This window comes from Phyllopteryx taeniolatus, chromosome 17 (assembly GCF_024500385.1).
Source record: "Phyllopteryx taeniolatus isolate TA_2022b chromosome 17, UOR_Ptae_1.2, whole genome shotgun sequence".
In the NCBI taxonomy this organism is placed as follows: domain Eukaryota; kingdom Metazoa; phylum Chordata; class Actinopteri; order Syngnathiformes; family Syngnathidae; genus Phyllopteryx; species Phyllopteryx taeniolatus.
The window spans coordinates 8,379,719-8,668,076 of NC_084518.1; the positions used below are offsets into that span (position 1 = coordinate 8,379,719).

The following is a 288,358-nucleotide window of genomic DNA, read 5'->3' on the forward strand; positions in this document are numbered from 1 at the left end:
AAGCCCAACAGAAGATGTTGTGTGAGGTCATGTGACTTTGTCTCATTAGATTGGTGAACTAGACTTAAATGTCATTACGGGCCAGGCAAAACATTTAATTTTTTAATGGGATTCAAATTAAACTGTCAAGCATTTCAGAAAAGCATTATTAAACAAAACAAACTATAAAGAAATTAATGATTGTTGTTGTTCAGTTATCAGTCATATTAAAAAAAAAAAAACACTCACAAATTCTGCCAGGGTATGTAAACTTATGAGCACAACTGTACAGATATGCAGTCATACGTACCAGTCATTGGAATGAAAGTGTAGGCTACACCTTTTTCATAAACTCTAGATGGTGGTGGTGTATTAGAATGAAAGTGTACACCTTTCTCATAACCTCTAGGTGGCATGTTGGAATGAAAGTGTACACCTTACCCATAACCACTAGATGTGGCGGCATACATTTATAAAATGTGAAGTTTTTTCCACTTTCCCCTATACCAACGTATAATGCGCACTATTGACTTTTTTTTTTTTTTTTTTTTTTTTTTTTTACATTAAACAAAGACTGCTTTCATAGAGGCCTGCAGAAATCTGAATATTTACTGCTTCGGTGCTGGGATCAAGGGATTTTCACAGTTCCAAGTGCAACAATGGCTCTAAAACAACTACAGTTATACCTTACTTACCAAAGACTGTATTGGTTGGGTTCATTGCAACCTGGTTCTTCGCTGCATCACCTATAAGCCTCTCAGTATCTGTGAAGGCCACATAGCTAGGTGTTGTCCTGTTGCCTTGGTCATTGGCAATAATTTCAACTTTTCCATGCTGGAAGACACCAACACAGGAGTAGGTGGTCCCCAAATCAATACCAACTGCTGGTCCTTTCGACATGCTTTGTCTGTTCCTCTGGAAAATAAATGCAAGCACATGAAATTGTTTTTAACCAATTAAAAAATAAAATGTATAAAAACCTCAATATGTTTCAAAAGAACAGATTGTGCATCTATCTAGAATGTAGCAGTAGTGAGGTAAAACAATGGCGGCAACATACTAAAGTACGAAGTGAATATCAAGGTTGGGAAGATTAATCTAGTTGGTTACAAGTTACCCTGTTGAAAATGTAACGGTGCAACTCAATTACTTTCTCAAAGTAGTTTCTTTCTCATTACCTTTTTTAATTTGAAATTAATGCCTCAACATGACCCTTGGATGTTTCATCTAAAAAAAAAGTGGATTCAAAACATTTTCAAGTTAATTATGTGTTCTTGGAGGGTAGGTTAATTGAAGACTCTAAATTTTAAGTGGGTGTGAATGAGAGTGTGAATGGTTGTCTGTCTATATGTGCCCTGCGATTTGATGGAGACCAGTTCAGGGTGTACACCACCTCTCGCCCAGAGTCAGCTCCAGGCGCACCCACGACCCTAGTGAGGAAAAGCGGTACAGAAAATGGATCGATTGCTCATGTGTTCTTTACATTAAAACAAAATTTGACTGCCAGCAAATGATAAATTTACACATTTTCTCTCACTACTTTAATGGACTATAATAGCAAATGTTGTAATTATGTAATCTAGTTACATGTAATTAGTAACTCCCCAATCTTGACAATGGCAGGTTCATACACAGAAAGGCAGGTTACCAATTTACTGATGTAATTTGATGTCATCACAAGGTTCATATCTCAATAGTCCAAGATAAGAATTGCATTTGTGAACTAGAACTAACAAATAATTTCGAGCTCGCCTAAGCACATGCAAAATAAGACGTACAGTACAAAATGGTGACCACGATGCTAGGATGTCATTATCAATGTTCGACAAGACTGTGCGTATGTTGGCTGTTAATGTAAATAAAATAAAATGAGCAGGTAGCTTTAAAATATTCCACATGAATCATCCATTTTCACTCTGTATGTTGTTTAAATGTTTGTCTCAACTCCACAGCAGAATGTAAGTGACCGTTAGCTTGATTCGATTCCAGAACGTTCCCGAATGTCTTGCATCCCCCGCCCCCACCCACCCATTAATCTCCGCTCATGAGCCAATGCTATTTCGATTTTTTAAAAATTAAAACACTACACAGGAAAACAACACTAAGAACATGAAATATCAAAGTAATGTAGTTATGCAAGCGTCATTCAATCGGATTTATACAACAATCACAAGCGACAAATCATGCAAAACGTTAACATAAAATGTTTGCATTAATGGGAAAAATACAGAAGAAATATCCATGCGTGACTAACCAAAGCAGTTAATCTGGTATAATTGGTGGGGAGGTCGAAGGGAAAGATGCGCAGAGACGACTTGTCCTTTGTATGGAAGCAGGAAAGGGAAGTACAAGTGTACTGACCGTTCTTTATTACGGTCAAAGCATCCAATCACACGGAACGTTTTCTGTGCGTACTCAACGTACAGCCAATGGGCATTCTTCTGACGCGACACGTTAGAGTGACCGCATTCTATATGACGTATGTGTTCGCAAACGAACGTAAACCGCTAGGCTTTAACCAATAGTCGGCAATTTCGAGAATATTCTATGCCATAGAATGCGACAAAAACAGCGTAAAAAAGTTTCGAGGTTTTACATGGGTTAAGGGGTCTTAACAAAGCTGACTAATCAGAAAATCTGAATTATAACCAAGGGCGATTCTCGAATCAAAGGTTTAGGGGTGCTGAGCTCCATGTAAGGCAAGATGAATTTAACTCCATCCATCCATCCATCCATTTTCTGAGCCGCTTCTCCCCACCAGGGTCGCCGGCGCCCAGGAGCCCATCCCAGCTACCATCGGGCAGGAGGCGGGGTACACCCTGAACTGGTTGCCAGCCAATCGCAGGGCACATATAAACAAACAACTATTCACACTCACATTCACACCTACAGTTGTCAATTAACTTACCATGCATGTTTTTGTGATGTGGCAGGAAACCAGAGTGCCCGGAGAAAACCCACGCAGGCACGGGGAGAACATGCAAACTCCACACAGGCGGGGCCGGCGATTGAACCCCACTCCTCAGAACTGTGAGGCAGACGCTCTAACCAGTCGTCCACCGTGCCGCCTGAATTTAACTCAACTATAAAATATGATAAAGGTTATTTACATGTTGAGCCACAGCAAAAGAGGAATGGATTGGATTTGTAAAAGAAACATTCTAAACCTACTAATTACTGGGGAAAGACAACCTATTTTGATACATACATGTTAATAGGAATATTACTAATATTTTCATAATACCTTTATATCAAAATAGACTATATCGTTGGATAGAGAGGAGTGTTACACAAATAAAATGATCCCTAGTTTGTAAGAATCGGATGACGATTAGTTTTTACGCCACGTTATATGTAAAAAATTTGCCAACATTTTCTGCCCAGAAATCAGTGTAAATCATTAGGAAACCTGTGACTGAAACCTTGACTCTTTTAAAGGAAAACACCCGTTTGTTTCTTGTTGAGATAAAAATGTGATATTTAAACTGGCCATTTTCAGATTTTTCAATGGCGTCCGCTCGAGCCGTCTCATTTTTAGGGTCAAACTGAGCAATTGCATCGCAGGAATGATTTCAAACTTCACAGTAAACAATAATAACTAGATCTGCGAGCAGCTATAATCGAGCCCTCGCACCCCAGCCACGTTGGGGTACTGGCAGTTTGAGTTCCTGGCACGTTGGGGTATTGGCACGATGAAGGGCCGCAAATTGCCCCCAGGCAGTAGGTTGGACACCACGCTGTAGGACAAATGCAAAGTTATGGCCCATATTGAGTACATGTGGGCCACACAAAAATGGAGTATGACCCGCAAATGGCCCACAGGCCATCAGTTGACACCAGTGCTGCAGGACAAGTGCAAAAGTATGACCCATGCAAATGTTGCAAAAAGGTCCGGGCGCACAAAATGGGAGGACCGGCTGCAAATGACCCGTGGGCCATAGGTTGAACACCACTGCTGCCAGAAACGCAAGGCCATGTAACAAGTTATATTGAAAAAAGGCGGGCCATATAAAAATGGGGGATGGCCCCCAAATGGCCCCCAGGCCATAGGTAGGACACCACTGCTGTTGGACAAGTGCAGACAAAGCCTTCTCAAAGGTTACATTGAGAAAATGCAGGTCACACAATAATGGGTGATGGCCCCAAAATGGCCTCAGACCATAGATTGGACACCACTGCTGTTGGACAAGTGCAAAGCGTTTTCAAAGGTTATATTGAGTAAATGTGGGTGTTGAAAGAAGATAATGAACTATTATGCCTGTTACATGTAAAAGGCCGTAGATCATTCTGTTGAGTTTAGGACATGGGTTCGTAGGCATAGGTGCAACGTAGCGCAAAGAAGTCTTTGTTGCATGGGTTCATAGGCGTAGGTGCAACGTAGCGCAAAGAGGTCTTTGATGAACTGTCACCATGTTCGGTTTTCGGCGACCTCAGAAAAGCTACGGTTGAAGAGCCGCCACTGGCAAATAGTATGTCGGGAAAAAAGCTTGGCCAAGAAGGCAGCAAGTTTAAACCCCAAGTCCAAGTCAATCACATGCAAGAATATTTCAGTTTACTTTTCACCTCCTCTCTCACATAGATACAAAATTTTAAAATGATTAAAATTGGTCAAAATTCACAAAAACCTGACATTTGAACAGGGGTGTGTATACTTTTTATATCCACTGCAGCCTTTTTCCTGTTTTTGTTATCTGCCTGATGAGCCGACAGTCTTGTGCTGTTTAGTGCCAGGTGTAGGTGGAAACATATATTTCTTGTAGCTGAACTTGCCTTAGTTTGTTATTTTACAAATATTTTATTTATGTTTTAGACTAAGTTATATTCAGCAATATCTGAACTTGCGCATATTTTATTTAGTTATTTGTATTGTAGTTGATGTAGTAGTTTCATGGTCAGAAAAAGCAAAGCAGTTACTCAGTACTTGAGGAGTTATTTTACTGAATACATTGTTACTATTGAATCTAACGTCACACAGTGCCCGTAAATAAACACAGTAATACTGTTCAAAATGGAAAGTAATTCCTAAACGAGTGAGAGAGAAGTGAACCAACCAGCTCCGCGTGGCATGATGACAGGCTGTAAAATGAAAACATCACACAGTTGTTGACGTTGTGGCTCGTTCTCTTTTGGTCCCCAAAGTTTGTCCTCATACTCTGCTATCCTTCTTGCACACATTTTCACAACACTTTCCATGAGCGGAAACAGAATGCACATTCATTCAAGAGCTGCTATCGACTACAACTCACGGCCAGGCACTCCACACACAGACTCCCTGACTTGAGTTTACGTTCAAGTTTAAATGTTGCTTTGGTCTGTCACCTGAAATGCTCCTGTCCAGTCCTCTTTCATCTTTGCTAACATCACAACAGGCAATTACCAGGCAAGAGCAACTCAACATCAAAGGAACTCAACATAATCTCAACGCTGCAATAATGGTTGGGAGACAACCCTTAAAAGGTTGTAGGTCAGTTTCTGTTGAGTGTCGGGTATCGGTTGTAATTACAATTTTGTAGAAGTCGGGATAATACACGCACCTGCCAAGTTTGGTTGCCGTAGGTGTGGCGTACCACGAATAGCTCTTTGATGAACTACATCTGCAACCTTTTGTGTGTGAATATCTTGAAAACTGCGTTACGTTTGTCTAAAAAAATAAATGCACTTGTCCGCTGATCCACAAACGCGCCTTCAACAATTCACAAGCCAAATTGAATATTTACAAATGATAAGTCATGATAAATGCACACACAACATTAAAAAACATGTGTAAATCACAGGTATGTAGTGGATCTGAAAAACACGTAAATCGCTGATATATTTGTCAATAAATTTAATTTAGGACAAATCTCAGTAAGTGCGGGTGTAGTTGCGTGACACCACCTTTTACATTAATGTAAGATGCATTTTCCGTGAAGGGAGCTGTATCATGTTATTATCCTTAAACAGTGGTGGGTAGAGTAGCCAAACACAGTACTCAAGTAAGAGTAGTTACTTTAGAATAATATGACTCAAGTAAAAGTAAAAAGTAGTCCAAAAAATCAAAATAAATCAGCATCAACGTGAAATAAAATAAAATAAAACAATAGTATATGAGAGTCCACACACACCTGCCACCATTTAAAGTTTTAACTGCCCAAAAACCAACAATACCTGACAGAATCTGAATCAGAATCATCTTTATTTGCCAAGTATGTCAAAAACACACAAGGAATTTGTCTCCAGTAGTTGGAGCTGCTCTAGACAGACAACAGACAGACAATTGACAGAGAATACATTTGAGACATAAAAACAGTCACTGAGCAATCAAAGGTTACCAGTAATGTGGTAATGCCGGTACAATTTTATTATTTTTTAATTTTTTTTTTAGAATTACACAAAATGATGCTGAGTACTCTAGCAATTAGAGCAGTTTGAAATGACTAATAGAACAATAGTCTGGTGCAATGACCATTGTGCAAATGGCGCAGAGACTTGACTGCAGTTTAAAGTGACTAGTAGTGCGATAATCTGGAACAATGTGTCATGTACTGCCCTGCAGTACCTTTTTTGGAGCCTGGATGGCGCTTTGCGCCCTCTCGTCCCCTCTCACTCCCCTCCCCTTTCTTTCAGCACCTTCCTCTAGCCGCGCACCTGTCAACAATCAGCCCTCATCACCACCTCTTTCTTTCAGCACCTTCCTCTAGCCGCGCACCTGTCAACAATCAGCCCTCATCACCACCTACATATAAGCCTGCCTGTTCCCGGAAATCCATGCCCAAGTATTGCAGCTTGTTCCAGCGGTACCACGACCCACTTACCTCATGTAAGCAACACTATTCCTTGTTTCCCTTTTTGACTCCTGTGTCTCTCCTCGTTCCCAGTATTCCCGATCCACGTCATTCCTGCCGCCAAGCCAGCCGCCTGTCCACACCACTGCCTTCCAACGCACCCAGGACCACCTCTATTACCTTCCTAAATAAAATGTTCATCACAATCTATCTGCCTCCGCCTGCTCTTGGGTCCAGCTCCTCTCCATTCGTGACACAATGTCAAATCTATCTGCCTCCGCCTGCTCTTGGGTCCAGCTCCTCTCCATTCGTGACAGACACACTAGGGTCACACTAGGGTCGCGGGCGTGCTGGAGCCTATCCCAGCTGTCATCGGACAGGAGGCGGGGTACACCCTGAACTGGTTGCCAGCCAATCGCAGGGCAAATACAAACAAACAACCATTCGCTCTCACAGTCACACCTACGGCCAATTTTGAGTTGTCAATAAACCTACAATGCATGTTCTTGGGATGTGGGAGGAAACCGGAGTGCCCGGAGAAAACCCACGCAGGCACGGGGAGAACATACAAACTCCACACAGGCGGGGCCGGGTATTGAACCCCAGTCCTCAGAACTGTGAGGCTGACGCTCTAACCAGTTGTACACCGTGCCGCCACTCTCTAAGCAATATATATCAAATCCCATTCATCATCTCAGATAGCAAGTTGTGCGCTATTTATTCAAACTCCGAAGCGTTTTCTGACACCAAAAACCAACCGGTACTGTTTTCAGGCTTTTATCCCGGGCACGTAGAGCCGCTCTGGTCCACTCTGCTGACCCGGAAGTAGAAAGTCACGATGCCACTCTGGCTTGATCACATCCGCCGGGCACACGCCTAAATTTATCTATTATTTAATTTATCTTCCCGAATATCATATGCATACCTATTTATACATACAATATGTATACCTTATTTATTTAGTTAATAAATATAATGGTTACCCTTTAAAGCGCTTTATAACTATCCATCCATCCATCCATTTTCTGAGCCGCTTCTCCTCACAAGGGTCGCGGGCATGCTGGAGCCTATCCCAGCTGTCATCGGGCAGGAGGCGGGGTACACCCTGAACTGGTTGCCAGCCAATCGCAGGGCACATAGAAACAAACAACCATTCACACTCACAGTCATGCCTACGGGCAATTTAGAGTCTCCAATTAATGCATGTTTTTGGGATGTGGGAGGAAACCGGAGTGCCCGGAGAAAACCCACGCAGGTACGGGGAGAACATGCAAACTCCACACAGGCGGGGACGGGGATTGAACCCCGCACCTCAGAACTGTGAGGCTGACGCTCTAACCAGTCGCCCACCGTGCCGCCGCTTTATAACTATTTACATATATAGTCATACAATTTAATTCTTCAAAGTTCTCAGGTTTACTTTATATTGTGTACACAATTTATAAAACGTATCACACAGAATATTTATACCATTCATACTTAGTCCCTGGTTTTTTTTACAATAGAGGCCTGCGCAGGACATGTTTGTGATAAGTAGAACCACTTGTCCGATCTGATTACTCGTGGAAACTCATGCGTCGGGATATAATGGTTAACCAGTGCTTTGACGACAGGCGCGTTTTCTTTTGCACAAGGATAGCCTTTGGGCCATCCAGAAAAAGTGTCGACAATCATTAATAAGTACCCTATGCCTTGGACTGGGACCACCATTGTCGGTTTGGTCCATTACCACCACATCATTCGGGCATCGGCCCATCTCAGTGTGTTGCAATTCCCTCTTTGTTGTAGGGCAAACACTGAAATCTTGACATATATCACAAAAAACACAAAAATCTTTAACCTTACGCAGAAGATCAGGGTGCCACCAAACGCGCAGCTTGTACAGCATTGACACATAACTCTTATGTGTCGGGGTGTGTGATTCCTCAACCACTAACCACATGAACTTTCCTGTAGTTAAGACCAGTCTCCAAGGGCCTCTCGTCGGGCCAAATCACAGCTTCTCCTTGTCGTCTTACTCGGCATCTTTCTTTTGCCACTCACGTTTGTCTTCCTCTGGCGCCGCGCACCACATCAACTGTTACTGCAGGGAGAAAGTCAATTAACTGATCCTGTTTAACAACATATTTTCCTTCAGCATCCATTTGATAGCCTGCTACTTTTTTATGCTGCAGCATCAGCACCATTAATAAATAGTAACACTCTGACTTTCAGATGGTCACTGATGGTGTAGTGGTGCACTCGCCTGACTTTGGTGCAGGCAGCGTGGGTTCAGTTCCCACTCAGTGACGGTGTGAATGTGAGTGCGAATGGTTGTCCGTGTCTATATGTGCCCTGCGACTGACTGGCGACCAGTTCAGGGTGTAGTCCGCCTTTCGCCCGAAGTCAGCTGGGATAGGCTCCAGCGCCCCGCGACCCTGACCAGGCTAAGCGGTGTTGAAAATGGATGGATGGATGACTTTCAGATAACTCCAGTGCCCTGCACAAGGCCAGCAGTTCTGCAGCTTGAGCGGAGGGTTTCATAACATAATTTATGGACAAAAGCATTTGGAATTCAGAATTTGGGTTTCCGCGATATCTTCTGCGGCCTCTTGTTTACGAGGATACTACGGCACATTAACAAAAGCAGTCGGGTCTACCTCAAATGCTACCGGAGTCACGGATGCACATAGACCCCCATCTGCAGGCCCCTCGGACCACAGTGAGTCCGGCAGCAAGTTCAACAGCCGAGAGAGTTCTCTGCCATGGAATCGCGCCAAAGTCACATGCTCCAACATTCCCCGTCTACCGTGGCACCCTGAATACAAAAACATTCAGTACTAGGAAAGTACAACATGTTGTATTTGACCTTGTTGCCAATCTTTTGCCAAATGGCATTTTCTTACCATCGGTCCCAGTTCTCAGGCTTCATGACCTAGTGCAAGTGCAAGTGAAATGTGTGGAAAAGATGTCCAACTCATCATAAACCACTCACTCTTCTCTGGCGTCAAGGTGGAGGCAGCTGCCACACCTTGCTTCCCTATGTAAATACCTGAACTATTGAGCATCCAGTTTTCCTCCTGTATTGACTCAAAAAGCTTCTCTGTAAACCAAAACGTCATTTTTATCATAGTACTGTGTGATATGGAGGGGATCGATCGGAGGGCTGTAGGAGTCAAGAGAGACGATTCAGGGCTTCCACCGGAGGAAGGCCGAGTAGACGTCGCCTCCCTCCTTGTTTTCTGCAGCGGTCGCTTCCGGAAGTTCATGTTGTATCATGTTCCATGCGGTGGACAATTTTCCACTCTCAGTTCATCACAGTCACATCGGGCAACCGTATCGTCAGTCCGTCCGGGCTACAAAGGATGGTAGCCCTGGTTTTGATAAGCAGATCTCTGCCCATCAGATTCACTGGAGCCCCCCCCCCCCCCCCCCCCCCCCCCTTTCATCAGGACAAACTGATGTTCATGTGTCTGTCCAGCAATTTCAGTCTTTAATGGTGTCGTAATCGGCAGACTCATGGGCACTTCTGCAAAGCTCATTCAGGTTGTCGTCTTCCCTTAGCGGGGTTAAGAGGCTCTGCCTTTCCTCCGTCCCCTGGCACCGGGCTCATTGGGCATTCGGACCAGTCCTCATCGCAGTAGTACTGGCTAGATAGCTGTTGTTGCTGTGGAGCCTGCTGCGGATGCTGTTGCCAGGGTGCCGGGCTGCGTCCACCTCTACCGTGTGGAGCTCTGTAGCCTCCTCTTTGTGGTGGGACCTCTCCGGGTACCACTGGAGGTCTCTGTTGCATCAGTGGGGGAGCATTACATTGACGCTACCATTGTCCATACTGACCACAATTGAAGCACGCTTGGTCCATTGGAGGTCGGCGAGCGCTTCCCCTGCCTCCGTTGGTGTATCCCCTGTCACAACTCCCGCCTCGTCCCCTCGTTGACCCCTGCACCATCCACATCTGCTTTTCTGCTTCCATTTTTAATTTTCATTTATTTATTATATATTATTTTTTATTTTTCTAATGGCCACTTTACGGGCCTGGGTCAAATGTAACTTCAAAAGTTGTTCCTGCATGTCCTTTACCTCATCTGATGATTTGTGTTGTCTGTCGACAAAAAGTTTCAAATGGTGTGACACATGACAATTAAAGAAGCTATCTCCCCCTTTCATGAGGTTAGGGTCTTTAATAAGTTCAGTCCTAACTTCAACTGGCAATCTGTCAAGCAAAGCAATTCTATAAATAATGTGACCTTGTCTTATCTGTCCAAATACTTATGCAATTTTCAAAGTGAGAACTGGGATCCATGATAGGTTTGTAGTCCGGTTGTCTCGTCACCGTCAGCTCGGAGAGCGGGAACATGTCACGGATGACTGCAAACATACGTCAGCACACGCCAGGCTCCTGCTGTCCGTCAACGGTAATGGGTTGATTGTGCAAATGTTGCAGATACTCCTCAATCAGTGTGCAAATGGAGCAGATGCTACTCTGGCATTAGTGGCCAGTATTGGTCAACAACAGATATGCAAATAGTGGATGTCCTCTTGTCCGTGAGAGAAAAGGGAAGTTGGTACAATGACAGAATGACAGAAGGGAAGAAAGAATTAAGCTACTAACAGTATATTTGAAAAAGTCACACAAGAACAAAGAACTACTAAAGTACAACCCCAATTCCAATGAAGTTGCGACTTTGTGTTAAACATAAATAAAAACAGAATACAATTATTTGCAAATCATGTTCGACCTGTATTTGATTGAATACACTACAAAGACAAGATATTTAATGTTCAAACTGATAAACGTAATTGTTTTTAGCAAATAATCATTAACTAATTGTTGAAGCTCTGAAGGTGGAATTCTTTCCCATTCTTGCTTGATGAACAGCTTCAGCTGTTCAACAGTCCGGGGTCTCCGTTGTCGTATTTTACGCTTCATAATACGACACACATTTTCAATGGGAGACAAGTCTGGACTGCAGGCAGGCCAGTCCAGTACCCGTCTTTTACTACGACGCCACGTTGTAACACGTGCAGAATGTGGTTTGGCATTGTCTTGCTGAAATAAGCAGGGGCGTCCATGAAAAAGACGTTGCTTGGATGGCAGCATATGTTTCTCCAAAACCTGTATGTACCTTTCAGCATTAATGGTGCCTTCACAGATGTGTAAGTTACCCATGCCATTGGCACTAACACAGCCCCATACCATCACAGATGCTGGCTTTTGAACTTTGCATCCATAACAGTCCGGATGGTTCTTTTCTTCTTTGGCCCGGAGGACACGACGGCCACAATTTCCAAAAACTATTTGAAATTTGGACTCGTCGGACCACAGAACACTTTTCCACTTTGCATCAGTCCATCTTAGATGAGCTCGGGCCCAGAGAAGCCGGCGGCGTTTCTGGGTGTTGTTGATAAATGGCTTTTGCTTTGCATAGTCGCCTGCAGTCCAGACCCGTCTCCCATTGAAAATTTGTGGCGCATTAGGAAGCGTAAAATACGACAACGGAGACCCTGGACTGTTGAACAGCTGAAGCTGTACATCAAGCAAGAATGGGAAAGAATTCCACCGACAAAACTTCAACAATTAGTGTCCTCAGTTCCCAAACGTTTATTGAATGTTGTTAAAAGGAAAGGTGATGTAACACAGTGGTAAACATGACCCTGTCCCAGCTTTTTTGGAACGTGTTGCAGCCATAAAATTCTAAGTTAATGATTATTTGCTAAAAACAATCAAGTTTACCAGTTTCAACATTAAATGTCTTTGCAAAGGCGGCACGGTGGCCGACTGGTTAGAGCGTCAGCCTCACAGTTCTGAGGACCCGGGTTCAATCCCCGGCCCCGCCTGTGTGGAGTTTGCATGTTCTCCCCGTGCCTGCGTGGGTTTTCTCCGGGCACTCCGGTTTCCTCCCACATCCAAAAAACATGCATGAATTGGAGACTCTAAATTGCCCGTAGGCATGACTGTGAGTGCGAATGGTTGTTTGTTCCTATGTGCCCTGCGATTGTCTGGCAACCAGTTCAGGGTGTACCCCGCCTCCTGCCCGATGACAGCTGGGATAGGCTCCAGCACGCCCGCGACCCTAGTGAGGAGAAGCGGCTCAGAAAATGGATGGATGGATGATTTGCAAAGCACTGTATTCTGTTTTATGTTTATGTTTAACACAACGTCCCAACTTCATTGGAATTGGGGTTGTAAATAAATACTTCATGGACAGCTCTTCGTCAGTTTTTAAATGTAGCAGTGAGAAGAATTTGGTATATGTAAATGTGTTTGCATGAGAAATAAAAAGATTGTACATCACAAATATCTATTTGTGAACGGAAGTTTTTATATTATTTTTTTCCCCCGCGACTGACTGGTTTGGCCCATCAGAGCGTCCCCGCCGGCCAGCCTCACGTTGGCCAGTGTTCGCACACGTCGGTGTTCCCACACGACTGCTTAGGCTCGGAACTCCGCAGCCAGCGGTGGACCTTGCCGCCGGGGGCGGCAGCAGATCTCGCCGCTGAGCCCGTGGCGACAGTGGACACCCGGTGACGGACTTTGCCACCAAGTGCGCCGCATGCAGCCCGTTGCCGGGCTGAAGCAGCGACATAAGCTGGGCGAGCACAGAGTTTCTCAAGGCTGCTCCTTGTCCACCAAGTGCAGCTCAGCGGGAAAATGAAAAGATCAGTGTTTGGAAGCCTCACGCCCCTCAGCCCCGGCCGAGGAAGACGCACACATCCACTTGGGACTTCCGCACCTTAGCGGAACAGGGACAGCAGCAGATCCCACCCCGAGCCTGTGGCGAGGTCTGCCGCCACGAGGTCCACCATCACCACACTCAATCGGTGATTAAAAGTTTTGCTTTTTTAATGTACTTTAATCCTCTTATTTCTAGCCTTGCCCAAGGCCGCATAAACATGGATCTGTGAATGAAAATGCCTAGGTCTGTCAACCAATCAGCATTCGTCAGCACAGCCCGCCCCGTCAAAGAGTTCCTGGTAGCTCTAGGAAGACCCTATCTGCCAGGAGAAACAAAATAATCCAAGGGTTTCAACTGTGTTAGTATGTTTGTTGTGTTGCTCGAAACGTACCCAATCTCAGATGATAAATGCTCTCATTTTATCCACTTACGTTTGTCCATTGCAATATTTAACTTGGAAGCAGAAAAGGTTAAGCAGGCGACTTCAGCAACTGGGGAGGGTCTTGAAACTCCGATTTTTCGCTCGTTGTAGCCATGACGCACACGGAGCACATGAGCGCCATACGTAATTTCCGGCAGAAAAGAAACACACACAATTTCCGTTCCAGGAACTCACCCGCACACAGAGCTGTACCGAACCAAACGCCCTGTACTGAAGCGTTTCAAAACAAAAACATGTAACGTTACATCCCGACTTGTAAGGTAATTCACTTCATATCGTAAAGCAGTACAAAAAGTCAAGTTTCAACTCCTTCTATATTGTTTATATGCAAAAATAAATGCTGATCCAATATGGATTGCTGTTGGTTGAAAGCACTGTTTTCTTTGATTTGAGGTACAGCAGAGAACCTTGGTTATACCAGCTGCAATCCTCTAGATAAAAAAAGTCATCTTGAACTTAAATTGACCGAATAAACTTTGGGAAGTTTTTTTTTTATGTACATTTGAGGCAGTGATACATATGATAAAAAGCTTGAAAATTATCACTTTTGATGACAATTTGTCAGGCGGCGAGTAATATTTTGTCTTTTGCACAAACCCCAGAATGTCATGAACGGAACAGAGGATAGGACCCAAAAATGCACGACTTCAAAACAAATGGACAGTTTAAAAAAAGAGAGGTTTAATATACGGGCAGAGGTCGGAACACAGGCAGGCAATCCAAAAAAGGCAACAGTATCCAAAAACATGAGGCAAAAAGGCGAGGTCAATAATCGGAACAATGTCTAGTCTTACTGTGAGTCTTTGACGTGGAAACAAGGAATGCTGGAATGCGACGACAAGGTACAACAAACTGGCGATGAGAAAGAATGAGACGCGAGGTTAAATGCAAGGTGTAATTAGGGTGAACGACGCACAGGTGGTGAAGATGCTCTCAGGAACAGGTGTGTATGAAACAGGGGGAAGACAAAAAACGGAAAACACACCCATGACAAACCCTCCCCCCCTTAACGGCCGGCTCCAGACGGCCACAGAGCCCCTGGATGCACAACTCGGAAGTCCCGAATGAGCGAGTCATCCACAATAAATGCAGAAGGCACCCATGAACCTTCCTCAGGCCCGTAGCCCTCCCAGTCCACCAGAAATTGAAACCCCCTCCGACGAGACGACAACAGCCGCCTCACAGTGAAGACAGGGCCCCCATTCACGAACCGGGGGGGAGGAGGGGTCCTGGAAGGCGGGACCAGAGGGGACACCCGGGCTGGCTTGAGTAGGTTGACGTGAAAAGCAGGGTGGACCCGCATCGACCTTGGGAGCCTAAGCTTCACGGTGACAGGGTTGATGATCTTTGTGATGGGGAAGGGCCCAACGAACTTGGGAGCAAGCTTCCGGGACTCCACCCAGAGTGGGATATGCTTGGTGGAGACTTTGTAGCTCAGGGCCGGTGTCCTCCAACGCTCAGCAGCGGTTTTGTAGGACCATCCCTGGCGCAGCAGCATCTGGCAGGCTCGCTCCCAGGTCCTCCTGCAGCGTCTCACGAAGGTCAACGCCGCTGGAACTGTGGAATCTGGGGCTTTGGCAGCAAATAGAGATGGTTGGTAACCATGCACAACGTGAAAAGGCGATAGACCAGTGGATGCAGAGGGGAGGGAATTGTGAGAGAATTCGACCCAAACCAGTTTCTGAGACCAGGATCATGTTTCCTGTGAAGCGAGACATCGGAGCCCAGTCTCCAGGTCCTGGTTCAGCCTCTCGGTTTGGCCGTTGGTTTCAGGGTGAAACCCAGATGACAGACTGACAGGGGCACCTATGAGATTGCAAAACTCCCTCCAAAATTGCGAAATGAATGGGGACCCCTATCAGACACCACATTCTTGGGGAAACCATGGAACTTGAAAACCTGGTGTATCATTAAATCGGCAGTGTCTTTAGCTGAGGGGAGTTTCGGGAGTGCAATGAAGTGTGCCATTTTAGAGAACCGGACCACGACTGTGAGAATGGTGGTATTTCCTTTCGAGGCCGGTAATTCCATTACAAAGTCTACGGAGATGTCTGATCAAGGACGTTGTGGTATAGGCAGGGGTCGCAACTCCCCAGAAGAGGACTTGTTGGCAGCACATACCTGGCAAGCATTGACATAATTGGTGACATCCCTTCTAACATTGGGCCATCAAAAGCGCTGTTCGACCACAGATTGAGTCTTGGCAATGCCTAGGTGGCATACAGTCCGGTTAGTGTGGGCCCAGTGGATGACTCTTCCCCTAAAGGTCGGAACCACATAAAGCCTGTTTTCAGGGCAATTTTCAGGACTAAGAGTGTTCTCCAGAGCCTCCTTTACCACAGTCTCAATGTCCCAAACAAAAACAGAAACGAAACATGGAGTGGAGTTCGCACTGAGTGATGAACGGCTTAATAGTCCCAGAATCTCCAGAGAACCTCTCTGGTCGAGAGAGCTGTGGGCAGACAGCAGCGGAGGTGGCAGGTGGCTGCATGGTGACTGCTTCACCTGGAAATGATGGTACAGTGGCGGCATCGGGTGCTGCGCCAGCTGGTTCCTTCTTCTGAAGCATATTAATTAGCACTTCAAACTGTGAGGCCACCTGTCTCATCATATTGTCCTGATACTTTGACAGTCCCTCTAGATGAAGGTGGAGGGCAGCAAGCTGCTCAGCCTGCTTCGAGAGGCGTTGACCCTGCGCTTGAAGGGCTTTGCGCACTGGGTCGGAGTCTGCTGGGTCCATGTTATGGCCAGTTTGTTCTGTCATGAACGGAACAGAGGATAGGACCCACAAATGCACGACTCCAAAACAAATGGACAGTTTCAAAAAAGAGAGGTTTAATATACAGGCAGAAGTCGGTATACAGGCAGGCAATTCAAAAAAGGCAACAGTATCCAAAAACGTGAGGCAAAGAGGCAAGGTCAATAATCGGAACAGGGTCTAGTCTTACTGTGAGTCTGTGACGTGGAAAGAAGGAATGCTGGAACGCGATGACAAGGTACAACGAACTGGCGACGAGAAAGAATGAGACACGAGGTTAAATGCAAGGTGTAATTAAGGTGAACGAGGCACAGGTGGGGAAGATGCTCTCAGGAACAGGTGTGTATGAAACAGGGGGAAGACAAAAACCGGAACAAAAACCGGAACACACACACAGACACAGAATATCTTTCTGCTAGTTTCCCATATCTGTCAGGATGCACCATGCAAAATTTTACGGTTATATGACCATTTATGCAGTTGCTGTACCTTAATAATGTAATTTTTTTGACAGAAGCTTTTCCCAAAGAGGGTCTTTTTTGGCCCCAGAGACCAAAGAGGACCAAGTTGGGGGTGGTCATAATGTACAGGCTTTAAACAGGATTTGACTATACTATGGTTATGATATGTACTTGACAATATGTACAGCAATGCAAGGAAGAAAGGTGCATTTGATGGTGCAGTTATGAGTCTATTTCACTTTGTGGGGAGTTTGGGGATGTGGCGTTGGTGTTTTTGTGAAGGGGGGTGGTGGCATCGTAGGGCAGAGTTCAGTAGGGAAACAGCAGTAGGGAAAAGGCTGTTCCTGAATCTGGTGGCTTTCCATGGGCTCACCACCTGTGAAAGGGGCCAAGGGGGTCGGGTGCAGTGTGAGCTGGCCGGCGGCTGAAGGCGGCGACCTTGGTGGTCCAATCCCTGACTACAGAAGCTAGCTTTAGGGACGTGGAACGTCACCTCTCTGGGATGGTGTGCAAGGTCGAGACATTCCAACAAGACATTAGTCAGGCTCATCTCAACAGGTTGGGCTCCGTTACCAGTCATCTTGAAAGGGGTTGGACTCTTTTCCACTCTAGAGTTGCCCACGGTGAGAGGCACCGAGCAGTGTGGGCATACTTATTGCCCCATGGCTCAGTGCCTGTATGTTGGGATTCACCCCAGTAGACAAAAGAGTAGCCTCCCTCTGCCTTCGGGTGGGGGAACGGGTCATGATTGTTGTTTGTGCCTATGTACCAAACAGCAGCTCAGAGTACCCACTGTTTTTGGAGTCCTCTTTGGAGGGACTGCTGGAGAGCGCCCCTGCTGTGGACTCCCTCATTTTGGTCAGGGACTTCAATGCTCATATGGGCAATGACAGTGAGACCTGGAAGATCATGATTGGGAGCAGTGGCCTCCCTGATCTGAACTTGAATGTTGCTTTGTTGTTGGACTTCTGGGCGGTTATGGACTGTCCATAACAAACACCATGTTCAAACATGAGGGTGTCCATATGCGGATTGGCATACCCTAGGCCGCAGAACGATGATCGACTTTGTGGTCGTGTCATCGGACTCGCGGCTGCATATTTTAGACACTCGTGTAGAGATGAGCGGAGCTGTCAACTGATCACCACCTGGTGGTGTGTTGGTCAGTCCAAAATGGCAGACACAAATGTATTGTGATGGTCTGCCGGGAAGGTGTGGCGGAGTCCCCTGTTAGAAGGAGCTGCAAATCCCACCTCCGGCAGAAGTTCAAGCATGTCCTGGGGGAGGCAGGGGAAATTAAGGCCCAGCACCTTCTTCCCTTTTGCCATTAACTTCCTAAACAGTTAATGTACCATTAATTCCATTGTAACATACTGCCAATTTTGACTTGACATTGTTGTCACATCTCTGTCAGGACACTTCTACATTATTCGTACACTCTGCAGTATTTGCATGTCTGTTGTTGACCACTCATGTGCTTGAGATCTGCACCACTTGCATAATTGTCACTGTTCCAGATTATTGCACGACAAGTCACTTTAAACTCATTAAATTTCTTCAAGACTCTGCAACATTTGCACAGTTGTCATTGTATCAGGTTATTGCTCTATTTGTCATTTCAAACTGCTCTAAATTGCAAGAGGACTCAGCATCATTTGCACAATTGTCAAAAATAAATAAATAAATAAAATTGCATTATCACATTACGGGTAACCTTTCATTTTTATGTCTCAAAAGTATATTTTGTCAAAATTGCTGTCTGTTGTCGTACTAGAGCGGCTCCAACTAGCGGAGACAAATTCCTGTCCCTCTTTGTTTTTGACATATTTGGCAAATAAAGATGATTCTGATTCTAAAGCAGACTCTCCTGTCTTCAAAGCCCCTCAGTGTCAAGGCCCTGGGGGTGGATGACATCTGCCTGGAGTTCCGAAAGGCTCTGGATGTTGTGGGCCACTAGTGGTTGACACGCCTCTGCAACATCACGTGGAGATCAGTGACGGTACCTCTGGATTGCCAGACCAGGGTGGTGGTACCCTTTTTAAGAAAAACTTTGCACGTTCTGCCGCCTTCTGCTTCACGGAGACTTGGCTTTGTTGTCATATCCTGTTTTGTTTGCTTGTTTCCTGTGTGGAATTTTCTGTTGTGTTGCAGTCCCTGGGTGCTGGTCAGTGGGCGGAGTCTCCCGCTATGCAGCTGCTGGTGATTTGTCATCAGCAGTGTATTTAAGCATGAGAGATGGAGGAAGAAAATGCCGAGAAATTGTTCTTTGCTTGTTACCATTGCCTTGCCAGCTTTGTTACATTCTCGCACATTCCCACGTTCATTCCGTCCTGCCCGTCGCTATTTTTCTAGTAAGTACCATTGTGTTTTTCTGTTCTTGTTTCTCTTCCTTGTGGAGGTTAGAGTTTGTTCTCCTAGTTTCCTTTAGTGTTTTTCTCCTGTGGCTCCCCGTCCACCATCCTTATTTACGTACCGAAAACCGTAGATGGTTTTCACGTTGACCTTCAGTCACTTTCAGTTAATAGTTGTTTTTTAACGTCAGCGTGCTCCCTTTGTTGAATAAAGTCTGTAAACCTGCATCTTCTGTTGTTTTGCTTTGGGGTCCAAATATATTTATTGTGTTTGACGCAGCCGTAACATTTGCAAACGCATCACTGACAGTGCCGTACTGCTGCCTGGCTTCCAACTTTATCGAGCGGACCGTGACACGCAGCTATTGCGGAAAACAAAAGGTGCCAGAATATGCTTCTACATCAACAAAAAATGGTGTACAGATGTCACAGAGCTCAACACAAACTGCAACTGAACTGTAGCCCTCCACCAGTCAGCGCTTTATGGCAGAGTGGCCCGATGGAAGAGTCTCCTCAGTGCAAGACACATGAAAGCCTGCATGGAGTTTGCTAAAAAAAAATACCTGAAGGACTCCAAGATGGTGAGAAATAAGATGAGACCAAGATAGAACTTTTTGGCCTTAATTCTAAGCAGTATGTGTGGAGAAAACCAGGCACTGCTCATCACCTGTCCAATTCAGTCCCAACAATGAAGCATGGTGGTGGCAGCATCATGCTGTGGGGGTGTTTTTCAGCTGCAGGGACAGGACAACTGGTTGCAATCAAAGGAAATATGAATGCGGCCAAGTACAGGGATATTCTGGAAAAAACCTTCTTCAGAGTGCTCAGAACCTCAGATTGGGTTGAAGGTTCACCTTCCAACAAGACAATGACCCTAAGCACACAGCTGAAATAACCAAGGAGTGGCTTTATAACAACTCCGTTACTGTTTGTTTTGGCAAAACTTTTTCTGACAGAATAAGTAAGGAAGCAATTTTGTCTTTGTGGGTTTTTATTACAAAACAGAAAGGTCTTTGCAAAGAGAGGAAAAGGTACGTCTTACAAGTTGTTACGCCTTACTGAAGCCCAGACAAAAATCCCCTTTGTTATTGAAGTGCGAGAAACAGAGAAAGAAAACAAAACAACTATCTTTGTCCAGCTGCACTCAACTTATCTTTACCGAATAGCAGCGAATAGTCACAACATAGCTAGGGACAATTAATACGCACAGTATGACCAAGAGAGAGCTAGTCATCACAACATAACAATAAACCCTGTCAAGGTTGTATAAAACTAATAGAAGTAATATTTGGTATATATAGAACATACATTTTTCATGTCCTTGAATGGCCCAGCCAGAGCCCTGACTTAAACCCAATTGCTCATCTCTGGAAAGACCTGAAAATGGCTGTCCTCCAACGTTCACCATCCAACATGACAGAACTGGAGAGGATCTGACAGGAGGAATGGCAGAGGATCCCCAAATCCAGGTGTGAAAAACTTGTTCCATCATTCCCAAAAAGACTCATGGCTGTGATATTTCAGTTTTTCTTTTTTAATAAATCTGCAAAAATTTCAACAGCTCCGTTTTTTTTTTTGTCAATATGGGGTGGTGTGTGTACATTAATGAGGAAAAAACATGAACTCAAATGATTTTAGCAAATGGCTGCAATATAACAAAGACTGAAAAATTTAAGGGGGTCTGAATACTTTCCGTACCCAGTGTAAATACAGTTTATAAAGTATCAAATATTGTGTTATACAACAATATTTAATTAACTATAAAAAAAGACCAAAAAAAAGCTTGTGGCCAAAAGGCACTCACGTGGTACGTACCGTGCTGGATACGTTCAAATGAAAGGGACACTTTTAAAATATCCCCAGTCTCGCTTTTATTCTCTCCCATGTCTACACGCTTTAGCAACCCGCTTCTTCCTTAACTATTAATCTATCTTCCATCCATCCATCCATTTTCTTCCGCTTATCCAAGGTCGACCGGTAAATTGAGAGCTTCGCCTTTCGGCTTAGCTCCTTCTTCACCACAATGGACCGATACAAAGTCCGCATCCATGCAGACGCTACACCGATCCGCCTGTCGATCTCCCGTTCCATTCTTCCCTCACTCGTGAACAAGACCCCGAAGTACTTGAACTCCTTCACTTGGGGCAAGATCTCATCCCGGACCTGGAGAGGGCATGCCACCCTTTTCCGACTGAGGACCATGGTCTCAGATTTGGAGGTGCTGATTTCCATCCCAGCCACTTCACACTCGGCTGCAAACTGCTCCAGTGAGAGTTGGAGATCACGCATTGATGAAGCCAACAGAACCACATCATCTGCAAAAAGCAGAGATGCAATACTTAGGCCACCAAACCGTACCGAGGAGGTCTTTGAAGTATTCTCCCTCTACGCCTCGGCTGCGCCTAGGAATTCTGTCCATAAAAGTAATGAACAGAATCGGTGACAAAAGGCAGCCATGGCGGAGTCCAACTTTCACCAGAAACGAGTCCGACTTACTGCCAGCAATGCGGACCAAACTCTGACACTATTCATAGAGGGACCGAACAGCCCATAATACTCGCGAAGCACCCCCGACAGGACTCCCCGAGGGACACGGTCCAACGCCTTCTCCAAGTCCACAAAACACATGTGGACTGGATGGGCGAACTCCCATGCACCCTCGAGGACCTTGCCGAGGGTGTAGAGCTGGTCCACTGTTCCACGGCCAGGACGAAAACCACACTGCTCCTCCTGAATCTGAGATTTGACTTCCCAACGGCCCCTCCTCTCCAGCACCCCTGAATAGACCTTACCAGTGAGGCTGAGGAATGTGATCCCCCTGTAGTTAGAACACACCCTCCGGTCACCCTTCTTAAAAAGAGGGACCCCCACCCCAGTTTGCCAATCCAGAGGCACTGTCCCTGATGTCCACGCGATGTTGAGGAGGCGTGTCAATCAGGACAGCCCCACAACATCCATCGAATCTCTGCCATCCCCTGGACCTTGCCACTGTTGGCCATGTTTGGTGTTATAACTGTCATGGTCTGTGTTTTGGTTTGGGTTGTGTTTAGTTTTGTTCCATGTTTTCCTGTGTTCCATGTTTGTCGTGTGGTCATTAGGTTGTTGTGTCCACCTGTTCTCGTCTATTTTGTGTCGACCAATCAGCTCTCTCCAGCCACTCGTGTCTTGTCCAGGTGTTCCTCGTTGTCTCGTCAATTTGTTTGTATTTAGTTCCCTGGGTTCTTTCAGTCCTGGTCGGTTCATTGTCGTTGTCACATGTCTTGCCATGTCATAGTCGCCAGTTGTTTTTGTCATAGTCGCCAGTTGTTTTTGTCATAGTCGCCAGTTGTTTTATCATTGTGATTAAATATTATTATTTTGAGATTCCCGCACTCCTGCCTTGCCTCCCTGCTTCCCTGCAATTGGGTCCACCATGTTCTTGCCTTGCGTTCCTCGCCGTCGCCCTCACCATGTTCATGACAGAATGAACCGACCAGAACAGGACCCAGCGGGAAGAACATGGCGTCACCCTGGACGCCACCAAACTGCCTCCCACCGTCCTCAGCCTGCCATCCATACCTACCCTCCTCCAGTAAGCCCTATCATTCAGTCTTTTCTGTCCTTTTCCTCGGGTCCCCCCACTTGTCCTAGTTATTCACCATGCCCTACTATTGTACATCCACATGTTTCTTTAGATTCACATTTTTCTGATTGTGAAGATGGCCCTGATTTAGTTAACCTCCTGTCGGATTCTGACTCTGACACAGATTTAGATTTTTCTGGTTCCTTCCCTAGTTTATCCCGTCCTCGTCAGTTTTTGTCACGTTTCCACGTTTCCAACCCCAGTGAGTCCAAATCCTTTCCCTCGGACCTTTTCTTGGGCACCCGTTTGGCCAACTACCCGGGACCGCCGCGTGGTGGCCAACGGAGGCGCCCAAGTAAAGGTCAAATTTTGCCCCCTCGTTTTTTCCCCCCTGTTCACAAATCACTTGATTTTTCACCTGTTCCCACACGTTGTTCCACGGCTCCAATTAAGTCACGTCTAGTCAAACCTGCCCCCAAGCCATGTTCAGTACCAGCCATTTTTCCTAGTTCACCTTCCCGAGACCTTGTGCACTCTTCCACTCCCGTACCCTCTACTCCCACACCTCAATGGCGGCAGGCTGAGGAAGCGACTGCAGCTCCCGTTCCGGCTAATCGGCAGCTGCGCCAGGCTCCCGTTCTGGCTCCTCGGCAGCTGCGCCAGGCTCCCGCACCGGCGGCGCTCGTCCAGCGGCCGCCACCCATCCTTGCTCCGGCGGCGCTCGTCCAGCGGCCGCCACCCGTCCTTGCTCCGGCGGCGCTCGTCCAGCGGCCGCCACCCGTCCTTGCTCCGGCGGCGCTCGTCCAGCGGCCGCCACCCGTCCTTGCTCCGGCGGCGCTCGTCCAGCGGCCGCCACCCGTCCTTGCTCCGGCGGCGCTCGTCCAGCGGCCGCCATCCGACCATGTTCCGGCGGCGCTCGTCCAGCGGCCGCCACCCGTCCTTGCTCCGGCGGCGCTCTTCCAGCGGCCGCCACCCGTCCTTTCTCCGGCGGTGCTCGTCCAGCGGCCGCCACCCGTCCTTGCTCCGGCGGCGCTCGTCCAGCGGCCGCCACCCGTCCTTGCTCCGGCGGCGCTCGTCCAGCGGCCGCCACCCGTCCTTGCTCCGGCGGCGCTCGTCCAGCGGCCGCCATCCGACCATGTTCCGGCGGCGCTCGTCCAGCGGCCGCCACCCGTCCTTGCTCCGGCGGCGCTCGTCCAGTGGCCGCCACCCGTCCTTGCTCCGGCGGCGCTCGTCCAGCGGCCGCCATCCGACCATGTTCCGGCGGCGCTCGTCCAGCGGCCGCCACCCGTCCTTGCTCCGGCGGCGCTCTTCCAGCGGCCGCCACCCGTCCTTTCTCCGGCGGTGCTCGTCCAGCGGCCGCCACCCGTCCTTGCTCCGGCGGCGCTCGTCCAGCGGCCGCCACCCGAACCTGCTCCAACGGCGCTCGTCCAGCGGCCGCCACCCGTCCTTGCTCCGGCGGCGCTCGTCCAGCGGCCGCCATCCGACCATGTTCCGGCGGCGCTCGTCCAGCGGCCGCCACCCGTCCTTGCTCCGGCGGCGCTCTTCCAGCGGCCGCCACCCGTCCTTTCTCCGGCGGTGCTCGTCCAGCGGCCGCCACCCGTCCTTGCTCCGGCGGCGCTCGTCCAGCGGCCGCCACCCGTCCTTGCTCCGGCGGCGCTCGTCCAGCGGCCGCCACCCGTCCTTGCTCCGGCGGCGCTCGTCCAGCGGCCGCCATCCGACCATGTTCCGGCGGCGCTCGTCCAGCGGCCGCCACCCGTCCTTTCTCCGGCGGCGCTCTTCCAGCGGCCGCCACCCGTCCTTTCTCCGGCGGTGCTCGTCCAGCGGCCGCCACCCGTCCTTGCTCCGGCGGCGCTCGTCCAGCGGCCGCCACCCGAACCTGCTCCAACGGCGCTCGTCCAGCGGCCGCCACCCATCCTTGCTCCGGCGGCGCTCGTCCAGCGGCCGCCACCCGTCCTTGCTCCGGCGGCGCTCGTCCAGCGGCCGCCATCCGACCATGTTCCGGCGGCGCTCGTCCAGCGGCCGCCACCCGTCCTTGCTCCGGCGGCGCTCGTCCAGCGGCCGCCACCCGTCCTTGCTCCGGCGGCGCTCGTCCAGCGGCCGCCACCTGACCCTGCTCCGGCGGCGCTCGTCCAGCGGCCGCCACCCGTCCTTGCTCCGGCGGCGCTCGTCCAGCGGCCGCCACCTGACCCTGCTCCGGCGGCGCTCGTCCAGCGGCCGCCACCTGTCCTTGCTCCGGCGGCGCTCGTCCAGCGGCCGCCACCCGACCACGCTCCGGCAGCGCTCATCCAGCGGCCGCCACCCAACCCTATTGCCTGGCCCCTGCATTACCATTGGGTTCGGCACCGTGGCCGTCCGCCTGAATGGCCCTGTAAAGACCCTGGTGCTCAGCGTCCTGGACGACCTCCTGAACCGCTCAGCCAAGCACCTCACCTCGGGTGGCCTGGATGGCCACCAGACTGACCTGAGGGGTCGCCGTCGCCCTAACCAATATCCTATGCAGGCCCCTAATTACAAAGTAATAAACTACCACCACACTCACCAATTTTGCGTGTTCGTTTTCTCTCAGGAAAGGTAAAACCAATCAAGAAACTCACACAGATAGAATTGTGAGCCGTTGATAATTCTCAAAAGTTCAGCAAAAATATGTTGACAGAATTCTGGGTGTTTTCTCTCCTCCCTAGAGCTGAGCCTCGCGTCTGTGTTGCAGGCGGAGAGACAATGTCGCATCTTTCCCTGGTCGCCTCACAATTTGTTGATTACAACACAAGTACGGGGAGGGCGGTGTTCCTCCTCACAGCTGGCTTGTCTCAGTTAGCTCCCAGTCATCCTGACCTGCTGTCTTCCCCCCTTTCTCTGGTGGATTACTTTTTTTCCTGTAGCTGTCAACTAGAACATTCCTCTTCCTCTTTTGCAAGATCCTGTAAACAACTTGTCCAGACACACACACTGCAAGCATATTGCACAAGCTAAAATGTTTCAAGGTTATTGTGGGGCCACTAGTGTAAGCAATCTCATACTGAATACTAAATCTGTGAATACTATAAGAATTGATAACATTTCTATTGTATGGCTAATACAACAATTCATAATGTGTATTATTTTCTATGGCTAGTATAACACCACCGAGGAGCTTTTTAACTACCTCGGTGACCTCAACCCCAGATATAGGAGAGCCCGCCTCAGAGACCCCAGACTCTTCTTCCTCATGGGACGGTGTATCGGTAGAATTGAGGAGGTCTTTGAAGTATTCTCCCAACCGACTCAACGTCCCGAGTCGACGTCAGCTGCGCCCCATCCCCATTTTCCACAGTGTTGATGGTGCACTGCTTCCCCCTCCTGAGACAACGGATGGTGGACCAGAATTTCCTCGAAGCTGTCTGGAAGTATTTCTCCATGGCTTCACTGAACTCCTCCCATGCCCGAGTTTTTGCTTCAGTGACCACCAAAGCTGCATTCCGCTTGGCTAGCCGGTACCCATCAGCTGCCTCAGGAGTCCCACGGGCCAACGGCATCGCTCACCATTGGTGTCCACCAACGGGTTCAGGGGTTGCCGCCACGACAGGCCACCTTCCGCCCACAGCTCAGGTCGGCTGCCTCAGCAACGGAGGCGCGGTCCAACATGGTCCACTCGGACTCAATGTCCCCGCCTCCCCCGGAACATGACCAAAGTTCTGTCGGAGGTGGGAGTTCAAACTCCTTCTGACAGGGGATTCTGCCAGACGTTCCCAGCAGACCCTCACAATACGTTTGGGCCTGCCAGGTCAGACTGGCATCTTCCCCCACCATCGGAGCCAACTCACCACCAGGTGGTGATCAGTTCACAGCTTCGCCCCCTCTCTTCACTTTAGTGTCAAAGACATGCGGCCACAAGTCGATCATCAAACTGCTACCTTGGGTGTCCTGGTGCCAAGTGCACGTGTGGATACCCTTATGCTTGAACATGGTGTTCATTATGGAGAACCCGTAATGAGCACAGAAGTCCAATAATAGAACACCGCTCGGGGGGAGGCCGTTCCTCCCAATCACGCCCCTCCAGGTCTTACTGTCATTGCTCACATGAGCATTGAAGTCCCGCGGCAGAATGATGGAGTCCCCAGCAGCAGCGCTCTCCAGCACCCCCGACAAGGACTCCAAAAAGGGTGGTTACTCTGAACTGCTGTTTGGTGCATAGGCACAAACAACAGTCAGGACCCATCTCGCCACCCGAAGGTGGAGGGAGGGTACCCTCTTGTCCAACGGGGTGAACCCCAATGTACAGGCGACGAGCCAGGGAGCAATAAGTATACCCACACCAGCACGGCGCCTCTCACCGTGGGCAACTCCAGAGTGGAAGAGAGTCCAACCCCTCTCAAGAGGACTGGTACCAGAGCCCAAGCCGTGGCCCCATGGGTGCAAGTGAATTGACACTATCTTGCATGCACAATAACCGTCAGAAGTGTCGCGTAATTGTTGCACCAGCACCACGGGACCTGAGGACTCCACCCCACCCATCCGAGTGGGGCCCACCCAAGAGTGATCCGGTTGACAGGACACCACCCACAAGGAGCGACCCAAGGCGCTCCACCGTCCCCCACTGGCGGCCGGAACGGGGAACCCAGGCGGGCGCCAGTTGTCACCACCCCAGCATCTGCAAACCGTGAACGGGTCCACCATCGGGGCACGCCGGGAGGCCAGCCCAGTCATCTGTACCCGTCCCCACAGACGCCGACACAGCAAACCCACGGTCAAGAAGAGATCCCCAATCTATGCATATGTCCTTTTGTCGTGTGAATCAGTCTGAAGTGTGAGAAAGAGAAAAAAATAACAACAACAAAAACTTTTCACTCTTATTTTCGTTAATTAAAAATGGTAGTTTTTTGTTGCTTATCGGCTGTACGTACAGATTAGATAAGAATGATCTTATCTAAGAGTTTTACCACATATCAGAATCAGAATCATCTTTATTTGCCAAGTATGTCCAAAAACACACAAGGAATTTGTGTCCGGTAGTTGGAGCCGCTCAAGTACGACAACAGACAGTCAATTTACAGAACACTTTGGAGACAGAAAGACATTGACAAAAAAAAAAACAGTCACTGAGCAGTAAAGGGTTGCTAGTTATCTGGTAATGCCGGTACATATATATATTTTTTTTTTTGACAATTGTGCAAAAAGATGCAGAGTCCTCTAGCACTTAGAGCAGTTTGAATGACTAATATTGCAATAGTCCGGTGCAATGACCATTTGTGCAAAGGGCGCTGAGACTTCAAGGAGTGTATGCAGTTTAAAGTGAGGAGTAGTGCGATAATCTGGGACAATGTTGGTTGTGCAAATGTTACAGATACTCCTCAATCAGTGTGCAAATGGAGCAGATGCTACTCTGGCATGAGTGGCCAGTATATGCAACTAGTGCAGCATGGCGAGACAATTACAGTGAGTGCACGAGTAATACATAATTGGCCCCACAGAAATGTGACAACGAACTCAAGTCAAAAAATTGCCAGCATGTTGTAATGGAATTGTAGGTTAGGTGTTTAAGAAGTTGATCGCAAGAGGGAAGAAGCTGTTGGAATGTCTACTAGTTCGAGTTTGCATTGATCGGTAGCGGCTACCTGAGGGAAGGAGCTGGAAGAGCTGGTGACCGGGGTGCGGAGGGTCAGAGAGGATTTTGCACGCCCTTGTCTTAGTTCTGGCAGCGTGCAAGTCCTCAATGGTGGGTAGGGGGGTACCGACAATCCTTTCAGCAGTTTTGATAGTCCGTTGCATTCGGAGTTTGTCCTTTTTTGTAGCAGCACCAAACCAGACTGTGATGGAAGAACACAGGACTGATTCGATGACCGCTGTGTAGAACTGTCTCAGCAGCTCCGGTAGCAGGCCGTGCTTTCTCAGAAGCCGCAGGAAGTACATCCTCTGCTGGGCCTTTTTGAGGACGGAGTTGATGTTGGTCGCCCACTTCAGGTCCTGAGAGACTGTAATTCCCAGGAACTTGAAGGTCTCGACGGTTGACACAAGGCAGCTGGACAATGTGAGGGGCAGCTGTAGTGAAGTCCACGATCATCTCTACAGTCTTGAGCGTGTTCAGCTCCAGGTTGTGTCGGCCGCACCACAGCTCCAGCCGCTCCGCTTCCTGTCAATATGCAGACTCGTCACCGTCCTTGATGAGGCCGATGACAGTGGTGTGATCTGCAAACTTCAGGTGACAGTCGGGTGCGCTGAGGTGCAGTCGTTCGTGTAGAGAGAGAAGAGCAGCGGAGAGAGGACACAACCTTGGGGCGCCCCAGTGCTGATGCTGCGTGTGGATGAGGTGGCCTCCCCCAGCCTCACCTGCTGTGTCCTGCCCACATATCAAAGAAACATAACTTCATTTAGTTGTTTTGCAATATTAACATAGACATAAAATGTTTCCTATTTAAACTTTATTTTTCGAATTAGGCACAAACATAACGACGAATGTTTAATCTCACATTAGCTAATAACTTGCATCTCACTCTTTAAGACTTGATAATTACTTTGGTGATATTTTATCTTTTATAGTAATAGTGACGAATGAATTGGATATATGCCTAAAGCTTTGACCAAATATGCAAATATAAGTCACATATTGAGATGTTTCATCATCTGATCATTTTCCAATCAACAACTGAATCATGAACACTTTTACTGTACATGTCAAGAGACTTGTAGGCTTTCATGAAATCTTTTGTGTAAGCTTGTATTAAAAGTTGTCGACCAAATATATGCCTCAGATCAGGCCAGGTGGGTGAACGGGACCCATGTCCATAACTGCGTTTTCCAAATCCTGGTTGCCACTGTTGTACAGAAGGTTTGCTGAATATCTTGGCTTGGCATCAGCTGGTACAAACTTGCATACTGTGATAAAACGCCACGAAAACTAGGTTTGTCAGCCATTATTATTTGGTATTTCTGCCAATCACAATTATGTCACATTCCTCTTTGGCGAAGGGACCCATTCTGGTTCATGAAGTGAAACAAGCTTGGGGGGTTTTCTGCTTGTCTTCACACACAGTTGGGCAGTGGGAGTTATTTGAATTGTGTGTTTATGATGACCACTCTGTCACTGTGATACGTTTTTGCCACTACATCCAAAGTTTCTCTATACCCTCTCAGGTTTTTAACCCTCATGCTTAGCACACCTAGATTGAATGTATAACATAGCTGATATTAACTGATTAGGGTTATACATAATAAACAAGGGGCGGCATGGTGAACCAGTGGTTAGCACATCTGCCTCACAGTTCTGAGGACCCGGGTTAAAATCTGGCCTCACCTGTGTGGAGTTTGCATGTTCTCCCCATGGGTTTTCTCCAGGTTTTGCATGGTAGGATAACTGAAAACTCTAAATTGCTTGTAGGTGTGAATGTGAGTGCGAATGGCTGTTCATTTTTTTGTGCCATGCGATTGGCTGGTGATCAGTTCAGGGTGTACTCTGCCTCTCGCCCAGAGTCAAGTGGGATAGGCTCAAGCACACCTGCGAGCCTAAAGTGGAACTAAAGTACTATACATTATTTTCATTTTGTGACTGACAATTGTCAAAATGGATGATCGTATGTATTAATTTTTTTATGTGGGCTGAGGTCATCTTGTGTCTCGCGTTTGCGAAACGTAACATTTATCATCAGAATCATCTTTATACCTAGTCTACTCTAGTTTTTTTTATTTTTTTAAACTTTATTTGAAGTCATATGTAGCAGATACACAGTAGACAGTAAATTGAAAAGTAAAAGGTAATGTTACATGAATATAATAGAACAATGCTAGGGGTACATAGTACAATGATGCAATAGTTGTAAAAATACTTTCAACAGAGTGCAATCAGTCATAGTTATAATTTTGGATTTTCAGAGTATTGGATTGACTGCATGTATTGATCTCAATATCAAAGGGAATAACGTGAGGTTTCTTATTCATGAATTTACAGTGATGAATATGAAATTTGGCCATTATAAGAATAAAATGAATATGTGTGTGTTTTTTTCTGTGCATCATCATTTTCTAAGAGACCCACCACTGCATCCTTCCACAGCAAACAACATAACATAAGCTTTGCCAGAATCTTTTAACAACAGGGCAATACCAAAATAAGTGAACAACACTCTCGGGGTACTCCTTACAGAAACTACAATTCCTTTTTTGAATCTTTTTTTGATATAGTCTTAAGCTGGATAGAATCGGTGAATGATTTTAAAAGAGATTTCTTTAATTTTATTTGTAATCAAGTATCTATTAGGTATCAACCAGGCCTTTTTCCATGTAATATTTCCCATAAATGGATTCCAATATGAAATTACACATGGCAATGAAGTAATATTTTTTCCAATAAAGCTCTAATAGAATTGTTGTTGTTACGAAGATGACTGAAAAACATACCTTGCCTATGAGAGTGTCTGTTGGGGATAACAGGGGGCACTTGTTGAGAAGTAAGTCTTTGTTCCGACTTAAATAACATACAGATTCCAGAGGAAATTGCACCAAAGACCTTGGCATAATGTGCAGGTGTGACAGGGATATTATACAGTGTATTCTGACAAGAATTCTTCATAAGTGAGAAAAAGACCATCCTTATTAAATAATTGATTTACTAATACAATATTTTGAAACCAGTATTCCAAGAAAAGAGACTTGTGTTTGAATAAGATGTCCCTGTTATTCCATATATAGTATTTATGGAGCCAAAAATTATGCTTGAAGATGAGACACCATGCCAAAAAAACCTGACGATGAAAGGCCAACCTTTTAACAGTAATTATCAATATCATAATTACACATAAGGGGGAAAGTTTAAGCCACCCAGTTTAGTCAACAAATGGAGCGGTATATATTTTTGAAAAACTGTTTTAAGACAACTTATTGTAAATGTATTATTTAATGTGGAGAAATCCCGCAAATTAAGTCCACCATTTCTATATGATACGCTTTCTATATGATATATGTTTTGTTCTCCATCACAATAACCAGTAATGACACTACTTCCGGTTTGATTTATTAAATTTTTTTCTACAAAACATATATTTTTATAACATTATGTTACCTGATGGGTTGTAGAGATATGACATAGTCTTTTTTTCTACTTTATCGTGTTACATTAAGTATGACAACAATAATCATCAAGGAAATTTGGTCATTTGTTGATCAAGAACACATGCAAGCGTCTACATATATCAACTGTATTAAATTGAACACACAAACATTTCAAATAATAAATTAGATCTCGACGAGCATCCATTCCTTTTCATCACCGCTCATCCTGGTTAGGGTCGTGCGGCGCTTGAGCCTATCCCAGCAGACTTCGGGCGAAAGGCGGACTACACTCTGAACTGGTCGACAGTCAGTCGCAGGGCACATATGGACACTGACAACCATTCGCACTCACATTCACACCGTCACTGAGTGGGAACTGCACCCACGCTGCCCGCACCAAAGTCAGGCGAGTGGACCACTACACCATCAGTGACCTCGACGAGAGTAAAAGGTTAAAAAAAAAATTTTTACACGAGGCGATTGTACCAGAACACCATCAGTGACCTCGACGAGCATAAAAGGTTAAATAAGATAAGGTAAATATTTTTTTACGATTAAACGGGATCTCGCGATGTAATTTTTGGGTTTGTTTTAATTTGGTGACAAATAACCTGGCTTCCGGGTTTCAAGCTTCTTGATTAGTGAAACTTGCGGTTTCTGTTGAGTACAGCTTGTGCTTAACTGTTAGGATGTGTCAATAAGTTAAAGAGGTGGACGACACTAATAATGAGAGGGCATCACAATACTCCAAAAGGAAAAAAGGTACGTTAAAACATTACATTGGTCATGACAAGGAATCATTTATCAATCTTCTTCTGGGCAAACTCGGCCGTAACTCATGAGCCTCGCCGTTTATAACCGTGAAAAATGTTCCTATCGCTGTATTGGAGATGATGACCGCCCGCTGGCCTTTTCCCATTGAAATCTATTTTGCGTTGCATTGTGTTTGTGATGTCAGTGGTTTTTCTTATATTATTTTGAGCAAGCTCGCACTGTTCTAATCATTCTGTCTTTAAACGGTGACACATCCAGTTAGCATGGTTTAACGCTAGCAAGCTAACTAGCTACTTTATTTCTAGTGGTGGAATATGACTCAAAAACTACTGTAGCGCAAAATGCTGCACACAAATCCATATGCGTGAACAGAATAGCACCAGTTTAATTAACGATTGTAACTATTTTAGGAGGGGTAGTCTGATACATTTCAGGGAGTTTGACAGTGTGAAATACCTCACTACGAATGTGTTTTTTCCTCGAAGCCAAAGCAAGATGGAATCTCCTTTGGCTTGTTAGAGTATGATTTGAATTTTGCAAGGTGATAAAAAATTGTTAGCCTATAAATTTGAGAGCACCGTGTGTGGCGTATTCAAATATTTATTAATTCATTTTTCTCAATAACAGTAAAGACATGGTGGCCCACATAATCTCCTTTTGAAAAAATATATATTTTTTTTTACTGGAAAATTCAAACGGTGAAAAAGATGGATGGATGGAATATTTTTTTTTTACTGATATGAGTATTTGAATTATTGACAGTTGTTATCCATCAACAGGTCATAATTATTTCTAAGAAAAAAAAATATTTATAGAAGTAATATTTTTCAGACATTTAATGCCAAAATGTCTTTACTGTTAAGTGTCAGAAATGAAGTGTTTTTTGAAGATGCTAATTACATTTTTGGATATATAGAATATTCTACTATTGCTTAATATGCCTTTTTCATGAAATCTAACATGATTCAAATTTAATTGTGCAGCCCTACGCATGCATTTTGGTGTCTTCAGAGTTCCTTCTTTTCATGTTGTTTTACAAATGGTCCTTCTTTGTCACTCAGGCTGTCTTTACCGTTAATGCCATTGGAGAGAGCCGCATTATGTTGTTGCAATACACCGGAGGGATCTGTGAGCTAAAGTACCAGATGAGCCAGTTATTTTGCATTCACACACTAGCAGACAGTAAAATAAATGTTTTTTCAGAAATATGAATATGTATGAATTTGTAGTAGAAGTGTCAGAACTATTGCATGTCTTTAACCGGTATTACGACGATATAAAGACATGAGTGTAATCTGTTTGAGTAGTTAAGATTAGTTCTGGGTGATATATCAAGAAGAAGAAGAAATATCGATCAATATTTTACTAATGCTCGATGAGGAAGAAGATTGATTTTATTTTCTGTACTTTTCACTACTCTGCGAGACCTCCGCCAACATGGAGATCAATAGCATTCTTGAATGCTATGCATATGTCACATTAAAGAGATCAGTGACTTCGTGCCACTCCTCTAATGTAAATAAAACAACGTTACGGCGCGATCGTGGTGGCAGTTGAAGCGCTTGTGTTTTTTGTGTTCGCTCTGAAATCTGGGCAGGAAAGTAACAAGATGGTAGTTTGCTGATCCTGGATGTAAGAGAAAATGTTCATGGGGTTTGTTTACTTTAGCATTAGCAGCTAATAGCTAGCTCCGCTGCCTGAGCGATTGCCGATCACGCAAAGAGTTTGACAGTGGGTCGGCTGTCGCTTGTCTGAGCTAACTGTTCAGGACAGTTGGATTTGCACAGTGTGGCATTCTTAAGAATCAGTCTTATATTTATTTTCTTATTTGCTTTATTTACAGACCACCGCATTGTATTCCTTCTACATGACGTCACGTGTCTTTTTCGTGTCGTCGTCTTGATTTCCAGTAAACTGGGCATGTGTAAGTACATTGCTGCCATTAAGCGATGAAAACCTACCACAAAGCAAAACCCGAAGAAATGCATTCAAATAACAATTATTGAAGCCATAATATGTTCACGATTACAACTGTAGAGGATTATGTTGCGCAATTTAACAGTATGGAGAATTATTTTAATCCTATTACATAATTACTGCAATAACTGTCCTTCAGAAATTCAGACAAATTGTTCTGGAAGTGAATTTCTATAGGTTGGCAGCTCTGTAATCATAGCCCTAATCATAGCATTTTTACTAATAAATGGCATAATAATTTCTTCCGGTGCTTTGGTTTTTGGCCTTTGGTTTCTCATTTTCTTTTTTCTTTTTCTTTTCTTCTTCTTTTGTTTCGGGCAAGAATTTTCATTTCGGCGCATCACTTATTTTGAGATCATTATATTTTGAAATAACTGCAGGGAAAAGTAATTTATTTATTTGTGATGTTTATAATTGTGAAATAAACATTCTGCGTTATAATTTGGTCTGGTCCCGTTTTATACATTTATAAACTTTAATACAGTAATTATTGAGTCATATCGAATATTGGCATTGGGGGGGCGGTGGTGGTGGGGGGGATAGTGATATAAAATTATTGCCCAGCACGAGTTAAGATAATTTTATGCAGTTGTATCAGCAGAGTGTTAATGCCAACACATGTAAATTGTGCAAATCACACGATTTTTATAAAGCTGTTTGTCTTTATCGTTCTGCACTTTGGTCTTTACGGTAATGAAAAGAACTGTATTTCAGTGGGCCACCACTATTCGCTGTGTCAAGAAGCATTGCTTATACTATGAATGCCTAAAATTTGCAATCATTAATAACTTTTTGAAAATAGGACTTGTTAAACTAAGGCGATATAATATACAGTAGCTGTGCAATCACATTTTGAATCTGAATTACTAACAGATTTTTTTTACCATCAAAATATTCAATGTGCTTTTCAGCTTCAAAAAATCTACATATTTAACTGCTAATTCAACATTTAATTCAACATTCAGCTGCAAAGGCAACATTCAGTGTCAAATATTTAATGTATTCAGTTGCAAACTCAACATTCAGTGTCAAATACTCAATGTATTCAGTTGAAAATACAACATTGAGTGTATATTTCAGCATTCTAGATACATTGTCTGGTTCAGCTTATGTTGCCCAATTCAACATTCAGCTGCAAATTCAACATTGTGTATTTTTTTCTGAAAAACGTCATTTCGGGGTGTCTTCCATTCGGAGTTGGAGATTTCTCACTACCCCCAGAGTTGGCTTTCAAAGATGGCAACCCTGAGTGTTAACAGTAAGTAGAAGCTCCTGTAATCATTCCTTTCTTATCACTTGTGAATAGTTTTTGTCACACTAAATCGGCCGTATACATAGTATTGTTCAACGTACAAGCCCATCCAAAAGTATTGGAACGGAAATGCCAGTTCCATTGTTTTTGGTGTATACTGAAGACATTTGGGTTTCAGACAAAAGATGAATATGACACAAAAGTTGAGAATTCTAGCTTTTATCTCATGGTATTTCTAGGGGTGTTAAACGACTCAGGACAGAGCATCTATTGTTTGAAGCCACCCACTTTTCAATTGAGGAAAAGTATTGACACAGACATTATAAAATTAACTTAAAGTGAATAGCATTTAATATTTGGTGGCATAACCCTTACTTGCAATAACTGCATTAAGCCTGCGACCCATTGACTTCACCAGACTGTTGGATTCTTCATTTGAAATGGTTTTCCAGGCCTGTACTGCAGCCTCTTACAGTTTTTTTTTTTTTTTTTTTTTTCTCTGGGGGTTTCTCCATTCAGTCTCCTCTTCAGGAGGTTAAAAAGGCCACTCTAAGACCTTCTGCTTTTCCTCCCTGATGTAGTCCTTTGTTGTGTTGGCAGTGTGTTTTTGGTCATTGTCTTGTTGCATTATGAAGTTTCTCCCGATTAGTTTGGATGCATTTTTCTGTAAATGGCCAGACAAAATAGTTTTATAGACTTAAGAATTCATTCTGCTGCTACCATCATGAGTTACATCATCAATAAAGACTAAAACACAGATGCTCTCGTAGAGTGCAGTCGCTTTTCTGCTTGCTTTTCCTCTGTTTACATTTTTCTTGCTGATAAGCTTGTTTTTCTTCTTCCAAAGAAATTAGAAGCAGTGACTCCTGGATATTTTTAAACCTGTGGGACTGTACTTTTTTTTGTAGATGCAGTCAGTTGTTGCTATATTCCACTATATTTTGATACCCCCTCACGATTACGTGAGTGTGGCCTGCTAAATAGCACAAGCCTGCTATTACCAACGAGACCAACAACAAGATTCCTCCCTTGTCCACTGAAGACGATCACAAACTGCTACAGAAGATGGCTTTCCTGGAAAGGAAAATCCACCGTCTTGAAGTGTATGTGGAAATTAAATGGACAGTCGGGGAATGAAACCACTCTACCGATGTCTCAAAATGGTGCGCAGAAGGGTGCTAACAGACAGCCTCCTGGCTCCACAAAGAGGACGGATGTGGACTGTGGAAACGGTAATGGATCATCTAGCAGTTCTCCCTGGAATTTAATGGGAGCAAAGTCTAAACATATGGAAAAACATATTTAAAAAAAAAAAAATATATAATAATAATAATTGTTTTTTCTAAACCTATCCTGGCCGTGCAGAATGGTGGATCTGTATGCCTTTGTGCTGGAACAGTTTTGCTGTGCAACAGGGGAGTTTGAAATACTCCTACTTATTTTTTTATTTTTTAAATTATTCCGATGTTTATTGAAAAGGCTGCCGGACAGAAAAGGGTTTTAGGGGACAGACAGAGGGACAGAGTGGACAAGGGGACTAGGGATTAAAACCACAGCCGAACAATAGTGAGACAGTCTAGATGTTTGAACACAAGTAACATTAAAGCAGTCATTTGTAGATTTGGGACACACACACACACACACACCCAGTGAGGACGTGCAATAACTAACCAATAGAACAAGACAAGTTAACAGGGTCGGGGGTCGTTTTGGGCTGGGGTTGCTCGGATTCGGGCGATGCCCGGTCCTACTTACCCCCTCTTCTCTGTGGTCTGCCGACCGGTCGGGCCAGGCCGGACCCGCAGGAGTCTAGCCTCTTACTTCACACACTGCACATTTTTTAATACCCAAACTGTACGTACTCCACACATTGGGCACACTAATTTCTCATTCAAGGTCCCCTGAGGGACTGGCACCAGGTATGTTGGGGCGGGCGCCGGGCCGGGTGCTGACACATCTGTGCTGGTTCCGGTCTGATCGTGTCCCCGCCCTTCACTGCTCTGCTGGTCCTCGAGTTCTTAATGCATCATACACCCGTCTGTGGGGGAGGGACAGGTTTGGCCTGGGGAGGACACTTGGCCGGGTGTCCTGGCACTGCGCCCTGCTCTCTGGAACAGCCATGCTTGTCTCCCGCAGATTTTTAATGCACTACACACATTCGCATATCCTTTGGGGAGCTGGTCGGCCTGGGTGGGGGTGACGGTGGCCGGTCATTATTGCCCTGTGACCGTCTCGCCTCACCCCCACCAGTTTCTCCAATTTTAATGCACTACACCCCACCACACACAATCATGGTCCAGGGATAATGGTAACCAGTGGGGGACCTGGTAACCATAATAATAGGGCGGGTGGTGGGTTTTCACTTTTCTCTTGGTTGGAGTCCTCCGGGCGGCCTCAGTTGCCTGCTTCTTCAACCCCGAGAGAGTGGCCATGGACGGTCGCTACATCGAAGGGCAAGAAAAGAGACACAAGTGAATGCAAAACATTGACATCACACTTACAAATAGCTTTGAGCCTCTTTTACAAGACCCTGGCCAAGAACGTTCACCCCCCACCACAACTGAAAGGTATGAACTAAATTACACAAGAAAAAAATGGCACCCCAAACGTTAATAGTTGGTGATGGAGCTCTCAAGGATGTGAAACATTTTTGCAGTGAGAAGAACACCAAAGTACTGTGTTTTACCAATGATATGGTATGTGATATCTCTTTTAAAAAAATCCTGGAGGTCACTAATGAGCACCCGGGTGTAAAATCTGTCATTATACACACAGGCACCCTGGATGTTGTTAAGCAGCAATCAGAAGTACTGAAGCAAGATTTCATTGATCTTCTCACGAAAGTGCAATGTTAGCATGCTGAAGTTTAAGTGGACCTCTGCCAATGGTAGGATTTGGAGATGAACGTTTCAGTAGGCTCAGTCAATTAAATAAGTGGCTCAAAGAAGTGTGTACTGCGCCATCCGTGAGCTTCATTGATAATTTCTCAGTTTTTAGGGAGCACAGACGTCTTCACAAGGCAGACTGTTTCTGTCTAAATAGGCATGGGGTTAAGTTATTGGCTGCCAACATTTTTTACGTCATTCAGTGGCCCGAAAGGAAAACATTGGCCTTGTTGATGCAGCTGAAGGACAAAAAGCGCAGGAGTCTCCAGTTGTTCCCAAACAATCGGAGGAACAAGAATTACGGCGACACGAGGCGCAGGTAGAGTCACCAGCGTCACCCAAACAGTCGAAGGAACGAATGAGGAATGAGATGATGCAGCACTTAGAATCTCCCACACCCCTCCCTGCCCAATTGGAGCAAAGCCCAATGCAAAACTCACTCTCTACGAGCCTAAATACCCTGTTAGGTGTGACGGACAGGATGAAGGCTATTGTTACTATTGGAATCCAATGCACACCACGCCAAGATCTTCCTCCCAGCCCCCTCGCCTGAAACCAACGTCCACTAAGATGCGAAGGGCCCCTCCTCCACCCATGAAGAATCTTATCTCCAAATATGACTGATGTGCGGTGTCTTTTGCAGATTTACAGAATAAGTCAGACCCCAATGGAGATTAGGCATTTTTCATTGTTGTAATTACAAGGGACAAAAAGTTGGTCAAAAAAATATGGAACAAAAAAAGTAGAACTACAAACTGTGAGAGGATAAAATGTGAATTTATCAAACCTTTGTCTCCAGTTATTGCTGTGAGACTAGCTCTTTTCAACATCAGGTCACTGATAATAAATCAATGTTGACTAATGACATAATTACAACCTATGATCTAAACGTTTTGCGACTAAATGAAACGTGGTTAACAGGAAGTGTTAACAATACAATAACACGTCGAGTAGGGAAAAAAAGGCAGTGGTATTTTGTTATTTTTAAGTCATTATGTCAGTGTAAATAAATTATACTGGGTGAGTTTAGCTCTTGAATATCTGTGACCCAAAGGTTATTGTTTTAATAATTAATAGACCTCCAAGATACAATGGTAAATTTATGAAAGATTTTTCAGAACTGCTGTCAGATATTTGTACAGAAAACTATTTTGTCATAACGGGAGACTTTAACATTCATTTTGACGATAACATGGGTGGGGGAAGAAATTTGCTATGCTCGACACATTTGACCTCTCTCAAAATATTACGACTTCAAAACTCAAGGTAACATCTTACACCTAGTAATCTCTAAGGATGTTCAAATTCGATCAGTTCACATTAAGCATACTGTCTTCTGACCATTTTGGGCTATTCTTTGAATTACAGATTCTCCCAAAAGTTCAGACAACCTCTGTCTATTAAGAAAAGGTACATTAATGAGAGTACCGCCGCTAAGTTTATGGAGACCATAGCTGTGCTACGAACTGTGAATGCTGAGACAGTTGATAAACTTTTGGTTAATTTCACCTGGAATATCTTAAATGCCATGAATATTGTCGCTCCTATTAAAACTAAGACAATTTTGAGGTGACCCAGAACACCGTGGAGGAGCACAATGATGGTAGAGACCTCGAAATGAAAGTGTAGGGAAGCAGAACTGAAGTGGAGAAAAACTGAACTCCAAATTGACTATGACCTCGACAGACAGTCTTTCTAATTTTAACCAAGAGTTAGTCAGGGCTAGACAGCAACATTTTTATGAAATAATCAGGAAGAACTTCAACAACACTCGCACTGTTTTCTGTTGTTGACAAGCTCACAACCCCCCTGAAGTAGATGGCTCCAGAACTCCTAACAGCAGATAAATGCATTGAATTTGCCTGTTATTTTAGTGAAAAAATACAATCCATCAGGTTAAATATCAGCACAAAGCAGCCAAATCAGAAAATGATACTACATCTGAAGCCCATCAATCCATCCATTTTCTGAGCCGCTTATCCTCACAAGGGTCGCGGGAGTGCTGGAGCCTATCCAAGCTATCATTGGGCAGGAGGCGGGGTACACCTTGAACTGATTGCCAGCCAATCGCAGGGCACTGAGAAACAAACAACCATCCGCACTCACATTCACACTTATGGGCAATTTAGAGACTTCAGTTAACCTACCATGCATGTTTTTGGGATGTGGGAGGAAAACGGAGTGCCCAGAGAAAACCCACGCAGGCACGGGGAGAACATGCAAACTCCACACAGGCGGGGATGAACCCCGGTCCTCTGAACTGTGAGGCAGATGCTCTAACCAGTCGTCCTCTACCGTGCTGCCACATCTGAAGCCACCCAGGGAAAAAAAACTATTACCATGTCAGAATTTGATACATTTGACCAAAAACTGGAGAGAAAACTGCTCAGCAGCTGAAACCATCAACGAGGTGTCTTGGCTCAATACCAGATGACCTTTTTCAAAGCTATTGTGAAGCCTGTGCTAGCTGATTTGGCGCAAATAATCAATTGCTCACTTCATTCAGGCGAGTTTCCGAAAGCTCTTAAAGTACCTGCCATTAAGCCGCTTCTAAAAAATAGAACGGTGGACGCTTCTATGTTAGCAAGCTATAGACCCATCTCAAATCTCCCTTTCATAGCCAAGATTGTTGAGAAAGTTATTTTTAATCAACTCAGCAATTTCCTGAACTTGACTTTTTGACAAATTTCAATAAGGTTTCCGAACTCATCACAGTAGAGGATCTTCCTTTATTTAAGTGCTAAATGATATAAGGTTGAGTACGGACTCGGGGAAAGGTCTCAATTCTGGTCTTGTTGGATCTCAGTGCGGCTTTTGATACGGTAGATCATAATATACTGTTGAAAGGGTTGGAAACGTTGGTAGTACTAAATGGAACAGTCCTGAAATGGTTCAGATCCTACCTGGAGGAAACTTTATTTTGTAATCATCAGAAGTGTTCAATCTCATTGAATGGCAATGGGCTATGGGGTCCCTCAAGGGTCAGTTCTTGGACCCCTCCTGTTGAGCCTGCATATGCTACCCTTGGGTCAAATTTTTCAGAACTTTAATTTTGACCATCATAGCTATGCAGATGACACACATACCTAGCAGTGTCTCCACATGACTGCAGTTAATTTGAGGTGTTGTGTCACTGTATAAAACAGACAAATAACTGGATGAGCCAAAATATTTTTCAATTAAACCACAACAGCCGGCACCACTGTGCCACTTCGAGTGGTTAGCACATCTGCCTCACAGTTCTGGGGACCGGGGTTCAAATCCCGGCAAACATGGTGAAGCAACATTTAGCTATTATGCTGCACACAAATGGAATAAGTTGCCAACAGAAGTGACGTCAGCCCCAAGTGTGCATGTTTTTAAGTCCAGGTTAAAAACTTCTTTTTTTCCTCATGCTTTTTAGAGCATTTCCACTTTTAAATATTTCTTGTACTTTGCGCTGTTTTAATTGTACTTTTTATTTTTCTCTTTGTTTTAAATGATGATAAGCAGTTTTTTAAAATTCTTTGAATCATGTAAAGGACATTGAGTTACCTTGTGCATGATATGCGATATATAAATAAATTTGCTTTTCTTTGCTTTAGTGAGCCCCTTCCAGAAGCAGCCATACAAGCCCAAGCCATGAAATGACCTACAACATGCTTCACAGATGAGCTTGTGTGTTATGGATTATAAGCAGATCCTTTCTTTCTCCATACTTTGGCCTTTCCATCACTTTGGTAGAGATTAATCATGGTCTCATCAGTCCACAAAACTTTGTTCCACAACTTTTGTGGCGCATTTCTGTACTTTGCAAAATCCAATCTGTTCTTTTTGCTGATGAGTGGTTTGCACCTTGTGGTATGGCCTGTATATTTATTCTCGCAGTCTTCTTAGAACAGTGGATTGCGATAACTTCACCCCTGCCCTGTGGAGGTTGTCAGTGATGTCTTTGGGAATTTCTTCACAGCTCTCACAATGTTTCTGTCATCAACTGCTGTTGATAACCTTGGCCGACCTGTTCGATGTCTGTTGCTCAGTACACCAGTAGTGTCGTTCTTGATTTATCCAAATTGTTGCATTGGCTATGACCACTGCAGCCAAGGTGATCAGAGAAGCAGGCAGGAGAGTACTTGGTGTATCTTCTGGCAGGAAAGGAGAGAAGGAGACTTGGTGGTGGAACCTCACAGTACAGGAAATCATACAAGGAAAACGGTTAGCTAAGAAGAAGTGGGACACTGAGAGGACCGAGGAGAGGCGAAAGGAATACATTGAGATGCGACACAGGGCAAAGGTAGAGGTGGCAAAGGCAAAACAAGAGGCATATGATGACATGTATGGCAGGTTGGACACTAAAGAAGGAGAAAAGGATCTATACAGGCTGGCCAGACAGAGGGATAGAGATGGGAAGGATGTGCAGCAGGTTAGGGTGATTAAGGATAGAGATGGAAATATGTTGACTGGTGCCAGCAGTGTGCTAGGTAGATGGAAAGAATACTTCGAGGAGTTGATGAATGAGGAAAATGATAGAGAAGGGAGAGTAGAAGAGGCAAGTGTGGTGGACCAGGAAGTGGCAATGATTAGTAAGGGGGAAGTTAGAAAGGCATTAAAGAGAATGAAAAATGGAAAGGCAGTTGGTCCTGATGACATTCCTGTGGAGGTATGGAAGCATCTAGGAGAGGTGGCTGTGGAGTTTTTGACCAGCTTGTTCAATAGAATTCTAGTGCGTGAGAAGATGCCTGAGGAATGGAGGAAAAGTGTACTGGTGCCCATTTTTAAGAACACAGGTGATGTGCAGAGCTGTGGCAACTATAGAGGAACAAAGTTGATGAGCCACACAATGAAGTTATGGGAAAGAGTAGTGGAGGCTAGACTCAGGACAGAAGTGAGTATTTGCGAGCAACAGTATGGTTTCATGCCTAGAAAGAGTACCACAGATGCATTATTTGCCTTGAGGATGTTGATGGAAAAGTACAGAGAAGGTCAGAAGGAGCTACATTGTGTCTTTGTAGATCTAGAGAAAGCCTATGACAGAGTACCCAGAGAGGAACTGTGGTACTGCATGCGGAAGTCTGGAGTGGCAGAGAAGTATGTTAGAATAATACAGGACATGTACGAGGGCAGCAGAACAGCGGTGAGGTGTGCTGTCGGTGTGACAGAAGAATTTAAGGTGGACGTGGGACTGCATCAGGGATCAGCCCTGAGCCCCTTCCTTTTTGCAGTGGTGATGGATAGGCTGACAGATGAGGTTAGACTGGAATCCCCGTGGACCATGATGTTTGCAGATGACATTGTGATCTGCAGTGAAAGCAGGGAGCAGCTGGAGGAACAGTTAGAAAGATGGAGGCATGCACTGGAAAGCAGAGGAATGAAGATTAGCCGAAGTAAAACAGAATATATGTGCATGAATGAGAGGGGTGGTGGGGGAAGAATGAGGCTACAGGGAGAAGAGATGGCAAGGGTAGAGGACTTTAAATACTTGGGGTCAACCGTCCAGAGCAATGGTGAGTGTGGTCAGGAAGTGAAGAAACGGGTCCAAGCAGGTTGGAACGGGTGGAGGAAGGTGTCAGGTGTGTTATGTGACAGAAGAGTCTCTGCTCTGATGAAGGGCAAAGTTTATAAAACAGTGGTGAGGCCAGCCATGATGTATGGATTAGAGACAGTGGCACTGAAGAGAAAACAGGAAGCAGAGCTGGAGGTGGCGGAAATGAAGATGTTGAGGTTCGCTCTCGGAGTGACCAGGTTGGATAAAATTAGAAATGAGCTCATCAGAGGGACAGCCAAGGTTCGATGTTTTGGAGACAAAGTTAGAGAGAGCAGACTTCAATGGTTTGGACACGTCCAGAGGAGAGAGAGTGAGTATATTGGTAGAAGGATGATGAGGATGGAGCTGCCAGGCAAGAGAGCTAGAGGAAGACCAAAGAGAAGGTTGATGAATGTCGTGAGGGAAGACATGATGGCAGTTGGTGTTCGAGAGGAGGATGCAGGAGATAGGCTCTCATGGAAAAGGATGACGCGCTGTGGCGACCCCTAACGGGACAAGCCGAAAGGAAAAGAAGAAGAAGTTGCATTGGCTATGCCCAATGTTTGTCCAATAGCTCTGATCGATTTTCCCTCCTCTCAGGTTCAAAATGGTTTGCTTTTCTCCCATAGACTGCTCTCTGGTCTTCATGTTTGCTTAACAGCAAATGTAAATACCATGATATAAAAGCTGTAATTCTGAACTTTTGACTCTAATTCATCTTCTGATCTGAAACTCAAATGTCTTCAGTATACAACAAATACTAAGGAATTGACCTTGCCGTTCCAATACTCTTGGAGGGGACTGTAACATATATATCACAGTGCCAGCAGAAAGTATTCATACTCCTCACTTTTTCCACATTTTGCTGTTAGACATATTCTCAAGCTGACACATTTATTTAAAAAAAAAAAAAAGTCTACATAAAATATCCCATAATGACAAAGTATGAACATATTTCAGACAATTGTCCAAATGTATGTCAAATGTAAACAGTTAAACATAATCTGTACATAAGTATTCACACCCTTGGCTTAATATTTTGTTGAAGCACCTTTGGCAGCAATCACAGCCAAACCAAAGTCTTCTTGGGTATGGCTCTCTTTCTTCTCTTCAGATCGTCTCAAGGTCAGTCAGGTTGGATGGGTAGCATCGGTGGACATCCATTTTTATTTCTTTCCAGAGATGTTCGATTGGTTTCAAGTCCGGCTCTGGCTGGGCCATTCAAGGACATTTACAGGCTACTTCTGAAGCCACTCCTTTGTCATCTTTTGCTGTGTGCTTTGGGTCACTGTCGTGTTGGAAGGTAAAATTGACGCGCTAGTCTGAGTTCCAGAACACTTTGGAGAAAGTTCTCAAATAATTTTTCTATATTTGGCAGCTGTCATCTTACCCACTATGCAGACTAGTCGCCCAGATCCTGCAGCAGAAAAAACAGCCCCACAGCTTGATGCTGCAACCACCATGCTTCACAGTAGGGATGGTGTTAGCCAGGTGATGAGAAGTGCCTCTTCTTGTTCAGATATGACACTTGCAATTAAGGCCATTCATTCATTTTTCGTACCACTTATCCTCACTATGTTCATGAGTGTGCTGGAGCCTAAACCCAGCTGACTCTGGGCAAGAGGCAGGCTACACACTGAACTGGTCGCCAGCCAATCGCAGGGTACATATAAACAAACTATTCACACAGTTTTACCATGCAAAACAAGCATGGTAGGATAACCTGGAGAAAACCCACGGGGAGAACATGGAAACTCCACACAGGTGAGGCCAGATTTGAACCCTGGTCCTCAGAACTGTGAGGCAGACGTGCTAACCGCTGCAATTCAGGCCAAAAAGTTCTATTTTGATTTCATCAGACTGGAGAATTTTGTTTCTGCATGTCTGAGAATCCTTAAGGTGCCTTTTGGCAAACTCCAAGAGGGCTGCCATGTGCCTTTTGGTGAGAAGTGGCTTCAAACATGGAGGACCCAAGCACAAGGGTTTTTACAGGGCCATTCAGGCCATGGTGCCGAACCCAATGGTAATGCAGGGGCCAGGCAATAGTGTCTGGTGGCGGCTGCTGGATGAGCGCCGCTGGAGCAGGGTCGGGTGGCGGCCGCTGGACGAGCGCCAACGGAGCAAGGACTGGAGGCCGCCGCTGGACGAGCGCCGCCGGAGCAGAGACGGGAGCCGGCCGCTGGACGGGAGCCGGGAGCAGGGACGGGAGCCCGCCGCTGGATGACCGCTGCCGGAGCAGGGACGGGAGCCGCCCGCTGGACGAGCGCCGCCGGAGCAAGGACGGGAGCCGGCCGCTGTACGAGCGCCGCCGGAGCATGGACGGGAGCCTGGCGCAGCTGCCGAGGAGCCGGGACGGCTGCCTGGCGTAGCTGCCGAGGAGTCGGGACGGGTGCTGGGCGCAGTTGCCGAGGAGCCGGGATGGCTGCCTGGCGCAGCTGCCAAGGAACCGGGATGGGTGCCTGGCGCAGGTGCCGAGGAACCGGGACGGGTGCCTGGCGCAGCTGCCGAAGAGCTGGGACGGGAGCCTGCTGCAGCTGAATAATAGAGTAAAAATTTAAATAAAATAATTACTCCCTTGTTCAATCATTAATTAATTGTGGCTAATCACAATTTTTGGTTAATTTTCACTGGTCACACCCAGGCCTGATTATCTCCAGACCTGTTCAATCAAGAAATCACTTAAACATAATCTGTGCCGACAAAATCAAGTCGGATACAAGATTTAAAACTCCTGCAACAAAAGGACATGATCCAAAGAAATTCCAGAACAGTCGAGTTATAAAGTAATTGACATTAGTCTGGAAAGTGTTTTCTCAAGCTTTAGGATTTCAGCAAATCCATAGGAAGAGCCATTATCCTAACATGGAGAAAACATAGAACAAAGGTGAACCTTCCCAGGAGTGGCCGGCCTATAAAGATTACACAAGAGAACAGCAATGACTCATCCAGGAGACCACAAAGGAGCTCAGGACAACGTCTAAAGAAGTGCAGGCCTCCCTTGCCTCAGTTAAGGTCAGTATTCATGACACAACAACAAGGAAGAGACTTGGCAAAAATTGCATCCATGGCAGAATTCCAAGCCGAAAACCACTGCTAACCTCAAACAACATAAAGGCTAGATTTCTTTTGTTATATATATATATATAATACATCACACCAACAGTCAAACATGGTGGTGGTAGTGTGGTCTAGGGTTGCTTTGTTCCTTCAGGACTTGGACTAGTTGCTGTGATTGATGGAACCATTAATTCTTCGCTTTAAGAGAAATTCCTGAAGCAGAATGTTCAGCCAACAATTTGTGCAACTCAAGCTGAAGCGCACTTGGGTTCTCCAGCAGGATAACTATCCAAAACACACCACCAAGTCAACTTCTGAATGGCTTAAAAAACAAAATGAAGGTTTTAAAGTGGCCTAGTCCAAGTCCAGAATTGAATCCGATTGAAATGCAGTGGCATGACCTTGAAAAGGGCCTTCATGCTCAAAAACTGTTGCTTTTTGCTGATTTCAAACAATTCTGCAAGGAAGAGTGGGCCAAAATTCATTCATTGCCAGTTATAGAAAACCCTTGATTTCAGTTGTCGCTGCTGAGGATGACCCAACCAGTTATTAGGTTTAGGGAGCAATTACTTTTTCACACAGGGCCAAGTAACTATGAATGTTTTTTTTCCTTACTAAACGAAATCACCGGTAAAATACAGTATTTTAAGTTCACTTTGGCTGTATTGTCTGATACTAAGTGGGGAAACTGCAAAAACGTAAGAATTTGAAAAGGGGGGCCAATACTTTTTCACGGCTCGCTCTCGCTTTATATATATATATATATATATATATATATATATATATATATATATTTTTATTGGCCGGCTGGGTAGAGCGTCAGCCTCACATTTCTGAGGACCCGGGTTCAATCCCCGGCCCCGCCTATGTGGAGTTTGCATGTTCTGCCTGCGTGGGTTTTCTCCGGGCACTCCGGTTTCCTCCCACATCCCAAAAACATGCATTAATTGGAGACTCTAAATTGCCCGTGAGTGCGACTGGTTGTTTGTTTGTATGTGCCCTGCGATTGGCTGGCAACCAGTTCAGGGTGTACCCCGCCTCGTGCCCGATGACAGCTGGGATAGGCTCCAGCACGCCCGCGACCCTAGTGAGGAGAAGCGGCTCAGAAAATGGATAGATGGATGGATATATGTTTATGTTTTCATGACCTGTTTATGTGGAGAATGTTTAATGTCCTATGTAGCAGTGAATAATCTCTGGACTAGTAATGCACATTCTGAATATTGTTTTAACTGATTAAACATTTATCAAAGACCATAGCATATCATATCCCTTATCTGGTTATTACAAAAAAAAATAATATTCCAAAAATATTTGTGATGCAAAAAATTACAGCAGGCTAGCTGTAATGTAAATGTTTTCCCCCTCTGGTCTATGTGGACAACAGAGCTGGCCTGTATTTGGATCCGCCTTTCTAGAGAGTACAAGATGCAGCTACGAAGTACATCAGCACGACTGCATACACCACTGTGGCAAACCTGTTTATAGCTGAGGTCAATCACATAAAAGGTTAGAAATAAATGATAAAAGTAACAAAAGTGATGTCAATATTACAATGTTTGATAGCCAATTATTTGTATGTATTGTAGAGATCTTGGAGGATAATGCTGCCTGAAGCCTCAGCCCTTCACCATTTCCTACAATGCCAGCAAATGAAGGCTTGGGACCAGACACTGAACCTTATTGAGCTGATTGCATCATGATGTTGTCTTTCCTGTGGTTGGCACATCAGTGAGAGTGGAAGTAAGAAGACCAGAGAAGCTTGGACCTTCAGGTGGCACCTTCCTCCAGCACCCATACAGCAGCAACACCCTCACGGCCTCATAATTGTCGGCGGGAACATGACGCTCTCCAATTCCTCTGTCAGTCAGAGGTGCCACGAAGAGTTGCTGGCTCAACTGAAGTCAGCCCAGCAGATAGATCAACTGTAAGAGTTAAATTGATGACATTTTTCTCATCGTTTGCATTTTATGTTTACAGTTTTGCACCATGTTCACTACCTTATCACTGGGAGTATTTGTATTTTAATTTTTTGCCAATTTGTATCTTTGTTCTGTTGTTTGAATATTTTATTAATTTGTGTTATATTTGTACTTGGAGTCATTGCAGTAAATAAGAAAATAAACAATTGGGTAAAACACTTGGCAGGAAAAAAACTGACAGCGGTGCATTATTGATATCTATTTACAGTATGAACATTTTAAGAAAGAGCAGGATCATTTCCAAGTATGGCCTCGTGACATTTGCATTGTGTCCTCTACTCCTTTTCATTTGGCTGTCTTGGGCATCCATTTGGGTGTTCCTGACAGATTTCTGAAGCACCCATACACTTGTAGAAAACAAGCTGCCATTATGATCATTACCATTGCATCGATCCAAGTGTTCTGCAGATCTCTAGGCGCCTCCACTTGCACTTTATCCCGAAAATGTTGCAAGAAAAACAAAATATAAATTAAGAAATAAGCCAAAGTTTGTCAAAAATGCAGCAACACAAAAAAAGTGCACATCAAGTAATGGAGTGAGACTAAGGAACAGATGAGTGTGGAGCTGAAACTGTGAAAACATCAATCAGTTTAAAAACACAAATGATCATTACAAAATATGAGGAGGTAGGAGTACCAACATAAATTTAAAACATTATATGGTACAATAAATACATTTAAATGTATATTATACAGGTATAGTTGTTTTTTTGTTTTGTTTGTGGTGGTCCATCTTATTTCTTTTCTATAAAATCCAAAATACTGTCATTCCTGTTAGAATAATTTGTATTAGCGAATATAGGAATAAGGATGTGTATATATTATTTATATTGCTATAGTACTATTTTGATGTTCTATAAAGTAATAGTTATATAGGATTATAAGGAAGTAGAGAGATATCCCACAGAAGCTATTCATTCTGTTATATCCAGATTACGGATATGCTATGGTTGTATATAAATGATCCCTCCATCCATCCATTTTCTGAGCCGCTTCTCCTCACTAGGGTCGTGGGCGTGCTGGAGCCTATCCCAGCTATCATCGGGCAGGAGGCGGGGTACACCCTGAGCTGGTTGCCAGCCAATCGCAGGGGACAAACAAACAAACAACCATTCGCACTCACATTCACACCTATGAGCAATTTTGAGTCTCCAATTAATGCATGTTTTGGGATGTGGGAGGAAACCGGAGTGCCCGGAGAAAACCCACGCAGGTACGGGGAGAACATGCAAACTCCACACAGGCGGGGCCGGGGATTGAACCCCAGTCCTCAGAACTGTGAGGCTGACGCTCTAACCAGTCCTCCACCGTGCCGCCCCTTATATAAATGATTGATCAGTCAAAACAATATTCAGAATGTGCATCCCTATTCCAGAGGTCATTCATTGCGACATAGTACTTTTAAGAAATCTCCAAATAAACAGGCCGCAAAAGCGTAAATGAAAACATGTCTACCACAAAGCCTCAGGGCTAATGTTAACTGTTGTTACCACAGGCTGCATTGTAGCTCGACTAATGAAAATGTTTTGCACTTCAGCAATAATACCATATACAGGACTTTTGTACTAGTACCACTGGTGCTAGCAATTTATTCAGTTGGTCGCACCAGCACATGATTTGGTCGCACCCTTTTTTGAAGAGGTACAGCATGATAATGGAATACCATAGTTATGTATGAAGTAAAGATTGACAGCGTCTTGAGATATAGTAAAGTAAAAATATTTGACTCTGAACAAGTTTGTCCGCAACAAGCAGTGGCAGACAAAACAGGTCAATGAAATAAAAAAAAAGGGCTTTTATTTGATAATTTGTTTGACTCACAGGTGCCAGTTCTTATAGTGAACGCTGCTACCATGCTTCCCCTGGGAAAACCACTTAATTTTGAGCATGACCATAACTATATGATTGACATACATTTAAAAAGCATTGCACAAGTGTACCACCACCATATAAAAGGATCGTTTATGATTATTCACACTGTTTTGCAAATTATTTACTCGCAAAACAAACCAATTTCTAAAATCATAGTCCCAAACAAAACATCGATAATACTGTAATCATTGCACTTTAATGATACTTTGTTTTCCTATACAGTCCTCTTTAAAGGAGTCTGGGCTCTTTAATTTTGCACATATCTTTATATATCTATGATATAATCAGGTTTTAGATAGATAGATAGATAGATAGCTTTGTTAGCTTTGCTAGTGTGGTGGATTTTTTTCGCCTGTGGTTCCGAGTCGGAGGTCACCCGGGAGAACTCCGACGTCCGTCGGGCATGGGATGAATGAAGACTTCGAGACACTTGGCGTTTGGGCTAATTCAATTTATTGAACAAGCCTTAGTGTCATAACAGCTGCTTACATTGCCAGAACGACGAAAAAGCCCCCGAAAACCCCTGGATCTCAGTTTATCAAGCTTTCCTTCTCTGGGCGTGGCTTTCGTGCCTCCTTGGGTGCACCCGGAAGGATGGTGCTCCTCTTGACCATATTTGGAATCGCACTCGCCTGCTGGTGCCTCTTTGGGTGGGTGAAATACCCCTACTCGTCTGCTGTCGTCTCTTATTCTGGTCAATCTCCCCCCCTGGGGCCCTTTGCTGTGATAATGCAAAACAGTCCTCTTTGAAGACCAGGACCCCTGGGGTAAACCCCAGACAGGTTTCTGTCAGGGGGGAGCGGGACACCCCAATAAACATATAACTGGTTAAAGGACGTTCTTTGATGTAGAATTACAAAGAAAAGATAGTTGGTGTGAATACAGGTCTCCAACCATTTGACCTTCCCAAAGGAAGTCTGGTTTCAGTACTATTGAAATATACTACACTAGCTTCATAAGAAAGAAAGAAAAACCTTCGCACGTAACTGTGTTTGTTACAGTCGTGTGAAAAAGTGTTTCCTGATTTCTTGTTTTTGTTGTTGTTTATCACACTTAAATATTTCCCATCATCAAATTAATTAAAATATTAGTAACAAACAACATAAGTAAACACAAAATACATTATATGAAGGTTTTTATTTTTAAGGGAGAGAAAAAATGACCTACCTGGTCCTGTGTGCAAATGTGAATAGCCCCTAAACCTTATAACTGGTTAGGCCACCCTAAGCAGCAACAACTGCAATCAAGCATTTGCAATAACTTGCAATGTCTCTTACAGCGCTGTGGAAGATTTTTGGCCAACTCATCTTTGCAGAATTCTTGTAATTCAGCCACATTGAAAGGTTTTCGAGCAAGTAGTTTCTTTCTCTCCCTAAAAACGGCCTTTTTTTTACTTGTTTACTTTTGTTTGACAAATTTTTATATTTGTTTCATGGGAAACATTTATGTGTGACAAACATGCAAAAACAAATAAAAACTGTATAATCAAACCACTGTATAATGACTGCAATAAAAACAAGACAAATTAAGCAGGCAATCTTTGCAGTTAGCGATATAGTGCCCCTGCGTGATTTCCAGACGAAATCCATAGCACCGGAAAAAGCAGCTACTATAAAACAAACTTTGTCTTTTCTTTTTCCTTTTTCAGCCGCGGGTTCTCGCTTTGTTTTTTTCTCTTCTCCTTCACTGGCTTTGCTAAAAGGGATAACTAGCAGAGCGCCATTTGAGATTGTCACCAACAGCTACGTCAACACTAATCCGTCTGTCATGGAGAATCCTAGTTCCCGCGCTGAGCAGCCGCTGAAGAGGAAGAAGACAGATTCACCTACCTCAACAGATCTACTTGGTTTGCCAGGAAGTCCTCCTCTCAATCGACAAGAGACGAAAACATGGCACTTGACTTGCTTCGTCAAAAAATCACCAGGCTCAAAAACAGCTTGGAATATACACAGCAACAGGTCAAGGAGCTAAGATGAGATAATGCTCCGCTCCGATCAAACATGATGTCAACGACATCAGAATTAAAAACTCTCGGATTGGAATATAAAATCATGAAAGAAACCATCACGAAGCATGCGCGACAATCTAATTTTCTCAAGCATTCCAGAAAACGCACCGGAAGTCCCTGAAGCGCAGATTAAAAGTTTCAGGATGTCTGCGCTCAAGATACAGCAAGATACAGTCAACAAGATGACCTTTTATCGTGTTCATCAATTAGGAGGCCCCCGTCCAGGAAACCAACCATGTTCCATCATTGAAAAGTTTGAACACTTCCAACAAAAAATTTTTGTGAAAACAAAAGGTTGTGAGCTCAAGGGGACATCTTTTGGAATGAACGACCAGTTCCCCAAGGAAATCAACGAGAGACTTAAAATCTTGAACCCGTTGATGAACTGTGAGAAAGGCCAACGAGCGTGGTTGGTTGTTGACAAGCTGTTCGAGAGTCAACTTTTTCGTGATGCTAACGTCACCCCCTGGCTCTCCTAGAGAAGTGCCTCTCCTGATTTGTTGTCGTCAAAATCTTTTATTTTGTTTCCTTATTTTCATTTTGCTGAGACAAACAAAAGAATAGAACCACGCTTCCCACCAGCATGTATCCTCACTCCTTTCTGTCTGTTTCCCTGCTGTTCTTGTTCTCACACAGGTCAAATACAATCCTCACCACATTCTTCCCGTGCACTACAAACAACTACACACCATATTATCCCCTCAGCACTATTTTTTATTTTTTGTTTACTACCCTTTTATGTACCCTGGCTTTGCTGTATGTAACTATATCATCCTTATCACCCTCGTTAAATGACACAACACCAAATTACATGCACACAATGTGTATCACACTTAATTTTTGTGTCATGGAATGTCAATGGCATTCGATCACAGGCAAAGAGAATTATTATGGATTATATCACTAAATTTAAAACAGACCTCCGATTACAAGAAATGCACCCTTCAAAATCAGAAGAAAAATGCCTCATTGACTCTAATTTCACTCACTAATTTCGCTATCTCTTCTTTTTATAACAGCAGACAAAGAGGAGTCCCAATTCTAGTTCATAAAAGACTACTTTTTACAATAAATAGTACAGTAGCAGATCCAGAAGACCGATACCTAATGATACAGGCAACAGTATTTAACAAACTATACACAATTGTCAATGTCTACGCTCCTAATAAAGATGACCCAGCCTTTTTCCTCACTCTATTTTCACACTTGCTTAACTTGTCAGCCAATTCTACAATTATCATGGGAGGCGACTTTAACCTTACTCGTGATCCCTTTATAGATCCTTCAAATCTCAAAAATAGCTATCAACCACAATGGGCCAATATATTAGAGCAGTATATGGATGACATTGGACTTGTTGACATATGAAGGCTAAGAAAAGCTTACAAAAAGAGTACACATTTTTCTCGTCGGTACACAGCTCTTTCTCAAGAATAGATTTTTTCCGCTCGAACAATTTGGCACCTCAAAGAATGACCTCCAAAATACATCCAATCATCATCAGTGACCACGCACCAATTTCTCTCTACCTAAAAAAATTAGTCAAATCTGTTACCTCTACCAACATGGCGCTATAACATGTCCCTATTGAAAGACAGACTTTTTTTTAATTTATTGACTCCCCAACCATATCCCCATCTCTGCTGTGGGAAACAGGGAAATATGGAATGAGAGGTTGAATCATATCATACTCTTCGTACAAGAACAGTTAATATACACTAACTTTGAATACAATAATAAATCAAGCAAATTTCTCGCAAACCAACATCAATGCAATAAAGAAAAATCATTAATACAGCCATTCAAGATTCAAATGGCAGCTGTACAGTCACCACTAGAAATAAATGAAATATTTTACAATTATAACAGGTTATATGCATCTTCGAGCAACTCAGACCAAAAAGAAATTGCAACTTTTATTAATTATCTAAACATTCCTCAATGAAACACAGAAACTAAACACAGTCTTGATGCTCCTTTAACCATCAGAGAATTACATAATGCATTTAAAAATTCGCAATCAGGACGAGTGCCTGGCCCGGACGGAATTTCGGTTGAATTTATTAAACACTTCTGGCCAATTCTAGCGCCTCTATTTTTCAGAAAAGTCAAGGAGATAAAAGATAAAGGTCAAATTAGTAGCCATATGAACACAGCTGCAATCATATTATACTAAAATCAGGCAAAGACTGAAAAGCACCGTGGTCTTGATTATTCGGAAATGGAAGAAGTTTGGAACTTACTGGATCTGGCCGTCCAACCAAGCTGAGTAACCGGGGAAGAAGGGCCTTGGTCAGAGAGGTGAACAACAACCCTATAGTTACAAAGGCGGAGCTCCAGTATTCCTTTGCGGCGATAGGACACCCATCCAGAAGGTCAACCATTGCTAACGCACTCCACCAATCAGGCCTTTATGGTAGAGCGGCCAGACGGAAGCCACTTCTCACAAAAATGCACATGCCAGCCTACTTGGAGTTTGCCAAAAGGCACCTTAAGGATTCTCAGACCTGCAGAAACAAAATTCTCTGGTCTGATGAAACCAAAATGGAACTTTTTGGTCTGAATTGAAAGCATCATATCTGGAGAAGAAGAGGCACTGCTCATCACCTGGCTGACACCATCCCTACTGTGAAGCATGCTCGTGGCAGCATCATGCTGTGGTGCTGTTTTTCTGCTGCAGGAACTGGGCGAGTAGTCCGCGTAGAGGGTAAGATGATAGCTGCCAAAAATAGAGAAATTCTTGAAGAGAACTTGCTCTAGAGTGCTCTTGAACTCAGACTAGGGCATCGATTAATCTTCCAACACGACAATGACTCAAAGCACACAGCCAAGATAACAAAGGAGTGGCTTCAGGAGCAGCCTGTGAATGTCCTTGAGTGGCCCAGCAAGAGCCCGGACTCGAATCCAATTGAACATCTCTGAAAAGTCCTAAAAATGGCTGTCCACCGACGCTGCCCTTCCAACCTGACTGACCTTGACAGGATCTGGAGAGAAGAGTAGGAGAAAATGCCCCGAAATAGGTGTGCCAAGCTCATAGAGACATACCAAAAAAGGCTTGAGGCTGTGATTGCTGCCAAAGGCGCTTCAACAAAATATTAAGCCAAGGGTGTGAATACTTATGTACCTATGATGTTTAAATGTTTACATTTTCAATAAATGTGCACAACTGTCTGAAAATGTTTATACTTTGTCATTATGGGATATTTGATTTCGTTTTTTTTAAAGAAAACTATCCTCAAATCAGCTTGAGCATAAGTCGAACATTACAAAATGTGGAAGAAGTGAAGGGGTGTGAATACTTTCTGGTGGCACTGTATTAAGATTATCTCGAAAGCCATTGCAGCGAGACTTGAAAAGGTACTCCCGTCGATAATCCACTATGACCAGACAGGTTTCATTAAAGGTAGATGTTCCACAAATAATGTCAGACGTCTATTAAATTTAATAAGCATGTCACAGCGTAAAATCTAAACGCAATCATCATGCCACTTGACGCAGAGAAACCTTTCGATCAAGTTAAGTGGTCTTTTCCTATTTGCAGTACTTTGCAGCTTTGGAGAGTCATTTATACATTGGATCGCAGCATTGTACAACTCTCCAAAAACGACACTCACTACGAACGGGATCACATCACACAGTTTTACTCTACAACGAGGAACCAGACAAGGGTGTCCACTTTCACCAATGCTATTTGCAGTATCGAACCACTTGCTACCGCAATACGTCAGTGCTAATATTAAAAGTATCTGCTCGCCGGTGACAGAACACAAAAGCAATTTGTATGCAGATGATATTCTTGTCTATTTACCAAAACCCAAGTCATCTCTTTAAATAGTCTTCAATCTCATTAGAACATTTTCACAATTATCAGATTACTCTGTCAACTGGACAAAATCAACAATACTCCCAATAACTGCAAACTCGTGGAATCCTGCAGATCAAATCCCAGATTACCCCATTTGTATAGGAAACATTAAGTATTGAGGTATTACTCTTTCGCCAAAAGTCACAGAGCTAACCAGTCTTAATTACATTCCACTTCTGGAAAAAAATCTCAGTTTACTTAATCCGCTGGAATAACTTGCCTATGTCACTACTTGGAAGAATAGCCACAATAAAAATGAAAACCTTACCTCTAATAAATTATTTATTCTCAATGATTCCATTTAAGCCCACATTAAAATGGTTCCAAACCTTAGATTCTGCCATATCAAATGTTTATTCAAAAAATAAGAAAAATAGAATGTTTAAGAATTTTTATCCACTCTTCAGAAAAGTAAACAGACATTAAACACTATTATTAAGATAACTAATACTTAATAAAATGGCTCCACCACAATGAGGAGCATCATTTTTGGCTAGAATTGGAACAGATAGAGTGCAACAACATCAAACTCCCATTTATTTCTACAAGCCTTAACCGCCATAGTCCCAATAATCGTGTCCACCCTAACGGCTTGGTGGAAATGTTTCGAAGCTACAGAATCTCAATTAGCTCCCAATCTAGCACAATTCAGATTTTTAAATTAACAACATACCCCTATACTTTATCATATGAGAACAACATGGAATTGACCACCTAAAACAACTATTTAACAATAAAATTCTTATGACGTGATGAACTGTTCCAAGAATTTCAAATAACAGGTGGAAACTTCCTTCAACACAATAAATTAAAAGCAGCAATAAAAAAAAAAGAACATCAACACTTCAGGGCACCCTTGAACTGCCGGAGTTTGTTCAGCAAATAGTGCAAGCACTAAGTCAGTGCACTTACCAATCACTAAATGGGAAGAAGCAAAGCAAAGCAAATTTATTTCATATACAAGGTAGCTCAATGTGCTTTACAAAAACAGCTTACAAATATTTTAAACATCCATCCATTATCTCTACCACTTATCCTCACAAGGGTCACGGCATTCTGGAGCCTATCCCACCTATCTCTGGGGGAGAGGCAGGGTACACCCTGAACCGGTCGACAGCCCTGCTTTACCGTTAATTAATCAAATTATATGAAAATGACCCCAATACTAGTGAGAAGACTTAACTCAAGAGAGACTCTCCAATCGGGACCAGCAGGGTTGCCTGAGATCTCAGGTGGAGTAAATCTCAGTAGAATGCTTACAAGATGTACCTTCTTAGTTTGGCATGTGCGACATTGTATGGCATGCATCCAGTTGTTGCAGGGCTTTGGCCCATTTTATGGTTGAATGTACTATTGAAGTGAAGTGTAATCAGATCAGACACAATGTTCCACTGTTGTTAGGAATCAATGTGATCTTGTGCTATCCAGTGTAATTCAATATCTGTTCAAATTTACAACCATTGTGGAGAAAAAAATGTTGCACAGAAGGCCAGGTCATGCAAAACTGAGAATTGTGTTCTGTATTTTATAGGACCTCTTCATTGCATGACAGAAAGGCTCTGGCAGATCCATCTTCATCCGTCATACAACATTTCAGTACTTTCATAATTTCCCCAGTAAGTACCTGATTTCCACTTAAGTCACTGGCATCTTTTCAGGAATTGTCTCAGAATATTTCACCCATCAGGGTCCGACATTAAGCCTTTTTGAGTGGTGGCCAATGAGTCAAGTTGTGGTGGCCCTGTCAGAACTGGAACTGGCCCCGTATATTCATGATATAATAGTCCATTAAGTTTTAGTGATTATTTTGTATGTAGCGTCTTTATACTGTATTATTTAGAACCTTTAAGAAGTCATTAGTACAATTGCATTCATGGCTATGACTGTGTACTAACCTCACTAAGAGCAAGGCTTTGCAATTGCACAAATTAATATTAATGCTTCAAAGAATAAATAAATTATGTGCAATATTATATATTTTTTTACTTATCACTGAAATATAATAACAATAATATATATATATATATATATACAAATATTTATATATATATATATATATATATATATATATATATATATCCATCCATCCATCCATTTTCTGAGCCGCTTCTCCTCACAAGGGTCGCGGGAGTGCTGGAGCCTATCCCAGCTATCATCGGGCAGGAGGCGGGGTACACCCTGAACTGGTTGCCAGCCAATCGCAGGGTACATATAAACAAACAACCATCCGCACTCACATTCACACCTACGGGCAATTTAGAGTTTTCAATCAACCTACTACGCATGTTTTTGGGATATGGGAGGAAACCGGAGTGCCCGGAGAAAACCCACCCATGCATGGGGAGAACATGCAAACTCCACACAGGCGGGGCCAGGATTTGAACCCCCGGTCCCCAGAACTGTGAGGCAGATGTGCTAACCAGTCATTTACCGTGCCGGCTTATGTCATATACAATGTCTATTATTTCCACACTCTGGCCATATGCCGTGTTATGGCAGTAACAACACAGTGTCGTGGTGTTTGGTGCGCGTTGTCTTCTATGATGGAAGAAGTTCTCGTTAGCAAACAGTTGTTGTACTTGCAGTATTGGACATAATTATCCAGTCAAGCATGTGCCGGTCAGGGTTTTTCCTTCCATAATCACACCATCCTGTCTTGGCCGGGTTGTTTCGGTGATAAAAGCCTTTAAGTCCGAAACCGAAAATACACTTTTGGGACATTAATATTCAAAAAGACAAAAATATTGGTGACTTAGAAATGTTTACTGGTTCGCCCCGGCCACAGTCTATAGGTCGGTGGTGGCCTGGCACCGCGGTGCACTGGTCCCGGGTGAATGTTAATGTCAAACCCCTTGCCCTGCCTTTAGTTGAATTTATGATTTCCGCATTTGCGTGTCTGCAGGGTGGATCTGCAGACTCTTCTGCAGTTGAATGTGTAGCGTATATTGGTGTTGGATAAAGCGTAATTTATTTAAGAAATAAATTTGTCAAAGGTGAACGCTGGCATTCACTTCCGGGTTAGTTCGATTTACGTTTTAACGACACAATAAAACTATCTGCCTTATAAAGGGCACCACGTCTCTTTTTTATTTGTGTAAAATTTAGGAAAAGTGACAAAAAAAGCTCTTTATCAGTCTCATAATCTGAAGGTTGCTACGTTTTATGAAATACAAGTCCTCGATTACAGCGGTTTCATTATTAAACTCAAAACACACACAAAACACTAGGAGGAGTGTAATCTTATCGACTATTTAATGAAATCTATGAGGGATCGATAGGGAAATACACAGAGGGGTCTAACTACGAAAAGGAAACATGAATAATGGTGAAAGAAAGAAAAATAGGTGTGCGAAAAGGGAAATAGGACATCATGTGTTGCTGGGCTAAAAATTTAAATGTGAGCCTTTAATGCGTTTAGTCAGAGCGAGCGAGAGCAAAGTTGGGATTTGTGTGAAGCTAGTATTTCCCCCCAAATTAGTAGGCTTGAACATTTTGGCAACGATTCTTGTGCTAATCACGACCATAGATCAGGTGTCCCTGGGAATGGGCTTTCAGCGCGTGTCTCAGGAGGCAAACGAAGCAGGTTTAGTTGAAGAAGAAGCACCAACAAGTAAAAACAAAAATAGGTGCCAAAAGAACAGTTGTTGTCCCAGCGGGGTGCGCTAGTAACTTTTCCTTCCATTTGAACTTGTGGCAGGCCCAGCTCTTGTTCTCAGCTGTGTGGGTGACCGGTACGGAATGTCATGAGTTGCTTACTTAGTCTCCGCCAACAGATCACAGCTTGGGAAACGGATTGAAGCTGCATGGCTGGCTTCTTTGTGTGGGCAGTGCCACGGTCTTGGTGCAGCGGTCGCTTGTGCACGTGGTGGCACAAAAAGGACAAAAGAAAGGGAAGGGGGAGGGGGTTGGCGGAAGTGCAGAGCCGTGCCTAGGTGACCATCAGCATGAAGAACCAAGAGCGAGAAGAACCAAAAAGCCAAGAGGAGGCGGGAATCAAAGGTTAAATACACAGGAGGTGTGTCTAGGAAATGGGGGAGACTGAACAAGACCAACGCCCATCGACTTGAATTCCGGTCTACAATTTAGCCATAAAAATGGTGTAAAAATCATATATTATCAAATACTCCCAGCTGTTTACTCTTACTCATAGATCGAGCACATAGAATGATTGAATAATGAACTTTAGTCTTCGCAGATCAAGTGTTTATTGTTCAATCCAACATTTTGTACCGTTTAGCTTCAAATCAAGACTAACAGTTCTCAAAGTCTTGCAAATGGACCTGTAAAGCTGACACAATGACACCGGCATCAAGGCATACATTTGGAATATTTCTACAGAGTTTGTAAAATATCAAAATAGACATTTATCTTCAGTTAAAGAAACTTTGAATGAGAGTCCACAGGTTTGCAGTAACTCTCAAACGGCAGCGGGTGTCGCCTGTGTCCCAGAAATTGTTCTGAGTTCCCAGTTTTAATATTAAACCAATAGTTCATTGCTGTATTTGAGTTCCTGAAAAAGGCGGTGATTAAACATAACTCAAGGTCCGGGAGTAATAGTTCAATCTGTGACATATCCAACTAATAATAATAATAATAATCATCTTTTATTGTCATGAACATGCATGCATGCACACGAAATTTGTTCTCTGCATTTAACCCATCACAGTGAACCCATACACATGTTAGTGGAACACACTGGAGCAGGGGGCAGCTGAAGCGCCCGGGGAGCATTTCGGGGTATCAGTGTCTTGCTCAAGGACACCACAGCCGTGAGTCCGGGGGATGTTGGCGGATGGTCCAGTCGGGGTTTTGAACCTAGGTCCCCCACGGTGGCAGGCGATGATCTTAACCATTGGGCCACGGCTGCCCAATAAATCTATTGTTGTCGATCTGTCCCAGCTCGGTCTTATTGGAGAGAGGATCTCCCAACCTTTTGGTTGCTATCAGTTCTGCACATCAAAAGGGTCTTTGATATCTGGAATCCAGATTCGACGGGAAGCTGCTCATTAGTTTAAGGTCGAGCTGACATACGGCAGGCGTCCTTTGGCGGCCGTCTTGCACAGCGGGGCGGCTTGGGAGAATGCAGTTTATCAATTTGTTGGTGGGGGAGGGGTGGGATTGCAGTGCCAACCGGGCCATAGTCACTACAAACGCATGGAACAAATTTTTTGTGAATGTGGGAACTGAATACATATCAAAAGCGCGCCGACCACGCATGCACTGGAGCGACGAACAACAACAATGTACGCCTGCTTTGAGGAGCACTTGTGGAAGGAGATCTGCCGATATCCCCATCTTATTAATTCAATTTTAAAGGAGTTTGACTTTTTCTTCCTCTTAAGCCAAAAAAACTGTAGTTGCCTTCTTTATTATACTGTTAATGCGCATGCATGTTGACGGGGATGCGTGGACCAATGCGCATGAATATAACACGTACTGACATGAATCCTGCAATGTAGTATGAATGGAACCGCATCTGAGGTCTGCATGCAAGTCCAAAGCACTTTGCGTACGCACAAATGTGGAAACAAATAAACAGCCCTTAAGCCTGATGGGGACAATTGTGAGATACAGGTAGACTTGACCGATGTCAACAAGACATAGACAGTCGCCAACTAAGCTCCAGTAATTCTACTTGTTCCCAGAGAGCAGAGAGACTACAAGTTCAAACCATATATATAAATAAACTATATAAAAAGACACATAAGCTTTTTCTTCAATTTAAACTTTTACTGTTTTAGGTCAATTAGGATTGACTGCTTCAGTATAATTCTTGCATTTAACTTTCTCAGCATGCACTGTGCCATTAAACAGGTGAATTTTTGCTGTAATAAGGATGTTGAATATTATTGTTTGTGTATTTATTAGACTTTTACACCGGTATCGGACGATAATTAGCATTTTATGCTGATCGGCTTCAATGTCAAAATTCGCCGATCCGATCAAGCTCCGCAAAAGAGATTTACTCCATGTTACCGTCGTGTACAGTGTATACATACGGTGGCCTGGAAATGTAAAACAATATAACAAATTGTGAAACACTTTTAACAATTCAGAAAACACAAAAACAAAACACGAAACACTTTAACGTTTCAGAAAACACAAAAACAAAACATGAAACACTTTTAACATTTCAGGAAACAAAAAAACAAAACACTTTAACATTTCAGGAAACAAAAACAAAAGACGAAACCCTTCAACATTTCAGAAAACACAAAAACAAAAGACGAAATACTTTTGCAAAAAGACGAAACAAATTACAATTGCGGAAACCCAGAAAGGGAGGGGCCCATTTCACAGACATTCTTGGAAATCCCACAGCCTTTCTCGGCAAGACGCGCCCCGCTTCAACATGATTGGCTCCTGCATCGCGGGAAGGGTAGGCGACACAGATGCAACGTGATGTCCATCCCAAATAGTGATTGTATATATAGACGCCCTGAACAGAGAGCCTGTATAGGCTTTTGATGCTGTACATACAACCCCAATTCCAATGAAGTTGGGATGTTGTGTTAAACATAAATAAAAACAATACAATTATTTGCAAATCATGGTCAACCTATATTTGATTGAATACACAACAAAGACAATATATTTAATGTTCAAACTGATAAACTATTGTTTTTCGCAAATAATCATTAACTTCGAATTTTATGGCTGCAACACATTCCAAAAAAGCTGAGACAGGTGGCAAAAAAGACTGCGAAAGTTGAGGAATGCGCATCAAACACCTGTTGGGAACATCCCACAGGTGAACAGGCTAATTATGAACAGGTGGGTGACACGATTGGGTATAAAAGGAGCTTCCCTGAATTGCTCAAAGATGGGGCGAGGTTCACCTCTTTGTGAACAAGTGTGTGAGAAAATAGTCGAACAGTTTAAGGACAATGTTCCTCAACGTACAATTGCAAGGAATTTAGGGATTTCATCATGTACGGTCCATAATATCATCAAAAGGTTCAGAGAATCTGGAGAAATCACTGCATGTAAGCAGCAAGGCCGAAAACCAACGTTGAATGCCCGTGACCTTCGATCCCTCAGGCAGCGCTGCATCAAAAACCTTCATCCGTAAGTGCAACTTGAAACTCTACTATGCAAAGCAAAAGCCATTTATCAACAACACCCAGAAACGCCGCCGGCTTCTCTGGGCCCGAGCTCATCTAAGATGGATTGATGCAAAGTGGAAAAGTGTTCTGACGAGTCCACATTTCAAATAGTTTTTGGAAATTATGGACGTCGTATCCTCCGGGCCAAAGAAGAAAAGAAGCATCCGGACTGTTATGGACGCAAAGTTCAAAAGCCAGCATCTGTGATGGTATGGGGCTGTGTTAGTGCCAATGGCATGGGTAACGTACACATCTGTGAAGGCACCATTAATCCTGAAAGGTACATACAGGTTTTGGAGAAACATATGCTGCCATCCAAGCAACGTCTTTTTCATGGACGCCCCTGCTTATTTCAGCAACACATTCTGCACGTGTTACGACAGCGTGGCTTCGTAGTAAAAGAGTGCGGGTACTAGACTGGCCTGCCTGCAGTCTAGACCTGTCTCCCATTGAAAATGTGTGGCGCATTATGAAGTGTAAAATACGACAACGGAGACCCCGGACTGTTGAACAGCGGAAGCTGTACATCAAGCAAGAATGGGAAATAATTCCACCTACAAAGCTTCAACAATTAGTGTCCTCGGTTCCCAAACATTTATTGAATGTTGTTAAAAGAAAAGGTGATGTAACACAGTGGTAAACATGACCCTGTCCTAGCTTTTTTGGAACTTGTTGCAGCCATAACATTCTAAATTAATGATTATTTGCTAAAAACAATAAAGCCATATATAACCCCAATTCCAATGAAGTTGGGACGTTGTGTTAAACATAAATAAAAACAGAATACAATGATTTGCAAACCATGTTCAACCTATATTTAATTGCATGCACTACAAAGACAAGATATTGAATGTTCAAACGGATAGACTTTATTGTCTTTTAGCAAATAATAATTAACATGGAATTTTATGGCTGCAACACTTTCCAAAAAAGCTGGCACAGGTGGGGAAAAAAGCCTGAGAAAGTTGAGGAATGCTCATCAAACACCTGTTTGGAACATCCCACAGGTGAACAGGCTAATTGGGAACAGGTGGGTGCCATGATTGGGTATAAAAGGACCTTCCCTGAATTGCTCAGTCATTCAGTCATTCAACACCGCTGGCTTCTCTGGGCCCGAGCTCATCTAAGATAGACTGATGCGAAGTGGAAAAATGTTCTGTGGTCCGACAAGTCCACATTTCAAGTTGTTTTTGGAAATTGTGAATGTCGTGTCCTCCGGGCCAAAGAGGAAAAGAACCATCCGGACTGTTATGGACGCAAAGTTCAAAAGCCAGCATCTGTGATGGTATGGGGCTGTGTCAGTGCCAATGGCATGGGTAACTTACACATCTGTGAAGGCACCATTAATGCTGAAAGGTACATACAAGTTTTGGAGAAACATATGCTGCCATCCAAGCAACGTCTTTTTCATGGACGCCCCTGCTTATTTCAGCAAGACAATCCCAAACCACATTCTGCACGTGTTACAACAGCGTGGCAGCTGAGGCAGTAAACCACACAGAGATGGTGCTAGTTGGTGTCGAAATGGCTGAGGAGAGAGAGACAAGCACAGAAATGTGGGCAACGAAGAAGAACTTGTAGCTAAAAAATACTGCATGTCTCTTATTTGGAAATACTTGGAATACAAGAGAGGTGACACGTTACAAACAAAAGGCACTATGGAAGTCATGCCGACGGTTTGTTGCAGCCATCAAAGGAAACATGACTAATCTCGATAGCCAGCTTCAACACAACCACAAAGAGTTATATGAAGAGTTACAAAATCTAGCAGTAGCAAAAGCAGCATGCACACACACACACATACACATAACCCTATAATGTGGGTCAATACACGTGTTAGTTCTCCAGCACTTCTCCTCGCATTTAAGTATATTGCTGGAGATTGGCGGCACGGTGACCGACAGGTTAGAGCGTCAGCCTCACAGTTCTGAGGACCGGGTTCAATCCCCAGCCCCGTCTGTGTGGAGTTTGCATGTTCTCCCCGTGCCTGCGTGGGTTTTCTCCGGGCACTCCGGTTTCCTTCCAAATCCCAAAAACATGCATTAATTGGAGACTCTAAATTGCCCGTAGGTGTGAATGTGAGTGCAAAGGGTTGTTTGTTTGTATGTGCCCTGCGATTGGCTGGCAACCAGTTCAGGGTGTACCCCGCCTCCTGCCCGATGATAGCTGGGATAGGCTCCAGCACGCCCGCGACCCTAGTGAGGAGAAGCGGCTCAAAAAATGGATGGATGGATGGAGATTGTTCCTCATGCAAGTTTTTTTTAGGGCAATTGCTTTTGATTTCTGCCTCCAAAAAGGTTTTATACTTTACCTAAACACCTCATCCCCCTAATATTGCAACACCCTCATACCCCTTGGTGGGAAGAGAAAATAGAACATTGCAATTGGGTTGAAATTATGTTTACCTACATTTAACATTTTAAATTCCATCCATCCATCCATTTTCTGAGCCGCTTCTCCTCACTAGGGTCGCGGGCATGCTGGAGCCTATCCCAGCTATCATCGGGCAGGAGGTGGGGTACAACCTGAACTGGTTGCCAACCAATCGCAGGGCACATACAAACAAACAACAATTTGCACTCACATTCACACCTATGGGCAATTTAGAGTCTCCAATTCATGCATGTTTTGGGGATGTGGGAGGAAACCGGAGTGCCCGGAGAAAACCCACACAGGCACGGGGAGAACATGCAAACTCCACACAGGCGGGGCCGGGGATTGAACCCGGGTCCTCAGAACTGTGAGGCTGACGCTCTAACCAGTCGTTCACCGTGCCGCCACATTTTAAATTATTTAACTTATTTTTAGATTTTTATTTATTTCAACAGTCCACAAAGGAAGGGACATTGTTGTTTTGAGAAGCAGAAAATGTTTTAAGGGGGCATTAATATGCTCTACGAAAGTAAATAAGAAACTGTAAAAAAGCCATGTGACTAAGTTGGTTATTTGTTAATATACTGAAGTAGCAGTAGCCAGGTGGATTTTTTACATTAAAACAATGTTGTTTGATTTAAAATAATTTTTGTCTTTTTTCCCAGTGTCTCTAGAAATACTCATTCTCTGGGGCCATGTTGGCAGAAAAACGTTAACATTGTTTCCTGAAGCAGGGTCCGACATTAATGGTGGCCCGGGCCACCACCTACATATAGACACTGGCCCGTTCGGGCCACTGAAAATTTCCAAGTCACTGAAAATCTTTGCCCGCTGAAAATGGCCCGAAACTGCGAGGCGGGGTACACCCTGAACTGGTCGCCAGCCAATGAATAATAGATATTTTTTTTAAATAAATGAATTATCGTGTTTATTAATCATGATTTCAATATCAATCAAAATGATCGTGATGATTACTTTTTCCATAATCATGCAGCCCTAGCGTCCTCTCCCGCCTTCACACATGCCTGCGAAGCAAACCCAAAGAGACATGTCAGATCATATAGCCAATAGCACTCACCATAAATCAAAATTAACAGCTGATCCATATGATCGGTATTGGCAGCGATCGGCAGATCTCAATCATGGATTTTCGGTACCGGAATCGGCAGCATGAAACACAGATTGGTGCACCTGTTGGATCTATCTCACCCAACACCTATAAAAATAGACACAAAAAGGAATGAAGACGCTGGTTTCTTTTGCTCATGAGGAGGACGTATGGGAGATTGTTCAGATTACAGCCTTTCATCACGCTCTAAACAATCTCTCCCATCGCTCCTTTATTTATTTGAAATAGGGAGGTTTCTGAGTTACAAGACATAACATACTAAGCTACAAGACACAACACACTAAGGGGAGGGTTTCAAGGTGAAGACATGAGACCAACACCGGCCACGTCCCCGGCCACGTCCTTGGTCAAGGCGCCCTTCTATCGGATGATTCCTGCTGAGTCATCTTCTTGAAGGCGAGACATCTTCCTTTCTCAAAATCGTCCATAATACTAATGCAAGCTAAGCAAATAAATGATAACTTCTACAATATATTTCACATTTCCCTCCTGTTTATCATGTATTTGCACAAATTCTCATATCATTTTACAGTCACTTCATTTCGATTTTTAACTGTAGAATCATTTTTATGAAACAAATACATTTACACTCAGAGTAAACTTGTCATACATGAATGTTGTAGTAGAAACATCGTAATCACCTGGATCAGGAAACAAATCAGGTAAAACAACATCATCATCATCGTCATCATTATCAACATCCAATAAAGGATACATCTGCTCCATACGGTTATCCATGGGTGTAATTGCTGTGGTGATTAATCTACTGATAAAAGCCCGAATGCATGGGATACAACAACATCCACACAATGTCAGAATGGCTGCAAAAACAGCAATTGATATCAATATTGGTGAAATTAGGGTTTTGTATTTACCAAAAACGTCCATCCAGCTGTCCCACAAGGAGGTGTCCACACCAGAGTATTGATTGAGGGTCCGTAGACCATCGATGGCTCTGGTCAAGCTGCCATCTGAAGCAGTATTGTTTGGAATGCATGTACAACATTGTTCTCCAAACATACCGCAAACACCTCCCTCTCTTGCGAGGAGCATGTCGACAGCTATGCGGTTTTGGAACCCCATTAAAGAGGTAGCCTTGAGCTGCTCATGCACAGCTTCCAACCCACTCTGAGTCCAATTTCCTAATCTCTGTACATTGAAGTGGATATAGTTTATCCCATCAACATTTTTATTAATCGTACACCACCAGCATATGAGGTACTCAAATCCTCCTGCAACTTGGTCAGCTAATTTGTATTGATTAGGAACCCCACGAGGAACACCTATGGCGTCGATGTATGTTTTATGTTGGATAAATGTTGGATAAATCCTGCCCCTGCCAGGATAAATCTCTTTTTTGTCTATGTTCTAGATTTGACAACAACATTGGTGCTTTTTCCATTAAATCTTGAACAGGCATAGGGTATACAGTGGTCCTAATTTCTTGCCTTTCCTAATCATGTTTATACAAGTAAAATTACTCTGTGCTACTAAAGTAGAAAACATTGGTTTGTGTTTGTCTGCTTTTGTTACGGGATATATAAGACTCCTTAATTTACACCTCTCAGTTGGTATCATTCTGGGTGGGACGTCCCATAAACCACATAAACAAAACCAACACCATAGTAGCCAAAGTTGCTACGTAACAACCTATCGAATCTCGTAACCAACGCGGGGGTGCCTTTCTGCTGAGTTCTCACTCAATGGGTTGGTGTCTTTTTTCTTCACTGACCAGCAAGCGTTTTCAGAATCTACACATCTGCTCCCGCTCCGTTATCAGACTTTTGCTCACCTTCCCTATTTGAGTACTCAGCTGAAATGACTCTTTTACAGTGTGTTAAATGAACCCACGTGTTTCTTTCTGCTATTTTTTAGGGCTGTAAAGTGTCGACGTATCTGTGCCACCATCCCTCCGGTTGAGACGTGACACACCATGGGTCAATATAGCAGCCCATTTGAATAGTTTTTTTTTTGGAAGTGTTTGCTTCCCTTCTGCGCTTTGTTTTTCCCAATAATTGCGTTCTTGTTGTGGAATATGCATATTGGCTATCATTATAGATTGTAACATCTTTATTTATCATTAGTTTGCATGCCTCGGTTAATGCTACTAATTCAGCAGCTTGTTCAGCCAATTCCTGACAATCATGCTGCGTGCCTTCATCAGGAAAGGGTGTTAGTGTGGCTGGATTTAAGGTTGTGCATCGCTCAACAGTCAAATGTGGTTGTGACAGCAAGATGGCCATGCAAGATAAATGTCTTGCAGGTGATAAAAACGCCATATTCGTTTGCAATAGGAGAGCAGACACTGTATGTGGGACCTTAAGAGTTAATGGATGAAATAACACAATTGTGGAACTGCTCTCCACTGCCATTGAGGCTGCCACAACTGCTCTGACACAATGTGGTAATGCACACGTCACGCTGTCCAATTTAGTCGAAAAATAAGCTATTGGTCTTAGCTCATCACCGTATTGTTGTGTAAGTACGGAGGTCATGTAATAGCTTTTACAATCTACCATTTGAATGAAGGGTTTATCATAATTTGGAAGGGCCAGCGCAGTACTGGACACCAAATGTTGTTTAATGTCACAGAAGGCCTTTTCTGCCTCTGCATTCCATTGAACAGGTGATGTCATTTTAAGGTTGTCTCCATACATTAATTTTGACAATGGTGCAACAATTTCTGCATAGTTTGGAATCCATGCTCTACAATAATTTGTCAGACCTAAAAATTACATCATATGTTTCTTCGTCTGTGGTTTAGGGGCTTTTTAAGACTATAGCTTTCCTGTCTTCTAATATAGTCCTTCCTCCTACACTTAAATTATGGCCTAGATATTTGACTTGCCTTTTACACAATTGTAATTTATTCTTGGTAACTTTATGTCCCTCTTCTGCTAGATGATGCAGTAAGGCCAATGAATCTTTGATGCATGTCTCTCCATCTGGAGAATCTTTCCACAATGAAATGTGTGGGACACTTGTATTTTTATACAGTTCCTTTAATTTGTCTGGTAAAATGATTCCTGCCGCGACTTTTGCTTCATTGCCTGAGTACAGATAATTTACAGTAATTTTACCAGGTGTCGCATGTCGTAACCTTTTCTGATATCAATGTCTACTTTGTAGGGTGTGATGCCAGCTACGGCCTTTTTCACATCCTCATTAGTCCAGGTCCTATAGACCAAAATAGTTTCTTTGTGGTCCTCTTGGACGTTTGGATTTGCCACCTCAATCATTCTTTTCACACTTTTTTCTCAACCATCTTTTTCTTGCTTTACTCTTACCACTGGTCCTGTCTCGTCATCTTTCTGTCTTTGAAACAACATTTCTTTATCCCTACCTGCCTGCCTTTTCTGTTCACTTTCTAAGTCCTTTTTTTTCTTACTTCCTTTTTCTCTTTTAGACGCCATGTTTAGCCAGAAGAATAAGTCGTCATATCCCTCTTTTTCTATTTTTGATATATTATTTTTGTGTCGACATTTTATTTTGTCTCGAAGTTGAACCAATTTTTGCAAATTCAGCTGTCCAGCGAAACCGTATTTTGGTTATCCACGTGTTTAAATGTTTTATTTTGGAAGGGTTTTGGAGTTGAACATATTTGCAGTCTTTACACGTTAAGCGTTCTTTTGGATCCGTTTTACTTTTATTTTTTCCCATTTTGTGAATTTGGAAGTCAGTTTATTTGCACCAAGAGTGACCTAAATACTGACTTTATTCAAAATGACAGGGTGACAATGAATGTCTGGGTTTTGGTAATCCTCAAACTTCTACCCACACGGGGCGGAGGATTCTTGCATCTGCTTCCAAACTCAGTTGTCACTTACAATCCTGTCTTATACATTAATACTTTTACACATTCACACGATACTAGTAACGTTTTTACAAACACACGGAAACACGGAATTTAAGTACGTACAGGACTCCGCCGTCCCTCTTTTACTTGCCAGTGACTAGTATTACACAAGGTTTATTCTGCCGCAGACTTCTTTGTCGCGCAATTCACTCACTCTTTAATCCTTTTTTAATTAAAAAAAAAAATAATGTAACTCACCAAAGTCGTCTTCAATCCTGTGGATTGTCGTCAACCTTCAGATCCCAGTTGAGGAGAACGAAGACCAGTCCCGTAAAGGGTCTTACTTGCCGTGGCCACGGTCTCTTAACTGGAAGTCGGCTCCACAACTGGAATCCTCAGGTGTGTTGACATCCGGCTCAAAGGACCAATTTAATGTTGGATCTATCTCACCCAACACCTATAGAAATAGACACAAAAAGGAATGAAGACGCTGGTTTCTTTTGCTCATGAGGAGGACGTATGGGAGATTGTTCAGATTACAGCCTCTCATCACGCTCTAAACAATCTCTCCCGTCGCTCCTGTATTTATTTGAAATAGGGAGGTTTCTGAGTTACAAGACATAACATACTAAGCTACAAGACACAACACATGAAGGGGAGGGTTTCAAGGTGAAGACATGAAACCAACACCGGCCACGTCCCCGGCCACGTCCTTGGTCAAGGCGCCCTTCTATCGGATGATTCCTGCTGAGTCATCTTCTTGAAGGCGCGACATCTTCCTTTCTCAAAATCGTCCATAATACTAATGCAAGCTAAGCAAATAAATGATAACTTCTACAATATATTTAACAGCACCCCTAATTATACATCGTGTACATAACAACAAGACACAAGATAATGCATTGTTGGAATGTTAGTGCTAATTTTATTTTGTAATTTATGTATTCTTTTAAGCATTATTATTAGTTTGTGCAATTTCACTGCCTTTATTTTAGTGTTAGGGTTAGTGTTAGGGTTAGTTAGGGTTAGGGTTAGGGTTAGTAGTTAGGGTTAGGGTTAGGGTTAGGTTAGAGTACAGAGTCATCGCCATGAATGCATTTGTACTAATAATTTCTGAAAGGGGCTTAAATAATACAGTATAAAGACGCAAAATATAAAATAATCACTAAAACGAAACATATATTAGGGCTGCACAATTAATCGGATTTTAATTGCCAAATGAGCCTGATGACTGTGATTTAAAATGCCGGCACTGCTACATATGAGAAGTGCTTCATTTGCAGCATTGCCCGCGACCTAATCAGCCACCCACCAGGGGGCGAACGTATGGTTAAGGCTTCATTAAGGGCCAGCACTGCGCTCCGTGGCCAACTTCAAAATAAATGCCTAAAATGGCATTGATGTCCAATGTAGTAATATAAAAAGCTTTTATTTAAAGTTGACATTGTCAGCACGTTGGCGGAGAGGCGGCATGTCACGGTAAGACACAATTAAAAGGGCTCCAAGTAGATATCAGTGTTGTGTTTCTAAATACATTAAATATGTTTGAAGATAAGTGCTGAAAACATACAGTGCCACCAGAAAGTATTCACACCCTTCACATTTTCCACATTATGCTGTTACAGACTTATTCTAAAGCTGATTTGAGTATAGTTTTCTTTAAAAAAAAATCTATATGAAATATCCCATAATGACAAAGTAAAAACATTTTCATACATTTGTGTAAATGCATAAAAACATTTAAACTTCCAAACAATAGGTACATAAGTATTCACATCCTTTGGTGCATCTGATTTCTACTGATCATCCTTGAGATGCTTCTGCAACTTGGAGTCCACCTCTGGTAAATTCAGTTGATTGAACATCATTTGGAATGGCACACCCCTCTGTATATAAGGTCTCATAGTTGGCAGTGCATATCAGAGCAGAAGCCAACCAATTAAGTCTAAGGAATTGTCTGCAGACCACCGTGACCGGATTGTGTCAAGGCACAAATCTGGGGAAGGATACAAAAGAATTTCAGCAACATAGAAGGTCCCGAAAAGCATTGCAATCTCGATTATTTGGAAATGGAAGAAGTTTGGAACCACCAGGACCCTTCCTAGATCTGGCCGTCTGACCAAGCTGAGTAACCGGGGAAGAAGGGCTTTTGTCAGAGAGGTGAACAAGAACCCTATGGTAATTGAGGCAGAGCTCCAGTGTTTCCTTGCAGCGATAGAACCATCCAGAAGGTCAACCATTGCTAACGCGCTCCACCAATCAGGCCTTTTTGGTAAGAGTGGCCAGACGAAAAGGTGGCTCTTATTAGTCGAGAGGCACAGTTTGGCAAAAGGCACCTTAAATATTCTTAAGGAGAACATGCAAACTCAACACAGGCGGGGCCGAGATTTGAACCCCGGTCCCCAGAACTGTGAGGCAGATGTGCTAACCAGTCGTCCGCCGTGCCGGCTGGAGATGTACCGTCCTTGACAATTCACTATATTGACAGCTTGCAGCCTCGCATTATTGTGTTTTATGTATACATTGCATTTGCTTCCATTAAGTTGCAATTCGTGATTGTACTTTGTAAGAGCATATTTATTCAGTTAGCCCTTGGTAGAATTTTTTGGGTACATTTATTTTTTTAATTATTATCATTTATTCTGATTTAAAGATTCCTTCCATTTGCACTAAAAACTGTTTACATATTTGTTGAAAAGTAGTCCAATAAAAGGATTTTTCCCTAACAGGAGGAATAATCGTGATTAATAATCATGATGACAATATTCCATCCATCCATTTTCTGAGCCGCTTCTCCTCACTAGGGTCGCGGGCGTGCTGGAGCCTATCCCAGCTGTCATCGGGCAGGAGGCGGGGTACACCCTGAACTGGTTGCCAGCCAATCGCAGGGCACATAGAAACAAACAACCATTCGCACTCACAGTCATTCCTACGGGCAATTTAGAGTCTCCAATTAATGCATGTTTTTGGGATGTGGGAGGAAACCGGAGTGCCCGGAGAAAACCCACGCAGGCACGGGGAGAACATGCAAACTCCACACAGGCGGGGCCGGGGATTGAACCCGGGTCCTCAGAACTGTGAGGCTGACGCTCTAACCAGTCGGCCACCGTGCCGCCTGATGACAATATTGATCAAAATAATAGTGATTATTATTTTGTCAGGCGGCACAGTGGATGACTGGTTAGAGCGTCCGCCTCACAGTTCTGAAGACCGGGATTCAATCCCTGTCCCCGCCTGTGTGGAGTTTGCATGTTCTCCCCGTGCTTGCGTAATTGACAACTCTAAATTGCCCGTAGGTGTGAATGTGAGTGCGACTGGTTGTTTGTTTGTATGTGCCCTGCGATTGGCTGGCAACCAGTTCAGGGTGTACCCCGGCTCCTGCCCGATGATGGCTGGGATAAGCTCCAGCACGCCCGCGACCCTAGTGAGGAGAAGCGGCTCAGAAAATGGATGGATGGATGGATATTATTTTGTCCATAATAGTGCGGACCTATATTAAATCATGAATATACAGGGCCAGTACAAGTTCTGACAGGGCCACCACATCTTGGCTCATTGTGGCCCGACAGGGCCACCACTCAAAAAGGCTTAACGTCAGACCATGTTAAGTATTAGGGATGTCACAATATGCACGATTTCGCAAAATTAAAAGATGTGATTTTGTCTCTGTATAAAATAATGAGCCATTATAGTTAAAATTTTGCTTTGGCTGGCTATATGGCGCCATGCTGCTGAGCTAGGCTGCTAGAGCGTGCCACTTCCTCATTTGAGTAGAAACGCACTCATTTGGACGTCGAACTGACCATGGGGGTACGTCACAAGAAATACACTGATTGGCTGACTGGCCCAACGTGACCGAAGGCTGCGTTAGGAGAGACACACAAGCGTTGCAACTTGGTGCCCCAAGTCCTTCCCGCTACACAGGTCTGAGCTTCGCTTTGCAATCGTTTGGGGCAGCCTCCGTCCCAGCAAATGCAGACCCACGGGCTGGGAACAGCTGCCAGCCGAGTGGACCTTCGCTTCGTGAAGCCAGCATCGTGGCTCGCGGCAGCCGCCACCGGGAAGCCCCGTAATCGGCTGTTCGCGTGGCACTGCCTCCCCCCCCCCACGAAGATTTGTAACATTAACACTCTTTAGTGGTGTACTAGTGAGTTTTTGTCTAAAGTTGAAAGTCGTGTGTAAAAGAATATCACGCAGAGCGGGAATAACCATTCCGACTTCCAGATTACAACATATCCCTCCATCAATACATAATAGTAGTCCCAAAAATGAAATATTAAAATAGGTCCATTCCTGACAAATACTGTCAAACATCAATGCAAAAATAAATAATTTCACATGCTTCCCTCTTCAAAAGAAATGTCCACATTCCAAATGAAAGCATATTGCAGAAGCTGCTCGGAAAAATAAATCATCTTACAATATCACTAAGCGGATGAAAAGATACTGTAGGAGTCCCATGATTATTTTATGTATTGTTACTTGGCTGTTTCTAAACCCGTGTTGCCTTTAAGAGTGTTCCTGCATCTCACTTGACTTAAATTTTGGGACTCAAGCAAATAAATCACTGTTAGTAGGCAGTATCCAATTTATAATGTTATAAATTTAAAAAATCTGATGATAAATACCGTTATAGTAGTGAACAGACAATTTCTCAAAGAAGAGTTTTGTTATTGTGAGCATAGCATGATTATCGCTTCAGCAATAATAGGGTTCTGGAGGTGCAGTATATGACTGTCCCCTCATGAAGCCGTCGTCTTATAGTGCTGGAAGGGTTTGCGTGTCCCAATGATCCGAGGAGCTAAATTGTCTGGGGCTTTATGCTCCTGGCAGGGTAATCCATGGCAAACAGGACCAGACAAAGCACAGCTCAAAGACCCCTTATGAAGATAAACAATATTGAATCTCATTTTCCCTTGCCCGGATGCGGGTCACCGGGGCCCCCTACTGGAGCCAGGCCCGGAAGTGGGGCTCGATGGCCAGCGCCGAGTGGCCGGGCCTGCACCCATGAGGCCCGGCCGGGCACAGCCCAGAAATGCAACGTGTGTTCCCCTTCTTATGGGCTCACCACCTGTGGGAGGGGCCAAGGAGGTCAGGTGCTATGTCAACTGGGCAGCAGCCAAAGGCGACCTTGACGGTCTGATCCCCGGCAGAAGCTGGCTCTAGCCACGTGGTACGTTACCTCCCTGGCAGGGAAAGAGGCTGAGCTGGTGTGCAAGGTCAAGAAATTCCGACTGGACATAGTCGGTCACCTCAACACACAACTTGGGATCCAGTACCAGTCTTCTCGAGAGGGGTAGGGGATGCCGTCAAGCTGACGGAGTCCTATCGAGCCTTTTTGGCCTGTGGGACTCCAGAGGCAGCTGATGGGTACCCACTGGCGGAACACAGCTTTGGTGGTCGCTGAGGCAAACCGGGTGTGAGAAGAGTTTGGTTAGACCATGGTAAACGACTTCCAGACAGCTTCAAGGAAATTCTGGTCCACCATCGGCGTCTCAGGATGGGGAAGCAGTGCATCATCAACACTACGTCTAGTGTGGACCCGTCTGCTGCTGACCTCAACTCAGTTGTGAGTTGGTGGGCCGAATACTTCGAAGACCTCCTCAAATCTACCAACATGCCTCTCCGGGAGGAAGTAGAGTCTGGGAGCTCTGAGGTGGGTTCCCTATCTCTGGGGTTGACAAGTGGTTAAAAAGTTACTCGGTGGCAGGGCCCCGGGGGTGGATGAGATCCACCCGGAGTTCCTGGATGTTCTGGATGTTATAGGGGTGTTCTGGTTGACACTCCTTTGCCACATCGCGTGGACATCGGGGACAGTGCCTCTGGATTGGCAGACCGGGGGGGTGGGCCCCCTTTTTAAGATGGGAGACCTGAGGGTGTGTTCCAACTACAGGGGGATCACACTCCTCTGCCTCCCTGGTAAGGTCTGGAGAGGAGGGTCTGTCAGGAAGTTGTATCTTGGATTCAGGAGGAGCAATGTGGTTTTCGTCCTGGCCGTGGAACAATGGACCAGCTCTACACTCTCAGCAGAATACTCGAGGGTGTATGGTAATTCGCCCAACGAGTCTACATATGTTTTGTGGTCTTGGAGAAGGCATTTGACCGTGTCCCTCAGGGAGTCCTGTGGGGAGTGCTCCGGGAGTATGGTGTATGGGAACCCCTGTGAGAACAGCGTCAGAGACGGAAAGTGGTGGCGTACGCTCTCCGGGTCGTGGAAGAAATCCTGCTCCAAGTGGAGGAGTTCCAGTATCTCGGGGTCTTGTTCACAAGTGAGGGAAGAATGGAGCTGGAGATTGACAGGTGGATTCGTGCAGCGTCAGACTCTATTGGTATATCACGGTGAAGAAGGAGCTGAGCCAAAAGGCAAAGCTCTCAATTTACCGGTCGATCTACTGTCTTATCCTCACCTGTGGTCACGAAGTGTGGGTCGTGACCGAGAGAACAAGATCGCGGATACAAGTGGCCGAAATGAGCTTCCTCTGCAGGGTGTCCACGCTCTCCCTGAGCAATAGGGTGAGAAGCTTGGCCATTTGGGAGGGGCTCAGAGTTGAGCCGCTGCTCCTTGGGATCGAGAGTAGCCAGATGAGGTGGCTCGGGCATCTGATTAGGATGACCCCCGGACGCCTCCCGGGGATGTTGCAGGACACGCTGGAGAGACTCACATATGTAACCCAAGTGAACTTAAAATGCTTTTTAAATGGTGATTTAATTTAATAAGGAAAAAAAACTATTCAAAGTTACCTTTCATTTATGGAAAACATTTTTTTGAGTCTTTCACATCTCTGTGGAGATATTTTGACCTACTCTTCCTTGCAGAATTGTTTTAATTCAGAAAAAATGGCCGGTTTTCGAGCATGAATGGCCTTTTTACGGTTACCTCACTGCATTTCAATTTGATTTAAGTCAGGACTTTGAATTGGCCACTCCAAAACATTAATTATTTTTTTTTCCCAGCCATTTAGAAGTTGACTTGCTCGTGTGTTTTGGATCGTTATCCTGCTGGAGAACCCAAGTGGACTTCAGCTTGAGGTCACGAACCTTTGGCTGAACATTCTCCTTCAGGATTTTGTCTTAAAGAGAAGAATTCATGGTTCCATCAATCACAGCAAGTTCTCCAGGTCCTGAAGGAGCAAAGCAGCCCAAAACCAACTCACGACCACCCTTATGTTTGACTGCTTGTATGATGTTCTTTTTGTGAAATGCTGTGCTACATTTACACAAGATGTAACGAGACACAAACCTTCCAAAAGCTCAACTTTCATCTTTTCAGTCCATATAATACTCTCCCAAAAGTCTTGGAAATCTTTTTTTTTTTTCTTTTTTTTTTTTTTGCATAAGTAAGACAAGCCGTTATGTTCGTTTTGGTCAGCAGTGGTCTTCGTCTCTACCACAAATGCCATTTTTGCCCATTCTCTTCCTTATTGTTGTGTCATGAACACTGACCATAACCGTGGCAAGGGAGGCCTGCAGTTCTTTAGTGCACTCTTCAGTGAGAATTAACCAAAAATTGTGCTTAGCCAGAATTAATTTGTGATTTAACAAGGGGGTAATTATTTTTTTACACAGGGCCAGGTACCCTTGAATAGTTTTTTTTCCTTAATAAATGAAATCACCATTTAAAAACAGCATTTTAAATACATTTGGGTTATAATTGTTTGACATTTACATTTGTTTGATGATCGCAAATTAAGTGGGGAAACTAGGCAAAAATGTAAACATTTGAGAAGGGGCTCAATACTTTTTCACGCACGTATGTCCGCATCATAATGAAATTCCATCCATCCATCCATTTTCTGAGCCGCTTCTCCTCACTAGGGTCGCGGGCGTGCTGGAGCCTATCCCAGCTGTCATCGGGCAGGAGGCGGGGTACACCCTGAACTGGTTGCCAGCCAATCGCAGGGCACATAGAAACTAACAACCATTCGCACTCACAGTCATGCCTACGGGCAATTTAGAGTCTCCAATTAATGCATGTTTTTGGGATGTGGGAGGAAACCGGAGTCCCCGGAGAAAACCCACGCAGGCACGGGGAGAACATGCAAACTCCACACAGGCGGGGACGGGGATTGAACCCCGCACCTCAGAACTGTGAGGCTGACGCTCTAACCAGTCGGCCACCGTGCCGCCATAATGAAATTAAACATTGTAAAGAGGAACTATGCAGCAAAGTTGGAAAAAAAGTTTAGCGCTAACGACTCTAAATCAGTCTGGCATGCATTCGAATCGCTGACTAATTACAATCCTGCCTCAAGCTAACACGAACGCCGCACTGCTAAGGGTCGCCGAACAAATCAACGAAATAAAAAAAAAACACCCAGACTCACCCCTCATTATTCTCGGGGACTTTTAACAAAGCTAAACTCAACCACGAACTCCCTAAATGCAACCAGCACATCGACTGTCCTACCAGGGAAACTAACATTTTAGACCACTGCTATACTACGCTAAAAAACGCATACCGTGCTATACCTCGTGCAGCCCTGGGCTCGTCTGATCACTGCTTAATTCACTTAATACCGACATACAGGCAAGAACTTAAATGCGCAAAGCCTACAGTGAAAACAGTGAAAAAGTGGACCAATGAAGCAAAGATGGAACTTCAAAGCTGTTAAGACTGCACAGACTGGAGTGTCTTTGAAAATTCAGCTGGCAGCCTGGATGAATATACGGACACTGTCACATCCTATATAAGTTTCTGTGAAGATGTGTGTGTACCAACAGTCATTTCGCACTTTCAACAACAACAAGCCTTGGTTCACTGCCAAAGCTAAGGAGGACGCATATCAGAGCGGGGACAGGGCCATGTATAATCGCCCTAGAAACCTGCTGACGAAAGAAATTAACATTGCAAAGAGAAACTATGCAGCAAAGTTGGAAAAACAGTTTAGCGCAAACGACTCTAAATCAGTCTGGCATGCATTCGAATCGCTGACAAATTACAAGTAACAATCCCCCCCCCCCCAAGCTGAGAACAATAGCACACTAGCCAACGACTTGAATACCTTCTACTGCAGATTTGAAAAGGACACTATCACACACCACACCTATCCGGCCGCACCCCGACCACAATCACACCTCTGACTTCTGCGTTTACCATCCACGAACAGGATGTGAGACGCATCTTCAAACAACAAAAGATTAACAAAGCGGCAGGCCCCATCCTGCCTCAAAGTCTGTGCAGACCAGCTTGCGCCAGTCTTCATTCAGACCTTCAATAGATTCCTAGAACTGTGCGAAGTACCATCCTGTTTCAAACGCTCCACCATCATTCCAGTCCCCAAGAAACCTGCAATCTAGGGTCTAAATGACTACTGGCCTGTCGCCTTGACAACTGTGGTCATGAAGTCCTTTGAACGTCTCGTGCTGGACCACCTCATGAGCGTCACAGGTCCTCTGCTGGACCCCCTGCAGTTTGCTTACCGAGCGAACAGGTCTGTGGATGATGCAGTCAACATGGGACTGCACTTCATCCTTGAACACCTCGACAGTGCAGGGTCCTCCGTGAGGATCCTGTTCGTGGACTTCAGCTTAGCGTTCAACACCATCATCCCTGAACTCCTTTCATCCAAGCTTCTCCAGCTCAGCGTCTCACCTGCCATCTGCCAGTGGATTTACAGCTTCCTGACGGGCAGCACACAGCTGGTGAGGCTGGGAGAGACCACCTCATCCACACGGAGCATCAGCACTGGGGCGCCCCAAGGTTGTGTCCTCTCTCCGCTGCTCTTCTCTCTCTACACGAACGACTGCACGTCAGCGCACCCGGCTGTCAAATTCCTCAAGTTTGCAGATGACACCACTGTCATCGGCTTCATCAAAGACGGTGACGAGTCTGCATATCGACACAACCTGGAGCTGAACACGCTCAAGACTGTAGAGATGATCGTGTACTTCAGGAGGCATCCTTCGCCACAGGTGCCCCTCACGCTGTCCGGCTGCCTTGTGTCAACCGTCGAGACCTTCAAGTTCCTGGGAATTACAGTCTCTCAGGACCTGAAGTGAGAGATCAACATCAACTCCATCCTCAAAAAGGCCCAGCAGAGGATGCACTTCCTGCAGCTTCTGAGGAAGCATGGCGTGCCACAGGAGCTGCTGAGGCAGTTCGACACAGCAGTCATCAAATCAGTCCTGTGTTCTTCCATCACAGTCTGGTTTGGTGCTGCTACAAAAAAGGACAAACTCCGACTGCAACGGACAATCAAAACTGCTGAAAAGATTGTCAGTACCCCCCCTACCAACCCTTGAGGACTTGCACGCTGCCAGAACTAAGACAAGAGCGTGCAAAATCCTCTCGGACCCTCCACATCCCGGTCACCAGCTCTTCCAGCCCCTTCCCTCAGGTAGGCACTATACCGATCAATGCAAACTAGAAGTAGCAGACATTCCAACAGCTTCTTCCCTCTTGCGATCAACTTCTTAAACACCTAACCTACAATTCCATTCCAACATGGTGGAATTTTGACTTGAGTTCGTTGTCACATTTCTGTTGGGCCAGTTATATATTACTCGTGCACTCACTGTAGTAGTCTCGCCACGCTGCACTATTTGCATATCTGTTGTTGACCAATACTGGCCACTCATGCCAGAGTAGCATCTGCTCCATTTGCACACTGATTGAGGAGTATCTGCAAAATTTGCACAATCAACATTGTCCCAGATTATCGCGCTACTCGTCACTTTAAACTGCATACACTCCTTGAAGTCTCGGCGCCCTTTCCACAATGGTCATTGCACCGGACTATTGCAATATTCGTCATTCGAACTGCTCTCAGTGCTAGAGGACTCTGCATCTTTTGCACAATTGTCAAAAAATAAATAAAAATAAAAAAATTTACCAGCATTACCAGATAACTATTAACCCTTTATTGCTCAGTAAATTTTTTGTCAATGTCTTTATGTCTCAAAAGTGTTCTCTGTCAATTGACTGTCTGTTGTCGTACTAGAGCGGCTCCAACTACTGGAGACAAATTCCTTGTGTGTTTTTGGACATACTTGGCAAATAAAGATGATTCTGATTCTGATGATGCGTTCAATGAAGTGATTCCTTCAAGCATTCCGCGGGTTTGATATCCACTGTTCACATATTTATAATGGAAATAAGTCTGATCCAGCCACATGTCCGTGGAGCTCGTGAATCATTCGACCCTGTTTTGGTAGTTTGGTGGACCGGTGTACAACCAACGGATTTAAAATGGGATGTCTTCGCTGGTGTGTGTGTGTGCATCAATCCTCTCTAATCGTAGCGGGTTATTGCATAGCCTTTAACTTATTTAGTTCCAAGAACATTTTATTTTATTTTTTTTAAAACCCAACCGTTCAGTGGCAAACCTGTATTAATACGTGTTTCATGTTTTTTCACGGGAAGTGGTAGAGAGGAGGCTCTGAAGCAGGGCCATAGAGAATAGAGGACTTGGAAAGAATTGTACTGAGGTGCAACCGCCAGCAGAGGGCAGCGATGGACCATTTTAGATTTGCAGTGTTTCCTTGCCAAAAATGACAGCGAGCACAAGCTGGAAGTCGGACGAGCTGGAGCATTTTTACACTCGAAGAGATAAAGTATATGTACATGATTCACAGAATATGTATTGTGGTAGTCACACTTATGGGCAATTTAGAGTTGTCAATTAACCTACCATGCATGTTTTTGGGATGTGGGAGGAAACTGGAGTGCCCGGAGAAAACCCACGCAAGCACGGGGAGAACATGCAAACTCCACACAGGCGGGGCCGGGGATTGAACCTCAGAACTGTGAGGCAGACGCTCTAACCAGTCGCCCACCGTGCCGCTCCTTTCCACCCTGCCACATAAAAAAAAAAAAAACAGTATGCAAAATACAAGCATACTCATATAGACCAATAGTGTGTAAATCTGCCAGATAATTGCAAAGATTCATTCTTGCACCTTTGTTGATGGTTGATTAAAGAATGTCAAAAAAGGCCCCCACACCTGGTGAAACTCCCGGTCAGAGCCCCCCATCGCACATCTAATTTTCTCTAATTTAAGATGACACAGCACATCTTTAATCCAATGTGATATAGGAGGAGGAGCTGCATCTTTCCATTTCAAAAGAATTAGGTGTCATGCTAGCAAGGTTGAAAAGGCGATAACTCTTCAACCCCCGGCAGGTATTCCTAACCATTGACGGCGATTTTTGAATGTAAAGTCGGGGCTTCAGCCTAATCTTTACTATTGCATTTTATGCATTAACTGTATTTGCTTCCATTAAGTTGCAATTTGTGTTTGCATGTTGTAAAAGCATATTTATTCAGTTAGCCCTTGGTAAAGTAGAATTCTTTTGGGTATATTAATTTTGGATTGTTATCTATCATTTATTCTTATTTAAGGATTCATTTTGCACTAAAAACTGTTACATATTATTTCTTGAAAAGCAGTCCAATGAAAATAAGGATTTTCCCCTCTCAGGAAATAATCGTGATTAATAATCGTGATTACAATATTGATCTAAATAATCGTGATGATTATTTTGGCCATCATGGTGCAGCCCTCCATCCTGTGAGACGCGACCACAAAACTTACCTATGTTTTACTGCACATAACTCAAGAACAAAAAAGGGTAGGATCAAATGTTTTTTTCCTGCTGAAAGAAAAGAGTCCATCCTTTCATTTGGTAGATTTGGTATATATATACAGTGGGGACGAAAAGTATTCAGACCCCCTTAAAATTTGCACTCTTTGTTATATTGCAACCATTTGCTAAAATCATTAGTTCTTTTTCTTCCTCATTAATGTACACACAGCACCCCATATTGACAGAAAAAAAATGATTTTTTGAAATTTTTGCAGATTTATTAAAAAAGACAAACTGAAATATCACACAGCCATAAGTATTCAGACCCTTTGCTGTGACACTCATATATTTAACTCGGGTGCTGTCCATTTCGTCTGATCATCCTTGAGATGGTTCTACACCTTCATTGGAGTCCAGCTGTGTTTAATTATACTGATTGGACTTTATTAGGAAAGCCACACACCTGTCGATATACAGTGGGTACTGAAAGTATTCAGACCCCCTTAAATATTTCACTCTTGTTTATATTGCAGCCATTTCCTAAACTCATTGAAGTTAATTTTTTTTCTTCAATGTACAGACAGCACCCCATATTGACAGGAAAAAATTGAATTGTTGATTTTTTTGCAGATTTATTAAAAAAGAAAAACTCAAATATCACACAGCCTTAAATAAGTATTCAGACCCTTTGCTGTGACACTCATATATTTAACTCGGGTGCTGTCCATTTCTTCTGATCATCCTTGAGATGGTTCTACACCTTCATTGGAGTCCAGCTGTGTTTGATTATACTGATTGGACTTGATTAGGACCGTACAGCTCACAGTGCATGTATGAGCAAATGAGAATCACAAAGTCATAGGAACTGCCTGAGGAGCTCAGAGACGGAATTGTGGCAAAGCACAGATCTGGCCAAGGTTCCAATTTTTTTTTTTGCTGCACTCAAAGTTCCTAAGAGCACAGTAGCCTCCATAATCCATAAATGGAAGACGTTTGGGACGACCAGAACCCTTCCTCGAGCTGGCCGTCCAGCCAAACTGAGCAATCGGGGGAGAAGAGCCTTGGTGCGAAAGTTAAAGAAGAACCCAAAAATCACTGTGGCTGAGCGCCAGAGATGCAGTCAGCAGATGGGAGAGTTCTAGAAAGTCAACCATCACTGCAGCCCCGCACCAGTCGGGGCTGTACGGCAGAGTGGTCCGACGGAAGTCTCTCTTCAGTGCAAGACACATGAAAGCCCGCATGGAGTTTGCTAAAAAAAAAACCTGAGGGACTCCAAGATGGTGAGAAATAAGATTCTCTGGTCTGATGAGACTAAAATAGAACTTATTGGCCTTAATTCTAAGCTTTATGTGTGGAGAAAACCAGGCACTGCTCATCACCTGTTCAATACAGTCCCAACAGTGAAGCATGGTGGTGGCAGCATCATGCTGTGGGGGTGTTTTTCAGCTGCAGGGACAGGACGACTGGTTGCAATTGAAGGAAAGATGAATGCGGCCAAGTACAATGATATCCTGGACGAAAACCTTCTCCAGAGTGTTCAGGACCTCAGACTGGGCCGAGGATTCACCTTCCAACAAGACAATGACCCTAAGCACACAGCTAAAATAATGAAGGAGTGGCTTCAGAACAATTCTGTGACTGTTCTTGAATGGCCAGCCAGGGCGCTGACTTAAACCCAATTGAGCATCTCTGGAGAGACCTTAAAATGGCTGTCCACCAACGTTCACCATCCAACCTGACATAACTGGAGAGGATCTGCAAGGAGGAATGGCAGAGGATCCCCAAATCCAGGTGTGAAAAACCTGTTGCATCATTGTTCTCTAGATATGACGCTTGCAATTCAGACCAAAAAGTTCTATTTTGGTTTCGTCAGACGAGATAATTTTGTTTCTGCAGGTCTGAGAATCCTTAAGGTGCCTTTTTGGCAAACTCAAAGCGGGCTGCCATGTGCCTTTTTGTGAGAGGTGGCTTCTGTCTGGCCACTACCCAAAAGGCCTGATTGGTGGAGTGCGTTAGCAATGGCTGACCTACTGGATGGGTGTCCTATTGCCGCAAGGGAACACTGTAGCTCCGGATTAGTGACCATGGGGTTCTTGTTCACCTCTCTGACAAAGGCCCTTCTTCCCCAGTTACTCAGCTTTGTCAGACGGCCAGATCTAGGAAGGGTCCTGGCGGTTCCAAACTTCTTGCATTTCCGAATAATCGAGACCACTGCTTTTCGGGACCTTCAATGCTGCTGAAATTCTTTTGTCGACTGGTTAGAGCGTCTGCCTCACAGTTCTGAGGACCTGGGTTCAATCTCCGGCCCCGCCTGTGAGGAGTTTGCATGTTCTTTTTTCTCCGGGCACACTGGTTTCCTCCCACATCCCAAAAACATGCATGGTCGGTTAATTGAAAACTCTAAATTGCCCGTAGGTGCGAATGGTTGTTTGTTTATATGTGCCCTGCGATTGGCTGGCAACCAGTTCAGGGTGTACCCTGCCTCCTGCCCGAAGATAGCTGGGATAGGCTCCAGCACTCCTGCGACAATTTTTTTTCCAAGATGGCGCCTACCAGTGTGGTTGCCTCGGTAACGCGCTCTCTAGTATTGTCTTTGTTTTTGTGTTTTTCGTCCGTCTTTGGAGACCTTACACGACTCACTTACACAAGGGGAGACCTGCTAACCATCAAGGAGGCTACTCCGGACTTTCTGTCACCAACTTTAGAATATCCGCTCAGTTTTTTCCCCCGAGTTACTCACCGGAGCGGCGTCCGCGGTTTTCGGCGCATGGAGACGGAAGCAGCGCCACAGACGGAAGCGAGCCGGCATTCAGGTGAAACTCCGCATGAGAGGACACAGATTGGCGTTCCCGTCGATCCACCTCGCGAATGTACGCTCCCTACCCAACAAAATGGACGAGCTTCATCTTCTGTTAAAGACCAGTAAAGACTTCGGATGTTCCGCGGCCATGTGCTTCACGGAGACCTGGCTTTGCGACGCTGTACCCGATGGCGCCGTAATGCTTCCCGGCTTCCACATTCATCGAGCGGACCGCGACATGGAATCATCGGGGAAAACAAAGGGCGGCGGGATATGCCTCTATATCAACGAAAAATGGTGTACGGACGTCACGGTGCTCAGCACACACTGCAGCCCGCATTAGGAGTCGCTATTCTTAAACTGTAAACTATTCTTCTCGCCACGTGAGTTCGCATCATTCTTACTGGCTGGAGTCTATATAACGCCTCAAGCTAACACGAACGCCGCATTGCTAACGCTCGCCGAACAAGTCAACGAAATTGAAAAAAAACACCCAGACTCACCCCTCATTATTCTCGGGGACTTTAACAAAGCTAAACTCAACCACGAACTCCCTAAATACAAGCAGCACATCGACTGTCCTACCAGGGAAAATAATACTTTAGACCACTGCTACACTACGGTAAAAAACGCATACCGTGCTATACCTCGTGCAGCCCTGGGCTCGTCTGATCACTGCTTAATTCACTTAATACCGACGTACAGGCAAGAACTTAAATGTGCGAAGCCTACAGTGAAAACAGTCAAAAAGTGGATCAATGAAGCCAAGATGGAACTTCAAAGCTGTTTAGACTGCACAGACTGGAGTGTCTTTGAAAATTCAGCTGGCAGCCTGGATGAATATACGGACACTGTCACATCCTATATCAGTTTCTGTGAAGAGGTTTGTGTACCAACAAAATCATTTTGCACATTCAACAACAATAAGCCGTGGTTCACTGCTAAACTTAAGCAGCTTCGCCAAGCTAAGGAGGACGCATATCAGAGCGGGGACAGGGCCCTGTATAATCGAGCTAGAAACCAGTTGACTAAAGAAATTAACATTGCAAAGAGGAACCATGCAGCAAAGTTGGAAAAACAGTTTAGCGAAAACGACTCTAAATCAGTCTGGCATGCATTCCAATCGCTGACTAATTACAAGCGACGATCCCCCCAAGCTGAGAACAATAGCACACTAGCCAACGACTTGAATACCTTCTACTGCAGATTTGAAAAGGACAGTTTCACACCACACACCCACCCAGCCGCACCCACGACCACAATCACACCTCTGACTTCTGCGGTAACCATCCATGAACAGGATGTGAGACGCATCTTCAAACAACAGAAGATTAACAAAACGGCAGGCCCGGACCATGTGTCCCCATCCTGCCTCAAAGTCTGCGCAGACCAGCTCGCTCCAGTCTTCACTCAGATCTTCAATAGATCTCTGGAAATGTGCGAAGTTCCATCCTGTTTCAAACGCTCCACCATCATTCCAGTCCCCAAGAAACCTGCAATCTCGGGTCTGAATGACTACAGGCCTGTCGCTTTGACATCTGTGGTCATGAAGTCCTTTGAACGTCTCGTGCTGGACCACCTCAAGAGTGTCACAGGTCCCCTGCAGTTTGCCTACCAAGCGAACAGGTCTGCGGATGATGCAGTCAACATGGGACTGCACTTCATCCTAGAACACCTCGACAGTGCAGGGACCTACGCGAGGATCCTGTTCGTGGACTTCAGCTCAGCGTTCAACACCATCATCCCTGAACTCCTTTCATCCAAGCTTCTCCAGCTCAGCCTCACACCTGCCATCTGCCAGTGGATTTACAGCTTTCTGACGGGCAGGACACACCAGGTCAGACTGGGGGAGGCCACCTCATCCACACACAGCATCAGCACTGGGGCGCCCCAAGGTTGTGTCCTCTCTCCGCTGCTCTTCTCTCTGTACACGAACGACTGCACCTCAGCGAACCCGACTGTCAAACTCCTGAAGTTTGCAGATGACACCACTGTCATCGGCCTCATCAAGGACGGTGACGAGTCTGCATATCGACAGGAAGCGGAGCGGCTGGAGCTGTGGTGCGGCCGACACAACCTGGAGCTGAACACGCTCAAGACTGTGGAGATGATCGTGGACTTCAGAAGGCATCCTTCGCCACAGCTGCCCCTCACGTTGTCCAGCTGCCTTGTGTCAACCGTCGAGACCTTCAAGTTCCTGGGAATTACAATCTCTCAGGACCTGAAGTGGGCGACCAACATCAACTCCGTCCTCAAAAAGGCCCAGTAGAGGATGTACTTCCTGCGGCTTCTGAGAAAGCATGGTCTGCCACCGGAGCTGCTGAGACAGTTCTACACAGCGGTCATCGAATCAGTCCTGTGTTCTTCCATCACAGTCTGGTTTGGTGCTGCTACAAAAAAGGACAAACTCCGACTGCAACGGACAATCAAAACTGCTGAAAGGATTGCCGGTACCCCCTACCCACCATTGAGGACTTGCACGCTGCCAGAACTAAGACAAGGGTGTGCAGAATCCTCTCGGACCCTCCGCACCCCGGTCACCAGCTCTTCCAGCTCCTTCCCTCAGGTAGGCGCTACTGATCAATGCAAACTAGAACTAGTAGACATTCCAACAGCTTCTTCCCTCTTGCGATCAACTTCTTAAACACGTAACCTATAATTCCATTACAACAAGCTGGCAATTTTTTGACTTGAGTTCGTTGTCACATTTCTGTGGGGCCAATTATGTATTACTCGTGTACTCACTGTCACCATGCTGCACTATTTGTATATACTGGCCACTCATGCCAGAGTAGCATCTGCTCCATTTGCACACTGATTGAGGAGTATCTGTAACATTTGCACAACCAACATTGTCCCAGATTATCGCACTACTCGTCACTTTAAACCGGATACAATCCTTGAAGTCTCAGCGCCCTTTGCACAATGGTCATTGCACCGGACTATTGCAATATTAGTCATTCAAACTGCTCTAAGTGCTAGAGGACTCTGCATCTTTTTGCACAATTGTTTTTTGTCAATGTCTTTATGTCTCCAAAGTGTTCTGTAAATTGACTTTCTGTTGTACTAGAGCGGCTCCAACTACCGGAGACAAATTCCTTGTGTGTTTTGGACATACTTGGCAAATAAAGATGATTCTGATTCTGATTCTGATAAGCGGCTCAGAAACTGGATGGATGGATGGATAAAAATGGTGGTTGGGTTTAGAGTATAGCACAGAGAAACTTTTTTTATTCGTCTTGGGGCGTACATACAGTGGGTACGGAAAGTATTCAGACCCCCTTAAAATTTTCACTCTGTTTTTTTTGCAGCTATTTGCTAAAATGATTGAAGTATTTTTTTACCCCTCATTAATGTACACCCAGCATCCCTTATTGACAGAAAAAAACTGAATTGTAGAATTTTTTGCACATTTATTAAAAAAGAAAAACTGAAATATCACATAGCCATAAGTATTCAGATCCTTTGCTCAATATTTAGTCGAAGCACCCTTTTGAGCTAATACAGGATGAGTCTTTTTGGGAATTATGCAACAAGTTTTTCACATCTGGATTTGGGGATCCTCTGCCATTGCTCCTTGCAGATACTCTCCAGTTCTGTTAGGTTGGATGGTGATCGTTGGTGGACAGCCATTTTCAGGTCTCTCCAGAGATGCTCAATTGGGTTTAAGTCAGGGCTCTGGCTGGGCCATTCAAGAACAGTCACGAATTGTTCTGAAGCCACTCCTTCGTTATTTTAGCTGTGTGCTTAGGGTCATTGTCTTGTTGGAAGGTGAACCTACGGCCCAGCCTGAGGTCCTGAGCACCCTGGAGAAGGTTTTCGTTCAAGATATCATTGTACTCGGCCGCATTCATCTTCCCTTCGATTGCATCCAGTCGTCCTGCCCCTGCAGCTGAAAAACACCCCCACAGCATGATGCTGCCACCACCATGCTTCACTGTTGGGACTGTATCGGACAGGTGATGAGCAGTGCCTGGTTTTTCCACAAATACTGCTGAGAATTAAGGCGAAAAAGTTCTGTATTGGTCTCATTAGACCAGAGATTCTTATTTCTCACCATCTTGGAGTCTTTCGGGTTTTTTTTTTATTTTTTATTTTTTAAGCAAACTCCATGCGGGCTTTCATGTGTCTTGCGCTGAGGAGAGACTTCCGTCGGGCCACTCTGCCATCAAGCCCCGACTGGTGGAGGGCTGCAGTGATGGTTGACTTTCTAGAACTTTCTCTCATCTCTCCCGACTGCATCTCTGGAGCTTAGCCGCAGTGTTCTTTGGGTTCTTCTTCACCTCTCTCACCAAGGCTCTTCTCCCCCTATTGCTCAGTTTGGCCGAACGTTTTCCATTTCCATAAGTGCAGCAGAATTTTTTGTCACCTTGGCCAGATCTGTGCCTTGCCACAATTCTGTCTCTGAGCTCTTCAGGCAGTTCCTTTGACCTCATGATTCTCATTTGCTCTGACATGCACTGTGAGCTGTAAGGTCTTATATAGACAGGTGTGTGGCTTTCCTAGTCCAATCAGTATAATTAAACACAGCTGGACTCCAATGAAGGTGTAGAACCATCTCAACAATGATCAGCACCAGAGTTAAATATGAGTGTCACAGCAAAGGGTCTCAATGCTTATGGCTGTGTGATATTTTTCTTTTTTAATAAATCTGCAAAAATTTCAACAATTCCGTATTTCTGTCAATATGGGGTACTGTGTGCACATAAATGAGGAAAAAAAGAACTGAAATGATTTTAGCAAATGGCTGCAATATTACAAAAGGTGAAAGATTTAAGGGGGTCTGAATACTTTCCGTACCCACTGTATACACACATACGCACACACACACACACACACACACACACACAGTCCCCTCCAAAAGTATTGGAAGGGCAAGGTCAATTCCTTTATTTTAGTTGTATATTGAAAACATTTTGGGTTTCAGATCAAAACATGAATATGAGATAAAAGTTCAGAATTCCAGCTTTTACAGTAACTTTTTTTTCCAGAAGCAAGACAACAGTGACAAACGAAGCAAATTTTTCTCATCTTAAATAAAGTGCACAAAGTGATCACTAAAAATACTGTTCAAATACTCCAAAACAAAATTGTATAAACGTATACCTTCTGTGCACTCTTCTTTTTGAAAAAAACAGTTGGCCTTAAGTAGAAAAATAAGCCACCCTGTACAGAACAAATTTTTTTGTCCTGTTCGGCTGTTAGGTCAAGCAGAAAGGGGGATCTGTATCCCCTTTATGCTGGAACAGTTTTACTGTGTCACAGTGGACTTTTTAAGCTGCCACTGTGGTTTCTAAGTATTGTAATCGCTATTTATTGAGAATCAAAGTCGATCAGTCGAACAGGTTTGAAAAAAGGAGTAAGAAAAGAAGACAACAAAAGACAAAGCACTCGCTGGTAAACAAGATGATGAAAGTAAATTTTTCTAATTTTTGTTTAAGAAAGGTATTGTTTATATTTTTTGCTTTTAATACACTTCTTCTGTGACTTAACTCATTTAACATTTTAATATAATACAACCCGAATTCCAAAGAAGTTGCGACGTTGTGGTAAACATAAATAAAAACAGAATACATTGATTAGCAAATCATTCATTCATTCATTCATCTACTGTTCCGCTTATCCTCACCAGGGTCGCGGGCGTGCTGGAGCCTATCCCAGCTAACTTTGGGCGAGAGGTGGGGTACACCCTGAACTGGTCGCCAGCCAATCCCAGGGCACATATAAACAAACAACCATTCACACTCACATTCACACCTACGAGCAATTTAGAGTCTTCATTTAACCTACCCTGCATGTTTTTGGGATGTAGGAGGAAACCGGAGTGCCCGGAGAAAACCCACGCAGGCACGGACGGGGAGAACCTGCAAACTCCACACAGGCGGGGCCGGGATTTGAACCCCAGTCCTCAGAACTATGAGGCAGATGTGCTAACCAGTCTCCACTGTGCCGTGATTTGCAAATCATGTTCAAACTGATAAACTTTATTGTTTTTAGCAAATAATCATTAACTTAGGATTTTATGGCTGCAACACGTTCCAAAAAAGCTGGGACAGGTGGCAAAAAAGACTGAGAAAGTTGAGGAATGCTCATCAAACACCTGTTTGGAATATCCCACAGGTGAACAGGCTAATTGGGAACAGGTGGGTTCCATGATTGGAGCTTCCCTGACTTGCTCAGTCATTCACAAGCAAAGATGGGGCGAGGTTCACCACTTTGTGAACAAGTGCGTGAGAAAATAGTCGAACAGTTTAAGGACAGTGTTCCTCAACGTACAATTGCAAGGAAATTAGGGATTTCATCATCTACGGTCCATAATATCATCAAAAGGTTCAGCGAATCTGGAGAAATCACTGCATGTAAGCGGCAAGGCCGAAAACCAACATTGAATGCCCGTGACCTTCGATCCCTCAGGCGGCACTGCATAAAAAAACCGACATCAATGTGTAAAGGATATCACCACGTGGGCTCAGGAACACTTCAGAAAACCAATGTCAGAAAATACAGTTCGGCGCTACATCCGTAAGTGCATCTTGAAACTCTACTATGCAAAGTAAAAGCCATTTATCAACAACACCCTGAAACGCTGCCGGATTCTCTGGCCCTGAGCTCATCTAAGATGGACTGATGCAAAGTGGAAAAGTGTTCTGTGGTACGAGGAGTCCACATTTCAAATTGTTTTTGGAAATTGTGGACGTCGTGTCCTCCAGGCCAAAGAGGAAAATAACCATCTGGACTGTTATGGACGCAAAGTTCAAAAGCCAGCATTTGTGATGGTATGGGTCTGTGTTGTTGCCAATGGCATGGGTAACTTACACATCTGTGAAGGCACCATTAATGCTGAAAGGTGCATACAGGTTTTGGAGAAACATATGCTGCCATCCAAGCAACGTCTTTTTTATGGACGCCCCTGCTTATTTCAGCAAGACAGTGCCAAACCACATTCTGCACGTGTTACAACAGTGTGGCTTCATAGTATGGCCTGCCTGCAGTCCAGACCTGGCTCCCATTGAAAATGTGTGGCACATTATGAAGCGTAAGATACAACAATGGAGACCCCGGACTGTTAAACAGTTGAAGCTGTACATCAAGCAAGAATGGGAAAGAATTCCACCTACAAAGCTTCAACAATCAGTGTCCTCGGTTCCCAAACGTTTATTGAATGTTGTTAAAAGAAAAGTTGATGTCACACAGTGGTAAACATGACCCTGTCCCAGCTTTTTTGGAACGTGTTGCAGCCATAAAATTCTAAGTTAATGATTATTTGCTAAAAACAATAAAGTTTATCAGTTTGAACATTCAATATCTTGTCTTTGTAGTGTATTCAATTAAATATAGGTTGAACATGATTTGCAAACCATTGTGTTCTGTTTTATTTATCAACATCCCAACGTCATTGGAATTGGGGTTGTACATCATAAAATAGGCTCCAGCATGCCCGCGACCCTAGTGAGGATAAAGCAGTATAGAAAATGGATGGATGGATCATAACATTTTAATGTACTTTCCATGGTATTAGACACACATAATGTATTATAGAAAGGTCTTAGCACAATTGATACTTTTTGAGTTGGCAAAAGTCACAAATACACAGTTTAATAACTTTACAAAGTGTTATGGATGGCACGCGTTGTGTGTGCATGTGTGTGCTATGCTAGCGGGCGGCCGGAGACAGCGGCTTGCTTGCTTGCGCTGCTAGGTCAAGTGACGGCACGAAACACGAGAAGGGGGAGGAGGAGCCTAGAGCGCCTGCTTGAGTGCTTGCCGTTCAGTGCTGACTTCTGCTAAGTCGTGATGGATCGAAACACGGGAGGGGAGATGAGGAACAAAGCTCCGCGCTGAGACAGAAACGGCGAGTCTGCCATCTCCTGTTTGATGAAACCAAAACAGTGCATGCAAGAGTGAAACAGAAACTACTGTACCAATATTTCCAGGCTAGTATAGATCCGATCCAATACTGACTTGGTATCGATATTATCGTTAGTTTGGCTCGATCCGCCCACCACTAATGGGCACCGTAGTTCTTCTGAGTATGCTGAATCATCATTTCAGTTCGTTCAAAAGATGCGTTCAAAAGGTTTGTTCACGAAATCATTCAATTATTTTTCACAGAATCATTCAAGTGCTTCTTCATTCAACACTCAATATGTTCACCGAAGGACCATGCATTGTTGTTGTCACATATTGTTAAACTAGGAAAGGCGGTGAGATTTTAACTATAATTAAATAAATAAATAAACCTTTAGATAAATTACCACCTACCTATCTCTATCTCAGCATGCTCTCGAACACCCGGCTTCGGTTGTGACTCGTGAACATGTGTGCAATGAGCTCAGTTACCGCACATGTCCTTTCGCGTCCCCTTACGTCCAGCCAGGCTCCCGCCGGCCGGTGAGACTTTTCTGCATTCCACCGTGGTGGAAAGCGTCGCTGACACCAGCACCCGCCACCCGGGTTTCATGCTCACTCACCTGACTGTTATTGTCATCCGATTAGTGTAAAGCTTCTTTGAGTCTCTTGAGAAGCGCTATTTATTTTAGTATTATTACACAAAAAGCTGCATTAGAGACACAGAGTGGATATGTATGTGTAAATATGTACGTTTTATTTTAAATTTCTTAATATTTTCAAATAAGCCCCACTCCCCATCCCCCCCATCTTAAACTCCCTGCTTCTGCCACTTCAGTTTGCCATGCACTGGCAAATGAATCTCGCATGACTTTATGTGTAGTCTGTTAAGATTATGGAGACGCCGTCCGACCCACGCCCCGTGTGTTCTTGTTTCCATGTGCTTGACTGACTCAACATTATCCGTTAGCTTGAAGAAACGGCTGCCAGTGAAAGCTATCCCCAAGAGGACGTCAGGAAGAGCGGTTAAAATCACTCATGACTATGTTCACTGCGTAGTACGTCATTCCAACGCGAACGAATCACTCATCGTAATAGTTTGCAGTGAACTTCCGAATGAATCACTGCATACGTACTTGTACATCGCTCTTTAGCGGATCATGAACGAATAAGTTCGACGAACGAATCACTCGTGTGTATTGGATCGTGAAAGAATAAGTTCAACGAATGAATCACTTGTGTCTAACGGTTTGTGAACGAATAAGTTCAACGAACGAATCACACGTGTCTCATGGATCGCGAATGAAGAAGTTCAACGAACGAAGGACTCGTCTAACGGATCGCAAACGAAGTTCAACAAACGAATCACTCATGTCTTACGGATCGCGAACGAAGAAGTTCAACGGATGAATCATTTCATGAACTGATTGACTTGATTACGTTCACTAAAAAGATTTGTTCTTTTGAACGAAACAACCCTATGGCTAACGTGTCAATGAACACGGAGGAGTTGAGAAATGCATCTGCAAAGCCGCCGCAATGTTAAAAATAATCAGTAGAGTGCACGACAATGATATATATGTTATCAAATAACTTGCGTCTTCAATATTAAGAATAATGCTGCAGTGCCAAACTTATACACTAAAGTGCTTCACAGTCTCACAATAGTATTTCCATGTGTATTTCTATAATAACTAGCGTCTTCAATATTAAGAATAATGCTGCAGTGCCAAACTTATACACTAAAGTGCTTCACAGTCTCACAATAGTATTTCCATGTGTATTTCTACATCGCGGATTTCACCTATTCCGGGGGTGGTCTGGAACCTAACCCCCGTGATAAAGAAGGTACAACTGTTACACTTTGGACATTGACCAGTGTCATGGAATGGATTGTGTTCACTTTTGGTTAAGGTTGGGATTTCAGTTTTTTTTTTTTTTTTTTTAAATAGCCTTACCTCATCATCCATCCATTTTCTACACCGCTTATCCTCACTCGGGTCGTGGGTATGCTGGAACCTATCCCACCTAACTACGGGCAGGAAGTGGGGTACCCCCTGAACTGGTTGCCAGCCAATCACAGGGCACATATAAATAAACAACATTCATAACTACGGACAATTCAAGTCTTCAGTTAACCTACCATGCATGTTTTTGGGATGTGGGAAGAAACAGGAGTACCCGGGAAAAGCCCACGCAGGCACGGGGAGAACATGCAAACTCTACACAGGCGAGGTCGGATTTGAACTATGGGCCTCAGAACTGTGAGGCGGATCTGCTAACCAGTTGTCCACCGTGCCGCCCCAGACCTAATCCTCACTATTAATTTTCTGATCACTTACTTCACTGCCTTCACCCACCCTGTCGCTTTCACTTCCTCAAATATTGTCTATGTGTGGTCATAGCATGTATCAAAGCCACTGTACAAATGTGTTGCCATTAGGTGTGGTTATACCATGAAGGGTGAAGAAAGGTGTCAGGAGCCTTCTGCTGGAGTGGACACCACTGGAAAGCGGCCCAAACGTAAATGCCTGCAGTGGCACCCACTGCTCTCTAAAAAGGCATTGGATTTCTCTGAGGAGGAAGAGGAGGAGGAAGAAGAGGATGAAGAGGAGCTTGTGCAGGTGATTTTGTGTTTTTTGCTTGTCCATTTAATGAAGAACTTTTTCCACATAAATGGCAGTGAAAACAAGGGCATTTTTTAAAATCTCAGAATGTATTAAAATTAAATAACTATAATCTGTTATTGGTCTTCTGTGCTCGTCATGGATTGTCCATAACGAACACATTAGAGTGTCCACATGTGCACTTGGTACCAGGACACCCTGGGCCGCAGTTTGATGATCGACTTTGTGGTCATGTCATCGGACTTGGGGCCGCATGTCATGGACACTCAGGTAAAGAGAGTGGTGGAGCTGTCAACCTATCACCACCAACTCCCACTTTCGGCAGAACTTGAAGCACATACCGGGGGAAGCTGGGGACACATTGAGTCCCAGTGGACCATATTACACGGCTCCATTATTGAGGCGACCGTCCGGAGCTGAGGCCATAAGGTGGTCGTGGCGGTAATCCCCGAAACCATTGGTGGACACCAGCAGTAAGGGATGCCGTCAAGCTGAAGAAGGAGTCCTATCGGGCCTTTTTGCCTTGTGGGAGTCCAGAGGCAGCTGATGGGCACTGGTTAGCCAAGCAGAATGCAGCTTTGGTGGTCGCTGAGGCATAAAACTTGGGCGTGAGAGGAGTGTGGTGAGGCCATGGAGAACGACTTCCGGACGGCTCTGGTCCACCATCCGGCGACTCAGGAGGGGGGAAGCAGTGCACCATCAACACTGTATAGTGGGGGATGGGGAGCTGCTGACCTCAACTCATGACGTTGTGAGTCGGTGGGCTGAATACTTTGAAGGCCTCCTCATTTCTACTAACACACCTTCCTATGAGGAAGTCTGTGGACCTTTGAGGACTTTGATATCTGAGGCGGGCTCTCCTATCTTGGGGGTTTAGGTTACCGAGGTGGTTAAAAATCTCCTTGGTGGCAGGGCTCCGGGGGTGGATGAGATCGGCCCGGAGTTTCTAAAGGCTCTGGATGTTGTGGGGCTGTCCTGGTTGACACACCTCTGCAGCATCGCGTGGACATCGGGGACAGTGCCTCTGGACTCGCAGATCAGGGGAGTTCGCCCAACCAGTCTACATGAGTTGTGGGCTTGGAAAAGACGTTTGACCGTGTCCTTTGGGGAGTCCTGTGGCGTGTGTCCCAGAAATATGGGGTACCGGACCCCATGATGAGGGCCGTTCGGTCCCTCTACGACCGGTATCAGAGTTTTGTCCGCATTGCTGGCAGTAAGTCGAATATGTTTCCAGTGAGAGTTTGCCTTTGCCAAGGCTGCCCTTTTTCACCGATTCTGTTCATTACCTTCATGGACAGAATTTGTAGGCTCAGCAGAGTATCCGGGCTCTCCCTTAGAGATAGGATGAGAAGCTTGGGAGATGCTCAGAATCGAGCCGCTGCTCCTCCGCATCGAGAGGAGCCAGAGGAAGTGGCTCAGCATCTGATTAGGATGCCCCCTGGAGGCCTCCCTGGTAGGTCTTCTGGACCCTCCTACTGAGAGGAGGCCCCAGGGACGACCCAGGACACGGTGGAGTGGACACGCTGGAAAGACTATGTCTCTCGGCTGGCCTGGTAACGCCTCGGGATTCTCCCGGAAGAGCTGGTCGAAGTGGCTGGGGAGAGGGAAGTCTAGGATTTTCCTGCTTGAGCTGCTGCCTCACGACCCGACTTTGGATAAGATGAAGAAAATGGATGGATGGATGGATGAATGGATTAAAATGTTTTCAGCAACCACTGCATTGTGACCAGGGCCAGGTGTCTCAAGGCCAGGGTGGTGGCACACCAGCGGAAGGACATGAGGACGCAAATGAACAGCGAGTTCGTCGGCCGATGAATGCCTTTCTTCTCTTCTGCAAACGCCATCGTTCCCTGGTGCGACATGAACACCCTCGTTTGGACAACCGAGGGGCCACCAAGATCCTGGCTGACTGGTGGGCTGTGTTGGAGCCTCCAGAGAAGCTGAAATACACCAATATGGCCAAGGAGGTGGGAACTGTTTGTTCATCTTAGACAATCATGAAGTATGAATTGATATAAAGTAGGGGTGTAACGATTTGTTTCAGCAACGATTTTATTCGTATTACGATTCGTGGTTACCGATTCAATTCAGGGACGACATTGGTTCGTTTAGAATGTCACGATCCGAAATGATAGAGTGGCTGGAAATCACTTCAGTAACTTGTTAGCCAAAAATTCATCCAGTGTGACTGAATTAAATTCCTGCATACGGGACAGTGCAGGTGACATTTCTTAGATTCCTGTTGTTTCTTGTAAGGGAATCAGGTAAAAATGAATTATGGTCATTAAATACAAAGATTCTCATGATGTACAGTGGAGGAAGTACTTATTTGATCCCTCACTGATTTTGTAAGTTTATCCACCGAGAGACATGAACTGTCCATAATTTTAATGGTAGGTGTATTTTAACTGGGATAGATGGAATATCAAAAAGAAAATATAGAAAATCACATAAAATAAATTATTGAAATTATTGGGGGAAATACGTTTTTGTTGTTGTTGGCCAGTACAGAGGTCAGACGTTTCTTGTAGTTGATCACCAGATTTGTGCACATCTCGGGAGGACTTTTGGACCAGTCCTCTTTTGGACCGCTCCTCTTTACAGATCCTCTCCAAATCTTTAAGGTTTCCAACTTGAAGCTTCAGCTCCCTCTTCAGATTTTCTATGAAATTTAGGTCTGGAGACTGGCTAGGCCACTCCATGAGCTTATTGTACTTCTTCTTTAGCCACTCTTTCATTTCCTTGGCTGTGTGCTTTGGGTCATTGTTGTGCTGGAAGCCCCATCCACAACCCATTTTATGTTTTCTGTGTGAGAGGAGGAGGTTGTCATCCAGGATTTCACGATTCCATCCATATTGGTGCGGTGAAGTTGACGTGCAGAGAAACATCCCCAATGCATAATGCTTCCACCTCCATGCTTGACGGTGGGGAACGGACCACATCACCTTCTCCCAATCATTCTCTGATTCATTCAGGTGTACATTGGAAAACTTTGGACGGGCCTGTGCATGTTCCTTTTTGAGTAGGGCGCGATCTTACAGGCGCTGCAAAATTGTAATCCTTAACGCCATAAGGTGTTACTGTTTTTCTTAGTGACTGTGGTCCCAGTTGCCTTGGGATTCATTAACAAGCTCCTCCCATGTGGTTCTGGACTGATGCCTAACCTTTCTCATGATCATTGATACCCCACAAGGTGAAATCTTGCGAGGAGACCCAGATCAAGGGAGATTGACAGTCATTTTATGTTTATTCCATTTTCTAATACTTCTACCAACAGTTGTCTCCTTCTCCCCCAGCATCTTACCAATGGTCTTGTAGCCCATTCCAGCCTTGTGCAGGTCTACAATCTTGTCCCTGATGTTCTTAGAAAGTTCTTTGGTCTTACCCATGATGGAAAGGTCAGTGTCTGATTGATTGATTCTGTGGACAAGTGTCTTTATACAGGTAACAAGTTGAGATAGGTGTCTTTCAGGCAGCTTTTTTTAAAAACCTCTCTTGTCCAGCTGCATGGCCTTGCAGAATGGTGGATGGTGCTGGAACAGTTTTGCCATGCAAGAGGGGAGTTTGAAATACTCCCTCTGTCTATTTCTATTTTTTAAAATTATTCTGATGTTTATTGAAAATGCAGCCAGACAGAAAAGGATTTTAGGGGACAGACAGGAATTGGTGAATAGGGGTGCGAATCACAGCAGAACAATAGTTTGACAGTTTAGATAGTTGACCAAATCGTGTTCTTTTTTGCGGATGAGGGGGTGGGGGACCCGGTGAGGACACCCGATGAGGACACCCAGTGAGGACATGCTATAACTAACCAAGAGAACAAGATGAGAGAGGACAGAAAAGGACAGGACAGGATGTGGGAAATGAGCAAGGCAGTGCTACTGACGAGTGTTGTGGTGGGATTCTTTTTAGTGTCTAAACACCTGTAAGAACCTGTGAGTTGATATGTTAGTATAACCTGTGTTGATATTAGTGGTCCCAAGCAGTTAAAGCCTACACCGTGTCTATCGAACTTATTAGTGAATGAACACCATATCACATGCATGTTCGTCAACTGGTGTATTGAGTTGCACATTGGGTAAGGGGGGGCCAAGCCAGCGAGCCCGTTCAGCGGGGGACACAACCAGGGGGACGCCACCCACTCCCCAGGACCCAAGGGTGCCCTGACGCCACCCACCCCCCATCCCAACCGAAGCATCCCGACCAGTCCCAAAGGGAGGGGCGCCCCCCACACCGAATCTCCCTCCGAGCCCCACCCAGCGCGCCCCACCACTGCCACCACTCCCACCACCCCCGGAGAGCATGGGGCGGTGTGGTGGGGTGTTGAGCATTAAAATTGAGAAGACTGGTGGGGTGGGGCGAGACGGACACAGGGCAATGACAACCCGTAACACCCACACCCAGCCCAACCAGCTCCCCAAAGAATGTGCGAATGTATGTGGTGCATTAAACACTGCTCTCCCCCCACCGACAGGTGTATGATGCATTAAAACTGGAAGACCAGCAGGGCAGAGAAAGGGGGGCATACCGAAAACCAGCACAGATGTGCCAGTACCCGGCCAGGCGCTTGCCCCATCATGTCTCGTGCCAGTCCCTCAGGGGACCCTGAAGGAGATGTGAAAGTGCGAAGTATGGGCAGTCTGAGTACTAAAAATGTGCAGTGAATGTGAAGAAAGAGGCCAGACTCCTGCTGGTCCGGCCCTCCCCCGCTGGCTGGAAGACCTTAGAGAAAAGGGGGGCAGCCGCTCCCCACCTCACTGAGACCCTACCACAAGCCTGATGTCAGCCAGGGACCCCACACAACCAGAGGGAGAGAGGGGCGATGCCTGTGTCCTCCTTTTTCATCTTCCCGGAGACCCCCATCTACCAGGAGGGCAACACGGATACAACCAGACCCAAGAGAAGTAGGGGGAAACAGGCCCAGCATCCCCAGAGGCCCACATTGCAAATCCAGAAGGATAGGGCTTCAAGCACATGCAAGTGACCCTATGGCGTGCACAGGGGTCTAAAATGAGAAGATATGATTTGGTCACATTACATTACATTTACGTTACAGTAATTTTTTTTAGCGATTGCTAAAATTACAAGTATTGCTTGAGCATGTTTATTTGGAAGATATATACCTTTTAAATCACCCAGTAGAAAATTAGGATAAATCGGAATCCTACAGTTAAAAACTGAGTAAAGTTTCTGTGTATCTAGTGACCAGAAGCGCTGTACGGGTGTACAATGCCAAAGAGCATGAAAATACAGTAAGTGTCTAGAGCGTTTTCAGTGCAATGATTGCATATGTTTGATTTTGAAAAGCCCATTATATGCCTACTATATTGGGTATCGTGACATTGAATTGGATTAGCTGTAAATTTGTTGTCATTGAGAATGTATTTCTGCAGATTTGTGCCCAGTAATCATTGTCAGTATACACTGAGAGGTAGACTTTTCTAGCAAGCTGATAAAATGACTGCAATAATCTGATTCTTAAAACAATTGTGGCGTTCGAGACTTTGGTGCTATAGCTGTCTATCTGTTCTAATTACAGCCAAGATTGTTGTTCAATATTTGGATGTAACCATTTAATGAGGTACTGTATGTAGGTAGCTGGGCTAATTCTTTTTTTCTTTTTTTTAGTCGTCGTCTTCTTTTTGTTTCGGCTTGTCCCTTTAAGGGTCGCCACAGCGTGTGATCCTTTTCCATGTATGCCTATCTTCTGCATCCTCCTCTCTAACCCAGCTGCCCTCGTGTCTTCCCTCACAACATCCATCACCCTTCTCTTTGGTCTTCCTCTAGCTCTCTGGCCTGGCAGCTCCATCCTCATCATCCTTCTACCAATATACTTAATATCTCTCCTCTGTGGACGTGTCCAAACCATCTCAGTCTGGTCTCTCTAACTTTATCTCTAAACATCGAACCTTGCCTGTCCCTATGATGAGCTCATTTCTAATTGTGTCCAACCTGGTCACTCCTAGAGGGAACCTCAACATCTTAATTTCCGCCACCTCCAGCTCTGCTTCCTGTTTTCTCTTTAGTGCCACTGTCTATAATCCGTACATCATGGCTGGCCTCACCACTGTTTATAAACTTTGCCCTTCATCCTAGCAGAGACTCTTCTGTCACATAACACACCTGACACCTTCCTCCACCCGTTCCAACCACTTGGACCCGTTTCTTCACTTTCTTACCACACTCACCATTGCTCTGGACTGTTGAACCCAAGTATTTAAAGTCCTCCACCCTTGCTATCTCTTCTCCCTGCAGCCTCACTCTTCCCTCTCCACCCCTCTCATTCATGCACATATATGCTGTTTTACATCGGCTAATCTTCATTCCTCTTCTTTCCAGTGCATGCCTCCATCTTTCTAACTGTTCCTCCACCTGCTCCCTGGTTTCACTGCATATCACAATGTTGATGTTGTTGCAGTCTATTTCTTCCAATTCTAGCCAAGAATCATACTCCTCATTGTGGTGCAACCATTTGGTGAGGTATTGTAATTGGTTAGCTAAATAATATTGTTAAAGTTGGGAGCATTTAGGCCTCCCTCCTGTTTACTTTTCTGAAGAGTGGACAGACTAATTCTATTTTTCTCTTTTTTCAATAAAAAATTATTACAGCAGAATCTAAGGTTTGACAAGTGCGCAAGAGGAGTTTTGAGCGACTTTTCTGTTTCGTGTGTGTGGAAACAAGCATAGCAGAAAAGCAGACAGACAGGAGTGGGAATTCATGCTGGTGGCATGTGTGATTCCGTTTTTGTTTGTCTAAGCAAAAGTGGAAAGAATGAAACAAAATACAATACACTTTTGACAATTAATAACGACAACAGATCAAATGAAGTACTTATCTTGAAGAGCCAGAGCGTGACGTTGGCATTACGAAACAGTTGGCCGTCGACATATAGCTTGTTGACAACTACCCACGCTCGTTTGTCTTTCTCACGGTAATTCTTCATTAACAGGTACAAGATTTTACGCCTCTCGTTGATTTCCTTGGGGAACTGATTGTTCATTACAAACGAAGTCACTTTGAGCTTTCGACCTTTTGATTTTACAAACACTTTTTGCTGAAAGTGTTCAAACTTTGCTATGATAGGACATGATTGGTTTCCTGGACGAGGGCCTCCCAATCGGTGGACACGGTGAAAGTTAATCTTGTTGACTGTATCTTGCTGTATCTTGAGCGCGGACATCATGAACTTTTTAATCTGCATCTCGGGGTTTTACCGAGCATTTTCTGTAATGCCGTAAAAAATGAGATTGTTGCGCATGCTTCGTGATTGAATGTCCAGCATAGTTTCTTTCATGAGTTTATATTGCTAAGAGTTTGTAGTTCTGCTGACGTTGACGTCATGTTTGATCGAACCGCAATATTATCTAATCTTAGCTCCTTGACCAGTCGGTGTGTTAACTCCAAGCTCTTTCTGAGTTCGGCAATCTCTTGGCGAAGCAAGTCAAGTGTAATTGACAATTTCTTGATGATTGAGAGGAGGACACTCGTCTGTGTCTCTGTCGAATGAAGTAAATCCTCAGTTGAAGTGGAAGAATCAGCTTTTTTTCCTCATCAGCGGCAGTTCGACGCGAGTCCTCAGATCCTCCATGACAGATGAGTTGCCGTTGATGTAGCTGCGTGGACCGCAAGTGGCTCTACGAGTTACTGCTGCTAGCAAAGCTGGCGAAGGAAAAGAGGAAAGAACAAAGCGACCATCCACTGTTGAAAAATGTTGTCTTGTCATTCATTGCTGCTTTTCCAAGTCTATGGAAGGGGCGCCGACTAGTTTTTTGTCTTCGGAAATCACACAAGCTCTTGTGTTGTCACAGCATGCTCACGTTCCCGACTCCGCCTATTTTTTGTCCTGTTCGGCTGTTAGGTCAAGCAGAATGGAGGATCTGTATCCCAGTTTTACTGTGTCACAGTGGAGTTTTTAAGATGCCGCTGTGGTTTCTTAGTATTATAATGGATATTTATTGAGAAACAGAGTCGATCAGTCGAACAGAACAAGGTTTCTAGAGGGACGTGTGAAAAGAAGACAACAGAAGACAAAGCACTAACTGTAAACGAAATGAGAAAAGTAAATCCTTATATATCTACAACAATGACACATTAGATATGAGTGTTGTATGGGGCAGTAGTGCTACACCCCTGTGCGGTGATGCATCCCTCCGCCGCTCTCCATCCAGCTTGCGATCCAAAAGCCGTTTGTTGATCTTTACGGCGAGAGCGATGAGAGTGTCCAAGTCGGCAGGTCTAGTGGGACCAAATGATTCTTGATGGTGGGAGATAGTCCTTGAAAAATGCATCGAGTAGTGCCCTGTTGTTCCACTGACTCTCAGCTGCTAGAATGCGAAACTCAATTGCGTAATCTGACACCCTGCGCTTGCCTTGTTGTAAGGTGACAAGGTAGCGAACTGCCTCACGATCTGTTGTGGAATACTGAAAAACTTGCTCCATCGTCTTTACGAAAGAAGCCCAAGAGTGACAAGCGGCGGAATTGCGGCTCCATTCAGCAGTAGCCCACGCCTCCGCACTACCAGTCAGGTGGGAAATGACAAAAGCGATCTTTGCACGCTTGGTGGGGAAGGCAGCTGCCTGCAGCTCAAAGTGGAGTTCGCACTGAGTGATAAATGGCTTAATGTTCCCAGAATCTCCAGCGAACCTCTCCGGTCGAGAGAGTTGTGGGCAGACAGCAGCGGAGGTGGCAGGTGGCTGCATGGTGACTGCTTCACCTGGAAACGGTGGTACAGTGGCGGCATCGGGTGCTGTGTCAGCTGGTTCCTTCTTCTGAAGCATATTCATTCGCACTTCAAACTGTGAGGCCACCTTTCTCATAATAGTGGCCTGATGCTCTGACAGACCCTTTAGATGAAGGTGGAGTGCAGCAAGCTGCTCATCCTGCTTCGAGATGCATTGACCTTGCGCTTGAAGGGCTTTGCGCACTGGGTCTGAGTCTGCTGGGTCCATGTTATGGCCAGTTCGTTCTGTCATGAACGGAACAGAGGATAGGACCCAAAAATGCACGACTCCAAAACAAATGGACAGTTTCAAAAAGAGCGGTGCGTTAACTCCAAGCGAGTTTTGAGCTCCGTCTCCTGATGTAATGAATTGCGAAGTGATAGCTTCTTGTCAATGGAGAAGAGAACTTGAATATGGGCGTCGGGTGAGCTGGGTAGTCGATCTTCAGTGCGAGCGGACGAGTTAGGCTTCTGTCTTTTCAGATGGTTTCCTGCGGTTGTCATGGTGGGATCCGCTAGCTTGCATAACGAAGCGATTGAAAGATCCGTCCATTACATCTCGAGTGGCTCCACGATGGTCTCGTGGCGTCACCAGGGATTGGAAAAAAGTAATCAATAATAATCAGCCTCTCAATAAGAGGAACAAAAGTGGATGAGGAGGAAATTAAGTCTTGGGGTTGCTAATCTGATCTTGAAAAATTTCGTCTGGGAAATCTCGCTGTCTCTCGCGGTGTTAGCGCATGTCACGTTGTTTCCACTCCCTTCTCCCTCCCTGTCTTTCATACAGCTAACGAGTTTAGAATAGGAGTACTTTCTTAAGTGAGAGCACTTGTCGTGGGAGCCAAAGTTCTTTATTGTTGGTAAGGGATCAATACTTCATGCAATGAAATGCAAATACATTTTTATCTTTTTTTCTAAGTGTGATTTTCTCGATTTTCTTTTAGATATTCTGTAAAAGAGATGTTGAATTGGTGTTAGAATTATGTGTAGGGTCCTCGGAAAATTGTCTCCACTGTACCTACCGGGACCCAAAGTTTGAGACTCACACTTCTAAACAGTCAAATAGTAATGGCTTGAAGCACTGTGAGGTTTTCTTTCGGAAAATCATTTAGGAATAGGGTTAATAATACATAGAGAGCTAGATAAATTAACAAACCTGCTCCTGAAACAGTAGTTGACCTTTTTGCTGCTACTCCTCTTTTGTGCCACAAACGCGTCTTCTGATTCTGTCGTGTTAGCGGCTGGGGAGCTAAGCTAAGATAGGGAGCTTGAAGGACTTCAAAGTGCACACGGAGAGCCGGGGTCACACACGCGCATCCTTATTGACCTTCTCTGTCGCCGCCTTCTCATCTGCCATCCACCAGAAAGACCGACATATTAAATGTCAAGTGCTTTAAAAACAATACACACGCATACTGTGGTGTCTTTTCCAACCACTAGGGACAATATGTAAAGGAGTGACTGGATGTGGGGAGTAGAATGGGACATGAGGAAGAAAAGTGACAATAAAGAAAGTAGCGTTGTGCTAACTGCTGTGTGCTGACTAAAAAAATCAAGTGAAGTAAAAATAATGTTTCTTGTAAATACAACACATACACAACTTCAAATAAAGTCTTCCCTGTGTAAATCTGATGCGTTATTTCCTAGTATTGATACAATCCATTGATTACCTTTTAAAACGATTGAAATCAATATATTTTTGACCGGAAGGCTAACTTGCCAAGCCCAGATCGATCCAGTTTGACTATAGAAATATAAATCGGAACATCGATTTAATGAATGAATATTTACACCACTAATATACAGTAATCCCTCACTATATCACGGTTCACTTGTGGCGGATTTAGTGCATCGCAGATTTTTTTCAGTTACTTAACTGCACATCTCTAATACAGTTAGCTTTATTGGCTATATGATTTAAATGTGGCAGTCATGACCCACATAAGGTCAATTGGGATCTTATTCTTAGCAGATAAAGAAACCTGACTGAGTTATCTCAATTAAATACATTTAGTCAATCTCAGAATTGCTTGAGGATACAAAGAACATTACCGGAAAGCTACTGTTAAAACACAAACTACCTGTATTTAAATTAACTGTTGTATTGAGGAATAGTCCAGCCAGACATGAAGTTAAGATAATTTTTTTTTAATGCCCAGTTGTACTATAGTCATTAGCACATCCCTAACACTAGTCATTTGTTTAAAATCAATCTGTTATTTTACACCAATGGTTTGACATATGCATTAGTATTTCTGTATTTGAGTGCATTAGTTTAAGCAAAACATGTTCTTGTGTACACCTGAAGTTTTTCCCTCCAATAATGCCGTGGCTCTCCCCCCTAACCCCAAGTGTAATCTGTTACAACATGTATTTGTACATCAAATTCTGAAGGGAGATGCAGTAAGTGCAGGCATGTAATAGTATAGTTATAGTAATAGTAACTTTGGGCTGCTCTGTTTGTGTTGTTTGATGGATTATAATTTACTGTAACATCGGTGCTAATCTTATTAGCAAGTCCAACCAGGTCTCTCTGCTGGTCACTATATTACAGTTGATTGACTGCATATCAATACACGAACATTGCGCAGGAACCTGTGATGTGCGCATAGGTACATTGCATTGTTCAAACGAAATATTGTGTGTCCCTAATGTAAACACAATAACAATATCGACAGGAACAAATTAAAGTTATGCGCAACATCTATCTTTGTTTTCTACAACTACAGTTGTCACGGTAAGGGTTTTTGAAGGCAAGGCAAAAACATGGAGGACCGAAGTGCAGGGAAGCAGGGAGGCAACGCAGTAGTGCAAGAGTATATAAAAAATTATATTTAATTCCAAAAACAAAATGGGCAGAGTGCACAGGGACCTGGGAAGGTAAACTAGAAAAAACGGTTGGTACGGAACGACGTGGTTTGAGGGCAGGTTTGGATGGGCGGGACTTAATTAGAGGCGTGGAACAAGGTGTGGGAACTGGTGAAAAATTAAATGACTTGGGAACAGGGGGAAAAAACGAGACGGCAAAATTTTACCTTTACTTGGCCGCCTCCGTTGGCCACCACGTGGCGGTCCCGGGTAGATGGCCAAACGGGTGCCCAAGAAAAGGTCTTGGGCTTGGACTCACTGGATTGGAAAAGGGGAGACGTGACAAAAACTGACTAGGACTTGAAAAACTAGGGAAGGAACCATAAAAATCTAAATCCGTGTCGGAGTCAGAATAAGAATCTAAAAAACAATGTGGAGGTAAAATTGTAGGGCACGGCGAATAACTAGGAAAAGTGGGGGACACACATCACAACTAGCAACTATGACATGACACAGACAGTGACAATGACACCTGACAATGACATACTGCAAAGACACCTGACAAAGACAATGAACCGACAAGAACTGAAAGAAACCAGGGAACTAAATACAAACAGACTGACGAGAAAACGAGGAACACCTAGACAAGACACGAGTGGCTGCAGAGAGCTGATTGGTCGACACAAGGTAGAAGGTTGACGATAACAGGTGGACACAACAACCAAATGAGCACAGGACAAACATGAAGACACAGGAAAACATGGAACAAAACTAAACACAACCCAAACCAAAACACAGACCATGACAACAGTACTGTAGGTAAAAACATCACAGCAATGAATTCTTGCTTTTCGTTGACTACTTTGCCAGGAGAGTCAGTGTGAGTAACGGTGCCATGCTTAAGGTAGGAAATCACCTGTTCACACCATGTCCGCATGGGCTGTTGTTCATGTCATTCAGGCAGAGCCTTTATCCAGCCTTTATCGCCTTTCATAGGCATGTGCTTGTGTAGAGTGTGTGGACGGTGACCTCAAGCCGACAAATAAAATCCCTGCACCTCTCCAAATTATTACATATTAGCATTGAATTGGATATATGAAACAAAATTTATGGAATACTAAAATAAATGATTGTTCGCTAATTCACTGATTTCATTTATTGTGGGGGGTTTTCTGGAACGTAATGCCCACAATAAATGACGGTTTACATTTGCACATTCTCAGTTCAGTTCAATTTTGATGTTTATTCCACAGAAGATTTTGTTTTGTTTTTATTCAATCTTTTTTTATATTTGATGGTTTACAAAAATACTAGTGATGCGCTGAAATGAAAATGAGGAAACCAAGGCTGAAAACCGAAATGCACAAACAAATAAATAATTATTCCAATTAAAGTAAAATTGCATTTATGGCTATGATTTATGGCTATGATTTATGGCTGTTTACTCACCTAGGGCTGGGCAACATGGCAGAAAAAAAGATCATTAGGTTTCTTCATATGCGATCAAGATTATTTGGATTTTTTAATATTGTTTTTAAACTGACAGTTTTATGTCTGTACTGAAAACTAAAGTAACTAGAAGGTAGTTAAACTTTTTATTAACATCAAATTCAGAAAATGAACATGGAAAAATATTCAAACAATTTTTACTCAACATTATAACACGTAGAAAAATCTAGAATAACACAGTGCAGCAGATAGGGGAAAAAATAAATGATAATTTTTTAACATGAGTGATTTCTTTTGTCAAAATAGCCTCATCTTTGGAGGGTAACTCCTAGTCATGGCTGACTTTTGTTTCGTTGCCCTCAGTTACGTGTTCAGTTCACTGCACCTCGTGTTTCTCAAGGTAAAGGTATTTTAAGATATCTTTTATTGTTTTATTATCGTCCAGCCCTAATTAAGACATATTTTGACGGACCTTCATAGCTGTTAAACAGTGTGACTGAGACGCCCACGGAGCACATCACCTCGTCGTTGGTGGCACTGCATTATGCAGAGAAGAGCACACAGGCAGCAGTGTTTTGGCTGTTTTGTTTTGGCGACAAAAGTCTTTTGGTCCAAAACTGAAAATGCACTTTTGGGCCATTTCTGAAAATTTGGTGCATCACTCAAAAATACTTTGGATTTTTTTTCCTTTTCAGTACAAGGAGGCGTTTATGAAGGCAAACCCAGGCTATAAATGGTGTCCTACCAACAGCAAACCAGTTAAGAGGCCATTGTGTCAGACAGTTTGTAGCGCTCGCAAAAAGGTGTGGTCCTTCACTTCAATTACATCCAAGGACTCACCCACTGCCAAAAACATGTCCAAACCTGATGTCCCACAATTGAACTTTGCCATGGCTGGTATGTATAAACAACACACAAAGGATTGGTTCGTGTGTGTAAAGACCAAGGCATTTCTACGACTGTCTGTCATTTTCAGATCCAACTAAGATGGGTGGCCTCAGTATGCTACTGTTAGCTGGAGAACATGCCCTAGCAAGCCGAGAGGTAAGTTACAGTTTAAAGTCACCTGTTAGCGCATCCTTTGTACACTTCAACTTTTGCTGTGGTTCTAATGTCTTCCAATCAATTTTTAAGCACCAAACATAGATTTTTCATTGGGATTCCTACAAGGACTCAAAGGATAAGGGGAAAAAAGTATTTTCAGTGGCTCATGACATGCAGGCACAGCCCTTCAGTGTTTAGCAAGACAACATATATGTAATTTGTGATCCTAAAAAAGCAATATAAGTGGCGGAGAACAAACTTACGCTTCATAAGACACTCAGGACAACTTAACCCTGGTGAATTTATGGCATATGCAAATTGAATCGCAGTAACTCAATGAGGAACTCTATAAACGTGTTATTTGGCTTGGAGAGCAATGCCCACCTGCTTTGGGCAGCGACACAAATATGCCGCTGTGTTCTTTTGACATCGCTACTAAAAGAAAAGAGAGCAGTAAAACATACCCGGTTATAAAATAGTAAAATAGTAGTAGTAGTAATAGTAAATAGTAATGATAATAATAAGAAAATGAGTCATACAACTGCCTTTGCTACATTTTCCAAAGAGACTAAAGCCATTACATTGTGTTAGAGATGAAACAATATGAAAATGACACAATGCTACAATGAGCAGCACCTTTGCCTCTCTGCTTTCGGCTTAGGCCTTCCTTTGTGGTGTTTGCATGTTCTCCTGGTGCTTGCATGGGTTTTCTGTGGGTACTTGGGCTTTCTCCCACTTTCCAGATACATGCATGGTAGGTTAATTGAAATATCTAAATATTCCATAGGTGTGTCTGTGACGGTGAATGGTGTTTGTGTCCTATGATCTATTGGTGACCAGTTCAGGATGTAATCCTGCCTGTCATCCAAAGTCAGATGGGATTGACTTCAGCTCACCCCACAACCATAATGAAGACAAGCAGTATAGAAAATGGATCTTAGTGACCAAAATCATGTTTATCAGTATTTTCACAATATTGCTCAAGAAATAAAAAAAAAAGTAAAATACATGTACATACATGAAACAAAATTATTTTATTTGGAATAAACAAGATATAAAATCAACTTTTTCACATTAGAATTTAAATTTGAACAGTTGCCACCAAAATTAATTTTAATGCATGCATGCAATACATTTAAAATTGCTAAGACCAATGTGATTTATACCCCGCCTCTCACCCGAAGATAGCTGGGATAGGCTCCAGCAGCCCGCGACCCTAGTGAGAATAAGCGGTAAAGAAAATGGATGAATGGATGAATGGGATCTATTTTATAACTATGGGGCATTATAATCTATAATCACTTTAAACCTGCATGGCACAACTTTAAAAAAAAAAATACATAAATAAAATCACCCATGCCACTACTAGAGGAGATTACACAATGCTGATTCAGCCTGTCAACTCCTCTAACATCTTGCTGTATTTTTCAGTATTTAATTTTTTATATTCAGTGAAAGTGTCTTGACAGCCAGAATTCCACTCGTCCTTATCTGATCAGTATGGTGTACCGAACCCCCCAATACGGGCTGTTCGGTCCTTGTCCACAGGACAAGGACCAGTGTCAGAGTTTGGTCCGCATTCCCGGCAGTTTCCGGTGAGGGTTGGACTCTGCCAAGGCTGTCCTTTGTCACCAATTATGTTCAGAACTTTTATGGGCAGAATTTCTAGGCGCAGCCGAGGCGTAGGGGGAGGTCCGTTCTGTTGGCCTCAGTATTGCATCTCTGCTTTTTGCAGATGATGTGGTTCTGTTGGTTTCATCAAGCCGTGATCTCCAACTCTTACTGGAGCGGTTCGCAGCCGAATGTGAAGCGGTTGGGATTAAAATCAGCATCTCCAAATCTGAGACCATGGTCCTCAGTCGGAAAAGGCCTGAGTGCCCTCTCCAGGTCAGGGATGAGATCCTGTCCCAAGTGGAGGAGTTCAAGTATCTCGGGGTCTTGTTCACAAGTGAGGGAAGAATGGAATGGGAGATCGACAGGCAGATCGGTGCAGCTTCTGCAGTGATGCGGACTTTGTATAGGTCCGTTGTGGTGAAGAAGGAGTTAAGCCGATAGGTGACGCTCTCAATTTATGCCCGAAAGAACAAGATCCCGGATACAAGCGGCCGAAATTAGTTTTCTCCGCAGGGCTCTCTCTTAGAGAAAGGGTGAGAAGCTCGGTCATCCGGCAGGGGCTCAGAGTAGAGCCGCTGCACCTCCACATTGAGAGGAGCCAGATGAGGTGGCTCGGACATCTGATTAGGATGCCACCTGGACACCTCCCTGGTGAGGTGTTCCGGGCATGTCCCACCGGGAGGAGACCCCGGGGACGACCCAGGACATGCTGGAGAGACTATGTCTCCCGGCTGGCTTGGGAATGCCTCGGGATCCCCCCGAAAGAGCTGGATGAAGTGGCTGGGGAGAAGTCTGGGCTTCCCTGCTAAAGCTATTGCCTCCGCGACCCGACCTCGGATAAGTGGAAGAAAATGGATGGATGGATGAATGCCCCGATTAATTTCCCACGCTGGCCCTGTTGGTGGTGCACTGCAAATGATGTAGCGGAAATGACGGCACGGAAATGAAGCATTTTATAATTATTGTGTAAATTAAAACTAATAATAATAATTGCCTCAAACGAACATCACCTCTTTCCGAGGACCTATTGGCTGGGGGTGTGGGCGCCGCAATGCGTGTCTGACAGCCAGCACTCCACTCGTCCTGATCTTTTTTAAAATTATTATTACTTGTATTGATCTTTATCTCATTTCTTTTAACGTGTGTGTAAGTGATGTGGTTTGCTAGAACTTTTATCTACTTGATTATAACTTTGAGGGGTCGTTGCTGCTGCCACTTATCCACCCCACCTGTCATGACATGGAGGAACGCAGACTGAGAAGAGTTTCTCTCAGCCGTAGGGTTGGGCATCATTTGAATTTGAGCGATTCCTTATTTCAATTCCGGTTGCAAACGATTTTTGATTCCGATTCTTTTAGGGGGCAGGGTCAAAAAAGTTTGCATGGTTTAAATAAAGGGTGTCCAAATTATGAACATCCATTTTCTTAGCAGCCCGCAGCATAGACTAAAATGAACATTTGACTCGTTTGAACATTTGAACTAACCCAATTGACTTAATATTCATTAATTAATATTCATTAATTAATGTTGCAGCTAAAAGATAAATATAGCATTGTTAAAATTGTTATTTAGGACTGTTTTATCACGTCAAAGGGTTTATATGTGCAAGTTTGAACTTGACTTCCTGTTTTAAGATTGTAGCCTTTTATTTTGAAGGGTATGCACCGGAATTCAGCATTTTGGCACGAAAAGTAATTTCTACTTTGAGTCACATTCTACTTTTTACTTTTACTTGAGTCACATTATTGTCAAATAACAGTACTCTTGAGTACAATATTTGGCTATTCTACACACCTCTGGAGCGGACATCCTCTATTGCTACTCTTACATTTAAGCAAAATATTTTGCTCATCAGATCAGCCAGTGTCGTATTTGCACTGGTCTTTTGTATTTTTGTGTTGAGGTTGTGGCCCCAGCGGAACCGCAAAGCACACTTAAAATTGGCGACAAGAGCTGATCTGCTAGAACATTTTGTATTAATTAGGAAACGCGCCTATAATTATCTAATTAGTTTACAAATATTAAAGTTACATGTATTAAGCGACGGAGTGATGTTAGGGGTTATGTCACAACACAGAATGAACTAATGGCAAATTCAGAAATGGCCCAAAAAAAAAAAATTCTAATTTTCCTGGAGGATGCATTTGGGATTAGCCTCTGAAGTTGGTAAGAGTGAAAAATAATGTGAAACAGACAATGATTTTTATCTATTCTTTTCCAGAATGAGAGTGCTTAAAGAGGAGGATGCTATTCATGTGGCACAGCTTGAAACCTGGCTCAAATTTGAGGCCAAAACAAAAAAGCAAAGAAATGAGGCAAATGTAATTTTAATCTTTAATATGTACATCAACATGTACTTGAGCGGTGTAAATGAATGATTTTCTGCTTGAAGTCTTCCAGATTTCTTGATTTATGTTAAAATCTCAAAAATTCTCTGCGGGGGCCTGGGGATCCCCCCAGACACCCCTACAATGTTTTTTTTATTTATTTATTTTTTTTTTTTGGGGGGGTCTGTCACCTTTTTCATGCCTTTGGTGTTTGCATGTCTGAAAATTGCTACGGTGAAGTTTAAGATCAGTGTTAAGCCTTTTTTTTCTGGCATTGGCTCTTACGTTGGTTTGAAGACTAAAATAAATGCTAAAAACCATCATTGCAAAAGTGCAACTAACCTTTTACCTTGTTAGTGTTCTCAATGTTGACATAGACGTATTTTATTGTTTCACTCACCCAGGTGACTGAGAGTTGACTTCACTGAAGCTCAGCGCGGTGTAGGCTGAGGCTCGGAGCGCGTCAGATGCTACACAACGTGAAATCCAAGTGTTGTACTGACGCGACTGGTCATTAATTTGAACAAGGTTAAGACACACTTGTTTGCCGCCGCCACTGTTGGGCACAAGCACGTCTTCGTGCGCGTTCTTCTTCGTTGTTCTTCGTCACACTCTTCTTCGGGGTCGGCGGACTCGGCATCGAAACTGGGAACCAAAATGTTTTAATTTTAAAAGAGTCCGGTTTTCGATTCTTGATGCCCAACCCTACTCAGCCGTGACTTCCTTATCTCCCTATGGACATTGATTGCTGGCAACATACCAGCAGACATATCCCAGCTGAGCTCCAGAGACGTGACACGAAAAGCAGGAATCAATATCGGAAAAGAGGAAGAAGACTTAGACTCTGACACGCCTCGGGCTGTCAGACGTCCTCCATTATCCTGCTACCAAGTGTCAAATGACAGTTGTGATTCGCGATCACACACACCGCACATTAAGCAATTGGATATATGGACGCGTGAACGGCGAGGTTGTATTGGCGTTTGATGCTGCACATATACAGTATATTTTACTTTATCACTTTAATTAAACCATAAAAAGATAGATTAATAGTTGGAAGAAGCAGGTTGCTACAGAAACAGGAGGTGACGTAATAGGCTGTTTTGTACTCCTTGAGCGCTGGCAGCTAGATCCTGTTACAGGAGTTGACGAGACTAGAAAAAACACTTCCCCTGCTTCCGCTGTTAAAAAGTAATGGTACTTTTACTCCGTTACAATCATCTAAATGTCGCTTGCTACTTTTATTTATCAATTCTTGCTTATTTATCAACTATTTAGTGCGCGAGACTACAACGTCAACATCCGCATTGGGCGCTGTTTGCGTGAATCCAATTTAAGCGTGAGGAACGTTTAAGTCTAGTACAGCAATCAAAGGACACAAAAAAGTCACATGACCTCACACAACGTCTTCTATTGGGCTTTCCGGGCAAAGGTATTAACACTAGATACGCCAGCCCGGCTAATTGACGTGCATACGTGGCGCCCATGTTGGGAAGGTCGTCATTGCCATGAAGGCAACGCCGCAGGACTGTGTTTACATTTCAGACGACAAAAACAACAGCTTTAATGTATTGTGGTATTTGTCTGGCACTGTCTGGCCAAACGTGGATATTTCCGCTCACTTATAACTTGAGAAACTCACTATTCACTGATTACTCAGTATTTGAGTAATTATTTCACTGTGCACTTTTTACTCTTATTCAAGTAATATTTTGGAGGACGACTTTTTACTTTTACTTTTATTGTCAAGTAACAGTACTCTTGAGTACAATGTTTGGCTACTCTACCCACCTCTGGAGGACATCCTCTGTTGCTAATCTTACGTTCCGGCAACATTTTTGCTCATCAGATCAACCAGTGTCGTATTTGTTGCACTGGTCTTTTATATTTTCGCGTTCAGGTGCTGCGGGTCGTGGCCCTGGTTGTGGTCCCAGCGGAACCGCGAAGCACACGTAACATCGGCGACAAGAGTTGATCCACTAGTACAGCTTGTGTTAATTAGGAAATGCGCCTACAATTATCTAATTAGTTTACGGATGTTAATGTTAAATGTATTAAGCGATGGAGCAATGTTAGGGATTATGTCACAACACGGAATGAACTAACTTCAAGTTCAGAAATGGCCAATAAAAACAGAAAGATATAATATTTTATATTAATATTTTCCTGGCGGATGCATTTGGGATTAGCTTTTGAAGTTGGTAATACTAAAAAAGGAAGTGAAACAGACAAGGATTTTAGTCCATTCTTTTCCAGAATGAGAGTGCTTAAAGAGGAGGATGCTGTTAATGTGGCACAGCTTGAGGCAGGCATCAGGTGCAGGTGGAGATGGGCCGGCCTCAAGTTGGAGGCCAGAACAAAAAAAGCAAAGAAATGAGGCAAATTTAATTTTAATCTTAGATTTGTACATCAACATGTACCTGTGCGGTGAAGAAAATTTATTTGACCTTATTGTATTCTTCAATCCTTCAGATTGTTTAATTCATCCATCCATCCATTTTCTGAGCCGCTTCTCCTCACTAGGGTCGCGGGCATACTGGAGCCTATCCCAGCTATCATCGGGCAGGAGGCGGGGTACACCCTGAACTGGTTGCCAGCCAATCGCAGGGTACGTACAAACAAACAACCATTCGCACTCACATTCACACCTACGGGCAATTTAGAGTCTCCAATTAATGCATGTTTTTGGGATGTGGGAGGAAACTGTAGTGCCCGGAGAAAACCCACGCAGGTACGGGGAGAACATGCAAACTCCACACAGGCGGGACCGGGGATTGAACCCCGCTCCTCAGAACTGTGAGGCTGACGCTCTAACCAGTCGGTCACCGTGCCGCCAGATGCTCCTGAATGAAAATGAACTGACGTTCGAAAACCGTTCATAGGCGCCAGAATGAGCTTGTTCTCAATAATGTTCATCAGGCAGAAATTAACTAACTTCACTTCATGTTTGCAAAATATGAACTAGTTCATGAACTCGTTCAGATACAAGACTGTTTCCAACTACAGTACTGTAGTTTAAAACATCACCACAGTGAATTCTGGGTACACGTAATGCTTTTTTGCTGACAACATTGTTAGTGTGAGGAACAGTGCCAATAGTTCCACAACCCAGGAAAACGCCTGTTCACACCATATCCACACGAGCTGTTGTTCACGTCACTCAAGTAGGGCTTGCCTCAAAGGCATGTGCTTGTGTAGAATGTGAGGATGGTCAAGTGGTCAAATAAAATACCTGCACCTCTCTAAATTAGTTCCACAAATTGTCATTGCGGCGGCACAGTGGCCGACTGTTTAACACATCCTCCTCACAGTTCTGAGGACCCGGGTTCAGATCCAGCCTCGCCTGTGTGTAGTCTGCATGTTCTCCCCATGCCAGCTTGGGTTTTCTTCGGGTACTCCGATTTCCCACATCCCAAAAACATGCATGCAAGGTTAATTAAAGACTCTCTTTCCCGTAGGTGTGTGCCCTGCGATTGGCTGGCAACCAGTTCAGGGTGTACCCCGCCTCTCGCCCACAGTTAGCTGGGATAGGCGCCAGCATGCCCGCGACCCTAATGAGGGAGGATAATGGATGGATGGAAATTGGCATTGCATTGTATACAGCGGCTGAAATAAGTATTTAACACAAGAAGTCTTCAAATCTTGAAGGCTCCGTGGGCTTCTTTTATGAACCTTTAGTTCCAGTTCTTTCCATAGATTTTTTATTGGATTCAAGTCAGGTGATTGGCTGGGGCATTCGAGCAGCTTTATTTTCTTCTTTGAAACCAATTGAGAGTTTCCTTGGCAGTATGTTTTGGATCATTATCCTGATGAAATGTCCAACCTCGTTTCATTTTCATCATCCTTGTAGATGGCAGCAAGATTTTTGTCAAGAATGTCTCGCTACATTTGCCCATTCATCCTTCCTTCAATAATGTTAAGTTTACAAGTATCATTTGCAGAAAATCAGGCCCACACCATCATGTTCCCACCTCCAAACTTCACTGTTGGTATGGTGTTTTTAGGGTGATGTGCAGTGCCATTTCTCCTCCAAACGTGGTGTGCATTATGGCATCCAAACAGTTAAATTTTGCTCTCATCTGACCAGACTATATTCTCCCAGTATTTAAGTGGCTTGTCCAAATGTTCAGCAAACTTTAAACCAGCTTTGAAATGCTTGGGTCTTGCGTGGTGAGCGTGCATACGGGCCATGACGGTGGAGTGCATTACTCACTGTTTTCCTTGTACAAGAGTACTTGCTAATTCCAGGGGCCTCATGTACAAAGACATGGATTTCCTACTGACATGGCGTCCGCTCAAATCCCGAAAATGTCGGAAGCACAAAAATATCCAGATGTATGAATCTGTGTGTACGCATGAATCCAAGCACATTTCCTTCGTACATCCCAAATCAACGTAGAATTGACCGCACATGTTGGAGTAGCTGACTCCTCCCTGTCCACGGCCACATTTAAATATGCAAATCATATTTAAATGATCCCTGCACCTGAGATCCCAATCTCTGCATGATCAGGAAAAAAGAAAATGAACAAGGTAATGAAGAAAAATATTTTTTCTGAATGTGAAGTTGCTCAATGAAGTGGATGTGCGCAAGAAAATCCTCTTTGGTATGCTGTCCTCCGGTGTTAACAACAAGCGAAAGAGGAGTGAATGGGACAGCGTGTGTGAGGCTGTCAAATGTTTTGGGGTTGGAACAACGCACACACGGTAAACTAAAAAAGAAGTGCTCAGACATAAAGGTGGATGTGAAGTGGTTGACAGCTGCCCACCGCCAAAGTGTGGCTAAAACAGGCAGAAGAATCGCCGTGGAGGACCTCACTCCGTTTGAGGAGAGAGTCGCTGCAATCATGGGTGACACTGCTCTCTCAGGGGTGGTGGGAGCACATGTGGCTGACTCTGATTACCCCCAAGGTAAATACCATTTATTTCTATAACTCACAAGAAATGTGTTCATACAGTAACCTACACTCAGCCGTATGAGATAAAGGTTCATGCGTAAATGGAGCTAAGAACCGCTCCAGTGAGAGTTGGAGATCATGGCTTGATGAAGTCAACAGAACCACATAATCTGCTAAAAGCAGAGATGCAATACTGAGGCCACCAAACCGGACCCTCTCTACACCTCAGCTGTGCCTAGAAATTCTGTCCATAAAAGTTATGAACAGAATCGGTGCCAAAGGCCAGCCTTGGCGGCATCCAACCCTCTGCAGAAACAAATCTGAATTACTGCCGGCAGTGCGGACCAAACTCCGACACCAGTCGTACAGGGACTGGACAGCCCGTACCATGGGGTTCGGTACCCCATTCTCCCCGACTCCTGCGGCAAGTCCACAAAAACGTCGACTGGTTGGACAAACTCCCATGCACCCCCGATGTCCCTGCCGAGGCTGTCGAGGTGGTCCACTATTCCACGGCCAGGAAAAAAACCACACTACTCCTTCTGAATCTGAGAATATCAGCAACTCTGAATAGACCTTACCAGGGAGGCTGAGGACTGTGATCACCCTGTAGTTGGAACACACCCTCTGGTCCCCTTTCTGAAAAAGGAGGTCTACCTACCATCCTAGTCTGCCGATCCAGAGGCCCTGTCCCCAATGTCCACGTGATGTTACAAAAGTGTGTTAACCAGGACAGCCCCACAACATTACGAGCCTTTAGGAACTCCGGGTGAATCTCATCCACCCCTCAGGCCTTGCCCCCTTGAAGCTTTTTAACCACCTTGGTGACATCAACCCCAGAGATAGCAGAGCCCGCCTCAGATATCCCAGACCCAGCTTCCTCATGGGAAGGCGTGCAGTTGAATTAAAGGAGGTCTTCAATGTATTCTCCCCACCGACTCACAACCTCCCGAATCGAGGTCAGCAGCGCCCCATCCCCACTATACAAAGTGTTGATGGTTCATTGCTTCCCCCTCCTGAGACGCCGGATGGTGGACCAGAATTTCATTGAAGCTGTCTGGAAGTCGTTCTCCATGGCCTCACCGAACTCCTCCAACGTCCGAGTTTTTGCCTCAGTGACCACCAAAGCTGCTCCTCCCAATCACACTCTTGCAGGTCTCACTGTCACTTGAACCTACATCCCCCACGGTGGCAGGCGATGATCTTAACCATTGGGCCACGGCTGCCCAATGGTTAACATCCACGGCTCAGGGTGGGTACTCTGAATTGCTGTTTGGTACATCAGCACAAACAACTGTCAGGACCTGTGCCGCCGCCCGAAGGCGGAGGGTGGCTATCCTCTCGTCCACGCGGGTGAACCCCAATGTACAGGCGCCGAGCTGGGAGGCAATAAATATACCCATACCTACTCTGCGCCTCTCACCGTGAGCAACTCCATAGTGGAATAGAGTCAACACCTCTCGAGACGAGTGGTATCAGAGCACAAGCTGTGTGTGGAGGCGAGCCCAACTATATCTAGTCGGAACTTCTCAACCTCACACACCAGCTCGGGTTCCTTCCCTGCCAGAGAAGCGACGTTCCCCATCCCTACAGCCAGCTTCTGTAGCCGGGGATCGGATCACTGCCCAGCTCACACTGCACCCGACCCCTATGGCCCCTCCCAGAGGTGGTGAGCCCATGGGAAAGGAAAGAAATAAGTGAATTTAAAATAATGAGTGATTTAATCATCTAGTTTATTTGGTGATTACGACACCTTTTATGACTTTGATGCAGCTGAGGAATTTAGGGGAAAATGAATAGACAAGTGACATGAATAGTTAACTCCGTAAGATTTAAATCAATTCGGAGAGGAGACCCAGTCAGCAAACTTGCATCCCACTGACGTCAGCCCTTTATCAAATGTTCCATCGCCCTGATGTTGCAGAACATTTCCTCATTGACAATATGTTGCAGATACAGTGGGTACGGAAAGAATTCAGACCCCCTTAAATTTTTCACTCTGTTATATTGCAGCCATTTGCTAAAATCATTTTTTATTTGTTTCCTCATTAATGTACACACAGCACCCCATATTGACAGAAAAAAAATGAATTGTTGAAATATTTGCAGATTTATTAAAAAAGAAAAACTGAAATATCACACAGCCGTAAGTATTCAGACCCTTTGCTCAGTATTTAGTAGAAGCACCCTTTTGAGCTAATACAGCCATGAGTCTTTTTGGGAATGATGCAGCAGGTTTTTCACCTGGATTTGGTGATCCTCTGCCATTCCTCCTTGCAGATCCTCCCCAGTTCTGTCAGGTTGGATGGTGAACGTTGGTGGACAACGATTTTCAGGTCTCTCCAGAGATGCTCAATTGGGTTTAAGTCAGGGTTCTGGCTGGGCCATTCAAGAATAGTCACGGAGTTGTGAAGCCACCCCCTTGGTATTTTAGCTGTGTGCTTAGGGTCATTGTCTTGTTGGAACGTGAACCTTCGGCCCAGTCTGAGGTCCTGAGCCCTCTGGAGAAGGTTTTCGTCCAGGATATCCCTGTACTTGGCCGCATTCATCTTTCCTTGGATTCCAACCAGTCGTCCTTTCCCTGCAGCAGAAAAACACCCCCACCAGACCGTTTGGGGGCATGCGGGAGGGCGGTTCTTTGAAAACGGACACACAAACTTTGAGCTTTAAGTGTATAGATTTGTTATTTTGTTCATTTATGTAATGCATTTATATATATGTGTGTTTTTGTGTGCGTGTGTGAGACCGCCGCGCCCCCTCCCAACCCCCGCTAATTGTTCCTCGAATTTTACTTTACTTTTTCCATTTCACAGCCCTGCTCCAAATAACTGAAGATGACTTGTTCTTTCCAACTAAACCTACCGAAGCAGATACTGCACCAAGCTTACTTTCCGCACTCATCTTTCTTTTTAGTACTTTTCCTGCTGCGGGCTTATGGTTTATGTGTGTCTGGCCTGCCCTCCAACAGATGTTTGTCATTGGCAGGCTTTAGTTGTCGATCAACGCAAAACTTTAAAGGCGGTATGTGGTTGGTTGGCCTGAAAAATACATACAGTTGGTGTGATATCGTTTTTCATTATATATATATATATATATATATAATATAATATAATATATTGAATGTTCATATCTAGATAAATATACATATATATAAATATATAAATACATATAATAACGATAAATCGCCCAGCCCTGGAAGGAAGTCAGTTTCAAGCCCGATATGCAAGTCGGCCAACTAATTTTAGAATCAGATCTAACCTTGAGTGTGGTCAAACGTCGTTAGCCGTACAGTGGGATATGAGGAAAAATTGGCAGTTCCCCACTGGTTTCGCTGGACCTTTCAAACCTGTTGAGGGCTCCACTCTATGCATTGATTTTCATCAGAATGGTGAAGCAGCCTATTTAATTTAATAAAAGATTTTGGCATTGTTTTACAATGTAACCCCAGTATCTCTCTCTCCAGAGTCTTTTGACCACAAAACCAAGTTTACCTGATACAGACACGGAAGGGAGGTCCTTTCCAGATGAAAAAGAGCAGGTATGTTCTTAATCTGAGTCATTCTGTTGTAGTCTTCATGTTTAAGAAAAATGAGTAATTCAGACAAAAAGAAGAAACAAAGGTATAGAACTTGGTTAAACAGACATAGTAATCAGTGGTGGCTGCTGGAGTTTTTCTTTTTTTCCCCCTTTGTGTGGACCCACGGTGGACTGTTTAAAGCGGCAGCGGGACATTCATTGGAGGAGAAAAGCACCGACTGCTTGCGCCCGGCTACACTCTCTCGGCAGCTGGTTTGCAGCAGCACTGTTTCTGACGAGGGGGATGTCAGCGCTGTTCGACTGTCGACACTAGTTGTTTTTGCGCCTTGATGGGCAGCACTCTTGCAACAGCCACGGAAAGTTTGTAGCTGGTGAACTCCCTACGATGGGGCCCTACCTACGACTGGACTGGATGGGGGGGGGGGGGGGGGGGGATCGAGTAGCGTCGGCAAAGTGGCCCAGAGGAGTGAGGAGTGATGCAGAGCTGGATGGGACTGGCAAATGGAGACATTCTTTGTTACTCGACAACGGATGCAACAGTTTCTTGTTTACTTTCAACTCGGCTCGTGGCAATGGGAGTGACATCTTGCAATGGGATCACAACATCGATGTTTTATGTTTTTTTTCAATTTCATTCATTCATTCATCATCCGTTCCGCTTATCCTCACATGGGTCGCGGGAATGCTGGAGCCTATCCCAGCTATCATCGGGCAGGAGGCAGGGTACACCCTGAAATGGTCGCCAGCCAATCGCAGGGCACACAGAAACAAACAACCATTCGCACTCACATTCACACCTACGGGCAATTTAGAGTATTCAATTAACCTACCCTGCATGTCTTTGGGATGTGGGAGGAAACCGGAGTACCCGAAAAAAACCCATGTAGACACGGGGAGAACATTCAAACTCCACACAGGCGGGGCCGGGATTTGAACCCCGGTCCCCAGAACTGTGAGGCGAAGGTGCTAACCAGTCGTCCACCGTGCCGCTTTTTTAAAATGTATTATTATAATTTTTTTTGTTTTTGTGACAGTGGACTCTTGGAAAAGTAATTTTGGCTGTTTTTTCTCGATATACAAAGGACTGACAATAAGCTACCATATATATGCATGTGTGTGTGTGTGTATATATAATAGTGGGTACGGAAAGTATTCAGAATGTACACACAGCACCCCATATTGACAGAAAAAAACGGAATTGTTGAGATTTTTGCAGATTTATTAAAAAAGAAAAACTGAAATATAATACAGCCATCAGTATTCAAACCCATCGCTCAGTATTTAGTAGAAGCATCCTTTTAAGATAATACAGCCATGAGTCTTTTTGGTCTCTGTAACCCTCACAAGTTACCATTCACCTCTGGCTGACAGTTCATCTGAGAGAGACTGTTTTCCTTGTAATTTTTCCTCATGACTTCCTTTAGTGGGGTCAGTAACCCAAGAGCCTCTTGTGCCTTTCCATCTCTGTGTCCTTAAAGTCCAACTCCAGAGCATTTGTTACATCCACTGGCATCACTGGAGGGAGTTCCTTTTCAGAAACCCTGGTTCCTCTTTTATCGAGACATGGAGAGGAGCAGTGAACCATAATGTTCGCAGATGACATTGTGATCTGCAGTGAAAGCAGGGAGCAGGTGGAGGAACAGTTAGAAAGGTGAGGCATGCACTGGAAAGGAGAGTAATTGTCATGAACAGAACAGAGGATAGGACCCAAAAATGCACGACTCCAAAACAAATGGACAGTTTCAAAAAGAGACGTTTAATATACAGGCAGAGGTCGGTATACAGGCATGCGATCCAAAAAAGGCAACAGTATCCAAAAACGTGAGGCAAAAAGGCGAGGTCGATCATCGGAACAGGGTCTAGTCTTACTGTGAGTCTGTGACGTGGAAACATGGAATGCTGGAACACGACGACAAGGTACAACGAACTGGCGACGAGAAAGAATGAGACACGAGGTTAAATGCAAGGGGTAATTTGGGTGAACGAGGCACAGGTGGTGAAGATGCTCTCAGGAGCAGGTGTGTGTGAAACAGGGGGAAGACAAAAACCGGAACACACACCCATGACAGGAATGAAGATTAGCCGAAGAAAGAAAGAATATACAGTAGGTATGGAAAGTATTCAGAACCCCATTAAATTTTTCACTCTTTGTTATATTGCAGCCATTTGCTAAAATCATTTAAGTTCATTTTTTCCCTCATTAATGTACACACAGCACCCCATATTGACAGAAAAAAACGGAATTGTTGAAATTTTTGCAAATTTATTAAAAAGGAAAAACTGAAATATCACACAGCCATAAGTATTCAGACCCTTTGCTCAGTATTTAGTTGAAGCACCCTTTTGAGCGAATACAGCCATGAGTCTTTTAGGGAATGATGTTTTTCACACCTGGATTTGGGGATCATCTGCCATTCCTCCTTGCAGATCCTCTCCAGTTCTGTCAGGTTGGATGGTGAACGTTGGTGGACAGTCATTTTCAGGTCACTCCAGAGATGTTCAATTGGGTTGCAGTCAGGGCTCTGGCTGGGCCATTCAATAAAAGTCACTTAGTTGTTCTGAAGCCGCTCCTTCGTTATTTTAGCTGTGTGCTGAGTGTCATTGTCTTGTTGGAAGATGAACCTTTGGCCCAGTCTGAGGTCTCGCTACTATGTATATATATACATGTATATATATACAACCGCAATTCCAATGAAGTTGGGACGTTGTGTTAAACATAAATAAAAACTCAATACAATTATTTGCAAATCATGTTCAACCTATATTTAATTGAATACACTACAAAGACAAGATATTTAATGTTCAAACTGATAAACTTTATTGTTTTTAGCAAATAACTTAACTTAGAATTTTATGGCTGCAACACGTTCCAAAAAAGCTGGGACAGGGTCATGTTTAACACTGTGTTACATCACCTTTTCTTTTAACAACATTCAATAAACGTTTGAGAACTGGGGACACTTATTTCCCATTCTTGCTTGATGTACAGCTTCAGCTGTTCAACAGTCTGGGGTCTCCGTTGTCGTATTTTACGCTTCATAATGCGCCACACGTTTTCAATGGGAGACAGGTCTGGACTGCAGGCAGGCCAGTCTAGTACCCGCACTCTTTTACTACGAAGCCACACTGTTGTAACACGTGCAGAATGTAGTTTGGCATTGTCTTGCTGAAATAAGCAGGGGCGTCAAAGACCTCTCCAAAACCTGTATGTACCTTTCAGCATTAATGGTACCTTCACAGATGTGGAAGTTACCCATGCCATTGGCACCAACACAGCCCTATACCATCACAGATGCTGGCTTTTTAACTTTGCGTCCATAACAGTCCGGATGGTTCTTTTCCTCTTTGGCCCGGAGGACACGACATCCACAATTTTGCCCAAAAATTTGAAATGTGGACTCGTCGAACCACAGAACAATTTTCTACTTTTCTTCAGTCCATCCTAGATGAGCTCGGGCTGAGAGAAGCCGGCGGCATTTCTGGGTGTTGTTGATAAATGGCTTTTGCTTTGCAAAGGTGAGTTTCAAGTTGCACTTACAGATGTAGCGCTGAACTGTATTTACTGACATTGGTTTTCTGAAGTGGTGATATCCTTTACATATTGATGTCGGTGTTTGATGCAGTGCCGCCCAAGGGATCGAATGTCACGGGCATTCAATGTTAGTTTTCGGCCTTGCCGCTTACATGCAGTGATTTCTCCAGATTCTCTGAACCTTTTGATGATATTATGGACCGTAGATGATGAAATCCCTAAATTCCTTGCAATTGTATGTTGAGGAACATTGTCCTGAAACTGTTCGACTATTTTCTCACGCACTTGTTCACAAAGAGGTGAACCTCGCCCTATCTTTGCTTGTGAATGACTGAGCAATTCAGGGAAGCTCCTTTTATACCCAATCATGGCACCCACCTGTTCCCAATTAGCCTGTTCACCTGTGGGATGTTCCAAACGTGTGTTTGATGAGCATTCCTCAACTTTCTCAGTCTTTTTTGCCACCTGTCCCAGCTTTTTTGGAACGTGTTGCAGCCATAAAATTCAAAGTTAATGACTATTTTCTAAAAACAATAAAGTTTATCAGTTGAACATTAAATATCTTGTCTTTGTTGTGTATTCAATTAAATATAGGTTGAACATGATTTGCAAATCAATGTATTCTGTTTTTATTTGTTTAACACAACGTCCCAACTTAATTGGAATTGAGGTTGTATATATCCATCCATCCATTTTCTACTGCTTATCCAGGTTGAGTCACGGGGGCAGTAGCTTTAGCAGGGACGCCCAGACTTCCCTCTCCCCAGCCACTTCATCCAGGATCCCGAGGTGTTCCCAGGCCAGCCGAAGGACGTAGTCTCTCCAGCGTGTCCTGGGTCGTCCCCGGGGTCTCCTCCTGGTGGGACGTGCCCGGAACACCTCACCAGGGAGGCGTCCGGGAGGCATCCGAATCAGATGCCCCAGCCACCTCATCTGGCTCCTCTCGATGTGGAGGAGCAGCGACTCTACTCTGAGATCCTCCAGGATGACCGAGCTTCTCACCCTATCTCTAAGGGAGAGCCCGGACACCCTGCGGAGGAAACTTTTTTCGGCCGCTTGTATCCGGGATCTTGTTTTTTCGGTCACGACCCACAGCTCGTGACCATAGGTGAGGGTAGGTACGTAGATCGACCGGTAAATTGAGAGCTTCGCCTTTCGGCTTAGCTCCTTCTTTACCACAACGGACCGATACAAAGTCTGCATCACTGCAGACGCTGCACCGATCCGCCTGTCGATCTCCAGTTCCATTCTTCCCTCACTTGTGAACAAGACCCCAAGATACTTGAACTCCTCCACTTGGGGCAGGATCTCATCCCCGACCTGGAGAGGGCATGCCACCCTTTTCCGACTGAGGACCATGGTCTCAGATTTGGAGGTGCTGATTCTCATCCCAGCCGCTTCACACTCGGCTGCGAACTGCTCCAGTGAGAGTTGAAGGTCACGGCTTGATGAAGCCAACAGAACCACATCATCTGCAAAAAGCAGAGATGCAATACTGAGGCCACCAAACCTGACACCCTCTACGCCTCGGCTGTGCCTAGAAATTCTGTCCATAAAAGTTATGAACAGAATCGGTGACAAAGGGTAGCCTTGCCGGAGTCCAACCCTCACCGGGAACGAGTCCGACTTACTGACGGATATGCGGCCCAAACTCTGACTCCGGTCGTACTCCGGTTTGGTACCCCATACTCCCGAAGCACCCTCCACAGGACTCCCCGAGGGACACGGTCGAACGCCTTCTCCAAGTCCACGAAACACATGTAGACTGGTTGGGCGAACTCCCATGCACCGAGGACCCTGCCGAGGGTGTAGAGCTGGTCCACTGTTCCAAGGCCAGGACGAAAACCACACTGCTCCTCCTGAATCTGAGATTTGACTTCCCGACTGACCCTCCTCTCCAGCACCCCTGAATAGACCTTACCAGGGAGGCTGAGGAGTGTGATCCCCCTGTAGTTGGAGCACACCCTCCGGTCCCCCTTCTTAAAAAAGGTGACCACCACCCCAGTCTGCCAATCCAGAGGTACTGTCCCCGATGTCCACGCGATGTTGCAGAGGCGTGTCAACCAGGACAGCCCCACAACATTCAGAGTCTTTAGGAACTCCGGCCGAATCTCATCCACCCCTGCCACCGAGGAGCTTTTTTAACTACCTCAGTGACCTCAAACCCAGAGATAGGAGAGTCCACCTCAGAGAACCCACACTCTGTTTCCTCATGGGAAGGCGTGTCGGTGGTCTTCGAAGTATTCTACCCACCGACTCACAACGTCCCGAGTTCAGGTCAGCAGCGCCCCATCCCCACTATACACAGTGTTGGTGGAGCACTGCTTTCCTCTCCTGAGACGCCTGATGGTGGACCAGGATTTCCTCGAAGCCGTCCTAAAGTCTTTCTCCATGGCCTCACCGAACTCCTCCCATACCCGAGTTTTTGCTTCAGCGACCACAAGAGCTGCATTCCGCTTGGCCAGCCGGTACCCATCAGCTGCCTCAGGAGTCCCACAGGCCAAAAAGGCCCGATAGGACTCCTTCTTCAGCTTGACGGCATCCCTCACCGTTGGTGTCCACCAACGGGTTCGGGGATTGCCGCCACGACAGGCACCGACCACCTTACGGCCACAGCTCCGGTCGGCCACCTCAGCAATGGAGGCGCGGAACATGGTCCACTCTGAACTCTGTCCCCCGCCTCCCCCGGAACATGAGCAAAGTTCTGTCGGAGGTGGGAGTTGAAACTCCTTCTGACAGGGGATTCTGCCAGACGTTCCCAGCAGAACCTCACAATACGTTTGGGCCTGCCACGTCGGACCGGCATCTTCCCCCACCATCGGAGCCAACTCACCACCAGGTGGTGATCAGTTGACAGCTCCGCCCCTCTCTTCACCCGAGTGTCCAAGACATGCGGCCGCAAGTCCGATGACACGACCACAAAGTCGATCATCGAATTGCGACCTAGGGTGTCCTGGTGCCAAGTGCACGTGTGGACACCCTTATGCTTGAACATGGTGTTCGTTATAGACAATCCGTGACGAGCACAGAGGTCCAATAACAGAACACCGCTCGGGTTCTGATCGGGGGGGCCGTTCCTCCCAATCACACCTTTCCAGGTCTCACTGTCATTGCCCACGTGAGCATTGAAGTCCCCCAGCAGGACGATGGAGTCCCCAGCGGGAGCGCTCTCCAGCACTCCAGGACTCCAAAAAGGGTGGGTACTCTGAACTGCTATTTGGTGCATAGGCACAAACAACAGTCAGGACCCGTCCCCCCACCCGAAGGCGGAGTGAGGCTACCCTCTCGTCCACCGGGGTGAACCCCAACGTACAGGCGCCGAGCCGGGGGGCAATAAGTATACCCACACCTGCTCGCCGCCTCGCACCGTGTGCAACTCCAGAGTGGAAGAGAGTCCAACCCCTCTCGAGAGGACTGCTACCAGAGGCCAAGCTGTGTGTTAAGGCAAAACTTCTCGACCTCACACACCAGCTCGGGATGCTTCCCTGCCAGAGAGGTGATATTCCACGTCCCTAGAGCCAGCTTCTGTAGCCCGGGATCGGATCACCAAGGTCCCCTATAGCCCCTCCCACAGGTGGTGAGCCAATGGGGAGGGGGACCCACGTTACCCTTTCAGCCTGTGCCCGGCCGGGCCCCATGGGTCCAGGCCCGGCTACCAGGTGCTTGCCTTCGAGCCCCACCACCAGGCCTGGATCCAGTGGGGGGCCCCGGTGACCCGGGTCCGGGCAAGGGAAAACGAAGTCCATTGTTTGTCGTCATGATTAGGGGTCCCTCACCTAGTACCTGTTTGTCATTGGTGACCCTGCCAGGGGCATAAAGCCCCAGACAACTTCGCTCCTAGGATCACTGGGACACACAAACCCCTCCACCACGACAAGGTGACGGCTCAAGGAGGGGTATATATATATATTTATACATCTGCGATTGGCTGGCAACCAGTTCGGGGTGTACCCCGCCTCCTGCCCGATGATAGCTGGGGTAGGCTCCAGCGCTCCCGCGACCCTTGTGAGGAGAAGCGGCTCAGATAATGGATGGATGGGATGGATATATATACATAGTCGCGAGGGGCCCTCAGGGTGTTCCCCTCTCTCTCTCTCTCTCTACTATATATATATATATATATATATATTTACACACACACAGTATGTATCCCATTCTAAATCCATTTGGTTTAATATGAATTTCGTCTCCCTTTTTATATCTTTTCCCTTTCTTCCAGGAGCCTATTTGTGAGGTCACACACTGATGTTGGACAAGATGGCCTGGTTGACTGTCCACTCAAAATCAACCCAAATGTGTTCTATTGGGTTGATGACAAGACTGCAGGTTGTTGGAGGCCAGTGAAGTTAATACACACCAAATTCTATCATCCATATCTTTATGGACCTTCCCTTTTGCACTGGTGCACAGACGTGTTGGAACAGGAAGGGGTAATCCCCAACTGTTTGACTGTCCAAAATCTCTAAAAATGCTCAAGCATTCAGAGTTACTTTCACTGGAGCTCAGGGTCTAATTTTTTGGACATTTCCAACTTTGTGGGAACAGTATGGCCCCTTCCTTTTCCAACATGACTGTGCATCAGTGCACAAATCAAGGTTCATAAACACATGGATGAGAGAATTTATGTGGATGCACTCGACTGGCCTGCACAATCCTGACCACAACCCTGTAGAGCACGTTGAGATGAATTTGAGTGGAGACTGAGAGCCAGACCTTGTCGTCCAACTTCAGTATGTAACCTAACAAATGCGCTTCTGGAAGAATGGTCATAAATTCCCATAAACACGCTTTTAAAGCTAGTGGAAAGCCTTTCCAGAAAAGTGTTAGATGTTATAATTGCAGAGGGTACACCGATGTCATATTAAACCATGTGGATTAAGAATGGGATCTCACTTAAATTCTGAGTCAAAGCACGTGAGCGAATACTTTTGGCAATATAGTATATATACACTCCTAGTTGAGCCCACGTTAACAAAAAACATCTAAGAATCAAGTAAATAGGTGAGTGCCAATTAAGGAGAATTTAGTGCAGAATGATTAAAAATCAAAATAAGTGAAAAAAAGTGGCATTGGCGCATCCCTACAGTTTATGCTTTTGCCAAGTATCCCAGTACTGATGGTTCAGTCATCATTCAATGAAATGATTTGGCATTGACAATTTTGATTTTATGGTCTTTGTTATGTTTTACAGATTTTGTCTAGTACAATTCCAAACAGAGTTCCTGAAACCACTGACCGCGGGGTAACATCTGCCCTTCCCCGACAGGAAGAGGTATGGCTGAACTTGAATTCTCCATTTATTACGATTTATGAGACCAGCTTTCTTCCAAGATTGCTTATGTTAAACTGAATTAGACTAAACATCAATTTACGGAATATTTGTTTCGGGTCCCACACCTGCCGTGACTAGTGAAAATCTGCGAGTAAGTGACCCCCCCATGTTTATATGTCTGTATTAATAGTTTAAACCCTAAATATACCACAAAATAAGATCCCAAAGTACCTGACTATCAATTCATACTAATCTAACAACATTTGCCTTAAAAAAATGCTTTAAAGATTGTTTTCATTTAAAAAAAAAATAATAATAATTGTCATCAGTGGATAATAATAATTGATAATAATAATAATAACTCCATCCATATTGAACTGTAGGAATCAGGACGGATGAGAAGAGAGAGTAATAAGGGACCAACATCTACTAGAAATGTGAATCTAAAGGATCTTAGAATAAATCCATTTGTGACGTAGTCTCGGAATCATCCATCCATCCATTTTCTTTACCGCTTATCCTCACTCAGGTCGCGGGCGTGCTGGGGCCTATCCCAGCTATCATCGTGCAGGAGGCGGGGTACACCCTCAACTGGTTGCCAGCCAATCGCAGGGCTCATACAAACAAACAACCATTCGCACTCACATTCACACCTACGGGCAATTTAGAGACTTCAATCAACCTACCATGCATGTTTTTTGGGATGTGGGAGGAAACCGGAGTGCCCGGAGAAAACCCATGCAAGCACAGGGCGAACATGCAAACTCCACACAGGCGGGGCCGGGGATTGAACCTCGGTCCTCAGAACTGTGAGGCAGACGCTCTAACCAGTCGTCCACCGTGCCGCATTTTCAAGACTAATATTACTTTATTATTTAATTAAATTAATTTAATTAAGTAATTGAGTAATATTTTTGTCCAACCGTTTCAGTCGCATACAGTCCCCTCCAAAAGTATTAGAAAGGCAAGGACAATTCCTTTGTTTTTGTTGTATACTGAAGACATTTGGGTTTCAGATCAAAAGATGTACATGAGACAAAAGTTCAGAATTCCAGCTTTTATTTCATGGTATTTACATTAGGCTTTACACGATCAGGATTTTTGGGGCCGATCACCGATCAGCGAGTTTAAAAAAACGATAACCAATCACCGATCCGATCACAAGATGGAGCAATGTGTCTATTTACATGTTCATTTACTGTATATACCTGTGTACTGTATACTGAGTATCTTCGAAAGTATTCTCTATTCTCTAGTCCAGCGATTCCCAACCAGTGTGCCGTGTCACATTAGTGTGCCATGAGTGATCTTAAGGTGTGCCGTGGGAAATTGTCAAATTTTACTTAACTGCTCAAAAAATTATTCATTGCAAGAAATATTCAAGAAATAATGTATCTTTGTTCGCCTATTTATGCCAGTGAGGCATAGTGATAGACAGAACTAATAAATGTTGTTCTATTAGATGGCAGGAAGTACATACAGTAATTACTGTTTATTTACTTTTTGTGAAATTTTTGTTTGTTGGTGTGCCATGAGATTTTCCAACTGTAAAATATGTGCCTTCGCTCCATAAAGGTTGGAAATCGCTGCTCTAGTCAGATCATATATTCTAATCAGTCAGGTCAAACCAACATTACATAAATAATGTGTGCGAACTTACTGTAATTGAATTCCTTTATCCATCCATCCATTCTCTGAGCCGCTTATCCTCACAAGGGTCGCGGGAGTGCTGGAGCCTATCCCAGCTATCATCGCGCACTTCCTTTATTGTAATTAAATTAGTTCACACACACCAAAACCTTCGAGCGAGAGTTGACATAACACTGGCATGTTTACGGACAATCGTTAGTGCTAGCACTAGCTTGCTAGGCTACATAACGTTTTGTTGCTTGCTTGCGAGCCGTATCATATTAAAAGTACCTGAACATACCTCAAGCAATCCTTAAATGAACGTAATCTCTCGAGCACCGATGACCACCAGCACACGTTTTTTCCCATAATACACACAACGCGATTCATTGTTGTTGTCGTCACCATGGTAACGAGTGTATCCGGTCACCTTTGAGTTGACAAAATAAAGCCCAGATATCGTAAAAGACGGGATGCGGTGGTATCGGAATACAAGTTTTTATTGCAGTAGTCTGACATAGCGCAATTGTGAAAGATCAAATTTGTCTTGTAGTCTGATCCAGGCATTACGTATTCTCTGTCTCAGATGTGCTGACGTTTTTTTTTTTTTTAAATAACTTTCTTGGCTGTCAAATATTCACAGTAGTACAACCCCAATTCCAATGAAGTTGGGACTTTGTGTTAAACATAAATAAAAACAGAATACAATGATTTGCAAATCATGTTCAACCTATATTTAATTGAATACACAACAAAGACAAGATATTTAATGTTCAAACTGATAAACTTGATTGTTTTTAGCAAATAACCATTAACTTAGAATTTTATGGCTGCAACACGTCCCAAAAAACTGGGACAGGGTCATGTTTACCACTGTGTTACATCACCTTTTATTTTAACAACATTCAACAAACGTTTGGGAACTGAGGACACTTAATTGTTGAAGCTTTGTAGGTAGAATTCTTTCCCATTCTTGTTTGATGTACAGCTTCAGCTGTTCAACAGTGCGGGGTCTCCGTTGTCGTATTTTACGCTTCATAATGCGCCAGACATTTTCAATGGGAGACAGGTCTGAACTGCAGGCAGGCCAGTCTAGTACCCGCACTCGTTTACTACGAAGCCACGCTGTTGTAACACGTGCAGAATGTGGTTTGGGATTGTCTTGCTGAAATAAGCAGGGGCGTCCATGAAAAAGACATTGCTTGGATGGCAGCATGTTAATCCAAAACCTATATGTACCTTTCAGCATTAATGGTGCCTTCACAGATGTGTAAGTTACCCAAGTCATTGACACTAACACAGCCCCATACCATCACAGATACTGGCTTTTCAACTTTGCATCCATAACAGTCGGATGGTTCTGTTCCTCTTTGACCCGGAGGACACGACGTCCACAATTTCCAAAAACAATTTGAAATGTAGACTCGTCGGACCACAGAACACTTTTCCACTTTTCATCAGTCCATCTTAGATGAGCTTGGGCCCAGAGAAGCCGGCGGCGTTTCTGGTTGTTGTTCATGAATGGCTTTTGCTTTGCATAGTAGAGTTTCAAGTTGCACTTACGGATGTAACGCCGACCTGTATTTACTGACATTGGTTTTCTGACGTGTTCCTGAGACCATGTGGTGATATCCTTTACACATTGATGTCGGTTTTTGATGCAGTGCCACCTGATGGATCGAAGGCCACGTGCATTCAATGTTGGTTTTCGGCATTGCCGCTTCCATGCAGTGATTTCTCCAGATTCTCTGAACCTTTTGATAATATTATGGACCGTAGATGATGAAATCCCTAAATTCCTTGCAATTGTACGTTGAGGAACACTGTCCTTAAACTGTTCGACTATTTTCTCATGTACTTGTTCACAAAGAGGTGAACCTCGCCCCATCTTTGCTTGTGAATGACTGAGCAATTCAGCAAAGCTCCTTTTATACCAAATCATGGCACCCACCTGTTCCCAATTAGCCTGTTCACCTGTGAGCATTCCTCAACTAAACTCCTGAAGTTTGCAGATGACACCACTGTCATCGGCCTCATCAAGGATGGCGATGAGTCTGCATATCGACAGGAAGTGGAGCGACTGGAGCTGTGGTGCGGCCGACACAACCTGGAGCTGAACACGCTCAAGACTGTAGAGATGATCGTGGACTTCAGGAGGCATCCTATGCCACAGCTGCCCTTCACGTTGTCCAGCTGCCTTGTGTCAACCGTCGAGACTTTCAAGTTCCTGGGAATTACAGTCTCTCAGGACCTGAAGTGGGTGACCAACATCAACTCCGTCCTCAAAAAGGCCCAGCAGAGGATGTACTTCCTGCGGCTTCTGAGAAAGCACGGCCTGCCACAGGAGCTGCTGAGGCTGTTCTACACAGCGGTCATCGAATCAGTCCTGTGTTCTTCCATCACAGTCTGGTTTGGTGCTGCTACAAAAAAGGAAAAACTCTGACTGCAACGGACAATCGAAACTGCTGAAAGGAATGTCGGTGCCCCCCTACCCACCCTTGAGGACTTGACACGCTGCCAAAACTAAGGCAAGCGCGTGCAAAATCCTCTCGGACCCTCCACATCCCGGTCACCAGCTCTTCCAGCTCCTTCCCTCAGGTAGGCGCTACCGATCAATGCAAACTAGAACTAGCAGACATTCCAACAGCTTCTTCCCTCTTGCAATCAACTTCTTAAACACCTAACCTACAATTCCATTGCAACATGCTGGCAATTTTTTGACTTGAGTTTGTTGTCACATTTCTGTGGGGCCAATTATACATTACTCGTGCACTCACTGTAGTAGTCTCTCCACGCTACACTATTTGCATATCTGTTGTTGACCAATACTGGTCACTCATGCCAGAGTAGCATTTGCTCCATTTGCACACTGATTGAGAAGTATCTGCAACATTTGCACAATCAACATTGTCCCAGATTATCGCACTTCTCGCTTGAAGTCTCGGCGCCCTTTGCACAATGGTCATTGCACCGGACTATTGCAATATTAGTCTTTCGAACTGCTCTACGTGCTCAAGGACTCTGCATCTTTTTGCACAATTGTCCCAAAAAAAAAAACATTCTTTTTCAAAAAATGTTTCATTACCAGATAACTAGCAACCCTTTATTGCTCAGTGACTGTTTTTTGTCAATGTCTTTGTCTCAAAAGTGTTCTCTGTCAATTGACTGTTGTCGTACTTGAGCGGCTCCAACTACCGGAGACAAATTCCTTGTGTTTTTTGGACATACTTGGCAAATAAAGATGATTCTTATTCTCATTCTTTCTCAGTCTTTTTTGCCACCGGTCCCATCTTTTTTTGGAACGTGTTGCAGCCATAAAATTCTAAGTTAATGATTATTTGCTAAAAACAATAAAGTTTATCAGTTTGAACATTAAATATCTTGTCTTTGTAGTGCATTCAATTAAATATAGCTTGAACATGATTTGCAAATCATTCTATTCTGTTTTTGTTTTACACAACATCCCAACTTCATTGGAATTGGGGTTGTAAATACACACAGTATGTATCAGAGAGAGAGAGAGATACACACTGTATATATACACACACACACACACACACACACACACATTGGATAGATTTTGTTAGAAGTCATGACTAAACAATAATGAATTGTTAAAAGCGGCACGGTGGCCGACTGGTTAGAGCGTCAGCCTCACAGTTCTGAGGACCCGGGTTCAATCCCCGGCCCCGCCTGTGTGGAGTTTGCATGTTCTCCCCGTGCCTGCGTGGGTTTTCTCCGGGCACTCCGGTTTCCTCCCACATCCCAAAAAAAAACATGCATGAATTGGAGACTCTAAATTGCCCGTAGGCATGACTGTGAGTGCGAATGGTTGTTTGTTCCTATGTGCCCTGCGATTGGCTGGCAACCAGTTCAGGGTGTACCCCGCCTCCTGCCCGATGACAGCTGGGATAGGCTCCAGCACCCCCGCGACCCTAGTGAGGAGAAGCGGCTCAGAAAATGGATGGATGGATGAATTGTTAAAAAAAATGCATAGCTGATCAACACTCGTCATGCATGATGAAAATTGTCTGGAATGCTCATCACCTGCCAAAACATAATGCCAATTGCAAAATGTTTTATTTTACCATTTCTGTATTAACTTTAGTTTAAACAACAACAGCACATTTACAGTGCATCCGGAAAATATTGACATCGCTTCACGTTTTTCACATTTTGTAATGTTACAGCCTCATTCCAGAATGGAATAAATATTTTTACCCCATCAAAAGTCTACATATAGTATCCTATAATGACAATGTGAAAACAAAATTTTGGGAAGTTTTTGAAAATTTTGAAAAAATAAAAAACTAAGAAATCACGTCCATAATTATTCACAGACTTTGGCACGAAGCACAAAATTTAGCTCATGTGTATCATGTTTCCACTGATCATCCTTGAGAGGGTCCTACAACTTAATTGGAGTCCACCTGTGGAGTGGACATGATTTGGAAAGGCACACACCTGTCTATATAAGGTCCCACAGGTGACATTGCATGTCAGAGCACAAACCAAGCATGAAGTCAAAGGAATTGTCTGTATACGTCTGAGACAAGATTGTCTCAAGGCACAAATCTGGGGAAGGATACAGAAACATTTGTGATGCTTTGAAGGTTCCAATGAGCACAGTGGCCTCCATCTTCTGTAAATGGAAGAAGTCCCGAACCACCAGGACTCTTCCTAGAGCTGGCTGCCTGTCTAAACTGAGCAATTGGGGGAGAAGGGCATTAGTCAGGGAGGAGACCAAGAAGCCGATGGTTTCTCTGTTAGAGCTCCACCGGTCCTCTGTAGAGAGAGGAGAACCTTCAAAAGGACAATCATCTCTGTCGCACTCCACCAATCAGACCAGTAGACTTGGGGCAAAGGTTTACTTTCCAACAGGACAATGACCATAAGCACACAGCCAAGACAACAAAGGAGTGCCTTCAGGACAACTCTGTGAATGCCCTTGAGTGGCCCACCCAGAGCCCAGACTTGAATCCGATCAAACATCTCTGGAGAGATCTGAAAATGGCTGTGCACCAATACTCCCCATCCAACCTGATGGAGCTTGAGAGGTGCTGCAAATATGAATGGACGAAACTGTCCAAAGATAGGTGTGCCAAGCTTGTGCCAACATATTCAAAAAGACTTGTGTTTTGGAATTAAATCAGGAACCAATCTTGTCTTTTGTCATTTTAATGAAATCTTTGCAAAAAGAGAGACAGACAGAGAGGAACTTGCAATTGCTTCTCGGCTCTCCCTGACTCTGAAGAACACGGAAGAGCAAACGCACGGTTAAACTAAAATGGAAGGGAGATGAGGAGTCAAGGAAGAAAACTATTATTATAGTTATCTTGTCCTTAAGAGAAAAGGGAGGCTGGTAGAGAAAACTATTTAGCTACTAGGTACATTTGAAAAAGTCACTAAGAAAAAAAAGAACTATGAACTCTTGAAGTAATAAAAATCACCTAGAAACTATAGGATAATATCATAAAAGAATATAGACTATATTATCTTGTAAATCCCCCATTTAGATAATCAATTAATCAATCAAATGAAAAGAAAAATAACTAAGTAATGATACGATATGGATAACATGTATTTAACAATTAACCTGAAAAAAACCAAAAAAACATCTCGAGTTTCACACCATAATGTAGGTGTAATAAAACTTTCATAAGCAGGTTGTAATTCAGTCTCATAAAAAAGCTAGACGGAAGAATCCGAATCAGGTCAGGCCACAGGAGAGGACAGTGTTCTGTCATGGGTGTGTGTTCCGGTTTTTGTTTTCCCCCTGTCTCGTACACACCTGCTCCTCAGAGCATCTTCACCACCTGTGCCTCGTTTACCCTAATTACCCCTTGCATTTAACCTCGTGTCTTATTCTTTCTAGTCGCCAGTTCGTTGTACCTTGTCATCGCGTTCCAGCATTCCTTCTTTCCACGTCACAGACTCACAGTAAGACTAGACCCTGTTCCGATTATCGACCTCGCCTTTTTGCCCCACGTTTTTGGATACTGTTGCCTTTTTTTGGATTGCCTGCCTGTGTACCGACTTCTGCCTGTATATTAGACCTCTCTTTTTGAAACTGTCCATTTGTTTTGGAGTTGTGCATTTTTGGGTCCTATCCTCTGTTCCATTCATGACAGAACGAACTGGCCATAACAAGGACCCAGCAGACTCAGACCCGGTGCGCGAAGCCCTTCAAGCGCAGGGTCAACGCCTCTCGAAGCAAGATGAGCAGCTTGAAGCCCTCCACCTTCATCTAGAGGGACTGTCAGAGCATCAGGACAATATGATGGGACAGGTGGCCTCGCAGTTTGAAGTTCTTATGAAAATGATTCAAAAGAAGGAACCAGTTGGCACAACACCTGATGCCGCCACGATACCAACGTTTTCATGTGAAGCAGTTACCATGCAGTCACCTGTCACCTCCACTGCTGTCTGCCCACAGCTCTCTCGACCGGAGAGGTTCTCTGGAGATTCTGGGAATATTAAGCCGTTCATCACTCAGTGCGAACTCCACTTTGAGCTGCAGGCAGCCGCCTTTCCCACCGAGCGGGCAAAAATCGCTTTCGTCATTTCCCACCTGACTGGTCGTGTGAAGGCATGGGCTACTGCTGAATGGAGCCGCAATTCCGCCGCGTGTCATTCGTGGGCTTTTTTCGTAAAGACTATGAAGCAAATTTTTCAGTTTACCACGCCAGATCGTGAGGCAGGTTGCTCCTTGTCACCTTACAACAAGGCAAGCGCAGGGTGTCAGATTACGCGATTGAGTTTCGCATTGTAGCAGCAGAGTCAGTGCAATAACAGGGCACTGCTTGATGCATTTTTTTCAAGGACTATCCACCGCCGTCAAGGATCATTTGGTCCCACTAGACCTGCCGACCGACTTGGACACTCTAACACTCGCGCCGTAAAGATCGACAAGAGGCTTTTGGATCACGAGCTGGACGGAGTTCGGCGTCACCGCGTACTTGGAGGACGAGCCTCGGTGACCAGCCAAACCAAGGCAGATTACCCTGTTTCCGGTCTCAATCCACTGGCTAGTGTCACCATGGATGAACCCATGCAACTGGGCAGGTTCCGTCTCTCCCCTGAGGAACGTCAACGCCGGCTAAGGGAAGGGCGGTGTTTCTACTGCGGTCAGTTGGGTCAATCCGTGATCAACTCTCACGTCAAGGTTGCCGGTAACAAGGGCACGGGAGCAGTGAGTCTAAATTTCATTAAGGAAGACCCTACTGGGTTCTTCCTAAAGTGACACTATGCTCTCCTGATCATCTCTGGTTCTGACGCAAACTTACTTAACTCCCTCCTCGTTAGACGGATGCACCTTAGAACCTTTCAAATAAAACGCCACCGCAACACCTATGCTGCAGATTTCCTGATTCCCACTCGGAATGCATTAGTTTTCATGTTTTTGACACCATGAATCATGACCTTATTTTAGGGAACCCATCGTTGAAATTACATAACCCCCACATTGACTGGTCCTCTGGGCAGGTTATGTCATGGGGCAGCAATTGTGCCCAGAACTGTTTCAAGCCTCCATGTGATGTTCAGGGCTATGTTTCAAATGACAATCCACAGACCCCATCTGGGGATCCTGACTTATCTCAAGAAAGGTAAGTTACAACATTGTGCTTGTCTCTCCAAAAAACTGACCCCAGCCGAGAGAAATTATGACATTGGTGACTGTGAACTGCTGGCAGTCAAGGTGGCTTTGGTGGAGTGGAGACACTGGCTAGAGGGGGCACAGACTCCGTTTTTAGTATGGACAGATCACAAGAACCTGGAATATTTTAAGTCTGCTCAGAGATTAAATGCGAGGCAGGCTAGATGGGCTCTGTTCTTCACTCGATTCAATTTCATGTTATCCTCCCGACCTGGTTCTCAAAATGGTAAGCCAGATGCTTTATCGCGCATTTTCTGCGCAGAGAATTCTTTGTCAGACCCTATAACCATTTTGCCCAAGTCATGTTTCGTTTCTGCTTTTGTTTGGGACATTGAGACTGTGGTAAAGGAGGCTCTGAAGAACACTCTGAGCCCTGAAAATTGCCCTGAAAACAGGCTTTATGTTGTCCCGACCTGAAGGGGAAGAGTCATTCACTGGGCTCACACTAACCGGACTGTATGTCACCCAGGCATTGCCAAGACTCAATCTGTGGTCGAACAGCGCTTTTGGTGGCCCAATGTTAGAAGGGATGTTACCAATTATGTCAATGCTTGCCAGGTATGTGCTGTTCACAAGTCCTCTCGTAAACGTCCTTCTGGGGAGTTGCGACCCCTGCCAATACCACAACGTCCTTGGTCAGACATCTCCGTAGACTTTGTGACGGGATTACCAACCTTGAAAGGGAATACCACCATTCTCACAGTCGTGGACAGATACTCTAAAATGGCACACTTCATTGCACTTCCGAAACTCCCCTCACCTAAAGACACTGCCGAGTTAATGATACACCAAGTGTTCAAGTTCCATGGTTTCCCCAAGAATGTGGTATCTGATAGGGGTGCCCAATTCATTTCACAATTTGGAAGGAGTTTTGCATTCTCATAGGTGCTACCGTCAGTCTGTCATCTGGGTTTCACCCCGGATCCACGGACAGACCGAGAGGCTGAACCAGGACCGGGAGACTGGGCTCCGATGTCTCACTTCACAGGAGCCACGATCCTGGTTTCAGAAACTGGTTTGGGTCGAATTCTCTCACAATTCCCTCCCCTCTGCATCCACTGGTCTATCGCCTTTTCACGTTGTGCATGGTTACCAACCATCTCTATTTCCTGCCAAAGCCCAAGAGTCCAGAGTTCCAGCGGCATTGACCTTGGCGAGACGCTGCAGGAGGACCTGGGAGTGTTCCCACCAGATCCTGCTGCGCCAGGGACGGTCCTACAAAACCGCAGCTGACCGTAGGAGGACACCGGCCCCGAACTACAAAGAGGTTCAGCGTGTTTGGCTCTCCACAAAACATATTCCACTCCGGGTGGAGTCCAGGAAGCTCGCTCCCAGGTTCGTTGGGCCCTTCCCCATCACAAAGATCATCAACCCTGTCACCGTGAAGCTTAGCCTCCCAAGGTCGATGCGGGTCCACCCAGCTTTTCACATCAGCCTGCTCAAGCCCGCCCGGGCTTCCCCTCTGGTCCCGCCTTCCAGGCCCCCTCTTCCCCCCTGGTTTGTGGATGGGGGCCCTGTCTTCACTGTGAGGCAGCTGTTTCAATATCTGGTGGAGTGGGCGGGCTACGGGCCTGAGGAACGTTCTTGGGTGCCGTCTGTGTTTATCGTGGATGACTCGCTCATTTGGGACTTCCACGTTGCACATCCAGGGGCTGCGGGGACGTCTGGGGCTGGCCATTAAGGGGCGGGGTACTGTCATGGGTGTGTGTTCCAGTTGTTGTTTTCCCCTTGTCTCGCACACACCTGCTCCTGAGAGCATCTTCACCACCTGTGCCTCATTCACCCTAATCACCCCTTGCATTTAACCTCATGTCTCATTCTTTCTAGTCGCCAGTTCGTTGTACCTTGTCGTCATGTTCCAGCATTCCTTCTTTCCACGTCACAGACTCACAGTAAGACTAGACCCTGTTCCGATTATCGACCTCGCCTTTATGCCTCACGTTTTTGGATACTGTTGCCTTTTTTGGATTGCCTGCCTGTGTACTGACCTCTTCCCGTATATTAAACCTCTCTTTTTGAAACTGTCCATTTGTTTTGGAGTCGTGCATTTTTGGTTCCTATCCTCTGTTCCGTTCATGACAGTTCGAGGACCTATCGGGGCCACACACGTATACTGGACAAACGCGTAACCAACCATGCAGGAAAGATTTAACCAAAGGGACTAGACAACAAGACAAGAAACAGTGTACAAGAGGAGCGACACTGAAAACAAGTACAATACGATATAGACAAGCCTGCCGACCGTCTCCAGTGAACCACCTAGAATCAAGAACATTTTCGCGGGCAATGGCATCGCGGAGCACAGTGAGATTTCTCATGCCGGGTTTGGTTCCAAAGGCTGTAAACACCGGCTTGAAAAGCCAATAACCGCGCAAATGTCATGCGGTTTTGGATGGCAAACTCACAAATTGCATTAGTTTCTACACGTGAAGCCTCAAGAATGGTCAGGGTATTGTTACCGAAACTAGAAAAGCAATATTGATAGTTTCATATCGCAACATCAACTTAACCACCACAATTTGTGGAAATAGAGAGTTGTTGGATTTATCTTACCCAACATTATAAAAAATAGACACAAAAGGAATGAAGACGCTGCTTTCTTTTTCTCATGAGGAGGGCGTATGGGAGATTGTTCAGATTACAGCCTCTCAACACGCTCTAAACAATCTCTCCCGTCGCTCCTGCATTTATTTGAAAATAGGGAGGTTTCTAAGTTTACAAGACATAACGTACTAAGCTCCAAGACACAACACACTAAGGGTAGGGTTTCAAGGTGAAAACATGGGACCAACACCTGCCACGTACCGGCCACGTCCTTCTCTCTGATGATTCCTACTGAGTCATCTTCTTGAAGGCGAGACAAGCTAAGCAAATAAGCAATAGGGGCGATTCGAGCTGACCAATCGGGAACGAGTCTAGTGTAGACACTGCGTCCACAAACCCAGTACACGCCCTCAAAAGTCCACGTGCCCAAAGGGTCAGGTGCTGACATATAGGGAAGACAGGTAGTACCAGGAAGAGTCTGGGAATTGGGGAAGACAGGTAGTACGGGGAAGAGTTTGGGAATTGTTCAGAGAGGAGTTAGAGACAAAGGTTGTGCATGGTACAGATATAGAATGGCAATAAGATTTTGCCACCTCCCCAACATGCAAACGGACCAAATAGGGTATTGTACATAGCAAAACAGCGGAATTTTGCTCTGCAGCGAATGTGAATCGGGCCAAACAAAGGGACCACACCCGAATCATTTTGGGGTTTAAAACCATCAACGTCTCTGGTCACACTGATGTAGGGGAGAGGAGAACCTGTTTTAGCAAGGATGGTTTGGTTAAGGTACTGTGGACTGATAAAAGAAGTTAAGGTTTCGACGAAAGAGTGATGACGAATTGGGATGTGCGGAAGGCACTACTTGTGGGTTTGCAACGGCCTGTGGCATGAAAGAACAAACATAGTAGAACGATTTTGAGAGCATCCCACGTGAAAGGCGTAAAGAAACCTAACATTCATACCGTAGGAAGAAAAATTAGCAGAGGTAGTGGCGATCACATGTAACCAAAGAAGCTTGTCATAGTTGTTACGTCTCGTAAGGTACAAAATTGTGTCAACTGTCAAAGTGGCCTCATCTATGCACGTATTGGTCACTATAATTACAGCAATTATTGCTACACCACAGCGGAGGGGTTTGAAACCCCAAGGAGATGTCATCTTCTTTCTTCTGCTGGGTTGCAGGACGAATGTGCACAAGTGCGTGTAGTGTGCGCGCAACAGTTGAAGGGAAGGATCGTTGCCCGGCTTGGAGGTCATGACCTATAGCTTCTGCTCATCTTATGACCTATCGCCATGCATACGACGAGGGTGACAGACGCCCTGCACTGTCGCCACAAAGTGCGTTCAGTGGGAGTAGACAGTGAGTGAAGATTAGTGAGAAGTAGAGGGGCATGTGAGGGAAGGGGTGAGTGAGGAGAGGAGAGATAGGGGGAGATCGGAGTGAGGCAGCCTTGGCAACAGTGTCTGCACGCGCATTCCCCCGAGAAACAGGGTCAGACATGTTGGTGTGTGCTGTACATTTGCAGACAGCGATAACAGAAGGGAGGAGGATGGCGTCGAGGATAGCAGCAACCTTGTCATGGTAAAGAATAGGTTTGCTGCCAGAGGGTGCCGAAGTCATGAACCACTCCGAATGCATAAAGAGAGTCGATGTAGATGGTGACAGATTTACTTTCCGGTAGGCGGCAGACCTCAGTGATTGCTATCAACTCAGCGGGTGAGGAAGTCACAATGTGGAAGTCATCAACAACAGCGAAGCCACTGCGGTAGGACTCTCTGTCAAGGTCTTGTGACGAGCAGCCATCAACATAAAAAAATTAAGTCTGAGTTTTGGAAAGGTGTGTCAGAAGGATCGACAAAAGGTGTGCATAGATGTTGTTACTCAGAGACGCAAGAGTGTGGCTCCCCCTCGTCAGGGAGAGGCATAAGTAGTACGGTTAAAGAGTATCGCAACGCTGCACTGTCACATGGGGAGGCCCAACAGCACTTCGTTGTCGCAGAGCCAACGCGCAGCAGACAAGTGAAAGGAGCGTTGCTCTTGTAAGATAGAACTTACACAGTGACGAACTCACACAGTTAGCGGAGAATACCCCATGTAGTCACATAAGGGTGATGACAGGCTGTTCATCGGTGGCCACAGCACGAAGGCACGCAGGAAGGCCCTGTGCCACCGGATCAAGTTGACGAAAGAAGTAAGAGGTCTCCATGACGCTGAAGTAACACGGAAGTCATGTTGCCATGAAATTTCTCCACAAACTGAACAAAGGGCTTGGATGAATCAGGAAGCCCAAGAGTGGTGGAGGACTGCAGGAAACACTTCAGATGTTCGAAACCGGCAGTAGCATCAGGCGTCCATTTGACATGTGATGAGAAAGTGAGTGACCTGTCCAGGGTGATAGAGTGCACAGCAGTCATAAGCAGAATAATTTGGGATGAAATATCGACATTAAGAACACATTCCCAAAAAGATACTTGTTTCTTTGTAAGCAATTTGGGCGTGTTGACAATGGCCTGCACTCGGGTCAAAGGTTCAAAACTTCGGGTGAGTGCTTCGCAAAAGAGGGTGAGGCTGCACGACAGCCCCTGACCAAAGTGTGTCCACGGGTACTTTTTTCCTTTGAAGGTAAACGCAAACCAAAATTATGAGTCTTTGTGAACCGGTTCGGTTCAAAAAGCATTTGAGAGGTCAACAACTGAGAACCATTGAGTACCGGGTGGAATTTGGCTCAAAATAGTGTATGGATTTGGAGCCTAAGGAGTTGGAGCATTTATTACGGCATTAAGAGCTTACAAATCTTCAACAAAATCGACACGCAGTCGACTGCCCTTAAGGTCAAATTTTCTTCATTGTTCAATATTGGAGTTCGGACTGGTGAATCATCACATGGCATTTGAGCAATTACTTAAATATTGGGCAAATTCTCTTAACAGCGTCCACGCGCAGTGGATATTGGCACTGTTGAGGGCGATAGGATGACTTTGGTTGAATTTGAACAGGTGGACAGTTCTTTATCAGTCCTACATCATGCTTTCTGGTAGCCCAAAGTGTATTTGAAGCAGAGGAGAAATGTCTGACGGGGAACAAAACTGGCTGAAACGAGTAAGATTTGAATGGAGTCGGGTTTGATGTAAGGAGAATGGAATGTAAAGCTTGTGTACGCTCAGTGAAAACATTCCTATGCGCATTGACAGATTTTGAAAAATATATCATATCAGATGTTTGTGCCCAATTAGTCATGCGTTGACATTGATAAACAAAAGGTCCGACATCCTGCCATCGCACCGAAGGTCTTTTGGCCAGAGAGACGTGTGGTGCTGACGGACAACATCAAAGACAGACATCTAACTTGAGAAAACACCTTGCAGTTAGTTGCAGATGTTTCTATTGTTGTTTTGGCAGTGGATATGGCAACATTAGCCCTATCTTATGGTGTTGCACACACACACGCACACACAATGACTAAGTCTTGTCAGCAAACAGCTTCTTCATGAAGTCATTTAAGTGACTAAAGCAAACAATGTTTCTGTAGGGCCCAATGTATGTGTTGTTGGTTTTTGGCCAGTTAAAAATTCCAATGGTGGCAGGTGTTTGTCGACTCCTATTTGTTTTTCTTTTTTTTTTATTTGATGTACATGATCTGATTTTTTTAAAAAAATTAGGTTATTCACCACCCTTTTACTGAAAAAAACGTTTACTGAATAGGGTGGTTGTGCCAAAATCAACCAATGTATTAGAAAAAAAACAGACAAAAGAAATACCTATATATGAATTTCCCGCTGTTAACATAGAAAGCTCTTCTTCAATGAGGAGCTGTAGCTGTCGTTAATGAGCAATAGAATAGTGTGTTTTCACTTATTTCTATATTGCACTATATTTTTAACCACACTCTGATAAAAAAGCAAGTATTACTTAATTTGGAGTCTGGAACGGATTAATTGCATTTCTATTAATTTCAATGGGGAATACAGGTATTACCTCGGTTTAAGAACGTTTCGAGATACAAACAGAGTCACGGAAAGAAAAAAGTTTGTAAACCGGGGTTTCACTGAATACGGTTTTCAATATTTTATACAAATATAAATTTGAAAAGTGTGGCCTGCATGTGTATTCAGTGGAGCCGCAATGTGCTAGTAGCCCTATCTGTCAGTACCCCAATGAGGCCAGGGCTGCGAGGGCCCTTAATAGCATGCTTGCAGCTGTAATATTTTATGTTTATTTTCGAAACAATGTTAACGTGGTGTGGCTGAAAAACATATCCATCCTCACTTGAGGTACAAACTGAGGTTAATTCAATTACTAGAAAGTGCATATTACTGTCATCGTAATAATGAATTTAGACAACAGTAGCATCTGCAAGACAACTTTCATAAGGGAAAGAGCGAGCTAAAACATGCTTTCTTTCTGTTAGCAGTCATTGGGATCTGTACTGCCTGACAGAAAATCGTGCAGATGGTCTGCACTCTTTCAGCTTGCTGAGGTAAATCTGCTTATGTGGTTTATATATATATATATATATATATATATATATATATGTATACAGTATATGTTCAACATCTTAACAATAGGTGTGAGTCATATTCCCAGTTATAGCTTTATACTGATATCTGTATATTTTGGCTTTGTATCATAAAAGCAGAAACTAACCATTACAGTCTGTTTAAGTTTGGTGTGTATAGACTGTATATATGTACAGTGGGTACGGAAAGTATTCAGACCCCCTTAAATCTTTCACTCTTGTTATATTACAGCCATTTGGTAAAATCATTTAAGTTCATTTTCCCGTCATTAATGTACACATAGCACCCCATATTGACAGAAAAAAACAGAATTGTTGAAATTTTGCAGATTTATTAAAAAACAAAAACTGAAATATAACACAGCCATAAGTATTGAGACCCTTTGCTGTGACACTTATGTATTTAACTCGGGTGCGGTCCATTTCTTCTGATCATCCTTGAGATGGTTCTACACCTTCATTGGAGTCCAGCTGTGTTTGATTATACTGATTAGACCTGATTAGGAAAGCCACACACCTGTCTGTATAAGACCTTATACCATATTATACCTTACCATATAAGACCAAACAGCTCACAGTGCATATCAAAGCAAATGAGAATCATGAGGTCAAAGGAACTGCCTGAAGAGCTCAGAGACAGAATTGTGGCAAGGCACAGAACTGGCCAAGGTTACAAAAATATTTCTGCTGCACTAAAGGTTCCTAAGAGCACAGTGGCCTCCATAATCCTTAAATGGAAGACATTTGGGATGACCAGAACATTTCCTAGAGCTGGCCGTCCGGGGAAGAAGAGCCTTGGTGAGAGAGGTAAAGAAGAACCCAAAGATCACTGTGGCTGAGCTCCAGAGATGCCGTCGGGAGATCTAGAAAGTCAACCATCACTGCAGCCCTCCACCAGTTGGGGCTTTATGGCAGAGTGGCCTGACGGAAGCCTTTCCTCAGTGCAAGACACATGGAAGCCCGCATGGAGTTTGCTAAAAAAAAAACCTGAAGGACTCCAAGATAGTGCGAAATAAGATTCTCTGGACTGATGAGACCAAGATAGAACTTTTTTGCCTTAATTCTAAGCGGGATGTGTGAAGAAAACCAGCCACGGCTCATCACCTGTCCAATACAGTCGCAATAATGAAGCATGGTGGTGGCAGCATCATGCTGTGTGGGTGTTTTCCAGCTGCAGGAACAGGATGACTGGTTGCAATCGAAAGAAAGATGAATGTGGCTAAGTACAGGGATATCCTGGACGAAAACCTTCTCCAGAGCCCTCAGAACCTCAGACTTGGCCGAAGGTTCACCTTCCAACAAGACAATGACCCTAAGCACACGGCTAAAATTTTGAAGGAGTGGCTTCAGAACAACTCCGTGACTGTTCTTGAATGGCCCAGCCACAGCGCTGACTTAAACCCAATTGAGCATCTTTGGAGAGACATGAGAATGGCTGTCCAGGAACGTTCACCATCCAACCTGACTGAACTGGAGAGGATCTGCGACGAGGAATGGCAGAGGATCCCTAAATTCAGATGTGAGAAACTTGTTGCATCATTCCCAAAAAGACTCATGGCTGTATTAGCTCAAAAGGGTGCTTCTACCAAATACTGAGCAAAGGGTCTGAATACTTATGGCTGTGTGATATTCCAGTTTTTCCTTTTTAATAAATCTGCAAGAATTTCAAAAATTCTGTTTTTTTCTGTCAATATGGGGTGCTTTGTGTGTACATTGAGGAAAAAAATTAACTTAAATTATTTTAGCAAACGGCTGCAATATATCAAAGAGTAAAAAATGTAAGGGGGTCTGAATACTTTCTGTACCCACTGTATGTGTATAGGGTGTTTGAAAAGTAAATTTGGCACTCACCATTAGAAATTGCTGAAATAATTTTCAGTATCACTGAAACCTTGCACACTGGAGGACTTCGAGACACAGATTCAGGAGGTTCTCAACGATATCCAAATTTGAAGAAATTGGTTGAAGAAACCAGTGCTTACTTTGAATTATGGAGATTGACTTTCATTGTCCCATGTAATAAATATAAATACTTTGTTTAAATAAATTTGTATTAGGCATATGGAATTTATTTCATATATTTATTCCCAATGTTTAATGCATAGTTAGTTTTCACCCACCCTGTGTGTATATACATACTGTATGTACTGTACATATGTATGTATGTACAACCCCAATTCCAATGAAGTTGGGACGTTGTGTTAAAAATAAATAAAAACAGAATACAATGATTTGCAAATCATGTTCAACCTATATTTAATTGAATACACTACAAAGACAAGATATTTAATGTTCAAACTGATAAACTATTGTTTTTAGCAAATAATCATTAACTGAGAATTTTATGGCTGCAACACGTTCCAAAAAAGCTGGGACAGGTGGCAAAAAAGACAGAAAGTTGAGGAATGCTCATCAAACACCTGTTTGGAACATCCCACAGGTGAACAGGCTAATTGGGAACAGGTGGGTGTCATGATTGGGTATAAAAGGATTTTCCCTGAATTGCTCAGTCATTCACAAGCAAAGATGGGGCGAGGTTCACCTCTTTGTGAACATGTGTGTGAGAAAATAGCCGAATAGTTTAAGGACAATGTCCCTCAACGTACAATTGCAAGGAATTTAGGGATTTCATCATCTACGGTCCATAATATCATCAAAAGGTTCAGAGAATCTGGAGAAATCACTGCATGTAAGCGGCAAGTCCGAAAACCAACATTGAATGCCCGTGACCTTCGATACCTCAGGCACCATTGCATCAAAAACTGACATCAATGTGTAAAGGATATCACCACATGGGACCGGGAACACTTCAGAAAACCAATGTCAGTAAATACAGTTCGGCGCTCCATCCGTAAGTGCAACTTGAAACTCTACTATGCAACGCAAAAGCCATTTATCAACAACACCCAGAAACGCCGCCGGCTTCTCTGGGCCCGAGCTCATCTAAGATGGACTGATGCAAAGTGGAAAAGTGTTCTGTGGTCCAACGAGTCCACATTTCAAATTGTTTTTGGAAGTTGTGGATGTCGTATCCTCCGGGCCAAAGAGGAAAAGAACCATCCGAACTGTTATGGACGCAAAGTTCAAACGCCAGCACCTATGATGGTATGGGGCTGTGTTAGTGCCAAAGGCATGGGTAATTTACACATCTGTGAAGGCACCATTAATGCTGAAAGGTACATACAGGTTTTGGAGAAACATATGCTGCCATCCAAGCAGCACTTTTTCATGGACACCCCTGCTTATTTCTGCAAGACAATGCCAAACCACATTCTGCACGTGTTACAAAAGCGTGGCTTCATAGTAAAAGAGTGCGGGTACTAGACTGGCCTGCCTGCAGTCCAGACCTGTCTCCCATTGAAAATGTGTGGCGCATTATGAAGCGTAAAATACGATAACGGAGACCCCAGACTGTTGAACAGCTGAAGCTGTACATCAAGCAAGAATGGGAAATAATTCCACCTACAAAGCTTCAACAATTAGTGTCCTCAGTTCCCAAACGTTTATTGAATGTTGTTAAAAGAAAAGGTGATGTAACACAGTGGTAAACATGACCCTGTCCCAGCTTTTTTGGAACCTGTTGCAGCCATAAAATTCTAAGTTAATGATTATTTGCTAAAAACAAGAAAGTTTATCAGTTTGAACATTAAATATCTTGTCTTTGTAGTGTATTCAATTAAATATAGGTTGAAAATGATTTGCAAATCATTGTATTCTGTTTTTATTTATGTTTAACACAACGTCCCAACTAAATTGGAATTGGGGTTATATATACTGTACGTATGTACTGTATGTATCTGGTTATAGCACTACACTCGTGGATAAAATAGTTGGTACTGTTAATGAAAGCAAAACCCAAAGTGGTCACAGAAATAACTTGAATCTGACAAAAGTAATAATAAAACAGATTGTGAAAATAATGTAAATCGGACATTGCTTTTGAATTGTGGTTCAGCAGAAATGTTTAAAAAAATCAACTTGTGAAACAGGCCTCGACAAAAATGATGGTAACCTTAGAAAAGATTAAATTGACCATGGGGATATGTTCAAACAAGGTGTGTCCTCTAATTAGCATCACACGTGTCTTCAAACTTGTAATCAGTCAGTCGGCCTTTTTAAAGAGTGCTAAGTGTTGACTGCTGTGTACTACACTAAACATGGACCAGAGGAAGCGAAGGAGAGATTTGTCTCAGGAGATTAGAAAGAAAATTATAGACAAGCACGTTACAGGTAAAGGCTATAAGACCATCTCCAAGCAGCTTGATGTTCCTGTGACTATAGTTGCACATATTATTCAGAAATGTAAGATCCATGGGACTGTTGCCAACCTCCGTGGACGAATTGATGACTAATTGAAGAGACAGATAATACAAATGGTAACAAAAGAGCTCAGAAATTAATTAATTAAAGGTGAACTCCAAGGTCAAGGTACATCAGTGTCAGATTGCACAATCCATCTCGTTGTTTGAGCCAAAGTGGACTTCATGGGAGACTACCAAGGAGGACACTGTTGAGATTAAATCAGAATAAGCGAGACTGGAATTTGCCAAACTGCATGTTGACAAGCCGTAAAGCTTCTGGGAGAATGTCCTATGGACAGACGAGACAAAATAAACTTTTTGGCACGGCACAGCAGCTCTCTGTTCACAGACACAAAAATTAAAGTTGAACTCCAAGGTCAAGGTACATTAGTGTCAGACTGCACCGTCTGCCGTCGTTCGAGCCAAAGTGGACTTCATAGAAGACTACCAAGGAGGTCACCACTGTTGAAAATAAATCATAAAAAAGTGAGACTGGAATTTGCCAAACCAAGCCACAAAGTTTCTAGGAGACTGTCCAATGGACAGACGAGACAAAACTGGAACATTCTGGCAAAGCACATCAGCTCTAGTTCACAGACACCAAAATGAAGTATACCAAGAATAGAACACGCTCTGTTATGTTCTGAGGCTGCTTTGTGCAGTTAGCACAGGGTGTCTTGAATCTGTACAGGGTACAATGAAATTTCAAGAGCTTGGTTTTAGTCGCAGGTCATGGGTATTGCAACGGGATAATGACCCAAAACACACAACTAAAAACATCCAAGAATTGCTAAGAGCAAAATATTGGACTTTTTTGAAGTGGCCTTCCATTAGCCCTGATCTAAATCCTATTGAACATCTGTGGGAGGAGCTGAAGCATGCCGTCTGGAGAAAGCACCCTCAAATCTGAGACAACAAGAGCAGTTTATTAATATTGAGTGGGCCAAAATACCTGCTTCAGAGATGCAGAAGTATCATTGAAAGTTACAAAAATTATTTTATTGCAGTGATTGCTTCAAAACTTTGTGCAACAAAATATAAAGGGTACCATCATTTTTGCCGAGGCCTGTTTCATGATTTTTTTTTAATAATTCTGTTGAACCACAATTCATAAGCAATTAGTGATTTTCATTGGGAAATTTTCATGATTATTTTTTAACATTACTTCTATCAGATTCAAGTTATTTCTGTGACCACTGTGGGTTTTTCTTTCATTAACACAGAAGTGCCAACAATTTTATCGTGTGTACATACTGTACATTACGGAAGGTTATTGCTTAATAGTTCTAGTAAAGCATGAAATTGACAAAAGGACATTTTTGTTTCTGTTCAGATGTGTTTAGCATCTGAAACTAGGAAGATGGACACAGCTGTATCTCGGCAAGTAACCAGCTCATCTTCAGCCTCTTTCCATGAAACTACAGCAAATAGTCTTAAAGAGGAGAACTTGGAAAATGTTGATTGCCCTCACACCTCAAATACATTACCTTCCCACTCCCCAATCACTTTGACTGAGACAATTTCCCTGGAACTTGACAGCCAAAATCAATGTGTCAAAAAGAATAAGAAAGAGGAGGTCATGTTAAATGATAATGATGAAACTCTACATTCTTCAGAGCAATTCCTTAAAAATCCTACAGATTCTGATGTTGGGGTTATCTTTGGAATTGAGACAGTGGCTGAAAGTGTCTGGAGGGATTCAGAGAAGCCCAAGATGAAAATCCAATATGTTTCAGGTGGTGATATGTCTTGTCCACCCAAAATGAAGAGTAAGCCCCAAGTTAAGACTGTCAAAGACAAAGACCTGGTTGATGATAGTGGCAAGTATGTGCAGCATCATGCCTGTAAGATGGAAATAAAAGAAGAGATGAGTACTATGACAGAGAAAGAAGAAACGAGTATAGAAAGCAAGGAAATTCCGGACAGCATGCAGGGATGCCCAAAGGTCCCCTACAAGTCTTCATCTGTGATGCTCAAAGAGGATGACAATAGGATGGAAATGCCAACTGAGGCCAATACAAAGATCCGTGGTGCAAGGAAATCCGAGAGGAGCTGTAAAGGCGCCTTGTACAAGACCCTTGTTTCTGAAGGGATGCTGACCTCGCTGAGAGCCAATATTGACCGTGGTACTTGTTGTTTGACCACTACATATCCAATGTGTTCACATTATTTTAATGAACAATGTCAATAATATATTGGTTTTATCTCTAGGTAAAAGAGGTGTCTTTCGTGCTTCTGATCATGAAGCAAACTTTGGCGAGGATAGCTGGACACTATCCCAAATGGCATCTAATAACACCAAGAGACTAAAAAAATCCAAGTCCAAAGATGATTCTTCACAAGGGTGAGTCACATTACTCGGATATTTTTGGGGAAATGTACATAAGTGTTAACCAAACTTGATAGTTAGGCAAACTAAAACCAGCAAAGACTAATTAACCACACACACCAGTTCTTTTCAGTTTCAGTAAAACATCTCTTGCCAAGTCTTACAGAAATTGCTGCTGCTTTGAGTAGTTCTACATAATATAATTCAAGCAGGAAGACAGTTACAAACCGCTTTAGAAGTAAATCAGTCAATCACATACATTTTAGTGCGCCACAAAAATGTGCTTGAATTAATGTTCCATGGGCTCCATACTGCTCCCATGATCACTGTTGAGAAGTGGCCAGTTTCTTGTTGCTGTTTCCCTTTGAGTATATGGTCAGTAATGTTAACACTTATCTCAACTCATCAGAAAACTCGAAGAAGAATTTGAAAAGAAGTTTAACAGCCTCCCACAGTATAATCCAACAACATTTGATAAGAAATGGCCTTCTGTCATAAAGAGAAAGAAGACTGATTGGTCTTTGGCCCATGAGGAGACTTCCAAAACAGACAAAGGTGAGAATAAAATGTAATGAATATTAATATAACCGTCCTTCCAACTCATACAGTACACACAGGGTTCCAGACTAACCTTTTTTACGTACACTCTGAAAAGTAAGATATTCATATTTCCATTAATTTTTACTGCATTACTGAGACATACTTTGACAATAAATTCCAAAACGAAATTAAATTTGAATTCAAGTTTTACATTTTTGACACAAAATAAACATAAATTACAAGTTATGCCAATTAAATCATAAAAATGTTACATTTTAGGCTGGCAGTGCCAGTATTATCAGTAAATGTGGTATTCCCTGCATGTTGTATCGACAGCAGAATTTGCTGTTTATGGAATTCGTCTCCCTGAAATACCTGAGCCAGTTGAACTTGTGCAGCTACTCATCCCGAAAATATTTTTCACCACGACCATTTCCTTAAAAAGTAAATCAGACTCATTATCAGGATTTCTCTTCTGGCACACTAGGTTTACAGAGAACCACTATTATCACCACTCAAGAACTTTCAGAATATTTTGTCAATAATGAGAGATAGACGGATAAAAACATATCGGTCTATCGCTATCTCAGCGCAAATACCAATTACTCGTAGTCGATAGGCCGATAACCGATACTTGGAGCCGATATTGATTTGTAGTAAAAGGGAAAATATTAGTGTCAAAATTTTGAATAATACAAACTCCAAAGCGGCACGGTGGCCGACTGGTTAGAGCGTCAGCCTCACAGTTCTGAGGACTGGGGTTCAATCCCCGGCCCCGCCTGTGTGGAGTTTGCATGTTCTCCCCGTGCCTGCGTGGGTTTTCTCTGGGCACTCCGGTTTCCTCCCACATCCCAAAAACATGCATTAATTGGAGACTCTAAATTGCCCATAGGTGTGACTGTGAGTGCGAATGGTTGTTTGTTTGTATGTGCCCTGCAATTGGCTGGCAACCAGTTCAGGGTGTACCCCGCCTCCTGCCCGTTGATAGCTGGGATAGGCTCCAGCATGCCCGCGGCCCTAGTGAGGAGAAGCGGCTCAGAAAATGGATGGATGGACAAATTCTCAACACTTGTTTAAATGCCTTTAAGCATGGTTATTAAACAGCTTTAAGATACGCAACATATTATTATTATTATTATTTTTATCTTAAGGCCTTTTCACACTGCACTTCATTGAAATGCCCCCGCGTCAAAGCGCAACGTTGAATTGGAAATGGAATGGAAATGGTGACGTAACAGCTTCAAAGGGAGTCAGGAGGCTTTCCCCGCTGACTGGACCGCAATTCAGCAATATGTATTTATCGTTGTTGGAAAAGAAATCCCTAACTTCGCTTATTTTAAGGAGGAGGTGATGACGCAGCAGCAAAAAAGGAAAAAAGAAAAAAAAAGGGAATGGAAATGTCCCATGCCAATTTCACGGCACCATCTCGGAGTTAAACCCGTTCATGAGCTTTCTGGTCCCAGGAAGAGCGCTTCGAGGGCTATTTCAGACTGCAGGGAGCTTTGAAAGGGAGTTTGAAAGCCTCCCGCAGTGACATCTCGGTATATTAATTTTCTATTCGCCCAAAGTTTAGGTTAGTGGGACACCGAAATTATTATGCCTTCTGCCATTTCCCCCTTGCTGTTTACACTACAGGTCCACCAAAATATCACTCAGAAATCACTCCGCGAGCCCCGCTCCCATTGGAGGAGCTTTTTGACGTCACTGCATCAAAACTCCAGAATAGCTCGGCGTCACGTCAAAACACGCTGTCGCGCAATTAGCACATACACAATGAATGGGAAAGTCGAGAGCGCCAGACGCTTTGCCAGGTGCAGTGTGAAAAGACGTTCAGACAATAGACATCTTTGTTTTAAAATGTTAAGAAAAAGTTCAGGAGCTCTCGGGATCAGTAGCATGTCTTATAAAGTTAAACCAAAACTTAAACAAAAAGATAACCTAAGTTTTCTACAGTAAATTAAGTTGTCCAAAATTTCAGTATAACTGAAATATTATTCTTTAACTCATCTTTGTTTTAAGTTCAAACAAAAACAAAAACTGCAGGGAGTTCCCAGGGTCAGCAGCATCTGCAGTAGCCCATAATGTAATCACGTCCCATTACGTAATAAATTTGCCCTTTTTAAAAAGTAATAGGCCCGTAATGTGACAACTGGCCAATAACGTAATAAAAGTCCTGAACCAACACTTTTCACCAATAACGTACCAATACATTATTGTCTAATTATTACTATTATTAGTTATTGGCCTGGGAAAATAAATATATTTGCAAATGTAATAACTGAGCGTTTATTACGTTATGGGCAATTATTATGTTATGGGCTTCTATGAGAGAACCCCATAATGTAATAGCAGCCCATGACGTAATAAAAGTCCTGAACCTTTAACGTCCACTACATTTGGAGATAGCTTGAAAGGTCGAACCCGATTGGACTGGATCATCATGAAAAACTGAAGGTGTCGACTCACCCCTGCATATTGAACGATTGGATACGTATTTGGGCTGGACGATATTGGAAAAACATGACATTGCTATTTTTTAAACCTGCGATATATATTGCGATGTGAAAAAATACAGGATCACTGTTGGGATAGTTTATTTTCTATGTAAACTAGTTCAAAGTTCAGTTCACCGTTTCAAATATTAACTAGTTCAGTTCATAATTCAAAATTTTTAACTACTTTCAGCGGTCAAACACAAGTAGTTCATAGTTGTTTTTTTCAACATGTTGCTGACATTACTGGCATTCATTTTCCCATTGTTGCCACCCATTCAATCTAGACTAGTAGCCAGCTGCAGCTTTCACCCTACAACCTCAAAAACATGAGGAGAAACATGTTGCTTGAATGGTGTTTTTTTTTTTTTAAATAAGGAATTAAAACAAAAACAGGACTTTTGTCCTTAATGTGCAAACAAAAACATGCACCACAGTATGACAGCAACGATGGCATTCTGAGCAGCTCTGCCTGACTATATTAAGAAAATATTTTGTCTTATCTACTCAGATTTTATTCCATATTATGGCAGTGTGATCGTACAGTTTTAACTAAAACATTCTGACAAAAATACTAATTTTCATCATAATGCATTTTTAAAATGATGTACTGTATTACAAAAGAACCAAAGAACACATTCGCTCCCATTTACGCAGTGTCCCTGAACGCACGTCACGCAGTGCGGCGTGCCATACTAGTTTCATTCTGAAGATCGAAATAGGAAATACAGCAGTTGTACATGGTTTCCCATGTTCTCTTTCATAGTTATAATACAAGGATTATACAACACTCTGGGCTGCTCCTTGTGTTGTTTAAAGCGTCATAATTTACCGTAACATGAGTACTAATCTAATTAGCATGTCCAAACAGGTCCCTCTGCTGGTCACTTTTTAATATTACAGTTGATTCACTGCATAAAACAGTACACCAACATGTTAAATGGGCGGCTGTGGATCAGTAGGTAGAGCAGGTCGACCAGTGACTGAAGGGTAACTGGTTTGAATCCCGGCTACGACTGTCCGCATGTCGAAGTGTCCTTGGGCAAGACACTGAACCCTAATTTGCTCCCAGTGTGCCTGGCAGCGCCTTGCATGCCAGCAGTCGCCCATTGGTGTATGAATGTGGGTGAATGTGAGGCTTGTAAAGCGCTTTGGGCACTGTGATTGTGTAGATAAAGCGCTATATAAGTGCAGTCCATTTACCAAATGTTTCCCATCATCAAACAAATTTAAATATTAGTCAATGACAACACAAGTAAACACAAAAGGCAATTTTTAAATGGTTTTTATTATTACGGAAGAAAAAAAATCCAAAACTGCATGGCCGTGTGAAAAAGTGATTGCCCTCCCCTCCCCCACCCTCCGTTATAACATAACAGTGGTTTATCATGCCTGAGTTCAATTTCTCGAGCCACACCCAGGCCTGATACTGCCACACCTGTTCTCAATCAAGAAATCACTTAAATCGGACCTGCCCGACAAAGTGGAGAAGACCAAAAGATCCTCAAAAGCAAAACATCATGCCGAGATCTAAAGAAATTCAGGAAAAATTAGAACGTTATTGAGATCGATCAGTGTGGAAAAGGTTATAAAGCCATTTCTAAAGCCATTTCTTTGGGACTCCAGCAAACCACAGTGAGAGTCATTATCTACAAATGGCGAAAGCAAAGAACAGTGGTGAACCTTCCCAGGAGTGGTCGGCCGACAAAATTACCCTAAGAGCACAGCGACGACTCATCCAAGAGGTCATAAAAGACCTCACAACATCATCCAAGGAACTGTAGGTCTCACTTGCCTCAGGTAAGTTCAGTGTTCATGACTCCACAATAAAAAAGAGACTAGGCAAAAATGGCCTGCATGGCAGAGTTCCAAGATGATAACCACTGCCGAGCAAAAAGAACATTAAGGTCTGCCAGAAGACATCTTGATGATTCCTAACACTAAAATACTCTATGGTCTGACGAGTGTGTGAAAAATCAGTAAAGGGGCAAACACTTTTTCACACCATTGTATATCGTGCAGCCCTAATACGTATATGGACACTGTGAACAACGAGCCTGTATAGGTGTTTGATGCTGGATCTATAGTATTGTACTTTATCACATTTATAAGCTTAATAGTGAAGGAAGACGCTGGTTGCTAAAGAGTGGACTTGGGTGAGAATTAATGCAAGTGGATATTTAAAAAAAACTCTCGCTGGCTCCTATTTATTTCAATGTAACCAGCGAGGTATGGACCGCGCGTGTACATTTTGGTCACAAGCATAGCTTTTTCTTACAAAGGCACATCATAAACAGGAGTCCACAGAAGCACTTTGGTCTGCTGAGCACCAGAGGTTGTTGCTTGGTGCTCATTTTTTTTTCATGTCCATTTGTAGGGTCTCGCACTGGGCGCCATTCAAACTAGAACCACACCAGACTTGCAGTATGGACTGCGCGGTCAGCTGATTTTGCGCACTTATCGAAGGCTGCGACCCTGAATCTTTTTTGCACCACGTTCCGGTTACATGCAAAGAAAAATTTTGACAGACTGCCGTAGCTGCTGTAAAGCAAAACAGAGACGCCTGCATGCACTATGGCGCTGCCTCATTGTCAGCCCCAGCACACACTGATGCTATTTTCAGACTGGATGTGGAAATTCATTTTGCCTGCTTCTGTTTGATCGCGGGAGTCACTGAATGCACATTTGCTCCTTTTGCACTTTCACAACGATGAAAGAGGAGGGGCTTCACCTTCGGGAGGCGAAGACAATATTTCCTCCTGCCATATGAACAGCAATGGACAACGATGTGACCTGTATTGTGGCTCTGTACTCGTTGTGGGAGTCCAAACATATTTGTAATGCCAAACGCTGTCGTGGTTGGGTCCACAACACCATCCAGAAGCACACGGAGCTTGGCGTATTTCACCGCTTTTTCCAGAAGCTGCGTCTGGGGGACTGCAACTTCCAGTGCTAACTTGTGCCCAGTTTGACATGTTGACACGAATCGGTCCCAGGATTTCCCTATTCCCATTGCATCTGAACTGCAGAGCACCTGACCATTTGTCTCCAATGAGTATATTCACTATATCTACTGAGTCACACTTGGCAGGTTTACCACAGCGCTGATAAATGTATCAAAAATACAGCACGCTGCCAAATTGCAAAAATTAATGGATTAATGAAAAGGATGGCATGAATGGAATTTGGATTGTTCAGATTGTCTTGCTCTATCAACAGTCATACACACACACACACGTCGATATACTGTACAAGTTCAAGATTGTATAAAGTCACCAGAATTTATTATTATTATTATTATTTATTATTTTGGAAAGCAGCTACAGTGACGTGAAGTATTGGCCCCCTTCTCAAATTCTTATTTTTGCATAGTTTCCCCACTTTGTTTAGCATCATAAAACAAATGGAAGTATCAGAAGAATATAACCCAAGTGATGGGGCCCGGCCGAGCACAGCCCGAAAGGGTAACGTGGGTCCCCATTCCCATGGGCCCACCACCTGTGAGAGGGGCCATTGGGGTCGGGTGCATTGTGAGCTGGGCGGTGATCGAAGGCAGGGACCTTGGCGATCCGATCCCCGGCTACAGAAGCTGGCTCTAACGTCACCTCTCTCGGAGGGAAGGAGCCCGAGCTGGTGTGCGAGGTCGAGAAGTTCCAACGAGATATAGTCGGGCTCACCTCCACACACAGCTTGGGCTCTGGTACCAGTCCTCTCGAGAGGGGTTGGACTCTCTTCCACTCTGGAGTTGCCCACGGTGAGCGGCACCGAGCCGGGGGGGCAATAAGTATACCCGCACCTGCTCGGTGCCTCTCACCGTGGGCAACTCCAGAGTGCCTGTACATTGGGGTTCACCCCAGTGGACAAGAGGGTAGATGCCCTCAGGAGCAGGTGTGCACGAGACAGTGGAAAGACAACAATCATAACACACACCCATGACAGTAACCGCATCAACCTTGGGAGCCTAAGCTTCATGGTGACAGGGTTGATGACCTTTGTGATGGGGAAAGGCCCAACGAACCTGGGAGCGTGATTCCAGGACTGGAAGATGCTTGATGGAGAGCCAAACTCGCTGACCCACTTTGTAGTTCGGGGCCGGTGTCCACTTATGGTCAGCTGCGGTCTTGTAGGACAGCGTCTCACCAAGGTCAATGCAGATGGAACCGTGGACTGTGGGGCTATGGCAGGAAACAGAGATGGTTGGTAACCATGTACAATGTGAAAAGGCGGAAGACCAGTGGATGCAGAGGGGAGAGAATTGTGAAAGAACTCGACCCAAACGAGCTTCTGAGTCCAGGATTGTGGCTCCTGTGAAGCAAGACATCGGAGCCCAGTCTCCAGGTCCTGGTTCAGCCTCTCAGTTTGTCCGTTGGTTTCAGGATGAAACCCAGATGACAGACTGACGGTAGCACCTATTAAACTGCAAAACTCCTTCCAAAATCATGAAACGAATTGGGGGCCTCTATCCGATACCACATTCTTGGGAAAAACATGAAACTTGAATACCTGGTTTATCATCAACTCTGCAGTTTCTTTAACTGCGGGGAGTTTCGGCAGTGCAATAAAGTGGGCCATCTTAGAGAACCCGTCAACAGCTGTGAGAACGGTGGTATTTCCTTTCGAGGCCGGTAATCCTGTCACAAAGTCTACGGAAATGTCTGACCAAGGACGTTGTGCAGGGGTCGCAATTCCCCAGAAGGACGTTGACGAGAGGGGTTGTTAGCAGCACATACCTGCAAGCATTGACGTAATTGATAACATCTCGTCTAACATTAGGCCACCAAAAGCGCTGTTTGACCATAGATTGCATTTTGGTAATGCCTGGGTGACATACAGTCCTGTTAGTGTGAGCCCAGTGGATAACTGGGACCACATAAAGCCTGTTTTCAGGGAAATCTTCAGGGCTAAAAGTGTTCTTCAAATCCTCTTTTACCACAGTTTCAATGTCCCAAACAAAAGCAGAAACAAAACATGACTTGGGCAAAATGGTTTTAGGGACGGACAAAGAATTCTCTTCGCAGAAAATACGCGATAAAGCATCTGGCTTACCATTTTTAGAACCAGCTCGGTAGGATAAATTAAATCTTGTGAAGAATAGAGCCCATCTATCCTGCCTTGCATTTAATCTTTTACCAGACTTAAGATACTCAAGGTTCTTGTGATCTGTCCATACTAGAAACGGGCTCTGAGCGCCTTCTAGCCAGTCCCTCCACTCCACCAAAGCCACCTTGACAGCCAGCAGTTCACGGTCACCTTTGTCGTAATTTCTCTCGGCTGGAGTCAGTTTTTTTAGAGCGATAAGCACAAGGATGTAACTTATCATCCTTGAGACATTCCTGGGAGAGCACTGCTCCTATTCCGGCATCAGACGCATCAACTTCTACAACAAACTGCTGTTTGGGATCTGGCAAAGTGAGGATGGAAGCGGAGGTAAAGCTCGATTTTAGTTTCTGAAAAGCTGACTGACTAACCGGGTTCCACGCAAAGGGTCTGTGTGGCGAGGTAAGATCATCCAAAGACGAGGCTATTGAACTGAAATTTCTAATGAACTTTCTGTAGAAATTAGCGAACCCTAAGAACCTTTTTACGTCTTTGCGTGATGTGGGAGTGGGCCAATTAGTCACGGCATCAACTTTGCAAGGGTCCATTTTGATTTCACCTTGAGCCAGCACGAAATCCAGGAAAGAAACAGAGGCCTTGTGGAACTCATATTTCTCAGCCTTGACATATACTTCATTATGCAGTAACGGCTGCAATACAGAGCGAACATGAATAATGTGAGTCTCCTCATCCGGGGAGAATATCAAAATATCGTCCAAATATACAAAAACATACACATTGAACATGTCACGCAAGAAAAACGTTTTGGAAAACAGTTGGAATGTTAGTTAGTCCAAAAGGCATTAACAAATACTCCCAATGTCCCGTTGGTGTGTTGAATGCTGTTTTCCATTCATCCCCGCGTACCGAGTGAGAATCAGGAAATGTTAATGTGAGTGTTTGGGTGCGGTGAGTGATCTTGGCCATAAAACTGCCATCTGCAGCATAAGCGTTGCAGTGGCGTCTTACTTGAAAAGTTCGAAGATGCATACGTCTAACAAGGAGGGAGTTGAGTCAATTTGCGTCAGAACCAGAGTCAATAAATACAGACGTATGAATCTCTTGATATGGAGAGCATAGTGTCACTTTAGGAAGAACCTGGGTAGGGTCTTCCTTAATGATATTTAGACTCACCACTCCCGTGCCCTTGTTACCGGCACCGGCAACTTTGACATGACAGGTGCTCACGGAATGACCCAACTGCCTGCAGTAGAAGCACCGCCCTTCCCTCAGCTGGCGTTGACGTTTCTCACGGGAGAGACGGAACCTGCCCAGTTGCATGGTCACGCTAGCGAGTGGATTGAGACTGGCAACTGGGCATCTGCCTTGGTTTGGCTGGTCACCGAGGCTCGTCCTCCAAGTGCGCGGTGACGCATCCTTAAGCCGATCTCTGTCCAGCTCGCGATCCAAAAGCCTTTTGTCAATCTTTATGGCGAGAGCGATGAGAGTGTCCAAGTCGGTCGGCAGGTCTAGTGGGACCAAATGATCTTTGACGGTGGGGGATAGTCCTTGAAAAATGCATCGAGTAGTGCCCTGTTACTCCACTGACTCTCAGCTGCGAGAATGCGAAACTCAATCGCGTAATCTGACACCCTGCGCTTGCCTTGTTGTAAGGTGACAAGGGACCGAGCTGGCTCACGATCTGGTGTGGAATACTGAAAATCTTGCTCCCTAGTCTTTACAAAAGATGCCCAAGAATGACACCCGGCAGAATTGCGGCTCCATTCAGCAGTAGCCCATGCCTCCGCACGACCAGTCAGGTGGGAAATGACAAAAGCGATCTTTGCCCGCTTAGTGGGGAAAGCAGCTGCCTGCAGCTCAAAGTGGACTTCACACTGAGTGATGAACGCTTTATTATTCCCGGAATCTCCAGAGAACCTCTCCGGTCGAGAGAGCTGTGGTCAGACAGCAGCGGAGGTGGTAGGTGGCGGCATGGTGACTGGTTCACAGGTAAATGGTGGTACAGTGGCGGCATCGGGTGCTGTGCCAGCTGGTTCCTTCTTCTGAGCCACATTCATTAGAACTTCAAACTGTGAGGCCACCTGTCTCATCATAGCGTCCTCATCATAGGCTGCCTTTTGTCACCAATTCTGTTCATAACCTTTATGGACAGAATTTGTAGGCGCAGCCGAGGCGTAGAGGGGGTCCGATTTGTTGGCCTCAGTATTGCATCTCTGCTTTTTGCAGATGATGTGGTTCTGTTGGCTTCACCAAGCCGTGCTCTCCAACTCTCACTGGAGTGGTTCGCAGCCGAGTGTGAAGCGGCTCGGATGAGAATCAGCACCTCCAAATCTGAGACCATGGTCCTCAGTCGGAAAAGCGTGGCGTGCCCTCTCCGAGTCGGGAATGAGATCTTACCCCAAGTTGAGGAGTTCAAATATCTTGAGGTCTTGTTCACGAGTGAGGGAAGAATGGCACGGGAGATCGACAGGCGGATTGGTGCAGTGTCTGCAGTGATGCAAACTTTGTATCGGTCCGTTGTGGTGAAGAAGGAAGAAGGAGGACTTACTTGTTGATCTACGTTCCTACCCTCACCTATGGTCACGAGCTGTGGGTCGCGACCGAAAGAAAGAACAAGATCCCGGATACAAGCGGCTGAAATGAGTTTCCTCTGCAGGGTTTCCGGGCTCTCCCTTAGAGATAGGGTGAGAAGGTCTGTCATCCGGGAGGGGCTCAGAGTAGAATTCAGTAAAAGAACATCATACCAACAGTCAAGCATGGTGGTGGTTTTGTGATGGTCTTGGGCTGCTTAGCTCCTTCATGACCCGGACAACTTGTTGTGATTGATGGAACCATTAATTCTGCTCTTTAACAGAAAATCCTGAAGGAGAATATTCCGCCATCAGTTTGTGACCTCAAGCTGAAGCGCCCTTGGGTTCTGCAGCAGCATAACGATCCAAAACACATCAGCAAGTCAACTTCTGAATGGCTTGAAAAAACTAAATGAAGGTTTAGGAGTGGCCTTGTCAAAGTCCAGACTTGAATCCAATTGAAATGAGGTGGAATGACATTAAAAAGGCCATTCATGTTCGAAAACCCTCCATTTTTGCTGAATTCAAACAATTCTGCAAAAAAGAGGGGCCAAAATATCTCCACCGAAATGTGAAAGAAAGGGCCATTACTTTTTCACACAGGGCCAGGTAACTTTGACTATTTTGTTTCCTTAATAAATTAAATCACCATTTAAAAATAGCATTTAAGTTCAATGATATTGGTCTGATATTTACATTTCTGTCATGATCTTAAATTGGGGAGACCATGCAAAAATATAAGAATTTGAGAAGGGGGCCAATACTTTTTCACGGCACTGTATATATATCCATATTAATAAAATAGTACAACCACTAGCAACACATTTCAGGGATTTATGTTTGATGTACTGTATTCAATATATTTATGATGTACTTATTTCAACATCATTTTGACTATATAACAAGACATACAGTACACTTCTTTTTCCTCCTGAATCCTGACTGTCTGACATGAAAAGACTCACCTGTTCCTGTTTTAGGTCATTTGGGATTTACAAAACTATTTCCATCCATCCATTTTCTTCTGCTTATCTGAGATCGGGTCGCGGTGGTAGTAGCTTTAGCAGGGACGCCCAGACTTCCCTCGCCCCAGCCACTTCATCCAGCTCTTCCGGGGGGATCCTGAGGCGTTCCGAGGCCAGCCGGATGACATAGTCTCTCCAGCGTGTCCTGGGTCTTCCCCGGGTTCTCCTCCCGATGGGATGTTCCCGGAACACCTCACCAGGGAGGCTTCCAGGAGGCATCCTAAATGCCCAAGCCACCTCATCTGGTTCATCAAAATGCGGAGCAGCAGCATCGGTCATCTAGAGCCCCTCCCCGATGACCGAGCTTCTCACCCTATCTCTAAGGGAGAGCCACCCTACGGAGGAAACTAATTTCGGCCGCTTGTATCCGGGATCTTGTTCTTTCGGTCCCGACCCACAGCTCGTGACCATAGCTGAGGGTAGGAACGTAGATCGACCGCTAAATCGAGAGCTTCGCCTTTCGGCTTAGCTCCTTCTTCATCACAACGGACCGATACAAACTCCGCATCACTGCAGCGCTGCACCGATCTGCCTGTCAATCTCTCGTTCCATTCTTCCCTCACTCGTGAACAAGACCCCAAGCTACTTGAACTCCTCCACTTGGGGCAGGATCTCATCCCGACCTGGAGAGGGCACTCCACCCTTTTCCGACTGAGGACCATGGTCTCAGATTTGGAGGTGCTGATTTTCATCCCAGCCGCTTCACACACTGCTGCGAACCGCTCCAGTGAGAGTTGGAGATCATGGCTTGATGAAGCCAAAAGAACCACATCTGCAAAAAGCCTCAGCAATGGAGGCGTGGAACACAGTCAACCCTGACTCAATGTCCCTCGCCTCCCACGGAACATGAGCAAGGTTCTGTCGGAGGTGGGAGTTGAAACTCCTTCTGACAGGGGATTCTGACAGACGTTCCCAGCAGACCCTCGCAATACGTTTGGGCCTGCCAGGTCGGACCAGCATCTTCCCCCACCATAAGAGCCAACTCACCACCAGGTGGTGATCGGTTGACAGCTCTGCCCCTCTCCTCACCCTAGTGTCCAAGACATGCAGCCACAAGTCCAATGACACAACCACAAAGTCGATCATCGAACTGCAACCCAGGGTGCCAAGTGCACGTGTGGACACCCTTATGCTTGAACATGGTGTTCTTTATGGACAATCCTTGGTGAGCACAGAAGTCCAATAACATAAAACCAATCAGGTTCTGATCGGTGAGGGGGGCCTTCCTCCCAAACTCGCCCTTCCAGGTCTCACTGCCAATTTTGTTTACTTGTTCAGCGAGCGTTAGTACATGTTAGCTCGAGGAGGAATGTAAACACCCGCAAGTATGAAAGATGCGAACTCATGCGGTGAGTAGAATGACTTACAGTTCAAAAACAGCGACTCCAAGTCCGGGCTACAGTGTTTTGCTGAGCTCTGTGTGCTAAGTACACCATTGTCATCCTCTAGACATCCAAAAGATTGTTTATAACAGACCCTGCTGGAAGTCTCCATAGTTCTGCATTGTTTGGTTTTTCTTTTTCCTCTATTCTTCTGAGTGCAGCTGCAAATGATTTCTTTTGAAATTTGTTAATGTTCTCTTAAGCAACGGTTGCTATTTCTTTTGCTGATTTGATTGGCCAACCCGCTCAACTCAAGAACTACCGTCCATTTTGCCACTCCAAGTTCTCTTCCAAGTCTCAGGGGCTGGCTCCTCATGTAATTATGTCAGCAATGTTTCTCGATCCTGGAATCCACCACCAGCCTTGGACTCTAGTGCCACCTTGGATCTCCCCAATCCTGTTAGCAAAATGTTTTTGATATACATAGTTTTCCTCCTGCTCTGCACCAAGAACTGTTTGAGTATCCACTAGATGATATGTGTCTTGATTCACACCTTGGCAATGAGACCTTTTTGTAGGCCATCAATTAGGACTGAACCAGCTGATATTCATTTGCACTGACAAAGGGTTGGATTGCTGTTTGATTATTGATAGATTTTAGGTGTCTTGGCTTTGGATGTGTGTGTATGGAAAAGTTAGCTGTTTAAGAAGTTGATGGCAAGAGGGAAGAAGCTGTTGGAATGTCTGCTAGTTTGAGTTTGCATTGTTCGGTAGCGCCGAAGAGCTGGTGACCACGGTGTGGAGGGTCCAAGAGGATTTTGGCCGTGCTTCCTCAGAGGCCGCAGGAAGTACTCCTCTGCTGGGCCTTTTTGAGGATGGAGTTGATGTTTATTGCCCACTTCAGGTCCTGAGCGACTTGTAATTCCCAGGAACTTCAAGGTTCGACGGTTGACACAAGGGAGCTGGACAGTGTGAGGGGCAGCTGTGGCGAAGACTGCCTCCAGAAATCCACAATCATCTCTACAGTCTTGAGCGTGTTCAACTCCAGGTTGTGTCAGCTGCACCACAGCTCCAGCCGCTCCACTTCCTGTCAATATGCAGACTCGTCACCGTCTTTGATGAGGCCGATGACAGTGGTGTCATCTGCAAACTTCAGGAGTTTGACAGCCGGGTGCGTCGAGGTGCGGTCGTTCGTCTAGAGAGAAAAGCGCAGCGGAGAGAGGACACAACCTTGCTGCGTGTGGATAATTTGGCCTCCCCCAGCTTCACCTGCTGTGTCCTGCCCGTCAGGAAGCTGTAAATCCACTGGCAGATGGCAGGCGAGACACTGAGCTGGAGAAGCTTGGAGGAGAGGAGTTCGGGGATGATGGTGTTGAACGCAGAGCTGAAGTCCACGAACAGGATCCTCCCGTAGGTCCCCGCGCTATCGAGGTTTTCTAGGATGAAGTGCAGTCCCATGTTGACTGCATCATCCGCAGACCTGATTGCTCGGTAGCCAAACTGTAGGGGGTCCAGCAGGGGACCTGTGACGCTCTTGAGGTGGTCCAGCATGAGGCGTTCAAAGGACTTCATGACCACAGATGTCAAGGCGACAGGTCTGTAGTCATTCAGACCCGGATTGCAGGTTTCTTGGGGACTGGGATGATGGTTGAGCGTTTGAAACAGGATGGTACTTCGCACAGTTCCAGAGATCTGTTGAAGATATGTGTGAAGACTGGAGTGAGCTGGTCTGTGCAGACTTTGAGGCAGGATGGGGACACAAGGTCTGGGTCTGCCGCTTTGTTCATCCTTTGTTGTTTGAAGATGCGTCTCAAATCCTGTTTGTGGATGGTCAACGCAGAAGTCAGAGGTGTGATTGTGGATTGTGGTGCGGCTGTGTGGGTGTTGGGTGTTGGGTGTGACAGTGTCCTTTTTCGAATCTGCAGTAGAAGCTGTTTAAGTCGTTGGCTAGTCTACTATTTTTCTCATCTTAGGGGGATCATCGCTTGTAATTAGCGATTGTAATGCATGCCAGACTGATTTTAACTGTTTTTCCAACTTTGCTGCATAGTTTCTCTTTGCAATGTTAATTTCTTTAGTCAGCTGGTTTCTACTGCGATTATCCAGGGCCCTGTCCCGCTTCAATATGCATCCTCTTTAGCTTGGCGAAGTTGCTTCAGTTTGTCAGTGAACCACGGCTTGTTGTTATTGAATGTGCGAAATGACTTTCCACACACCTCTTCACAGAAACTGATATCGGATGTGACAGTGTCTGTATATTCATCCAAGCTGCCAGCTGAATTTTCAAAGACACTCCAGTCTGTGCAGCCCCGAGAATAATGAGGGGCGATTCCGGGTGTTTTTTTTCAATTTCGTTTACTTGTTCGTGTGAGCTTGAGGCGTAATGTAGACACCGGCGAGAATGAAAGATGCAAACTCGCGCGGTGAGTAGAATGGCTTACAGTTCAAAAGCAGCGACTTTAAATGCGGGCTGCAGTGTGTGCTGAGCGCCGTGATGTCTGGACACCATTTTTCGCTGATATAGAAGCATCCCGCTGCCTTTTGTTTTCCCCGATAACTCCATGACGCGGTCTGCCCGGTGAAGATGGAAGCCGGGAAGCATGACGGCGCCATCGGGGACAGCCTCACAAGCCAGGTCTCTGTAAAGCACAAGGCGGCGGAACGTCCGAAGTCTTTACTGGTCTTTATCAGAAGATGAGGCTCGTCCATTTTGTTGGGTAGGGAGCGTAGATTCGCGAGGTGGATCGACGGAAACGCCAATCTGTATCCTCCCTTGCGGAGCTTCACTTGGATGCCGGCTCGCTTCCCTCTGTGGCGTCGCCTTCGGCTCCTTGCCCCAAAGACCGCAGTCGCTGCTCCGGTGAGTAACTCGGGGGAAAAAAACTGAGCGGATTTTGAAAGTTGGTGAAAGAAAGTCCGGGGTAGACTCCTTGATGTTTAACAAGTCTATCTTTGTGTAAGTGAGTCGCGTAATGTCTCCAAAGACGAACAAAAAACACAAAAACATAAACAATACTAGAGAGCGCGTAACCGAGGCGTCCACACGGGTAGGCGCCATCTTGGATTTCAAGCTAAAGGAAAGATTTGAGACTGACCTCTAATTGCTAAGACTGTCAGGGTTGAGGTTAGTTCTTTTGACTAAGGGTCAATAACAACTGTCTTAAAAGCTGCAGGTACAGTCCCAGAGGAGAGGGATTACAGCTCTTAAACAAGCTTCCCAGGGAGAGGTTTGAGCAAGCATGTTGTTCATTTTGCTGCTCTAATGAGTTCTGCGTGTCTTTCAAGGGCTACTCCCTCAAAGTGTGAAATGGTAGCCAGACGAATATCTGCCTTAATGTTCATATTAGTCTCAAACAATTGACTGCACTAACCAGCAGACAAAGGCCTGCTGCAAACTGTGCGATGCGGTCGGACCCGATGAGACCGGAACATCGCGAAAAAAAGGCAGTTGTCGACTCACCCCCACACGTTGAGCAATTTGATACATGGATGCTCTGAACAGCGAGCATGTATAGGCGTTTGATGTTGTTCATATAGTATATTGTACTTCAGCACATTTCACATCACAACCATAAAAATATGGATTCATAGTTAAGGAAGAAGCGGTTTGCGAAAGGGAGTGAACGTGGGTGAGAATAAAAGCAAGTGTGTGGATATTTTAAAAGAGGCTCACTCACTCGCTCCATTCATTTGAATGTACCCAGCCCAATACATACCGTGCATGTACATTTTGGCCACAAGCTTTGCTTTTTCATCCACAGGCACATTAGAAATGATAACTATAATTAAGTTGTCTTGTGAAACACATTATTTGATACTAAATACGATGCTGCTTGAAAGTTCATGGACCCTTCTGAAATGGTCACTCTTTTTTGTAAAAAACAAACTATCCTTGTTCAACGTATATCCAAATCCCAATTTGTTAAGCATACCTTCCGAATAGTACACACACTCACACACACAAAGAGATATAGTGTCATTGTTTAATCCACAAATGTTTTCTTTCCACATAAACTGAAAATTGCATGTGTGCAAAAGTATGTGAACCCTTCTATTAGTAGCTTGTGGTGCCTCCTTTTTCAACCATTACTTTAGCAGAGATAAACTGTAACCACTAACCAGTCTCTCACATCTGTTTATGGGGATTTTTGCTCACTTGCTAAACTCATTTTGAGAGAGATTGGAGTGACATCTGGTATGCACCAATTTATTCAGGTCTCGCCACAACATTTCCGTTGGATTAAGGTCCAGACTTTGTGGCAAAACGAACCCTCTTTCTCGAATGCCATTCCTTTGTAATTTTGCTGAAATGCTTTGATTGATTGTCTTCTTTAATCCTTTTCCAGCCCAGTTTCAACATCCTGAATGATGGCAGCAGATTCTTGTCAAAAATGTCTTTATACGCCTGGAAATTGATGGCTCTTAAGATATGATGGTGTCGTCCAGGTCCAGAAGTGGAAGCAGCCCCAGACCTTCACATTTCCATCCCCATGCTTCATCGTTGGGAGGAGGTTCTTTACTTCATATGGGTTGCTGGCTTTTCTCCAAACCTGGTGGTTTTGATTGTGACCATCCATCCATCCAATCATCCATTTTCTGAGCCGCTTCTCCTCACTAGGGTCACGGGTGTGCTGGAGCCTATCCCAGCTATGATCGGGCAGGAGGCGGGGTACACCCTGAACTGGTTGCCAGCCAATCGCAGGGCACATATAAACAAACAACCATTCGCACTCACATTCACACCTACGGGCAATTTAGAGTTGTCAATTAACCTACCACGCATGTTTTTGGGATGTGGGAGGAAACCGGAGTGCCCGGAGAAAACCCACGCAGGCACGGGGAGAACATGCAAACTCCACACAGGCGGGGTCGGGGATTGAACCCCGGACCTCAGAACTGTGAGGCAGACGCTCTAACCAGTCGTCCACCGTGCCACCTGATTGTGACCAAATAATTCTATTTTTGACTCGTCTGTCCAGAGAAATGACTTCCAAAAGGCCTCTGACTTGCCCAAGTACTCTCTGGCAAAGTTGAAAAGGGCAGATTTGTCCTTTGTTGAAAGCAGATGCTTCCTTCTTGAAATGCTCAAATCAATGTCATGGCTATTCAATTTTCAGCAGATAGTAGATACATGCACATTTATCTGTGATGCCACCTGAGAGATCTGCAACTCTCTAGAGGTGATACCTGGGTCAGCCTTTACCCTTTTATTTATGGTGTTTCTGAGTGATAGTTTTGATGGGCATCCGATTTTGGCAGAGTTGCTGTCATGTCCATTTGTAACTTATTTGTCTGACAGTGGATGGATGGAGCTGGAACCTTTAAAAAATGATCTGACAGCCCTCCCCTGATGGATGGGCTGTCAATACCCTCTTCTTCATGTCCTCGGACATTTCCTTTGCTTTTGTTTTTTTTGGTTTGTGATTTTAGGCCTCTGCTACCAGGGGTTTTCTTGCTTTCGCTCTGAACCACCACGCACATGCACACGCACGCACACACATACACACATGCACACCTCCCCACACTGCCTTCTAATTTGTAAATGTCTTTACATGCCTTGGTACTCAGACTTTGACTACGTTACACATGTCTCCTAATCTTTGATATTTGTAGATTTAATTTATACTTTATATTGTTTAATACTATAGTTTTATTTAGCTTCTTTATACTGATCTTTATTATTTATACCATCTTTTGTAGCACTGTAGGCCCTTGAGTACCATAATTTCAAACCTCTGTATGTCGTACGCGTATTGTAGACTTGACAATAAAAGTACGTTGTACCTTTCATCTCTCTATTAATTAGTGCAGGCCAAACCCTTTCCCAAGGATGTCTTATTTCATTCGTTTGCTTAAATGATTTAATAAGCACTCAAATGTTTAGCCTGTGTCTTTTACCTGCTGGATTTAACCAGTGCAGCTGGGGGTTCACATACTTTTGCACACGTACAGTTATCAGTTTTTGTGGCCGTTCTGTCTCTCGCTCGCTTAAAACCCAGAAATGTATTTTTAGCGTGAGTTAAATTTTTAATCCCAGCAAAACCAGTGGGAGACTGATCGCCCAGTCATGAAAACAGTTGCCAAACAGCAGTCATTTACTGGTCGCACATATGGAAATAGATGAAAAATGTAATTGTGCTGTCTTAGATTTTAGGGGGGAAATTTGACCATTTAGGGGCAGTCTTCAGCTCTGCATACTGTAAATGGCTGTCTGTACATGCATGTTTTCCGCCATCATGTTGTTTATGCTTTGTTTAAAAAAAATCTGTGGGCTCCGTAACATAGCATGTCCATGCTCATCTTTATTTGTTTGTATTTTTCTGTATTAGGACCATCTCCATCACAGAAAAAGACTTCATTCCACAAGATTGTTAGGAAGCACAAATACTTAAAGGAGAAACCAGGTGCAGTAGAAAATTATGATCTAGAATCTTGATAGTATGTTTTCGCAGGGATATCAACATTATCAAGAAGATGAAGAAATTTCAGCAAGATAATTTACTTTTTACATTTTCAAATGGTTAGTCAACGCAAAAATGACTAACAACAATCATAGTTTTGACCTATCTCCTTAACAAGATTAATACAGTGGTACAAATAATTGCTATTACTTTGTGTAGCGGTAAAATGTTGTAATGTTTGTAATTGTTCTAATAAGACCCTTTTCAACAGCATTGGGACAGAGGGATTCCACCGTGTTGCTTTCCGTTTCAAAAGCCAAATCATGTGCCACCAATGCCATAATGTGCCCAGATGTGCAAGGCACCGCTAGTGTGGATATACTAGTTGGTAGCCAGAAGAGGAAGGCTAGGAAGACAAAGATAACACACTTCGTACGCACAGCTGATTGCAGTGTATCTCTGCTTGAGGGTAAGTATTACGGTCGATCCTCTTAGATGTCTTTTTCCACTTGGTTGCCATAACGCACATAGTTTACTGTACTGTATTGACTGTGTAGTCTGACACATGAAATTTAGCTTCATAAAAATAACTTTGTCTGCCATGGTAGTTTCCAAAACCCGCTTTCCTTTGCCATGTCTGCCAAAGTAGTAAATTCATGCAAGAAAGAGCAGACGAAGCAGTAGCAGACTAATTCAACGAGGGGTTGAGATCAGTTAGTAGCTTTCACCAGTTTTGCTTGTGTTATCAAAACCTTTGCCCAGGTTACAGCTACTTGGAATCATCAGTGAGAGATTACTTTCATCTGGGGGCTCATGTGGACTAACTAAAGTAAACAAAATAACCTATTTCCTTGTTAGAATAAGTCTATTCTGACCTAATAATCTCCTTCCTTTTTTACTATTTCAACAATTAGTGGAAAAGTGAGGGCACTTAATTTGTTTACATTTCAATCTGGATTGGTTCCACCTTTTATTTGAAGCCTCCATTGTTCATGAGCGCAAAACTATTGGAAAATGTGACTGATGCTCAGATGAGTACCATTACATTGATTATTCAATCAATAAATGGTTGTTTAGTTTTGGGTTTTGCCTGTGAAGTCATACAGGCTCTAGTTAGAGTCTTAACAAACATGAAAACCAGAGAGCTGTATGAAAGACAAGAATGTGACCCTGAGAAGATGGAAAATCAATCAAATCAAAAACCTAGTCAGGCCTACCTGCATATTTTTTGCTCTTTAGTTTAACGCCCCAAGATGCCGCCCAAACGCTCTGTTCCTTCTAAGTGGAGGATAGCTAGAGTTAGCCACCAGCTCCAGTATGTGCTACCTAACCACAAGTATTGCTGAAGTTGCCTTACCCTATTTGTACAACAGTGCTGGAGGGGTTGTCGTTTTATTCTGCAACGAAAGAGGTGGTCCAGTCGAACCATGCAGTTACACACGAGTTTAAATGTGTAAAAGATATGGACAAGTACATACCTAATGTCCTATCCATCAACCAAAATATCATGTTTATTTTCTTCAGATATTCAGGGCTACAAGTGGCACTCTTTAGCTTTTGAAACAAAGCTTAACAAAAGTTGTAAGATTGCACATTATCAATTAAAGTGTTGGAGTGGATTTATTATTGCTACATTTATGTTTCCAGAAGTATTTTATTCAAGACAGAAGTTTTGCACTGAAATTCCAGAAGGGAAATAGGGGTCATTTTTTTCATAAAATAAAAGCAAAACTTGTTTTGAGTTTTCCTGTCATTTGTACTTACTGTTTTCTTGAAGAAAAAGTAAAATCGGTATGTAAAACGTAACAAAAAAGTTTAACATTAAATAAACAATAAACAAGGAAGGAAGACAAGAGATGGTTCTTTTACTCGCGAGGAGAACGGTCAGAGTTGTTCGCAGTTACAATCTCCTACCGCTCTGAGCACACTGCCGATCCCTCTCTTTTTATTTTCTTAGGGCGGTTCCCAGTTACACAGCTGTTGCTGCTATAAAGTTGGGGGAGCACATAGCAGCAACGTGTAAACCATCTTCACAGACAACTTCAACTTACATGATACAAGCAAGGTTATATTGCTGAATAAATGCTTTCCAATACTATAAGAGTAAATATGGGATAACTAATGTACATTTATTCTAACATTTCCCTCCTGTTTATCACATATTTGCTCAAATTCGCACATCACCTTACATCAGTCACTTCAGTTAGATTTTCGACTGTCGGATAATTTTTACGAAAACAAATACATTTACACTCAAGAGACAATGTTAATCTTTATTCATAGTCACCTGGATCCAGAAATAAATCAGGCAGGTCATAATGCACATCATTATCATCATTACGGTCATTATCTTCAGGGTCAGGACCAAGTAAAGGATACATTTGTGCCATTCGGTTCTCCATGGGTGAGACTGCTGTTGTTTCAATCTATTAATGAGAGAACGCAGACAAGGAATACAACAACATCCAAACAAGGTCAAAATTGCTGTAAAAACAGCACATGGAGGTGTCAACATCATTTTACCATAAAGCGTTCGGAGTCCCTCTATGGCCTCGGTGAGACTGCCATTCGTAGCTGTGTTGTTGGGAATGAATGTGCAGCATTGTTCTCCTGAACATAGCACATACTCCTCCTCTCAGCCAACAACATGTCAACAGCTATCCTGTTTTGGAATGCCATAAGTGATGTGGCTGATAGCTGTTCATGTACAGATTCAAACCCACTCTGTGTCCAATTTCCCAATTTTTGCACTTTGTAATGGATGTAGTTGACTCTGTCTACGTTGTGTTGGTTGTACACCACCAACACATCGAGGACTCAAATCCTGCAGCTTTTTGATAGTCGGATTTGTACTCACTTAAAACACCATGGGGAACACCAACGGCGTCAATGTATGTTGGATCATTTTGGCCCGGACAACGAACTGGCAACGAGAGGGAATGAGACACGAGGTTAAATACAATAGGTAATTAGGGTGAACGAGGCACAGGTGGTGAAGATGCTCACAGGAGCAGGTGTGTGTGAAACAGGGGTGAGGACAAAACCCGGAACACACACACATGACAGTACCCCCACCCTTAACGGCCAGCCCCAGACGGCCCTGGGGCCCCTGGATGCGCAACGTGGAAGTCCCGAATGAGCGAATCATCCATGATAAACGCAGACGGCACCCATGAACGTTCCTCAGGGGAGAGACGGAACCTGCCCAGTTGCATGGGTTCATCCATGGGGACGTTAGCCAGTGGGTTGAGACCGGAACCAGGGGATCTGCCTTGGTTTGGCTGGTCACCAAGGCTCGTCCTCCAAGTGCGCGGTGACGCAGCCCTCCGCCGATCTCCATCCAGCTCGCAATCCAAAAGCCTCTTGTCGATTTTTACGGCGAGAGGGATGAGAGTGTCCAAGTCGGTCGGCAGGTCTACCGGGACTAAATGATCCTTGACGGCGGGGGATAGTCCTTGAAAAAAGGCATCGAGTACCGCCCGATTATTCCAATGACTCTCAGCTGCTAGAATGCGAAACTCAATCGCGTAATTTGACACCCTGCACTTGCCTTGTTGTAAGGTTACAAGGGAGCAATCTGCCTCACTACTGCATGGTGACTGCTTCACATGGAAATACCATGGCGGTATTGGGTGTGGTGCCAACTGGTTCCTTCTCTTGAATAATTTTCATAAGAAGTTCAAACTGCGAGGCCACCTGTCTCATCATATTGTTCTGATGCCTTGACAGTCCCTCAAGATGAAGGTGGAGGGCAGCAAGCTGCTCATCCTGCTTCGAGAGGCGTTGACCCTGCGCTTGAAGGGCTTTGCGCACCGGGTCTGAGTCTGCTGGGTCCATGTTATGGTCAGTTCGTTCTGTATTGAACGGAACAGAGGATAGGACCCAAAAATGCACGACTCCAAAACAAATGGACAGTTTCCAAAAAGAGAGGTTTAATAGACGGGCATAGGTCGGTACACAGGCAGGCAATCCAAGAAAGGCAACAGTATCCAAAAACATGAGGCAAATCTTACTGTGAGTCTGTGACGTGGAAACAAGGAATGCTGGAACGCGACGACAAGGTACAACGAACTGGCAAAGAGAGGGAATGAGACACGAGGTTAAATACAAAAGGTAATTAGGGTGAACGAGGCACAGGTGGTGAAGATGCTCACAGGAGCAGGTGTGTGTGAAACAGGGGAGAGGACAAAACCCGGAACACACACATGACATATTTAGCATTGATCCTTGTTTTCCAAGTGTTATCTTTTTATGAAAGTACTTTGCCTCGTGACTTTGTCCTACGGACCAATAGTCACCCTCTTGGGTAGTAATTAGAGAATTCCAACTCAAATCTAATACATGTCCTGTAAGGTACCACCAATACGTCTCATAACCTTTTCCAGTTATCTGTTTGGTGTTTGCAAATCCCTTTAAATTAGTAATTGGGAGCCTCAATTTAGTCGTTGTGTTTGGTGCTATGGTTACCCTAATTGAATTATTATATGCCCATGAGACTATCCAGGGAATGACAGGAATTGGTGTTCCTGACTGTCCGCTACTATGTCTAACCCTGTGTAAGAGTAAGGGTCGAGGGGCCACTTTATGGTCCGTTTGTTTAACCTTGGGTGGTTCCCACAAATACCATACTAACAGAAAAATCTAAATAACAGATAGCGTTGACATCCAATACCCAATAGCTGATTTTAAACACTTAGGGGTCATTCTGGTTGAAATATCCCCTCTACGTTAGTTTGGTGTCTTAAAAAATCTTCACTGACTTTCGGGTCTTCCCAGATTCTAAACGTCTGAGACCACCCTATTATCAGACTTTTGCTCACCTCCCTTTGTAGGAGTTTTCAACCGAAATTACCTTTTTACAATGTGTCAAATGAATCCAAGTTGACCTTTCTGCTATCGTTACAGCTGTGGGGGTTGTCAACAATACTTGAAATGGGCCTTCCCACTTAGGTGTGTACCAATGTTTCTTTTTCACACTTCTTACAAGCACTCAGTCCACTAGTTTGGCGTCCTGCTGGGAGACAAAAGGATCCTCACCACCTTGTTTTTGTGCTTGTTGTTTTTCTAACATTTTTCTCATGTAGTCAGCTAAATTAGCTTCATCATTTGTTTGCCATTGGTTCTTAAATTGAGGTATTTTATAAGGCCTTCCAAACAATGTTTCATAGGGTGTTAGCCCTGAAGACTTATGTTTATATACAGCTTTACTAATTCCAAACACTGTGTCCACGGCCTTCCTGTTTCTTCAATGCACTTTTTAAGTCTGTTTTTTTATTGTTCCATTCATCCTTTCCACTAATTCAGCGCTTTGAGGGTGGCAAACACAATGATTCTTTAGATCAATGTGAAACATCACTCCTATCTTTTTTACAATTTGGTTAACAAAATGGGCACCGTTATCACTGTATTTTTTTTTTTTTTCAGGAATACCATATCTAGGAATGATATCCTTACAAAGTGCTTTTGCCACTGTCAATGCATCTGGATGTTTGGTTGGGAAGATTTCTATCCATTTTGAAAAGGCATCTATGATGACCAAACAATATTTTTTTCCCTCACTTTGGTATAATTCAATAAAGTCCATATAGGTAATTTGAAACAGGTTTTGTGGTGTAGGGAAACGCCCTCTATGTGGTGTCAAATTACCTTGTGTATTGTGCCTTGCACATGTCAAACATGCCCTACCAAAATTTTTTGAATAAGAATTAAAACCATTAAGTTGTATAATGTTGTGTATCTGCCCCACCATCCCTCCTGTTGAGACATGTGTTACACCATGACTCAATATAGCAGCCCATTTGTATACATCTTTTGGTAGGATATTTTTGTTGTTTGGTTTTACATAGATGTGATCTTGTAATTTTTTATTTTTTATTTTTTTTTCAGCATGGAGGGCGTTATTTACATACTCCTCCAAGGTGCCAGTAGGCAGGCCAATGTAATGTTTGTTAACCCAGCTGTGAATTGCGTCTTTTAAACCTGCATGGAGAGCATTCTTCAACTGCTGTTGAAATGGCTCATTTACATCTCCATCTTCCTGCAGGCTGCTGTGAGTCTTGAATACAGTTGTCATTCTTACTCTGTATTCCTCAAAAGGCTCATCATCCTTTTGTTTTATTCTTCCTATTTCAGTGTAATTTGCTCTCTGTCTGAAAAGCTGGGTTGCTCTGTTAATTAATCCTAGCACCCGGTGTCCCAATTCGCGACTATCATAGGCCAAAATCCCATTTGCATCTCTTGGATTCCATGGTCCTCTAATATTATGCCAATCTGGACCCATGGCTGCCATCCACACTTGTTGGACTTCTGCACCATTTAAGTTATATGATCGCCTTAAATTTTCCAGTTCCTCAACAAACTGGTTTATGTCTGCTTTATGTGGTGTCAGTCCTTCTAATGTGGAGGCGGTGGTAATTTAGGATAAAGGGGGGCAGTTACACCTCCCCCGTTTTCACTTACTTCAACAACTCTCTCTCTTCTCCTCGACACTGATCCTGTTTCATCATCCTCCTTTCTATGGAACAATTGTTCTATTCTCTTCTCTACACATTCAGAATCAGAATCATCTTTATTTGCCAAGTATGTCCAAAACACACAAGGAATTTGTCTCCGGTAGTTGGAGCCGCTCTAGTACAACAGACAGTCAATTTACAGAACACTTTGGAGACATAAAGACATTGACAAAAAACAATTGTGCAAAAAGATGCAGAGTCTTCTAGCACTTAGAGCAGTTCGAATGACTACTATTGCAATAGTCCGGTGCAATGACCATTGTGCAAAGGGCGCTGAGACTTCAAGGAGTGTATGCGGTTTAAAGTGACGAGTAGTGCGATAATCTGGGACAATGTTGGTTGTGCAAATGTTACAGATACTCCTCAATCAGTGTGCAAATGGACCAGATGCTACTCTGGCATGAGTGGCCAGTATATGCAAATAGTGCAGCATGGCGACAGTGAGTACACGAGTAATACATAATTGGCCCCACAGAAATGTGACAACGAACTCAAGTCAAAAAATTGCCATCTTGTTGTAATGGAATTATAGGTTAGCTGTTTAAGAAGTTGATTGCAAGCGGGAAGAAGCTGTTTGAATGTCTACTAGTTCTAGTTTGCATTGATCAGTAGCGCCTACCTGAGGGAAGGAGCTGGAAGAGCTGGTGACCGGGGTGCGGAGGGTCCGAGAGGATTTTGCACGCCCTTGTCTTAGTTCTGGCAGCGTGCAAGTCCTCAAGGGTGGGTATGGGGGCACCGACATTCCTTTCAGCAGTTTTGATTGTCCGTTGCAGTCGGAGTTTGTCCTTTTTTGTAGCAGCACCAAACCAGACTGTGATGGAAGAGCACAGGACTGATTCGATGACCGCTGTGTAGAACTGTCTCAGCAGCTCCGGTGGCAGGCCGTGCTTTCTCAGAAGCCGCAGGAAGTACATCCTCTGCTGGGCCTTTTTGAGGACGGAGTTGATGTTGGTCGCCCACTTCAGGTCCTGAGAGATTGTAATTCCCAGGAACTTGAAGGTCTCGACGGTTGACACAAGGCAGCTGGACAACGTGAGGGGCAGCTGTGGCGAAGGATGGCTCCTGAAGTCCAAGATCATCTCTACAGTCTTGAGCGTGTTCAGCTCCAGGTTGTGTCGGCCGCACCACAGCTCCAGCCGCTCCGCTTCCTGTCGCTATGCAGACTCGTCACCGTCCTTGATGAGGCCGATGACAGTGGTGTCATCTGCAAACTTCAGGAGTTTGACAGTCGGGTTCGCTGAGGTGCAGTCGTTTGTGTAGAGAGAGAAGAGCAGCGGAGAGAGGACACAACCTTTGGGCGCCCCAGTGCTGATGCTGCGTGTGGATAAGGTAGCCTCCCCCAGCCTGACCTGCTGTGTCCTGTCCGTCAGAAAGCTGTAAATCCACTGGCAGATGGCAGGTGAGACGCTGAGCTGGAGAAGCTTGGATGAAAGGAGTTCAGGGATGATGGTGTTGAACGCTGAGCTGAAGTCCACGAACAGGATCCTCGCGTAGGTCCCTGCACTGTCGAGGTGTTCTAGGATGAAGTGCAGTCCCATGTTGACTGCATCATCCGCAGATCTGTTCGCTTGGTAGGGAAACTGGAGGGGGTCCAGCAGGGGACCTGTGACACTCTTGAGGTGGTCCAATACGAGACGTTCAAAGGACTTCATGACCACAGATGTCAAAGCGACAGGCCTGTAGTCATTCAGACCCGAGATTGCAGGTTTCTTGGGGACTGGAATGATGGTGGAGCGTTTGAAACAGGATGGAACTTCGCACATTTCCAGAGATCTATTGAAGATCTGAGTGAAGACTGGAGCGAGCTGGTCCGCGCAGACTTTGAGGCAGGATAGGGACACACGGTCCGGGCCTGCCGCTTTTGTTGTTTGAAGATGCGTCTCACATCCTGTTCATGGATGGTTAACGCAGAGGTCAGAGGTGTGATTGTGGTCGCGGGTGCGGCCGGGTGGGTGTGTGGTGTGAAACTGTCCTTTTCAAATCTGCAGTAGAAGGTATTCAAGTCGTTGGCTAGTGTGCTATTGTTCTCAGCTTGGGGGGGATCGTCGCTTGTAATTAGTCAGCGATTGGAATCCATGCCAGACTGATTTAGAGTCGTTTGCGCTTAACTTATTTTCCAACTTTGCTGCACAGATCCTCTTTGCAATGTTAATATCTTTAGTCAGCTGGTTTCTAGCTCGATTATACAGGGCCCTGTCCCCGCTCTGATATGCGTCCTCCTTAGCTTGGCGAAGCTGCTTAAGTTTGGCAGTGAACCACAGTGTCCGTATATTCATCCAGGCTGCCAGCTGAATTTTCAAAGACACTCCAGTCTGTGCAGTCTAAACAGCTTTGAAGTTCCATCTTTGCTTCATTGGTCCACTTTTTCACTGTTTTCACTGTAGGCTTCGCGCATTTAAGTTCTTGCCTGTACGTCGGTATTAAGTGAATTAAGCAGTGATCAGACGAGCCCAGGGCTGCACGAGGTATAGCACGGTATGCGTTTTTTACCGTAGTGTAGCAGTGGTCTAAAGTATTATTTTCCCTGATAGGACAGTCGATGTGCTCCTTGTATTTAGGGAGTTCGTGGTTGAGTTTAGCTTTGTTAAAGTCCCCGAGAATAATGACGGGTGAGTCCGGGTGTTTTTTTTCAATTTCGTTGACTTGTTCGGCGAGCGTTAGCAGTGCGGCGTTCGTGTTAGCTTGAGGCGGTATGTAGACTCCAGCCAGTATGTACGATGGGAACTCACGTGGCGAGTAGAATGGTTTACAGTTTAAAAATGGCGACTCCAAATGCGGGCTGCAGTGTGTGCTGAGCTCCGTGACGTCCGTACACCATTTTTCGTTGATATAGAGGCATATCCCGCCACCCTTTGTTTTCCCCGATGATTCCATGTCGCGGTCCGCTCGATGAATGTGAAAGCCGGGAAGCATAACGGCGCCATCGGTTACAGCGTCGCAAAGCCAGGTCTCCGTGAAGCACATGGCCGCGGAACGTCCGAAGTCTTTACTGGTCTTTAACAGAAGATGAAGCTCGTCCATTTTGTTGGGTAGGGAGCGTACATTCGCGAGGTGGATCGACGGGAACGCCAATCTGTGTCCTCTCATGCGGAGTTTTACCTGAATGCCGGCCCGTTTGCCTCTGTGGCGCCGCTTCCGTCCCCATGCGCCGAAAACCACGGACACCGCTCCGGTGAGTAACTCTGGGAAAAAACTGAGCTGATTTGCGAAAGTTGGTGACAGAAAGTCCGGAGTAGCCTCCTTGATGGTTAGCAGGTCTCCCCTTGTGTAAGTGAGTCGTGTAAGGTCTCCAAAGACGGACGAAAAACACAAAAACAAAAACAATACTAGAGAGCGCGTTTCCGAGGCAACCACACTGGTAGGCGCCATCTTGGTGTGATCTTTGTCTTTCTTTTCACATTCCTTTTCCTTTCTTATTGTGTCTACATTCTCTTTTCGTTCTCTGTCTCCCTCTCAAATTCTCATCCAGTATTCTGTTTCCTCAAAACCATTTTCCTACATTTTTTTTACATTTTACATTTAATTTTTATGTTTGATTCCTGCAACGCGGCTATTTTTTGTGTATTTAACTAACCATTAAAGCCGTGTTCAGTTATCCATGTCTAAATATTGAATTTTATCAAGATCCTGTTTTTTTTTTAATGAACTTCCAATCTTTACACTGCAGTGTATCCCTTGGTTTTATTTTAGTACTTCCTTTCCCCATTTTAGAGAATTTGGTCCAGTTTGTAAACACCTCGGATGTTCTAAAAACTGGTTTCTTTATCAGTAGGACAGCAACTCAAATTTTCTGTTGTGGTAATTCTCACTTCAACCTTTTCAGGTGGAGAATTATTGCCTTTGCATGCACACCAGTCTGCTGTTTACAATCCCACTGTTTTATATGAGATAAATACCTAGTGGAATTTTATCTCCATTCATTCTCTTCTCAATCACACAAGCGCTTTATTACTGCGATTTTCACGAAATTTAAATGTACACAGGACTCCGCCGTCCTTTTTCTACGGAATTTATCGGACTCCGCCGTCCCAGATTTACCTGCCATTTACGAGTATTCACAGGGTTTTCTAACGCGCAATGACCACCAGTCAGTCATTAATGCACAATGACCTCCACTCATTCACGTCCCCCCTTTAAGGAAGTTTAACTCACCACTGTTGTCTTCCCTCCGTCGGAATGCTGCCAACCGTCAGATCCCAGCTGGTGGGTCGAGGTCCAGTCCTGGAAAAGGATCTCAGGCTCACTCTCGGGAGCTTGCCGTGGCCACGGTCTTTCTGGAGTCCACCACACCCGCTGGAATCCTTAGGTATTTTGGCATCTGGCTCGAAGGACCAAGTTAATGTCAGGTTCAAACAACCTAGAACATTTAATAAACAATAAACAGGGTAGGAAGACAAGAGATGGTTCTTTTACTCGCGAGGAGAACGGTCAGAGTTGTTCGCAGTTACAATCTACTACCGCTCTGAGCACACTCTGCTGATCCCTCTCTTTTTATTTTCTTAGGACGGTTCCCAGTTACACAGCTGTTGCTGCTATAAAGTTGGGGGAGCACATAGCAGCAACGTGTAAACCATCTTCACAGACAACTTCAATTTACATGATACAAACAAGGTTATATTGCTGAATAAATGCTTTCCAATACTATAAGAGTAAATATGGGATAACTTCTTCTTTTCCTTTCGGCTTGTCCCGTTAGGGGTCGCCACAGCGCGTCATCCTTTTCCATGTAAGCCTATCTCCTGCATCCTCCTCTCAAACACCAACTTCCATCATGTCTTCCCTCACGACATCCATCAACCTTCTCTTTGGTCTTCCTCTAGCTCTCTTGCCTGGCAGCTCCATCTTCATCATCCTTCTACCAATATATTCACTATTTCTCCTCTGGACGTGTCCAAACCATTGAAGTCTGCTCACTCTAACTTTGTCTCCAAAACATCGAACCTTGGCTGTCCCTCTGATGAGCTCATTTCTAATTTTATCCAACCTGGTCACTCCGAAAGCGAACCTCAACATCTTCATTTCCGCCACCTCCAACTCTGCTTCCTGTTGTCTCTTCAGTGCCACTGTCTCTGATCCGTAAATCATGGCTGGCCTCACCACTGTTTTATATACTTTGCCCTTCATCCTAGCAGAGACTCTTCTGTCACATAACACACCTGACACATTCCTCCACCCGTTTCAACCTGTTTGGACCCGTTTCTTCACTTCCTGACCACACTCACCATTGCTCTGGACGGTTGACCCCAAGTATTTAAAGTCATCCACCCTTGCTATCTCTTCTCCCTGTAGCCTCACTCTTCCCCCACCACCCCTCTCATTCATGCACATATATTGTTTTACTTTGGCTAATCTCCATTCCTCTTCTTTCCAGTGCATGCCTCATCTTTCTAAATGTTCCTCCAGCTTCTCCCTGCCTTCACTGCAGATCACATTGTCATCTGCAAACATCATGGTCCACGGGGATTCCAGTCTAACCTCATCTGTCAGCCTATCCATCACCACTGCAAAAAGGAAAGGGCTCAGGGCTGATCCCTGATGCAGTCCCACGTCCACCTTAAATTCGTCTGTCACACCTACAGCACACCTCACCGCTGTTCTGCTGCCCTCGTACATGTCCTGTATTATTCTAACATACTTCTCTGCCACTCCAGACTTCCGCATGCAGTACCACAGTTCCTCTCTGGGTACTCTGTCATAGGCTTTCTCTAGATCTATAAAGACACAATGTAGCTCCTTCTGACCTTCTCTGTACTTTTCCATCAACATCCTCAAGGCAAATAATGCATCTGTGGTACTCTTTCTAGGCATGAAACCATACTCTTGCTCGCAAATACTCACTTCTGTCCTGAGTCTAGCCTCCACTACTCTTTCCCATAACTTCATTGTGTGGCTCATAAACTTTATTCCTATCTAGTTCCCACAGCTCTGCACATCACCTTTGTTCTTAAAAATGGGCACCAGTACACTTTTCCTCCATTCCTCAGGCATCTTCTCACGCACTAGAATTCTATTGAACAAGCTGGTCAAAAGCTCCACAGCCACCTCTCTGAGATGCTTCCATACCTGCACAGGAATGTCATCAGGACCAACTGCCTTTCCATTTTTCATCCTCTTTAATGCCTTTCTAACTTCCCCCTTAACAATCATTGCCACTTCCTGGTCCACCACACTTGCCTCTTCTACTCTCCCTTCTCTCTCATTTTCCTCATTCATCAACTCCTCGAAGTATTCTTTCCATCTAGCTAGCACACTGCTGGCACCAGTCAACATATTTCCATCTCTATCCCTGATCACCCTAACCTGCTGCACATCCTTCCCATCTCTATCCCTCTGTCTGGCCAGCCTGTATAGATCCTTTTCTCCTTCTTTAGTGTCCAACCTGCCATACATGTCATCATATGCCTCTTGTTTGGCCTTTGCCACCTCTACCTTTGCCCTGTGTCGCATCTCAATGTATTCCTTTTGCCTCTCCTCGGTCCTCTCAGTGTCCCACTTCTTCTTAGCTAACCTTTTTCCTTGTATGATTTCCTGTACTGTGAGATTCCACCAACAAGTCTCCTTCTCTCCTTTCCTGCCAGAAGATACACCAAGTACTCTCCTGCCTGTCTCTCTGATCACCTTGGCTGCAGTGGTCCAGTCTTCTGGAAGCTCCTCCCGTCCACCGAGAGCCTGTCTCACCTCTTCCCAAAAAGCTGCACAACACTCGTCCTGTCTCAGCTTCCACCACATGGTTCTCTTCTCTGCCTTTGTCTTCCTAATCTTCCTCCCCACCACCAGAGTCATCTTACACACCACCATCTTACACTATGCTGTCTCGCCACACTCTCCCCTACCACTACCTTAAAGTTGTTAACCTCCTTCAGATTACATCGTCTGCACAAGATGTAATCCACCTGCGTGCTTCTACCTCCGCTCTTGTAGGTCACCCTATGTTCCTGCCTCTTCTGGAAAAAAGTGTTTACTACAGCCATTTGCATCCTTGTTGCAAAGTCTACCACCATCTGTCCCTCCAAGTTCCTTTCCTGTATGCCGTACTTACCCATCCCTTCTTCATCACCCCTATTACCTTCACCAACATGTGCATTACAATCTGCACCAATTACGACTCTCTCTCTGTCTGGGATGCTCAGAACTACTTCGTCTAGCTCCTTCCAGAATTTCTCTTTCACCTCTAGGTCACATCCTACCTGTGGGGCATAGCCAGTAATCACATTACACATAATACCCTCAATTTCAAATTTCAGCCTCATCACTCGATCTGATCCTCTTTTCACCTCCAAGACATTCTTAGCCAACTCTTCTTTTAAAATAACCCCAACTCCATTTCTCTTCTCATCTACACCATTCATCCATCCATTTTCCAAGCCGCTTCTCCTCACTAGGGTCGCGGGCGTGCTGGAGCCGATCCCAGCTATCTTCGGGCAGGAGGCAGGGTACACCCTGAACTGGTTGCCAACCAATCGCTGAGCACACATAAACAAACAACCATTCGCACTCACATTCACACCTATGGGCAATTTAGAGACATCAATTAACCTACCATGCATGTTTTTGGGATGTGGGAGGAAACCGGAGTGCCCGGAGAAAGCCCACGCAGGCACGGGGAAAACATGCAAACTCCACACAGGCGGGGCCGGGGATTGAACCCCGGTCCTCAGAACTGTGAGGCAGATGCTCTAACCAGTCGTCCACCGTGCCGCCCGTCTACAGCATTGGAAAAATAATTAAAACCCTGCCCCGAAACTTCTAGCCTTACTGCCTTTCCACCTGGTCTCCTGGACACACAATATATCAACCTTTCTCCTTAATTATCATGTCAACCAACTCCCGAGATTTTCATGTCATAGTCCCAACATTCAAAGTCCCCACATTAAGTTCTAGGCTCTGTGCTTTCTTCTTCTCTTTCTGCCGAAGAACCCGCTTTCCACCTCTTCTTCTTCCTTTGACTTCGACCCACAGTAGCTGAATTTCCAACGGCGCCCCGCAGGTTGACGGCGCCGGTGGCGGACGTTGTTAACCCGGGCCACGATCGATCCGGTATGGAATTCTTTGGATGAACGCTCATATTTGTTTGGCAAAGTTATAAGCCGGATGCCCTTCCTGACGCAACCCTCTACATTTATCGGGGCTTGGGACCGGCTTACAGTTTGCACTGACTTGTGCCCCCCATAGGGCTGCATTAAATATGGGATAACTAATGTACATTTATTCTAACAGTCCCCAACCGGCTGGCAGGCCATGTGGTACCAGGCCGCATAGATTGGTTTGAAAAATATATCAATTGTTTTTTTCTTTTTTGCGGAGCAGGAGACGGGCCACCCCCCACCCCACCCTGTCAGGGACACTACGTCCACCCTCCTTCGTCAACGATTATCTTCATGATTGGTATAAATGCAGCTATTTGTATCTGTTTTGAACTCTGTGCTTTTATTTTGAAAATGTTGACACCGGGAGTTTTTCCTGCTCCTGTATCTCTGAGAGCTTGACGCAGAGTGAGAAGTCGTCATGTCACTTGTGGGTGAATTACTTTTCTCTCCATTCGTCGTCATTTGCTACAGGTGTGTGAATGCACATTATTAAGAAGTTTGCTGACGCATTACGGTTTTGACTGTAGAAATTACTTCTAGGAGGTGACTGCTGTTGGTTGAGAAGCAAGCTAAAGTGGTCAGTATTTGCATTGTCACTGGTAGAAGGTGTTCAATTGCTTGCAAGCTTCTTTCTTAGATGCCATTTCATGGCACTGTAAAACATTCATTGCATTCTAGCAGACCTAGTTATATTCCAGCACAGAAGTAAATTTAGGTTAGATTTTGTCGAACAGTAAAAATTCGAAGGTGATGTGCTCCAAGAAGTTGGTTGGCCCCAGATTTGTTTTGAATTTAGAATCAGTTTTATCCATAAAATACAAATATATAAAGGACTTGGTGTTAATATTGAAACATTAAAACAATTAACTCTACAGCTACCATTTGATGGTAACTTTTAGAGTGAGCTGCTTCACATGAAGACTAATTACAGCTCACTGGTAGAAATTAAGTTTTTCTTTATTATTGTCTTAGGTTGGAAAAATCAGAATGATTTAAATCGAAATGACAAAAACAGTCTGCATGCACATCCGGTTACTAACACAAGAACTCCCAGAATTTTCTGAAGTCTTCAGACCTACCAGAACTGAGCCGAATGGCTGCTTGGTTTGAAACTAACTAACTAACTACACCACTGCCTTGTGATTAATTGCGACATTTACAGAACATATACGACCACCCACAGGTTCATGAGATACTGTAAATTTTTTGGCAACGTGGGAGGAAACTGGAATACCCTGTACTAATTTTTGTAACATTGCAACATTAAAAATAACTCTTGATTGTAATGAAATGTTTGGTTTATGTGATCTCTTTTGATGTAAACATAACAGTACGATACAATTTTCGAAAATCATTTCTAAGTTTATATATTTTTACGAAACATTTCAACATTGGACACCGTTGTTTTATGCGTTGCTGGGTAGTGACGTCAAAAGGGGATATGCCCAGTTTCGCCGGTGTTTTTAGCATGAGCTACAGTAGCAGCCGTGGCAGTGATGAACGCTGTTTAGCCTTTTCATTTCGAGCCAGCGTGTGATCAATGAGGAGAGAGAAGAATTAACGAGCAAAAAAAGTGGAGATGAGAATGAAAATGACGGGCGTGAAGCAGGTCGAGCTGGTCATTTTTGGGTGACTGCTTGCCAAAACCGACTGAGAAAGAGCGCATGCTGTAGTATAAAGAGCTAGTATCATTTTCGCCGCCATGTTCACTGGAGTCATCAGGTAAAATAAACACGTCCTCAGTTACCGTCACTATCTCCACCAAAGACAATGTAACGTTCAATCGAGTAGTTGTGGTCTGTGATTGATGAGTGTACGTCAGCTTGCCATTCATTGTACAGCTAAATGGTAAATTGGACATGCACAGCTCTGAGTGGATACTGTGGTGAACACTGTACATTTAGTAGTTTATCATATTTATTAAACCATAAAAAGATAGATTAATAGTTAAGAAGTGGTTTTCTAAAGAGCGGACTGGCGAGAATAAAAGCAAGAGCGTTAGTCTCGCTGACACCCTTCATTTGAATGTGTGCTGGGTACACGCTTTGCTTTTTCCTCCGCGGGCACATTATAGATTATGAATATAGTTAAGTATTGACAGTCCTGGGAAAGTTCATTTTCTATGCGAATTAGCCTGATACGGGCTGTTCGGTCCCTGTACGACCGGGGTCAGAGTTTGGTCCGCATATCCGGCACTAAGTCGGACTCGTTTCCGATGAGGGTTGGACTCCGTCAAGGCTGCCCTTTGTCACCGATTCTGTTCATAACTTTTATGGACAGAATTTCTAGGCGCAAAGTGTGAAGTGTGACCTCGACTCAAGACGTTGTGAGTAGGTGGGGAGAATACTTCGAAGACCACCTAAATTCCACCAACACGCCCTCCCATGAGGAAGCAGAGTCTGGGATCTCTGAGGCAGGCTCTCCTATCTCTGGGACTGAGGTCATCGAGGTGTTGTCGATAGCAGCTCTTGAATGAATGTGCATTCTGTTTCCCCTCATGGAAATGTGTGCAAGAAGGGCAGCAGAGTACGAGGAGGAACTTTGGGGACCAAAAGAGGAGAACGAGCCACAACGTCAACAACTGTGTGATATTTTCATTTTGCAGCCTCTCATCATGCTACGCAGAGCTAGTTGGTTCACTTCTCTCTCACTTGTTTAGGAAATACTCTCCATTTTGAACAGTATTACTGTGTTTATTTACGGGCACTGTGTGACGTTAGATTGAATATAATATTTTAAACATCTAAGACTGTGGCCTATATTTCCGAAAATCTCAAAGGGTTGTGGGCAATGATGTATTTTCAAAGTTTAAAAGTTTTACTCAACATACATGACTTGGTTGGAAAGATGTGTGACTTCTGTAGTTTTCCCCATTGAACTGGGAAGTCTTCCCCATTCAGTTCACACAGATGATGCAACACACAACATGTTAAGACCATAGACTTCACTTTGCTAAGGTGGCAGTCATTGCGTTTTAACAGGCATCTCCACCTACCCTTTAGTCTTCTGAATGTATGCTCAACTCTTCTGGCTCTGCTTGATTTGTTACTGCACACGAACTGCTGGGTGGCCAGCCTGCCATTGTCAGTGAAAGGTTTCAGCAGCCAGCTAATAGCAGAGATCATCAAACGTGTCCTCAGATGCGTCAACATTTTGTGTGGCCCACATTTACTCAATATGGGCCATACCCTTGCACTTGTCCTACAGCGTGGTGTCGAACCTACTGCCCGTGTCACGATCGGCAATGCTGTAAGGGCAGATCCCAAAAAATAGACTCCAGGTCAGAGGTCCGAACAATTTTAATTAAATGGCAGAGCATGTGATGGCGAGACATACGAAACAAAAGGAACTCACAACCAGAGAGAATCAAAAACAGATAACCCAGGGAGACACGACAAACGGTCCGTGTGGTATAATCGTATTGAGCCTAAATTTGGACAGCGGTCAGAACGGCGGCAAACACGGGGCAAAAACGAGTGAATATTCCGACGCCCACACACTGTCACGGTGCCCCCTAAAAAGGCTGATGATTACAATGCATGACAGGTGCGTCACCGATGTCCACGCCCACCCAGACACTGCAACACAAAGAAAAACAACTTGAAACACAGGGCCATGACAGCCCGGGGGCAATTTGCAGTATCCCCCCCTCAAAGGACGCCTCCTGGCGGACCACCCGGCTTCTGCGGGTGGAGAGAGTGGAAGGCCCGGAGAAGGGACAGATCTAGGATCCAAGAGCGGGGAACCCAGGAACGCTCCTCAGGGCCGTAACCCTCCCAGTCGACCAAATACTGCACACCCCTGCCCCTTCTTCTGGAATCCAATAGTTCACCCACCGTGTACACTGGCTCACCATCAACCATCCGCGGAGGAGGAGGCACCGCTGGAGGACACAGGGGGCTGGAGGAAACCGGTTTGAGCAAGGAGACATGGAATACCGGGTGAACTTTCATGGTGGGAGGGAGCCGAAGTTTAACTGCCACCGGGTTAACAACAGAGTCAATTTCGAAAGGACCAATATACCGAGGACCCAGTTTTTTAGAACCCCCGGCCAAATGCAAATCTCGTGTGGACAACCAGACCTTCTCACCAGGACGGTAGGGAGGAGCTGAGATCCGATGACGATCAGCTAACTGCCTGTTGCGAGCCTCAGTACGGGACAAGGCCGCCCTTGCATCCCGCCACACCCGATGAGCCCTTCGGAGATGGACCTGTACAGACGGGACGACCACCTCCCTCTCCTGAGAAGGGAACAACGGCGGCTGGTAACCGTATGCAGTCATGAATGGCGACCGTCCAGTAGCAGAGCAAACGAGGGTGTTATGCGCATATTCAACCCAAGGCAGGTGAGAAGACCACGAGGAGGGGTGCTGATGGCAAACACAGCGAAGAGCAGCCTCCACATCTTGATTCGCCCTCTCAGCCTGGCCGTTGGTCTGCGGGTGGTAACCGGATGAACGACTGGAGGACGCCCCCAGCGCTTTGCAGAACAACCTCCAGACCCAAGAGACGAACTGCGGCCCCCTGTCAGACACCAGATCAGCAGGAATACCATGAACTCGGAAGACATGGTCGACAAGGAGCTTAGCAGTCTCAAAGGAGGACGGCAGCTTCGGCAGAGCAACGAAATGGGCCATCTTGGAAAATCTGTCGACAACACTCAGGATGACTGAGTTCCCTCCAGACAGCGGAAGGCCCGTGATGAAGTCCAAGGCGACGTGGGACAAGGCTCGGGAAGGAATGGGCACTGGACGAAGAAGACCAGCTGGAGGACGATGGGACATCTTGCTACGGGCACACACTGAGCATGCCGAAACATATTCTTTAACGTCCCTGCGTAGTCCCTGCCACCAGAACCGTTGGGAAATGAGGAAAAGTGTCCGACTGACCCCAGGATGCCAAGCGACTCTAGAAGTGTGTCCTCACTTCAACACCTCTGGATGTAAAACGACCGGAACAAACAATTTGCCATCAGGAACACCTCCCGGGGCCTGGACGTCCCTCCCCGCCTCCTCCACCTTCTTCTCAACCTCCCACTAAAGCGCTCCCACCACCCGGGTCCCAGGTAGAATGGTCTCCACAACAGGCTGAACAGCAGCCGGGCCATGCAGCCTAGACAAGGCGTCAGGTTTGCCGTTCTTCAACCCAGGGCGGTAAGTGATGATGAAGTCGAAACGGGTAAGGAACAGGACCCAACGTGCTTGACGGGGGTTGAGTCTTTTAGCAGTCCGGAGGTAAGACAGGTTCTTGTGGTCGGTGCAAACTTGAAAAGGTTCCTTCGTACCCTCCAGCCAATGCCTCCACTCCTGCAGTGCCAGGACAATGGCCAGCAGCTCTCTATTTCCCACATCGTAATTGGCCTCTGCAGGGCTCATGCGCCTAGAGAAGAAGGCGCAGGGGTGCAGCCTCTGGTCGACCGGGGACCTCTGGGACAGGACCGCCCCCACACCTGAATCAGATGCGTCCACCTCGACAACAAAAGGAAGGTCAGGATTAGGATGATGTAACACAGGAGCCTTCACAAACAATTGTTTAATATGATCAAAAGTCACTTCTGCCTTAGGGGTCCATACAAATGGTATCTTATTGGAAGTAAGTCTAGTCAGAGGTCCCACTTTAAAGCTGTAATCGCCTATCAAAATTAGCAAAACCCAAAAACCTATGCTTCCTAGACGTTGGAGTTGGCCAATCAACCACAGCCTGGATCTTGGCTGGATCAGCCCGTAGCTGCTCCTTCTCCACAATGAACCCCAAAAACTGTACCGACTCCGCATGGAACTCACACTTCTCAGCCTTGACGTAAAGACGGTTTTCCATCAAGCGCTGCAACACCATGCGGACATGTTGGCGATGTTCACGTAGATCACGGGAAAAGATTAAGATGTCGTCCAAGTACACAAAACAGAATACATTTATCATGTCCCGGAGCACATCATTAATAAGACACTGAAACACAGCGGGTGCATTCGTGAGTCCAAAAGGCATGACTAAGTACTCAAAATGACCTAATGGAGTATTGAACGCAGTCTTCCACTCATCTCCCTCCTTCATCCGCACCAGGTGATAGGCATTTCGCAGATCTAATTTTGTGAACACCTTTGCAGACTGTAAAGGGGCAAACGCAGAGTCCAACAGCGGGAGAGGATACTTATTTTTTATCGTGATGTCGTTAAGACCCCGGAAATCGACACAGGGTCGATAAAAAAAAATCCGCCACCCACTGGTGACGATGAGGGACGAATCAACCCAGCAGCTAGCGAAGTGGAAATATAATTCTTTAATGCCTCTTGCTCAGGCTTGGAAATCTGATACAGCCTCGCACATGGTAGTGGAGCCTCGGGAATCAACTCTACGGAACAGTCGTATGGACGATGCGGAGGCAAAGACTGGGCGCGATCCTTACTGAACACTAGTTGCAAATCATGGTACTCAGCCGGTACTTTAGCCAAATCGATGTGCTCGTCTTGAACACGGGGGGTGGTAGTCAACATGGCAGACTGCAGACAATGAGAATGACAAAATAGGCTCCAATTCACAATCTGTAGTTGATCCCAATTAATATCTGGATTATGAAGTTTTAACCACGTTAATCCCAGCACAACTGGAGCAGATTGACAGGGCATTACAAAAATCGCCGCGATTCGATGTGGTTACCCGAGAGCTTTAAACACAGTGGAGCCGTAATGTGTGTTGTAACCGCCAGGAGACGCCCATCCAAATCAAGAACTTTTCTCGGTTTGCTAAGTCTGTACAGTGGACAATTTAGAGTCTCTATCACACAGGAGTCCAAAAAACACTCATCAGCTCCGGAGTCAATTAACGCGGAAACCTTCACACTGCCGCCAAATCCCGATACTTCGCCCGGCAATTGTAGTCTCTTGTTCGATCCAGTTCTCAATTCACCGGGTACCAAGTCTTCATCAAAATACTCACACGATGAGACGTTCTTTCCGCAGGCAGAAGGTGCTGTCACCACCGCCTGGCCGCTCTGCTTGGAACACGTAGCGTCACTTCCCCGTGAAGGTCTCGCCATGCAGGGGGATACCTTGTGTCCTGGTCGGCCGCAGTACAGACACGCCCCCGCTCTCATGCGTCTCCGCCAGTCGCCCCCCGCCGAGTTGCATCGGCTCCTCCACGGCCAGGGCCGGCTCCCTCGTCGACGACGAGGTGGATGGGGGAACACAGGCGGCGTCTTCCATGGCGGACGAAGAATGTCCCGGGGAAGCGGACTCAAAATAAAAATGCGCCGTTCATCCGCCCGCTCACGCTGCCGTTCCCTCAGTCGATTGTCCAGTCTAATGGCTAGTCCGATTAACTCCTCCAAACTCCGCCAACTCATCTTTGGCGCCAGGACAGAGTCCCCGACGAAAAATGCCGCTCAACGCAACATCGTCGAATCCACTCTCTGCTGCCAGGATGCGGAACGAAATGGAGTATTCGGCTACTGACAAGTCCCCCTGGGAATGGTCCAACAACCGACTACCGGCTTCCTTGCCCTTGACGGGGTGATCAAAAACTCTCCTCAGTTCAGATTCGAATGCCGGGACGGAGGAACGTAATGCTGGGTTGGCGCTGCTGACCGCCATCGCCCACGATGCCGCCTGACCCGTAAGTAGACTCATTATAAAAGCCACCTTCGTCTTATCCTGGGCATACGTGACCTGTTGTTGGTCAAATACTAGGGTACATTGATAAATAAATTGACCGCAGCCGCCGAGCTCCCCAGCATAACGAGGTGGATTTGGGAGACAAGCTTCCCTGGCGGGTGGCACCGCGGCCACCGTGTTGGTGGCGGGTGCTCTGTGTCAAGTGCACACACCTGATCAACCCGAGAACTCAGTGTACTAAAATGGGTCGTTAACGCCGTAATTGCCTCCCTGAGCTCGTGTAACGATGTCTCGTGTCTACCTACGAAATGTCCCTGACTTGCCAACGCGTGGCGAAAAGAGTCGGAGTTTGTGGGATCCATTTCTGGTCGACATATTCTGTCACGATCGGCAAAGCCGTAAGGGCAGATCCCAAAAATAGACTCCAGGTCAGAGGTCCGAACAATTTTAATTAAATGGCAGAGCATGTGATGGCGAGACATACGAAACTAAAGGAACTCACAACCAGAGAGAATCAAAAACAGATAACGCAGGGAGACACGACAAACGGACCGGTATAATCGTATTGAGCCTAAATTTGGACAGCGGTCAGAACGGCGGCAAAACACGGGGCAAAAACGAGGGAATATTCCGACGCCCACACACTGTCACGGTGTCCCCTAAAAAGGCTGCTGATTACAATGCATGACAGGTGCGTCACCGATGTCCACGCCCACCCAGACACTGCAACACAAAGAAAAACAACTTGAAACACAGGGCCATGACAGCCCGGGGGCAATTTGCAGCCCTTACTTCATCGTGCCAATACCCCAACCTGCCAGGACCCCAAACTGCCAATACCCCAACGTGGCCTGGGTGCGAGGGCCCGATTATAGCTGCTCGCAGCTCTAGTTATTCTTTTAGTCATCACAAACAAAGCACTAAATGTGCACAAAAACTCCCGAAATTTGAAAATTGGTACGCATATAGAGGAAACCCAGATGCACAAAAAAGTCAGTGCACGCAAAATTGTAACTCCAACAGGAAGTGACCTATGACTTTTTGAAGGATAACAGTGCAAAATTTTAATTTCATCAAAAGCTTTTTAATCCAACAAATTTTATAACGGGGGTGGGGCTTGAAACTTTTCATTCCACATTTCCGCACGAAACCGAAAATGCCTAAACTTTATCAAAGACTCATTTGCGGTATGTTTCACCGAGAGCTACAAAAATCGGCTCACACCTGGATCGACCCCAGACATACAAAAACTTCAGAAACATGCATATCATAAACCCAAGAGGAAGTGAGCTGTGACCTCCTAATTGTACAATTCGAGCTTTTTCGCATACTTGCAGATGCCATACTTACAGTAAAGAGCTATTCGTGCTACGTCACACCTACCAAACTTGGCAGGAATGTGTATCACCCCGACACCTACAAAATTGTAATTACAACCCATGTTCTAAAATCAACAGAAACTGACCTACCACCTTTTAAAGTCTACAGGTTTTCACACTTTTGCGAACTTGTCCTACAGATTTCATCCGATTGACTTAGAACTTGGTCAGTACCATCTCAACACGTGGTACATTAAAAGTTATCAAAAGCTTTTTTTCCAACATACTATATGACGGTAGCGGCTTTTCAAATGTAACTTTTCTGAGATCACAACAAAACAGAACATGGTGACAGTTCATCAAAGACCTATTTGCGCTATGTTGCACCTACGCCTACGAAAATTCCCCCGACACAAACAAAATTGTAAATACTACCCCTGTCCTAAACTCAACAGAAAATGATCTACAGCCTTTTAAATGTAACATTCACAGTACTTAAAAGTCCCACCATAATTACCAACAATACATACAGTAGTGTATGTAGTAGGCCTAAGAGTTCATTACCTTTTTTTCAACACCCCCATTTACTCAATATAACCATTTAGGAGGCTTTGCACTTGTCCAACAGCAGTGGTGTCCTACCTATGGCCTGGGGGCCATTTGCCGGTCATCCCCCATTTTTGTGTGGCCCGCATTTTCTCAGTGTAACATTTGAGAAGGCTTTGCAATTGTCCAACAGCAGTGGTGTCCTACCTATGGCCTGCGGGCTTTTTGGGGACCATCCCCCAATTTTGTGTGGGCCACATTTTCTCAATAAAACCTTTTACAGTTTTCTCCGGGTACTCCGGTTTCCTCCCACATCCCAAAGACATGCAGGGTAGGTTAATTGAAGACTCTAAATTGCCTGTAGGTGTGAATGTGAGTGCAAATGGTTGTTTGTTTATAAGTGCCCTGCGATTGGCTGGCGACCAGTTCAGGGTGTACCCCGCCTCTCACCCGCAGATAGCTGGGATAGGCTCCAACACGCCCGCGACCCTAGTGAGGATAAGCGGAACGGAAGATGAATAACCTTTTACACGGGTTTGCGCTTCAGACTGCAGTGGTGTTCAACCTTTTTCCAACATTTGCATGGGTCATACTTTTGCACTTGTCTTGCAGCAGTTGTGTCAAACCTATGGCCTGCGGGCTCTTTGCAGGCCATTCTCCATTTTTCTGTGCCCCACATTTATTCAATATGGGCCATACCTTTGCACTTGTCCTACAGCGTGGTGTCAAACCTATCGCTCGGGGCGCAATTTGTGGCCTTTATTGCATCGTGCCAATACCCCAACCGGCCAGGACCTCTAACTGCCAGTACCCCAACAGGGCTGTGGTGCAAGGGCCCGATTATAGTTGCTTGCAGCTCTAGTTAGGGCCCGAGCAGGTTATTTTAGTCATTCCAAATAAGGTAATTTTTGAGGCACTAAACATGCATGAAAACTCCCGAAATTTGCACCACATTTGATAATTTCACATTTTCGGGCGCAATTTCCAAAAAATGGCTCGACAGCGCCCCCTAGATCGATGCCGAAAGTACATCAAAGGACAACTCGGTGATCCGTATGACCTACAGCTCATAAAAGTTTTAATCCAACGAACTATATGACGGGGACGGGCCTTCAAACTTTTCATTCCACATTTCGCCACAAAACCGAAAATCCCTAAACTTCATCAAAGTCTCATTCGTTGTACGTTTCACCGAGAGCTATAAAAATCAGCTCACGCCTGTATTGACCCCAGACGTTCACAAACTTCAAAGACAAACATACCCTAAACCCAACAGGAGGTGACCTGCAACTTCGTAATTGTAAGGTTCAAGCTTTCTCGCAAGGTTGCTGATGCCTATTCATGGTACGTCACACCAACACCTACCTAACTTGGCAGGTACGTGTATTACCTACCACCTACAAAATTGTAAGTGCAACCTATACCCTAAACTCAACAGAAACTGATCTACGACCTTTTTTTTTTAATTTATTTATTTTTTTTGTCCTGTTCGGCTGTTAGGTCAAGCAGAATGGAACATCTGTATCCCTTTTATGCCTGACCAGTTTTACGGTGTTACAGTGGAGTTCTTAAGCTTCCGCTGTGGTGTCTTAGTATTAAAATTGAGGTATATTGAGAATCAGACTTGATCAGTCGAACAGAACAAAGTTTCTAGAAGGGAGAGAGAAACAAAGACAAAGGACAAAGCACAAATTGTAAACAGGATGAGAGAACTACAACCCCAATTCCAATAAAGTTGGGACGTTGTATTAAACAAATAAAAACAGAATACAATGATTTGCAAATCATGTTCAACCTGTATTTCATTGAATACACTACAAAGGCAAGATATTTAATGTTCAAACTGATAAACTTGATTGTTTTTAAAAAATAATAATTAACTGAGAATTTTATGGCTGCAACACGTTCCAAAAAAGCTGGGACAGGTGGCAAAAAAGTTGAGGAATGCTCATCAAACACCTGTTTGGAAAATGCCACAGGCGAACAGGCTAATTGGGAACAGATGGGTGCCATGATTGGGTATAAAAGGAGCTTCCCTGAATTGCTCAGTCATTCACAAGCAAAGATGGGGCGAGGTTCACCTGTTTGTGAACAAGTGTGTGAGAAAATAGTCGAACAGTTCAAGGACAATGTTCCTGAACGTACAATTGCAAGGAATTTAGGAATTTCATCATCTACGGTCCATAATATCATCAAAAGGTTCAGAGAATCTGGAGAAATCACTGCATGTAAGCGGCAAGCCCGAAAACCAACATTGAATGCCCGTGACCTTCGATCCCTCAGTAAACCCCCTGCATCAAAAACCGACATCAATGTGTAAAGGATATCACCACATGGGCTCAGGAACACTTCAGAAAAGCAATGTCAGTAAATACAGTTCGGCGCTAAATCCGCAAGTGCAACTTGAAACTCTACGATGCAAAGCAAAAGCCATTTATCAACAACACCCAGAAAGGCCGCTGGCTTCTCTGGGCTCGAGCTCATCTAAGATGGACTGATGCAAAGTGGAAAAGTGTTCTGTGGTCCAATGAGTCCACATTTCAAATTGTTTTTGGAAATTGTGGACGTCGTGTCCTCTGGACCAAAGAGGAAAAGAACCATCTGGACTGTTATGGACACAAAGTTCAAAAGCCAGCATCTGTGATGGTATGGGTTAGTGTAAATGGCATGGGTAACTTACACATCTGTGAAGGCAACATTAAATCTGAAAGGTACATACAGGTTTTGGAGAAACATATGCTGCCATCCAAGCAACGTCTTTTTCATGGACGCCCCTGCTTATTTCAGCAAGACAATGCCAAACCACATTCTGCACATGTTACAACAGAGTGGCTTCGTAGTAAAAGACTGCGGGTACTAGACTGGCCTGCCTGAAGTCCAGACCTGTCTCCCATTGAAAATGTGTGGCGCATTATGAAGCGTAAAATACAACAACGGAGAATGTTGAACAGCTGAAGTTGTACATCAAGCAAGAATGGGAAAGAATTCCACCTACAAAGCTTCAACAATTAAGTGTCCTCAGTTCCCATATAGGTTGAACATGATTTGCAAATCATTGTATTCTGTTTTTATTTATGTTTAACACAACGTCCCAACTTCATTGGAATTGGGGATGTAAATCATTACATTATCAACAACAATGAAACATGAAATATGAGTGTCGCATGGGGCTGTAGTGCTACACCCTGTGAGGGAAGGACAGGACAAGATAGAACAGGACAAGGGCAGGAGAAGAAGCATGCAGGACAAGGGTCGTGAACCCGGCTGTACAACTGAAGTGTGGTGAAATTAATTATGTAAATTCTAAAAGTCTACAGGACGAGAGTATTAGTGAGGGGATACACAAGTGATTTGCATATTCATGAGTTATTTGTCGCAGTATGTGCGTGACCCCACACCCAGTGAAAGAGTCCAAGGGGTGTGTGCCTGCGGATACATGGAAGTGAATTGACACCGTTTTACATGCACAAAGATTGACAGAAGTGTCCTGTAATGGCTGTGGCCGCACCGTGGCGGCTGAGAACCCCACCCAATCAATCGAGGGGCCAGGGGTCCACCCGAGAGAAGCCCGGTGGATGGGACACGTCCCACACCGAGGGACCCAGGGCGGTCCGCCGGCCCCACCGAGGCGCCCCGACAACTGGCCACCCAGTGGGGGCCGCAGGGACCCAATGCCACCACCCCAGCCAATCCCCCCACCGCCCCACACGCCCCGCCACCCCACCACCCCCAGGAGAGGAGACGGCCCCCCCCAACCCGCAGGGCCCGCGATTCAGCTAGTCCCCGCCCAGCCCCTTGTTTGTTGGAAAGGAGGGCGGATAGGGGCACCCGTCAAGGGAACGATAAGGGGGGGGGGGGGAACCCAAGGAGGAGCCGCAGGCCATGAGAGGTCAGCCCCAACAACAAGCAGTCATCCAGCCCGGGGGATTGGGGGGGCGGCCTCAGGAGCACTGCCATGCAACTAAGTGAGACCCCCCCCCCCTCCCCATCACTATGAATGCCAGATCCCTGACAGCAGTCATTGGCCCTTCCCCGTGTATCAGTGGTGTGGTGCATTAAAATCTGGAGAGGTCAGTGAGCCGAGGCGGTGGGGGCAGGGCTGTCAGGCACTACTGCCTATCAGCCACCCCCCCCCCCCCTGCCCCCACCCACAACCCACCACCCCCCACAGATGGGTGTATGTGGTGCATTAAAACGTGGGGCGTGTGTGTGATGCATTTAAAATCCAGGGGGGCAGGCAGGGCGGAGGGTCAGGGCGCAGACGTGCTGAAACCCGATCCGACACCCACACCCTCCCAAACCAATGCCAGTCCCCCAGGAACCCTTTGATACATGTATGTGCCCAGATGTGATTAGCGAGAAAAATATATACAGTGGGTGATATGAGTGTGTGCTAAGTGAGTGATTAAGAGGCATTGCTCCTGCAGGTCGGGCCCATTAGACTGGACAACCACCGACAAAGAGGGCCACCTCCCCCCCAGACCCGCAGCAACCCCCCCCCCCCCCCCCCCCCCCACACACACACACATTCCCGCCAGCACACACTACCCACATCTCAGTGTGGGAGGTGGACCCCCCCCCCCCCCCCCCTACCAACCAGGCAAGGAAAAGCATGGCCGAGGAACGACACCGCCCCCATCAGCAGCCAGAGCGGGGGACCGAGGCGCGTGCCAGCCGGCACCGCCCCAGCGCCCACGGAACATGGGTGAACACACCACCAATACTCCCCAGGAGGTTGCCCCAGTCGTTTCCCCCCACCCCCGAGATCAGGAAGGAGTGAAAAAAGACACAGACTCGGGAACAGCAAACACAGGGACAAGAGGAGAAGATCCCCACAGCATGCATGTGTCTTTTCATCATGCAAACCGATCTAAAATGTGTGAAAATAAAAATAAAAAAATAGAATAATAATAATACAACAACAAAGAATACAGAATTCTATTGTTTACTTTCACACTTGTGAAAATATTCTTGCTATTGTCAAATGGCACCCTACTCAGGCAAAGAAATCAAGAGTCTAGATTCATATGGCTACGAATTCCACCTTTATCGTTTATCTCATTGACTGTTCTGAAAAATAGAGGCGCTAGTATTGGCCAAATATGTTTACAAGATGGCGCCTACCAGTGTGGTCGCCTCGGTAAAGCGCTCTCTAGTATTGTTTTTGTTTTTGTGTTTTTCGTCCGTCTTTGGAGACTTTACACGACTCACATACACAAGGGGAGACTTGCTAACCATCAAGGAGGCTACTCTGGACTTTCTGTCACCAACGTTCGCAAATCCGCTCAGTTTTTTCCCCGAGTTACTTACCGGAGCGGCGTCCGCGGTTTTCGCCGCATGGAGACGGAAGCGGCGCCACAGAGGGAAACGGGCCGGCATTCAGGTGAAACTCCGCAAGAGAGGACACAGATTAGCGTTCCCGTCGACCCACCTCGCGAATGTACGCTCCCTACCCAACAAAATGGACGAGCTTCATCTTCTGTTAAAGACCAGTAAAGACTTCGGACGTTCCGCGGCCATGTGCTTCACGGAGACCTGGCTTTGCGACGCTGTAACCGATGGCGCCGTTATGCTTCCCGGCTTTCACATTCATCGAGCGGACCGCGACATGGAATCATCGGGGAAAACAAAGGGCGGCGGGATATGCCTCTATATCAACGAAAAATGGTGTACGGACATCACGGAGCTCAGCACACACTGCAGCCCGCATTTGGAGTCGCTATTTTTAAACTGTAAACCATTCTACTCGCCACGTGAGTTCCCATCGTACATACTGGCTGGAGTCTACATACCGCCTCAAGCTAACACGAACGGCGCACTGCTAACGCTCGCCGAACAAGTCAACAAAATTGAAAAAAAAACACCCGGACTCACCCGTCATTATTCTCGGGGACTTTAACAAAGCTAAACTCAACCACGAACTCCCTAAATACAAGGAGCACATCGACTGTCCTATCAGGGAAAATAATACTTTAGACCAAAACAGTGAAAAAGTGGACAAATGAAGCCAAGATGGATCTTCAAAGCTGTTTAGACTGCACAGACTGGAGTGTCTTTGAAAATTCAGCTATCAGCCTTGATGAATATACGGACACTGTCACATCCTATATCAGTTTCTGTGAAGAGGTTTGTGTACCAACAAAATCTTTTCGCACATTCAACAACAACAAGCCAAGGTTCACTGCTAAACTTAAGCAGCTTCGCCAAGCTAAGGAGGACGCATATCAGAGCGGGGACAGGGCCCTGTATAATCGAGCTAGAAACCAGCTTACTAAAGAAATTAACATTGCAAAAAGAAACTATGCAGCCAAGTTGGAAAAACAGTTTAGCGCAAACGACTCTAAATCAGTCAGGCATGCATTCCAATCGCTGACTAATTACAAGCGACGATCCCCCCAAGCTGAGAACAATAGCACACTAGCCAACGACTTGAATACCTTCTACTGCAGATTTGAAAAGGACAGTTTCACACCACACACCCACCCGGCCGCACCCGCGACCACAATCACACCTCTGACTTCTGCGTTAACCATTCATGAACAGGATGTGAGACGCATCTTCAACCAACAAAAGATTAACAAAGCGGCAGGCCCGGACCATGTGTCCCCATCCTGCCTCAAAGTCTGCGCGGACCAGCTCGCTCCAATCTTCACTCAGATCTTCAATAGATCTCTGGAACTGTGCGAAGTTCGATCCTGTTTGAAACGCTCCACCATCATTCCAGTCCCCAAGAAACCTGCAATCTCGGGTCTGAATGACTACAGGCCTGTCGCTTTGACATCTGTGGTCATGAAGTCCTTTGAACGTCTCGTGCTGGACCACCTCAAGAGTGTCACAGGTCCCCTGCTGGACCCCCTGCAGTTTGCCTACCAAGCGAACATGTCTGCGGATGATGCAGTCAACATGGGACTGCACTTCATCCTAGAACACCTCGACAGTGCAGGGACCTACGCGAGGATCCTGTTCGTGGACTTCAGCTCAGCGTTCAACACTATCATCCCTGAACTCCTTTCATCCAAGCTTCTCCAGCTCAGCGTCTCACCTGCCATCTGCCAGTGGATTTACAGCTTTCTGACGGGCAGGACACAGCAGGTGAGGCTGGGGGAGACCATCTCATCCACACGCAGCATCAGCACTGGGGCGCCCCAAGGTTGTGTCCTCTCTCCGCTGCTCTTCTCTCGCTACACGAACGACTGCACCTCAGCGAACCCGACTGTCAAACTCCTGAAGTTTGCAGATGACACCACTGTCATCGGCCTCATCAAGGACGGTGACGAGTCTGCATATCGACAGGAATTGGAGCGGCTGGAGCTGTGGTGTGGCCGACACAACCTGGAGCTGAACACGCTCAAGACTGTAGAGATGATCGTGGACTTCAGGAGGCATCCTTCGCCACAGCTGCCCCTCACGTTGTCCAGCCGCCTTGTGTCAACCGTCGAGACCTTCAAGTTCCTGGGAATTACAATCTCTCAGGACCTGAAGTGGGCGACTAACATCAACTCCGTCCTCAAAAAGGCCCAGCAGAGGATGTACTTCCTGCGGCTTCTGAGAAAGCACGGCCTGCCACCGGCGCTGCTGAGACAGTTCTACACAGCGGTCATCGAATCAGTCCTGTGTTCTTCCATCACAGTCTGGTTCGGTGCTGCTACAAAAAAGGACAAACTCCGACTGCAACGGACAATCAAAACTGCTGAAAAGATTGTCGGTACCCCCCTACCCACCATTGAGGACTTGCACGCTGCCAGAACTAAGACAAGGGCGTGCAAAATCCTCTCGGACCCTCCCCACCACGGTCACCAGCTCTTCCAGCTCCTTCCCTCAGGTAGGCGCTACCGATCAATGCAAACTAGAACTAGTAGACATTCAAACAGCTTCTTCCCTCTTGCGATCAACTTCTTAAACACCTGACCTACAATTCCATTACAACATGCTGGCAATTTTTTGACTTCGTTGTCACATTTCTGTGGGGCCAATTATGTATTACTCGTGCACTCACTGTAGTTGTCTCGCCATGCTGCACTATTTGCATATACTGGCCACTCTTGCCAGAGTAGCATCTGCTCCATTGCACACTGTTTGAGGAGTATCTGTAACATTTGCACAACCAACATTGTCCCAGATTATTGCACTACTCGTCACTTTAAACCGCATACACTCCTTGAAGTCTCAGCGCCCCTTGCACAATGGTCATTGCACCGGTCTATTGCAATATTAGTCATTCGAACTGCTCTAAGTGCTAGAGGACTCTGCATCTTTTTGCACAATTGTTTTTTGTCAATGTCTTTGTCTCCAAAGTGTTCTGTAAATAGACTGTCTGTTGTACTAGAGCGGCTCCAACTACCGGAGACAAATTCCTTGTGTGTTTGGACATACTTGGCAAATAAAGATGATTCTGATTCTGATGAATTCAACAGGGATTCCGTCCGGGCCAGGCACCGTCTAAGTTGTATATTTTTTTTAATGCGTTATGTAATTCTGTGATGGTTAAAGGAACATCAAGGCTGTCTTTAATTTGTGTATTTAATTGAGGGATGTTTAGATCCTTAATAAAAGTTACAATTTATTTTTGATCTGGGTTGTTCGAAGATGCGTCGAAGCTGCTATGAAAATGCGGTGACTGTGTACAGTTACTGTTTGAATCTTGAATGGCTGTAATTAATGACTTTTTTATATTGCGCTGAAGTTGGTTCGCAAGGACTTTTTCCGATTTATTATTGTACTCAAAGTTAGTGTATCTTAACTGTTGTTGTAGCAAATCTGTTCTTTTTGATAAGATAACATCTAATTGATGTTTTGCCTTTTGAAGTTTGTTTCTAAGCGTAGCTATCGGATTAATTGCAGATTCTTCTGTGAGGTGTTTTTCCCTCAATTCCATTTTCCAATTTTTTTTCTTATTTTTTCTTATATGAAGAATATGATATGATTCGACCTCTCAAAACAGCTTTCCCAGTTTCCCACAACAGAGATGGGGATATGATTGGGGAGTTGTTGAATTTCAGAAACTCATCCCATTCCTTCCTCACAAAAGAATCAAAATCTGGGACCTTCAATCCGGACGTGTTGAAGCGCCATGTTGGTGGGGGCCCCAAATTTGATTAAATTTTTAGATTGAGAGAAATTGGTACGTGATCGCTAATGATGATTGGATGTATTTTGGGAGTAATTCTTTGAGCTGCCGAATTGTTTGAAAGAAAGAAATCTATTCTTGAGAAAGAGCGGTCAACTGACGAGAAAAACGTGTATTCTCTTTTTGTATGTTTTTTCAGCCGCCATATATCAACGAGACCAAAGTGATCCATATACTGCACTAGTATATTGGAGGATTGTGGCTTATTACTATTTTGGAGATTTGAGCGATCTATTAGGGGATTTAGCGTGAGGTTAAAATCACCTCCCATAATAATTGTAGAATTGGCTGACAAGTTTAACAAGTGTGAAAAGAGCATGTGAAAAAAGGCTGGATCATCTTTATTTGGAGCGTATACATTGACAATTGTATATCCATCCATTTTCTACCGCTTATCCGAGGTCGGGTCGCGGGGGCAGTAGCTTTAGCAGGGACGCCCAGACTTCCTTCTCCCCAGCCACTTTATCCAGCTCTTCCGGTGGGATCCCGAGGTGTTCCCAGGCCAGCTGAAAGACGTAGTCTCTCCAACGTGTCCCTGGGTCGTCCACGGGGTCTCCTTGCGGTGGGACGTGCCCGGAACACCTCACCAGGGTGGCGTCCGGCTAATCAAATGCCCAAGCCACCTCATCTGGCTCGTCAAAATGCGGAGGAGCAGCCGCTCTACTCTAGAGCCCCTCCCTAATGACCGAGCTTCTCACCCTATCTCTAAGGGAGAGCTACCCTACGGAGGAAACTCATCTCGGCCGCTTGTATCCGGGATCTTGTTCTTTCGGTCACGACCCACAGCTCGTGACCATAGGTGAGGGTAGGAACATAAATCGACTGGTAAATTGAGAGCTTCGCCTTTCGGCTTAGCTCCTTCTTTACCACAACGGACCGATACAAAGTCCTCATCACTGCAGACGCTGCACCGATCCGCCTGCCGATCTCCCGTTCCATTCTTTCCTCACTCGTGAACAAGACCCCAAGATACTGCAAACTGCTCCAGTGAGAGTTGGAGATCACAGCTTGATGAAGCCAACAGAACCACATCATCTGCAAAAAGCAATGACAATTGTATAAAGCTTGTTAAATATTGTAGGCTGTATAATTATATATCGGCCTTCTGGATCTACTACTGTACTATTTATTGTAAAAGGTAGTCTTTTATGGACTAGTATTGAGACTCCTCTTTGTCTACAGTTCTAAAAGGCAGAGATAACTTTAGTGAAATTTGAGTCAATGAGGCATTTTTCTTCTGACTTAGTAAGGTACGTTTCTTGTAATAGGAGGAGGTCTGTTTTAAATTTAGTGCTATAATCCATAATCTTAATTCTCTTTGCCTGTGATCGAATGCTATTGACATTCCAAGACACAAATGTTAAGTGTGACATATTATGGGTGTGTGTTTCATAATTTTAAATTGATTTGGTACTATGCATTCATTGTTGTTGTTTTTTTTGACAGATTTCTGGAGATTTTTTGGTATTGTGTTGACGAATATTATTTAGAGAGGGTGATAGAGATGCTATATTTAAGTACTGCAAAGCCAGGGTACATAGAAGGGTAACGAGCAAACACTGAACATAGGAAACAAACGGTGACAAGGGGATAATATGGTGTGCGGTGGTGGTTTGTGGAGTGCAAAAAGAGTTTTGAGCGACTTGTGCGTTTCGTGTGTGTGGGAAGCAGAGCAGGAAAACAGAGAGATAGGAGTGAGGATTCATGCTGGTGGTATGCGTGATTCCGTTTTTGTTTATCAAAGCAAAAGTGGAAAGAATGAAACCATCTCAACACCTGGGACTTTAAAAGTTATCAAAAGCTTTTTTTTCCGACATTCTATGTGACGGTGGCGGCTCTTCAACAGTAGCTTTTCTCATCTTGCCACAAAACAGAACAGTGGCCGTTCACCAAATACCTATTTGCGGTATGTTGCACTTACGCCTACGAAAATTCCTACACGTGTGTAGCACCCCGACACGAACAAAACTGTCCTAAACTCAACAGAAAATTATCTACGCCCTTTTAAATGTAACATTTACAGTACTTGGAAGTCCCGCTTTCATTGCCAGCAATACATACAGTAGTGTAGTAGGCCTAAGAGTTCAATACCTTTTTCCAAAAACCGTATTTACTCAATATAACCTTTGATAAGGCTTTGCAGTTGCCCAACAGCAGTGATGTCCTACCTATGGCCTGGGGGACATTTAGGGGCCATCCCCCATTTTGTATGTCCCGCATTTTCTTAATATAACCTTTATACGGCTTTGCACTTCTTACAGAAATGGTGTTCAACCTATAGCCCAGGGGCCATTTTCAGCCGGTCCTCCCATTTTGTGCGGCCGGACCTTTTTCCAACATTTGCATGGGTCATACTTTTGCAATTGTCTTGCAGCAGTGGTGTCAAACCTATGGCAGGGGGGCCATTTGCGCGTCATCCTCCATTTTTTGTGTGGCTCACATTTACTCAATATGGGCCAGACCTTTGCAGTTGTCCGACAATGTGGTTTCCAACCTACCGCCGGGGGTAATTTGCGGCCCTTACTTCACAGTAAAGGTTTCACCGTACTTTCCAACAATACATACAGTAGTGTAGTAGCCCTCAGTGATCACTAACCTTTTCCAACACCCAGATTTACTCAATATAACCTTCGAGAAAGCTTTGCACTTGTCCAACAGCAATGGTGTCCTACCTATGACCTGGGGGCAATTTGCAAGCCCTTCCCCATTTTTGTATGGCCTGCATTTTCTCAATGTCACCTTTGAGATGGCTTTGCCCAACAGCAGTGGTGTCCTACCTATGGGCTGGGGGACATTTGGGGGCCATCCACCATTTTTGTGTTGTCCACATTTTCTCTATATAACCTTTTACACGGCTTTGCACTTCTGTCATAAGTGGTGTCGTACCTATGGCCTGGAGGCCATTTTCGGGCCATCCCTCATTTTTGCCCACATTTGCTCAATATGGGCCATACCTTTTCACTTTTCTTACAACTGTGGTGTCCAACCTACCGCCCGGGGCCAATTTGCGGCCCTTCATCGTGCCAATACCGCAACCTGCCAGGACCTCACACTACCAGTACAGGGCCGGGGTGCAAGGGCCCGATTATAGCTGCTCGCAGCTCTAGTTATTATTATTTGAGTCGTCTCAAACAAGGTTATTTTTAGGCATTAAACGTGCACGAAAACTCACAAAATTTCGGCACATCGGCCTGGTGAAAAATCTGATAATTTCACATTTTCGGGTGTGATTACCAAAATAAATGGCTCGACAGCGCCCCCTAGAACCATGCCTAAACTACATCAAAGGACAACTCGGTGATCCGTTAGACCGACAGCTCTGAAAAAGGGTATGCATATAAAGCAGACCCAGACGCACAAAAAAGTCAGAGCGAGTGATATCTTAACGCCAACAGGTTGAGACCTATGACTTTATGAAGGAAAAAAGTGAGACACTGTCACATTTTTCAGCAGGGTTTATACTTTTGTGAACTCGTCCTACAGCTTTTATCCGATTTGCTTCAAACGTGGTATGTAACAGCTCAAGACAAGGGACATTTAAAGTTATCAAAAGTTTTTTAATCGGACGAACTATATGATGGGGCAGGACTTAAAACCTTTCATTCCACATTTCGCCACAAAACCAAAAATGCTTAAACTTCATCAAAGACTAATTTGCGGTACGTTTCACCTAGTACTAAAAAAAAATCTGCTCACACCTGTATCAACCCCAGACGTACAGAAACTTTAAAGACACGTATACCCTAAACCCAACAGGAAGGGACCTGAGACTTCGTAGTTGTAAGGGTCGACCTTTTTTGCAAGGTTGCTGATGCAGTTCATCAAAGAGCTATTCGTAGTACGTCACACTTAAACCTACCAAACTTGACAGGCATGTGTAGCACCCCGACACTGACAAAATTGTAATCACAACCCATGTCCTAAACTCAACAGAAAAATTATCTACAGCCTTTTTAAATGTAACATTCACAGTTCTTAAAAGTCCCACCATAATTACCAACAATAAATACAGTAGTGTAGTACCTTTTTCCAACATCTACGTTTATAAACTTTGAGAAGGCTTTGCACATTTCCAACAGCAGTGGTGTCCTACCTACGGCCTGGGGGCCATTTGCGGGCCATCTCGGATTTTTGTGGGGCCCGCAAAAATATATCAATATATCCTTTGACACGGCTTAGCACTTTCGACAGCAGTGATGTTCAACCTCTGCCCCAGGGGCCATTTGCAGCCGGTCCTCCCATTTTGTGCGGCCGGACATTTTTCCAACATTTGCATGGGTCATACATTTGAACTTATCCAGCAGCAGTGGTGTCCAACCTATGGCCTGGGGGCCATTTGCAGGTCATCCCCCATTTTTGTGGGGCCAGCATTTTCTCAATATAACCTTTGATGCGGTTTTACACTTCTCTGACAGCAGTGGCGTCCAAACTACGGCCCAGGGGCCATTTGCCGCCCATCCTCCCATTTTGTGCAGCCGAACCTCTTTCGAATATTTGCATGGGTCATACTTTTTCACTTGTCCTACAGCTTGGTGTCCAAACTACAGCCTGGGGACCATTTGCGGTCCTTACTTCATTGTGCCACTACTCCAACCTGCCAGGACCTCAAACTGCCAGTACTCCAACAGGGCCAGCCCTGATTATAGATGCTCGTAGCTCTAGTTCTTTTTTGTTTTTTCTCAGTATGTTGCTGACTGGCTATTCCCCTTAAAATACTGGCATTGTATTTTCCCATTGTTGCGTCCACACTAGTAGCCAGCTGTAGCTTTCACCCTACAATCTCAAAAACATGGGGAAAAAATGTGTTTCTTGATTGGTCGTTTTTAAAATGAGGAATTAAAACAAAAACAGGACTTTTGTCCTGAATGTGTAGACAAAAACAAACAACACAATATGAGAGGAACGATGGTAAAAGGACTGATAACTTTGCATTCCTTGCAGCTCTGGCTGACTATATGAACAAAATATTTTATTTGCTCTATTCTTATATTACAAAACAAAATACATTCCATATGATGGCTGTGATCGAACAGAGTTTTAACTAAAGAATTCTGATGCAAATAATAATTTTCCTAGTCGGCCTAATCAACTTTAATAATTAGGTACTACATTACAAAAAATTTTTTAGTTTTGTTTTTTTGTCCTGTTCAGCTGTTATGTCAAGCAGAAGGGAGGATCTGTATCCCTTTTATGCCGGAAAAGTTTTACTGCGTCACAGTGGAGTTTTTAAGATGCCGCTGTGGTTTCCTAGCATTATAATTTATGTTTATTGAGAATTTGAATCGATCAGTTGAACAGAACAAAGTTTCTAGAGGGGAGAGAGAAACGACAAAAGATGAGAAAACAGGATGAGAAAAGTAAATCATTACATGTCTACAACAATGTGGCACGGTGACCGAATGGTTAAAGCGTCATCCTCACAGTTCTGAGGACCCGGGTTCAATCCCCGGCCCTGCCTGTGTGGAGTTTGCATGTTCTCCCCATGCCTGTGTGGGTTTATTGTCATGAACATACATGCATGGACACAAAATTTGTTCTCTGCATTTTACCCATCACAGTGAACCCCCATTTTTGTGGGGCCAGCATTTTCTCAATATAACCTTTGATGCGGTTTTACACTTCTCTGACAGAAGTGGCGTCCAAACTACGGCCCAGGGGCCATTTGCAGCCCGTCCTCCCATTTTGTGCGGCCGGACCTCTTTCGAATATTTGCATGGGTCGTACTTTTCCACTTGTCCTACAGCTTGGTGTCCAAACTACAGCCTGGGGGCCATTTGCGGTCCTTACTTCATTGTGCCAGTACTCCAACCTGCCAGGACCTCAAACTGCCAGTACTCCAACGGGGCCAGGCACAATTATAGGTCTTGAACCTAGGTCCCCCACGGTGGCAGGCGATGATCTTAACCATTGGGCCACGGCTTCCCAGGGAAGGACAGGACAAGATAGAACAGGACAAGGACAGGAGAAGAAGCAGGCAGGACAAGGGTCGTGAACCCGGCTGTAAAACTGAAGTGTGGTGGGATTGACTATGTAAATTATAAAAGTCTATAGGACGAGAGTGTGAGTGAGGGGGATACACAAGCAATTTGCATATTCATTAGTTATTTGTCGCAGTGTTGCTTTCTTAAATCCAAGGTCACCGCAACAGTCTACCAGAATGTTTTAGAGGACTTCATGATTTGAAGATCTGTATGGAGATGCAGATGTCATCTTCCAGCAGGACCTGGCCCCTTCCCATACCGCCAGAAGCACCAAAACCTGGTTTGATGCCCATCCCATCACAGTGCTTGACGGGCTAGCCAACTCGTCAGATCTAAACCCCACTGAGAATCTATGGGGTATTATCAAGAGGAAAATGAGGGGCACCAGACCCAAAAACAAAGAAGAAATGACAGCAAGCATCAAGGAAATCTGGGCTTCCATAACTCCAAGGCAATGCCTCAGGCTGATTGCCTCAATGCCACGGCGCATCGAGGCAGTGATGAAAGCAACGGAATTCCCAATCCAGTATTAAAGATTAACGTATTGTTTTGAAACTACCATATTTTAATTGATTGAATGTGACCCTAATTTCTTTCTTTTTTTCTACAAAAACTGAGACGGAAGTGATTTCTTCACAGTATTCTAATTTTTTGAGTTCATGATTACACGGGTTTTATGAGCTGGAAGCCCAAATTATGTAAAAATAAACAAATAGATACTTGAAATTGTTTAAATTGTGAACCCTGAATCTAAAATTTATGAAAGTTTCACATTTTGAATGGAGTGATGGAAATAAACTTTTTCATGATATAAATTTTTTTTTGAAAGGGTCTCTATACAGGCCATACCACAAGATGCAAACCACAAAATCAGCAAAAAGAATCGGAAGGCCAGATTGGATTTTGCAAAGAAGTACAGATATGAGCCACAAAGGTTTTAGAAGTTTTCTAGACTGATGAGATCAAGATGAACCTCTACCAAAGTGATGGAAAGACCAAAGTATGGAGAAAGAAAGGATCTGCTTATGATCCAAAACACACAAGCTCATCTGTGAAGCATGTTGGAGGTAATGTCATGGCTCGGGCTTGCTTGGCTGCTTCTGGAACGTGCTCACTAGTCTTTATTGATGATGTAACTCAGGATGGTAGCAGCAGAATGAATTCTGAATTCTACAAAACCATTTCGTCTGGCAATTTACAGAAAAATTCATCCAAACTAATGGGGAGAAGCTTCATCATGCAACAAGAAAATTACCCAAAACACACTGCCAACACAACAAAGGACTTAATCAGGGGGGGAAATTGGAAGGTGTTAGAGTGGCCAAGTCTATCACCGGACCTTAACCCAATAGAGTATGCGGTTTACCTCCTGAAGAGGAGACTGAAGGGAGAAACCCCCAGAAATAAACAAGATCTAAAGAGGCTGCAGTAAAGGCCTGGAAAAGCATTTCAAATGAAGAATGCAACAGTCTGGTGAAGGAAATGGGTCGCAGGCTTGATGCAGTTATTGCAAGTAAGGGTTATGCCACCAAATATTAAATGTTATTCACTTTAAGTTAATTGAATAATGTCTGATCCAGTACTTTTGCTCACTTGAAAAGTGATTGTCTTAAAAAAAATGTGCTCTGTCCTGAGTTGTTTAACACATCTAGATGTAAATACCATGAAATAAAAGCTGGAATTCTGAACCTTTGTCTCATATTCATCTTTTGATCTAAAACCCAAATGTCTTCAGAATACAACAAAAACAAAGGAATTGACCATGCCATTCCAATACTTTTGGAGGGGACTGTATGTCATCGGTCAACATATTTTGATTACGTCAGGTTCGCATTGGGAAGGTCCATCCAACCTTTCAATTCACGCTGCAGTTGCATCACAAGATCTCAGATTTATTTGGATTTCTATGCACACTTGGAGTAGGCCAGATCCCAAACTGAGTATGTGTCATGTGTTTCTTTTTACTGTTCTGTTTGTCATCCCGGTGAAAACAATGTCACAGTTGATGTGAGCATGCAATGAATTAAAAAAACAATTCTCCACGAATTGTTTATTTTTTGTCTTTTCTTGCAGACGAAAAAATTAGGGATCTGAACCAGGTGCAGGAGAATATGCCATTACCCCAACTCACTTTATGCAATGAAAAAGTGTGCTACAGTGATTCCAGACCAGTGGAGGGGAGCACTGGCACACAGGAGCTACCTGCTTTCTTCAGTTTAGCTGCTCTTGCTGAAGTGGCGGCCATGGAAAACATTCACAGGTAGGGAGGATCAGTGCAATTTCAGTCGCCTGATTGTTCAAACCCCAAAGAATTATGTGATTGTAATTGTAAAAATAACTTTGAAAGGAGATGTAAAAATAAACTGAGAAAATGTGGCTGCACAAATGTGCAGACCCTCTTATATTAGGGATGTGGCTGTGTCACGTGCCATTTCGTTTGCAGTTTACCCTATATTGCCAAAGGTATTTGCTCACCTGCTGTGTGCTCAATGACTGTTATTATGTTTTGTAAATTAGTGACATCTAGTGATGGATTTGGGCGGCACGGTGGCCGACTGGTTAGAGCGTCAGCCTCACAGTTCAATCCCCGGCCCCGCCTGTGTGGAGTTTGCATGTTCTCCTCGTGCCTGCGTGGGTTTTCTCCGGGCAGTCCGGTTTCCTCCCACATCCCAAAAACATGCATTAATTGGAGACTCTAAAATTGCCCATAGGTGTGACTGAGAGTGCGACTGGTTGTTTGTTTGTATGTACCCTGTGATTGGCTGGCAACCATTTCAGGGTGTACCCCGCCTCCTGCCCGATGACAGCTGGGATAGGCTCCAGCACGCCCGCGACCCTAGTGAGGAGAAGCGGCTCAGAAAATGGATGGATGGATAGTGATGGATTTGATATACTACATTAGAGTCCAACTGGAAGTGGTTAAAACCAGAAGTCAGCTTCCAGAGATCGTTTTTCTTCATGTCATTTCAATGATCAACCATCCTGGTTTTACGTGGCATTGTCTGTATATTTTGAATATATTTTAAGTTAATGATTGGTCTCGGATATTTTGAAAGAATTTCATAGCTTAATCGCTATAATGCTCTTAGCTTAAAATGACGGGAACGCATGATGAAGCAGACAAAATTTACACAGAACTGTCAAGTAAAAAAACAACTTTATTGAAATATATGCTGTTTGAGCTTGAGAGTCAGTATATTTGTAAAAATGTATTTTCTGTTTGCTTGTAGTTTCACAAAAAAAGAAAGAAAATGACAAACAATGATACATTAAACCTGTGGACACAATTTCGGTCTCCAGTGCCATATCTTTCTCAAATATTGACGTTGACTGTTAGGTCCCATCCTCACTAACGAGAAATGGAAGACAGTCCACCTGCCTTGACTCACATATGATTTTGTGGTATCTCATTCTAAATGCATATCATTTAATATGATGTTGGTCGACCCCTTGCAGCTGTAACAGCTTCAACTCTTGTGGGAAGGCTTTCAACAAGGTTTAGGAGTGAGTTTGTGGGAATTTTTGCCCATTCTTCCCGGACCATATTTTTGAGGTCACACAGTGATGTTGGATGAGAAGGTTTGGCTCACCGTCCAATCGAAATCAACCCAAAGGTGTTCTATTGGGTGACTTTATGGGAATTTTTGCCCATTCTTCCAGGACCATATTTTTGAGGTCACACAGTGATGTTGGATGAGAAGAACTGTCTCACCATCCACTCAAAATCAACCCAAAGTTGTTCTATTGGGTCGAGAGCAGGACTCTGTGCAGGCAAGTCAAGTTCATTCATACCACATTCTCTCATCCAAATCTTTTTGAAGCTTGCTTTGTGCACTAATGCACAGACATGTTGCAACAGGAAGGGGTAATCCCCAAACTGTTTGACTGTCCAAAATCTCTTGGTATGCTGAAGCATTAAGAGTTCCTTTAACTGGAGCTCAGGGGCTAACATTTGTGACAACAGTTTGGATATGACCCTTTCCTGTTCCAACATGACTGTACATCAGTGCACAAATCAAGGTTCATAAAGACATGGATGAGTTTGATGTGGATTAACTTGACTGGCCTGCAAAATCCTGACCTCAACCTTGTACAAAACCTTTGCATGAATTAGAGCCACATCCCGAAAACATTTACAGTAGGTTAATTGAAGACTCGAAATTCCCCGTAGGTGTGAATGTGAGTGTGAATGGTTCTTTGTTTATGTGCCCTGTGATTGGCTGGCGACAAGTTGAGGGTGTCTCCCGCTTCTCTCTTGCAGTTATCTGGGTTAGGCTCCAGCATACCCGCGACCTTAGTGAGGATAAGCGGTGTAGAAAATGGATGGATGGATGGATGTATGGCTATTGAAAGGAAGAGATCCTGGCCCAAGTGGAGGAGTTCAAGTATCTCAGGGTCTTGTTCACGAGTGAGGGAGGAATGGAGCGGGAGATCGACAGGTGGATCGGTGCAGCATCTGCAGTGATTCGGACTCTGTATCAGTCTGTTATGGTGAAGGAGCTGAGCCAAAAGGCAAAGCTCTCAATTTACCGGTCGATCTACTTTCCTACCCTCACCAATTGTCACAAGCTGTGGATCGTGAACAAAACGACAAGATCACGGACACAAGCAGCCGAAATGAGTTTCCTCCGCAGAGTGTTCAGGCTCTCCCGATGCGGAGGAGCAGCAACTCGACTCTGAGCCCCTCCCGGATGACCGAGCTTCTCACCCTATCTCTAAGAGAGGAGCCAGGTGAGTTGGCTTGGGCATCTAGGAAGCCTCCCGGACGCCTCCCTGCTGAGGTTTTCCGGGCACGTCCCACTGGGAGGACCCTGGACGCTCTGGAGAGACTATGTCTGTTGGCTGCCCTGGGAAGAGTTGGATTAAGTGGCTGGAGAGAGGGAAGTCAGGGCTTTCCTGCTGAAGCTGCTGTCTCCACGACCCGACCTCGGATAAGCGGAAGTAAATGGATGGATGAATGGAAATATTGCAAGCATTTTCTTTCGTTACCAAACCTCTTTTTTCAGTAACTTGAAGTATAGGTGAACAAACTATTATCCTTGACTTCTCATTTGAAAACTAGTTATTCATCATTTTGTTCTGAATATACAGCGGCTGAAGTAAGTATTTAACACGTCACCAAGTATATTTCAATGAGTGCTATTGACAGGAAAATTTCACCAGATGTTGGGAACAACCTAAGTAATCCATACATGCAAAGAATGTAGAACAAATACGCTCAGAAATTAAGTTATGTGTAATAATGTGAAATGACACAGGGCAAAAGTATTAAACACGCCAACTGGTATTTATTTAATACTTTGTACAAAAGCCCTTGTTTGCAATGACAAGTTCAAGACGCCTCCTGTATGGAGAAACTAGGCACATGCATTCTCTGGTGTGATTTTGGCCCATTCCTCCACACAAGCCGTCTTCAAATCTTGAAGGTTTCGTGGGCTTCTTTTCTGGACCTTGAGTTTCAGTTCCATTCCATTTCATTTTCATCATCCTCGTAGGTGGCAGCAGATTTTTTTCAAGAATGTCTCGGTAGACTTGCCCATTCATACTTGCTTCAATAATGTGAAGTTCACCAGTACCAAAAGCAGCCCCACACCATCATGTTCCAACCTCCAAACTTCACTGTTGGTATGGTGTTTTTACGGTGATGTGGTGTGCATTATGGCATCCAAAGAGTTCAATTTTGCTCTCATCAGACCAGACTCTTGTCCAAATGTTGTTTAGCAAACTTTAAACGAGCGTTGACATGCTTTTTTTTTCCAGCAATGGGGTCTTGCGTGGTTAGTGTGCATACAGGCCATGACGGCGGAGCGCATTACTCACTGTTTTCTTTGTGACAACAGTACCTGCTAATTCCAGGTCTTTTTGAAGCTCTCCACAGATGGTCCTTGGCTCTTGGACAACTGTTCTGATTATTCTTTGCACTCCACTGTCAGAAATCTTGCGAGGAGCACCTGATCAAGGCAAATTTATTGTGGTATGATTGGCTTACGTATTATGGCCAACCATGCTCACTGGAACATTCAGAAGCTTAGATATGCGCCTGTAACCAATGCCATCATTATGTTTTACAACAATTACTTTGGGATGGTCTTGAGACAGCTCTTTGCTATTACCCATCATGAGATGTGTCTTGACTCACACCTGAAAGGGGACAATGCAATTTCATAAAACACATGAAATACACATGGTTAAAACAGCCAGAATTAGCCAGAAGGCTAGTTTTCATCTGTAGTCGCCTGGTCCCCATTCCCACCTTGGGAATGACACCTTTTTGTAGGCCAACAATTAGGACTGAACCAGCTGATATTCATTTGCACTGACAAGGGGGTGGACTGCTGTTTGATTATTGATAGATTTTAGGTGTTGTCTTGGCTTCCCATGCCTTTTTGCACCTCTCTTTCTTCATGTGTTCAATACTTTCTCCCTGTGTCATTTCACATGATAACACAACGTAATTTCTGATCTTATTTGTTCTACTTTCTTTGTATGTACAGAATGGATTACTTGCATTGTTCCCAACATCTGGTGAAAATTTGCACCTTTGGAAATATATTTAGTGAGAAAAATGGTGACATGTTTAAATACTTATTTCAGCTGCTGTATATTATGATCAGGCAATGAAACATTTATATGGTTTCACAGTCATAACTACGCTCTGAGGGAACCCGACCAGTCGAACAAGTAAACAACATAAACACAAAAGCACATCAATTAATAATTTGAAATTAGATACTGTTAAAACAAAAATAAAAATATATATATATTTATCCTCAAGCGACTGCTCTCAGATGAAAAAAGGATCGGGTGGATATAATAAAACCAAATACCAGTAATGTCAAACCCGCAGCCCGGGGGCTGCATCCGGCCCGCCACATAATTTTATGTGGCCGGCGAAAGCAAATCATTTGCGGAAATTTATATGATTCTTGCTAAAATCTGTACCAAAATTTCACATCGTAATATGTAATAAATAACATTGAGATATTGCAAACATGTTTTGTTGTTGTTGCCAAACCCCTTTTTACAGTAACTTGAACAATAGTTGAACAAACTGTTATCTGTACTTCTGATAAAACTAGTTCTCCATCATTTTGTTGTGTTTATATAATACTATGATCAGGCGATGAAACATTTCTGTGGTTTCAGGGTCATCATGGCCCTCTGAGGGAAACCATATCAACAATGTGGCTCACGACAACAATTAGTTTGACACCCCTTATGTAATAGGATAAAAATAATTCTTAATTATATAATGACTCTATAATTGTCATCATTAATAAATTATGGCTTCAGTATTTGTTCTTTTAACATATTTCTTGGGGAAATGGTTTGGCTTTGTTGTAGGTGTTCATCACTTAACCCTTAGGTGGCAGCAGTGCACTTAAAATGCCCAGTCTGCCGGAAATCAAGAAGAAGACGAAAAAGACAAAGAAGAAATGTGACGTCATATGGTGGTGATCTGTAAATAAAGTGCATAAATTAAGAAATACAAGGCAAGACAGATTCTTAAGAATAGCACACTCCGCAAACCCAACTGTCCGGAACAGCTCAGATAGCGAAGGCGGCCCACTGTGAAACTATTTGCGTGATAGCTCACACAATGATGCTAGCTCCTAAATGCCTAAACAAGTTCTGTGAACACGTTCCATCTCGTCTGTAATCGGTAAACTACTATCTTGTCCTCTTCCCATCCCATTCATGGCGCAAACACAAAAACAGAAGCGCTTCAACTGCCACCACGATCACTACGGGTCTGCAGCATCGTTTAGTTTACTTACAGGTGCGGCACAGAGTCGCGGCTCTTTTTAACGTGATACATGTATCGCATTTGAAAACGTGCTTCAGGTGATTTTAGATGATAACTTCGTCGTAACATCTTTTATACATATTTTGCAGAGTACTTTTGTTTCCAAATGACAGACATGTTGGTGGAAGTCTCGCGGAGTAGCAAAAAGTATAAAAAACAAAATTGGTGATCCCCATTTTCCATATCGAGGGTTAATAAAATATTGATCGAATCGAGCCTCACAATATATCACCCAGATCTAAGTGTTAGCACAAAACCTTCAAGCTTCTGCTAGAAAGCAAAAAAAAAAAAAAAGATCAAGAAAGGCCTACCCGAACAGATTAAATTTATTTGGGTGAAATTAGAGGCAGTTTAAATGGTGGCAGGTGTGAGTTTGAATGTGATTGGTTAATTCTGAACACAGGCCACATCCCGTTATAGGAGGGTTTGCACACTTGTAATAATGGTATCAGAGTTTTGGATTGATTTATCTTTAAATCACAAAACCAGGCATTTGAACAAGGGGTGCGTAGACCTTTTTCATTCAAACATTCAAATCAGCTTTGATGTAAATGAGCACATTTGACAATCTAAGATGGCTTTTTTTTTATAAGTGTTTGATATTCTGTGTATGAGTTACCAATGCGGGCTGGGGGTTTAACCCTGGAATTTTCTGCCTTCCAAGGTAGTAGCGGAGGCGTAACAGAGTCGGAATGTCGCCATCTGTGATCAGAGTGTGAAGTTTAGCATCGGAGACACATTACCTACACTCCTGTGTTGAAAGCAATTGCCACACCAACAAAGCAGTGCATCTAATCATCTTAACGAGGCAAAAGCTGTGTGACTGGGCACTTAAGACACAGCATTGCCCACTTTGGCAAATTCTGTCGAAAAGAGACATGAATAAATCCTGACTCTGTTATGCCTCTGATGTGGCTATGGGAATGCCGTTTAAAAGCTTTGTTTGATTTCATGTTTCGTTTCAGAGGCCAGAGAGGCTTGAAGAGAGAACTTGCCCAGACTCCTGTCCTCATCTCTTGTGCTGATCAGTGAAACTTTGTTCCTTTGGGGATATGTAAAATGTCTTTCTGAATTTCTCTTCCCCCCTTTAGATATTCTGTACCTCAGTGTGTTGGTAACATTAATAGGTTGTCAGTTTTATTTTAAAGTGGCCTTTATCAGGGTCATAACTTGCAATTTAAAAGAAAACATGAAATATGAACAGATTTTTTTTTCACCTTTTTAAGCCACACCATACCTGTAAGACGTTCTCTTCTGTTAAAAGGGGTGATCCCATCACTTCTAATTCTATTCGCTTTCACCTAAATTCCTGCTAACCAGTGTAAATGGTCACAATGGATATACAGTACTTTCTTTAGTTCTGGCCTATAATTCATATATACTGTATGATGTACATTAAATATGAAGAAACAATGGTTGAGCTTTTGAAATGTTACATTGTATATATGTCCTATAGTATGTGTACCTACTATACTATACATACTAAGACAGTATGTTGTCGCTAACAGTGGCGGAGCTAAACTTTTATCCCTGGGGTGGCCAGGGGGTGGCGAAGGCTATTCCAGGAGATCCACAGACTATGACAATTAATTTGTTTTTCGACCAATGAACAGCAATCCGAGACTCTAAATGTTGCAATGTACATGCTGAGCACACAGAAGTTGAGATTTGTGTGCATAATTTAAAGTTTATTAACAATGTTTACAACACAATGTACACACAAACAACTTCAACAACTGCAACAATTTTTCAATAATCACAGAGTAACCCACTCACAGTTATCCACTCACGCACTCACAGCTACTCACACTCTCTCTCACACACACACACTGCACATACACTCATAGATACTCACACACACACACTTTAACTACTTTAACGTTCCCTTCTCTTTAAAAAGTTATTTATCTTACCCCCCTGTCTTTTAATTTCTCAATGAACCCTATGAAAAAAATGTGCCACTTTTGTTACTCTTAGCATCACTTATAATTGCACAATGTTATCAAATCCCCACTTCAAGCCTAAAAAAATGTCAGGGGAAATAGACCACTGTAGATGTAAGTTTAATATTAAACTTTCAACTACTCAGTGGTTCCCAATTGGTTTTGCCTCAGGACCCAAAAGTTAACTTAGTCATTGTCGCAACCCAAATTTTGACATTCTTTCGCAACTTAATTTTATATCACACGAAAAACAGCCCAGTAATACAAAAGCCTTTATGCACTGTTGAAAAAAATGAAAACAGTATATATATATATATATATGTGTGTGTGTGTGTGTGTGTGTGTGTGTGTGTGTGCGCACACACACAAGCACAAACATGACAAGCATTATTCACTTTTTATGATGTGAATAAAGAGGCAGACTTTTTTTGTGGCCAAATACTTAAATAAAAAGGTGGAATTCACTTGAATTAGAGGTAGGCTATACCTGTTTTAAACAAGCTAAACTGGTGACGCTGGTGACATTTCAGAAATCAAACTATGAAATATAAAGGCAGAATTCACTTGAATTACAGTTTTTATGCTTTTTAAACAAGTTCCACTTGTGACGCTCATTAACAGCACTTTTGTGATGCCCTCAACTCCTGACGTTTTCTTTGAAAGCACTCCACTAGTTTGTCTTAAGTGTTTTTAGCTAGCTTGTTGTGCAGTACATTATGCATGAAATAAGATGCTGCATAGAAGAGAAAAAAATGGAAAAGCAACACTTGACACTGTAGCGGTCTCAGTTTTAAACAAACATCATTATACCAACAGTTTAGAGATGTAACAAAGGGCAAAACGTGAAGGATAATCCCCCACCCTCCATCTTATACAGTGGGTATGGAAAGTATTCAGACCCCCTTAAATTTTTCACAATTTGTTATATTGCAGCCATTTACTAAAATCATCCATCCATCCATCCATTTTCTGAGCCGCTTCTCCTCACTAGGGTCGCGGGCGTGCTGGAGCCTATCCCAGCTGTCATCGGGCAGGAGGCGGGGTACACCCTGAACTGGTTGCCAGCCAATCACAGGGCACATAGGAACAAACAACCATTCGCACTCACAGTCATGCCTACGGGCAATTTAGAGTGTCCAATTCATGCATGTTTTTGGGATGTGGGAGGAAACCGGAGTGCCCGGAGAAAACCCACGCAGGCACGGTGAGAACATGCAAACTCCACACAGGCGGGGCCGGGGATTGAACCCGGGTCCTCAGAACTGTGAGGCTGACGCTCTAACCAGTCGGCCACCGTGCCGCTTACTAAAATCATTTAAGTTCATTTTTTTCCCCAATGTACAAACAGCACCCCATAGTGACAGAAAAAAACGGATGATTAGAAGAAATGGACAGCACCTGAGTTAAATGTGTCACAGCAAAGGGTCTGAATACTTATGGCTGTGATATTTCAGTTTTTCTTTTTTAATAAATCAGCAAAAATTTCAACAATTACGTTTTTCCTCGGCGGCACGGTGGACGACTGGTTAGAGCGGCAGCCTCACAGTTCTGAGGACCGGGGTTCAATCCTCCGCCCCGTTTGCATGTTCTCCCCGTGCCTGCGTGGGTTTTCTCCGGGCACTCCAGTTTCCTCCCACATCCCAAAAACATGCATGAATTGGACACTCTAAATTGCCCGTAGGTGTGAATGTGAGTGCGAATGGTTGTTTGTTTGTATGTGCCCTGCAATTGGCTGGCAACCAGTTCAGGGTGTACCCCGCCTCCTGCCCGATGATAGCTGGGATAGGCTCCAGCACGCCCGCGACCCTATTGAGGAGAAGCGGCTCAGAAAATGGATGGATGGATGGATATTTTTTCTCTGTCAATATGGGGTGTTGTGTGTACATTAATGAGGAAACAAATTAACTTAAATGATTTTAACAAATGGCTGCAATATATCAAAGAGTGAGAAATTTAAGGGGGTCTGAAAACTTTCCATACCCACTGTATTTCATTTTAGCCAACAGAGTTTTAAACAGCTAGCTGGCCAATTGTCTGTTAATTTCGTTTCTCTAAAATCATTGGAGAAATACATAAATATAAGCAGCAACCCGAATTAAATGTACACGTTAATGTGGAGTGGCTGTTGGAAGCTGACACTGGTCATCTGTAGACGCCATGAGATGTAACTTGTCCATGTGCCCCTGTTTGTGTTTGCCAGCGGCCGAGAGAGACTGGCACACTGCACTGGCTCCTTATTAAAACACTGCATGTGCTGGGTGATGTTTTCGCTTTTACCGCCATGAGAAGCAACTTAATGTTAACTTTAGCTTCATACAATAGGTGTTTAGCAAAACGATCTCCTCTCTGAACACAAAAGTGATTTTAAACAGTGACTCATTAGGACACCACCATAAAACTTATTTTAGAATGATGTCGTAGACTGGCTCTGGGGAAAATCATCTTCTGTGGCTATTATTCTTCATTTCTTAATAAATGTGGATTACAACTCTTTGTGGTACATAGCGCCAACTACTGTACAGGAGGGACTTAGCAGTCAAAAGACGTCACTGATTTCAAAATGCAAACGGCTCCTTTCGACAAGACATGCGGTGCCGTGATAGGTCAATCATCTGGGGGGGGGGGGCACCTAGGGTGTCCAATCAGATTTCAGGGGGGTCCAGTGCTACCCCGGTCTCCCCTCTGGCTTCCACCTCTGGTCGCGAGAAACATAAGACTGAATGTTTTAAAGAGTAGAGGTTTATAGCCCATACCCCTGTGCATTGAACAAGAGTTAATAGTTGGTGTTTTCCCCTCCTCTGTCTGTGGTTCATTGTCCCTGTCAGTGAGGTACAGGCCAGTGTCAAAATTAACTTCTTGTGAAAGTGATATTATAGCCTTAATGCTCCTGTTCACACCCGCATTCACCAATGCATTAACCATTTGCTTGCTTAGGGACATATTCTTCTGTGTGTTGAAGTCAGAAAAGGCGCAAAGCTCCACGGTTCGCTTGCCACGTAGATTCTTCCATCCACTTGTAGGTAATATACGCACCCTCGTGCCAATTACGTACTCCCTGGAATGTGGAGGTTCACTGTCAAATCGGGACATGCGCATAGTCAGCTGTCGACTTAAGCACCTTTCTTTCTCTGCACTCTGGAGGCTGTAAGTACAACGCCCCATGAAGGTAAAACCTCATATTGCACTTGAAGTTTGGAGGCAGTTACAATACACACCATACTACATGGAGGAGATTCCCGGAAAAATATCAAAACATATTCAAACTACCACTGAAAGGAAGTTTTCTTCTTTTTTAACCACCAACATTCATTCATTCATTCATCTTCCGTTCCGCTTATCCTAATTAGGGTCGTGGGCGTGCTGGAGCCTATCCCAGCTATCTTCGGGCGAGAGGCGGGGTACACCCTGAACTGGTCGCCAGCCAATCGCAGGGCCCATATAAACAAACAACCATTCACACTCACATTCACACCTACGGGCAATTTATAGAGTTTTAAATTAACCTACCATCTACCCTGAATGTTTTTGGGATGTGGGAGGAAACTGGAGTGCCTGGAGAAAGCCCACGCAAGCACGGGGAGAACATGCAAACTCCGCACAGGCGGCGCCGGGATTTGAACCCCGTTCCTCAGAACTGTGAGGCAGATGTGCTAACCAGTCGGTCACCATGCCGCCCACCAACATTCACTTAAATGTTATTTATGAGATAAGTCACTTTGTATGACAACAGGATGGCCACACAAATCCTGTGGGAACGGCAGCACAATACGCTAAAGGCTTGTCAATCGGCATTTCTAGTTCACAGTTTTACATCAGCTAAAGCAGGGGTGTCAAACTCATTTTTGTCACGGGCCACATCGCAGTTATGGTTCCACTTGGAGAGCCGTTATGGCTGCAAACTCATATGAATGTAGGATTGCCTCATATTATTACATATACACAAATTAATGGCTTATTACTTTTGAAATCAAAAGCCAGTAAAAACTGTTCAACTACAGTATGAATCAATTTTATTTTAAAAGTGGGGTCGGTGCTTGCAATATCTCAATATTTTTAAAAGTGAACCCAATTTGGAATTTTGGTATTTTAGCAAGGAACACAAAGTCGATGCACACTCTCGCGGGCCACATAAAATGACGTGGCGGGCCAGATCTGGCCCCCGGGCCACCAGTTTGACCTCCTGTTAAAGGGAGGACACGGTCATCACATAATGTATGTTTTATCGAATATACTGTACAGTAACAATTTGTTACATCCTCCCCTTTTCCTCTCTGTGCCGCATTAAGGTTCTCCTGCTGATGCACTTAACCGGTTTAGCACATGTTCTCCTCCCGCAGTAACATTTTGATTTTTTACATTATCAAGTAAAGAAATTCAAAACATGCAATAATATGCCAGTGAGGGCATATCACAGGCGCCAATGCGTTCAGTCATGATCACAGTATTGCTTATGAATGAAGCTTTGGACACGCCATAACTTCCATATCTGCTATGGAGATTGATTTTAGATTTGGAGTGTGACATGTTTTCCATGTGGATTTCAATGGCATGTATCAGGGGAACTCCACATTCCATGAATTATATCATCCCTCCGACTTCAATGAGTAACACATTTCAAGCCGGTACGCGCAAACAAGCCGAGTACGCACAGGGGTGTGGCAGAAGTTAATGCGGGAGAATTGAGGGCGTATAAGCCAGGCACATAAACTTAAGCTGGTACACACATAAAGACAATTGGGCTGTTTTTGTCCTGATGCAGCCCCTTTCTGGCCAAGCATGTCAAAACAGCAGCCAATCTTATGTCTTATAAGATTATCCTATAGGATTGTCCTTAGGTATAAGGTGTGTTAAGACTGGACTTGGATTGGATTTTTGACCTTGCCTCTTTGCCTCACGTTTTTTGGATACTGTTGCCTTTTCGGATTGCCTGCCTGTGTACCGACCTTTGCTCATATATTAAACCTCTCTTTTTTGAAACTGTCCATCTGTTTTGGAGTCGTGCATTTTGGGTCCTTTCCTCTGTTCCGTTCATGACAGAACGAACTGGCCATAACATGGACCCAGCAGACTCAGACCCGGTGCGTAAAGCCCTTCAAGCGCAGGGTCAACACATCACAAAGCAGGATGAGGAGCTTGCTGCCCTCTGCCTTCATCTAAAGGGACTGTCAGAGCATCAGGACACTACAATGAGACAGGTGGCCTCACGGTTTGAAGTTCTAATAAATATGGTTCAGAAGAAAGAACCAGCTGGCACAGCACCCGATGCCTCCACTGTACCACCGTTTCCATGTGAAGCAGTCACCATGCAGCCACCTGCCACCTCCGCTGCTGTCTGCCCACAGCTCTCTCGACCGGAGAGGTTCTCTGGAGATTCTGGAAACATTAAGCCATTTATCACACAGTGCAAACTCCACTTTGAGCTGCAGGCAGCTGCCTTCCCCACCGAGCGGGCAAAGATGTCATTTCCCACCTGACTGGTCGTGCGGAGGCGTGGGCTATTGCTGAATGGAGCCACAATTCCGCCACGTGTCATTCTTGGGCTTCTTTCGTAAAGACTATGGAGCAAATTTTTCAGTATTCCACACCAGATCGTGAGGTGGCTCGCTCCCTTGTCACCTTACAACAAGGCAAGCGCAGGGTGTCAGATTACACGATTGAGTTTCGCATTCTAGCAGCTGAGAGTCAGTGGAACAACAGGGCACTACTCGATAAATTTTTTCAAGCACTATCCCCCGCCGTCAAGGTTCATTTGGTCCCACTAGACCTGCAGACCGACTTGGACACTCTCAGCGCTCTCGCCGTGAAGATCGACAAAAGACTTTTGGATCGCGAGCTGGACGAAAATCGGCGGAAGGATTCGTCACCGCGCACTTGGAGGACGAGCCTCGGTAACCAGCCAAACCAAGGCAGATCCCCTGTTGCCGGTCTCAATCCACTGGCTAGCGTTACCAGGGATGAACCCATGCAACTGGGCAGGTTCCGTCTCTCCCCTGAGGAACGTCAACGCCGGCTGAGGGAAGGGCAGTGCTTCTACTGCGGGCAGTTGTGTCGGAGGGATGTTATGTCAAGGTTGCCGGTGCTGGTACCAAGGGTACGGGAGCGGTGAGTCTAAATTTCATTAAGGAAGACCCTACCCGGGTTCTTCCTAAAGTGACACTATGCTCTCCTGATCAAGAGATTCATACACCTGTATTGATTGACTCTGGTTTTGTCGGAGATTGACTCAACTCCCTCCTCGTTAGACGTATGCACCTTAGAACCTTTCAAGTAAGGCGCCACCGCAACACTTATGCCGCAGATGGTAGTTTTAGGGGCAAGATCACTCACCGCACCCAAACACTCACATTGACATTTCCTGATTCTCACTCGGAACGCATTGGTTTTCATGTTTTTGACGCCATGAATTATGACCTTATTTTAGGGAACCCATGGTTGAAACTACATAACCCTCACATTGACTGGTCCTCTGGGCATGTTATGTCATGGGGCAGCAATTGCACCCAGAACTGTTTCAAGCCTCCATGTAATGTTCAGGGATATGTTTCTAATGAAATTCCAAAGGATCCTGACTTATCTCAAGTGCCCACCTGTTACTATGACATTGGAGACGTTTCTTCCAAATCCAAAGCCAAATCGCTTCCACCCCACAGACCTTATGACTGTGCAGTTGACTTGCTGCCTGGAACCACACCTCCACGGGGGAGGTTGTTCTCTCTTTCAGGGTCGGAACACAAGGCCATGAAGGAGTATGTGAAAGCATCCCTGGCAGCCGGGATCATTTGCCCATCTTCATCCCCTGTGGGAGCAGGATTTTTCTTTGTGGACAAAAAGGACTAGACCCTGTGACCCTGTATCGATTACCGGGGTCTCAACGAGATAACAGTGAAATACCCTCTTCCTCTTATCTCCACCGCCTTTGAGTTCCTGGAGGGAGCCAAGGTTTTCACCAAACTGGATTTAAGAAATGCGTATCATCTAGTCAGGATAAGGGAGGGGGGTGAATGGAAAACAGCATTCAACACACCAACGGGAGATTATGAGTATTTGGTAATGCCTTTTGGACTCGCTAACGCTCCAGCTATTTTCCAAAACTTTGTCAATGATGTCTTGCGTGACATGTTGAATGTGTATGTTTTTGCCTATTTGACGGTATTTTGATATACTCCCCGGATGAGGAGACTCACATTATTCATGTCCGCTCTGTGTTGCAGCGGTTACTGCAGAATGAACTTTATGTCAAGGCTGAGAAATGTGAGTTCCACAAGGCGTCCGTTTCTTTTCTGGGTTTCGTGCTGGCTCAAGGTAAAGTCAAAATGGACCCTTGTAAAGTCGATGCCGTGATTAATTGGCCCACTCCCACGTCACGCAAGGATGTACAAAGGTTCTTAGGGTTCGCAAATTTTTACAGAAAATTCATTAGAAATTTCAGTTCTATAACCTCGCCATTGCATGATCTTACCTCGCCACACAGACCATTTGTGTGGAACCGGTTTGTCAGTCAGCGTTACAGAAACTGAAATCGAGCTTTACCTCCGCTCCCATCCTCACTTTGCCAGATCTCAACCAGTTGGAGAAGTCGATGCGTCTAATGCCGGAATAGGAGCAGTGCTCTCCCAGAAATGTCTCAAGGATGGTAAGTTACATCCTTGTAACTCTCTATCTCTCTAAAAAACTGACTGCAGCCGAGAGAAATTATGACATAGGTGACCATGAACTGCTGGCGGTCAAGGTGGCTTTGGTGGAGTGGAGGCACTGGCTGGAGGGGGCACAGACTCCGTTTTTAGTTTGGACCGATCACAAGAACCTCAAGTATCTTAAATCTGCTAAAGGATTAAATGCAAGGCAGGCTAGATGGGCTCTATTTTTCTCAAGATTTAATTTCATGTTATCCTACCGACCTGGTTCTGAAAATGGTAAGCCAGATGCTTTGTCACGTATTTTCTGCGACAAGAATTCTTTGTCCGACCCTAACACTATTTTGCCCAAGTCATGTTTTGTTTCTGCTTTTGTTTGGTACGTTGAAACTGTGGTAAAAGAGGCTCTGAATAACACTCTTAGCCCTGAAGATTGCCCTGAGGACAGGCTTTTTGTGGTCCCGACCTTAAGGGGAAGCGTCATCCACTGGGCTCACACTAACCGGACTGTATGTCACCGCGGCTTTGCCAAAACGCTATCTGTGGTCGAACAGCGCTTTTGGTGGCGTAATGTTAGGAGGGATGTTATCAATTACGTCAATGCTTGCCAGGTATGTGCTGCTCACAAGCCCTCTCGTCAACGTCCTTCGGGGGAATTGCGACCCCTGCCAATACCACAACGTCCTTGGTCAGACATCTCCGTAGACTTTGTGATGGGATTACCGGCCTCTAAAGGAAATACTACCCTTCTCACAGTTGTTGACAGGTTCTCTAAGATGGCACACTTCATTGCACTTCCGAAACTCCCCTCACCTAAAGACACTGCTGAGTTGATGATTAACCATGTATTCAAGTTTCATGGTTTTCCCAAGAATGTGGTATTGGATAGGGGCCCCCAATTCATTTCACGATTTTTGAAAGAGTTTTGCAGTCTAATAGGTGCTACAGTCAGTCTGTCAACTGGGTTTCATCCTGAAACCAACAGACAAACCGAGAGGCTGAACCAGGACCTGGAGACTGGGCTCCGATGTCTCCCTTCACAGGAGCCACAATCCTGGTCTCAGAAACTGGTTTGGGTCGAGTTCTCTCACAACTCTCTCCCCTCTGCATCCACTGGTCTATCGCCTTTTCACATTGTGCATGGTTACCAACCATCTCTGTTTCCTGCCATAGCCCCAGAATCCACGGTTCCAGCTGTATTGACCTTGGTGAGACGCTGCAGGAGGACCTTGGAGCGAGCCCGCCAGATGCAGCTCCACAAGGACGGTCCTACAAAACCGGAGCTGACCGTAGGAGGACACCGGCTCAGAACTACAAAGTGGGTCAACGAGTGTGGCTCTCCACCAAGCATATTCCACTCCGGGTGGAGTCCAGGAAGCTCGCTCCCAGGTTCGTTGGGCCCTTCCCCATCACAAAGGTCATCAACCCTGTCACCATGAAGCTTAGGCTCCCAAGCTCGCCCGGGAGTCGCTTCTGGTCCCGCCTTCCAGGCCCCTTCCTCCCCCCCGGTTCGTGGATGGGGGCCCTGTCTTCACGGTGAGGCGGCTGTTGTCGTCTCGTCTCGTCGGAGGGGGTTTCAATATCTGGTGGACTGGGAGGGCTACGAGCCTGAGGAACGTTCATGGGTGCCGTCTGGGTTTATCGTGGATGACTCACTCATTTGGGACTTCCATGTTGCGCATCCTGGAGCTCCGGGCCCGTCTGGGGCCAGCCGTTAAGAGGGGTGGGGGTGCGGGGTGGAGGGTACTGTCATGGGTGTGTTTTCTGGTTGTTGTTTTCCCCCTGTCTCATACACACCTGCTCCTGAGAGCATCTTCCCCACCTGTGCCTCGTTTACCCTAATTACCCCATGCATTTAACCTCCTGTCTCATTCTTTCTGGTTGCCAGTTCGTTGTATCTTGTTGTCACGTTCCAGCATTCCTTGTTTCCAGGTCACCGACTCATAGTAAGACTCGACCCTGTTCTGATTTTTGACCTTTCCTCTTTGCCTCACGTTTTTTGGATACTGTTGCCTTTTCGGATTGCCTGCCTGTGTACCGACTATATACTATATAATATACTGCTCGTATATTAAACCGCTCTGTTTTTAAACTGTCCATCTGTATTGGAGTCATGCATTTTGGGTCCTGTCCTCTGTTTCGTTCATGACAAATGAAGCCTTTAGGGAAAAGAACACCCTGCCAACAATTAAGCATGGTGGAGGAACCATAATGCTGTGCGGCTGATTTTCTGCATCTGGTACTGGTGGCCTTGGCTGTATCACAGGTATCATGACATCAGAAAATTATCAAGAGATTTTAGAGTGAAATTTCTTATCCAGTGTAAAAAAAAAACTTTGTTTGAGGCAAAGATTATGGGTCTTCCAGCAGGACAAAGACCCAAAGCACACATCCAAAAGCACACAGAAATGGTTGAAAAGGGAAAAATGGACTGTTTTAAAATGGTCAGCAATGAGTCCTGATCTCAATCCAATTGAAAATCTTTGGGGGGAGCTCAAATCTGCCATTGAGGAAAAGAACAAGAGCTTAAATGAATTGCAAAAGAAGAGTGGGAGAAAATACCACCTGAGAAGTGCAAAAAGCTATGAGCTACATATAAGAAATATTTGGTTGTCATCGCTGCCAAAGGTTGTGCAACCAAATATTTAGGAGGGGTGCCAATATTGCTGCACATGCTGTTTTCTGTTTTTTTTTCCCTTTGAAATTAAAATATCAAAGTTTAAAAAAATGTCTTAATTAAATTACTTTGGACTTAAAAATTAATTTAAAAATGCCGATGATATAAGTTTGGTACATTTACATTTATTTCCGAAGGTATTATACAGGTTATGCAAAAAATGAAGGGGTGCCAATAAAGGTGAGCAGGACTGTACAACCCAAACTCGTGTGTGTGTGTGGGGGGGGGGGGGGGGGGGGGGGGAGCCGTCAGCCGAGTCATGATGCCGAGAATCGTGACGTTAAACGGAATGTGGCCAATCAAAAAAGCGTCCTATACTGACGAACATGACGCGACCGTAAATGAAAACAAACGTTTTACCCAATGTCGTTTTTTGGATAAAAGTAGGTTCCCCAGACAGCATGAAGTATTTGCCAAAGCAAGTCTTTTTATTTATCTACACCATTTCCTTCAGGATCATTCGGCAAAGGTCGGCACATATCCGAAGTGTCTACTCATCTTCGTTTTTCCGAGAACACGTGTGATCATGTGAGATGTTGAGATCGATGGTGGAATAGAATCTTTGTGTGTGGTGTTCTGTGTTGAGCTTATCAGAACACACCACACACAATACGACCAAAACTGTTAAATGCCTGATTTTTCTTTTCTTTTTTATCTTTGTGTGGGGTATATCCCAGATTAAAATTTTTTTTTTTTAACTTTTAAGATTGGAAAAATCTTAATGTGTGTACCAGGCTTTACACATGAATAGGAGAGTAGCCCTTCGTCCATTGCAGTCTTGGATTTGGTTTTAGAATTTTTGAATGGTAAAATCCAGATTTCGTCAAAACGTAAGTGGACATTTTCATATAATTTGATCAGTAACGGTAAAGCCATGTGCCACTGAATTTCCTTTTGAAAACCAATTCATTTTACTGGTATCAGTTTTTGAATTATTGGCAGTTGTTTCTATTAAAATGTCATAATTTTTTCGAAGAAAAAAATATTCTCAAGTAATATTTTTCAAACTTTTAATGCCAAAATGTCTTGACCGTTAGGTGTCCCGAATGAAGTTTCATGATTTGCAACATATTTTCTGGAGATCCTAATGATATTATTGGATATATAGCATTTTTTCTCCTATTTCTTAATATTCCTTTTGCATGAAAACTAACACAAATGCATCTTAGTGTCTTTAGAGTTCCTTTTTTTTGGTTCTTTTACAAATGGTCCTTCTTTGTCACTCAAGCTGTCTTTACCATTAATGCCACTGGAGAGAGCATCATATTGTTGCAATACACCAGAGGGATCTGTGAGCTGAAGGGCCAGGATGAGGCAGCCATTTTGCATTCAAACAATTGCAGACATCTTCTGAGAAATGAATGAATATGTATGAATTTGTGAGCGTGTAGGAACTTTTGCATGACTTTACCGTTATTACCATGACGTAAAGACGAGTATAATAAGTAGTTAGGATCATTTATGCACTTGTATCCACAGAGCTGGAAGGGCACACGTGTAAATTGTATAACTCACATGATTTTTCTGAAGATGTTTGTCTTTAGGCGGCACGGTGTCAGAATGGTTAGTACGTCTGCCTCACAGTTCTGAGGACCGGGGTTCAAATTCCGGCCCCGCCTGTGTGGAGTTTTCATGTTCTCCCCGTGCCTGCGTTGGTTTTCTCCGGGTACTCCGGTTTCCTCCCACATTCCAAAAACATGCATGGTAGGTTAATTGGCGACTCTAAATTGCCCATAGGTGTGAATGTAAGTGCGAATGGTTGTTTGTTTATATGTGCCCTGCGGTTGGCTGGCGACCAGTTCAGGGTGTACCCCACCTCTCGCCTGAAGATAGCTGGGATAGGTTCCAGCACGCCCGCGACCCTAGTGAGGATAAGTGATATGGAAAATGAATGAATGCATGTTTGTCTTTACCGTGATGCAACAATTGTATTTCAGTGGGCCACCACCATTTGCTCTGTCAGTAAGGGTTGCCTTTACTGAGAATGCCTAAATCATCAATAATGTTTTTTAAAGTAGGACTCTATAAGTGTGGTTGTTTCAGCATGGGAGACATTTACCCATATAAAACCAACGTACCATTCAAAAATTGCTAAATTAGATGCGTCTTCACCATTATTGATCAAATTATATGAAAATGACCCGTACACTTTAAAATCAAATCTATTAGATAAAAAGTTTAATATGATTGATGCTCATATTTATTTCTGTCTATAGACATAATGGTCTACACAGTATGTAGACAATAATTTTATTTATATTTTTTGTTTACTTTTGTCTCGTTTTCTGTCCCTACCATGATTCATCATTACATTCTGTCCTAACATATTGAACATGTATAATAGACCCTTTCCAAAAAAAAATTATATAATGGAAAAGTTTATTTATTTCCATAATTCCATTCAAAAAGTTAAACTTTCATAGATTATAGATTCAGGGCCCACAATTTAAACAATTTCAAGTATTTATTTGTTTCTTTATACATAATTTTGCCTTCCAGCTCATAAAACCCATGAAATCATGAATTCCAAAGAATTGAATACTGTAAAGAAATTATCATTTACTTGTCAGATTTTGTAGAAAAAAAAGATAAATTAGGGTCACAGTAAATCAATCAAAATATGGTACTTTCAAAACGATTTGTTAATCATCAATACTTGGTTGGGAATCCCTTAGCGCCACGGCATTGAGGCAATCAGTCTGTGGCATTGCCTGGGAGTTATGGAAGCCCAAATTTCCTTGATGCGTGCTGTCAGTTCTTCTTTGTTTTTGGGTCTGGTGCCACTCATTTTCCTCTTGATAATACTCCTTAGATTCTCAATGTGGTTTGTTGGCTGGCCAGTCAAGTACTGTGATGGCATGGGCATCAAACCAGATTTTGGTGCTTCTGGCGGTATGAGCATGGGCCTGGTCCTGATGAAATCTGCATCTCCATACAGATCCTCAGCAGAAGGAATCATTAAGTCCTCTAAAACATTCTGGTAGACTGTTGCAGTGACCTTGGATTTAAGAAAGCAGAGTTTACCAACACCTGCTCTGGACATTGCACCCCAAATCATGACTGAGTGTGGATATTTCACACTGGACCTCAAGCAATTTGGGTTCTGTTCTTCATCCGTCTTCCTCCAAACGCTTGGACCTTGATTCCCGAAAGAAAGGCACACCTTACTTTCATCGGAAAAGAGGACCTCGGACCACTGACCAACAGTCCAGTCCTTCTTCTCCTTGGCCCAGTTGAGACTCTTCCTACGTTGGCTCAGGCTCAGAAGTAGCTTGACCCGAGGAACCCGACAGTTGTAGCCCATCTCCCGGATACATCTGAATTGGGTGTTTTTTGAAGCTGTGACTCCCGCTTCATTCCACTCTTTCTGGATCTCTGCTAGATTCTTGAATCTTCTCTGTTTGATACGGTCATTTCTTTTACTGGTGAATCTTCTCCTGCCACATTTTGTCCTTCCACTAGACTTTTCATTGATATGCTTGGACACTGCACTCTGTGAACAGCCAGCCTCCTTAGCTATGAACTTTTGTAGCTTACCCATCCTATGGAGGGTATCAATGATGGTCTTCTGGCCTGTTGTCAAGTCTGCAGTCTTCCCCATATTGAACACAACTGAGACAATTGAACCAAACTGAAGCAATTTAATGACACCCGGGGAAACCTGTGCAGGTGCTTTGAGTTTAGTAGATGATTATTGTGTGACAGTTTAAAACATTTATGGCCTGAAAAATTTGGGCTGATTTCTTCACAGTATTCTAATTTTTTCAATTCCTGATTTTGTGGGTTTTAGGAGCTGGAAGCCCAAATTACGTAAAAATAAACAAATAAATACTTGAAATTGTTTAAATAGTGAGCCCTGAATTTATAATCTATGAAAGTTTAACTTTTGGAATGGAATTAAGGAAATAAACTTCTCCATGATTTTCAGATTTTTTTGGAAAGGTTCTGTACATTATATCAACTGAAGCTGAGACAAATCTAGAAATGCAACTAAGTGTTGAATTGTTGGCTTGCCAACAGTTGTTACAACCTCAGAGAATTCACAGCTAATTTCCTCACTTGCCTACGAGACTTTTTGCTAAGATTTTTAGAATGATATTTAATTGATCACGTTTTTTTTTTTATTCAGGCACATGCACACTTTTTTTATTGTAGTATTAACTAATAGAGTATAGTTATTTGTTAGGAACTTATTTTTCCAAGGTCAACTGTATTTAATTAGGATACAAACGGTGAATCTCGGTGATAATAAAGGTATGCATGTTTCGTTGCTTAGCAGTCAGGCATAGAAAATACGTCTACAAAAATGAGCTTGTCTTTTCCCCTGAAGTCTTTGACACTTGAGTTTTTCACCTCTTTGGAAATATGTGTCGTGCTTTTGGAAGTTTGATGAATAGAAAATGTCTTGGAAAAAATGAAGATTATTGGGGATTTTCTCCTAAATCAGGTATTCTTACATGGTTATATATTATTCATGTCAGCCCAAGACTGTAATGAGCAAGCACCATATCTGCAGCCCATAATATCGCAATTTCCAATGGGTGAATGGGTTCATCGTAATTTGTCTGTTTTTTAAATTCCGTTTTGACAAATAAAGCCATTCAATTTGACTCTATATTTTTTAAAATATGGAAGTTAAATTTGTAATGCATTTACACAGTCAAGTCATTTGTCATCAGTCAGTCCTTTGCATAGACAAAATGTCTCATGCAAAAATAGATAATAAATTGCCAAAGAAAAGGAAAGGGAATATTCCAATTTATTTTATTTTATTTTTTATGTTTTATTTTTATTTTTTAGCAAGTCTAACAGTTGCACGTTTTTTTTTTCTAGGTGTATAAATCATCAGGTAACTGTCAGCACAACAGTGTCCAATACGAATGGGATTTCAAAAAAAGGGCACCACTGACTCCTTTCAGTATAATATTTGCACATTATCAATAAAACCAAAATTAATAATTATCTTTGAAGCAAGTATATACTTTTACCTACCCCCAAGTATATACTTTTCCCTACCCCATAGAAATGATGTATTTACCTACTTGTTTTGAAAAATAAGTTGACTTCCAGAAAATAGCCATAAACTGCTGTCTATTAACACAGTTCTATTAAGTCAGAGTTCCTATTAATGACATTAATTACTAGATAACCCTTTTGTGTTAGTACTGTTGTTTTGAATGTAATATTTTTCTAATTCAGTGTTGATTATACTGTAAGCTATGAAGGTATCAAATTTGGTCTTGCAGTGAGAATGCTGCAGAGCTCAGCAAAGATCAAGGGTGTCAAACTCATTTTTGTCGCGGGCCAGATTGTAGATACGGTTTTCCTCAGAGGGCCATTATGATTGTAAAACCATATCAATGTTTAATAGCCTCACCATATTATTACACACAGACAACAGATTGATGGATAACTAGTTTTGAAATGAGAAGTCAAGGATAATGGTTTGTTCAACTATTGTTCAAGTAACTGTAAAAGGGGTTATGAGGTTGTGCTTACAATAGTTCATTACTATTAATTACATATGAATATTATACAAAAATTTGCAACAGATTTCAGCAAGAATCATGGTAGTTGACACACATGCTTTGCTTTTGCGGGCCACATAAAATGATGTGGCGGACTGGATCTGGCCCCCGGGCCTTGAGTTTGACACCTGTGGCAAAGATGTAAGGAGTTGAGTCCACCAGACTCATTGTGTAATATGTACCTTCATTAGAGCTTTTCCCATTTGAATGTTTTCCTTTGCAGTACAAGTTGGTTCAGGGTGGTTCATATGAGTTTAAATGTATTTATTGTTGTTGTTTTTATAGGGTTTTGTAAACTAAAAACATTCGATATGTGACGAATGAATACACATCAGTCATACAGTGAATGGTCATATGTTAGACTATAAACACTTTACTGGAATGTATATCGTGGCTTTGTTTTTCATATATATATGAAGGAATAGGTTATACCAGATATTTACCTCTTAACATTTAAAACATTTAGTCTCATCTACTTAATTGGTTCTCATCCTGACTGTTTCTTAAGAGCAATTGATAAATGCAGCCATGCCTTATTTAACCTGTTTGGTGAGAATTCTCTTAGCCCGTTGTCTCTTTTTTGTACACTAGCTTACAGCTCATGTCATAACACTGCTGATGTAATTATTAGTCTATTTACATTTTCTGCTGACACAACTATTTGCTTGCTGAAGACCTATTAAAATGCCATCTATTACACATGCGTAAAGAGTTTCTTGCTTTTCTCAATGTGAAATCACATACAAGATGTCAGATAGCCAGATTTACACGTGAAATACATTTTATTAAGGTGACCTGACATGAACATCTTCAATATAAACAGTTGACTGAACAAACTGAACTGAACGGCTGTGGTTCAGTTGGTAGGGCAGGTCGTCCAGAGACCGAAGGGTTGAAAATTTTGAATTTCAGCTCTGACTGTCTGCTGTTGAAGTGTCCTTGGCCAAGGCACTGAACCCTAATTTGCTCCCAGTTGGCCTGGCATCGCCTTGCATGGTACCAGCCGTCCATTGGTGTATGAATGGGTGAATGTGAGCCTCTGGAAAGCACTTTTGGCACTGTGATGGTGTAGTTTAAAGCGCTATATAAGTCTACTCCATTTACAATGAAAGTCTCACTCCTTCCCTGTAGGGGTGTCAAAAATAATCATACACATCATCGCGATACATGAACATGAACAATTGTGCATCGATGCAGTGGCAGACCATAATCTACGTGGGGCAGTCAAAAAGTAATGAGCTCAATTTAATTTAACCTACTAATAACTGATTTGTTTTCGAAAATTTTCATGGTTTATAGTTTAAATACATGTTTGAAGGTTTATTATTATTTTTATTATTTTTTTAAGTTTAGTTTAAGCTTGTTCTCTTCCTGTCAGCCATTTTGGAAATTACATTATTGTTTGATGTCTGTCAGAAGCAGAGAGCTGTGATTGAATTTCTTGATTTGGAAAGTTAACCACTACATTTAAAAAAGGTTGCAAATTGTTTATGGGAATGCTTCAATAGGCTACAGGGCAGTCAAAAAGTGGATTCCCTGGATCAAATGTGAAGAACAAGAGCCTGATTTGAGTGACCTCCGTGACAAGCAAAGGAGCGGCAGATCATTTTTAGCAGTTAATCCTGGCAATAGTGCTATGGTTGAGGCACTGATCAGAGAAGATTGTAGTGTCACCTTTGAGGACATCACCATCATGTGTCATCATTGATGACATAAATCTAACCCCATTCACATTTTACAACCTTTTGAAAATGTTTAGTGATGGTTGCCTTTCCAAAACAAGAAATTCAGTCACAACTCTCTGCTTCCGACAGGCATCCAACAATGACATAATTTCTAAAATGGTTGACAGAAGGAAGACAGGATTAAACAAAACTTTTTTTTTTTTTTTTTAATAAACCTTCAAACAAGTATTTATACTACAAACCGTGACAATTTCAGAGAAAATGCTCAATCATTTGTAGGTTAAATAAAATTCAGCTAATTACTTTTTGACTGCCCCTCGTATTATAGCATGAAGACATTTGTTGTTAAAGATTATTTGCACCGCGACATATTCTTGTGGTCTGTCTATGTTGGGTTTCAATAATAATCTTATCCAGAGCGTTGGAGCTCTGTTCTCATCTAACTGACGTTATTCGTCACATACGAGACCACAACTAAAAGTTAAGGATGTTCCAAACATTTTTTAAAGAAGATATCTGGACACATTTTTTATTTTATAAACCGACAGGGAAAAACAAACTGGACAGTTCCCATGCAGTATAAACCTGTTGCACAGGAATGAATATATCAGGAACACCAGCAAAATAAGAAATCATCATGATCAAGGAAAATACACAGCCGGCCAGCACAGCCAAAAAATGGCACGAATCAGTCAACAATGTTTGCCTGACAAAGAGAAGATAACCCAGGCTGTGGGAGCCTTTTGCAAAGGATTTACGGCCGTATTCTGTAATATTGCATGAAAGATAATTCTATAATCCTGTAAATCAGTGTCCATCAATGATGATAGTCAGGCCCGGAGTGGGTAATCGGGAGCACCGGTAGAATTCCCGGTGGGTCGGGCTGCTTTAAGGGCCGCGGCCGCTTGCGTGATCCCCATTCACCACATTGCCAATGGCACACTGAAACTGGATGAGGCAATGTGAATATTTCACTCATTCATTTAGCTGGCGAAGGGCCGATTTACCAAGTACCGAGTTTCTCCAGCCTGCTACCGGCCGCCCCTGTGTCAGTCATGTCCCCAGTTCAGAATCAGAATCATCTTTATTTGCCAAGTGGTTAACGATTTTAATCCTGGCCAGACTGACTTGGAGTCATTAGCAGTAAACTGTTCCATCCATCATTAATGGATGCCTCATGCTGGACCACCTCAAGAGCATCACAGGACCACTGCTGGAACCCCTGCAGTTTGCATATATAGCAAACAGGTCTGTGGATGATGCAATCAACATGGGACTGCACTTCATCCTGGAACACCTCGATGGCACAGGGACCTATGCAAGGATCCTGTTCATGGACTTCAGCTCTATGTTCAATACCATCATCACTGAACTCTATCCTCCAAGGGTCTCCAGCTCAGTGTTTCGATTTACAGCTTCCTGATGGGCAGGACAGAGCAGATGAGGCTGGGCGACACCACCTGCCACAGGAGCCGTTGAGGCAGTTCTACACAGCAGTCATTGAATCGGTTCTGTGTTCCTCTATCATGGTCTGGTTTGGTGCTGCCACAAAGAAGGACAAAATCAGACTGCACTGGAGAATCAAGGCTGCCGAAAAAAATTATCGTTACCTACCTACCAACTCTTGTGGACTTGCATGCTGCCAGGACTATAACAAGGGCATGTAAAATCCTCTTGGACCCTCCACATCCTGGTCACCACCTATTCCAGCTCCTTCCTTCAGGTAAGCGCTATCGAACAATGAAAACTAAAACCAGCAGACATTCCAACAGCTTCTTCCCTCTTGCCATTAACTTCTTAAACAGTTAACTTGCGTACAATTTCATTGCAACATGCTGCTAACTTTGCACATCTCTGTCGGGACATTTCTACATTATTCGTACAATCACTGTTTTATCATGCTGCACTATTTGCATTCTGTTGTTGCAAACAACAACTACTACTGGCCACTTGTGTTGCAGAACTCTGCACCATTTGCGCAATCGTCTCTGTACCAGATCATTGCAGTGTCCCTTTAAACTGCTCTAAATTGCTCGCATTGCTCTGCATCATTTGCACTATTGCCATTTTATCAGTATCACCACACTAGTGGTAAACGTTCTTTGCTCAATGATTGTCCTAAATGTATATTTTGCCATAGTGGCTGTTTGTTGTCATACTCGAGTGGCTCCAACTACTGGAGATAAATTCCTTGTGTCTCTTGTAACATACTTGGCCAATAAAGCTGATTCTGATGACCATGGATGGATGGATACTTTATTCATCCTGTGAAGGAAATTAATTTACTAACGTCATAAAGTTTTAAAACCACTCCATGTGACTAGATGTTTCTTATCAAGCGTCAAATGGGGGGAAAAAACGCCCTCAAACAGATAATTTTGAAATTATGTTGTTATGACCGTGGATAAAACTATTTTATTCCTGGTGACAAGTCTAGCAGCTGGTATTGGTAATACATTATAATGTATAAATAAGTAAAGCAATGGGTGCTGTTATGGGACAGTGAAATATTTACTATTGTGCTATTGTAACGTATATTAGTTCAATAAAAATGTAATTAATTTAGGAGAAATGAATGAGGTGGAAGCCACGCCTGCGTTACTTCCGGTTTAGCGTAATTTTAAATTACAGTGTTATAAATCAAGCTATTTTATCTAGAAAAGGGGCACCACGTCACTTTTTAGATATATAAAACTTCAGGACAAAGTGACGACAAACCTTTTATCCTTAGTCTCGTAGTTTGAAGGTTGCTGCATGAATTAGATAAGAGTTCTAGACGACCAGAGTTTTTTTTTCCTCGAACCCAAACACACAACAATGTAGGTAGGGAATTTTACGGAAAATTTGATGATCTAACATGGGGAATCTACAGGGAAACAATACATTAAAAAACCACAAAACAAGCAAAGGACAGACTAACATTGGCAAAGGAAACTGACTCTTGATGTGAGGTTGGTGGTGAGGATGGGATGACAATGCATATAGCTTGAATTCCTGTTATCGTTAGTTTAAAACCCAAATATGCACTAATCGGTACTTTTAGGAGACCGCAAGTTTGAAATAAAATATTAATTCTTGGATTTAAGATGAGACCATTGTTCCGCTTTGCCTAGTCACGCGCCCATCCTCTTTAATCCTGGTAACGAATGTTTAAAACGTATGTGATTGTTGGGGACACTAATATTTGAAATGTGGCATTCGTGTTGTGGGGTGAAACATTTCAGTTGACAACAGATTTGACATCAGACAGTCAAGTTTGCAGAAATACAGTCACTAGTGGCGTTCATGTAAAGTTCTTAAAATATTAGATCACATTCAAGTCCACTGAAGACTGTGATCAATTAATCCGGGTTTGCAGTGATTTTCCGCTACCTGTGGGGGTCGCTCGTGTATCATCCATTATCCCAGCCCAGATGTGCAGGTGTCACGGCGCACAGCGGGAAGGAGATGTCTTTGTTGTTCAGGCTCTCCAGGCTGGCTGGTGGTGGAAGTTAATTAATTTAGCGTTGTGGTGCGAATCCAGATGTCTTTGTCTTAGCTTTGATGCTCCGTGGGCTTGTAATTCACTTAGCGTCCGCATTCTAAACCAGTTGTCTGTGTCTCCGCTTTGATGCTTAGGCTTCTAATTCACTTAGCGTCTGTGTGCGAAGTTGAATCTGCCGTGCTCCATGGTCGTCCACCTCGGCGGCAGGGGTTGGGGGGCAATAGTGATGCCGCTTGGTCTGGAGTTTTTTGGGGGTAACAGTGCCATCGGGCGAGAGCATTTCCATTACACTATACTAGCTCCAAAAGTGTCACCAGCAGTCGGGATGACTTTGACAGCACACAGTTTTCTTTGTAAATATTACCCAAAAAGAATAAATCCTCTAGTGAATATACGATCAAAGCACTCACATCCATTCTTTTTTATTCACTTTTAAACTGGCCGCTTTTGGGAAGACACATACATCCAGTAGCCTATGTCATTTATTTGTTGGCCAACAAAAAAACTATCCCTGTGTTCCATTGTGGTCCATTGTGACCATTTATCCCACTTGTAGTGGTGCGAAATTCCTGAAAAGGTTGCTCACCCCACTAATTTGAAAGCGGGTGAGGGCTCAAATCAACAACCAGTCTCTCTGTCCCCGCATTGAGAAATTTAATCCTGCAAAATGATTCTAATTTTTAATAGATGTACCTGTAATCTTATTACATTTATTTATTTATTTTCAACTGTACCAGATTACGGTTAAAAAAATTTTTTTTTATTAAGAATACGTAACGCCGGTACATGTATTCCGTTACTCCACAAGCCTGTGCATATGATTAGTAACAGTATAATTAAAACATCGCTTGTCAATCCAATGACACATTGTTTATACAGTATACTGTATGCCGGTGGCAGCATGCTTAAATTAGCAATTTAGCACCACTGCTGCTAACCTTGAAAGGAAGAACGTGAATATTGAATAGGCTTGTGCACCAAAAACAACCTCCCGGCCCCCCGAGCTGTGCAAAACAGCCAACAACTTTGAATTTTGGGATGAGGATGACTCGGCGAAACAACCATTTAATCGGGACAAAAATCGTCAAATCAAATCTGAATGGTTTAGCAAATTCTCCTGGCATCGACTGGACGAGGAGAACAGCATGTTTTTCTCCCAATCGTGGAAAAATAAGAATAATCAAATGCTTTCACGAGATGATAGTTCTTTTAAAACACAAACATACTGCAGACCACATTGCTTTTTTAAAACCAGTATTATTTTGATGTGTCATCTGCAGAGGTGGGTAGAGTAGCCAAATATTGTACTCAAGTAGGAGTACTGCTACTTTAGAATAATATAACTCAAGTAAAAGTAAAAATTAGTCCTTCAAATAATTGAGTAAGAAAAAACTAATTAAGTATTAACCTGGTGAGTAACTTTTGATTATTTTTTTAAATCAGAGTTTAAATGTCAAATTAAAATAAAATCTGAATGTCCAAATTCAGATTTTGCTGAAGAATATCAATCTACAACAAAAAACATTATATTTATAAAATAACACACAATGAATAAAATCTTTATAAGAAAAAAATAAGGTAAACTCAGGTACAAAGAAATGCTCTCATACTATTTAGTTTACACAGTCATGCTCACCATTTTTGGGACCCAGGAAGTTTAAGTACTAAATGTGAAGTATCTCCTGAAGAAAATTAATCAAGTGAGACATTTTTCTACATAGAACTTGTGTTTGATATAAAAGAACAAATGATAAACATTTTATGGACAGATGAAACAAAAATAGAGCTTTTTGTCCATCTATCCATCCATCCATTTTCTGAGCCGCTTCTCCTCACTAGGGTCGCGGGCATGTTGGAGCCTATCCCAGCTATAATCGGGCAGGAGGCGGGGTACACCCTGAACTGGTTGCCAGCCAATCACAGGGCACATACAAACAAACAACCATTCGCACCCACATTCACACCTACGGGCAATTTAGAGTTGTCAATTAACCTACCACGCATGTTTTTTGGGATGTGGGAGGAAACCGGAGTGCCCGGAGAAAACCCACGCAGGCACGGGGAGAACATGCAAACTCCACACAGACGGGGCCGGGGATTGAACCCCGGTCCTCAGAACTGTGAGGCAGACGCTCTGACCAGTCGTTCACCGTGCCGCCGAGCTTTTTGTCAATGCACACAAATGGTACGTTTACAGACGGTGCAATGAAGGAAAAGAACCCCCTGCCAACAGTCAAGCATGGTGGCGGATCCATAATGCGGTGGGGCTGCTGTGCTTCATCTGGTACTGGAGGCAGAAAATTATTAAAATAGATTATTAATTAGAGTGAAATGTCTTACCCAGTGTAAGAAAACTTGGTTTGAGGCGAAGATCATGGGTCTTCCACCAAGACAAAGACCCAAAGCACACATCCAAAAGGACAGAGAAATGATTGAAAAGGGAAAAAAAATTGACTGCCTTAAAATGGCCAGTAATGAGTTCTGATCTCAATCCTATTAAAAATATTTGGGGGGAGATGAAATGTGCCATTGGGGAAAAGAACAAGAGCTTCAACAAATTGTAAAAGAAGAGTAGGAGGAAATACCACCTGAGAAGTGCAAAAAGTTTGGAGATGGATACAAGAAATGTTTGGAGGCTGTCATCGCTGCCAAAGTGTGTGCAACCAAATATTGAGGAGGGGTGCCAATATTGCTGCACATGCTATTTTCTGTGTTTTTCTTTATAATTACAATATCTAAGTTGAAAAAAAACAAAAAAAACAATCGTCTTTCTTAAATTACTTTGTACCTCCAATTAAAAGATTCTGATAATGTTTGGTACGTTTCCATTTATTTCTGACGATATTATGCAGGTTATGCAAAAGTCAGGACTGTACTTCTTAAACAGCACACTTGACTCAACAGGCTGAGATTACAAAAACAGGAACAAGACTGCAGTGGATATTAAAAGTATACACACCCCTCTTCAAATGGCAGGTTTTTGTCATGTAAAAGAACTTAGACCAAGATAAATAATTTTCAAACTTTTTCAACCGTTAATGTGACCTAGAATTTGTACACCTCAATTGATTGAAAAAAAATAAATCTTTGTGAGACTCTTGTATGTGATTAACTTGGACTTGTTTAACGTGCTCCCTTCTTGGCCAGGTCACCTTTGCAAAAGAGATGTTCTGTTGCAACTGTTCTTTTACCTGGTTAAATACATCCATCCATCCATCCATTTTCTGAGCCGCTTCTCCTCACTAGGGTCGCGGACGTGCTGGAGCCTATCCCAGCTATCATCGGGCAGGAGGCGGGGTACACCCTGAACTGGTTGCCAGCCAATCGCAGGGCACATGCAAACAAATAACCATTCGCACTCACATTCACACCTACGGGCAATTTAGAGTTGTCAATCAACCCACAAATTCCCCACTATTCAGAATGTAATTCTAGTCAAATAGTCTGGAGATATGAGTACTTGACATTCTACAACATTATGGGGAGTGGGCGTTTCATAACATAATGACGACTCATGAGCACCCCCCTTCCTTAAGGGGACATTACCCCTCCACACACAAAGATAGCAAGACCCTTAGTTATGAGGACCCCAATGGTTTACTTGCACATTACTCATACACACACACAAACATAGCAAGACTCTTAGTTATGAGGACCCAAATGGTCTACCTGCACATTTCCCATACACACACACAAACATAGCAAGATCCTTAGTTATGAAGACCCTAAAGGAACCTGTGTTTTAAAATCTCCTAACTCCCGTGGTTCCAAGCGTGTTCGTTTTCGTGAAAGAACTTCGTTCACAACAATGTATCAAAACCAACCAATCTTATCCTTAGCAGATAAAGTAGTCGAACTGAAACTATCTGATTCTACCCCAGACTTATACAATGTTTCAAACGGGCCAGTATGTAATCGCTGTTGTCTGATTGGTCCGTAATCCGACGTCATCGTTGTCCTGCAGAATGATGACCATTTGATCTGGCTCCAGACTTCTGCTCCAGGTGTCGCCTGCAGATGTCGGCTCACATTCCTGCATTCAATGTTTATAGTGGCTCCCCGCAGTTCCTTTCTTCCTTGAGATGTGTCTCCAAATACCACCTGATGGGGGGGTTTTCCTGCAATAAAACCCCTACCCCCTTATGTGATTATACTGTAATACACATCCTCTTCCAAACTAGTTAGACCCTGAAACTCTATATTATATTCTATTACATATAGAATTACATATTAGAATATAAAGTATTCTATATTCCCTTCAACCCAAATGGTTTACCTGCCCATTATATACACACACACACAAATATAGCAAGACCCTGAATTATGAGGACCCAGATGGTTTACCTGGACATTACTCATACACACAAATTGACAAGTGAGTGAAATGTGGAAATATTTTAGCTATAAAGTGGATAAAAATGTCAACCTAAAAAACAAAGGGATAGATGATAATGTTAAAAAGTCTGAAGACAAATTGTAGTAAAGTGTTGTTTTTGTAAAACATATTTATAGTAAAGAAAATAAAAATACAACAAAGTGCAGAGGAAAAAGGCAATATAGCTTATTTACTGTACTTCAAACAACATTGAGCAGCAATATTATTCACTGTTTGCAAAAAAACGTGCTTTTATCACAAATCAATTTTTTTATAAAATAAATATTAAATTTTTTAAAGTAAAACAAAGTGCAGAAATACAAAAACACTGAGGAAAATAAAATAAAATGTACAGCTGTAAAATGGTCTTAACATTTCTTTTTGAACAGGGGTGTGCAAACTAGTACTGAAACCAGTACTGTAACCATTACTGACTCATGACAACTCTTTTTGTCAAGCCCCTGTTCCTCACAAAATCTCGTATATTTCTGTCCTTCAAAACAGGGTCCTCAGCAAGCTTGCATTGCTGACACTCCAACTTTGTTGCAAGGTGTCGCCTGAAAATTTGTGCTTTGAAGTGTTTCATCACAGCATTAACTTCATTTCTGCTGCATGGGCTTTTCGTACACCATCTTGGGTTGACTGGTTTAAAAAACATGCAGTATTTACATTGGTTATGGAAAGTATTCAGACCCCCTTAAATTTTTCACTCTTTGTTATATTGCAGCCATTGGCTAAAATAATTTAAGTTCATTTTTTCCCTCATTAATGTACACACAGCACCCCATATTGACAGAAAAAACAGAATTGTTTACATTTTTGTATGTTTACATTTAGCATTTATTAAAAAAGAAAAACTGAAATATCACACACCCATAAGTATTCAGACCCTTTGCTGTGACATATATTTAACTCGGGTGCTGTCCATTTCTTCTGATCATAATGTGATGGTTCTACACCTTCATTGGAGTCCAGCTGTGTTTGATTATATTGATTGGACTTGATTAAGAAAGCCACACACCTGTCGATATAAGACCTTACAGCTCACAGTGCATGTCAGAGCAAATGAGAATCAGGACGTCAAAGGAACTGCCTGAAGATACAAAATTATGGCAAGGCACAGATCTGGCCAAGGTAAAAAAAAAAAAAAAGAATTCTGCTGCACTTAAGGTTCCTAAGATCACAGTGGCCTCCATAATCCTTAAATGGAAGGACAACCGGAACCCTTCCTAGAGCTGACTGTCTGGCCAAACTGAGCAATCGGGGGAGAAGAGCCTTGGTGAGAGAGGTAAAGAACAACCCAAAGATCAATGTGGCTGAGCTCCAGAAACGCAGTCGGGAGATGGGAGAAAGTTCTAGAAAGTCAACCACCCTCCCCTGCAGCCCTCCACCAAACGGGGCTGTATGGCAGAGTGGCCCGACGGAAGCCTCTCCAAGACACATGAAAGCCCGCATGGCGTTTGCTAAAAAAACACCTGAAGGACTCCAAGATGATGAGAAATAAGATTCTCTTGTCTGATGAGACCAAGATGGAACTTTTTGGCCTAAATTCTAAGCGGTATGTGTGGCGAAAACCAGGCACTGCTCAACACCTGTCCAATACAATCCCAACAGTGAAGCATGGTGGTTGCAGCATCATGCTGTGGGGGTGTTTTTCAGCTGCAGGGACAGGGCGACTGTTTGCAAACGAACGAAAGATGAATGCGGCCAAGTGCAGGGATATCCTGGACGAAAACCTTCTCCAGAGTGCTCAGGACCTCAGACTGGGCCGAAGGTTCACCTTCCAACAAGACAATGACCCTAAGCATACAGCTAAAATAAAAAAGGAGTGGCTTCAGAACAACTCAGTGACTGTTCTTGAATGGCCCAGCCAGAGCCCTGACTTAAACCCAATTGCGCATCACTGGAGAGACCTGAAAATGGCTGTCCACCAACGTTCACCATCCAACCTGACAGAACTGGAGAGGATCTGCAAGGAGGAATGGCAGAGGATCCCCAAATCCAGGTGTGAAAAACTTGTTGGATCATTCCCATAAAGACTCATGGTTGTATTAGCTCAAAAGGGTGCTTCTACTAAATACTGAGCAAATGGTCTAAATACTTATGACTGTGTGATGCTTCAGTTTTTCCTTTTTAATAAATCTGCAAAAATTTCAAAAATTCCGTTTTTTTCTATCACTATGGGGTTCAGTGTGTACATTAATTAAAAAAAATAACTTAAATGATTTTAGCAAATGGCTGCAATATAACAAAGAGTGAAAATTTTAAGGGTGTCTGAATACTTTCCATACCCACTGTATATTATCCATGTGGCATCTGCTGGTCAATTCTTCTTATTAATGTCGGCATGTTCTTGAGACCAAAGACTTTGCTCCACCCCCAAAATGTGTGAAAGAGGGAAGCATATATATACTGTCCCCTCCAAAAGTATGGGAATGGCAAGGTCAATTCTTTTGTTTTTGTTTTATACTGAAGACATTTGCGTTTCAGATCAAAAGATAAATATGTGAGAAAAGGTCAGAATTCCAGCTTTTATTTCAAGGTATTTACATCTAGATGTGTTAACTCAGGACAGAGCACCTTTTGCTTGAAGACATCCACTTTTCAAGTGACCAAAAGTATCAGAACAGACATTAACTTAGTGAATGAATGAATGAATAACATTTAATATTTGATGGCAGAACCCTTACTTACAATAACTGCATCAAGCCTGCGACCCACTGACTTCAGACTGTTGCATTCTTCATTTGGTTTTCCAGGCCTTTACTGCAGCCTCTTTCAGTTTTTGTTTGTTTCTGGGGGTTTCTACCTTCTGTCTCCTCTTCAGGAGGTAAAATGCATCCTCTATTGGGTTAACATCCGGTGATTGACTTGGCCAGTCAAATGCTACGTTCCCACCGGATGCGTCCCTCGCTTGAGTTTGATCGCGGGAGTCAAAAATACACATTGAATGTGCATTTGCTTCAATAGCGGCATAAACGCGGAAGAGGCGGGGCTTCTCCTCCGGGAGGCGAAGACAGCATTTCCCCTGCCATACACGAGCAGCAATAGATGATGATTTGACCTGTATTGTGGCTCTGCACTCATTGTGGAAGCCCAAACGTCTTCGGAATGCCCAACGCTGCCGTGCTTGGGTCCAAAACACCATCCAGAGGTGCACGCAGCTTGGTGAATTTCAACGCCTTCTCCAGGCACTGCTTCTGCATGACTGCAGCTTCCAGTGTTACATGAGGCTAACCTGTGCCCAGTTTGATAACCTGTTGGCTCAAATCGGTCCAAGGATTTCCCTATAAACAACTTCAGGTGTTCCATCTCACTTATCAGCTATACCTGTCCATTTGTCTCTGTTGAGTGGCAATTTTGTGTCATTATTTGGTGTGTAAATTAAGATTCACTCTATCTACTGAGTCACACACTGCAGGTTCACTACAAAGATAATAAATGTATAAAAAATTATGTTGAAATAACTACATCATCCTGCCAAAATGTAAAAATCAATGGCTTGATGAAAGGAATGGCATGAATGAGGTCGTATCGATCACATTATCTGATCAACAGTCATACACATCTCTAAACTGTGTACAACCTCAACATTCTATAGGGTTACCGGAATTTGTTTTTTTATTTTATTTTGGAAAGCAGCAATATATATACCTATCAATAAAGTAGTACAACCACTAGCAACCCGTTTTATGTATCTCTTTGATGTACTGTATTCAATATATGTATGATGTATGGTCATGATTTAGTTATTTCAACATCATTTTGACTACATAAGACAGTACACCCCCCCCCCCCCCCCCCCCCCCCCTGAATTGTGACTGTCTGACATGAAAAGTCTCACCTGTTCCTGTTTGAGGTCAATTGGGATTTACAAAATTACAGGATCACACTCCTCAGCCTCCCTGGTAAAGTCTATTCAGGGGTGCTGGAGAGGATGGTCCGCCGGGAAGTCGAATCTTAGATTCAGGAGGAGCAGTGTGGTTTTCAACCTGGCCGTGAAACAATGGACCAGCACTACACCCACGGCAGGATCCTCAAGGGTGCATGCGCCTTCACCCAACCAGTCTACATGTGTTTTGTGGACTTGGAGAAGGTGTTCGACCGTGTCCCTCGGGGAGTCCCGTGGGGGATGCTTCGGGAATATGGGGTACCGAACCCCCTGATATGGGCTGGTCGGTCCCTGTACGACCAGTGTCAAAGTTTGGTCCGCATTGCTGACAGTAAGTCGGACTTGTTTCCGGTGAGGGTTGAACTCAGCCAAGGCTGCAGTTTTTTGTCACCGATTCTGTTCACAACTTTTATGTACAGAATTTCTAGATGCAGCCGAGGCGTAGAGTGGTTCCGGTTTGGTGGCCTCAGTATTGCATCTCTGCTTTTTGTGATGATGATGATGTGGTTCTGTTATCTTCATCAAGCCGTGATCTCCAACTCTCGCTGGAGCGTTTCGCAGCCGAGTGTGAACCGGCTGGGATGAAAATCAGCACCTTCAAATGTGACACCATGGTCCTCAGTCGGAAAAGGGTGGCATGCCCTCTCCAGGTCGGGGATGAGATCCTGCCCCAAGTGGAGGAGTTCAAGTATTTTGGGGTCTTGTTCACGAGTGAGGGAAGAATGGAACGGGAAATCGACAGGTGGATCGGTGCAGCGTCTCCAGTGATGTAGACTTTGTATTGGTCCGTTATGGTGAAGAAGAAGCTAAGCCGAAAGACGAAGCTCTCAATTTACCCGTCGATCTACATTCCTACCCTCACCTATGGTCCCGAGCTGTGGGTCGTGACAGAAAGAACAAGATCCCGGATACAAGTGGCCAAAATGAGTTTCCTCCGCAGGGTGTCCGGGCTCTCCCTTAGAGATACGGTGAGAAGCTCAGTCATCTGGGAGGAACTCAGAGTAGAGCCGCTGCTCCTCCACATCGAGAGGAGCCAGATGGGCTGGCCAGGTCATCTGATTCGGATGCCTCCCACACGCCACCCTTGTGAGGTGTTCCGGGCACATCCCACCGGGAGGAGACTCCAGGGACGACCCAGGACACGCTGGAGAGACTCTGTCTCCCAGCTGGCCTCGGAGTGCCTCGGGATCCCCCCGGAAGAACTGGATAAGGTGGCTGGGGAGAGGGAAGTCTGGGCCTGCCTGCTAAAGCTACTGCCCCCGCGACCTGACCTCAGATAAGCGGATTTACAAAACTATTTCTGTTTGCTAAAGACGGCAATAATGAGGATATGAGTTTTTTTTTGTTTTTTTACATAAATATATCAAATAGACGGCGGACGACGGTTCTGGGGACCGGGGTTCAAATCCCATCCCCGCCTGTGTGGAGTTTGCATGTTCTCCCTGTGCCTGGGTGGTTTTCTCCGGGCACTCCGGTTTCCTCCCACATCCCAAAAACATGCGTGGTAGGTTGGTTGAAGACTCTAAATTGCCCCTTAGGTGTGAATGTGAGTGCGAATGGTTGTTTGTTTCTATGTGCCCTACGATTGGCTGGCGACCGGTTCAGGGTGTACCCCACCTCCCACCCGGAGAGAGCTGGGATAGGCTCCAGTAGCCCGCGACCCTAGTGAGGATAAGCGGTAAAGAAAATGGATGAATGGATATAAAATAGACAATACAGTCACGGTCCCGTGAGGTGCCAATGTTTTCAGCCATGACTATATGTGATTATCATCATTATGTTTTATGTATCTAGACTACTATAGTATCTTTAATACAACTGTGGTCAATTTAAAGGTTTTATGTGCTGCAGATACTCATTCAGGACCATAGCAAACACTATTTTCCGTGTTGTGGGCTCGACAATATTCCCTTATGTGGCAACAGCGATTTGGGACTGCCTGGTGGATGACTTCATGGCAGTGCCCACCACAGAGGAGTGGAAGAAAATTACTGAGAGGTTTGAGGAGCGGTGGGATTTTTCTTTCTGCTGTGGAGCACAGGATGGGAAGCACGTGGTCCTCCAAGCCCCTGCCAACTCCGGATCCCAGTTGGGAACTTAAGAGCCACCCACACATACTTCTAAATTCCTGCAATATTACTTTATCAGCACCAAAATTATTGAACCTATTTGTATACACAACGTCAACAATTCATTTGCATATCATAATAAACATTGTCTGCTTATATACAGTATTTTATCCATGATATATTGTATTTAATTGCTTGCTTAATTGCTATTATACTGTGAGGCAATAAAGCAAACTGTCAAACTGATGGCCCGGATTTATGCAGATTTATGTGGCCCGCGAAAGCAAATCAAAATTGCTCATTGTGTTCTGGTGCAATGCCATTTAGATATTTGCAAGCATTTTTTTGTTACCAATCCCCCTTTGATAAAAATTGTCTTAGTTGAAAAACATGTTTTTATAGGCTTCTGATTTCAAAACTGGCTATTCATCAATATACTGTATACTGTATGTAATTACAGTATATGAGGTAATCTTTCATTTATATGGGTTTGCAGTTGTAGCGGCCCTCTGAGGGAAGTCATAACTACGATGTGGCCCGTGACAAAATGTGTTTGACACCCATGCAATAAAGCATCACTTTTGAAATAGCTACACTGTAAAATGTATGGACTGCATTTAGCAAGTAACCAAAGTGTTTGTACACGGCAGTTAAATGCTGAACTAAACCTGACGACATGAAATCATGACATAAGGTAAAGCACGTTTGTTTATGTAAGAAAAGAAAAGAAGGAGGTGAATTTGCGTGTGCCCACCCCACTCTCGCCGCGTCATACGCCTCGCACGGATTCGCATCTATCTGCACGAACCGCATTGACTTTCTATGTAATCACGCCGCATGAAACGCCCAAACCGCATCCGGTGGAAACGTAGCATAAGACCTTCCACTTTTTCCCCCGATAATGTCCTTTGTTGTGCTGGCAATGTGTTTTGGGTCATTGTCTTGTTGCATGATGAAGCTTCTCCCGATTAGTTTGGATGCCTTTTTTTCTGTATATTGTCAGACAAAATGGCATTGTAGACTTCAGAATTCATTCTGCTGCTACCATCATGAGTTACATCATCAAGAAAGACTAGTGAGCGCCTTCCAGAAGCAGCCATGCAAGCCCAAGCCATGACATAACCACCATGCTTCACATATGAGGTTTTGTGTTTTGGATCATAAGCAGATCCTTTCTTTCTTCATACTTTGGCCTTGCCATCACTTTGATAGAGGTTCATTTTGGTCTCATCAGTCCATAAAACTTTGTTCTAAAATTTTTGTGGGTCATCTCTGTCCTCTTGCAAAATCCAATCTGGCCTTTCGATTCTTTTTGCTGATGAGTGGTGTGTATCTTGTGGTATGGCCTGGATATTTCTTCTGTCAAAGTCTTCTTCGAACAGTGGATTTTTATACCTGCACTCCTGCCCTTTGGAGGTTGGCAGTGATGTCACTGACTGTTGTCTTTGGGTGTTTCTTCACAGCTCTCACAATGTTTCTGTCATCAACTGCTGTTGATACCCTTGGCCGACCTGTTCGATGTCTGTTGCTCAGTACACCAGTAGTTTCTTTAATTTTCAGGACATTCCAAACTGTTGTATTGGCTTTGCCCAATGTTTGTGCAATAACTCTGATCGATTTTCCCTCTTCTCTAAGCTTCAAAAGGGTTTTCTTTTCTCCTATAGACGGTTCTCTGGTCTTCATGTTTGCTCAACAGCCAATACAGTTTTCACAGGTTAAACCCAACGCTAAAAACAAGTACTAATGTTTAAGCAATCAATCTAAAAGGCAACACCTGAGCAACTAGAAACACCCATCAGTCACATGTTCCAATACTTTTGCTCACTTGAAAAATTAGTGGGTTGAAACAAAAGGTGCCCTGTCCTGAGTTGTTTAACACATTCAGATGTAAATACTATGAAATAAAAGCTGGAATTCTGAACTTTTGTCTCATATCTTTTGATCGAAACCCAAATGTCTTCAGTATACAACAAAAACAAAGGAATTGACCTTGCCGTTCAAATACTTTTGGAGGGAACTGTGTATATATTTTAATTTCCGGTACGTTATTGCAAAGCGGCACGGTGGATGACTGGTTAGAGCCTCAGCCTCACAGTTCTGAGGACCCGGGTTCAATCCCCGGCCCCGCCTGTGTGGAGTTTGCATGTTCTCCCCGTGCCTGCGTGGGTTTTCTCCAGGCACTCCGGTTTCCTCCCACATCCCAAAAACATGCATGGGACGCCCAGACTTCCCTCTCCCTAGCCACTTCATCCAGCTCTTCCGGGGGGATCCCGAGGCGTTCCCAGGCAAGACGAAGGACGTAGTCTCTCCAGCGTGTCCTGGGTCATCTCCGGGGTCTCCTCCCGGTGGGACGTGTCCTCACCAGGGAGGCGTCCGGGAGGCACCCGAATCAGATGCCCCAGCCACCTCATCTGGCTCCTCTCGATGTGGAGGAGCAACGACTCTACTCTGAGATCCTCCCGGATGACCGAGCTTCTCACCCTATCTCTAAGGGAGAGCCCGGACACCCTGCGGAGGAAACTCATTTCGGCCGCTTGTAGCCGAGATCTTGTTCTTTCGGTCACGACCCACAGCTCGTGACCATAGGTGAGGGTAGGAACGTAGATCGACCGGTAAATTGAGAGCTTCGCCTTTCGGCTTAGCTCCTTCTTTACCACAATGGACCGATACAAAGTCCGCATCACTGCAGACGCTGCACCGATCCGCCTGTCGATCTCCCGTTCCATTCTTCCCTCACTCGTGAATAAGACCCCAAGATACTTGAACTCCTCCACTTGGGGCAGGATCTCATCCCCGACCCGAAGAGGGCATGCCACCCTTTTCCGACTGAGGACCATGGTCTCAGATTCGGAGGTGCTGATTCTCATCCCAACCGCTTCACACTCGGCTGCGAATTGCTCCAGTGAGAGTTGGAGGTCACGGCTAAGTACCTTTGAGAAGTAAATTTGAGAACCCCTGTTATATATGAAAATTACATGTGTACTTATAAGTATATGTAGTATAAAAACATAGTACTGACTGACAAAGTACTGACTTGAACTGCACTAACAGTATTCTAAAAACACATGCTGTGATGACGTACTCAGCGTGCCCCTTGGTTCTACATACCATCTATGCCGCCGCCTTCTCGATCGATTTTGCAGCATAATTAAACTTATCATCTGGTCATCTAGGTCCATTTGTTCTAGCAGACACTGTTCCACGGTCGCCATTGTTGTTGCTTTGTTCCTTGTTACTGAAAGGAAAAACGGCTACCAGAAATGGCCAAAAAAATGCAGAGGATACTCCACCCTGTGGTGTCCTAGCCAATACCAGCAGTAGCGACACCCTCGACTTGGAGGTGCAGTACATTTTCAAAACTGCGCACGTGGGTTGCGCTCCCAAACTACGCGTGGGATAGCCCCAGTGAAGTCAGCGCGGCCACCGTCCGCGCAAGTATAAAGGCTTCTTAAGTAATCAAAATAATATAACAGTATATGTATTAGGGCGGCACGGTGGCCGACTGGTTAGAGCGTCAGCCTCACAGTTCTGAGGTGCGGGGTTCAATCCCCGTCCCCGCCTGTGTGGAGTTTGCATGTTCTCCCCGTGCTTGCGTGGGTTTTCTCCGGGCACTCCAGTTTCCTCCCACATCCCAAAAACATGCATTAATTGGAGACTCTAAATTGCCCGTAGGCATGACTGTGAGTGCGAATGGTTGTTTGTTTCTATGTGCCCTGCGATTGGCTGGGAACCAGTACAGGGTTGTTTTGTCACCACGTGGCGCGCGCGACCCCCGACCACGACGAAGGTGCTGTCCGATGAAAGAAGCCTACCATGCGGCTTCTGTTTGTTTTCCCAGCCTGGACTTGTTCTCGGGGCTCAGGAGACACTCCTGGCATTACCACAAGTTACGCGCGCAAGAGCGTGGCCCGCAACAAGTCCAAACGCCAGGAAAACTTACGAATGCACCCGCGTGGTCTCTTTTGTTTTTACTTTTTGTCCATCTTTTCAACTAAACTTGCCTCCTTTCCTCCTGAGACAATTGAGAAGAGACCATCCCCAGGCCAGGTGATCTACGATCGTGAGTAAAACATTGCAATGATTACTAGAAAGTACAAATAGGTGCATAGTAATTTGGGGTTAAGTTAGTGATCTCACATGAGTCCCAACTTTATTCTCTCCCACTATACTTGAACTAATTTCACGCTCACATTACGAGTCCAGTTATTCGACCTATAGCTTGTTCTTTATATACGTTTGCCTGTAGCTTTTGTCGTAAAGTGCCTTTGCATTTTTCCCCAAATTCCCCTGTAGGTTTCATTAAATTTTCTCTAAACTAAACCTCCTGTTGTGTACTGTGTGTGTTTGAGTGCAACAATGGACCGCTGAAATCGAGAACTGTCATTCTATTATTGTAGCAAACCTTTTAGAGGGTTTTTGTCACTTTCCCTAAAATTTACAAATATAAAAAGAGACATGGTGCCCTATATGAGACAAAGATAGCTTTGATTAGAACATTCTAACATTCGTTGAATTACTATGGAAGTAGATGCAGACTAAACGTCTTTGCGACCCTTTTTTAAAATTAATTACACTTTTATCCAAACCAATATACGCTACAGTAGTCTTACTTTAGACTTACGGACCTATGCACAACTAGCTCTCCCTGCATGTAAGCGCTAGGATAATAACTCATACATTAGTTTGTTGGTAAATGATGCGTTTAGTGTTTTAAAGCTGCATCGTAATGGACTGTATAGTAATCTTATTGCAAACTTGTTTGATTTCATCAGAATCAGAATCAGAATCATCTTTATGTTGCCAAGTATGTCCAAAAAACACACACGGACAACAGACAGTAAACTAACAGAGAACACTTTTGAGACATAAAGACATTGAGAAAAACAGTCACTGAGCAATAAAGGGTTGCTAGTTATCTGGTAATAAAATTATTATAATTTTTTTTTTGACAATTGTGCAAAAAGATGCATAGTCCTCAAGCACTTAGATCAGTTTGAATGACCAATATAGCAAGAGTCCGGTGCAATGACCATTGTGCAAAGGGCGCCGAGACTTCAAGGAATGTATGCAGTTTAAAGTGACTAGTAGTGCGATAGTCTGGGACAATGTCGATTGTCCAAATGTTGCAGATACTCCTCAGTCAGTGTGCAAGTGGTGCAGATGCTACTCTGGCATGAATGGCCTGTATTGGTCAACAACAGATATGCAAATAGTCCAGCGTGGCGAGACTACCACAGTGAGTGCACGAGTAATGTATAATTGGCCTGACAGAAATGTGACAACAAACGCAAGACAAAAAAATTGGCAGCATTTTGCAATGGAATTGTAAGTTAGCTGTTTAAGAACTTGATGGCAAGAGGGTTTTAGTTTGCATGGGTTTTAGTTTGCATGGATCGGTAGCACCTACCTGAGGGAAGGAGCTGGAAGAGGTGGTGACCAGGATATGGAGGGTCCAAGAGGGTTTTGCACACGCTTGTTTTAGTTTTGGCAGCGTGCAAGTCCTCAAGGGTGGGTAGGGGGGTACCGAAAATCTTTTCAGCAGTTTTGATTGTGCGTTGCAGTCGGAGTTTGTCCTTTTTTGTAGCAGCACCAAACTAGACTGTGATGGAAGAACACAGGACTGATTCGATGACCGCTGTGTAGAACTGCTCTACTTTATCTATCTATCTATCTATCTATCTATCTATCTATCTATCTATCTATCTATCTATCTATCTACCTATCTACCTACCTACCAACCAAACTTCATGATGAGTACACAAATGTGTTGGTTTGTAAGTGTCAGCCCCCTCAGAGGGCCAATATGTCTGTGAAACAGTATAATTGTTTAATTGGCTTAACATATTACTGCATATACACAACAAAATCTTGGATAATTAATTTTGAAACCAAACAGTCCAGGATAATAGTCTTTTGAACTATTATGATAGTGTCGTAGGATTGAAAACGCCTAATCAAAACTTTCATTTAAAACAGACACCCCCTTCATTTTTGGGATGATTTACCAATGTTTTTATTCTTATGAGTTTATACACTACCAAACCAGCAGATGGTGCTGTAAGTGACGCTGTGAACTAGAGGGGTATGCGCAGGCGCAGCTTCAGAAGTAAACGCTGTGGCTAAATGATTGAAGGTCCCCTCTTGTTTGTTCTAAGGTGGATTTTTTCGCCAGTGGTTCTGAGCCGATGGTCCCCTGGGAGAAGACCGGTTTCCCTTGGTCAGAAATAAATGAAAACTTCGAGACACCGTGGCTTGTGGGCTAATTAGATTTATTCAACAAGCCTTAGTGTCATAGCAGCTGCTTACAAAGTGAGAACAAGGAAAAAAGCCCCTGAAACTCCTGGACGCCAGTTTATAAAGGTTTAATTATCTGGGTGTGGAATTGACCCAGCCCCTGGGTTTAACCGGACTGTGGATGCTCCCCAGGACCATATTTGGAGTGTTCTGCTGGCCACAAGGCGGCAGCCGAACAGATGGTACACTTATCTCTTGAATAACATAACACATCTAAGTAATGAGAACAGCACTCATCCCTTAAACATTCAAGGACGCCTTCCATACATCTTTGAAAGGCTGCTGGGGTGTTGGTAAGGCCAAATGGGAGACGGTTCCACTCACTATATCTTAGGCAGTAAAGTCAATGCATAAATCCTGAAAGCTAACAAAGAGACTGATATACGGTAGATATCATAAGTCTACTCAAAGAAGCTTTAAGTGTCAAGGAGAGTACAACTGAAGCTTTAGCATCTGCAGTCGAATTTTTTACCCCAGCTGATAACTTTCTTGAACGTAGTGTAAAAACTCATAAAAAGGGAGTGATGTTAGCTGCCGGTCAAATCTGTGAGATTAGGTGCAGAGTAAGAGAGTGGCCAGGGAGAGGTGCAATGCTATTTCAGCCAAGTGTAAAAGACAACTTCCCTGATGGTTTAGAGTTGTTCCCTGCATTAGTAGATGTTCCTAAAGGTTCATCAAAATTTCCAGTACAGAACACTACTAAACATGATATTTTTATTTCAAAGAGAACTGGTTTGGAAACATTGGAGGAAGTAGCTCAAGTGATACCAGTTTACTGTGTTTCGGACATGTCAGAGCAGCAAACTTTGGTAAACACATGTTCTGTCAACATGTTCATGAAAATAGTGACCAATGCCAAACCTTAAATGACACTAACAAAAATGGCATCCACCTGTTGATTTGTCACATCTGAAAGGGGATCAGCAAAAGACTGTAAGAGACATGTTGTTTGAAGAGTCGGATGTTTTTGCAAAAAGGGACTCAGATATCGACTGTACCCCAGGTCTGGAACTCAAAATCAATCTCACCAACAATGTACCAGTTCAAAAATCCTACAACTCCATTCCAAAACCCTTGTATAAGGAAGAGAAAGAATATGTCCAAAAGCTCCTTGATCACGGCTGGACTAGGAAATCCACTTCACCGTACTACTCACAGTGGTCTGTGAGAGAAAAAAAGGACATGACATTACGGTTGGGTGTTGACTTTCGGGCGTTAAACTGCAAAACTATCCCTGATCGTCATCCACTCCTACGCATTCAAGACCTGCTGGATAACTATCACCAAGGCTTCGTCAATGAGGACTCTAAACACCCAAATTCCTTTAGCACACCTTCGGGATTATATGAGTGGAACCGTCTCCCATTTGGCCTTACCAACATGCCAGCAGCCTTTCAAAGATGTATGGAAGGCGTCCTTGAAGGTTTAAGGGATGAGTGCTGTTCTCATTACTTAGATGTGTTATGTTATTCAAATAATTTCACTGACCATGTAAATGACTTATCATGTGGTCTACAGAAACTCAGGGGACATGGTGTTAACCACCAGTGTGGTCGGTAACACTGTTTTTGTTTTTGTGTTTTTCGTCCGTTTTTGGAGACCTTACACGACTCACTTACACAAGGGGAGACTTGCTAACCATCAAGGATGCTACTCCGGATTTTCTGTCACCAACTTTCGCAAATCCGCTCACTTTTTTCCCCGAGTTACTTACCGGGGCGGCGTCCACGGTTTTCGGCGCATGAAGACGGAAACGGCGCCACAGAGGGAAGCGTGCCGGCATTCAGGTGAAACTCCGCAAGAGAGGACACAGATTGGCATTCCCGTCGATCCACCTCGCGAATGTATGCTCCCTACCCAACAAAATGGACGAGATTCATCTTCTGTTAAAGACCAGTAAAGACTTCGGCCGTACCGCCGCCATGTGCTTCACGGAGACCTGGCTTTGCGACGGTGTACCCGATGGCTCCGTCATGCTTCACGGTTTCCATATTCATCGAGCGGACCGCGACATGGAATCATGGGGGAAAACAAAGGGCGGCGGGACATGCTTCTATATCAACGAAAAATGGTGTACGGACGTCACGGAGCTCAGCACACACTGCAGCCCGCATTTGGAGTCGCTGTTTTTGAACTGTAAGCCATTCTACTCGCCGCGTGGGTTCGCATCATTCATTCTCGCTGGCGCCTATATTCTGCCTCAAGCTAACACGAACACCGCACTGCTAACGCTCACCGAAGAAATCAACGAAATTGAAAAAAACACCCGGTCTCACCCCTCATTATTCTCGGGGACTTTAACAAAGCTCATCTCAACCACAAACTCCCTAAATACAAGCAGCACATCGACTGCCCTACCAGGGAAAATAACATTTTCGACCACTGCTACACTACGCTAAAAAACGCATACCGTGCTATACCTCGTGCCGCCCTGGGCTCGTCTGATCACTGCTTAATTCACCTAATACCGACGATGGACCGATGAAGCAAAGATGGAACTTCAAAGCTGCTTAGACTGCACAGACTGGAGTGTCTTTGAAAATTCAGCTGGCGGCCTGGATGAATATACGGACACTGTCACATCCTATATCAGTTTCTGTGAAGATGTGTGTGTACCAACAAAATCATTTCGCACATTCAACAACAACAAGCCGTGGTTCACTGCTAAACTTAAGCAGCTTCGCCAAGCTAAGGAGGACGCATATCAGAGCGGGGACAGGGCCCTGTATAATCGAGCTAGAAACCAACTGACTAAAGAAATTAACATTGCAAAGAGGAACTATGCAGCAAAGTTGGAAAAACAGTTTAGCGCTAACGACTCTAAATCAGTCTGGCATGCATTCCAATCGCTGACTAATTACAAGTCCCCCCAAGCTGAGAACAATAGCACACTAGCCAACGACTTGAATACCTTCTACTGCAGATTTGAAAAGGACAGTTTCACACCACACACCCACCCGGCCGCACCCCCGACCACAATCACACCTCTGACTTCTGCGTTAACCATCCATGAACAGGATGTGAGACGCATCTTCAAACAACAAAAGATAAACAAAGCGGCAGGCCAGACCATGTGTCCCCATCCTGCCTCAAAGTCTGCGGGGACCAGCTCGCTCCAGTCTTCACACAGATCTTCAATAGATCTCTGGAACTGTGCGAAGTACCATCCTGTTTCAAACACTCCACCATAATTCCAGTCCCCAAGAAACCTGCAATCTCATGTCTAAATGACTACAGGCCTGTCGCTTTGACGTTTGTGGTCATGAAGTCCTTTGAACGTCTCGTGCTGGACCACCTCAAAAGTGTCATAGGTTCCCTGCTGGACCCCCTGCAGTTTGCCTACCGAGCGAACAGGTCTGCGGATGATGCAGTCAACATGGGACTGCACTTCATCCTAGAACACCTCAACAGTGCAGGGACCTACGCGAGGATCCTGTTCGTGGACTTCAGCTCACCGTTCAACACCATCATCCCTGAACTCCTTTCATCCAAGCTTCTCCAGCTCAGCGTCTCACCTGCCATCTGCCAGTGGATTTACAGCTTTCTGACGGGCAGGACACAGCAGGTCAGGCTGGGTGAGGCCACCTCATCCACACGCAGCATCATCACTGGGGCGCCCCAAGGTTGTGTCCTCTCTCTGCTGCTCTTCTTTCTCTACACGAACGACTGCACCTCAGCGCACCCGACTGTCAAAATCCTGAAGTTTGCAGATGACACCACAGTCATCAGCCTCATCAAGGACGGTGACGAGTCTGCATATCGACAGGAACCGGAGCGGCTGGAGCTGTGGTGCGGCCGACACAACCTGGAGCTGCATACGCTCAAGACTGTAGAGATGATCGTGGACTTCAGGGGGCATACTTCGCCACAGCTGCCCCTCACGTTGTCCAGCTGCCTTGTGTCAACCGTCGAGACCATCAAGTTCCTGGGAATTACAGTCTCTCAGGACCTGAAGTGGGTGACCAACATCAACTCCGTCCTCAAAAAGGCCCAGCAGAGGATGTACTTCCTGCGGCTTCTGAGAAAGCACGGCCTGCCACCGGAGCTGCTGAGACAGTTCTACACAGAGGTCATCGAATCAGTCCTGTGTTCTTCCATCACATTCTGGTTTGGTGCTGCTACAAAAAAGGACAAACTCCGACTGCAACGGACAATCAAAACTGCTGAAAGGATTGTCGGTACCCACCTACCCACCATTGAGGACTTGCACGCTGCCAGAACTAAGACAAGGGCGTGCAAAATCCTCTCGGAGCCTCCGCACCCGGGTCACCAGCTCTTCCAGCTCCTTCCCTCAGGTAGGCGCTACCGATCAATGCAAACTAGAACTAGCAGACATTCCAACAGCTTCTTCCCTCTTGCGATCAACTTCTTAAACACATAACCTACAATTCCATTACAACATGCTGGCAATTTTTTGACTTGAGTTCGTTGTCACATTTCTGTGGAGCCAATTATACATTACTCGTGCACTCACTGTAGTTGTCTCGCCGTACTGCACTATTTGCATATACTACAACATTTGCACAACCAACATTGTCCCACATTATCACACTACTCGTCACTTTAAACCACATAGACTCCTTGAAGTCTCGGCGCCCTTTGCACAATGGTCATTGCACCGGACTATTGCAATATTAGTCATTCGAACTGCTCCAAGTGCTAGAGGACTCTGCATCTTTTTGCACAATTGTCAAAAAAAAAAAACTTTAAAAAAAAATAATAATTACCAGATAACTAGCAACCCTTTACTGCTCAGTGACTCTTTTTTTTTTGTCAATGTCTTTCTGTCTCCAAAGTGTTCTCTGTCAATTGACTGTCTGTTGTCGTACTAGAGCGGCTCCAACTACCGGAGACAAATTCCTTGTGTGTTTTTGGACATACTTGGCAAATAAAGATGATTCTGTTTCTGATTCTGATTCTGATGTGAAGTTTTTAAGAAAATGAAGGTATACAGATAGAGCCTAAAGACCCAGAAGCTGTTAACCAGCTCGGAGACAGAAAACCAAAGAATGTTGGAGAAGAGCTCTCCTTGGCTTCCTCGGTTCTTCTCTAGGCTAACGAGACCACTTTTTAAGCTTGTTGAGAGTCTCAGTGAGTTAGATAGACCCACTAAAAACCCATCAAACAACTCTAAGCAGAAAAGTAACAGTGGTCAGCTTCATTCCAAAACCCCTGTTTACTGAACACAGTGAAGTTGTGTCACGTTTTGTTGACATATTAACTTGTCCACCTATTTTGAAACAGCAGACCTGACAGTACCCCCCTTCCCACGGGCGCCACTCGGTGTACAAGCCAAGCACCCGGGGTGGGGGCGATGGAATTCACCGACCAATGACTTGCTCAGGATCAGCCGCGCAGGGACCCAACTTCGCTCCTCCGTACTGTAGCCCTTCCAGGATCCATGAGTCTGTTCACGGCCCAAGTGGGATGTCCCCAACGACCAGGGAAGGAGGAGGGGGCAGCACGGGGGGGGGGGGGGGGGGGGGGGGGGGGCAGAGGACTGGAAGAAACCGGCTCTTATCTGCGAAACAGGGAAGTTGGGGTGAACGCGGAGAGTGGCAGGGAGGTTAAGGTGTGCTGCACATAGGTTTACCACAGCCACAATCTCATAGGGGCCAACAAAGCGGTGATTCAACTTTGAGCAGTAGATTCTTTGTACTGACCAACAGTGTAAGCAGGCGCAGGGATGAGGTGACGGTTGGCATGTACCTGAGACTTGGCAGAGGACCGGAAAAGGGCGGCATGGGCTTGTTTCCAGACCTTGGAGCACCGGCGCATGTGGGCCTGCACCGAAGGAACTGCAAGCTCATCCTCTTGCGACGGGAACAGTGGTGGTTGGTAGCCTGAAAAGGGGACTAGGCAGTGAATTATGGGCATACTCAACCCAGGTAAGATGAGTGCTAGACAAAGCAGAATGGGACTGCTACATGCAACGGAGCGGCGTCTCCAGCTGTTGGTTGGTGTGCTCACATTGCCCGTTGGTCTGAGGATGGTAACCAGAGGATAGACTAACACCAATACCAAGCGCTGTGCAAAACGCTCTCCAAACCTGCGAGGTGAATTGGGGGCCCCTGTCAGAGACTATGTCAGAAGGGATGCCATGCAGGCATCAACAGGTCGGTGGTCTCTTTGGCAGATGGGAGCTTGGCAAGTGTGCTGCTTTAAAAAAAACTGTCTGCCACAGTGAGAATGACGGTGTTTCCATTTGACGGGGGAAGCCCAGAAACAAAGTCCAGGGCGATGTGCGACCAAGGGCATCTGGGAATGGGAAGCGGATGAAGTAGACTAGAGCTTGGTTTAGATGTCTTATTTTGAGCACATACCGTGCATGCAGAGACAAGGGACCAGGTGTCGTCTTCCATGGAAGGCCACCAGAAGCGTTGACGGAGGAAGGCCAACGTTCTGCGGATCTCAGGGTGACAGGTAAGTCGTGATGAATGGGCCAACTGTAGCACCTGGGTCCGGACAGAATCAGGGACACGCAAGGAGTTCCAGGGACCCCCACCAGGATCTGATTGCTCTTCTTAGGCCTCCTTTACCAGTGCTTCTATTTCTAGTGTGATTGAGCCCAGAAAGCAATGGGGAGAAAAGATGAGTTCAGGATCGTCTTTGATAATCTCTGAGGTGAACTGGCGGGACAGGGCATCAGGCTTGGTTTTCTGGGCCCCTGGGCGGTAGGACAAGGTGAATGTGTCAAAAACAACGCCCACCTGGTTTGATAGGAGCTCAGCCTCTTGGCAGAGTGGAGATACTCCAAATTTTTGTGGTCGGTCCACACGATGAATGGGTGTTCGGCGCCTTCCAGGAAATTCTGCCATTCCTCCAACGCCATCAGAGTTCCCTGTCTCCAATCCTATAATTTTTTTCCGCCTGAGACAACCTGCGAGAAAAGAAGGCGCAAAGGTGGACCTTACCATCATCTAAGGATCACTGAGAGAGCACCATGCCAACCCCCGACACCGATGTGTCGACCTCAACAATGAACTGCCTATGTGGATCCGGATGGACGAGGATAGGAGCTGAGGAAAACAAGTTTCTTTTGCTCACAGAAGGCCAGGTCAGCCTTCTCAGACTAATGGAAGGATGTTAAGGTTGACGTGAGGGCAGTGAAGGGTGCTGTAATCCAACTGTAATTCCAAGTGAACCATCGATAGAAATTGGCAAAGCCAAGGAACTGTTACAGTTCCTTTCGTGTCGTAATTTGTTTAGGGGGAAAAAAAGGGAATTGCGAACTTCCAATTGCACGCTTCACTCACTCACCATGTTTTCTTTTCACTTATCTTTTTCTTTTGTACTTCTTTTTCCCTTCTTTATGCCCCCCCCCCCTGCTGCCCCACTTCCCGAATGCTCACTCCCCTGCACTCATTGACATGGGTCATTTCCCTTGTTTTCTTTTTACTTATCTTTCTCTTTGGTACTTCTTTTTCCCTTCTTTATGGCCGGTTAGGGTTAGATGATAGGAGCTGAGAAAAAAAAGTTTATTTTGCTCATAAAAGGTCAGGTCAGCCTTCTCAGACTAATGGAAGGATGCTAAGGTTGACGTGAGGGCAGTGAGGGGTGCTGTAACCCGACTGTAGTTCCGAGTGAACCGTCGATAGAAGTTGGCAAAGCCAAGGAACCGTTGCAGCTCCTTTCGTGTGGATGGCATTGGCCATTCGGTGACTGTGGCTTCCTTGGCTGGGTCCATCTGAAGCTGCCGTTCAGCAATGACATAACCCAGACAGGTGGTCTTTGAAACATGGAAAAATAAAAAAATAAATAAAAGAATGTACCGCCATTACCAGATAACTAGCAACTCTTTATTGCTCAGTGACTGTTTTTATCAATGTCTTTATGTCTCAAAAGTGTTCTCTGTCAATTGACTGTCTGTTGTCGTACGAGAGCGGCTCCAATTACCGGAGACAAATTCCTTGTGTTTTTTGGACATACTTGGCAAATAAAGATAATTCTGATTCTGATGTTTTTCTGCTTTGACGAAGATCTTGTTCTCAAGGAGTCTCTGAAGCACTTGGCGAACATGTCGCATGTGATCTGCGCTAGAACAGGAGAAAATCAGGATGTAATCCAGGTACACAAAAACAAATTTTCAATTTATGTCACGCAGGATGTCATTGACTAGTGCCTGGAAGACAGCAGAGGCATTGGTTAAGCCGAAAGGCATGATGAAGTACTTGTAGTGGGCTCTAGGGGTGTTAAATGCTGTCTTCCACTCGTCTCCCTCCCGAATGCGGACAAGGTGGTAGGCTTGGCGGAGATCCAACTTGGAGAAAATTGTTGCCGCGTGAAGGGGGTAAAAGGCAGAGTCAATCAGGGGCAAAGGGTACTTGTTCTTGATGGTGATGTTAAGGCCACGATAGTCCACACATGGACGGAGAATTGACTATACTTTCTCACAAATAACTAAATTGCTCAAAACAGCACTTCCAAAATACATCCAATCATAATTAGCAATAATGCTCCAATTTCTCTCTGCCTCAGACTTGAATAAAACATGATACCTTCTCCAACCTGGCGATTTAATACTTCTCTACTGAAAGATACAGAGTTCGATATAGTTGTAAGAAAGGAATGGGAAGATTTTCTAGATATGAATGATTCCACAACTGTATCCCCATCCTTACTTTGGGAAACAAGGAAAGCTGTAATTAGAGGCAAAATCATTTCATACTCTTCCTACAAGAAAAAAAGAAGAACACAAATTTGAAATTGAATTGGAGATAAAAATCAAATAACTCACAGAGGAGTATGCAATGTATCTGACATACCAAGTTAGGAACCAACTTTATAATGCTAAACAACAACTAGATTTAATATTATCAAAAAGAAAGGAGTTCCTACCACAACAGCTAAGATACACTAATTTCGAGCACAATAATAAATCGGGAAAAGTTTTTAGAAGCCCCATTAACCCTTGCAGAGTTACATAAGGCCTGAAACGAATATTTTTTTTTCAGAATGGTGATAGAGATAAAAGATAAAGGCTTATTTAGAAGCCATATGAATATAGCCGCAATACAGCCCGTTTGGACATGTTAGTTGTTAGGACAAAAGGACCTTGCTATATGATGTTTTTGTACTGTGTGTAACCTGACTTGAGACATTGGTACAAGATGCCAGAGTCATCTTTTAAAGCAGGGAAGAGTGTAGTTGGATTGAAAATGCCAAAACAAAAGTTTCATTTAAAACAGGCACATCCTTAATTTTTTGGGTGATTTAACAACGTTTTTATTCTTATGAGTTTATACACTACCACACCAGCAGAGGGTGCTGTAAGTGCAGCTGTTGACTGTAGGGGTATGCGCAGGCGCAGCTTCAGAGGTAAACGCTGTGGCCGACTGATTAACGTCTCCTCTTGTTTGTACGCAGTCTGTCCACCCAAGTTTATTGGCAACACAGGGAAGACTATCCGTGTGCCACTTGTTGCCGCTCAGCTTCCCCTAGCGCTGGCGCCGGTAACAATAGCACCACAATTTTTTACATATCTAAGAAGTCACCCAATTTTTGTTGGTACTGTTTTTAGTGTTTTAAAACGATAGAGATATTATATGGTCTTAATGCATACTGGAACAGTAGCCATCCAAGCCACTCCTTCAGATGCTGACATGATAAGATCTTTGTTTTCCAGCCGTGGCCCAATGGTTAAGATCATTGCCTGCCACTGTGGGGGACCTAGGTTCCAGACACTGACTGGACCATCTGCCAACATCCCCCGGACTCACGGCTGTGGTGTCCTTGAGCAAGACACTTCTTCATTTCCTTTCGGCTTGTCCCTTTAGGGGTCGCCACAGCGCGTCATCTTTTTCCTTGTAAGCTCCTGCATCCTCCTCTCGAACACCAACTACCCTCATGTCTTCCCTCACGACATACATCAACCTTCTCTTTGGTTTTCCTCTCGATCTCTTGCCTGGCAACTCCATCCTCATCATCCTTCTACCAATATACTCACGATTTCTCCTCTGGACGTGACCAAACCTTCGAAGTCTGCTCTCTCTAACTTTGTCTCCAAAACATCGAACCTTGGCTGTCCCTCTTATGAGCTCATTTCTAATTTTATCCAACCTGGTCACTCCGAGAGCGAACCTCAACATCTTCATTTCCGCCACCTCTAGCTCTGCTTCCTGTTGTCTCTTCAGTGCCACTGTCTCTAATCCGTACATCATGGCTGGCCTCACCACTGTTTTATAAACTTTGCCCTTCATCCTAGCAGAGACTCTTCTGTCACATAACACACCTGACACCTTCCTCCACCCATTCCAACCTGCTTGGACCCGTTTCTTCACTTCCTGACCACACTCACCATTGCACTGGAGGGTTGACCCCAAGTATTTAAAGTCCTCCACCCTTGCTATCTCTTCTCCTTGTAGCCTCACTCTTCCCCCACCACCCGTCTCATTCATGCACATATATTCTGTCTTACTTCTGCTAATCGTCATTCCTCTGCTTTCCAGTGCATGCCTCCATCTTTCTAACTGTTCCTCCACCTGCTCCCTGCTTTCACTGCAGATCACAATGTCATCTGCAAACATCATGGTACACAGGGATTCCAGTCTAACCAACAAATTTCGTGTACGTGCAGTTACCAGTATACCCACTCAACACTCTCTCTCTCTCTCTCTCGCTCGATCGTACGTGACGTCACTCGGGAAACAACTTTTGGGTTTATTAACCGTGACAAATGTAGCAACACTGATAAATGCTGGTGTGCAGGTCTTCGTCTAAGCCCTTCTCTTGGAAATTGAATATCCTAGTTCTCATGCGGCGGCACGGTGGACGACTGGTTAGAGCGTCAGCCTCACAGTTCTGAGGTGCAGGGTTCAATCCCCGTCCCCGCCTGTGTGGAGTTTGCATGTTCTCCCCGTGCCTGCGTGGGTTTTCTCCGGGCACTCCGGTTTCCTCCCACATCCCAAAAACATGCATTAATTGGAGACTCTAAATTGCCCGTAGGCATGACTGTGAGTGCGAATGGTTGTTAGTTTCTATGTGCCCTGCGATTGGCTGGCAACCGGTTCAGGGTGTACCCCGCCTCCTGCCCGATGATAGCTGGCATAGGCTCCAGCACTCCCGCGACCCGAGTGAGGAGAAGCGGCTCAGAAAATGGATGGATTGATGGATAGTTCTCATGCATGTGCAAAACCAAGGGCTAAAACCACGGAGAAGGGTTAAGGGATAGAACTGGGATTAGGCCTAATTATCGGCTGCCTGGCGGTTAAAAATACTTTTATTTTTTCCATCCATCCATCCATTTGCTGAGCCGCTTATCCTCACAAGGGTCGCGGGAGTGCTGGAGCCTATGCCAGCTATCATCGGGCAGGAGGCGGGGTACACCCTGAACCGGTTCCCAGCCAATCGCAGGGCACATATAAACAAACAACCATTTGCACTCACATTCACACCTACGGGCAATTTAGAGTTGTCAGTTAACCTCGCATGCATGTTTTTGGGATGTGGGAGGAAACCGGAGTACCCGGAGAAAACCAATGCAGGCACAGGGAGAACATGCAAACTCCACACAGGCAGGACCGGGGATTGAACCTCAGTCCTCAGAACTGTGAGGCAGACGCTCTAACCGTGCCGCCACTTTTATTTTTTATATATTTTTAATGTTCTGTACTGATACAACACGATTTGGCGTTGACAAAAAAAATTCAACCTCATGAAATCGGTTGAGGCACGGTGGCCGACTGGTTAGAGCGTCAGCCTCACAGTTCTGAGGACCCGGGTTCAATCCCCGGCCCCTCCTGTGTGGAGTTTGCATGTTCTCCCCGTGTCTGCGTGGGTTTTCTCCGGGCACTCCGGTTTCCTCCCACATCCCAAAAACATGCATGAATTGGAGACTCTAAATTGCCCGTAGGCATGACTGTGAGTGCGAATGGTTGTTTGTTCCTATGTGCCCTGCGATTGGCTGGCAACCAGTTCAGGGTGTACCCCGCCTCCTGCCCGATGACAGCTGGGATAGGCTCCAGCACGCCCGCGACCCTAGTGAGGAGAAGCGGCTCAGAAAATGGATGGATGAAATCGGTTGATAAATAAGCAAGTTACGACCTAATTGTATTTTATTTATTTATTTATTTATTTATTTATGTTTTACAACGGCGGCACGGTGGACGACTGGTTAGAGCATCAGCCTCACAGTTCTGAGGACCCGGGTTCATTCCTCTGCCCCACCTGTGTGGAGTTTGCATGTTCTCCCCGTGCCTGCGTGGGTTTTCTCTGGGCACTCCGGTTTCCTACCACATCCCAAAAACATGCATTAATTGGAGACTCTAAATTGCCCGTAGCTGTGACTGTGGGTGCGAAGGGTTGTTTGTTTGTATGTGCCCTGCGATTGGCTGGCAACCAGTTCAGGGTGTACCCCGCCTCCTGCCCGATGATAGCTGGGATAGGCTCCAGCACGCCCGCGACCCTAGTGAGGAGAAGCGGCTCAGAAAATGGATGGATGGATGGATGTTTTACAACTTAATTTCAATGTCCATGCATTGCTTTTGATGCAACGTCGACCCTGCCAACATGGCCACCACGGTAGGCACGTCAGTTACCCGGACAGTCTTATTAATATGACGCTATCAACGCTTCCGGTTTACTCACGTGATGAGTTGTCACGTGAGCACCGTCAGTGACCGTAAAGCTCGAAACATCAACACGATGGCAGCATTTTTACAATGGAGGAAATTTACATTTTTTGACAAAGAAACAGTCAAGGATCCTTTGGATAGTGGGAAAACATTTGTTCTTCCAAATGGAATATCGGCTTGCGACTCCGGACGTGGCCATATTGTTCTTGGGGATATCCTTTAGCTGTTAGCCTGCTCAGCTAATGTTATGCTTGGTTAGCTGTTTAATCGTAACTCGGCAGCGAAAATGAAACGAGTTGCGGTGCACCTTCCACGATGCATATTCATATCGCTATCAAAGCAAAGTGACAAGCCAAAGTTATTTCATATGTCGTACCAATTAGACAAAATCTGACCAAGTGGTGGACTTATTTGGGTGTGTCACCTTTCCTTTTCTACGCAGAAAAATCCTTCAGTAGCTCTTCACCCTAGACTAAATTTACAGAGCTGCTTGCCGAATGTTTCGTCTACATACAATGCTTTTGAACAGTTTTTCATGCAAAATACATACTGGGTTTATTATAATTGATCAGCATGTCATTATATAATACGGTGTGTTGGTATGATTTTTCTCCTTTTTCTCTATTTGTATGGCTACTGATGTGGAATAATTGGATTCTATGGGTCATTTCAATATAATTTGATCAATAACGGTAAAGACATGGTGCACTGAATTTCCTTTTGAAAATAAATTTTACAGATGAGTATTTGAATTATTGGCAATTGTTATCCATCAAAAGGTCATTAAAAAAAATTCGAAAATACTATTTCTTAAATTTTTAATACCAACATTTTTTTACTGTGAGTGGTCCAAAATAAAATTACATGATTTTAAACATGTTTTCTGAAGGATACATTTTGGGATGTATAGGATTTTGTTCCCTCTATTGCCTAATATACCTTTTCCATGACAATTAACACAAATGCATCTTAGTGTCTTGAGAGTTCCTTTTTTTGGGTTGTTTTACAAACTCTCCTTAACCCTTAATGCCACTTGAGAGCGCCTCCTTATGTTGTTGCAATACACCAGAGGGATCTGTGACCTGAGGCAAAACATTTTGCATTCATGCAATAGGAGACTGCAAAATGAATGGTGTTATTTCTGAGATATGAATGAATTTTTGTCAGAACTATTGCATGTCTTTCCCAATATTATGATTATATAAAGACAAGAGTAATGAGTATTTAGCATCAGATATTCACTTCATTCATACAAATCAGTCGCCTTTTGGCGAAATTCGCCGTTTTGAACTCATAATAGGCCATTTACGTAATTCGTATCGATCTGATGAGTTTTTCTGCGGAGTGTCGCCGTAGGCTGTTTTGTACTCCTAGAACACTGACAGCTAGATCCATTCCACACATCCACCATCCACACACAGATGTAATTGTGAATATTACTCCGTGGCGGACTAATGTGCGAGCGCGTTGGCCTGAGGTTCCGCCTATGTTCTCTGGACCTGCTTTGGACAGGAGTTGACGAGACCAGAAAAAAACACTTCTGCCGCTTCTACTGTTAAGTAAGTAACAGTACTTTTATTCCGTTACAATGATCTAAATGTTGCTCGCTACTTTTATTTATCAATTATTGCTTATTTATCAACTATTACGTGCGCGAGACTACGACTTCCGCATTGGGCGCTGTTTGCGTCATCCAATTTAAGCGCTAGTGACGTTTAAGTCAAGTTCACCAATCAAACGACACAAGAAAGTCACATGACCACACACTACGTCTTCCATTGGGCTTCCCGGGCATAGGTATTAACACGAGAAAAGCCAGCATGTTGGGAAGGTCATCGTTACCATGAAGGCAAAGGCGGGCTACTCTTGTTCACATTTTGATGAACAAAAACAACAGCTTTCATGTATTGTAGTATTTGTCTGGCACTTTCTGCCCAAACGTGAATTATTTAATTAGTTTACAGATGTTAATGTTAAATGTTTTAAGCGACAGAGCGATGTTAGGGATTATGTCACAACACAGAATGAACTAACTTAAAATTCTGAAATGCCCAATAAAAACAGAAAAACATTGTACTTGATATTTTCCTGGAGGATGCATTTAGGATTAGCCTTTGAAGTTGGTGAAGTGAAACAGACAATGATTTTAGTCAATTATTTTCCAGAATGTCAATGCTGAAAGAGGAGGATGCTATTTATGTGGCACACCTTGAAGCAGGCGTCAGGTGCAGGTGGAGATGGGCCTGGCTCAAGTTGGAGGCCATAACAAAAAAGCAAAGAAATTAGGCAAATTTAATTTTAATCTTAAATTTGTACATCAACATGTACTTGAGCGGTGTATATTTTTCTGCGTGAAGAATTTGTTTATTTTGCTTTATTGTACTCTTCAGAATCTTCCAGATTGCTTAATTAATGTAAAAATGAAAAAAAATTATTTGGGGAGGCCGGGGGGATCCCCCCAGACCCCCCCCTTACATTTTTTTTTTTTTTTTTGGTGCTCACCTTTGTCATGCCTTTGGTGTTTGCATGTCTGGCACTTGTATCTGTGCAGAGTTTGAAGGGCAGCACAACTCGCATGATTTTTATGACGCTGTTTACGTCTTGACCGCTTTAAAGAGAGTGTACATCAATGGGCCACCACCATTTGCTCTGTCAATCCAGATTACCTTTACTATGAATGCCTAACAACGCACAGAGCGACGTGGCTGAACCTGACTGAACTGTCGCGCAGTGTGTGTGGTTTTGCAACTGTTTTCATGAATGACCAGTCAGTCTGCCACTGGTTTTGATGCCATTCATAATTTGAATCACTGTCGCAACGTCGCAGTTTACAGCTGATCCAAATTCACATACGCTTTCACTCACGCTGAAAATGCATTTCTGGGTTTGAGCCAAGCGAGACACGGAATGGCCGCTGCGCCGCCCCAAGCCATCCATCCATTTTCTGAGCCGCTTCTCCTCACTAGGGTCGCGGGCGTGCTGGAGCCTATCCCAGCTGTCATCGGGCAGGAGGCGGGGTACACCCTGAACTGGTTGCCAGCCAATCGCAGGGCACATAGGAACAAACAACCATTCGCACTCACAGTCATGCCTACGGGCAATTTAGAGTCTCCAATTCATGCATGTTTTTGGGATGTGGGAGGAAACCGGAGTGCCCGGAGAAAACCCACGCAGGCACGGGGAGAACATGCAAACTCCACACAGGCGGGGCTGGGGATTGAACCCGGGTCCTCAGAACTGTGAGGCTGATGCTCTAACCAGTCGTCCACCGTGCCGCCTGCCCCAAGCCATATATAGGGTATATAAAGCATCCAGTTTTGTTTTTTTCTTCAATACCTCACTATATTCATAAAGTATAATGAGCCTGTGGATGAAAAAGCGAAGCATGTGACTAAAATGCGAGAACGGTACGTACCTCGCTGGGTACATTCAAATGAATGGAGTTGACGAGAGTCCTTTAACATATACACACTCACATTTATTCTAGCCCACATTCTCTCTCTAGCAACCCGCTTCTTCATTAACTATTAATCTGTTTTTTTTTGTTTAAAAAAAATTGATAAAATACACTATACTGTATATACAGCGGCGGCACGGTGGACGACTGGTTAGAGCATCAGCCTCACAGTTCTGAGGACCCGGGTTCAATCCCCGGTACTGCCTGTGTGGAGTTTGCATGTTCTCCCCGTGCCTGAATGGGTTTTCTCCGGGCACTCCGGTTTCCTCCCACATCCCAAAAACATGCATTAATTGGAGGCTCTAAATTGCACGTAGGTGTGAATGTGAGTGGGAATGGTTGTTTGTTTGTATGTGCCCTGCGATTGGCTGGCAACCAGTTCAGGGTGTACCCCGCTTCCTGCCCGATGATAGCTGGGATAGGCTCCAGCACGCCCGCGACCCTAGTGAGGAGAAGCGGCTCAGAAAATGGATGGATGGATGTATATACAGCATCAAACGCCTATACAGTGTCGCTGTTCAGGGCGTCCATATAGCTAAGCACTCAATGTCCGAGTTGCATCGGCATCTCTTATTTTTATGCAATAGTCCGGTCCAATCGGGTTTGACCACATCGTGCAGTGTGCAGCAGGCATTACCCATCAATAACTTTTTAAAAATAGGACATTAAGCATAGTTTTTTCTGTACAGGAGACATTTATTTAAAACCAAGGCTGCATTAAAAAAAAATGCGACATTGGACTAGATTGTATGCAATTAACAAGATAACTAGGCATGGACTGCTTTTGTGTATTTTTTCCTTAGCCCATATTACATATAAGTGGCAACATCTGGCTTTTGATGCGGCTCTTGCAGCTGACAACCTTTCAGGCTTATAAATTACGAGTAATGCATATCTACCAACTGAAACAACACAGTATTCTTGTAACAGTGGGACAGGATGAACATGGAATCAACCCTCTAGTAAGTACCGACTTACTGTTTTCAACTGAGGCCTTTTGTTCTGAGTATTACAGCCAGGGCTGGACAACCACTAATTCTAATTGTTTCTCAGGTAAAGGTCTGGAACTTGGACAAAAGAGACAGTGGAAGTCCCCTCTGCACAAGAATTTTCCCTGCAATTCCAGGCAACAAACCAGCGGAGGTTTCTTGCCTGAGTGTACACGAGAACCTCAACTTTATGGCTATTGGTATGTGGGGAAGAAATGTTTCTTTGCTTTCTGGTGTTTCACTGTGAATCTCAGCGTTTCCTTGACGCAGGCTAAAAGGCATAGTGTGTCTCTTGACAGGCTTCACAGATGGCAGTGTGGTTCTGACCAAAGGTGACATAACTCGGGATCGTCACAGTAAAACTCTTATTCTGCATGAGGGAACCAGCCCAGTCACAGGCCTCGCCTTCCGTCAAGTTGCTAAGGTCATACATCTGTATGTTGCCACTCTTGAGAAAGTCCATGTAAGAGCTACCAGAATATATGAATACTGGGTTTAGTTGTGGTATTGTTTGTCAACCATGAAATACTGTTTATGACAATATTACTGCGACAGTAATTTCTCTATCCACCACCTTCTCTCCCTTGTTTAGTGCTACAGCCTGTCTGTCAAAGAGTATCCAAAAGTAGAGCTGGATACGCATGGGTGTGCTCTTCGCTGCTCATCCCTTACAGATCCCTCACAAGATTCTCAGTTTATTGTGGCTGGTGATGAATGTGTGTATCTGTATCAGCCTGACGAACGAGGTCCCTGCTTTGCCTTTGATGGAACCAAGCTTTTGGCCCGCTGGCATCGTGGATATCTTTTCTTAATTATTTGGAATACAAAGTAAGAACACTCACCATGAATACAGAGTCCCCCAGCAAGTAAGAATGCAAATGATATAAATGAAAGAATAATATTTAGTGCCATGATTAATTCCAAGCTTCCTGAAAAGGTTGGGTTTGTCTTCACGTACACTCTAAAGGGCATATTCTCCTGTGTGCTTGCGTCAGAAAACGGATACAGCTCCGCGCTTCTCTGGCTGCGCAGATTCTCCCCTCCACTTAAGTATGTCATATACAATCCCTTGTGCCACCTTGGAATGTGGGCGTTCACTGTTAAATTGGTACATGCGAATATTCTGCCGTCAACTTAAGTACTTTTCTTTCGCCGCACTCTTGGAGGCTGTCATATAGTGCCGCGTGAAAGTGAAACATTATATGACACTTGAAGTTTGGAGTCACAATATACGTCGTCGGGAGGATCGGCGCACCTTCAGGGCGCGCAAGCCAGGCGTGTAAAATACGGACCCTTTACAAAAAATTATAATATCATGGAAAAGTTTATTTATTTCAATAATTCCATTCAAAAAGTTAAATTTCCTAGATTATAGATTCAGGGCTCACAATTTAAACAATTTCAAGTATTTACAGTGGGTATGGGTATTTCAGAACCCCTTAAATTTTTCACTCTTTGTTATATTGCAGCCATCTGCTAAAATCATTTAAGTTCATCTTTTTCCCTCATTAATGTACACACAGCACCGCATATTGACAGAAAAAAATGAAATTGTTGAAATATTTGCAGATTTATTAAAAAAGAAAAACTCAAATATCACACAGCCATAAATAAGTATTCAGACCCTTTGCTGTGACACTCATATTTAATTGGTGCTGTCCATTTCTTCTGATCATCCTTGAGATGGTTATACACCTTCATTGGAGTCCAGCTGTGTTTGATTATACTGATTGGGCTTGATTAGGAAAGCCACACAGCTGTCTATATAAGACCTTACAGCTCACAGTGCATGTCAGAGCAAATGAGAATCATGAGGTCAAAGGAACTGCCTGAAGAGCTTAGAGACAGAATTGTGGCAAGGCACAGATCTGGCTAAGGTTAGAAAAAAATATTTATGCTGCACTTAAGGTTCCTAGAGCACAGTGGCCTCCTTAATCCTTAAATGGAAGACGTTTGGGACGACCAGAACCCCTCCTAGAGCTGGCCCTCCAGCCAAACTGAGCAAGAAGAGGGGGAGAAGAGCCCAAAGATCACTGTGGCTAAGCTCCAGAGATGCAGTCGGGAGATGGGAGAAGGTTCTAGAAAGTCAACCATCACTGCAGCCCTCCACCAGGCTTTATGGCAGAGTGGCCCGACGGAAGCCTCTCCTCAGTGCATGACACATGAAAGCCTGCATGGAGGTTTTTAAAAAAACACCTGAAGGACTCCAAGATGGTGAGAAAAAAGATTCTCTGGTCTGATGAGACCAAGATAGAAATTGTTGGCCTTAATTCTAAGTGGCATGTGTGGAGAAAACCAGGCACTGCTCATCACCTGTCCAATACAGTCCCAACAGTGAAGCATGGTGGTGGCAGCATCATGCTGTGGGGGTGTTTTTCAGCTGCAGGGGCAGGACGACTGGATGCAATCGAAGGAAAGGTGAATGCGGCCAAGTACAGGGATATCCTGGATGAAAACCTTCTCCAGAGTGCTCAGGACCTCAGACTGGGCCGAAAGTTCACCTTCCAACAAGACGACCCGAAGCACACAGCTAAAATAACGAAGGAGTGGCTTCAGAACAACTCTGTGACTGTTCTTGAATGGCCCAGCCAGAGCCCTGACGTAAACCGAATTGAGCATCTCTGGAGAGACCTGAAAATTGCTGTCCACCATCCAATCCGACAAAACTGGAGAGGATCTGCAAGGAGGAATGGCAGAGGATCCCCAAATCCAGGTGTGAAAAACTTGTTGCATCATTCCCCAAAAGACTCATGGCTGTATTAGCTCAAAAGGGTGCTTCTACTAAATACTGAACAAAGGGTCTGAATACTTATGACTGTGATATTTCATATTTTCTTTTTTAATAATTCAGAAAAAAATTTCAATAATTCATTTTTTTCCCCTCCCAATACGGGGTGCTCTGTGTACATCAATGAGGAAAAAATGAACTTAAATGATTCTAGCAAATGGCTGCAGTATAACAAAGAGTGAAAAATTAAGGGGGTCTGAATACTTTCCGTACCCACTGCATTTGTTTATTTTTACATAATTTGGGCAAAACCCACGAAATCAAGAATTCAAAAAATTTGAATACTGTGAAGAAATCAGCCCAAAATCTGTCAGGCCATAAATGTTTTAAACTGAGTGTCAGACACAAATCAACTACTAAACTCAAAGCACCTGCACAGGTTTCCCCAGGTGTCATTAAATTGCTTCAGTTTGGTTCAGCTGTTGTCAGTTAAGGTTCAATTTGAGGAAGACTGCAGAGTTGGCAACTGGCCAGAAGACCATCATTGCTACCCTCCATAGCATGGGTAAGCCACAAAAGTTCATAGCTAAGGAGGCTGGCTGTTCACAGAGTGCTGTGTCCAAGCATATCAATGGAAGGGCAAAATACGGCAGGAGAAGATGCAGCAGGAAAAGAGATGACCGTGGGTTTCAGTGGATTATCAAACAGAGAAGATTAAATAATCTAGCAGCAATCCAGAAAGAGTGGAATGATGCGGGAATCACAGGTTCAAAAACCACCACATTCAGACGCATCCGGTAGATGGGCTCCAACTGTCGGGTTCCTCGAGTCAAGCCACTTCTGAGCCTGAGCCAACGTACTGTAGGAAGCATCCCAACTGGGCCGAGGAGAAGTATGACTGGACTGTTGGCCAGTGGTCCAAGGTCCTCCTTTCCGATGAAAGTAAAGTGTGCCTTTCATTCGGGGTTCAAGGTTTTGGAGGAAGATGCAAGCTGCTTGAGGTCCAGTCATGATTTGGGGTGCAATGTCCAGTGCAGGTGTTGGTAAACTCTGCTTTCTTAAATCCAAGGTCACCGCAACAGTCTACCAGAATGTTTTAGAGGACTTCATGATTCCTTCTGCTGAAGATCTGTATGGAGATGCAGATTTCATCTTCCAGCAGGACCTGGCCCCTGCCCATCAAAACCCGGTTTGATGCCCATGCCATCACAGTGCTTGAATGGCACGGCAACTCGCCGGATCTAAACCCCATTGAGAATCTATGGGCTATTATCAAGAGGAAAATGAGGGTCACCAGACCCAAAAACAAAGAAAAATGACAGCAAGCATCAAGGAAATCTGGGCTTCCATAGCTCCCAGGCAATGCCACAGGCTGATTGCCTCATTGGCACGGCGCAGCAAGGCAGTGATTAAAGCAAAGGGGATTCCCAACCAAGTATTGAAGATGAACGTATTGTTTTGAAAGTATTAGTATTAGTAGTATTTTGATTAATTTCATGTGACCCTAATTTCTTTCTTTCTTTTCTCCAAAAACTGAGAAGAAAATAATTTCTTCACAATATTCTATTTTCTTAGGAACTCAAAAAGTTTTTGGAGTTCCTGATTTCATGGGTTTTATGAGCTGGAAGCTCAAATTATGTAAAAATAAACAAATAAATACTTGAAATTGTTTAAATTGTGGGCCCTAAATCTATAATTTATGACAGTTTAACATTTTGAATGGAATTATGGAAATAAATAAATGTTTCTATGATATTCTATTTTTTTGGAAAGGGTCTGTATGGCCCTAAGTGCTCGATTACATTTGATATTCATTGAAACTAGTCTCGTCCAGTTGAGTGTACAGTCCATAAAAGGTATTTAACCCCTTCTCAAATTCTTATTTTTGTGCATAGTTTCCCCACGTTAATGTTTAACGATCATCAAATACGTAAATATCAGAAAAAGATAACCCAACAGAATGGCCCGGGGCCACTACGCTGCTGTGCCATTCCACCACCTATATATAGACACTGGCCCGCTCAAGCCAGGACAAATTTCTAAATCACAAAAATTTTTGCTGGCGCAAAACTGCATTCTCAGTCTTCGTCTGAATTTTTTTTTTATCACCGAGACATCCTGTCCAAGACAGGATGTGGTGATGACATAAGGAGAAACTGCGACCAGCACCGCCTGACTGGATACACGGGCACACATTCAGGGTAGCTTCAACATGGTCGCCGAAGCTAACGCCGCTAGCCACATACAGCAGCTTGTACTTTGCAACCTGTAGAATGTTAATCTGCCCTCCCTAAGCGTACTTTAGGCTGGTTATTGACCTCCCCCCAATTGGAGTTTACTGTAAAACTAAGCAAACAACAAAAGTGATTGCCCTCATTTTATATTTAGATACAAGACACACAATTTTAGAAATCGCCATATTAATGCTAACAGTCAGTGGAAACTATTAATGGGTAGCTAGTATTAGCATTTGGTCACAGGAGGGATTTACATTCAAATAAATATTCACACATAGTCGTCATAGTAGCACATACAGAAAGGTAATATAACAATACTCACAGGCATATATTTGTCCTAATCTGTGAGAAACGACTTTTTTAACATTATTGCTACTTTCTTCTTGTACTATTTTTATTTTTAATAATGTTTATTTTATTTATTTTTTAGCTTACAGAAAGTAAATAGCTCCATGCATGCATCATACCACACTGCCCTGAGGAGTCCAAGGCGCACACAGCATGAACGGTAGATACAGTCAGTGACTGTATAAAAAGATGCTTTTGTCCTGACTTTGACATGAAATCAGACTAAATATTTCCTCTTTTAGGTCAGTTAGGATGAGCAAAATTATGACTATTGGCTAAATGCCAGAATATTATAAGGATTTTTTTTTCCGACAACTACAATAGACAATACAGTCATGGCTAAAAGCATTGGCAGGTTTGAGCCATGAATATATATATATTATTATTATTTTTTTTTTTTTCAACTTCTATTGTTTTAATATTATTTTACTAATAATAGCTAATTTATTTTCTGGTTGTTCGTTTAAGTTATATTTAGTGTTGAGTTGCTTAAATACATTTCTGAAATAAATGAATAATCATGTATATTAACCATGCATTCAATATCAATCAAAATGGTCGTGATTATTATTTTATTCCATAATCGCACAGCCAGAGTGTAGCATCCCCTCCCCCTTCACACTGCAGAGGCGCACAAGAGCTGCGAAGCAAACCCAAACAAACATGTCAGCTCATATAGCCAATAGCACTAACCGTAAATAAATTGAAAAATGTACAGCTAATCCATATGATTGGTATCGTCAGATCTCACTCATGGATTATCGGTACTGGAATTGGCAGCATCATACACTGATCGGAGCACCCCTAATTATACATAGTGTGCAAAACATTAACAAACGAGAATGATAGAATGTCAATGCGAAGTAAATATTGTAATAATTTTGGAACTTATTTATTCTTTAAAAGATTATTATTTATTTGTGCAATTGCAGTGCCTTGATTTTAGTGAGGTTAGTACAGAGTCATCGCCATGGATGCAATTGGGCTTATCATTTCTTAAAGGGGCTTAAATATTGCAGTGTAAATACGCTAAATATAAAATAATCACTCAAACTTAACGTATAATATCATGAATATACGAGGCCAGTACAAGTTCTGGCAGGGCCACCACAACTTGGCTCACTCAAAAAAGATTAACGTCAGACCCTACTCAAGTAAACATATCATACAGTTTTTAAAAGGTGATTTTATTTATTAAGTGGGAAAAATATTCAAAGCTATCTGGGCCAGTGGGGGAAAAGTAATTGTCCACCACCCTTGTTAAATCATGAATTAACTGTATAATCACATTTTTTGTAAAGTTGAGTTCATTTTCACTGACCACACTCAAGCCTGATTACCTCCAGACCTGTTCAATCAAGTAATCATTTGAATAGAACCTGTCTGACAAAATTAAGTAAGCCAAAACATCTGTAAAAGGTGCAACAAAATGCCACGATCCAAAGAAATTCACCAATTGATGAGAAAGTAGTTGACATCTATCAGTCTGGAAAAGGTTACGAAGCCTTTTCTAAAGCATAAATATAACAGCATTTCAGAAAATGAACATCACACCAACTGTCAAACGTGGTGGTATTGTGATGGTCTGAGGCTGATTAGCCTATTCAGATTCTGGACGATTTGTTGTAATTGATGGAACTATGAATTCTGCTCTTTACCAGAAAATCCTGAAAGAGAATGTTTGGCCTTGAGTTGGTGACCTCCAGCTGAAGCAGACTTGGGTCATTCCTGCAGCAGTACAACAATCCCAAACACACCAGCAAGTTAACTTCTGAATAGCTTAAAATAAACTAGGCTTTACACAATCAGGATTTTTGGGGCCGATCACTGATCACCAAGTTAAACAAAAAAACGATATCCGATCGCAAGATGGAGCAATGTTTATTTAAATGACTTGTTCATTTACTGTATGTACTTGTGTACTGTATACTGAGTATCTTCAAAAATACTCTCTTCTCAGGTCATGTATTTTAATCAGTAAGGTCAAACCAATATTACAACATGACAGAAATAATGGGTGCTAATTTACTGTAATTAAATCATTTTATTGTAATAAAATTACTGCACACACACTGAAACTTTAGAGCATGAGTCAACATAACGCTGGCATGTTTACGTACAACGTTAGTGCTAGCACTAGCTTGCTAGCCTACATAATGTTTTGTTGGCTGTTTGTGAGCCGTATTGTATTAAAAGTATGTGAACATACCTCAAGCAATCCTTGAATGAACGTCTTCTCCCAAGCACCGGTGACCACCACCATGTCGTTTTTCCACATTTTGTTCTTTTTTGACCAACACAATACACGCACAATCCATTGTTGTTGCTCTGGTAAGTAGTGTATCCGGTCGCGTTTGAGTTGACAAGATAAAGTCCAGTGATCGTAAAAGACGGGATGCGCTGGTATCGGAATACAAGATTTTATTGCAGTAGTCTGACATAATGCAATCGTGAAAGACCACATTTGTCTTGTAGTCTTATCCAAGCATTCCGTGTTGTCATGTCTCAGACGTGTTGTCTGTCCCACACCGCCGACACGTTTATAAAAAAAAAAAAAAAAAAAACTTTGTCGGTCAGCTATTTACAGTACTATGTCAAAAGACACGCGACAAGGCTAAAAATAAACTCGCTTTTGAATTCAAATATACTGTACATGATGGCAACGCAGAGTAAATGTCTTGCGGAACCGATCGGCGAATTATGACATTAAAGTTGATCAGCATAAAATGTTAATTATTGGCCGATGCCGATCAAGCCCATCAGATCGGTGTAAAGTCGGGAAAAAAAAACACACACAGTTTTTGGAGTGATGTCAAAGTCCGGACTTTAGTCCAATTGAAATGATGTGGCATGACCTTAAAACGGCATTCATGATTGAAAGCCCTCCATTTTGGCTGAAATAAAACAAATATGCAAGGAAGAGTGGGCCAAAATATCTCCACAGAGATGTGAAGGAGATTGCGAGTTGTACAACCCCATTTCCAATGAAGTTGGGATGTTGTGTTAAACATAAATAAAAACAGAATGCAATGATTTGCAAATCATATTCGACCTATATTTAATTGAATACACGACAAAGACAATATATTTAATGTTCAAACTGATAAACTGTATTGTTTTAAGCAAATAATCATTGACTTAGAATTTTACGGCTGCAACAGGTTCCAAAAAAGCTGGTACATGGTCATGTTTACCATTTTGTTACATCACCTTTTCTTTTAACAACATTCAATAAACGTTTGGGAACTGAGGACACTAATTGTTGAAGCTTTGTAGGTGGAATTCTTTCCCATTCTTGCTTGATGTACAACTTCAGCTGTTCAACAGTCCGGGGTCTCCCTTGTCGTATTTTACGCTTCATAATGCGTCACACATTTTCAATGGAGACAGGTCTGACTGCAGACAGGCCAGTCTAGTACCTGCACTCTTTTACTACGAAGCCACGCTGTTGTAACATGTGCAGAATGTGGTTTGGCATTGTCTTGCTGAAATAAGCAGGGATGTCTATGAAAGAGACGTTGCTTGGATGGCAGCATATGTTTCTCCAAAACCTGTAAATACCTTTCAGCATTAATGGTGCCTTCACAGATGTGTAAGTTACCCATGCCATTGGCCCTAACACACCCCCATACCATCACAGATGCTGGCTTTTGAACTTTGCATCCATAACAGTCCGAATGGTTCTTTTCCTCTTTGGCCCGGAAGACACGACGTCCACAATTTCCAAAAACAATTTGAAATGTGGACTCGTGAGACCACAGAACACTTTTCCCGTTTGCATCAGTCCATCTTAGATTAGCTCGGGCCCAGAGAAACCGGCGGCCTTTCTGGGTATTGTTGATAAATGGCTTTTGCTTTGCATATTAGAGTTTCAAGTTGCACTTACGGCTGTAGCGCCAACTGTATTTACTGTCATTGGTTTTCTGAAGTGTTCCTGAGGACGTGGTGATATCCTTTACACATTGATGTTGGTTTTTGATGCAGTGCCGCCTGAGGGATCGTAGGTCACGGGCATCCATGTTGGTTTTCGGCCTTGCCGCTTACATGCAGTGATTTCTCCTGACTCTCTCAACCTTCTGATGATATTATGGACCGTAGATGATGAAATCCCTAAATTCCTTGCAATTGTACATTGAGGAACATTGTCCTTAAACTGTTCGACTTTTTTCTCACACACTTGTTCACAAAGAGGTGAACCTCGCCCCATCTTTGCTTGTGAATCACTGAGCAATTCAGGGAAGCTTCTTTTATACCCATTCGTGGCACCCACCTGTTCCCAATTAGCCTGTTCATCTGTGGGATGTTCCAAACAGGTGTTTGATGAGTGTTCCTCAACTTTCTCAGTCTTTTTTGCCACCTGTCCCAGCTTTTTTGGAACGTGTTGCAGCCATAAACTTCTGAATTAATGTTTATTTGTTAAAAACAACAAAGTTTATCAGTTTGAACATTGTAGTGTATTCAATTAAATATAGGTTGAACATGATTTGCAAATCATTTTA

The 288,358-nt window shown here is 44.2% G+C and overlaps 3 protein-coding genes and 1 long non-coding RNA gene across 53 annotated transcripts in view; 3 read left to right on the top strand and 1 right to left on the bottom strand.

The window, feature by feature from the left end:
• The window catches only part of hspa8 (heat shock protein 8), a 21,380-nt gene extending 18,989 nt beyond the window's left edge, over positions 1-2,391 (bottom strand). The window contains exons 1-2 of the mRNA XM_061750689.1: positions 2,234-2,391; positions 675-894 (exon numbers count right to left, since the gene is read on the bottom strand). Of these exons, the coding sequence (XP_061606673.1) occupies positions 675-879 (205 nt within the window). The 5' untranslated portion in view covers positions 880-894; positions 2,234-2,391. The remainder of the gene's footprint in view (positions 1-674; positions 895-2,233) is intronic.
• Positions 2,392-2,433: 42 nt separating this feature from the next.
• Positions 2,434-6,951, top strand: LOC133466733 (uncharacterized). The gene is made up of 4 exons (XR_009785023.1): positions 2,434-2,673; positions 2,741-3,009; positions 5,349-6,755; positions 6,837-6,951. It is a non-coding gene; the product is annotated as an uncharacterized LOC133466733 (long non-coding RNA).
• Positions 6,952-32,269: 25,318 nt separating this feature from the next.
• On the top strand, positions 32,270-240,430 carry LOC133466730 (HMG box transcription factor BBX). 43 transcript variants are annotated; one of them, XM_061750645.1, is made up of 20 exons: positions 32,567-32,753; positions 34,609-34,689; positions 45,563-45,685; positions 45,761-45,873; positions 48,827-48,948; positions 49,029-49,366; positions 97,188-97,368; positions 99,102-99,338; positions 111,045-111,246; positions 111,326-111,393; positions 123,696-123,770; positions 132,493-132,573; positions 148,816-148,884; positions 154,558-155,350; positions 155,436-155,568; positions 155,963-156,108; positions 174,890-174,964; positions 175,233-175,430; positions 216,214-216,400; positions 232,698-233,621. In XM_061750645.1, exons 6-20 carry the CDS (start codon positions 49,281-49,283, stop codon positions 233,062-233,064), a joined length of 2,898 nt encoding a protein of 965 aa, XP_061606629.1. In that variant the 5' UTR covers positions 32,567-32,753; positions 34,609-34,689; positions 45,563-45,685; positions 45,761-45,873; positions 48,827-48,948; positions 49,029-49,280; the 3' UTR covers positions 233,065-233,621. The 43 variants fall into 43 exon arrangements, 41 of the variants coding, with proteins under 41 accessions (XP_061606650.1, XP_061606667.1, XP_061606636.1 ...); XM_061750648.1 differs by lacking the exons at positions 32,567-32,753; positions 34,609-34,689 and adding exons at positions 34,697-36,000; positions 45,431-45,471; XM_061750650.1 differs by lacking the exon at positions 34,609-34,689 and having other exon boundaries at positions 32,568-32,753.
• Positions 240,431-274,102: 33,672 nt separating this feature from the next.
• The window catches only part of vps11 (VPS11 core subunit of CORVET and HOPS complexes), a 60,985-nt gene continuing 46,729 nt past the window's right edge, over positions 274,103-288,358 (top strand). For 2 of the 8 annotated variants that reach the window (XM_061752858.1, XM_061752861.1), the window contains exons 1-5: positions 274,105-274,312; positions 278,371-278,519; positions 278,611-278,746; positions 278,846-279,009; positions 279,139-279,374. In XM_061752858.1, the coding sequence (XP_061608842.1) occupies positions 274,117-274,312; positions 278,371-278,519; positions 278,611-278,746; positions 278,846-279,009; positions 279,139-279,374 (881 nt within the window). In that variant the 5' untranslated portion in view covers positions 274,105-274,116. Of the gene's footprint in view, positions 275,660-278,012; positions 278,520-278,610; positions 278,747-278,845; positions 279,010-279,138; positions 279,375-279,418; positions 279,597-288,358 lie in introns of those variants that run through there. The other 6 variants (XM_061752860.1, XM_061752859.1, XM_061752862.1 and 3 more) reach the window with 6 other exon arrangements.

Excerpts from the sequence above, each read along its gene's own strand:
- LOC133466730 (XM_061750652.1), top strand. The coding sequence starts at position 49,281 with ATGACGCTCTCCAATTCCTCTGTCAGTCAGAGGTGCCACGAAGAGTTG. Across the intron at positions 111,247-111,325 it reads ATTGAACTTTGCCATGGCTG|ATCCAACTAAGATGGGTGGC; the intron begins GTATGTATAAAC and ends TGTCATTTTCAG. Across the intron at positions 174,965-175,232 it reads ATACTTAAAGGAGAAACCAG|CATTGGGACAGAGGGATTCC; the intron begins GTGCAGTAGAAA and ends CCTTTTCAACAG.